The sequence below is a fragment of the Bufo bufo genome, chromosome 10, assembly GCF_905171765.1.
Source record: "Bufo bufo chromosome 10, aBufBuf1.1, whole genome shotgun sequence".
Classification (NCBI taxonomy): domain Eukaryota; kingdom Metazoa; phylum Chordata; class Amphibia; order Anura; family Bufonidae; genus Bufo; species Bufo bufo.
The window spans coordinates 19,444,634-19,716,927 of NC_053398.1; the positions used below are offsets into that span (position 1 = coordinate 19,444,634).

At 44.9% G+C, this 272,294-nt stretch overlaps 4 protein-coding genes and 1 long non-coding RNA gene across 5 annotated transcripts in view; 3 read left to right on the forward strand and 2 right to left on the reverse strand.

Annotated features, from left to right (window-relative positions):
• The first annotated feature begins 7,729 nt into the window (after positions 1-7,729).
• Positions 7,730-17,357, forward strand: LOC120979999 (embryonic protein UVS.2-like). The gene is made up of 13 exons (XM_040408864.1): positions 7,730-7,813; positions 8,675-8,726; positions 9,656-9,724; positions 10,126-10,266; positions 10,743-10,860; positions 12,355-12,530; positions 12,628-12,709; positions 13,059-13,186; positions 14,307-14,422; positions 14,691-14,916; positions 15,902-16,020; positions 16,701-16,926; positions 17,253-17,357. Exons 1-13 carry the CDS (start codon positions 7,730-7,732, stop codon positions 17,264-17,266), a joined length of 1,551 nt encoding a protein of 516 aa, XP_040264798.1. The 3' UTR covers positions 17,267-17,357.
• Positions 17,358-62,482: 45,125 nt separating this feature from the next.
• On the forward strand, positions 62,483-76,220 carry LOC120980000 (astacin-like metalloendopeptidase). Its single transcript, XM_040408865.1, has 10 exons — positions 62,483-62,615; positions 64,415-64,532; positions 66,552-66,730; positions 68,096-68,183; positions 68,779-68,906; positions 70,195-70,310; positions 72,083-72,293; positions 72,387-72,505; positions 73,116-73,338; positions 76,159-76,220. The coding sequence occupies exons 1-10, from the start codon at positions 62,486-62,488 to the stop codon at positions 76,218-76,220; spliced, it is 1,374 nt and encodes a 457-aa protein (XP_040264799.1). The 5' UTR covers positions 62,483-62,485.
• A 1,915-nt stretch (positions 76,221-78,135) lies between these two features.
• On the forward strand, positions 78,136-228,902 carry LOC120981034 (transmembrane protein 263-like). The gene is made up of 3 exons (XM_040410493.1): positions 78,136-78,261; positions 93,239-93,323; positions 228,210-228,902. Exons 1-3 carry the CDS (start codon positions 78,256-78,258, stop codon positions 228,494-228,496), a joined length of 378 nt encoding a protein of 125 aa, XP_040266427.1. The 5' UTR covers positions 78,136-78,255; the 3' UTR covers positions 228,497-228,902.
• A 3,044-nt stretch (positions 228,903-231,946) lies between these two features.
• On the reverse strand, positions 231,947-233,984 carry LOC120980774. Its single transcript, XR_005774575.1, has 2 exons — positions 233,389-233,984; positions 231,947-233,153 (listed from the first exon to the last, which is right to left on the reverse strand). It is a non-coding gene; the product is annotated as an uncharacterized LOC120980774 (long non-coding RNA).
• A 4,334-nt stretch (positions 233,985-238,318) lies between these two features.
• The window catches only part of CHST1 (carbohydrate sulfotransferase 1), a 39,227-nt gene continuing 5,251 nt past the window's right edge, over positions 238,319-272,294 (reverse strand). The window contains exons 3-4 of the mRNA XM_040409658.1: positions 249,247-249,349; positions 238,319-239,714 (exon numbers count right to left, since the gene is read on the reverse strand). Coding sequence (XP_040265592.1) covers positions 238,401-239,663 — 1,263 coding nt within the window. The 5' untranslated portion in view covers positions 239,664-239,714; positions 249,247-249,349 and the 3' untranslated portion in view covers positions 238,319-238,400. The remainder of the gene's footprint in view (positions 239,715-249,246; positions 249,350-272,294) is intronic.

Here is a 272,294-nt window from a genome sequence, read left to right on the forward strand (position 1 = left end):
TTTAACGGTGCGGAAAATCTGCACAGACTCCGAACTCTCTGCATGTTACTTGCGGAGTTGATGTGGTATTGCCCAAAATCCGCAGCATGTCAATTGTTTGCGCTTATTTTTTTTTTTTTTTTTTGTGTGGCTGTACACAAAAAAAACTAAGCGCAAACAATTGACATGCTGCGGATTTTAATTTCCGCACAGAAGAAAAAATCAAAGTGTACATGACATTTGTCTGATCTCATACACTGCATTAGGGCTCATGCACACAAACGTATTTTTTTTCCGTGTCCGTTCCGTTTTTTTTTTGTGGACCGTATGCGTAACCATTCATTTCAATGGGTCCGCAAAAAAAAAAAACTAAAGTTACTCCGTGTGCATTGCATTGCCGTATGTCCATTCCGCCAAAAAATTTAACATGTCCTATTATTGTCCGCATTACGGACATGGATAGGACTGTTCTATTAGGAGCCGGAAATTCCGTTCGGCAAAATACGGAATGCACACGGACGTCGTCCATGTATTTTGCGGATACGTTTTCTGCGGACCACAAAATGCATACGGTCCTGTGCATGAGCCCTTAGGCTCCAGATTTTTCGCACGAGATTCCACGCAGAAAAAACGGGCATAATCTGCATTGTGTGCAGGTAGCCTTAAGGGACGTTGACACAGCAGCTTTTTCAGCAGAATTTTGGTAAGTACATCCACCCCGAAATGTCACCAGAAACCCGCTGGTGGCCGTGTCCTTTCTGCACCGCATGCATCTCAACGGGAGGCAGTGCTTAGGGTTAAAGGGGTTCTCTCACTTCAGCAAATGGCATTTATCATGTAGAGAAAGCAAATACAAGGCACTTACTAATGTATTGTGATTGTCCATATTGCCTCCTTTGCTGGCTGGATTTATTTTTCCATCATATTATACCCTGCTCGTTTCCCTGGTTATGACCACCCTGTAATCCAGCAGCAGTGGCCGTGCGTGCACACTATAGAAAAAAGCACCAGCCTATGTGCCCTCCCACCGTCCTGGCCACCAGAGAGGCTGGCGCTTTTTCCTATAGTGTGCAAGTACGACCACCACTGCTGGATTACAGGGTGGTCGTAACAATGGAAACGAGCAGGGTATAAGGCGATAAGGAGGCAATATGGACAATCACTATACATTACTAAGTGTCTTGTATTACCTTTCTCTACATGATAAATGCCACTTGCCGAAGTGACACAACCCCTTTAAGCATTTTCAGTACAGCCATGGCTTTAAGATGCCGCTCTGCAATCCTAAGTACTTCCTCCCATTGAGATGTATGGGAGGCAGAAAGGACACAGCTGCTGATGGGTTTTCGCTGAAATTTCAGCATAGCTGTCCGTTCCAAAATTCTGCTGCAAAAACATCCGTGTGAACGTCCCCTTAGCAGATCTGTGTGCAGAAAATCCGCAAGAAATCGGCACAAAAAACATACGTATAATAACTATTTATTGCAGTTTTGGTGCCTTCCTTTTTCGTGTGGTTTTTATGCTATTTTTGTTATGGATTTTTGTGCCAATTTTCTGCTTATGTTAACAACCCCATTGAAGGCTATGCCCCTTAGGATACCTGCTCAGGGGCCGGGGCGAAGGCGCGCACAAATTTCAGTCCGCGTGGAAAAATTCTGAAAAGTGTGCATGAGATGTGTCTATTTGGTATCGTACTACGCTGCGGTTTATCTGCACAGAAAAACCGTGCGTAATGCGTATCGTGTGCAGGTGGCCTTTGGGTGTCTTCATCTGCAGCAGATTTTGTTGCAGTGAATGTCAGCGACTGATAATTGGTTCTATTCATCGGCATGAGACTCTCAGAGAACCAGGTGCTTCATGCCAAAAAACGCTGTCCGTTGAATAGAATCGACTTTCAATTGCGGACATTTTCTGCAACAAAATCTTCCGAGTGTGAAAGCGCCCTTAGGGTGTGCCCACACCCCACACCCCACACCCCACACCCACACGATCAGGTTTCTGCATACAGTTTGGGAAGCCAAAAGCAGAAATGAATCCAAAAAGGAGGAGACGTCGTACCTGCCCCTTATGCTTTCTCTCCTGGTTTTGGCTTCAGAAACTGATGACCATACCCTTAGGATACACAGCGGACATGGCGCTGGTAATATCGGCATGGCAGCACCCCGGGACTGGAGCCTACACTGCGGGAGGCTTGAGGTTCACCTGTATGCTGAGAAAAGCTCCCGACGTGTATGCCGAACCTATCCATAGAGCCGTATTCACCCAACCAAGGCCGAAATAGCGTCCTTTTGGTCTATGACGGTCTGAATATGTCACCACATCCTTCTCACTGTATAGAAAAGGAAAGTCAACCAAGCTCTTCTATTCAGAGTTAAGGCTCTCAGTGTAGCCAATATGTGGCGTCACTATCTATCTATCGTATCTATTATCTACTGTATCTATCTAACTATATCATATCTATCTATTATCTAGCTATCTATTATCTATCTATCTATCTATCATCTATTATCTATTCATCTATCTCATATCTATATTTCTATCTCATATCTATCTATCTATCTATCTATCTATCACAACAGGAACAATGGGCAGTTTTAAAAAGCGTTTCGATGAATTCTTAAAGTTAATGACATTAATAACATAGTACATAAGGCTGAAAAAAGACGTCTGTCCATCCAGTTCGGCCTGTTATCCTGCTATCCACTTAAGGGGAAAAAATTCCTTCCCGACTCCAATCAGGGAATCAGAATAACTCCCTGGATCAACGACCCCTCTCTAGTAGCTATAGCCTGTAATATTATTACACTCCAGAAATACATCCAGGCCTATCTTGAATTCCTTTATTGTACTCACCATCAGCACCTCCTCAGGCAGAGAGCTCCATAGTCTCACTGCTCTTACCGTAAAGAATCCTCTTCTATGTTTGTGTACAAACCTTCTTTCCTCCAGACGCAGAGGATGTCCCCTCGTCACAGTCCTGGGGATAAATAGATGATGGGAGAGATCTCTGTACTGACCCCTGATATATTTATACATAGTTATTAGATCTCCCCTCAGTCGTCTTTTTTCTAACGTGAATAACCCTAATTTTGATAATCTTTCAGGGTACTGTAGTTGCCCCATTCCAGTTATTACTTTAGTTGCCCTCTTCTGAACCCTCTCCAGCTCTGCTATGTCTGCCTTGTTCACAGGAGCCCAGAACTGTACACAGTCCTTCATGTGTGGTCTGACCAGTGATTTGTAAAGTAGTAGGACTATGTTCTTATCACGGGCATCTATGCCCCTTTTGATGCAACCTATTATCTTATTGGCCTTGGCAGCAGCTGCCTGACACTGGTTTTTGCAGCTTAGTTTGCTGTTTATTAAAATTCCTAGGTCCTTTTCCATGTCAGTGTTACCCAGTGTTTTACCATTTAGTATGTACGGGTGACTTGCATTATTCCTACCCATGTGCAGAACCTTCTCTGCCCAAGCCTCTAATCTATCCAGATCCATCTGTAGCTGTATATTGTCCTCTTCCTTGTCAATTACTTTACACAGTTTAGTGTCATCTGCAAAAATTTATATTTTACTGTGCAAGCCTTCTACAAGTTCATTAATAAATATATTGAAGAGAATAGGGCCCAATACTGACCCCTGAGGTACCCCACTAGTGACAGTGACCCAATCCTAGTGTGTACCGTTAATAACCACCCTCTGTTTTCTATCACTGATCCAGTTACCCACATACAGACATTTTCTCCCAGTCCAAGCATTCTCATTTTATATACTAACCTTTCATGCGGTACAGTGTCAAATGCTTTGGAGAAGTCCAGATATACGACATCCAATGATTCGCCGCTGTCAAGTCTAGAACTTACCTCCTCATAGAAACTGATTAAATTCGTTTGACATGACCGATCCCTCATGAAGCCATGCTGATATGGCGTTATTTGCTTATTTTCATTGAGGTACTCCAGGATAGCATCGTTTAGAAAACCTTCTACCAGTTTACCCACGACAGATGTTAAACTTACCGGCCTATAGTTTCCGGGCTCTGTTTTTGGACCCTTTTTGAATATTGGCACCGCATTTGCTATGTGCCAATCCTGTGGAACACTCCCTGTCAGTATAGAGTCCTTAAATATCAGAAATAAGGGTCTGACTGTGACATTACTTAATTCTCTTAGGATACGGGGGTGTATGCCATCTGGTCCTGGCGATTTGTCTATTTTAATCTTTTTAAGACTCCGCTGTACTTCTTCCTGGGGAAGACAGGGCACTTTTAATAGGGAATTTACGTTTACATTCTGCATTTCATCTGACAGTTTATTTTCTTCAGTGAATACAGTGGAGAAAAAAATATTTAATAGCTTTGCAACTCCCCTCTCATCACTCTGTAGAGGGCTGACACCTTCAGATTTATACTTTTTACCATTTATATAATTGAAGAACATTTTAGGGTTAGTTTTGCTCTCTTTGGCAATTAATCTCTCGGTCTCTAGTTTGGCCGCTTTTATTTGTTTTTTACATATTCTATTTTTTCCTTTTAGTTTTTCAGTGCTTCCTCGCTATCCTCCTTTTTTTAGTGATTTAAATGCTTTGTTTTGTCATTTATTGCTTTCTTTACAGTTCTATTTATCCACATTGGTTAATGGTTTCATTTCCTTCTGGGATTCGCGTCCCCACCCATCCCTTGGTTGAACTTGATGGACCTATGTCTTTTTTCAACCGTATTAACTGTGTAACTACTATGTAACTATCTATTTATCTACCTATCTCATATCTATCTATTATCTATCTATCTTTCCTTATCGTCCTACAGGCAGCACAACACAAAGGGTTAATGTCTTGCAGAAGCTAAATCATTAGTAAAGCTAAATCATTAGTAAATCAGACTAATTAACCCCCCTATAAAGGAGTGCATACCCACTAGGTAGATGTGTTTTTTTCTATATGTCTATCTAATATCTATTTATCTCATATTTATCTATCTTTCTATCCAAAATCAGGGCAGCACTGTCAGTGTAGAGATGAACGGATTGCCTGTAGTTTAGATAAGACCAAACATCTATTGCACACTAAAGGAAGAAAACCCCACAGCACATCCACATATCCATATGGGGATACTATGTAGCTGCGCTAGGACCAAGTATGTGCTCTTCACCGCGGCATCACCCTGTTCTACAGTGGTTTCCGAGCCTTGCAATCGGATATGACAAGTCCCTAGAATAATTTATCTGATTTATTGGTTTGCTGCTGGTTCACTAATGTCTCGATGTCTCTATTATATGATTATCTTTTACATTTTTTTATTTGCTGTATTTTTTTTACTTGTGGCCGTTAAATTAAATTTTTATGAAATGGAAATGGCGCAAATGTGCTACGTGTACTCACCCGTGCTGCAAGCGTCATTAATACCCACGCTGTGATCTCTATTTCCATCCCTGTACTTTTTGCCTGTTGAGCGTTTCGCTATCGGCAATCACAACTGCACAGATTATTATAATCACCGGTATAATGGACTCCATGTTCACAATGGCTGATCTATACTTTGTATCGTTATCAGATGTATGTGCACGGCCGGCAGCACTTTAACTTGGAGAATGCAATCATGTTTCTGCTACAATGTATCTTTAATCACTCTGCACAAATCATGCATCTCTTGAAGGACCAATTATGTCTGCAAATGAGGCTGTGCCTTTAAATACTCGACACTTTTATGTATTCACTTGCTTGATGATAGTCCTAGTAAGAGGACTGAAATGAGTAAAGACAATTATTAAAGGCACAGGCGTCTTACGGTTTACATTAACCCCTTTCCCCCCCAATATGTCCACCCTAGAAGTCACAGAGCACACCACTATTTTTTCCTTCTGGCCTCATACAGAAGTTCAGTACAGCCCCATAAAAGACAATAGAGGCTGTACAATGATGGTGACGTCTGTTATAACCATGTCCATGGTGTATGAGCCCTACCTAACGTGCCATAAGTAGATTTTGCATTAGACTGCACTGAGCAGTGAGGAGTGGTCCCTGCACCTGTCCTGTAATCTGCCCCCCGCCCCAGAACTAACAGGATAAGTGACGCCTTGTCCTGTCCAGCTATTCTCTATGTAATGAGCGACCTCAGGACCTGATCTGTTCCACCTGCTGTAATCCACCCTGGACTATTCTTCCAGAACACACACTTTTTTTTTATACATAAAGTCAAGTGTCCAGAAAAAAATCTATAAAAACATCAATAATGAGAAATAATCAATATCTATCTTTATTTATATAGTGGCAACATATTATCTCTATTATCTGTATGTCTGTCTGTCTACCTACCTAAGGGTCTATCTATTTATCTTTTTATATATCTATGTATCTCAGATCTGTCTATCTATCTATCTATCTATCTATCGATCTGTCTATCCATGCTTTATCGATCTATTATCTATCTAGCTAAAGTTTTATCTATTTATCTAAGTTCTTTCTATCTCATATCTATCTATCTATCTATCGATCTAGCTATCTAATAATAGAAAACAGGCAGCACTCTCAAGTAGAAATATAAAAAGTGTTTAATCACCTATGCTGGAAGCGCGACGTTTCGACTCTATACTGGAGCCTTTCTCAAGCTATCTATCTATTTGTCTATCTCAGATCTATCTATCAATCTAGCGGTTCCCTAGTGCTGCTATATTCTAACAGAAGACAGGAGCCCCTGTATAAGGCTTCATGCACACGGCCGTTGTTTTGGTCTGCATCCGAGCCGCCGTTTTTGCTGCTCGGATGCGGACCCATTCACTTCAATGAGGCCGCAAAAGATGCGGACAGCACTCCGCGTGCTGTCCGCATCCGTGGCTCCGTTCCGTGGCCCCTCAAAAAAAATAGTTTTGCGGACAAGAATAGGCATTTCTACAATGGGCCGCCTGTTCCGTTCTGCAAATTGCGGAAGGCACACGGGCGGCTTCCGGTTTGCGGACCCCAAAAAACAGAACGGTCGTGTGCATGAGGCCTAATATTGATTTATAGATCTGCATTTTCTTGGTCCGTTTTCAGTGGAAATAATGGTATATATTGTGTATGATTGATTTTGTAAGTATTTGCATTACCGCACATTTCTGTCTGCGGGTTTGGGACAAATTTTGGTGCGTGTGGTCATTTGCAGAGTTACATTTTTGCCATATTTTAATACTTAAAAAAAAAAAATTGCAAAAAGTGGCATAGGGTCAGCTTACAGGGTAAAGCACAAGACTAAACCAAAAAACCTGTATAAAATGTGACCAAATTTAACACATGGTGTGTAACCAAAACCGGAGAAAACCCCCCAAAAACCTGCTCTAATGAAAATAAAGCTGACACAGACCAGTGTGGACCTTCTATGAGGCCATAGTGTATCTCAATATGCTTCCGATTCGATACAGAGGTGCAGTAGAGATCTGTGCGACACAGATCCATGATACGACTGTGTACACGAGCCTCGCCCCAAGGGCACAATTAGCAACATTTGTGCAAAATTGCAATTTGTTCTGCCGCTGTGAACTGAATGGAGCCTGCGGTAATGGGTGCCTCACCCATCATCTCAGTGCCCTCACCCTGGGGTGATACTTCTCCTAGCCAGGGGCCATTACACTTTGTGACGTGCCATCCTCATCCTGATATCTGATTGGTCGGTCTCCACCTCGGGTTGAGAATATAAAGGTGATATTTGGCTGTGGTAGAACATAGGAAGCCAGATCCTTAGTACAGGAATATACTGAGAAGACATCAGAGTCCCTGCAGGATGGACCAGAGGAAGATCAAGAGAAGAATATCCTTCATTCTCCTGACCTCCATCATCCAGATGTGCTTTGGTGTGCCGCTACAGGTGAGGAGACTTCAGAAATGTCATGCTTTACGTAGAGAAGATGGTAGAATATTTGCTAACTTATATTCCCTGGTCTCTTATCTGTGGCTCTCCAACTGGTGTGAGACTACAACTCCCAGCATGTCCTAGCAGCCTGCAGTATAAAAGCTTGAAGGACACTGTGGTAAAGCAATGGAAGTTTTTAGCACGCTGGTTGGACTGGTGGCTTTCATGAATGTTTTTCTAGCCTAAAGGGCTTGTCCCATCTGTCCATGCACCCAGTGACAGACCTTTCCACCAGACAAACCAAGCAAATGCTCTAGGCCCCAAAAATTGAGGGTGGGTGGGGGGCCTGCTGACCAGAAGTGGTTGGCAAGCACTGACTACCGGGGTGGACATACCACCTGTGGTGCCCATGGGGATCTTTGCAAGCCATTAAGCAGTAGCAGAAATGCCCAGGCTGCACTGCTAATCTGAGAGTGGGGCTAACAGGGGCAGAGCTTAGTAGTACAACCAAGAGCCCCCAAGACATAACTTTGCTTGGGGCCCCAGAAATGTCAAAGTCACCCTGCATATACCCTATGAGACGACATACAGTATGTATGGGGGCTGTGTAATGCAACATGTGGTCGACCACTATATGGGACATGCGTGACCACCTACAGCTTCCGCCTGACAATATTGAGGTGGAGATCGGATGATCTCTGCATTTAGAAAAGGATTTGCTCAGATGGGAAACCATCCCATCATCAAGTCATGGCTCACAACTTCACTTTATGATGGGTGGGCGTCAGAGTTTTGGGACCCCCGCCAATCCTGTGAGTATCCTGTGTCCATCGGCACAATATAAAAATAATCATAACTTTGTATAACTACTTCTAATCCATTTCTGTTTGTTTGTTTCAGATAAATTTCGAAGCCATAAATAAATACGGTAGGTGCATGAATTCTGAGTGGAATTTTATTTTGTGCTAAAACCTCCTCAAATCACCCAACATTGTAATGCAGAAGGGAGGAGGGGTGTGCAGCTGCAGTTTTAGTCTGCACGCTGGGAGAGAGGAGGAGGAGCATCTATCTAGCAGATCTAACTTTGCACCAGCATCTCCAGCAAACAGAAAATGTGCATTTATGGAAATTAGGGAAAAGAAAACCCCCCATCTATGCAGGGTACACTCTAAAGGTTTGATTGTACCACATATCTATAGCAGTCTGAGGAGGGCACTTCCAGCAGCCTGCAGATTCCCTGTTCCTGTCTGTAAATGATGAGAAACGTCTTCAGTCATCCAAAAATTGTAATGCAATAAACAGAGGAGGGGTGTGGAGCTGCAGTTTCTCTCTGTGAGTGTTAGACTGCATGCTGTGAGAGAGGGAGGGGGAGCATCAATCTAGCTGAAAGTTCTGAGCACAGATGTAACCTTGCACCAGAATCTCCACCAAGCATGGAAAGACAAAATGTGCATTTACGGAAACTAACAGAAGGAAGGAACTTACCCCAAATATGCAAGGGGGAATTTATCAAAGGTTTTACACCACTATTGTGGCGTAAAAAGGTTGCGAATTATGGAGCACATCATGTTTGCGCCATAATTTGCGACTTAGAAAAGTGGTGGACCTCTTAATAAATTAGGTGCCTCTCACTCCAGCGCGTATGGGAACACCAGTCTTGATAAATCTCTCCCTCAATGTTTGACTGCTCCATATCTGATACACATCTACAAGGAGGAAATGACTCTTTAAGGTTTCTTTGCATTTGTAAATGACAGCAGTTATAATGACTCCCACTCCTATCATCTCTCTATAACAATGGATGTTGGGTATCACCTAATGGACTCAGTTTCGCTAATTCTTTTTCTCTATTAGCAGAGATTGTGAAGGAAGTTCCGAAAGTTGATCCTCCCGATGTGTTCAGTATCATATCAGCTTCCAACAAAGGTAGATGTGCAAGAGCTCAGGGGTGGGCTGAGAATTGTCTACGCCCCCGAGCAATAAGGGGGTGGGGCAGATGACCACTTTCCTGTCATGGGAAAAGTGAAGGGTGGAGGATCTCAGGGAATAAATGCCAGTGACATTGTTTTTGTAGGACAGTCCTGTAAGCAGGCCCACAAAAAGGACGGAGCCTTTAATTATTTGTGTTACAAAATTGCCATTTCTGACCATTTTGGGTGTGTCCCCTGGCTCAATAGGTGAAGCAGTATCGGAAGATCTAAGATTCAAATCATTATCTGAGCTGCATGCTATATAAAGATTTTCTGACCCATAAGATCCTCCTTATTAGCTGTGGAGAAAAAATGGCGTAAATACCCCGGTAATAACTGATATATATCTGTTTTCAGAGAGCAAAATGCCGATGCACGAAGGAGACATTGCTCTAGTTATGGGTCGCAGCGCCATAAAGTGTGATGGAGACACCTGTAGATGGACTAAGAACAACACTGGAATGGTCAATGTGCCGTACACCATCTCATCCGAATTCAGTGAGTATTACCATAGCACCCATTACCAAATACCGCTGAGTAAACCTGAAGGCTTAAAGGGGTTGTCTAGGATTAGAAAAACATGTCTGTTTTCTTCACGCCTGTCCACAGGTTGTGTTCAGTATTGCAACTCTGCCCCATTGACTTCAGTGGAGCCGAGCTGCAATACTAGAAACAATGGTGCTGTTTTTGGAAAATGTTTCTAATCACCTTTAGAGCAATCAAGTCATTTCTGTATTGGAGACCTAAAAATGTAAATGACTGCAGTAAATATTGAAACCTGTAGGTGGCGATAGAGTATATTACCACCCTTGAATAAATGAAGGAACTTTGTGTGCAGCTCATAGTCACACCATGTGGTGAAGCCTGGTATTGCATGTAGAATATTATTTTTTCAACCCTTGAATGACACATCTGGTCACAGGTGTTCACCAGTTTGGAGAAATTTTTAATGCCCCATGTCATTCTACTTTCAGGTGACGATTATGTGTCCATCATCCAGAAGGCCATGCAGGAATTTGAAACTCTCACCTGCGTACGATTCGCGAATAGGACAACAGAATCCGATTACGTGCAGATAGTAGTGCAGAGCGGGTACGTAGACCATGCTTGTGCTGTCAGACATGTGGATGTGAACATTTTTGGAGATTTGAGAGATAAAGTAGTGATCATGAGGGGGTTGTTTGGTTTAGGAAACCCAGTTTCAGATACCCCATTAGTGAATTGTGAGTTTATAGAGGGGGGGGGGGGGGGGGGGGGGGGGATTCCTCTGTTCCAGATCTTCATCTCTTGAACAGAGTGGAAAGCTATGAAGAACCTGCCTTGTCCTGGATTGCACACATATCCCATTGATATGAATGAGCTCTGTGTAATGCTTAATCTCTCCAGTGGTGGCACTGCAGGAAATTTGAACACTTACTGCCAGGTTAGTCCACAGATCATAGCTGATCGCTGAGATTGATGTCAAGAAACCCTTCTGAAAGTAGGGATTGTCCAAAGCGGAGAACCCCTTTAAGAGAGGTTTTCTAGCGTTATGATTATAAGTTTTAAAGGGGTTATGCCATGACTGATGTAAAAAATGAAAATCGGACCTCCTATAGTACATAACGGTCTCTTTCTATCAAAGCTGGAACCAGCCCTCCACCTCACATGGATCCAGAGATCTCCCCACATAATCCAGTTATGCTGATAGATTTATTTCAGGTTGGCATCTTAGCGGGGGCATGTCCTTTCTCCTGCAGCTCTCTCCTTATTACAGCTCAGTGGTGTGTCCTTTCTGCTGCAGCTCTTTCGCTGTAAGTGCCACAGCTTCTAACAGAAAATAGGGCTGGTGGCAGTTGAGAATTTAAACTGAGAGCGTGCGACCTCCTCAGGGAGGTGGACAAGAGATAAGGAAAAGAACAAACAGCAGGTGGCGCTATAGAGATACATTTTATTAACTAACTCAGTGGCTATGCTAAATTACGGGCAGTTACAAAAGTATTCAGATCCAAAAATGTAGAAAAGGGGTATTCCCATCATAGACAATTGAGGCATATCGCTAGAATATTGTCCGATAGGTGCGGATCCAGAACGGAGCGGGGAAGGTGGTCGCCGGAGGACCCCAGGTTTCCCGGGGTCCGCCCACCGCCAAGCGCTCTCCCCATACAAGTAAATGGGAGCACACCGCGCTTGCGCAGCCACCGTTCCCATTCATTTCTATGGGGCTTATGGAAATAGCTGAGCCAGTGCTCGGCTATTTTTGGCGGCCCCGTAAAAATGAATAGAGGTCACCTTTCCCCGCTCCGTTCTCGGTGTAGGTGTGGGTTCTAGAGGTGGGACCCGCACCTATCAGACAATGGGGGCATATCCTATAGCTTATTGTCTTGCTTATTTTTTAATTGGTTCTCCTGACTGTGGCTAAATAGAGAGGTGAGGGTCCCCACTTATATGACCTCCATCACCATGGAGCGCCATGACGGAGACCCATTAGCCATATTAAAGACTGAGATGTCAACTGAGTGACATTGTATTTCTTGTCGTTGGCTCGATTGTGCTCGTTCATACTTTGTGTGATATAATATAATAAAACTTGAATCTTTCTTCCAGCTGCTGGTCCTACCTCGGTAAGATAGGAGGAGGTCAGCAGTTGTCTCTGGTTCCCGAATGCATGACACATGGGTCGGTCCAGCATGAACTGAACCACGCTCTGGGATTCTACCATGAGCAGAGCAGAAGTGACCGTGACAACTATGTGACTGTCCTACTGGATAATGTCCTTCTAGGTAAGACGTGCCCAAGGCGCTGTGATGTCATCTGTTAAAATCGCATCTCATTTCTAGGTTGTGACAATTTACCGTATACGATCTTTTCCATTTTTAGGAACCGCACCAAACTTTCAGAAGTATGACTCCAATAACTTGGGACTTGAGTATGACTACTCTTCGGTGATGCACTATGGAAGGTGAGAAGATGCTAATTACAGAATGTGTATTATGGCTCTGTACAGGTTTCGGGTTGCATGGAGCCATCATAAGGCAAGCATGCGTATTGACCAGCGTACAGAGGCTTTGGACCATGTTCTCTGTTGGATACCACATTATAGGTATTATCCCATGAGAAGCGTTTATCACTTATCCACAGGGAAGGTAATACATTTATAATCACGGGGGCTTTATTGTAATTAAGGGGAAAACGTTACGTCTGCCCCCGACCTTGTCGAATAGAAATGCCACCTAATATTGCTCATAAGATAAACCGATATAACTAGGTTCAATGTAGATAATGTGTCGCATTTGTATGTATTTTTTTAGATATGCCTTCTCTAAGACAAATAATCTACCTACTATCGTACCGATACCAGACTCCTCCGTAAACATTGGGCAGAGATACGGCCTCAGTACCTTGGACATAGCAAAAATAAACAAGTTGTATCAGTGCGGTAAGAAGTTACTGAATTTTTAGAATTTATAGTTTAGAAATAGAAACAATTTACTTAAAAAGTTGGGTTGATTTGTACATACATTACATTACTTATCCTGTACTGATCCTGAGTTACATCCTGTATTATACTCCAGAGCTGCACTCACTATTCTGCTGGTGCAGTCACTGTGTACATACATTATATTACTTATCCTGTACTGATCCTGAGTTACATCCTGTATTATACTCCAAAGCTGCACTCACTATTCTGCTGGTGCAGTCACTGTGTACATACATTACTTATCCTGTACTGATCCTGAGTTACATCCTGTATTGTACTCCAGAGCTGCACTCACTATTCTGCTGGTGGAGTCACTATGTACATTACATTACTTATCCTGTACTGATCCTGAGTTCCATCCTGTATTATACTCCAGAGCTGCACTCACTATTCTGCTTGTGCAGTCACTGTGTACATACATTACATTACTTATCCTGTACTGATCCTGAGTTACATCCTGTATTATACTCCAGAGCTGCACTCACTATTCTGCTGGTGCAGTCACTGTGTACATACATTACTTATCCTGTACTGTTCCAGAGTTACATCCTGTATTATACTCCAGAGCTGCACTCACTATTCTGCTGGTGCAGTCACTGTGTACATACATTACTTATCCTGTACTGATCCTGAGTTACATCCTGTATTGTACTCCAGAGCTGCACTCACTATTCTGCATGTGGAGTCACTGTGTACATTACATTACTTATCCTGTACTGATCCTGAGTTCCATCCTGTATTATACTCCAGAGCTGCACTCACTATTCTGCTGGTGGAGTCACTGTGTACATACATTACATTACTTATCCTGTACTGATCCTGAGTTACATCCTGTATTATACTCCAGAGCTGCACTCACTATTCTGCTGGTGCAGTCACAGTGTACATACATTACTTATCCTGTACTGATCCTGAGTTACATCCTGTATTATACTCCAGAGCTGCACTCACTATTCTGCTGGTGGAGTCACAGTGTACATACATTACTTATCCTGTACTGATCCTGAGTTACATCCTGTATTAAACCCCAGAGCTGTATTCACAATTCTACAACAATACTTTTTTTTTTTTTTTTCAGGACTCTGTCGGGGACTTTTTTCTAATTCTACAGGATCAATAATTTCTTCCAACTACCCTAATAATTATCCCAAAAATACTGACTGTATGTGGCTCATTCGCATTCCATCCAATCAGGTGAGGCACATGGGTCACGATGGGTGCGGTGTGTCCTTACATAGTCTGACACTGTCCAAGCAGCGCTGCCCGAGTCAGATGTGTAGAGACACGACCGTTGGACAAGGGCTATGGTTACAGACGGTTGTCAATTTATTTAATAGTTTCTAAGTGAAATAAAAGAGAATCAGCACAACAACGAGTTCTAAGAAAATGGAGGATACAATCAGACACTGCAGCAGGAGTGATGAGGAACCTCTTAACACTAAGATGTTTCTCGTTCTTTCAGATTTTCTTGCAGTTCAGCGCTTTTGACGTTGAAGCCTCCTCAGACTGCGTCTCGGATTACTTAAGAATTTATGATGGCCCAAGTCGATCATCTCCTCTGTTATTGGACAGAAGCTGCGGAGCAGGACAGCTGCCCCCCATGATTTCAACAGGAACTACAATGCTTATTGAATTTGTCAGTGATAATATGATTGAGGCGACTGGATTCAAGGCCTCGTATAGCACCGGTAAGTGAAGAAGACACTGGCCACACCTCGAAGACTTTCATGGCCAGTTTAAGGTCTGGTAAACTGGGCAATTCTCTCCCCCAACCCCATCACCTAGCAGGTTGAGTAAAGATGGGACCTGTCCAATTTAGCATTGACCCCTTCACAGACCTAGACTTCCAAAGAATGCATCATTAAGCCCTTCACTACCCTAGATCACCCAGGATTTTCGAAAACTCCAGCCACGTGTGAAATGTAGGGCCTGCTGTAGATACAGTGTATAGGGGGTGAATTTGCTGCACAGTCTGCATGTAAGTGGATTTCATCCGTTACGTCTGGAGCCATCCTTACTAAGTCCATCAGTGGCCCCCATCACCTAGCAGGCTTAATAAAGACAGGACCTGTCCAATTAACCATTGACCCCTTCACTGACCTAGACCACCAAGGATTGCAACATTAAGCCCTTCTCTACCCTAGATCGCCTAGGATTTTGAAAACTCCATCCACATGTGAAATGTAGGGCTTGCTGCAAATTCAATGTATAAGGGGAAATCTGGGTTGAATCTACATCAAGGTCTGCATGTAAGTGCAGAATCGCTGTGGATTTCTTCCATTGCGTCTGGACCCATCATTACTATGTCAGTCACTGGCTGGTTTAAGGTCTGGCAAATTGGGCACTTCCCCCCCATCACCTAGCGGGCTCAATAAGGACAGGACCTGTCCAGTTTACCAATGACCCCTTCACAGTTCTAGACTAACAAGGAATGTAACATTAAGCCCTTTGCTATCCTAGATCACCCGGGATTTTTTAAAAACCCCATCCACAGGTTGCTGCAGATTCAATATATAGGGGTATAATCTGGGGTAAATTTGCTGCATGGTCTGCATGTAAGTGTGGAATCACCGTGGATTTTTTGCGTTGCGTCTGGACTCGTTCCTACTATGTCCATCAGTAGGTTTTCTTAGTAAAGTGACTATAAATATCTATCTATTCCTTATTTTTCAGTGACTTGTGGTGCCTTGCTTACCAACTCTTCTGGAACCATCTCTTCTCCCATGTACCCCGCTAATTACCCCCCCTCCATGGATTGTACTTGGGCCATAAATGCGCCTCCTGGGTTTGTGGTGAGTCTATGGACAAGTGACTGCACTGATAAATCTCTATTTTGCCTTCCTTTGGGCTCATGTGCATACACCCTTCATCATTGAAATTGGAAAAGCTGTGGAATTATAGAAATCACAGGATCAAACGATATGTTAATAATATGCAAATGATAAAAAGCGAAAACAAAGTCCTCAAAATTATGAGCACCAGATGCAGAAACACACGCACCTACATGTCTCTATCAACGAGGTTATTAATGGTTATCTAAGGAATGTTCTTCCACGATGAATGCACTTGAGCACGTAAATCATCAAGATCTGTTGCTCTCAGCTCCCTTTGCAATTGTCAACCAATGACGTCCCACATGTGCTTGATGGGAGGCACGAGACCACTTTCCTCATGATCTGTGGGGGGTCCACCAGTCAGACCCAACTCTTACTATTCATCCTGTGGAAAGTTGTTAACCCCTTCTAAGTATATCTGATCCTGGTAAACCTAGGTAATGACCAGTACGGCCACTATTATAGCTCCACTGTAATGGCGGTCATATTGGTCATCAATCAGCTTTTTCAAAAAGAGACACAACTAAGAAATGTACATATACAGCCTATACACTCACCTCTAGATAGTTTCATGGTTGGGTGGTGGTGGTGAATACAGACTGGAGATTCAGTGTATGGAACTGTTTTTTCTTTCGTAGGTGTCTTTAAATATAACAGACTTCAATGTGGAATTCATGTCGACCTGCGCCTTTGATTATCTCCTGGTGTTTAATGGGCCGCAAACTACCTCCCCGCTGATCGGCAGATATTGTGGCAAAGGCGTCAAAGTGCCCAGTATCAGGTCAACTGGAAATTCTCTCCTTCTCCAGTTCCACAGTGACACATCCATACAGCTTGCCGGATTCTTTTCCAAATATGCCTTTGGTAAGTTTAAGAAGAAACATGACGTGGCCTGAGATTGTCATGTGTAGAGGAGAACTGGTAGAAAATAGGGGGTTTGGAGATCGCGGTCACATCTGGGCCCTTGTATCTGATGGGGCCCAACAATCACTCTATTGGGTATATTAGGACTTTAAAAAGCACATGAAGGTCAGTTCTTTGCACTGGCTCTTTGGCACTCCCCCGAGTACCCGGCACTAACCCCGCCCAGATCTCCCTATCTGCTCCACCCCTGAGGTACATAATGCATAATATAGTACACAACTTTGGAGTCTTTACATCAGAAGTCACAGTTTTTTCTTTCGTTTCAGTGCGACAAAATTAAAATGAAGAAGATTAAATGATAAAATAAAACCAGAGTTATTTATTATTGGATCGTAATGGACAAAGGAAGAAGATGAATATAATGGGAACGCTCCTGTGGAGACCACAAGACCTCCCTTTCACCCATAGGGATATGGTACAGCAGTGTCATAATGAAGAGTCTTAGGCGGTTTACACTTTTTTTGTGTGTGTTTTGATCACATTAATGTTAAAATAAAGTTTGATCACCCCGATCATGGCGATTTTATTTTTATTTATTTTTTATTGATCTGTACGATTCTGGTGACTATGATCTCATGGCTGAGACTCAAAAAATCCAACCTGGAACCCAGTAGGAAGTGTATGTAAATGTAACCTTGTGTACAATGTATGATCTGTAATAGATTTACATGGACTGCTATGGGAGTTATGGAAACAGCAGAGCAGCGCCCACTCGTCCGTTTTCCGTAACTCTGCCTCCCCAAGCCAGAGCTTACTGTGGGTTATTTCCATCTTGGCCATGAAATGGAGGAGATGGGACAACCTCTTTAAAGGAACCGACAACCCCATATTCCTAATGTGTGCCACTCACCTGTCTGCGGTCCCACTGTGCCCGCCCTGCTGCCCCATGCCCAGCTGCTTGCAGTTCCCTCAGCACATGCTTGGAAGTGACATGGACCCCTGACCACTGCATCTGTGACCGGCCTCAAAGGTCACATCTGCTTTAGCAGCAACTATGGTGCGAATTCCTGATGCTAATGTGCCTGATGGACAGTCATATGGACTGAACCGCCTGGTCGTTTCCAAGATAAACAGCTTGTACGGCGATTGTATGTGTCCTCTTAGGCTTCAGTGCAAGGGCTATTCTATCCTAAAAATAAGTATAAAATCTGAGATAATGTATGGGTGGTAAAGCGATCACAATATTATGTGGAGAGTTGGTGGATTTGGTAGGAAACCTTGAAATTGGGCCCATTTCTTTCCCCCAAGAGTCAAAGCAACCATGGTATGTTCCTCAAAGCTGTAGCCACCATGGTACAACATGTTAAACATGTTTTCTAATAATTTTTTCTATATAACTATCTATATTTTAAAAATCCTGATATCTTGCAGTTTTTACACTTCCTGTTCTGTAGAGATCACTTCCCAGCAGTCATCTCATCATCATCATCATCACAGGATTACAGTGATAATACAGGATCCCCCATTCACAATAGGGGATTTCACAGCTCACCTCCTCCCCCTCCCTACACAATGACCTCTACAAAGGTCACAGAGCATTCCCCCAATCTACAGGCTCCTATGGTCTCTGAATACTATTAATAGCAGCACAGGCAAGAAGATCGCCCCCATAATCATGTAGAGGAAATAGAATAAAAAGATTCTCCAATTGCTAAAAATCAAATGTGTCAGTATTTGGTTTTAATTAGGTCAAGGACGGGTTCCGGCAGGTGAAGCTTGCACAATGACTCTGTGGGATCTGCCAGAGATAGCTGAGTGCTTGGGGTCCTTGGGCTTGCCAGAGGAGATGAAGCAGCAAGCTGTCCTGCTCCAAAACTCAGGAGTTACCGAAGCAGCGTAGCTTGTTCTGCTACAGTTTACATAGCCCAATAACTAGAATAGGGGTTGTGGAAACTGCGGAGCGCCAGCCTGCTTGGCGGTTTCCGCAAGTTTGGCCACCTGGGGTCACTGCTTAGTCCCATCTCTGCGTGAAAACGGCAAAATGGGACAACCCATTTAACAGATGGAACCGTCAGAGATTGCATACTCAGTGGAACCGAGCAGCCTATAACACATGGAGGCAACAGGAGATAAAGGCAAAAAATATTAAATGCAAAAAAAGAAATAAATAAATCGCCCAAATGTGCCCATAGCCTTTAAAGGTAATAAACATTTTTTATTTTTAAAAAAATATGTGTTTTTTTTATTCATTCCTTTATATCAGTAAAAAAATGTAACAATGTTTCAGGGATCATGGAGGGTGGAGGATAATATTTTTGGAATATTTTACAAACCTACTTCTACAATATACACAGGATAGTTACTATAGGACTTCAGAAACCTCATTTGGAGCAGCCACCACTAGGGGGAGCTTACCGCAGACTGTTTTATTATTGGGTTCAATGTATAAACAGTATGCTTATGAGCTCCCTCTAGTGGTGGCAGCAGGCAGACAAAATTGTACTGCATTTGGAGATCTGTGTCACGAAAGACCGGACCTCTATAAAGAGTCATTTAAAAATGAATCAGCAGAGAATGTTGGACCAAGTGGAGAAACAAAGAGGAGCATCTCATTTGCAGTGATCTTCAGGGACAACCTTTCATACAGACAGCACTAAATTGGAAAATGCGTGGGGTAGTTTTTATTAAGTCTGGTTCTCCAAACTGGACGCTGGAAATTTTCTGATTGGCTTTCCTCTCTAGTAGATGCCCATTCCCTTAACCAAGGTTTCCATCATGAGTCACCTTGTCTGTTGATCAGCCTGAAGAAGGACCGTGTCCGAAATGTTATCTTTATCTCTCTGAATTCTCTTCTATCTGGATTTTTGTGGGTCCCTTAGCAATAAGGACCTGAAACAGCTTGTAGCACCAGGTACTCAGGTGAGGGCGGCCATTGGATACCTCAATAAACCATAATCTGTGTTTGATACATTCACGATTTCTTCACCACACCACAGGGTTTTCACTGCTGTTCCTCAGTTTGATGGCACTGTAAAAGAACAGAAAATAAAGACTAGAGTTTGAAAATAATAATTGCAATCTAAGCGGGATCAGCCCTATTAAACCAGACATAGTGCCTTGTAGGGTTGATCCTGCTGATTAAACCTATACCTGTCTTGTGAAAATTGGTTACTATGTTCCTTCGAAGAAAAAAATGATTTTTATTCTATATGCCAATGAGGGCTTCTGTTTCCCGAAGGGCGTGGCCTGGAGTGGAAAGCTGAGAGGTTGAGTTGCACAAAGGGAATAGGCCCCGCCCTCAGTGCACTGAAACCCTTTTTTTTCTCATAAACCGATTTTCACAAGACTGGTATCATTTTAATCAGCAGGATTCACCCTACCAGGCAATTTCCCTAGTACAATGGAGTCGATACTGCTGATAAGGGCTCTTTAATGTTCATAGAGGGCGCCTTGGTTACATTGCAATTAAAAGTGGACCTGCACATGTTCTGCATAGACAGAGGGTAGACCTTCAAGATCATCCCCTCTGACAAGCCCAAGGAATCCAAGTTTGACACTGGAGACCAGTGATTCTATGGGTCCTCGTGCTGCTCCTTGAGACTTCGCTCAATACCTTGAGATGTGCTATTTCACCTTGTCGGGTACAACCTCGAGATGTCATAACTACCTATAACACATTATGAAGGTTTCCACACGGAATATTCTATATTTTTGGACACAGAACCACATCTGAATTCTTTGTACCAGACTCTAAAATCTGGATCTGTCAAGCAACCTTCTAAGTTCTGGAGATGTGTAGTGTACGGGAACTGTAATACCCGTCACTACCAGCGTGTCACTTGGTGTGCTGTCGTCCCTCCTTAATTATGGAGAAGTTGATATATGTCACTTTTATAAAATGTCATGTAATGTAATGTTATGTATTTCCCTGTTACTTGAAACTTGCATGTACAGGCCTGCTAGGGGTGTCATTCCAGCTTTTAGTCCTTAGAGGGAGCCCTAGTTGATATAAGGCCCAGTCAGGGAAGTGCAAGGCAGACGGAGTCTAGTGTCTGTAATCTACAGTTGGAGATTAGACAATGTCTGAGACAAGTCCAGGCCAGAAGCCTGCTGTCCAGGAGAAGATTCCCTCCTGAATTCCCATGTGCAGAAGCAGGAATATGTTAGACCAAGAGCCTGAGGAACCTTTCAGAAGCTGAGAGAGACAGAGGCAAAGATCAGGAAAGCAAGAGGTACTGAGAAAGACAGAGGAGGTACTTATGAAAGCTATAGCCAAGGATATAAAGCCAGAAATAGGTTAATGGGCCTTGGTGAAGAATTGCTATATTCCAGGATCAGACAGAATTAGAGTGCAAGCTCCTGTGCTGCAAGTCCTGTGTTCAACACTCTGTAATTACCCTGCTGTAACTGAATTGCCTGCATCGACCGAATTGCAAAATCGACTGTATGCTAAGGAACTGCATTTCCATTATTGTCTCTGCTTGGAAAAACTACTAAAGTTGGAGTTCTGTTTTAATCCTACGTTTCCTCAATTTATTCCTGCATCCGCAAACGGCGTGCCACCGTTTACTTGGCACTGGCGTCACAAACTATTTCTACCTATACCTGCCCTTGCAGAGAGTCAGCCGTACCAGGTTAGTGTATATTGCACTACTACATCCAGAAACACCTATTACACACAACTTGAGTACGCTGCACCTCTCTTTTGGCGTCACGAACAGGATACGCACGCTTTATAGTGCAAGAAGCGTGAACTTTGTGCCTTATACAGTTGCCCTGTGACCAAAGTGACAATTTTCCTGTTTATTTCAAGTGGACTTTGTGGACTGAAAATTATACCCAAAGTGTACCAAAAACTTCTAAAAAGCGCTGTGCAGTGTTGCGCTACCCAGAGGAAGAAAATCGCCGCATTGGAGTGTGGTTTTGTGGACTTTTTACAATCCTGCTTGCTGTCAGTGAATGGGCAGCGTTTCTTGCTAAAAATGGCCGCTGAGCTTGCTGAATTTACTGCTGCGTCACCTTCATCCCGAAAAGGCGGGAAAAATTGGCGCCTTTCTGAGGAAAAAGCGGGAAGAAGGTCAAGGGCAGGCGCCACGGCTTATCTGGACATTTGCATGTCTGCCAGAATGGACACCGCCTTCCATATGCTGGAGTGCCTGGGGGGCGGCCTCCCAGAGCAGTGGGAGGAGCTGGCTGCTGTAATTGACGCGACCCTATCGCTCTCCTCAGAAGGATCGAGCATGTTGGATAGTGAGCAGAGTGTTACTGCAGCGTCCGCACCTGTAAATGCAAAGATGTCTGATGTTGGTGTAGAGCCAGAGGAGGCTCCACCGGCCTACGCTCCGGGACCGGAGCAACCCGCCTGTCGCCCAAGGGAGAAAGAACCCGAGCCCTACTATGGCTCGTGGAGGGACTTTTTCGAACCATCTTTCAAATGGTCCTCCCTGATGGCGGAGATCTGAGAGGCCGCTATCAAGCGGAATACAAAGACCAAAATCGTCTATGAGGAACTAACCAAGACAATACATGAGAAGCATACGCACACCCAACCCCGCCTGGAAAGGAGAAAGGGAGTGGTGCTTTCATTTGACAAACCCCGTGGCTACGGGTTTATTCAGGACTATCTAACTGGCAGAGACCTCTATGTTAATCGAAGGTCTGTCAAAAGAGACTACCTCCCTTCGTACCAGCACAGCCTCCGCGAGGGAGAGGAAGTGGAGTACACCCCTGCCGAGAGCCTGCGAGGCCCTTATGCGACTGCTGTGACCCGTCCCAAACGAGCACCTGAGGACTGGGAGGCAGAAGAAAGAGAAGACTACTCTGGCTGCGAGCGGGAACCGGAACGCTCTCCAGAGCCGGCCCATCACGCCTTTCAGGAGCGGAGCTCCTTCATTGGGCCTAATGTCTTCTGGCAGCCAACCGTGTTGGAGAAATGGGTGAGCCCCTATCCTTCCCCCGAGCTGCCTCGTCGGGAGAAGACAATATCTGAGCTGGAACAGTTAAAAGGACTTAGTGCTACCTTTCAGAACATCCGGATGGGTCGGAGACCAGACGCATCGCCAGAACCTGCAAAGGCCGAGTCCACACCATCGGTGACTGTACCTGCGCCGGCGGCGCCAGCAGATGACAGCGACTCCGACACAGAAAGCATCGGTGAGCAGATCGTCCGGCTGGAGGAGAAGTTGCGGGAGTTGCGCAAGACATACACCGCCAGGATCCAGACACCGCCGAGGAAGGATGAGGTAAGGGTGCCTGTCACCACCCGTAGACCGCCTTCTGTTGCCACCGCTCCGTCAGTGCCCCAGACCGGACCCGCGATTGCCGTAAACTGCTGCACCCAGAGCACCGGACCGCTTGCTGCGGCGGTGCCAAGCACGTCACACCCTGCAGTGATCATGCCAGGGCCGGCACGGTCCATCAGAGGGTTCACCCCTAGGCCTATGGGGCCAATACCTATTAGGGGCCCCTTTACCCTACAGCTGCCCCCTGACACAGTTATGTGGGCACATCCTCCTGTAGAGGAATACTACAGACGATACTTGCCAGCGGAGCCAAGTGATTACAATATGTCACCGTGAATCAGCCTGCTAGGCCTTTGATTGATTTCATCAGAAGTTTGATGTTAACCCTTCCAGGACAGGAGTCCTACGTTTCCTGGTCCTTTGTTGCGGCTGCCAGTTTGTCCACGGCTCAGTGGTAGGTGTTGGCCACTGATATCACAAAGCTAACAAGGCCAAGTTTGTTTCCAGGACCTCCTGCCTGCTTTTGCTACCCCACGCCAAGTTGTGCCCGTTCCTTTGTTGCACCTTTTACCCTTAACCCCCTTTTCAGGTTGATCCGGGGTTTTACAGCACTTTTCTTGCTGTCCTTTTATTGTGCAACTCCATACTAAGGAACCGTGCCCGGAGACAGACTCAAAAGGACCTGAGCCTCTGAGATTCTTACTCTTTTAAAAGTAATGTGCCCAGAGATGGACTCCACCGCATGAGAGCCTCTGTGATTTAATAAGAAATAACCTGGGTACGGACTCATGTTTGTTATTTGAGCCTCCAAGAACTTTTATACCGTTTTCTACTGTTTTATTATGGACTTATTCATTGTCATGGACTATCCTGGTTATAATGTTACGCTGTGCCAGGTCAGCGCCCCCGTTCCATTCATTATCCTGAGAGAAGAGAACGACGCCCCTTGTCACCACACTTCATTTTTGCCACTTGGACCTGATGTAAATGTAAATGCAGATGAATTACATGTATGTATGCCTGCATGTCTCTATTTTCTGTTTCAGGTAGAGATTCCAGTTGGGCGACCCATGATGGAGTACGAGGTCGTACTCAGCTTAAAGCAGTGGGGTATGTAGTGTACGGGGACTGTAATACCCGTCACTACCAGCGTGTCACTTGGTGTGCTGTCGTCCCTCCTTAATTATGGAGAAGTTGATATATGTCAGTTTTATAAAATGTCATGTAATGTAATGCATGTATTTCCCTGTTACTTGAAACTTGCATGTACAAGCCTGCTAGGGGTGTCATTCCAGCTTTTAGTCACTAGAGGGAGCTAGGGAGCCCTAGTTGATATAAGGCCCAGTCAGAGAAGTGCAAGGCAGACGGAGTCTAGTGTCTGTAATCTACAGTTAGAGATTAGACAATGTCTGAGACAAGTCCAGGCCAGAAGCCTGCTGTCCAGGAGAAGATTCCCTCCTGAATTCCCATGTGCAGAAGCAGGAATATGTTAGACCAAGAGCCTGAGGAACCATTCAGAAGCTGAGAGAGACAGAGGCAAAGATCAGGAAAGCTTGAGGTACTCAGAAAGACAGAGGAGGTACTTATAAAAGCTATAGCCAAGGATATAAAGCCAGAAATAGGTTAATGGGCCTTGGTGAAGAAATGCTATATTCCAGGATCAGACAGAATTAGAGTGCAAGCTCCTGTGCTGCAAGTCCTGTGTTCAACACTCTGTAATTACCCTGCTGTAACTGAATTGCCTGCATCGACCGAATTGCAAAATCGACTGTATGCTGAGGAACTGCATTTCCATTATTGTCTCTGCTTGGAAAAACTACTAAAGTTGGAGTTCTGTTTTAATCCTACGTTTCCTCCATTTATTCCTGCATCCGCAAACGGCGTGCCACCGTTTACTTGGCACTGGCGTCACAAACTATTTCTACCTATACCTGCCCTTGCAGAGAGTCAGCCGTACCAGGTTAGTGTATATTGCACTACTACATCCAGAAACACCTATTACACACAACTTGAGTACGCTGCAGATGTCTACCAGGGTTTTCTTCTAGGTGGCATATAAAAACCTTTTGCACAACAAACCCCTGTACAACTGCTTTTAACATCAACTTACCGAAGGTATAATCTGCCTTGAAGCCCGGCCTGTTATTCTGCTTGTTGCTGGAGAACTGGAATAACATCATCTGTCCGGTGGATAAGAAGAAGAATGTATTCTTTTTTCCACAGTATGTGCCACGGATGGGTGCGCTTGTATCACCGCCATCTCTAATCAGCAAGTAGTCACTGGAGCACGATGGAGATGACTCAAGGTCAAGCAATGCAAAGCTCACAGACACCTGGAAGAAAATATTTTTTTTTTTCGAAATGTCCATAACATCCAAAAACAAAATAAAACATGGAATGCAGCCACAAATCCAAAGATCCGCCACCGGAGGGCAACCGGCAAGAAGGAGCGGAGGAAGAAAATAATGCTGCAAAACCATGCAGAATAAAGGCCCCCCCCCCACACACATCAGACTATGGCTAACACTCTAAAGCATGGATGTCAAACACATGGCCCTCCAGCTGTTGCAAAACTACAACTCCCAGCGTTCCCTGATAGCTGTAGTATGCCCAGGCATGATGGGAGTTGTAGTTTTGCAACAGCTGGAGGGCCACAAGTTTGACATCCCGGCTCTAAAGGGTAGGAGGAGGTCCCAACTCTTCCCGGACAACATCTGGATCGGGAGTGTGGATTTTCAACACCTGATCCTTTCTTTCTGCCTGCAGATAGGCTGCCACCAGATGTGTCTAGCAGCCCCTTTTTCCTGTTTTCCCATTGAAATTGGGAAATTGTTATACCTGGTGATATAGGGGGGAATATTGAGTTTTAGAGGATCCATAACATTACAGTATAACTGCAGAATCTTAATTTGGAGGATATAATTCTGTCTACCAGCAGCCACCACTAGGGGGAGCTTACTGCAGACTGTTTTATTATTGCGTTCAATGTATAAACAGCTTATGCGCTCCCTCTAGTGGTGGCAGCAGGCAGCCAAAATTGGACTGAATTTGGAAACCTGTGTCGCGGAAAGTCCTTAACTCCATAAAGAGACACAGACACAGCACATAATGTTGGACCTATTTTTTTTAATTTGTGACTTTTTAATAACTCCAGAATAGTAGCGTAAACATTTTAGTAAATGGTGATCAATGGTGTACTTACCTTAAATCCATTGGGGGCTATGATTATAGAGGTTTGCTTCACATTGTTGGGATAGAAGCTTGGATATTTCGGGGAAACCACAGAACCACGGTCTGAGTTGAATGTGGCTCCATATGTCACTATAAAGATAAATGAAAATATATTTAAGACATGGGTCAATCTAAGGTTCGTTTTACATGGCTCGAAGCAGGGCCGTAAGGAGATCCAATTGAGGATTTAACAGCGACACATGTATAAAGGGCCTATGTGCCGGCCAATGCAAACTGGCATGGGGCCGAACGATCATTAGTACAACCCATGAGGGCATGCTGGGAGGCCTGCTTTCTGCTAGTGGTCATACGACACTAGTGGACTCTTCGTCCATCTATATTACTAGATCTCCCTGTTCATAGCTTTAAATAAAGTATATTAAGGAAATGGCATAGATTTACTAATTTAATAGGTTACCCTTTGCTCGCTTAGTCAATCAGTCGTGAGCATGCTCAGTGAGGACGCTCACTACATGCCCAGTAGACTCAATGAGAATTATGAGCACGTACATGTTGTATATGCTATTAAACATATTGGGACTAATGCAATGGTCTCCAACTTGTGATTCCTCAATAGTTGCATAACTACTACTCCCAGCAGCCTGAGCCTATGAACAGATGGAAAACTGCAGGTTGCCAATTTATGGTCTTCTGTATAAAGTTAATGCAGACAAGCGGTATAAGGATGCTTAAAGGGGTTGTCCCCTTTTACACCCAGGCAGCCCCTCTGATATGAGCATTGGAGCATTTCATGCTCCGATGCTCTCCCTTGCCCTGCTCTTTACATTTTTTACTGCTAGGAGGAGGCTTTGGCCTAGCAGTGTTCCCGGTGATGTCACTGATGGGTGGGCTTCAGCACTGCCCTAGCTGTTTTACAGGCTAGGGCAGCGATAAAGCCCGCCCATTAGTGCCAGTGACGTCACCGTGCTCACTGCTAGGTGGAAGCCTCTGCCTAGCTTACCCATGGAGACAGGGGTGCACCTAGACTTTCTGGCTGCCTGAAGCGAAAACTGAAACGCCCCCAATGCCAATTTCTTAACCTAACCTCTTTGCCACAATGAAAGCGCTCATTGCCCATGGCCCTCCTGTTGCCCCCTCTTTCCCCTACCTGGTGCTGCCTGAGGCAATCGCCTCACCTGGCCTCATTGGTGGTGCACTCCTGCATGGAGAGCCCAGTACGTAACTGGATCTCCAGAAAAAGCCCTTGCCCTGAGCGATACAGTGCAGGGCAAAGGAGGGCATCAGAGCATGAAATGCTCATGTCAGAGGGGTTGAGTGGGGGAGGAAGCGTACATGTCCGGGTTCAGTTCTGATCCCGGACAACCCAGCAAACAATCACTTTTTTTCATTGACTTAGACTTCCTAATTTAATAAGTCAATCTGTTGTGAGCATGTTTTGTGAGGATGCCCGCTACCTCCGCAGCAGACAATATGATAATTATGAGCACCAGCATGCTGTATGTGCTACTAGACAGACTGGGACTAGTGCACTGGTCTCCAACCTGCGATTCTTCAACTGTCGCCAAACTACTACCCCAGTTGACCGAGTCTATTATGAATGCTAGGAGTGGTAGTTTTATAACAGATGGAAAGCCACAGGTTAGCAATTTATGAGCTACTGTGTACAGTCCACGCAGACAAGCGGTATCAAGGTGCTTAAAGCAAACAATCCCTTTTTTCATTTCCTGACCTATTCTGATAGTTGGACTCCGACTGACCGCAGCCAGTTTGCACCTATTTGTATAGATGAGACCCCACACGTAAATCAGTGTATCGGTACCTGAGCTATATGATGCATCGAAGCTGCTATAACAGGACGTATCAATGATATATTCCACCAGCATAAATAAGCCTCTTGAAATTAATACAGGACGGGGCTCGGCAGGGCTGATGGTTGCCAAAATTGGTCTCGTTTTGCTGACTCCATCGTACACGACGATTGTAGCACCACAGTTGCTTGACGAGGAGGTGAATGAGTTAAACTGCAGAAAAACCTGTAGGAATGAATATGCGGGTTACTGATTTACAATATGGATGCCAACAGGTACCAGATTTGCCGAAGCCTTTTTATCCTACTGTAGGTCTGGAGAGATCGAAACTTGTTACCTCTCCGCTTCATGGACTGCAGGAGAGGTGTTTGCCATGGCCTAAAGCTAGTCCTCCTTTTCCCTCCTTAGGCGCTCTGTGGACGTACACACGGTGACCGTTCCGCGCGCATTCCGCATCACGGATGCGGACCCATTCACTTCAATGGGTCCGCAAATCCGGAATGGTGCTGAACTGAAGCACGGAACGGGAACCCTACGGAGTGCTTCCGTGGGGTTTCGTCCCGTACTTCCGTTCCGCAAAAAGATAGAACATGTCCTATCTTTTTGCGGAACGGCCGGATCGTGGACCCATTCACTTTAATCCGCTGCGGCTGCTGCAAGTAGGAGTCTTGCTCTGGTTCACACCTTAAAGGCCCTGGCACCATTGGCCCCGGGAGAATTATCATCATTCACACAAGTTTTCTGGTCCACACCAGTTATGAGCTGGAGTACATTTCATCCTAGGTGCACTGACTGCTGGAGGATGCATGCGCCTCTGGTGGGCAGGGGAAGACAGAAGATGTTTATTACCGCATTTGCCTTCTCCTTTCCTTAGTGCATAGCACTCAATAAGCTCTACAATGCTTCCTCTATTGGGCCAGATGATCACGGGTCTAGCAGACCCTGATCAGCTCTGCCTTGTACAAAGCCCCCACAGGTAAAAAGTTGAAAAGTGCAAATACAAAAGAAAAACGTGTCATGACCTCTTGTGGGACATATGTGCCAAAATAAAAAAAAGGGAAGAAAATGTAATAAAATACAAATTAAATTTAAAAAAAAATAAAAAAGCCCATCCCAACCGAAACAGTCACTATTATCTCTCCGTTCATGTGAAACTATACATACAACCCACTCAAAATAGGGAACCCATTTTAACCATTTATTTTGGTGTCCGTTTGCATATTTAATTAATAAGGAGGTGTTCTTTGGAAAGAAGGACTTTCTAAAACTTTTCTCCAAATAAAAAAGAAAAATGCTAAAACACATTAAAAAGGTCCTATGTGTCATGTAACAAGTAAGAACGGCCAATACAACCTCTAAATCATGAAAAAAATTACGTGACTTACCTTGTTGGAAGGAACTTGAAGAAGCCATAGACAGTTGTCATTGACCTGAGTTGGTGATACGTTGCTGGACGAGAAGGTTCCTGAGGCTCCCAGCATCTTAGTCCTGCACAAAGCTGTCCAGAAGAAGGAACGATTAGGTTGGAGTTGACCAGAATTTTCAATAAAGGGTGAAAAGATTCAGATGAAACGCTCACTCTTATCTACAGTAATTCCTCTGGACCTTGCGGACTCAAGACCACATAACCACGGTGGCCATGCACCTTAGATAGCCATCAACCATTTCTCCAGACCACCCATGATCATGCCCACTTAGCCAAGCATGTGTGTGTTCTTAATGGGGAGCGGTGAATAGACCACTGCCAGACTCTACTGGATGTGACTTATCTCCCATGAGATTAGACTGGAGCTTGCTGAAATCCAACATGCCCAATCCTTCTTTGCCCCATCTAGGACGAAATGGGACACCCCCGTACACATAGATGGTTGGCCAGTCCCACCAAATTCCAAGGACTCGGCAGCCCTAAGGTGTATGGACATTACATACCTGCCATATCTGTTAGAGGTTTTCACACTATTCTTTATCACTAATATATGCTGCTCGTAGATTAATGGGGGTCTCACCCACCGGAAAGAATCAAGGTGCTGGTGCTGCAGTACTCGTCTAGATTAGTCCACCCCGTGGCGCCCCCAACCCAATAAAGTGCAGGAAAAAATGACTTGAATGGAATCATGTTCCTGCACAGTGAGAGGATGGGAGTGGACAGAGCGGACCCATCTTAAAAAGGTCATAAAAGGAGTTATCACACGACTGATGCGAAAAATTAAAATCAGACATCATATAGTACATGAAAGTCTCTTCATAACAAAGCTAGAACCAGCCCTGTACCTCACAGGGATGCTGTCACGGCTGAGGATGGGGGAAACCCTCAGCCGTGTGCCGAAAGGATGATGGTCGCTGCTTGATCAGGACAAACAGGATTAGGGAGCAGGTCACCTCCTACAGCGTCCCTAACCTGACCCTAACTCCTACCTGCATGGGCCGACCTTGAAGGTAGGGGGACCCATGCGCAGGAACCTCTGATCCCTACTCGCCCTCCGCCGGTCCCTAGGCTAGGAGTCAGAGTAAGACATCCTGTTCCTTCTGGATCCGGAGGAACAGGAGTCTCACTGGCCAAGCTGCAAGCAAGGGGAAACAAATGCAACCTATGGCAATGGCAGGTACTTGTCACAAACATTGCAGAGACCTACCACAGACAACAAAGCCTGGAACCCATGTGGATGTACTGCCCACAGACAGCAGGACTCAGTACACAAACACACAACACACGGGAACCCAGGACCACAGGTGCAATAAAGAAACATAAAACCAAACACATCTTCCAGACACCAAAGGACATATATTTAGCTTATGACCAGAAGGTTGGCCCCCACTGGCAGTTGGTAAGTAACCAGGAGGATGTCTACAGCCAGCATGGCTGAAACACCCTCTCTGGCTACTGCCTACAACTGAGGCTATATAGGGCCAAGAGGCCACACCCAACAATCAGACACACCCCGTGACTCACACACACTGAAAGGGAGTTAACCCTTCCAAAACCACAGAAGGGAAAACATAACTTGAAGGGGAAGTGTCCAAACAACAAACACACTGTGGCTGTTGCCGCAGGCAACGACATGGGTGGCAAGCGTGTCCTGGGAGTCAGCCCAAAGGCCGGGACACTGCCACCACATGTACATCATACCACCAAACGTTGCCACGGGCAACCACAGTGCAGGGAAAATGTCAGTGCACACCAAACATAAACAAAGTGCACACAGACATACAAAAGTGCTTACAAACGCGCACACAACTCCGAGGGAACCGCACACATAGCTGTTGTCCGCGGCAACCGCACTTGAGGCTAACAACCTTATGCCGCAAGCTGCGGTTGAAACTACAACCCAAAACCGCGGGCAACTGTATGCGGCTCCCAAGAAGTCACGGCCAAAGCCGTGGCCGTGACAGATGCAGAGATCTCCACATTCATTGCTGTAATTGCTCTGCTAGATTTTCTTCAGGGTGGCAGCTCAGGGGATGTGTCCTTTCTGCTGCAGCTCTCTCCCTTTCACAGCTCAGGGGATGTGTCCTTTCTGCTGCAGCTCTCTCCCTTTCACAGCTCAGGGGATGTGTCCTTTCTGCTGCAGCTCTCTCCCTTTCACAGCTCAGGGGATGCGTCCTTTCTACTGCAGCTCTGTCCCTATCACGGCTCAGGGGGTGTGTCTGTTCTCTCCCTATCACATGTCAGGGTGTGTGTCTGTTCTCTCCCTATCATGGCTCAGGGGGTGTGTCTGTTCTCTCCCTATCACGACTCAGGGGGTGTGTCTGTTCTCTCCCTATCACATGTCAGGGGGTGTGTCTTTTCCGCTGAAGTTCTCTCCCTATTACAGCTCAAGGGGCATGTCCTTTGTGCTGCAGTTATCTCCCTTTCACAACTCAAAGGGTGTGTCCTTTCTGCTGCAACTCTCTCCCTGCAACTGTCACAGCTTGTAAAAGAAGATCCCGCTGGTCGCAGTTGAAACATGGAACCGAGTATGTGCGACCTGCTCATTCAGCTCTATAGGAGGACATGCAGACTACTATACAGACTGAACACTAGAGGTCGCCATTATGATAAAGTCAACTGAATATTTCACAACTGGAACGTTTTTGTAACAGAAAGTAAATTACAAAAGTAACTCGTTTTTCAGGCTGAATTATATTAGAGTAACTTTCTTGGACAACCCCTTTAATGGAATTTATTATGGTCGCCACTGAATGCATCAAACATACCCTTTTTCAGGCAGTTGCCTCATTTTTGTCAGTTTGTGCCATAATGCTACCACGGGTAATGCCATGAGGCAGCGCTACTACTGTGACCTGAAGACAACCAAATGTTGCCATGTAGGCCTATCCAGTGGCACTGTACCACACACACGTCACCCACAACAGTGTAGTAATATCTTACTGCAAGCGTAAGCTCTGTTAATGGAGATGACATCCAGGCCGCTGAGTCCGTATCTCTGCCCTACGGATACTGAGGAGTCCGGTTTGGGAACAATGGACGGCATTCCACTGGTGTTACTGAAAGTCTTACTGTAAAACCAAAGTAAAATACATGAGATCATGTCCCGCGAATGTCTATTTTCACCTTTTATTTTAGTGTTTTTCAACCCGTGACTGTCCCGCTGTTGCAAAACTACAACTCCCAGCGTGCTCTGAGAGACAGACGCAGTACCGAAAGATAAAATCAAGGCCCATAAAGTGCGGCATATCAAAGTACTAAATAGACGGAATAAATGATCCATCAGCAGCAACTTGCTGATGGTTTCTATTAATAACCTTAGGCTACATTCCCTTTTTATGGCCCCCATCCGCAAAATGCAGATACTGACCATGCATACCACCCACTTTTTGTGGGCCCCATTGTCAAACTGCCTATTCTTGCCAGATAAATTTTCAAAAATAGGACATGCTCTATCATTTGCAGCATGGCCGCCTGGATGTGGACGGCACAGAAGCTGCGGGTCGCCAAAAACTTCCCTTAGGGTCCATTCACACAACGGATTCTTCCCTGTTTGAAAAAAACTGCATTTTCACGCAGCCACCACTAGGGGGAGTTTATTGCAAAAAAAGATATTATTAAAGCTTCCGTGGTAGTTGTATTTATTCCTGTTCACTGAGCTCCCCCTAGTGGTGGCTGTGGGCAGATAGCTTTGTAATAGAAGCGAAGCAGGAAATTTATCAATGTATTTTTGCCAGTTTTCTGGTGTAAATACAGTGAGAAATAAGGTGTTGAGAATGAGCGCCATATATTTTATTACAGTTTGTTTTAAATTAAAATGTCTTCCACTTGATTAAAAAAAAACATAAATTTGACAGAAATCTGGGTTGTTATGAGATATGTGTATTCCCCTGAATCAAAGGACCTTTTCTGACAAGTAGGGATTGTCCACAGCAAAGAACCCCTTTAAACCATTGTCATTGCTCACCTGCCGTAATGCATGACAGAGTTATAGTTATACGTAGTGTTTAGAAAGTCTCCTTTGTCCTTCTGGAAATCTCTTTCATTTTCTATTACAAAAGAAACAAAAAACACAAAATGAAAAAAAAAAAAGTTAAAAACATTTCTCCTTTATGTTCAATGTCTTGTTGTTACGATAGGGGGCAGTATTAAGTTATTGTTAGTAAAGATATTCCCCATGGTTTGTTACATCACCAACTTAAAGGGGTTGTCTGAGATTTTGATATTGATGGTCAATATCTGATCGGTGATGGCCTAACTCCCGGCACCCCCAACCAATCATCTGTTTGAACAGGCCGTGGAGCTCCAGTGAATGCTGTGGTCTCCTCACATCTTACCAAGCACACTGCCCTCCATTGGATAGTGGCTGTGCGTGGTATTGCAGCTCAGACCCATTCACTTGTGACATGTGACCGATGAACGTGATGTCACTGGCCTAGGAAGAGGCTGCAGCACTTACCAGAGCCTCACAGCCTCTTCAAAAATCTGATCGGCAGGGGTGTCAGGAGAAGGACCCCCACTGATCAGATATGGATGAACTTTCCTAAGCATAGGCCATCCAATATCAAAATCTTGGACGACCCCTTTAATGGGCTTGAAAAGGGTCAATGCCTTTTGAAAGACGGAAATCTGTGCACTGTGTTTTGTCACCTCTGTTGCCCTGATCTGAATAAGAACTCCAACTCCCACATTTCCCCTTATAGTTAGCGTTACATGATAAAATTATGTTTGCCTGTGGCCACCACTAGGGGGTATCCTTTCCTAGGGGGCGTAGACAGCTCCCATTGGATGCTATAATAAATGTATATGCAGTTAGCTCCCCCTAGTGGCAGCAGAATTTAAAGAGAACTTGTAAACTCTCCTGACATGTCTGTTTTACAGCAGGTAAATGTCAGAGAGATGTATTGAGAAGTGTACTCGCCAGGAGAAATGTACTGCCACATTATGTCCACGTAGTTGTCTCTGTCCTGCCTGGTGTGTTCATGGTAGAAGCTGAGCGCATGCATCACCTCGTGCTGGATCACACCATAGTTCATGCACTTCGGTGTCTGAAGGCTTAAAGTCTGTGCACCTCCGATTTTTCCAATAAAGGACCAGCAGCTACAAAACAATTTGGAACATTTGGGGTCTTTAGTAAATCTTGCTGTAGACACACAGGGAATTGCTTACAATGCTTAAAGGGGTTGTCTTAAAGCAACAACAAGGGTATATGGACGTCATAGAGGAAAGTACCCCATTCAGAACCCCCTTTATGTCTTTATCACTGTTAGTAAACTTTTTAGTCACTTAGACTGTGTTACACCTATCTTATTCCCAGACCTTTGAATTCACAGTAAAACAGATCCTGAGAATAGGCCATCACTTGTAAGGGGTTGGACAAGGGTTAGTTAATCATTGTGTCTACATAGAGTTGCAGTTGTGGGCTGCATAATTTGCCCTTGCCCTATTGTCCACAGTCGGGCATGCCACATTGCTATCATAGAACAAGCAAAAGGTTTCTTTGGAACGGTCTCCATATAACATGCATAGAAAGGACTTCCTTACTGTGTATTAGACTTACCCTTTGAGGTTATCTATACTGATGTAGTCTTTCTCTGACGTTCTTTCTATGAATAGTATGCATGTCACAGTGGAAAACTCATCCAAAGCCGATCTAATTAAATTTATGCCTGAATCATCTGGGGAGAAAAGCAGCAAATTCTACTCAACCACTGATAAGAAAAAAAGGGTACTAATGGATCTGCTGTTAAAAAGATGAAAGAGGTCACCATGTAAGTGTTCTGTTTGTTCCCCCAGTTAATTTTTTTCTTGACCTAGAGGTCATTTTGAAAAAGTGTCTTGTAAACCCCAGTGATCAGCTGTAATCTGTGAGACAACGTGTTCAATTTCCCTGCAGCGCCACCACAGGTGAAATGAAGCATTGCAGAGTTCAATTTAAATCAATAAGGGTACACTGTGCAATTCACATATATTCTAGGTTTTCCAAACTGAGAGATGCTCTTTGTGACAGTTTTCCACTATGGCTATTTAATGAGGGTTCTGAATGTGGGACAAACCTCAATTTGAGGGGTTGCCCAATAAAATAGACTAGGATAGGGGATAGGTATCTCTTCCACGGAGCTGTAGAGCACTCCCCAATCATGAGAACAGGGGCCCTGCGTCTACTCGTTTGAATGGAGCAGTGTCACACATATGGGCCACTGCATCATTCAACTCTATGGGCCTGGCATAGATAGATGAATACAAGCGCTTGCCTATTTTCAGCAGTTCCATAGAGTTGAATGGAGTGATGGACCATACATTGTCTGATTATAAGCACCATACAGTATGGTGCCCAGTAACGGTGCCAATTTTGGTCAAAAGGGAATATAAAGCTGGCTCTTTAGTGCCACCTATTGGATGGGTACCCTATAAACCAATATCTGTTCCTTTAGAGAGGTATTGGGAACTTGATTTGGGATATAAGCCAAAAACAGAGCCTTTTCCATTAGGAAAAGACACCTATCTGAGCTGTTTTGGGGGGTTTGCCCCTTGCTAGTGCAGAACAGGGCACTGGTTTTGATTTTATGTGGGTCTGGGAGTATAAAGTCTCTCTTTGTGGGGTCTTATAGGCCGGACAATGCCCCCATGTAGGTGATCTCATTAAGGAGAGCACAATAAGCCGCTGACAGGAATGTCCGGTGGAGGCTTATCTCCAAAATGGTGGAGTATATGGAATCCAACATGCTCAGTGCTAGTGTAGGACCGGGTACTGGTTTGGCTTTGATGTGGGTCTGGGGGTATAAAGTCTCTCTTTGTGGGGTCTTATAGGCTGGACAATGCCCCTCTGTATGCAATCTCATTAAGAAGAACACAATAAGCCGCTGACAAGAATGTCCGGTGGAGGCTTATCTCCAAAAAGGTTGAGTATATTGAAATCCAACATGCACGACCCTCCTTTCCCCTAACATCTTCCATCGATGGAGAATTGGAACACCCCATACACTTTAGGCCTCATGCACACGACCATATTCATTATGCAGTCCGCAAATCGCGAATCCGCAAAATACAGTGGCATCTTCACTTTAAAAAAAAAATAATTTGCAGACCAGTTGGCTTCAATGGATCCTTGGGCCGCATTATGCAGACATAGTCTATCTTTTTGCGGAACTGACATGCGGATGCTAAAAGCACACGGGTGGTCTGAGTGCTTTCCACATCCATATATCCATTCCGCTAAAAGATAGAACATGTCCCATACTTTTCCCGCGTAATGCAGACCCATCGAAGTAAATGGGTCTGCAAAAATGAGGATGCAACACGGACTGCATCCGTATTTTACGGATCTGCGATTTGCAGATAGCAAAAAGGGATACGGTCGTGTGCATGAAGCCTTAGATGGTTGGCCGGTCCCAACGTGTATATTTCTTTACAACCAATGAGCCACTAAGACAAACGTACCGTATGCAGCAGAGATGACAAAGGGCACGTTGGCTACTCCATCCACCAAGCCCCATCTGCAGGATTCACATTTCATTCCACTACGTCCACTTGGCTGAGCAATGTCACCTTGGATCAAAGGCCTGGAGACATCTAGAACAAATGAGGCGGTGTAAGACGTACCAACACATAATGGCGGTGGATGTAAGCATTCTTGTAGTGCTTCTGCGCAGAAAGACCCATAGGGCACACAACACACAAAACCACATGCAAATGCTTGGGGAACATTCTTGTGGTAGATACTTTTGGGGGCAACTTAGGGGAGGGAAGGTAAATGTTAAAGGGACCTTGTCACATTGTACATGCAGTCCTATCTGTGGGCAGCATGTTATAGAGCTGGAGAAGCTGAGCAGATTGATATATGGCTTTGTGGGAAAAGTTTCAGTGGAACTTATATTTTATTTATAAAAACTGACTCTATATATACTTAGGAGTCCAGTGGGTGGTCTTTCCGTTGATTGACCACCCACTGGACTCCTAAGCATAAAAAAAGCAGGGATTAAAATGAGTGATTGACACGTTTTACTGAATCCTTCCCCACAAAACTATATATCAATCTGCTCAGCTCCTCCTGCTCTATAACATGCTGCTGTCACGACTGTGACTGATCCAGACAGGTCTGGGAGGAGAAGGTCGCAGCGACTTGCTACTCGCGATAGCTTGTGAGTTTGCTCCGTGGTTCAGGGTATGTCATCTGGGTTTTGCCTTGTGAACCTTTTTGTCCTGACTGGGAGTTTGTAGGCATCCTTCTCAGGTGAGTCCTGTCTGCCACTCCCAGCTACTATATTAGTTTCAGTTTCACTTGCAGTCATTGCCAGATATAGTCCTTACTTCCAGTGCTACTCTGACCTTGGAAGGAGATCGTTTGACGGTATTGCTGTGGAGCTCTTGTCGGGCGTGGACTGTCGTGTTTGGGATCGCCTTCTCAGCTCGTGACTGGATAAGTCTATCTGCTGTAGATTGTTTGTTGTTGTCTTCCCCTGTTGTTCTCCTAGACGTGAGTGATGGTGACTAGCGCTCCCATCGGCCTTTCCCCAGTCCAGTGTTAGGGCGACTGAGGGTTTAGGCATCCAGCTCGCCGCACGGGTTCACACCCCGTCTAGGGTATCAGGGCAGACAGGTGCCAGCTTAGGGTGACTCAGGGGTGGCCATTCTATTTCCCATCCGTAGATAAGGGTCCCCCTTCCCCTCCGTCTGGTGCGACACGACTGCTGCTGGGATAGCGGTCGTGACAGTATATCTGGCCTTTTAAAAAAAAAAAAAAAAAAGTGACATTTCATTTTTTTTTTTTTTCTTTTTTGCTTGCTGTTTTGCTTTGTATTTTGTCTGTTCCACTATGGATCCGGTTTCGGTTTTGGCGAAACAATTACAGGGGTTATCCCTTGAAGTGGCAGGATTAAAAGCAACAGTGCTGCAGCAGCAATCTTTGGGTTCCACCGTTGCTACGGGAAACCAAGGTACTCCTGAGCCAAAAGTGGCTTTACCTGATAGGTTCTCAGGAGGGAGAGACCAATTTGTAACCTTCAGAGAAGCTTGCAAGTTGTTCTTCAGGTTACGCCCTAGATCCTCCGGCGGTGAGGAACAACGGGTGGGCATTGAAATTTCTCTCCTGCAAGGAGATCCGCAGGCTTGGGCTTTCTCCCTACCATCAGACTCTCCGGCCTTACGATCAGTGGAGGAGTTTTTTGAAGCCCTGGGTCTCGTATATGATGACCCGGACAGGGTCTCACTGGCTGAGTCTAAGCTACGTGGACTTCGGCAGGAGAACCGGTCTGCTGAACTATATTGTTCCGAATTCCGTAGGTGGGCTACTGATACGTTATGGAACGACTCGGCCCTTAGGAGTCAGTTCTGCCAGGGGTTGTCTGAAAAATTAAAAGATGCGCTGGCGATATACGAGGTCCCTGGGTCTCTTGAGGCTGCTATGTCTCTGTCCATAAGAATCGACAGACGACTCATGGAGAGACTATTAAATTTTACGGAGGCCTCTATAGGGCAGGGATCGGTCTGTTATGGTCCAGTCGAACCAATGCAAATAGGGGGCGCCACTAGACGGGTGAATCCTCCTAAATTCCGCCGTAGGTCAGAGGTTTGTTTTCGTTGTGGGGGGAGGGGTCATTTTGTAAAGGTTTGTCCCTCAGAACCCAAGAGACCACAAACAAAGGAGCCGCCGGAAAACTAGAGTCCCCAGACTGTGCGGAGGAGAACAGTCTGGGCGTATTCGTTTCCTCCATACGCATGTCTCAGTTTTTGTTGTCCGCTACCGTTGAGGCGGGCAATAAAACTGAGATCTGTTCCGTCTTTTTGGACAGTGGGGCGGGGGTCAACTTGGTGGATTCACGGTTTGCTCAGGCTCTGGGTTTTACTCCGGAACCGGTATGCAGAACTATTCCTGTTTTTGCCATCGACTCCTCCCCTCTTACTCAGAGAGAGTTAACTCAGATCATCCATAATATCCATCTGCAGGTAGGGGACCTCCATAAAGAGCATATCTCTTGTTATGTCCTGGACGGTCTTCCGGCTCCTATGGTATTGGGGCTTCCCTGGCTGGTGACTCACAATCCAGTGGTGGATTGGCAGGCCGGGGAGATTGTGGAGTGGAGTGAACGTTGTAAGGACAACTGCTTGAGTAGTAGGTGCTCTACACTCTCTGTAACATCTTTACCTGCCTTTCTGTCAGATTTTATGGATGTGTTCTCTGAGAAGGGTTGTCAGGGGTTACCACCTCATCGTCCATATGATTGCCCGATTAATCTATTACCTGGGGCAAAACTACCTAAAACCCGGTTATACAATCTTTCCGGCCCGGAGAGGAAGGCTATGAAAGATTATATTTCGGAGAGTTTGGCTAAGGGACACATCAGACCCTCTTCTTCACCTGTGGCTGCAGGGTTCTTTTTCGTTAAAAAGAAAGATGGGGGCCTACGTCCTTGCCTGGATTTCCGGGAATTAAACCGGATAACTATCCGAGATCCCTATCCTCTTCCTCTCATTCCCGACCTCTTTAATCAGGTTGCTGGTGCTAAATGGTTCTCCAAAATGGATCTCAGAGGAGCCTATAACCTGGTTCGCATCAAAGAGGGGGATGAGTGGAAGACGGCTTTTAATACTCCGGAAGGTCATTATGAAAATCTGGTCATGCCATTTGGTCTTACTAATGCGCCTGCGGTATTCCAACATTTTGTCAACGATATTTTTAGTCACCTTATCGGGAGATTTGTTGTGATATATCTTGATGACATCCTGGTCTATTCCCCAGATCTGGATACACATAAGATCCATGTGAGACAAGTGCTGCAGATATTAAGGGCAGGGCCGCTGATAGGCCAGTACAGCTGGCCCAGTTGTACCGGGCCCGGCTGGCAGGGGGGCCCGGGCTGCCGACTCCCGAGCCATTTTAATTTTTTTGCTGTCAGTGGGCTGGCTCCAGTGTGCTGCTGCTGTATCTGGCGTCGCTCACCATGTGTCTGGGAGCGCGCGCTTCTAAAGGTTAAAGGGGCGGGGACTGAGTCAGTGACGTCACGGGGGAAGCCTCTCTGGGCGGCGCTGTTCGGCTGGTGCGCTGGAGGCCGGGGAGATCCTCCTGCTGCAGTGTTGTTGTGCCGAACGAGCGCTCAGGCTGGTGCTCCGGGGGTAGCGCAAGTTGGAAACGGCAGATCAAAGGGGGTGGATCAGGCTGATGTGCTGATATCGTAGTGGCGATCTCCAGTAACAGCAGGCAGTGTGGGGGCGGCGCTCACTCACTGACGTCACACGCCTGCTCCTCCCACTAGGCGGCGCAGGCGCGTGACGTCAGTGAGTGAGCGCTGCCGCCCGCACTTGTTACTGGAGGCTGGAGGGAGGAGGGAGGAGGCAGGAGCTGAATGTAAGGTAGTATTTTAGTAAAGAGATGAGCGCTGTGCCTGTGCTAAAATTAAAGTTACTGTCTGCAGCCTGCACGGCTGCACCGATTTATTATTGTATACTACTGTGAGTGGCGGGGGGGGATCTATATGGATGACGTCATGACGGCACTGTTATAGGGAGGGCGGGGGATCCGTGGATGGCACTGTTATGGGGGGGGGGTCTGTCATGTGGATGACACTTATGGGGGGGGCTGGGGGGTCTGTGGATGACACTTATGGGGGGGATCTGTGGATGGCACCATTATGGAGGGGGATCTGTGGATGACACTGTTATGGGGGGGATCTGTGGATGACACTGTTATGGGGGGATCTGTGGATGACACTGTTATGGGGGGATCTGTGGATGACTGTTATGGGGGGGATCTGTGGATGGCACTGTTATGGAGGGTATCTGTGAATGGCACTGTTATGGAGGGGTATCTGTGGATGACACATAGCATAAGATGCTATATACGGTATGTGTCATCCACAGATCCCCCTCTATAACAGTGCCATCCACAGATCCCCCCATAACAGTGCCATCCACAGATCCCCTCCATAACAGTGCCATCCACAGATCCCCTCCATAACAGTGCCATCCACAGATCCCCTCCATAACAGTGCCATCCACAGATCCCCTCCATAACAGTGCCATCCACAGATCCCCTCCATAACAGTGCCATCCACAGATCCCCTCCATAACAGTGCCATCCACAGATCCCCTCCATAACAGTGCCATCCACAGATCCCCTCCATAACAGTGCCATCCACAGATCCCCTCCATAACAGTGCCATTCACAGATCCCCTCCATAACAGTGCCATTCACAGATCCCCTCCATAACAGCGCCATTCACAGACGACCCCCCAGCGCCATAAATATCACTTGTAGACAAATCTGCATGTTGTTTCAAGGCGGCGTCTGGGGAGGGGCCAAGGGCGGGGCCAGGGGTGTGGCTGAAGGAGGGATCAGGGGGTGGAGCTGAAGGGGGCCCCGTCATGTATGCTGTACGGGGCCCCATGATTTCTATCAGCGGCCCTGATTAAGGGCCAACAAATTGTTTGCTAAGTTAGAAAAATGTGTGTTCGCCGTAAAAGAACTGCCATTTCTGGGGTATGTGTTGTCAGATTCAGGTTTCCGCATGGATCCAGAGAAAGTCCGGGCGATTATAGACTGGGATCTGCCTGAGAACCTGAAGGCATTGCAACGCTTCCTGGGGTTTGCCAATTTTTATAGAAAGTTTATAAAGAACTATTCCTTGGTGGTCAAACCACTGACGGACATGACCCGAAAGGGATCCGATTTTTCCAAATGGTCACATGCAGCCAAAACTGCCTTTGCGTCTCTGAAGGAGAGGTTCACCTCGGCCCCTATTCTCGTACAGCCAGATGTCTCGCTTCCTTTTATTGTAGAGGTTGACGCATCAGAGGTGGGGGTGGGAGCGGTACTATCTCAGGGCCCGTCCCCTGGTGAATGGCGTCCGTGTGCTTTCTTTTCGAAGAAATTGTCTACTGCAGAAAGGAACTATGATATTGGCAACAGGGAACTTTTGGCTATTAAGTTGGCCTTTGAGGAGTGGCGTCATTTTTTGGAGGGGGCGGTTCATCCCGTCACGGTGATTACTGATCACAAAAACTTATTATATCTGGAGTCTGCTAAACGTCTTACCCCTAGACAGGCCCGGTGGTCGTTATTTTTTACTAGGTTTAATTTTGTAATAACCTATCGCCCGGGGGCAAAAAATACTAAGGCGGATGCATTGTCTCGTAGTTTTCCTGGAGGGGGTGATGTTGAGGTACCAGAGCCCATTTTGCAAAAGGGGGTGGTGGTCTCTGCATTACACTCAGGTTTGGAGGGGAGGGTGTTGGAAGCCCAGGGGGACGCCCCGGCCTCCTGCCCCTCGGGTAAACTGTTTGTGCCAGAAAATTTACGACTGGAGATACTAAAAGAACACCATAACTCCACACTGGCAGGACACCCAGGTAGTAGGGCAACCTCTGAGTTAGTGTCTCGTCGGTTCTGGTGGCCTAAATGGCGCCAGGAGGTGTTGAATTTTGTGTCTGCATGTGCTACCTGTGCTCGTTCTAAGGTAGATCATACTCGTCCGGCAGGGCGTCTTTTACCTCTGGCCATCCCCAACAGGCCTTGGACGCACCTGTCAATGGATTTCATTACGGATCTACCAGTATCAGCGGGGAAGACTGTTATTCTGGTAGTTGTTGACAGATTCAGTAAAATGGTGCACTTTATTGCTCTTGCCGCATTGCCTAATGCTAACACACTGGCTCAGGTTTTTATTGACCACATCGTGAAGCTTCACGGGGTCCCTTCCGATATTGTTTCGGATCGTGGTACCCAATTCGTTTCTAAATTTTGGAAAGCTTTTTGTTCTCGTTTAGGGGTTCATCTGTCGTTTTCTTCATCTTTCCATCCACAGTCCAACGGTCAGACTGAACGTACCAATCAAAACCTAGAGACATATTTGAGATGCTTTGTTTCCGAAAATCAGGAGGAATGGTCATCTTATTTACCGTTAGCTGAGTTCGCCATTAATAATCGTCGTCAAGAATCCACTGATAAGTCACCATTTTTTGGTGCGTATGGTTTCCATCCTCAGTTTTGTACGTTTAGTGAGGGGGGGGCCGTCTGGGATTCCCGAGGAGGAACGATTTGCGTCTTCACTTTCTTCAGTGTGGCAGAGTGTGCAAGAAAGTTTGAAGAGAATTGGTGGTAGATACAAACGTGCGGCTGATAGGAAGCGCTCTGAAGGTCCGGACCTTGGGGTGAATGACTTGGTGTGGTTGTCTACCAGAAATATCAAGTTGAAGGTTCCCTCGTGGAAATTGGGTCCGAGATTTATTGGTCCTTATAGGGTAATTAAGATCATTAACCCGGTGGCTTTTCGTCTGGAGCTACCTCAGACTCTAAGGATCCATAATGTCTTCCACAGATCTCTGCTTAAGAGATATGTAGAACCTCCTGAACCATTGCCACTACCGCCTCTACCGGTGGTTGTTGATGGCAGTCTTGAGTTTCAGGTAGAAAAGATTGTTGATTCACGATATGTTCGCCGCTCTCTTCAGTACCTGGTGCACTGGAAAGGTTATGGTTCCGAAGAGAGAATGTGGGTTCCAGCATCAGAGATAAAAGCGGACAGACTCATTCGGGCTTTTCATAGCTCCCATCCGGAGAGGCCTGGTCTTGAGGGTCCAGGGGCCCCTCGTAGAAAGGGGGGTACTGTCACGACTGTGACTGATCCAGACAGGTCTGGGAGGAGAAGGTCGCAGCGACTTGCTACTCGCGATAGCTTGTGAGTTTGCTCCGTGGTTCAGGGTATGTCATCTGGGTTTTGCCTTGTGAACCTTTTTGTCCTGACTGGGAGTTTGTAGGCATCCTTCTCAGGTGAGTCCTGTCTGCCACTCCCAGCTACTATATTAGTTTCAGTTTCACTTGCAGTCATTGCCAGATATAGTCCTTACTTCCAGTGCTACTCTGACCTTGGAAGGAGATCGATTGATGGTGTTGCTGTGGAGCTCTTGTCCGGCGTGGACTGTCGTGTTTGGGATCGCCTTCTCAGCTCGTGACTGGATAAGTCTATCTGCTGTAGATTGTTTGTTGTTGTCTTCCCCTGTTGTTCTCCTAGACGTGAGTGATGGTGACTAGCGCTCCCATCGGCCTTTCCCCAGTCCAGTGTTAGGGCGACTGAGGGTTTAGGCATCCAGCTCGCCGCACGGGTTCACACCCCGTCTAGGGTATCAGGGCAGACAGGTGCCAGCTTAGGGTGACTCAGGGGTGGCCATTCTATTTCCCATCCGTAGATAAGGGTCCCCCTTCCCCTCCGTCTGGTGCGACACGACTGCTGCTGGGATAGCGGTCGTGACAGCTGCTGGTCGGACAGACACCATGTTCAACACAACAGGTTCCTTTTAGGGAAAGCATAAAAGCCCGACCATTTTTAAACTGGATCCATTTAGAGGTGTTTAGTACTGATGCCCTATCCTAAGGATAGGTCATTAATATCAGATCGGCTGGGGTCTAGGTCCCCGGACCCCCACCGATGAAGAGGCTGCGGCAGGGTTCCTCACAGCTTACCAAGCACAGCGCCGTCCATTGGATAGTGGCTGTGCTTGGTACTGCAGCTCTGCCCAATTCCCTAGAACGGGACCGAGCTGCACCGAGGATATGGGACATGCCGCCACTGGCCAAAGAGGAGGCTGCGGCCTCTTCAAACAGCTGATCATCACTGGTCCCGGGAGTTGATCAGATACTGATGACCTATTAAACACTAGAACAACCCCTTTAAATACCCAGCAACCAAAGCTCAGTCTCCATATAAAATAAAGGCAAAATGCACAGATCTTACAAGCATTTGCAGACTGTATAATGTCAGATATGGTCTTCTGCTCCGGCTCCGCAGGTCCTGGCGGGGATAAAGAAACATTCATTAGTGGTGTCCCCTACATATCAGCATTGGCTGCAGGTTATTCCTGTCGTCTAGCAGAAAAAATACAAGACTATATCGCCATGTGTATGTACGTTTCACCATTGATCTGTGCAATTCCAGTAAACCCAGTAATGCTGGTAATTGGCGTGAAATCCTGGAATTCTAGGATGGAAAGGCTTGTGGGGCACCATTGGCTCTGGCACTCCAGCTGTTGTGAAACTACAACTCCTATCATGCTCCATTCACTTCTGTCTGAGAACAGCTGAGCAAGTGTGTATGCTGGGAGATGTGGTTTCACCACAGCTGGAGTGCCGGAGACCCCTGGCCTATTCTGGGAAAATGTGCATGAACATGGGGTGCAAGGCATGAGAGAAGAGTAGATTTTTTTTCCAGAAACAGCGCCACCTTTGTGTATGGGCTGTATCTGGTACTGCAGTTTGTCCATTTTTAAAAGGGTTCTAAACATTGATGACCTATCCTCAAATAGGTCAATAATATCATATAGGGTAGGGATTCAACCCCCCAGCACCCCCATTGATCTATTTTTGTCAGGCACTGGAAAATATAAAGCATAAGGCTCCATCCGCTGTGTAGTGGCCGCGCCAGCGAACTGCAGCTCCTCTGCCATTTACTTGAATAGGAGCTGAACTGTGCAGTATGCGGGCACGGCCACGATATAGCGGATGGAGCCTTCTGCTTCTGGCGTCCACAACTGTGTTTTTTTCCTACGTTGGCGGGTGCTGGGTGTCGGGACCCCATTGATCTGATATTGATGACCTATCTAAGGGTCAAGAAAACCCTTTAAAGGGTTTTTCCAGGATTTTAATATTGATGACCTATCCTCAGCCGGTCAGCAGTTTAAAGAGAGAGCAGTGCTAGTACGAGCGCAGCCTTCATTGTTTACCTGCTTGCCGTGGACATCGCAGCGGTGAGCGGATGTAACTACAAGAAGCTGTCCCGGTCCCTTCTATGGGACGGCTCTGTATTATACACTTGAGTAGGAACGAGCCATCCCATAGAAGTGAATGGGACGGCTTTAATTACACCTGCTCACCGCCGCGATGTCGACCGCGAGCAGGTAAGCAATGAAGTGAAGGCTGCGCTCGCATAGAGTGCGGCGTTCTCTTCAAACGTGTGGGGGTCCTCTATGGCCGCTACCATATGGGCAACACAGTGCCTCAGTGGTTAGCACTGGTGCCTTGCAGCGCTGGGGTCCATCTGCATGGAGTTTGTATGGATGCTAATGTCTGTGGAATATAGTGGCGCTATATAAGTGCATAAAATAATTAAATAAATAAGATAACGTTGTACCTACCTGACTGTGAAGCTGGACGTGAAGCCTTTAGGGGCTGGTTCTGAAAAAAAAGACGTAAATTATTTATTTGTATCGCGCCAACATATTCCGCGGCGCCGTACAGAGATTGTCATCCCTCCCTGTCCCCACCGGGGTTTACTATCTAAATTCCAAACCTACCTGTCAGTATGAAAACACAGGAAGAACATTCAACTGTAGGCCTCGTGCACACGACCGTACATGTTTTGCGGTCCACAAACTGCGGATCCCTATGTGTATGCACCATTTTTCGTGGGCTTAGTAGTAGAAATGACTAGGACATAAGACATGTTCTATAATTTGTGTGACGGATGCGGACACCACACGGATGACATCCGTGTGCTGTCTGCATTTGCGGTCCCATAGAAATGAATGGGTCCGCCTCTGAAGTCCCAAAAATACGGTTACAGAGGCTACATTCACACAACAGTGAAGAACGGCCATTTTGTTACGGCTGTCACGCGCCCGTTTTTTTTAGAACTAATTGAAGTCAATGTGGCAATTCACAGGGGGGCCAGTGAATAGTGGGCGTCCAAAATAGGACATGTCCAATGTAACACCCCAGAGTGGTGTTACCACTCCTGCACCTTGCTACTGTCTTTATTGGTCTAACCTCATGTCATCTTATGCATGTTCCAGGTCCTATACACTGTGCGTTTCTAATGTTATGTAACTGTTCATATAATGTGCCTGGTTCACCAGCAGGTGGCAGCAAACCCGGCAGAGCTGTAATTATGTAGAAAGGAGCTAACCATTCCATTCTAACCCCCCTCTGTAGGGAAGTGGGCTAGTCCTACTTCCTGCAGGAAGGGTGGGGACCAGTTCTAGTCAGTCTAGCTTACCCCCAGCTAGGGGAAGGGTGTGCAGTGGCACGTCTCTGTTGGACGTGCCCATGCCAGCCAGAGCACCTTAAGCTCTGCTGGCCATGGAGGCCGAAGATTGAAGCCTCAGGAGCCAGGAGGAAAGTTTCCTGGCATAACCTAGAGTCAGAAGAAGCTCAGTTATACAGCCAGCCTGTCAGTACAGCAGAGCCAGAGAGAAACAGATATATCAGAGTGGAGTTTGCCTTTCAGTTTTAATGCAAAAGCCTGCTGGAACCAAGACAAAGCCTGTAAACCGTTCTGGAGAACGTTTATGTGAAGTAAAGCTGCCACTGAACTTCATCTCAAGGAATGTTTTTATCCCTCAATTATTCCCCCTATTTATTGCTTTGGAGCCAAAGCCTGGGGTCCAGCGGTATCCATGTAGGACCACCGTGACACACAATAAGGCGTCCTTCACACGAACGTGTGCGCCCCGTGGCCCTGCTGCGGTCCGCAATGCACGAATACCGTCCGTGGGGCAGCGGATCGCGGACCTATTCACTTTAATGGGTCCGTGATCCGGCCGTTCCGCAAAAAGATAGGACATGTTCTATCTTTTTGCGTAACGGAAATACGGGACGAAACCCCACGGAAGGACTCCGTAGTGCTCCCTTAGGGTTCCGTTCCGTGCTTCCGTTCTGCACCATTCCACATCTCCCATTGAAGTGAATGGGTCCGCAATACGGCAACAGGAAGCACACGTTCGTGTGCAGGAGGCCTAAGAGAGATTTTAAGCCGCAACATACCACTCGGCATTTCGTAAACCTGGGACGCGACATAGAGGGCCCTAGGGGGAGGCCGCCCGTTGCACCTATTTTTGGACTTTTCGCAGCCAGATGTACCCCATGTGACAGATTTTAAAAACTATTTAGACAGGAGTGCTCCCGCCTAACGGCCATTAAGAACAAGTGCACCAAAAGCCATTTACGGTTTAAAACAAACAAAAATACTCACCTCATCCACTTGCACGTGACGACACTACCGGGGGCGGGAGGGGATATTATATATAGGGGGCAAAACGGGGCACCAATGTATATAATCAGGGGCACTAGGGGGCCATTAGTTTTAATGAGGGGGGACTTTGGGGTTGTTATTGATACTAAGGGCACTATGAGGGCCATTCGGTGTCCAGCGGGCACTGGGGGTGAAATATACAGAGGGCACTGGAGGGGTTGGGTTGAAAAAAATAGAATCTTTCCCTATAGTCTAGCAGGCAGGACTTACCTGTAATGGCACAGCATATCCTAAGGTCCATACTGACGCCAATAAAAGTAATATGGTTATGTGCTCCATTGGTGTTCCTCTGACCTGGGGTGTCCTGGTCTGCAATTGACTGTGGATACGTTTTATAGGCATCCAGAAAATGGGGATATCCAATCAGAGGGGACTAGGACTGATAATGACGCCTCTAGACAGTACAACCCTGGAGCCATTGAGGATTGGGATGGGAACAATGGTCAATGAATAACAATGAGCATCGCTTCAAGGGAGACACAAGTGATACACAATCAACACTATGACAACAAGCAGCACAATACCTCCAGAACAATAGAGAACGGGCCGATAAGATTACGCGGTTACCCAATTCTTTTCCTGAGGTCCGGATTACCTCGTTGCCAATGACTTATCTTTGAAACTCAATCGTGTTAATTGGGACTAGTGATGAGCGAAGTATTGAAAAATTCGATTTGGTGGCTTTGCTGAATTTTGCAAAAAAATTTGTTTCATGACGAATTACTTTATCACGAAGCTCATTTCTGTGCAAGTAATGGGTGCAATGACAGAACAGCATTGTACCCCGCCGATGCCGCGTTCATAGCTGACATTAACGTATTTATTTTTTTATTAATAAAATCATACTTACCTCATCCATTTGATCAAGAACAGCTGGCCGGTGCCACCTTGATTGAAGATCTAGTGTGCAATCTCGTCATACATCACCATGCATAGGATTTCGCGCAGGATCTTCAACCAAGATGGCGACGGGCGGCTCTTTGCGCTCAAACAGATGTTTTTATTTAAAAATTTTACCGCCATTCAGGGAAAATCGGTTCGTTACCACGAAGCACGAGGAAATTTGGTTCACTGAACGCTAATAGGGATCAAAGCTCTGCTGCCACTGCAAAAGGGGAAAAAATCCTCAACGTGGTGAATGTGGTGAAAAAAAAGAAACTAGAACTTCACTCATCGGGTAAAAAAAAAAGTCCCTTGTTTTGGAAACATGCCATGTTTGTGATTATTTGTCATTTTATGCCACTCTCGCTAGTGGTCGTGGTTCATTAGGTGCACGGCAGACTTTTATCCACCGAGAGTTTTTAAAAAGTCGCTAAAAAAACTAGAGGGGTGGTGTAAAAAATGAAGGAATATCGCTAGAAAAAAGTGTTATTTGTAAAGATGCACCAAACTTGTCAAACAACGTGACGTTTAAAAAATTTGGTACAATTATATCAGTGCAGGCTCTGTGAAAGCGGACAGTTGTCGGTCAACTTCTTGTTACACAAATTTTTATAATGCTAGTCAATGGCGTCACATCATCGAGATGCTACGACTGTGACACAGCAGTCGCAAAAAGTCCATCCAAGTTGTATTTTTGTGCAACTGTCTCTTTCCAGTCGCAGCATGTCGGATGTCGCAGAGCGACACCATTGACTATCATTGCAAAAATTGTTGCGTGGCTTATTGTCGCGTGACACGTTAACGTGTAGCCCTAGCCTAAGGGTACCTGCACACGGGTGGGGTTTTCCAGACAGAGTTTCTGAATGGATTTTCATGTGGATTTCTCATTGTTTCCGCACCAAATACACGCCAGAATTCGTATGTTTTATTTGAGGATTTTGTTGCGGATTTTGTTGTAGTTTTTACCTAATTTCACCCTTTGGTGTCTTCTGTATCTCTATAAGAATATGTTCCTCCACTACTGCCACGGATCCCAAGGTCACTTTTCAGGGAACAAATTTCTACATACACTATGATACAAAATGTGGGCAGGTCATGATAGAGCTCTGTTACAAGCCCTTTAAATGTTTTTATATTGTTTTCATAATCCTTTATGTTTTTGTTGGGGTTCTCCTTGTGGACAACCCCCATTTGTTAGAAAATACCCTTGAAAGTCAGATCACAAACTATTACTCTGCACATTATCTGTAATCTCTGAGGGAAGCCTGGCAATAAGTGTTCAATTTCTCTGCAGCGCCACCGCAGGGGAAATGAAGCATTACGCAGTGTCCATTCATATCAATGGATTTTCTGTGTAATGCAGGACAGTACGAGTCCTCCAGGGCAAGAGACGCTCTTTGTATCCTCTTGAGATGAAGATCTTTAACAATAGACCCTCCTCTATTAACTCTGAATTCCCTAATAGGGTGTATGAAAATGTGTTTTATAAAGTGGACCACCCATTTAAGAACAAAAAAAGATATAGAAGCTACAGGGATAACACCTCTGCATGCATTTTGAGCGTTGGCGGTAATACAGTCTAATTTCTGGCTGGATGTTTCTTGTACGGAAATATTAATAGATTTCTCTCTTAAAAGATGTGACTAGTGGGATCCAGTTACTGAGAGCTGCCATTGTGCCTCCCAATCTTATACTCTGCCTGGAGCCATACATTGTTCCTGGACCTCGAGTTGTCACCTCCACCCTGACTCTACAGGACATTGTCTGAAAACAAAGCTAATAAAACAAGAATCTCGGTGAACTGGTTATTCCCAACCATGCCATGATCCTAAAGGGTCACCATAGAAAGAGGAAAGGGTTCTCCAATTCATGCGAATGTGTTCAAACGAGTGATGCTCATCTCATCGATCCCAGTCGCTCCCAGTAGGTGTATTGCCCAGTTTTGTACCCTCAGCACTTAGAGGGCCCCCTATAGCTATAAAACCCACACACAATATTCCCCCAAGGTCAGCAAAAAATATCTACCCACCTGACTTCCCTCCACCATCTACGATGCAGGCCACAGGCCTCTTCTGGCCTGAGTTGCCAGCTTCTGGATGCAGGCGCTTGTGTTGAAGTCAACACTCAGGCTGCGTCATTGTGGTGCCTGATACCCGGCGAAGTCAGTTGCTTGGCAAACCGTCTGCGACATTGTACTAGTGAGCAGACATAGTAATTGAAATGTAACGCCATCCTGCGCCTAGGTCATGTGACTGATGTGACATAACTGGACTAGGAAGAGGCTGCACCTCATCTGCACTAGTCAGACGCCCACCAGATCCAAAGTCTTCAATATTGAACTCCCTTATTTTTTATCTAGAGCCCGCAGCCTTCCTCCATCAACAGAAAATTCATACTTACCTGCTCCCCTCTGCTCTGCTCCTCCGCTGCCTCTGCCATGTTCATTTTCCGCTCCCTGCAATGTTTATGGCTGTAGCACTGGTTCCACAACCAAATCAATGTAGCGCCTAGCTGTTAGTGCCCCTGAAATGAAGACTAGAGGGGCCCGCTACCATACATGATGCCACCCCACACCATAATTCCTGGAGTAGGACCGGTGTGACGTTCCTTTGTGAAGGCCTCTTCATGGTGTTGCCTGCGTAGTCTCCAGACCAATCTCCAGCTATTATTGCATCAGAAACAAAAGCAGGACTCATCGCTGAAGAGGATAGACCCCCATTACCGCCTCCATTGCCATCTTGCTGTCCACCATGATAGTCTTTGAGAGCGGTGGCGTGAGATCAGTGGATCACCTGTAGCTGGACATCTGGCTCGTAGCCCAATGTCATGCAGACGTCTTCTGATGGTTTGTGTAGACCTAGGCTTGGTATGTGACGTCATGTCATGCAGACATCTTCTGATGGTTTGTGTAGACCTAGGCTTGGGATGTGACGTCATGTCATGCAGACATCTTCTGATGGTTTGTGAGGACCTAGGCTTGGGATGTGACGTCATGTCATGCAGACATCTTCTGATGGTTTGTGTAGACCTAGGCTTGAGATGTGATGTCCAATTTCGCTTGCAGTATAGAATGGATCACTATGCGTCATTCTTCTAATCAGACGATCTGTCCGTGCAGAGGTTCTCTTCTCTCCACCTCTTGCTGTCATTCCAGGTCTGTCGTCGTTCTCCCAACCACCCACACGCAACGTTGAACATCACTGATATCTTGGCCTAGGTGGGTAGCGATCTGCTAGAATGATAAACCAAGCTTTATCAGTTCAAGGATTCTGTCCCTCTCAGTTTGCGACAAGTGGCCATAACTGACACGTCAACGAACAGGAGGCGTCACACAATCATCCCACAGGACTTTATCTAGTGGTTTCAGGTTTGAGGATTCATGTGGATAGAAAAAACTTTCAATCTGGATTTTACACCCCTCCCACGTGCCATAGATTGGAGCTAGGTGGTTGAAATTTGGAACATTTGCAGATCTCAGTGTCACCTGCTGCTTTCTTGATTTGCATGAACTTACGGGTTGTCCTTCATGATGTTGCAGTTTCAATGTTGAGGAGTGTATGTTTCCTAGCAGTTCCTGACTTCAATTTTAAGGTGTCCATGCACATTAGATATAAGTTGGCTAACCCAACTGTGCATGTATAATACACAGATATTGAGGACCCAACCTCAGGATAGGTCACCAATATCAGATTGGTGGGAGCTTGACACCTAGCACCACCACCAATCAGTTGTTTTGGGCAACTATACAGTGTATGTAGTGTCGAACTCCCACTGATTTGATATTAATATAGGATATCTCTAGCCCAGACAACCCCTTTAAATGGGTTTTCCAGTAATTTGTTATTGGTAGCATATCTTCAGGATAGGCCATCAATATCAGATTGGGAGGGGGGAGGGTCCAACATCCTGCACCCCTGCCATCCAGATGTTCATGAGTAGTTCTGGCACCAGAATTTCCAAGCTATGTCCATTGTGTAGTCAATGGAGCTGGTTACTACAGAGAATGACATCCAGCTCCGTCCACTACCCAGTAGACGGCGCCGTGTAGTTGCTGCGCCAGATCTACTCATGAACATGGGGGTCTGGCACCTTGTTTGCACATAAGAACACACCAGTATTTTAAGTATTGGCACATGGTAGGTGAGGGGCCTGTTACAGATTATATATTGGGGTCAAGACGCTTTGAGTTACACAATCTGTGTTTTTGATTATGGCAATGGTTGGCTGGCCCATAATACCCTAGACTACAATGGAGACCTGCCATTCCAGATTTTTTTCTCATCCCCCCTCTTGACCTCCTTTGACTGTTTTAATAGACCCAACAGGGGTCATTGGTAGGAGTCCTATTGATGGGACCAATACTTACCAGGTAGTAACTGTGCCTACTCAATGGGCCTAGAAAGTGTCAGTTATGAGCCCTGGAATTGTCTTCTGCCCCCTGAATCCTTTAAAACACTTTAGAGGGACTGTCCGCTCTGGATAACCTCTACTTGTTAGAAATATCCCTCGACAAATCTGTCAATAAGTGTTCATTTTCCCTGCAGCACCACCATAGGAGAAATGTAGTACTACACAAGCATACAGTGTCCCACTACTACGACACAGTGTCACTGCAAATGGGTTTTCTGTGCTAAAAGATCAAAAATTTAATTTATTGTATATTGATGCATTCTGTATGTAATTTTCTCTACAAGTTAATAGGCCTTAGCAACCATTTGCTAGATGGGGTTGTTTACAGTGTGGTTAGAGCACAAACATTCAGTGGATGTTTAGACATTGTAGTGTGCTGAGTCAGCAAAACACAGCCCTAAAAAAAAGATAGCCATTAAGAAAGCATAATGCCAGCCGAAGTGGAGAAAATAACATTGAAAAGCATTCCAGTGTTGAGAGGAGGTGCGAGTAGAAGGTCTGTGGTGATAAACTGCTTAAAAGAGAAGCTTATAGACTCATTGCAGAAATTGTCCATAAAGTGAAAGGCTTTTGACCCTGGACAAGCTTAAACAAGGACATGTCCACCATATGACATCCCACAGTGGAAACCTATAGTAACATTAACCAGGTGATAAAGGTGCATAACTTAGTCTGACGTTGGGGGCCACCCTATTTCTGGATACTTATGCAAAACTCAGCTAGAGAAGTGCAGTATGAGGAAAAAGAAAGATCTTGGGCTATTAACTCTTACTGCAGCCATGTAACCTGTGAGGTCTGTAGAGAACTGCCAGCTCATGCATCCTTAGAACTGTAATTAATGTACCAGAACTTTATTCTTCAGTAAAGAACCATTCTGCTGTTAACTTGGCCTCATTATTTCCTGCACCGCTACACTGTACTGCCTTCTTCAGCTGCCAAGGGGACCCTGCCTAGCACCTCACAGCAACCCTCAACACCAAAGGCACCTCAACCAACATCCGGTAGAAGAACCTCAGAACTAGGGTGCGCCCTTCCCATCACTGCACGGCCCAGTGCTGTGAACTGTGAGCACAACTACACCTATCCTCCACACTGCTCTTGCGGCTCGCTGCACCCATTCAAATCAAAGAGTTATCTGTGCAATGCAGGACCAGACAGATCCCCCAAAGCGAGAGATGTTCTTTTTAGAGTTTCCTTCTCTAGCCAAGAGATTAGGGTCTTGAATATGGAATATCTCTCTATATGGAGGGGTATCTGCTTGGTTTTTGACCGATGTTGTCTTGGTAGGACGTTGAGTGGGTGCAGTGACATGCCAAAAAACCCTGCACAGATGGAACCGTCCACAATGTTAAACACCTTAATGGTTCCTGATTTATGGCCCTGCTTCATTTCTTTTACCCTGAGGTGCAAATGTGGAATCTAATATGGCCCATGTGTAAGATGAGCCGATTCTTGTGTGTCCTCAGCAAGCTCCTCATGCCGGCTCATTGGCTGCTCTTATGTTTTGTACTGGGATTATTGTGAAACTCCCGAAATAGGTTAATGTAAAACAGATTCCAGAGGATCCGGAGAAGCTCTCTGCGGCACCAAGCTGACATGGAGGTCGGCAAATACCTCACGGTCATATCCTATCTTCTGAGAGCCGGAATGTTGTTACCCTACCAGGTGAGACATGAAGCTCCCATATCATTTTGTATCATGATTGATAGTTAGCTATGGACCCTGCCTAATGGTGGTTCAGAAATTACCCCGTGTAGAAGATTATGTGCATAGAGGTTGGAATATTTCAGGTGGGATCTGCCATTAATAATTCTGAACACAGATGTGAGAAGGGGGAGGTTTTCATTTGCATATACTCATGTCAAGGTAATTGTACTGATAAGAAGAACAGGAGCATAGCGCAGGCTGCCAGCCCCAAGGGCAGGCCAAGTATTTCATCCCCTAACCTGTGGACACACTTGCAGTACCCCAGAAAAGTTGTTTCATTATGTAATGTTATTTCATGTTTTTTTATGTCATTTATTATACCCAGTATAGCTTTGTATGGATCAGTCGGGGTTAACAATCCTGACTCTGCTGCTGTTGAAATCAAGGTGATGGATTTAGGTTCGCCCCCAGTGTAGTGTGTTAGCTATGGAAGTGAGAGAAGTTACATGTGGTCACCCCAGAGCGGTGGGCTCCAGAGAATCACTATCACTGAGAGATCCACGGTACTCCAAAGAGAGAAAGGAAGAACTAGAAGGTCCAGAATCTGCAAGGCCGAGCATTGGAGTCAGTCAGTAAGATATTTGCTGTTTAAGGCTGATAAAAAAACGTTTCTGCTGCGAGGGGGGCAATGCTAATACACCCTTTCAAACGTTGACATGGTCCGGGCCCACCGTATCTTAATCCTGTGCCCTTCTGCCTGGGAATTACAGACAAGTTTGCAAGAACATTATTGGCAGCCTTGGATTCTGCAGAGAGAGACTTAGGAAGGATAGAGGGAAGGAGTTCTGCAACCCCCAACTTTGCTTAAATCCATACATCGGAATTGGGGAAGATTTGCCCTGTGAATTGTTTGGCACTGTGCTTGAACGTATTTATCTTCTACAACTGGCCTGGACTTCAGCACCATTCGCCGGCCACAGGGCCTACATCTCCTGCCTTGCATCGGTAACAACAAGAGCACCCCAACTACCACCGGGCAGGTGATGATCACCAGGTCACCTGCCCGGTTATAGAGTTAATAAGGAGGATTATTACTGTGGGGGCCTAAATGGAATCTGTGCAGCAGGCCCGTGGGAATTTTACTAGTATTAGTAATTATCTTCCATTATGATGCCAGGGATTAGGCCAATCACTATTTAGGCCCCACTGATAATTATCATGTAAAATCCCTATGGCTGGGCACTGGAGCAGGCCCCCAACCCTACACTCATTAAAATCTCCCCTTAAAGGATTTGTGCTACGAAAAATATTCTACATTCTTCAAAACCAGTACCTGGTTCTGAACAATTTTAGCAATTTCATGTAATTGCAAAAATTGTATAACCACTGAGCTGTTCAATAATATGTTCCTTGTATAGCGCCACCTGCTGATTGTTCTTTACCTTATATTTTGTCCACCTCACTGAAGTGGTCGCACGCGCTCAGTTTAATTCTTCAACTGACACCAACCATATCTTCTGCTAGAAGCTGTGACAGTTACAGAAAAAGAGCTGCGGCACAAAGGACACACCCGCAGAGCTGCCAGCCTGAAATAAATCTAGCAGAGCAATTAGAGAAATGAATGGGGAGATCTCTGGATCCATGTGAGGTCCGGGGCTGGTTCTAGCTTTTTTTTAGAAAGAGATTGTTCTCATAGTATGTGATATCTAATTTCATTTTTTACATCAATCATGACATAACCCCTTTAATAAAAAAATATAAAACTTTCCTGCAGCCTGCAGGTAGTTGCTCTGCACTGGAGCCTTACAGGGCCTGCTTTAGGCTTTGACAGGGGCATTGCCTACAAAACCTTGGGACCTTTGTGAAGGCCTAAGCCACCCTGCACTCAGCACACAGTCTGCGACTGAGGCAATGCCATTCATGATTTACTGCACTTGCCTACAACAACTTGAATGGCATTGACTGTAACAGTGCCCAGGTGGCTGGGTACCCCCTTGCAGTTTGGCGGCCAAGGCAACTGCCCTTCCCTCACTACACCACTGATAAAGAAGACCTTTTCTTTTTCCACCATGTACTGACAGGAACAGTTACCACGAATTTTATAATCATATAATTTTTAGGTCCAATATTTTGAGATGTTTAATTTATGAAACTGTTGTTATAGGTGGTGGTTTTCCATTTTCTGCTCCAGAGCTCCAAATCCCCTGCATTGATATAGAATTAAAAGATAACATGCTTGTTACTGTCCTATTATTCTGTTCAATGTATGTCAAGATTGTTAACCCTCACGTATCCATACAAAGCTATGCAGGTGCATCACAGTACATTAGAACACTGAATAACATGCAAAAAAAAAAAAAATTGCAAGTATGCGATACTGCACCCCTCCCCCCTTCCCCCTATTGTGAGATAAGCTGTCTTCTGTATTCTTGATGCGGAGTCTCTCTGCAGCACAGGATGCATACACTGAAAGAAGCAGAACTGAGCTGGCTCCTTTCTCTTGACTTTTTGTTGCAAAAGAAGGGTTTAGGCAAATGCAAAATGCAACAATAATTAGCCTGGGAAATTAACTATCTGTAACAGTTGGTCAATTACAGTATAGTATCTGCACAATGGGTAAGTGGTATGGAAATTAAGTTAACTATACAGCGGCTTAATTACATTAAAGTCCTCTTCCTGGGGCATAGCAACAAAGCACAGGGGGCTTAGCTGCATTAAAGTCCATTCTCTGGCATAAAGTCCAAATTTGAAACAGTAGCTTTGCAGCCCAGTTATGTTACGGTTCATGACGAGATACGTTAAAGTCCATGACAGTGGGTCCCTTTCCATGAAAATTAATTTAATCACAAAAGCCCCATTTCCACTGCATCTCAGCCCTGCCACAAAATGTCCTGCTAACACCACTTCAGTGATCTTTTCATGAAGTTCAGAAGAAAGTGCTAACAAGAACAAGGCAACTCTTATCACTCAGTCATGTGAATTGAATTTCACACTTGCGTTTTGTGCGGATCTGTCATGGAGGGATCCGTTCAGATACTACAACCATCTGCATCCGTTCAGAACGTTCAGATCAGTTTGTATTATCTGTAACATAGCCAAGACGGATCCGTCTTGAACACTATTGAAAGTCAATGGGAGACGGAACCGTTTTCTATTGTGCCAGATTGTATCAGTGAAAACGGATCCGTCCCCATTGACTTACCGTACATTGTGTGCCAGGATGGATCCGTTTGGCTCAGTTTCCAAAAAGCGGAATTGGAGACGGAACTGATGCAAACTGATGCATTCTGAGCGGATCTTTTTCCATTCAGAATGCATTAGAATGCAAACTGATCCGTTTTGGACCGCTTGTTGAGAGCCCTGAACGGATCTCACAAACGGAAAGCCAAAACGCCAGTGTGAAAGTAGACTTAGAAGAGCTGACTGGTTTCTTTATAGGGAAGGAGGGTGCTTGAAATCATTGTATTCTTCTGTTAACTATCGTTATCTCCAAGGAAATGTGTACAGTCATCATTGCTTTGCATCAAAAGGGTTTCAAAGGCAAGGACTTTGCTGCTTGTAAGATTGCGCCTAAATTAACCATCAAGAAATTCAAAGATAAAGGTTTAATTGCTGTGAAAGCTTCAGGCCAAGAATGTCCAGCAAGTGCCATGGTAGTCTCCTAAAGAGGATTCAGCTATGGGATCGGGTCACCATCAGGGCAGAGTTTGCTCAAAAATGGCAGCAGGCATAAGAACATCCTACTAAAGCAACTTCTCCCAATGATCCAGGTACAACTTGGTGATGAACAATGCTTTTTTCAACATGATGGACACCAAGCCACAAAGCAAAAGTGATAACTAAGTGGCTCGGTCAATGAAACATTGACATTTTGGGTCCATGGCCAGGAAACTCCCCAGATCTCAATCCCATTGAGAACCTGTGGTGAACCCTCAAAAAGCAGATGAACAAACAAAAACACAGAAATTGTGAAAAACTCCAAGCACTGTTTAGGCAGAAATGGGTTGTCATTAGTGTTGAGCGAACTTCTGTTTTAAGTTCGGCGTCTAAAGTTCGGCTTCCGGTTAGCGGAGAATCCTGATATGGATTCCGAATTCCGTTGTGGTCCGTGGTGAATTGGGTGAAAGTTCCCTTTGTAAAAACACAAGCAAACGCTATTCTGTAATGTGCATTTTTTATTTTCCTCTTTTACAGAACGGGGTCGGAGTGGACAACCAAAATGGTAAGTCTCATATTATGCCTGCAGCTTCATGTGTGCCCAATGAGAGTCCCAGTCAGTTCCCAAATAACTGGCAAATAAAATTGCCATTCAGCACCCAAAATAATGTAAAAGATTTGTTCTGGTCATTAACCCCTGAAGCCTCAGAGCCACTTTAGTACATCACTGCAAATGGGTGATTAAAGGGGTTGTCCGAGTTATGAAAAAAATATATATAGCACAGAAAATTTGATGGGCAGCAATATAACTAAGCTAAGCAAGTTTTATGCAAAAAAAAAATATATATATATTTCCTCATTTCCCTGGTTCTTTTCTGGCCCTTTGTTTACATGCAATAAAAACAACCTCTGTCCCTCCCCCTGCACTGCTAAGGGAGTGGATACAAGAGCTGCCCTGAGTGACATGTCTGCCTGCTGGGAGACTCAGCAGCATGTTGTAAGTGTAGAACTACAAGTCCCAGCTGTATAATGACACTGCTAATACACACAGGATCTTCCCCCTACCTTCTTGTGCAATGCTTTCTCTAGTCTGTCAGCTCCTGTGCCCAGAATAGTCACTGCTGCAGATACCCAGTGTGTGCAGCTGAAGGGGTTAGGAGAGAGAGAAGACGGCAGTGAAGGGGGGCGTGGCCAGCACAGTGACGTCTCGTTTACAGGCTTGTAAACGACCTTTATCAGAGCAGGGAGAGAAGCTGACATCACAGGTCATGTGACCCTCAGTGAAATCTGAGAAACCAGCCACTGGAGATAAAGTGAGTTAATTGGAAAGCTGTTATATTTGCCCAGTTAGGAACATAGAAAGAACAAAAAAATAACTCGGATAACCCCTTTAAGACTCAGAAACGTACCATTATGCATGACTCCCAACCGTCCTGAATCCAGCGGGACAGTCCAGGATTTCGGTGGCTGTCCCGCTGTCCCGGAACGGCTGAGGTATGTCCCACTCTCAGCTGAATGTAATAGTGAAGCAGTGCGGTCACACATCCCGCTGCTGGCTGTGGAGGAGGAACGGAGAAATCACAGCCCCTACACAGCAAGCGTGATGTGTGACCGTATCCTGCTGCTGCTGAGGAGCACCGGCATCTGAGAGGGGAGCATCAGAGGAACCAGGTGAGTATTTACTGTTTGTTTCTTTATTTCCTGTGAAGGGGACACGTGGGCATAACTACTTTGAGGGGGCACATCTTAGCATATCTACTGTGAAGGGGGCACATATCTTGTCATAACTACTCTGAGGGGGCACATCTGGGCATAACTACTATAAAGGAGGGCACATCTGGGTATAACTACTATGAAGTGGGGCACATGTGGGCATAACTTCTCTGAGGGGGCACATCTCAGCATAACTACTCTGAGGTAGCATATATCTTGGCATATCTACTGTGAAGGGGCACAACATGGGCATAACTACTATGAAGGGGCCCTTATGGGCATTACTACCATGAGGGGCACAGCATGGGCATTACTACAGTGAATGGGCACATACGGGCATTACTACAGTGAAGGGGCACAGTGTGGGCATTACTATTGTGAATGGGCACATACAGGCATTACTACAGTGAAGGGGCACAGGGTGAACATTACTATGTGCTAGCACAAAGGAGGAATAATTACAATGTGGGGGCATAAAAAAAACGTTTCTCCTTTTCAAGTGAATGGGAGCTCAGCTGCAATTCGCGGACACCGCCACTACACAGTCAATGGAGGTTTCTGCTTCCAACATGTTAAGTGAATACACTTTTAGGAGTGTGACAATAAAGGCTGCAATCACTTCTGGGCCTTAGGGTCTAAGGGGGTCCAATGGCTCCACATTGGAGGGCAGTGGTATTATAACTAAAACATAATAGTTGGTAGAACTTGGTAAATCATGGCCCAGGAACTTCAAAGTCCACCTCTGACTCTGCCATGGGCCCCAATACCCAAGTGGTGAGTCCAGCCCTGTTAAAAAGTTAGAGCAAGCCTAGCATTCTGCTGACCTATCATTATGTGAGCCCCGAAGAGGTTTGTTAAGAATCACCACTAAGATCTTAATTCTCCGATCCATCATGTTTTTCTGCTCTCCAGATGGAAGTTGTCACTAACCATTGACATCACTGTTAGAGAATGTCTCCCACCCCATGCACGAAGCTGTTGTGGAGCTGGAGACTGCTGCATCCTAGGTGCGCGAAGGAACGTTATCGGAGGTCCTTCCTCCCAGCAGCGGTCAGGATTTATAACCACCACTGTTCCCAGAAACCCAGTAGTGAATTTTTTAAAAGTAAATTCTGTGTTATGTTTTTCTTGTATTTTACTCTTTAATTTCTAATTACTCTTATTTTTGCTCCTGTTGTGAATGTGATTGCTGCTGCCAAAATGTCCCCACTGAGGAACAATAAAGGGATTTTCTTCTTCTTCTGACTGTTCCACGTCTAATAACCTGCTTGGTTTGATCAGAGATACAGATTTCATGACGGATTTGTTTTTGCAGGAGCTGAGGAGATGGAAGAAGACATCTTCAGTATAATTGCCCAACAGAACAAAGGTAATAACAATAAACCAAACAGCAAAAAAGCTTTCAAAACCCACTACAAGATTAGAACTGGTATAAAACTCACAAATGGAACCTGCCTACTTCTTTGCTTGTTCTTCATAACTTGAAGCTGACTTCATCTATGATGATAGACTATCTTTACTGTACTTATAATTAGCCTTGTTTTGTAATATACAGGCACCAAGAAGATGATCCATTATGGAGACATAGCTATACGACTCAGCCGCAGTGCCCTGAGCTGCCCAGGGCAAGCCTGCTTCTGGCCAAAATCCAGCTCTGGTGTGGTCATTGTTCCCTACACATTGTCTTCTGATTACTGTAAGTCAAGATCTAATAATATTCAATGGGAAGTACATTTCTGGTGAGACTATATAGAGCTATGGAGAAGGTGGCAGCATTGCCCTTTGAATGGGGGTATGGACATATGTTGGCTTCTCTCTCCTCATGGACTCCCAGAAGAGCTGGCGAATCTTCTGCACAGCTCATGGAGAGCTGCTTTCTCCTGTTAATCAACCCTCGGTGAGCTCTAACTGTATGTGGTGCCAGGAAGATGCCTCATTAGACACATCCGCGGCGCCCATACGTGCTCTCAATGGGCGTGACACATCACGACAAGGGGCAGAACCTTTTGGGAAAGAGATTTAGCCTAAGAAAAAAAGGGCATTTCCATGTCCTGAAAAATTCAGCATCACACTTAGTAATCTCCCTCTTGCCAAATGCTAGATAGAGTTTGTTTTCTGTCTTTCCCCATCATTCTGCACTCAGTCCCCATAATGCCAATGTGAGAACAGACTGTTTCAAAATCTTTGCTAATTTATTAAAAATTAAAAACAAAAATCTCACATTGACATAAGTCTTCAGCCCCCTTTACCCGGGACTTAGTTAAAGCCCTTTTGGCAGTGATTCCAGCCTCCAGTCACACCTGGATTTGGGGATTTTCTACCATTCTTCTCTGCAGATCCTCTCAAGCTCTGTCAGGTTGGATGGGGACCGTCGGTGGACAGCCTTTTTTAGATCTCTTTAAAAAAGTTGGATTGGGTTCACATCAGGACCCCAGATGGGCCACTCAAGGACATTCACAGAGTTGTCCCTAAGTCCCTCCTGTGTTGTCTTGGCCGTGTGCTTAGGGTCACTGTCTTGTTGGAAGGTAAACCTTTGGTCCAGTCTGAGGTCTGGAGCACTTTCAATCAGGTTTTTATTAAGAATACCTTTACTTTGCTCCAATCAGCTTTCCCTCAACCCTGACCACTCTCCCTGTCCCAGCCGCTGAAAAACACCCCCACACCAGGATGCTGCCGACACCATGCTTCACTGTAGGTATGGTATTGGGCATTGATGATTAGTGCCTGGCTTCATCTAGACATGATGCTTAGAATTGAGGTGAAAAAGTTTGATATTGGTTTCATCAGGTTTCATCTGTTTCTCACAGTCTGAGAGTCCTTTAGGGGCTTTTTTGCAAATTTTCGTGTGCCTTTTACTGAAAAAAGCCCAGATTGGTGGAGGCTGCAGTGATGGTTGACCTTCCTGAAGTTCCTGCCATCTCCACACAGGATCTTTGGAGCTTAGCCAGATTGACCATTGGGTTCATGGTCACCTTTACTATTGACCTTCTCCCTCGATTACTTTTTTGATTAGTTTGGTGGGGTGGCCAGCTCTAGGAAGAGGCCTGGTTGCGCCAAACTTCTTTCATTTAAGAATGATGGAGGCCACTCATGGCTCATGGCTTGGTTTTTGCTCTGATATGTATTGTCAGCTGTGAGACCTTATATAGAAAGGGCTGTGTCTTTCCAAACCATGTCCAAAAAAAGTGCAGAAACGGCTCGAAGATGATCAAGAGAAATGAGAGGCTCCAGATCTAAATGTCAAGGGTCTGAAAACATACGTCCATGTGAAATTTTAAGTTTTTAACTTTTTACCAATTTTTCTAAAATTTCTAAAATTCTGTTTTCACTCTCATTATGAGGTATTGAGTGCCGATTGATGTGGAAAACTTGATTTTCTTTTTATTTTAGCACAAGTTGCAACATAACAAAATGAGAAAAAAGTGAAAGGGTCTGAAGACTTTCCAAATGTCCTGTAGGTAGAAAACATGTTATTTTCTATTGCCCTTCTTTCAGCCTCCGCTGACTCTGCCGTTATCCACTCAGCCATTCGGGAATATTCCTCCTTAACGTGCATTCGTTTTGTGGAAAGGAAAACAGAGACAGATTATATCCAGATACGCTCAGTGGATGGGTGAGTGTGTTATCGGTCTGCAGGACATGCTCCTCTCATCTAGGAGTCAGATATAACACAAGCATGGGCCTATACCAGGCATGCTCAACCTGCGGCCCTCCAGCTGTTGTAAAACGACAACTCCCATCATTCCCAGACAGCCAACATCTATCAGCCTACAGCAGGGCATGGTGGGAGTTGTAGTTTTACAACAGCTGGAGGGCCGCAGGTTGGGCATCCCTGGCCTATACTAATCCATATTTCCTTACATGGATAGATTTATATAACGATATGCAGCCTGTGTACAGTACATTTATATGTTTTCCTATTACATTGCTGACTATGAGAAATAACACCAATAGATTTCTAAAATGACTTCTGCTATATGATCTTTGTGCCTTTACGTATAATGGGAATATGTCCCATTCCTCTGTCTCTGTGACCCTTTTACTGTCCTCTTCCATGAGGCTGATCAGGGTTGCCAACCGTCCAGAAATTTCTGGATAGTCCATAAAAATAGGTGACTTTTTCCTGTGTCCATAAAAAAAAAAATAGATGCGTCCGTGATTTTTTTTTATTTTTTTTAGGCTGGTGGTACTAGACTTAAATTATTTTGGTGATAATTATCATCATTTTACAGCTCACAGTAAATGCTGGTAATGAGTTCTTATCTATATATTGAGCAATAGACCCGGATTACTTATAATCTCTATAATTTTTGATGGTTTTCCAATTTGTCCATAAAAAAAATGTAGGCTGACCGTGATTTTGGGATAAGTTGTCCAGAAAAAAGAAAAATTCTGGTTGGCAACCCTGAGGCTGATCCTTCCATCATTGATTCTTTTTGAAAACTCATACTTTACCTACAGGAAACAAGGTTAAGTTTTAAAATTAAGGAGTGGATGCCGGCAAGGAGCACTTATAGTAGAGCCAATGGTCACATATCCAAAGGGGCGGAAGGCATGTGGTTTCCGGATGCTTGGGGGTTATTAAAGGGCACCTGTCAGCAGTTTTGTACCTATGACACCGGCTGACCTGTTGCATGTGCACTTGGCAGCTCAAGACATCTGTGTTGGTCCCATGTTCATATGTGCCCGCATTGCTGAGAAAAACTGATGTTTTAATATATGCAAATTAGGCTCTAGGAGCAACGGGGGCGTTACCATTACACCTAGAGGCTCTGCTCTCTCTGCAACTGCTGCTCCCTCTCAGTGGCAGTGTAAATGTCAATCAAAGTGCAGAGGGCACAGCAGTTGCAGAGAGAACAGAGGCTCTAGGTGTAATGGCAACGCCCCCGTTGCTCTGAGAGGCTCATTTGCATATATTAAAACATCATGTTTCTCAGCAATGCGGGCACATATGAACATGGAACCAACACAGATGTCTTCAGCTGCCAAGTGCATATGTAACAGGTCAGCCAGTGTCATAGGTACAAAACTGCTGACAGGTGCCCTTTAAAGAAACAATGGGGTCGGAGAAAGTTAGGATATGGGTGGCAGGAATTGGAGCTGGAAATCATTGAAAAATTATTTTGGGATAATCCTATTTTTGCTTCTTTGTGGGGGTGCAGATAATAGCTCCATGCCTTCATAGGAGGACAGGTCCACAGTTATGGTTTGGGTAGCCAATGGGGTAGTTAGAAGGACAGGTTGGTACTCCAGGTGGGCCAGTTGGGTCCAAGATGAACCTGCCTGGTCTGCTTCATCATGCAGAAGGTGACAGGTATTGAAGAGCTGCGAGCAAGTGTGCCTTAGATAATGGCAATACTTTGTGATAGGTCAGGTGACTTCCAAAAATATATAGAATATTTTTTAAAAGAATAAAAATAGCTTCTACCTTATTCCACCAAATCTTGTTTGTGTTGAGTATTTTTGTGGGTCTAAGCAGGTCCTTTAAGTTTCTATATTTCCTGCTCTAGATCTCCTCCTTCTTCACCATTCTCTCCTTAGTTCTCTCTCTCTTTCTTTCCATTTCTCTTTAGATTTTTTTTCTATCTATAGATAGGCAGAAAGTCCACTGACGATACGGGTGCTCCTTCAGATGCTGGTCTTATCTGGGCAGGATTGGAGGGCCTCAGGATCTCTCTTTACTCAACCCTGGCTGTGTATCGAAGGGGATTGTTCAACATGAACTCAACCACGTCCTGGGATTTGTCCATGAGCACACGAGGAATGACCGTGACGCCTATGTGGACATAAACTGGAAATATATATCAGACGGTAAATTGGACTGCACCAGCAGAATAGTGAGTGCAGCTCTGGAGCACAATATAGGATGTAACTTAGGATCAGTACAGGATAAGTAATGTATGTACATAGTGACTCCATCAGCAGAATAGTGAGTGCAGCTCTGGAGTATAATACAGGATATAACTCAGGATCAGTACAGGATAAGTAATGTAATGTATGTACACAATGATTGCACCAACAGAATAGTGAGTGCAGCTCTGGAGTATAATACAGGAGGTAACTCAGGATCAGTACAGGATAAGTAATGTATGTACACTGTGACTCCACCAGCAGAATAGTGAGTGCAGCTCTGGAGTATAATACTGGATGTAACTCATGATCAGTACAGGATAAGTAATGTAATGTATGTACACAGGGACTGCACCAGCAGAATAGTGAGTGCAGCTCTGGAGTATAATACAGGATGTAACTCATGATCAGTACAGGATAAGTAATGTAATGTATGTACACAGTGACTCCACCAGCAGAATAGTGAGTGCAGCTCTGGAGTATAATTGTCACGACCGCTATCCCAGCAGCGGTCGTGTCGCACCAGACGGAGGGGAAGGGGGACCCTTATCTATGGATGGGAAATAGAATGGCCACCCCTGACTAACCCTCAGCTGGCACCTGTCTGCCCTGATACCCTAGACGGGGTGTGAACCCGTGCGGCGAGCAGGATACCTAAAACCCTCAGTCGCCCTAACTAGACTGGACTGAGGAAAGGCCGATGGGAGCGCTAGTCACCATCACTCACGTCTAGGAAAACAACAGGGGAAGACAGCAACAAACAATCTATGGCAGTGATAGACTTATCCAGTCACGAGCAGAGAAGGCGATCCCAAACACGACAGTCCACGCCGGACAAGAGCTCCACAGCAACACCATCAAACGATCTCCTTCAAAGGTCAGAGTAGCACTGGTAGTAAGGACTATATCTGGCAATGACTGAAAGTGAAAGTGAAACTAATATAGTAGCTGGGAGTGGCAGACAGGACTCACCTGAGGAGGATGCCTACAAACTCCCAGTCAGGACAAAAAGGTTCACAAGGCAAAACCCAGATGACATACCCTGAACCACGGAGCAAACTCACAAGCTATCGCGAGTAGCAAGTCGCTGCGACCTTCTCCTCCCAGACCTGTCTGGATCAGTCACAGTCGTGACAATAATACAGGATGTAACTCAGGATCAGTACAGGATAAGTAATGTATGTACACAGTGACTGCACCAGCAGAATAGTGAACGCAGCTCTGGAGTATAATACAGGATGTAACTCAGGATCAGTACAGGATAAGTAATGTATGTACACAGTGACTCCCCTTTTATAATTATACTTGACATCTCTACATATGCAGCCTACAAAAGTAATTTTGAGAAGTTCCAGCCAGAAACCAATAACCTGGCCTTGCCTTATGATTACATGTCCGTGATGCACTATGGAAGGTAAGTGAACTAAACATGTTTAGCTTCAAATTAAAACTGTTTGATTATATACTGTAACCTGATATACTGCTATTATATACCGAACAGATCAATAAAAATGACAAAAAAAAGAAACCTAACACCTAAAAAAGTGCTTTTTTTGCTTATGTTTTATACTTACATGAGGACAGCTCAGGGCCTTGTCAGTCCAGCTGATGTATACATATATGTACATACTGTACACTGGGTGCTGATTGACATTAGGGCGCTATATGATGCAGTTGTGCATACTGACCAATCAGATTCAAGCTGTTATTTTTCCAAGCTGTTTTGAGAAATGAAAGCTGCAATCTGATTGGTTGCTATGTGCAGTTTCTCCACATTAGGCACGATCTATCAAGCCTTTCTAATAGGAAAACAATCTTTGTTGCCCATAGCAACCAATCAGAGCTCAGCTTTCATTTTTCCAGGGCAGTTTGAGAAATGAACGCTGAGCTCTGATTGGTTGCAATGAGCTATATAGACAGTCTTACCATTAACCATTTGTTGAACAGCTGATAAGATAATTATTATAATTACAGGATAATATTCTCATACATTGCTTTCATCTGGTTAGATATGCCTTCACCAGCGTCCTCGGACAACCCACAATAGTGCCAAAGCCTGACGCCACTGTCACTATAGGGCAGAGATATGGACTGAGCAGCCTGGACCTCGTGAAGATAAATCGTTTGTATCGGTGCGGTGAGGGAATTATAATTATATCTTTTTATTACATAACAGCATAATTTAAAGAAGACCCGTCCCCTTTCCTGACATGTCTGTTTGCGTGTCCCTGCACAGTCTGACACAATCCAGTTAATGCTGCCAGTGTCAGACGGTGCAGGGGCACAGCCCCAACAGCTAACACCCATCAGGACCGTTATTGCAGACTACTAGTAATTTGTTCGTAATTTCTAGTAGGAATAATAGAGGAAAGACATAGAGTGATAATAATAGCTGCTGCAGAATTGTTATTACATGGGGAATGCAAGGAGGTACTAACAGACACGTCAGGGGAGGTGACAGGTCCTCTTTAACCCCTTCCCGACATGTTGAGTCTTTAAAGATGGCGTCCGCTCCGGAGTGGAGCCATAGCTGCCCGTTGCCTACGCGGACACCCGCGGCAAATGTCCGCAATCGGCAGCAATGCCGACCGTGAACATTTAACCCCTCAGATGCCATGGACCAGGCTAAAACCTGAAAGTGCATGCTTCCAGGTAAACGAACGCCTTCCTCCGGCGGAGATCGGGGAAGGCGTTCTTACATAGTAATGAGCCCGAACCTGTACTAGGCTTCCAGGCTCCTTATTTGTATATTACAGTTCAGGCCAGAAGGTGGCAGCGCTGAACTGTAATATAGTGATTTCTGAATAGAATTACGTAGCAAATTCCATTACTCTATGCAAATTGCAAACTGAGGATTGCAAGTTGGGGTCCAATTGGTGACCTAACAAAAAGTAAAAAAAAAAAAAGTAAAAAAAAGTTTTTAAAAATATTAAAAAAAAATATGCACATTTAAATCACCCCCCATTCCCCATTATAAATAAAAATTATTATTATATATAAATGCCACATGTGAAACCCCCCCTATAATTAAAATATAAACGTATCCCATATAGTGGCGTGATGGAAAGAAAAAAATTGCCGATTCGCAGTTTTTTCATAACTTTTCTTACAGATCGACCTAGCACTTCAGTGCTTTATACAGGCAGCCCATTGATTTTAATGGGCAACATGCAATGCTTCTTATTGCCTGAGGTGGTGCTGCAGCAAAACTTGAATACTTACTGCCAGGCATCCCCAGAGATTAGGTGTGAAGAATATGAGACTTATTACATTCTGACCGGTCTCTATCAGACTCAGTATTCCTATGACAAAAGAGAACAGTGGAGGAAGTGTTATCATAGGGAATGGCAGTAAAGTCCTTCTCATGGTGGCCTGCATTGTACTTCTGTACTTTTATTGTTTTCTTGTATTTTTTTCCATCACAGACATGTGTAGTTTTATTCTCTGTGAGCTCTCTGGCACTTTTCATTCTGGATACACGGATTCTGCGCCTCTCAATACACCGGGTTGTGTCTGGCTCATTCGTGTTCCTGCAAACAAGGTATTTTATGGACAACGTCTAATCCACCTGTAATGGTCGCCATACCCATTGGAGTATTGTGGGCTGAACCTGTCGTTTTCGGCAGGACAAGCCAACAATCTAATGTGTATGGGGATCTCCTGACTCAACATCTGATTATTTTGTTCTTCTGGGAGATAAGCTGCCACCAGCGGTGTTGGACTGGCAATAGACCCTAAGATTACCAGCGGTCTGATGCCCGGGTGGCTGCCTAAGCCCTTCTGCTGAACCGGGGTATATAAAGAACTGATGCTCCCAGAAAAGGGAGGTACCTTTGTATCAGGTCGGTCCCGAATTCAACTGCTTTGCTGTCTTCAGAAGTTGTCATGGCAGTCTGGGCTGAATAGAGAAGATGAGGAATGATAATTTCTACATCAGAGGAGACGTCACTGGATGTAGAGATTTATTCTCCTGTATGGTGCTGGCTACCACAGATGGGCAGCTTCCAGGCAGTATGTTGTGCTGCATTATGGTATTTCGTTCTGTTGGGGCGATATTTTGTGCAGCACTATGATATTGCTGGACCCCCCCCCCACAACATGCAGCTACTTTAACTTTTTTTCCAAAGCCACTTTAAAGGGGTGGCATTTATCATGTAGATAAAGTTAATTTAAGACACTTACTAATGTATTGTGATTGTCCAGGTTGCTTCCTTTGCTGGCTAAACTCATTTTTCCATCACATATACACTGCTCGTTTCCATGGTTACGACCACCCTGTAATCTGTCAGCGGTGGCCGTGCTTGCACACTATAGGAAAGAGCGCTAACCTATGAGCGCTCCCATGGTCCCGGCCACCAGAGTGGCTGAGACTTTTTTCTATAGTGTACAAGCACGACCACTACTGATGGATTGCAGGGTGGTCGTAACCGTGGAAACGAGCAGTGTATAATGTGATGGAAAAATGAGTCTAGCCAGCAAAGGAAGCAACATGGACAATCACAATACATTAGTAAGTGTCTTAAATTAACTTTATCTACATGATAAATGCCATTTGCTGAAGTGACACAACCCCTTTAAGTTCCCAGTCTGCCCCTGGCCACCGGAGGTGTCTGGCAGAGGCTTCCTCCTCACTCCCCCTTTGACAACACATGGAAAATCGGGAAAGATAGCTGTTGGCCAAAGGAATGTTCAGTCGGCAGCCATTGATGGTGTATGGACTTCTTTAGGTTCCGATAAATGGAGCTGTGGTTATTATAGGTCCAGACCATGTGAGCATACCCTAAAATATGACCAGCCTAAGTATGTATAGGCCTTGCATATATGCTATATGACAGGACACCAATGGAAACATGGGATTAGTCCTTCTGAGATATCTATAGTCAATATCTAATCATTGAACCATAAAACTATTGGTATAAAATGATGATATTAAAAAGGTTTTGTGGGAGGAAAATATTGATGACCTATCCTCAGGATCGGTGGGAGTCCGACACCGGGCACCTCCTATTTGAAGAGGCTGAGCTTACCAAGTACAGCGCCGCTCATTGTATAGTGGCGGTGCTTGGCATTGCAGTCCAGACACATTCATTTGAATAGAACTGGGCTGCGCCTAGCATATGGGACCAATTACTGTGATGTCACTGGAAGAGGCTGCGGCGCTCACTGGAGCTGATCCAGCTGATCGTCAGATGTGTCAGGAATTGGGCACCCACCGATAATATCCTGAGGATAGATCATCAGTATTAAATTCCCAGAAAATCCCTTTAAATTCTGGTAGATTTGATCAAATGTGTTTTCCTTCCATGTTTTTAGGTCATTTTGCAGTTCCATATCTTCAGTACATCTCCAGCCTGCTCCACTGACTACATGATCATTTACGATGGAGCCAGCAAGTCCTCTAGGGTGCTTCTAAATACAACATGTAGGACGGCGGAGCCTCCACCAGTGGTGTCCACTGGAAGCCTGATGTTAGTGGAATTTTGGAGCAACCAGAAGACAAGTTTCTCAGCCTCATACCACACAGGTAGAAGATATAGCATGCTATGGACGCCAGTCTTATTGGAGGTCTTCATTTTTCTATGTGTGGTCTCTTAAGTCATTATATTTCTCTTTCAAGTGTCTTGTGGTGGGACATTCACAGCTGTAAATGGGACAGTGACATCGCCAGGATTTCCCACCAAGTATTTTCCGTCTACGGACTGTAAATGGTCCATTGTGGCTCCTCTTGGGTGTAAGGTGAGCATGAAAGGGGCTGCAGTACACACCTTCAGGTCTTCTGTAAAAATAGGGGGCTACTGCATGGAAACAATCCAAGTGCACTGGGTGACAACGGCAGCGCATCATAGCCTTGTGTATCCTCCAGATTATCTCTATATGATGTAAGGCTATTGCTAACCAATCATCTCTGCCCCTGTCCTCAGGGGCTGGAGTTTCCTCTCTGCATGTGACGTGCTGGCTGCGGCCACAGCACAGTCTCCAGCCTCTCCTGTGCCTTTTCTTGTTGATCTGTATTTCTTCAATATCTTGATGACAGTTTTGAATGATCTTCAGTACTATAGCTTCTGATAGATGTGATCTGGCCAGACCTCCCTCCCAGTGTGGTGCCCAGGCATCATGGCACATGGTTACCATAGTTGCTGCCAATCATGATTTCTGCCACGAAGATGGTGGACAAAAGCTGGATTATTCCTTTCTCGAAAGCAAGTTACAGCTGGCTAGGGGCAATTAGGGGTGATTTCATATGTCTGCTGGAGTTGCCCTTAAATTTTGAAGGTTTGTCTATTATGTCATGACCATATAGTCTTTATTGAATTGACGTGTTTGGACTCTATATCACCCCCTATAGGTGCAGCTCATCTTTACCTCTTTTACCCTGGAGCTTTCCCGTAACTGTATCTATGATTACCTCTCCATTCTGCATGGTTCTTCAGATGACTCCTCAATTTTAGCAAAGTTTTGTGGATCCAAGAAGATGGAGACACTGGTATCTGCAGGGAACTGGGTGCTGCTAGAGTTTCACACGGATAAATCAGTGCAAAGTACTGGGTTCCAAGTCAAGTACACTTGGGGTAAGTCTGAGCCAAACCGAAGGGCCAAGAATATGGGGCCACAATTGGCTTCTGCGAATGATTACACAGGATGCACTCTACAGTATATACAGTATATAGGCCTCATGCACATGACCTTATGTATTTTATGGTCTTCAAATTGCGGATCTGCAAAAAATATGAATGCCGTCCCTGCTGTATCCGCAATTTTTGCGGACCCTTTGACTTCAGTGGGTCGGTGGTCTGCATTTTTCAGCCAAGTATAGGACATGCTCTATCTTTTTGCGGAATGGACATACAGATGTGGAGAGCATGCGGATCATCCGCAAAATGTGGACCATGGAACCATTGAAGTCAATAGGTCTCCAAAAAAATGCAGATGGCACACGGGCTGCTTCCTTATCTTGTGGAGCTAGTACAGATTGCTGGAAGGTGAGGAAGGGATGCCCGCTAATAAGTTACATTACACTGCCATTCCTCTATTATTCCTGCTAAACATTTATGTCTGTTTTAGGCTACTTTCACATCTGCGTTCGGTGCGGATCCGTCTGGTATCTGCACAGACGGATCCACACCGATAATGCAAACACTTGTATCCTTTCAGAACGGATCCGTTTGCATTATTCTTTTTAAAAAAAGGCCAAGTCAAAACAGATCCGTCCTGACTTGCATTGAAAGTCAATAGGGGACGGATCCGCTTTCAATTGCACCATATTGTGTCAGTGAAAAACGGATCAGTCCCCATTGACTTACATTGTAAGTATAGACGGATCCGTTAGGCTCCGCATTGTCAGGCAGACACAAACCGCTGCAAGCAGAGTTTTGGTGTCTGCCTCCAGAGCGGAATGAAGGCGGAACGGAGCCAAACTGATGCATTCTGAGCGGATCCTTATCCATTCAGAATGCATTGGGGCTGAACTGATCCGTTTTGGGCCGCTTGTGAGGGAACAGATCTCACAAGCGGACCCAGAAACGCCAGTGGGAAAGTCGCCTAAATAACTACTTGCAGTTCTGGAAGAAGTCATGAATGAATTGCCACCAGTTTGCAATGCAGGTTCAGATGGGTGTTACCAGTTTGGGGGGGGGGGGGCTGTTCCTGCACAGTCTGAAACTGACAGCACTCATTGGATAGTGCCAGGCAATACAAGGACACACCCCAAACTGGTAACACCCGTCTAGAACTTTATTGCAAACTACTAGCAATCAATTTGTAACTTTTGGTAGGAATAATAGAGGAGTCGTAAGCATAGATGCTCCAAAATAGTTTTTTCATGGGGAATGCAAGTAACTAGTAACTAAAACAGAGATGTCCGTGGAGGTGACAGGTCCTCTTTAATTTATCCTTTATGTTCCCAGTGGTCTGTCCCTCGCTGATCGGATGTTAAGACCGAACATTAGCTAAAAATAATCGTGGCATAAAATCTATATTTTATTCACATTCTGAGAAGGCAAATTTGGTTATTCATTAGTCATTGCAGACTGCTAGCAATTCAGTCATAACTTCTAGCAGGAATAATACAGGAAACGCACAAGACGGAATCATAAGAATGCAGTAGATGCTTCAGAATTGTTGTTTTAAGGGGGATGCAATTCTTTTCTTAAACCAGACATGTCAGGAGAGATGATGGGTCTGCATTAAGGTGGTCGTGACTTTGCAATCCCAGTTTATCGTGTGATCTTGCTGCAAATCACTGTGTTGCCAAAGTCAGCGTAGAGCAGAGACGTTCAAGGGGGTTACTTTTTGTATCAATTTTTCACAGTTTTCAATATCTCTTCTTGCTGTCAGTCAATAGGAACCTTCATTACTTTATAACTGTACAACGTTTCTGTACAAAACGTATGCTTTTTTGGAACTGGAATCCCCCTTTAAGGTTGCCGTTATATATTATCAAGTTAAAGAAATGATGGCAGATACTGATGTAAACACAGAATGATCAGCTCTTCCAGTGCAGTGATTTGTTCTTTCTAGTGGTCTGAGCCAAGAGAGCAGTCCTGATCCCGCTGGATTTTCGTGTTTGGAGGCTGGAAGAGAACAGATCAAGTCACCGTATATGAAATAAAATTACTATTATGATTTCCCAGTGGTGCTGACTGTTTCCTCTTACTTGTGGCATCCTTCCCTGGTAATAATATAATATAATATATAAAATGTATGTTTTCAGGGTGAATCCTTAATGTGCAATTATAATGGCAAAAAAGTGCTTTCCCACTGGTAGCCCCAGCGTTTTCAGAACTGGAGAGCCTGATCCCTGCTTCTGGAGAAGTGGCCATAATACTGACCCCCGTCACTGGTTGTCGCAATCAGGACTGTCCACTTAGATTCCACGGCACTGCCCCAGTGATTACATGCGGCTGACACTTCCAAACACAGCGGTCGCTACAAGGCTCCATTCACACGTCCGTGGTGTGTTGCGGACCCGCAAATTGCGGATCCGCAACACACCCGCCAGGCACCCCTATAGAAATGCCTATACTTGTCCGCAAGCTGCGGACAAGAATAGGACATGTTTCTTCTTTTGCGGAGCTGCGGACCTGAAGATCGGGGCCGCGATCCGCAAATGCGGTTGCGGACAGCACACTGTGTGCTGTCCGCATCCATTCCGTCCCCATAGAAAATGAATGGGTCCGCACCCGTTCCGCAAAATTGCAGAGCGAATACGGACCCATTTGCGGACGTGTGAATGGAGCCTAATAGGGGACATAACCTGTGTCGCCATGATTCTCTGTGCAGCCCCTATCACGGGGAAGGGGGGGGGGCTAAATAATAAGGCCCCTCAATTGCTTTTTTTAATGGTAAGTAGTCACTAAGCATTAAAAGCTTCTACCGTTTTGTGTATACAGTTCCCATGCATATCAATGTTTCTTCATCGCTTCAGACTACCCTGCGTAGTCCGGCTTTATAATGTGGCTACAGCCAATCGTAATAATGGTGATAATGCTGTAGGACATGACCGTACGCACATGTATTATGAACTTTAGGCTAAATGCACACGATCAAGATTGCGTGCGGATTTTCTGATCGGATTTGCGTGCGCATCGTAGGTCATGTACATTATATTCTATGAGACTTTGAAATTCTTATGCACACAATGCAGATTTTTTCCCCGCATGAATTATGGTGCGGATTTTTTTAATCTGCAGCATGTCAATTTATTTTATTTTTCCTGCCCAGATTTTCTCCATGCACTTCAATGCCCTAAATCCGCATGAAAATCCACACCAATTGATGCAGATTGACCGAACAGATTTCCCTGCGAACACCTGCATATTTCAGTGCGGATTGCCAATGACGACGTAGCCATGAATGCCTGCGTCCTGATGCAGGAGTTCGCGACCATGCCATCGCCCTTCCCGTGCCCAAGTGCAGGGTGCAGGAGGTCGTGGTGATGTCATTGCGACCGCCTGCATAGTTCTACTTCTTCCTAGGCCTCAGGCCTAGCAGTCTGAGGCCTATGAGGCAGAACAGTGGGGACAGGAACCATAGGCAGCTGTGCCCCCGCCGTAAACGGCCTCCTCCCTCAGAGGCAGGAAGACCTCTGCCCGAGCCAAGGCCTCATCTCGCCTCATGGCGGAAGCGGGCCTGTTTATGTGCACAGAGGCCAAATGCGCGTGTTACTGGGGGAGTCGGGGCAGACCGCTGTGGGTTAGACCCTCGTCCAACCAGAAGCCAGCATGTGAAATGTTCGGGACCAGCAGACCAGCCAGCCAGGACCTTAGAGGAACATATCCTTGAAGTATCCCACTAATGTCTACATTTCTCGTGCATGACAAGGACCCTTTTTAAATGCCTGTAGTAGTGTAGATCTTTACACCATTGTTTATGGTACTTCCATATATCATGGAAGTCCATGTGGTGACATAGGCAAACATACTTTGGCATAAATTAACATATTTTAGAGGACAACATCATGTATCCCAACTTTAAAGGGGCTTTCCAAGACTTACATATCGATGACCTGTCCTTAGGATATAGGCCACGAATATCTGATTGGTGGCGGTCTTCTGAGAGCCACGGCCCACCAAGCACAGCGCGGTACATTGCCTAGTTTGGCTGTGTTTGGTATTGCAGCTGAGCCCCATTCACTTCTATGGAGCTGAGGAAGACGCTGCGGCGCTTGCAAGGGTGCCTTGGCCCCTTCCGACAGCTGGACCCCCACCAATCAGATATTCATAAAGGAGCTTTTCATCTTTGGGGATCGTGGAGCCCCCCAACATTACCGGACGTGCAGAGGGAAGCATACTCACCTGCTCCCCACTGCTGGGTTCCATCTCCTTTGGTCTCTGGTCTCCGCGTGTCGACATCATTGCCGTAGGTCACTGGCCGCAGTTGTGATATGTCCCCTCCATGTGTCACGTGACCCAGTGACATGACGCCCCAGCAATCTCCCACTAATATATTACACCTTGGTCATACCTGTTATCGGGCAAGGCATAGGTAGAATAAAGTTATTGTGGACAGGAATAACCCTACTTGCTGATGGTTTCCAAGTAACAAGCTGCAAAATAAAACAGACTTAAAACATATTTCAGAAAGATGCTGATGTCACATATGAATGGAGGTAAGATTGACATTCACTTTGTATTCCTTGGGGTCTCAATAGCTGAGTTGTGGTATTTACACGTATGCACAGCAGTTAGATGATAGAACTGAGTCATGTCCATTGAAGGTGGCTTTATATAGAGAAATACATAGGAGATAAGCGGAGTCTATCCTTCAGCGCTGTCCTTGGTGCTGGAGAGGCTCTGCTGCCACACACAACATGGCCGCCTCCAGTCCCTACTCCTGGCTTTGCAGGCCCTGCGTGACGTCACTTCCGCCCTCCACTCAGGCTGTGTTTACATGCTTTAGCGAGCTGCAGATGAGCGCCCCCAACGACAGGAGGGGACCCCGAGACATCACAGCCGCAGGACAAGACCCAGAGAGCCCAGACTGCTGCCATGAAGGTGAGCCTGCAGGACTCCAGGGGGGGGGGGGCTGCGTGGGAGTCCCACAGATCTCATCATGTCTGACTTTAGATACAGCTCCCCTATTACAGTCTATGGTATGGACAAGAGCAGTGTTCCCCAATGTATAGCCCACCAGCTGTATTTAAAAAAAAATATGCAACCCCTATCATGCCCCAACAGCTGCAGTATGCCAGTGCATGCTGGGAGTTGTAGTCTTGCAACAAGTTGAGGAACGCTGCATTAAAGTGTAGTCCTCACCTGTTATGGTCACATCACAAAAAGAATCTTGTTAATAGGAACTTTCCCAGTATGGCGCTGTACTTATTATATGTTGTCAGATGCGTCCTCTCTCACAGGGATCAGCAACCTCCAGCACTCCGACTGTTCAGAAACTACAACTCCCAGAATGCTTCATACACATAGAATGCTTCATGCTCAACCTGCGGCCCTCCAGCTGTTGTAAAACTACAACTCCCACCATGCCCTGCCGAAGGCTGATAGCTGTAGGCTGTTCAGGCATGCTGGGAGTTGTAGTTTTGCAACAGCTGGAGGGCCGCAGGTTGAGCATGCCTGATTCATAGAAGAACAGACGAGCATGTTTGCATTCTGGGAGTTGTAGTTTCCATGCAGCTGGAGTGCCGAAGGTTGCTGGTCCTTGCTCTATCATCTGTATGATATGTGTTCATTGCCTCTATTTTTTTTTTTGCTGTTTCAACTTATATTTTTTAGCATGTCAAAATATGTTGATGTGTGGAAACCATCAACAAGTAGGCTGCTGCTGCTGGTATGTGATAGTGGTATTAAAGTGGTTGTTCTAATGGGGCCACCCTTATCAATATGACCTACTAGGTCAGGGATCAGCAACCTTCAGCTGCTCTGAAACTACAACTCCCAGCATGCAAACACGCTCAGCTGTTCTACTTACTCCCACAGAAGTGAATGAAGCATTCTGGGAGTTGTAGTTTCTGAACAGCCGCCGGTGCTGCTGATCTCTGTACTAGGTCATGTCAGTGTCACGGGGGAGGGGGCTTCTTGCTTTAGGACAGTGATGGATAACCTCCGGCACTCCAGCTGTGGTGAAATTACAACAGCCAGGCAAGTGCGCATATTGGGAGTTGTAGTTTTACCGCAGCCGGAGTGCCGGAGGTGTAGCCATCGCAGCAGAAAGAAGGGTCAGTTGTGATCTACAGACAGACACAATTTTGACCACAAATAACAGGAAATACAATAAAGTGAAGTTCTTGTTTTCAGACAAAAGTCTCACGGTAAAAATACATTTTCTTCTAAATAAAAAAAAATGTCTATAATAATGTCATAAAAGCAAAAACAATTCTTTGAGATGAAGCAACATAAATAGAGTTAAGTGCTCCTCATTACTGATGTTTTAGCTACAAAGTGTCAGGGCCGGGTACATAAAACAAACGCGAAGAATGAAGACGGTAGGACGTATGAGCCATCGGGGTCCGGCTGCGCAGCGATCTTGGTAACGCAACAGTTGTCCTGCCCAAGGATCGCAGTGCAAGTCACACATGTGCCGCAACTGCGACCAAAAGAAAATCCAGCGCTGCTGTTTTTTTATGTGATTCTGGGTTCACGATTGCATCAACCGTGCAATTTGTGCTGTGACCCCCATTGATTTCTATGCTAGCACCGCTGCACTGCACCCTGGGGGGGGGGGGGGGGGGGGGGGGGGCAGCTGTCGTGCTACCAAGATCTCTATGTAGCCGAACCAATATAAAAAGGAGGAGATAAATGCAGTTTTGCAAACAATGTAATTGATAATTAAAGAGGACCCGTCCCCTCTCCTGACAGGCCTGTTTTAATAGCTTCATGCATTCCCCATGTAATAATAATTCTGGAGCCTCTAGTCTTATGTCTGTATGTTGTGCCGTTCCTCTATTATTTCTACTAGCAGTCTGCAGTAAGGGTACAAAGAGGAGGTAACAAGTTGGGGGTGTGTACCTGCCCAGTCTGAAAATGGCAGCACTGATTGGATACAGCGAGTCTGTGAAGGTACACCCCCCCAACTGGTTACACCCCTCTGTACCCTTACTGCAGACTGCTGGCAATTCATTCATAACTTCTAGCAGGAATAATAATGGAATGGCACAACATACAGACATAAGTATAGATGATCCAGAATTGTTATTACATGGGGAATGCATGAAGCTATTAAACCAGGCATGTCAGGAGAGCGGACAGGTCCTCTTTATTAAATACAAGAAATGTTTGAATTTTATTTTTATTATTTGTATAAAGTAACAATGTATCAAAAAAAAGCAAAACGCCTCTGGGAACAGAAACAGATTGGCCCAGATTCACTAATGTGTCTGCACCAAAAATCTGTCTAAAAAGTGGTGCATCCAGGGTTTCTACACTTTTTTTTTCCGACATGGAAAGGGGTGAAGTTTCACATGAAACGGCGGGGGCCTTAGATACGCTTCAGAATTGTGCCGCAATTCTGGCCTAAAACTCTGTCTAAAAGCAAGCCAACCAATAGTTGGTATAGAGTCGGAGAAAAGTGTCGGCCATGCGCCAAATTTAACATCCGGCTTCAGCCCCTGTGATAAATCTGGTGCAGGTCTAGACAGCCGGTCTAAGCTTACGCCATCTAGAGGATTAGTAAATGTGCGCCATTGTCAGAGATTCATTTCTAGACTTCCATTTAACCCATAGGGTGCTAAGGTATTTAGCTTGAAAATCCAGAACATCTCACATTTCTGTCATCTATTGTGAACATTCGGAGATGTCTGTTTGATAGGCGTCATATAAAAAAAAATACAGAAAACTTCCAGTTATGGGCCATTTCCGTCTGTCTCCACACACTATGCTTGGAATTCCCGTTAGTTACATTTGATGTCTGCTTGGCCGCTCTAGCTGATTGTATACCCATGTTCACTTTATTTTTTATGACATGTGCTGCTGAATTCAAGATAGCTTTTGCTATCCACCTTCTTAGAAAATGTCTTTTGTGACAATACCCGGACCAGATATTCAATCTTATTGCTAGACTGTGTGCCTGTAAATACATGAAGCCAATCGTTCTTAGGTTGTGTCCTTCATTGCTTCTTCGATAATACCATTCCAAATAAAATTCAAATTGTCACTCAATGGTAGAAAATGTAACAGAAAGTTCTTTGAAGAGACACGCATACAGACATGTAAATCTTGGGGCGAACCACGTGCCCATGGCGGTGCCTCGAGTCTGCCTGTAGACCCTCAAATGAGAACTTGTGTGAGAGTATAAAATATATATTATGGAGGGTAAAGTCCTACCGGGCTGTGGGCACAAAGGGATTCCTATCAAGAAAATGTGCCACGCAAGTAATACATTTTTCATGAGGTATGTTAGAGTATAAACCAGTTATGTCTAGGGTGAACCACAGACAAGTGGCTTTCCATAATGAATCATAAAGGATAGACGGCAAGGAGGCTGAGTCCCTGGGAAAGTATTTTAAACCTTATATGTGTTTCCGGAGGAAAAGGTATATACAATGAGACAGATTACAAGTAAGAGAAGAAATTCCAGAAAAAATAGAGGTCGTGAGACTTGTGAGCCTTTGGTATGTAGCAGAAAGATGCAAGTACCAGATTTTTTGCTGATGATGTTCTGGGTTTCTGCTTGTTTTACAAAAATTGTCAAGATCCTCCATATATACAACAGTGGGGTCAAAGATTATCTGCGCTACATATAATAAGGTCCTAGGACCTAGTTTTAAGGTTGGCCAAGGCAATTTTCATGGACTCCCTGATTGATTGTTCTAAATTCACAGGACACCAGCGAGAAGTTTCTATGGAACTTCCACCATGATGTTTGGAGTAAAAAGAGGACAGGGGTTTCAGGCCTGTTTGTATGGCTGAGGGTGAGAGACTGGAAGTGTGAGCTGGTTGGGCAGCAGGAGTGATAGTAATACCCATCATTGTCCTATCCCCAAGGTGAAATGGCATTTGGGTGTAAGTTAGTTGAGCCATGGAGGGATGTTCAGTTAGTGTGTACAGTTGTGGCCAAAAGTTTTGAGAATGACACAAATATTAGTTTTCACAAAGTTTGCTGCTAAACTGCTTTTAGATCTTTGTTTCAGTTGTTTCTGTGATGTAGTGAAATATAATTACATGCACTTCATACGTTTCAAAGGCTTTTATCGACAATTACATGACATTTATGCAAAGAGTCAGTATTTGCAGTGTTGGCCCTTCTTTTTCAGGACCTCTGCAATGCGACTGGGCATGCTCTCAATCAACTTCTGGGCCAATTCCTGACTGATAGCAACCCATTCTTTCATAATCACTTCTTGGAGTTTGTCAGAATTAGTGGGTTTTTGTTTGTCCACCCGCCTCTTGAGGATTGACCACAAGTTCTCAATGGGATTAAGATCTGGGGAGTTTCCAGGCCATGGACCCAAAATGTCAACGTTTTGTTCCCCGAGCCACTTAGTTATCACTTTTGCCTTATGGCACGGTGTTCCATCGTGCTGGAAAATGCATTGTTCTTCACCAAACTGTTGTTGGATTGTTGGAAGAAGTTGCTGTTGGAGGGTGTTTTGGTGCCATTCTTTATTCATGGCTGTGTTTTTGGGCAAAATTGTGAGTGAGCCCACTCCCTTGGATGAGAAGCAACCCCACACATGAATGGTCTCAGGATGCTTTACTGTTGGCATGACACAGGACTGATGGTAGCCGCTCACCTTTTCTTCTCCGGACAAGCCTTTTTCCAGATGCCCCAAACAATCGGAAAGAGGCTTCATCGGAGAATATGACTTTGCCCCAGTCCTCAGCAGTCCATTCACCAAACTTTCTGCAGAAGATCAATCTGTCCCTGATGTTTTTTTTTGGAGAGAAGTGGCTTCTTTGCTGGTGTAATGACCGGCGTCACACACAGGGAGGAAAAAGGGAAAGCCCTGCCCAAGGGAGAGGGAAAGGTGGTGACCCCTAACTCACCTTGCGGCTGGCACCTGACTGCCCTGACGTCCCTAGATGGGTTCCTCACCCGTGCGGCGATCACGTGCCTAAACCCTGGCTTTCCCTAAAATGAGCCCTAGATAGTGAACGGGCCGGTGGGATCGCTAGTCCGCACCACTGTCACTAAGAGGGAAACACCAGGGAGAGGACAGACAAACACATACACCCAGGTGGGCGACCACAGCAGACCACAAAGGTCCAACAGGGATCCGGAGGGTAGCATTCTGGACCAACTACCAGAGAACGCAGCAACACAGCTCCAGAGGGTCAGAATAGATGTCCAGGCAGGAAGCTCTATATCTGGCAACCAGAGAAGTGTGAGAGGGGAATATAAGGAGGTTTGGGAGTGCTGGACAAGGAACAGCTGAGGAGAAGGAGCTACGGATCCCTGAGTGAGCCAAAAGGGTTTGCTAAGCAAACCCAGAAAGCTACCATAAGGAAAACAGCCCTATCTTACATAGAGCGCGCAGCCAACCGCTGTGACTTCCTGACCCCGGGTATAACGGAGTCAGGCGTGGTTCTTGACACCCTCGTGACAGCTGGCCTTCTTGACACCAGGCCATCTTCCAAAAGTCTTCTCCTCACTGTGCGTGCAGATGCGCTCACACCTGCCTGCTGCCATTCCTGAGCAAGCTCTGCACTGGTGGCACTCCAATCCCGCAGCTGAATCCTCTTTAGGAGACGATCCTGGCGCTTGCTGGACTTTCTTGGACGCCCTGAAGCCTTCTTAACAAGAATTGAACCTTTTTCCTTGAAGTTCTTGATGATCCTATAAATTGTTGATTGAGGTGCAATCTTAGTAGCCACAATATCCTTGCCTGTGAAGCCATTTTTATGCAACGCAATGATGGCTGCACGCGTTTCTTTGCAGGTCACCATGGTTAACAATGGAAGAACAATGATTTCAAGCATCACCCTCCTTTTAACAGGTCAAGTCTGCCATTTTAACCCAATCAGCCTGACATAATGATCTCCAGCCTTGTGCTCGTCAACATTCTCACCTGAGTTAAGGAGACGGATACTGAAATGATCTCAGCATGTCCTTTAATGACAGCAATGAAATGCAGTGGAAAGGTTTTTTTGGGATTGTTAATTTTCATGGCAAAGAAGGACTATGCAATTCATCTGATCACTCTTCATAACATTCTGGAGTATATGCAAATTGCTATTATAAAAACTTAAGCAGCAACTTTTCTCATTTCCAATATTTATGTAATTCTCAAAACTTTTGGCCACGACTGTATGTAAAGAGATTGATCATTTTTATACATTTATCTCGTTTTGGACTCGGTATCTCTTCATTTTAAATCCTACGGGTTAAATGAAGGTCTTGAAATGAACCCCTGACTATGTTTCTGTTCTAGGAAGTTTTGTGCTATGCTTTCTTTTTGATACATTGTTACTTTATACAAATAATATCCACTCAGACATATTTTATTTATTTATTATCAATTACATTGTTTCCAAAACTGTATTTACCTCCTTATTTTTGTAATGGCTCTTATGTCCTGCAGTCTTCATTCTTCGCATACGCGTTAGGCTACTTTCACACTAGCGTTTTTTTCTGGATCCGGCAGGGTTCAGCAAAAACACTTCAATTAGGCCTCATGCACACGACAGTTGTTTTTCCTCGGCCTCCGTTCCGTTTTTTTTGCGAATAGGATGGGGACCCATTCATTTCAATGGGTCAGCAAAAAAATGCTGATAGTTCATCCGTTTGTGTTCCTCGTCCGTTGTCCGTGTTTCCCTTCAGCAAAATAAATAGTGCATGTCCTACTTTTTTCACATTTGCGGACAAGGATAGGCATTGATTACAAGGGATCTGTGAAAAAAAAACGGATCCTCCAAAAAAAACGGACGCCGGATCAGTTTTTTGGGGCGGACGCACAATTTGCGAATGCAAAAAACAACTGTCGTGTGCATGAGGCTTTACTGATAATAAAACCATCTGCATCCGTTATGAACGGATCCGGTTGTATTATCTTTAACATAGCCAGGACGGATCCGTCATGAACACCATTGAAAGTCAATGGAGGACGTATCCGTTTTCTATTGTGTCCGATTGTGTCAGAGAAAACGGATCTGTCCTCATTGACTTGCATTGTGGGTTATGCCGGATCCGTCTTGCTCCGCATTCCATGACGGAAAGAAAACCGCAGCATGCTGAGGTTTGCTCTCCGGTATGAGAACGCGACCAAACAGAAAGGAATGCATTTTGGAGCACTCTGTTCAGTTACGTTTTGACTCCATTGACAATGAATCGGGACAAAACGGAAGCGTTTTTTTCGGTATTTAGATCCGTCAATAGAAACGCTAGTGTGAAAGTAGCCTTAGCAGTATCAGGCACTGACACTATGTAGCTATGAATGAATCGCTCTGGTGCTGATTATTGTAACCCCCGCCTTAGGAGCATTTACCTCTTTACATAACGCCAGGACTAATATCTGATGTAGCTTCTTCCCTTTTTTTACGTACCTACCAAAATCATTTTATTATATATATTTTTAAGAAAATATACACTGCTCAAAAAAATAAAGGGAACACTTAACCACTTACCGTCACGCTAACGCCGAAAGGCGTCATTTCTGCGGCGCTCCCAGGTCACACTAACGCCAATAGGCGTCATCTCGCGTGAGCCGGGATTTCCTGTGAACGCGCGCACACAGGCGCGCGCGCTCACAGGAACGGAAGGTAAGAGAGTTGATCTCCAGCCTGCCAGCGGCGATCGTTCGCTGGCAGGCTGGAGATGTGTTTTTTTTAACCCCTAACAGGTATATTAGACGCTGTTTTGATAACAGCGTCTAATATACCTGCTACCTGGTCCTCTGGTGGTCCCCTTTGTTTGGATCGACCACCAGAGGACACAGGTAGCTCAGTAAAGTAGCACCAAGCACCACTACACTACACTACACCCCCCCCCCGTCACTTATTAACCCCTTATTAGCCCCTGATCACCCCATATAGACTCCCTGATCACCCCCCTGTCATTGATTACCCCCCTGTCATTGATCAACCCCCTGTAAAGCTCCATTCAGACGTCCGCATGATTTTTACGGATCCACTGATAGATGGATCCGATCCGCAAAACGCATCCGGACGTCTGAATGAAGCCTTACAGGGGCGTGATCAATGACTGTGGTGATCACCCCATATAGACTCCCTGATCACCCCCCTGTCATTGATTACACCCCTGTCATTGATTACCCCCCTGTAAAGCTCCATTCAGACGTCCGCATGATTTTTACGGATGCACTGATAGATGGATCCGATCCGCAAAACGCATCCGGACGTCTGAATGAAGCCTTACAGGGGCATGATCAATGACTGTGGTGATCACCCCATATAGACTCCCTGATCACCCCCCTGTAAAGCTCCATTCAGATGTCCGCATGATTTTTACGGATGCACTGATAGATGGATCCGATCCGCAAAACGCATCCGGACGTCTGAATGAAGCCTTACAGGGGCATGATCAATGACTGTGGTGATCACCCCATATAGACTCCCTGATCACCCCCTTGTCATTGATTACCCCCCTGTAAAGCTCCATTCAGATGTCCGCATGATTTTTACGGATGCACTGATAGATGGATCGGATCCGCAAAACGCATCTGGACGTCTGAATGAAGCCTTACAGGGGCATGATCAATGACTGTGGTGATCACCCCCCTGTCATTGATTACCCCCCTGTAAAGCTCCATTCAGATGTCCGCATGATTTTTACGGATGCACTGATAGATGGATCGGATCCGCAAAACGCATCCGGACGTCTGAATGAAGCCTTACAGGGGCGTGATCAATGACTGTGGTGATCACCCCATATAGACTCCCTGATCACCCCCCTGTCATTGATTACCCCCCTGTCATTGATTACCCCCCTGTAAAGCTCCATTCAGACGTCCGCATGATTTTTACGGATCCACTGATAGATGGATCGGATCCGCAAAACGCATCCGGACGTCTGAATGAAGCCTTACAGGCGCGTGATCAATGACTGTGGTGATCACCCCATATAGACTCCCTGATCACCCCCCTGTCATTGATTACCCCCCTGTAAAGCTCCATTCAGACGTCCGCATGATTTTTACGGATCCGCTGATAGATGGATCGGATCCGCAAAACGCATCCGGACGTCTGAATGAAGCCTTACAGGGGCATGATCAATGACTGTGGTGATCACCCCATATAGACTCCCTGATCACCCCCCTGTCATTGATTACCCCCCTGTAAAGCTCCATTCAGATGTCCGCATGATTTTTACGGATGCACTGATAGATGGATCGGATCCGCAAAACGCATCCGGACGTCTGAATGAAGCCTTACAGGGGCGTGATCAATGACTGTGGTGATCACCCCATATAGACTCCCTGATCACCCCCCTGTCATTGATTACCCCCCTGTCATTGATTACCCCCCTGTAAAGCTCCATTCAGACGTCCGCATGATTTTTACGGATCCACTGATAGATGGATCGGATCCGCAAAACGCATACGGACGTCTGAATGAAGCCTTACAGGGGCGTGATCAATGACTGTGGTGATCACCCCATATAGACTCCCTGATCACCCCCCTGTCATTGATCACCCCCCCTGTCATTGATCACCCCCCTGTCATTGATCACCCCCCTGTCATTGATCACCCCTCTGTAAGGCTCCATTCAGACATTTTTTTGGCCCAAGTTAGCGGAATTATTTTTTTTTTTTTCTTACAAAGTCTCATATTCCACTAACTTGTGTCAAAAAATAAAATCTCACATGAACTCACCACACCCCTCACGGAAACCAAATGCGTAAAATTTTTTAGACATTTATATTCCAGACTTCTTCTCACGCTTTAGGGCCCCTAGAATGCCAGGGCAGTATAAATACCCCACATGTGACCCCATTTCGGAAAGAAGACACCCCCAGGTATTCCGTGAGGGGCATATTGAGTCCATGAAAGATTGAAATTTTTGTCCCAAGTTAGCGGAACGGGAGACTTTGTGAGAAAAAAATTAAAAATATCAATTTCCGCTAACTTGTGCCAAAAAAATTTTTTTTCTATGAACTCGCCATGCCCCTCATTGAATACCTTGGGGTGTCTTCTTTCCAAAATGGGGTCACATGTGGGGTATTTATACTGCCCTGGCATTCTAGGGGCCCCAAAGTGTGAGAAGAAGTCTGGTATCCAAATGTCTAAAAATGCCCTCCTAAAAGGAATTTGGGCACCTTTGCGCATCTAGGCTGCAAAAAAGTGTCACACATCTGGTATCGCCGTACTCAGGAGAAGTTGGGGAATGTGTTTTGGGGTGTCATTTTACATATACCCATGCTGGGTGAGAGAAATATCTTGGTCAAATGCCAACTTTGTATAAAAAAATGGGAAAAGTTGTCTTTTGCCAAGATATTTCTCTCACCCAGCATGGGTATATGTAAAATGACACCCCAAAACACATTCCCCAACTTCTCCTGAATACGGCGATACCACATGTGTGACACTTTTTTGCAGCCTAGGTGGGCAAAGGGGCCCACATTCCAAAGAGCACCTTTAGGATTTCACAGATCATTTACCTACTTACCACACATTAGGGCCCCTGGAAAATGCCAGGGCAGTATAACTACCCAACAAGTGACCCCATTTTGGAAAGAAGACACCCCAAGGTATTCCGTGAGGGGCATGGCGAGTTCCTAGAATTTTTTATTTTTTGTCACAAGTTAGTGGAAAATGCTGCTTTTTTTTTTTTTTTTTTTTTTCATACCAAATCTCATATTCCACTAACTTGTGACAAAAAATAAAAACTTCCATGAACTCACTATGCCCATCAGCGAATACCTTGGGGTCTCTTCTTTCCAAAATGGGGTCACTTGTGGGGTAGTTATACTGCCCTGGCATTCTAGGGGCCCAAATGTGTGGTAAGGAGTTTGAAATCAAATTCTGTAAAAAATGACCTGTGAAATCCGAAAGGTGCTCTTTGGAATATGGGCCCCTTTGCCCACCTAGGCTGCAAAAACGTGTCACACATCTGGTATCCCCGTACTCAGGAGAAGGTGGGGAATGTGTTTTGGGGTGTCATTTTACATATACCCATGCTGGGTGAGAGAAATATCTTGGCAAAAGACAACTTTTCCCATTTTTTTATACAAAGTTGGCATTTGACCAAGATATTTATCTCACCCAGCATGGGTATATGTAAAAAGACACCCCAAAACACATTCCCCAACTTCTCCTGAATACGGAGATACCAGATGTGTGACACGTTTTTGCAGCCTAGGTGGGCAAAGGGGCCCATATTCCAAAGAGCACCTTTCGGATTTCACTGGTCATTTTTTGCAGAATTTGATTTCAAATTCCTTACCACACATTCGGGCCCCTAGAATGCCAGGGCAGTATAACTACCCCACAAGTGACCCCATTTTGGAAAGAAGAGACCCCAAGGTATTCGCTGATGGGCATAGTGAGTTCATGGAAGTTTTTATTTTTTGTCACAAGTTAGTGGAATATGAGACTTTGTATGAAAAAAAAAAAAAAAAAAAAAAATCATCATTTTCCACTAACTTGTGACAAAAAATAAAAAATTCTAGGAACTTGCCATGCCCCTCACGGAATACCTTGGGGTGTCTTCTTTCCAAAATGGGGTCACTTGTGGGGTAGTTATACTGCCCTGGCATTCTAGGGGCCCGAATGTGTGGTAAGGAGTTTGAAATCAAATTCTGTAAAAAATGACCTGTGAAATCCGAAAGGTGCTCTTTCGAATATGGGCCCCTTTGCCCACCTAGGCTGCAAAAAAGTGTCACACATCTGGTATTGCCGTACTCAGGAGAAGGTGGGGAATGTGTTTTGGGGTGTCATTTTACATATACCCATGCTGGGTGAGAGAAATATCTTGGCAAAAGACAACTTTTCCCATTTTTTTATACAAAGTTGGCATTTGACCAAGATATTTATCTCACCCAGCATGGGTATATGTAAAAAGACACCCCAAAACACATTCCCCAACTTCTCCTGAATACAGAGATACCAGATGTGTGACACGTTTTTGCAGCCTAGGTGGGCAAAGGGGCCCATATTCCAAAGAGCACCTTTCGGATTTCACTGGTCATTTTTTGCAGAATTTGATTTCAAATTCCTTACCACACATTCGGGCCCCTAGAATGCCAGGGCAGTATAACTACCCCACAAGTGACCCCATTTTGGAAAGAAGAGACCCCAAGGTATTCGCTGATGGGCATAGTGAGTTCATGGAAGTTTTTATTTTTTGTCACAAGTTAGTGGAATATGAGACTTTGTATGAAAAAAAAAAAAAAAAAAAAAAAATCATCATTTTCCACTAACTTGTGACAAAAAATAAAAAGTTCTATGAACTCACTATGCCCATCAGCGAATACCTTAGGGTGTGTACTTTCCGAAATGGGGTCATTTGTGGGGTGTTTGTACTGTCTGGCCATTGTAGAACCTCAGGAAACGTGACAGGTGCTCAGAAAGTCAGAGCTGCTTCAAAAAGCGGAAATTCACATTTTTGTACCATAGTTTGTAAACGCTATAACTTTTACCCAAACCATTTTTTTTTTACCCAAACATTTTTTTTTTATCAAAGACATGTAGAACTATAAATTTAGAGCAAAATTTCTATATGGATCTCGTTTTTTTTGCAAAATTTTACAACTGAAAGTGAAAAATGTCATTTTTTTTGCAAAAAAAATCGTTAAATTTCGATTAATAACAAAAAAAGTAAAAATGTCAGCAGCAATGAAATACCACCAAATGAAAGCTCTATTAGTGAGAAGAAAAGGAGGTAAAATTCATTTGGGTGGTAAGTTGCATGACCGAGCAATAAACGGTGAAAGTAGTGTAGTGCCGATTTGTAAAAAAGGGCCTGGTCTTTAGGGGGGTATAAACCTGTGGTCCTTAAGTGGTTAAACAACACAATGTAACTCCAAGTCAATCACACTTCTGTGAAATCAAACTGTCCACTTAGGAAGCGATACTGAGTGACAATCAATTTCACATGCTGTTGTGCAAATGGGATAGACAACAGGTGGAAATTATAGGCAATTAGCAAGACACCCCCAATAAAGGAGTGGTTCTGCAGGTGGTGACCACAGACCACTTGTCAGTTCCTATGCTTCCTGGCTGATGTTTTGGTCACTTTTGAATGCTGGCGGTGCTTTCACTCTAGTGGTAGCATGAGACGACGTCTACAACCGACACAAGTGGCTCAGGTAGTGCAGCTTATCCAGGATGGCACATCAATGCGAGCTGTGGCAAGAAGGTTTGCTGTGTCTGTCAGCGTAGTGTCCAGAGCATGGAGGCGCTACCAGGAGACAGGACAGTACATCAGGAGACGTGGAGGAGGCTGTAGGAGGGCAACAACCCAGCAGCAGGACCGCTACCTCCGCCTTTGTGCAAGGAGGAACAGGAGGAGCACTGCCAGAGCCCTGCAAAATGACCTCCAGCAGGCCACAAATGTGCATGTGTCTGCTCAAACGGTCAGAAACAGACTCCATGAGGGTGATATGAGGGCCCGACGTCCACAGGTGGGGGTTGTGCTTACAGCCCAACACCGTGCAGGACGTTTGGCATTTGCCAGAGAACACCAAGATAGGCAAATTCGCCACTGGCGCCCTGTGCTCTTCACAGATGCAAGCAGGTTCACACTGAGCACGTGTGACAGACGTGACAAAGTCTGGAGACGCCGTGGAGAACATTCTGCTGCCTGCAACATCCTCCAGCATGACCGGTTTGGCATTGGGTCAGTAATGGTGTGGGGTGGCATTTCTTTGGAGGGCCACACAGCCCTCCATGTGCTCGCCAGAGGTAGCCTGACTGCCATTAGGTACCGAGATGAGATCCTCAGACCCCTTGTGAGACCATATGCTGGTGCGGTTGGCCCTGGGTTCCTCCTAATGCAAGACAATGCTAGACCTCATGTGGCTGGAGTGTGTCAGCAGTTCCTGCAAGACGAAGGCATTGATGCTATGGACTGGCCCGCCCGTTCCCCAGACCTGAATCCAATTGAGCACATCTGGGACATCATGTCTCGCTCTATCCACCAACGTCACGTTGCACCACAGACTGTCCAGGAGTTGGCAGATGCTTTAGTCCAGGTCTGGGAGGAGATCCCTCAGGAGACCGTCCGCCACCTCATCAGGAGCATGCACAGGCGTTGTAGGGAGGTCATACAGGCACGTGGAGGCCACACACACTACTGAGCCTCATTTTGACTTGTTTTAAGGACATTACATCAAAGTTGGATCAGCCTGTAGTGTGTTTTTCCACTTTAATTTTGAGTGTGACTCCAAATCCAGACCTTCATGGGTTAAAAAATTTGATTTCCATTTTTTTATTTTTGTGTGATTTTGTTGTCAGCACATTCAACTATGTAAAGAACAAAGTATTTCAGAAGAATATTTAATTAATTCAGATCTAGGATGTGTTATTTTTGTGTTCCCTTTATTTTTTTGAGCAGTGTATATACGCATGAGACTTTTTTCCGAACACAAGAATTTAACTTCACCCCAGTTTATTTAATTTCCTGATAATGATAGTGATTTTTCTGTACATGTGGCACTTTTTACAATAGCGTCTGTAGATCACATTGACCCCCCTCTTTGCACTGACCCACTATCACGAAGCAGGTTCTCGCATCGATCTATCAATCCCCGGATCGGAAGGTTCTGGTCCATGTTTGCTCGTTGCCTAGCAACCTATGGTCTTGTGATTGAGCTGAATCAGGAGATTGGGACTCACCAATGTATCATGGGTGCACGCTATCATTTACTGTAACCTAGCAACAGCTTAAAGAAGTTTCCTATGTTTTTTTTTCTGGGGAATAAAAAACAAAAAAAAACAATTATGGCCAACCCCTTAAAGTCCCGTCTGTCGCTGAGCTGCATTACCATATGTTGCATTGAGAACTTGGACTACTACTGCCTATAAGTTATAAACATTTCAGTAATCACATCTTCGAAAGGATAGAAATAACATTGTTCCAAAATATTAATTCTTAGTAATTTGCTTTTTTTTTTTTTTCTTCTAGGGATCAACTACTGAAATGCTGGAGGATGAGACGGCAGTGACAGATGAAGAAGAGATTCCGGCTCCTGCGCCAGAGGAGCCTTCAGGTAAGATGCAGAACAATGCAGGCCCTGTTATTATATGTGACTGCTGGAGAGCCCTGGAGTTGTGGGGTGGGCTGGAGCATTGGTCCTGTCCAGAGATGCTGAGGGACACTTTCCAGTGCGCCATGTCCAGTTTTCTTCTAATTTGCCCCTCAGCCAACAGCGCCTGAAAGGAAGCTCGCACTCACCGCTCCTCGGCGCTTCTTTCCAGTTCACTGGCTCTCTTCACTGGACTTGCAGTCCTGTCTTTCAACATCCGCACTGGTGCTGCTGCAGCCAGGGATTGGCTTCAGCAGCGACATGTCTATGTCCCCAAGCGGCTCATCACGTCTGGGTCACATGCTGCTCAGTAACACACCACCACTCAGGCCAGTCATTGGATGCAGTGGCAAAGTTGACAGACAGAGACCAGCAGTCCAGAGCCGGAAGTGTGCGGCGGGGAGTAGGCGAATATGAATTTCCCCACAAGTACTGCTGACTGGGGGGGGGGACAATATAAAAAAATTGTCTGGAAAACCCCTATGGATGATAAATGTCCCACTATTGTGTGTTCCAATGCATGTGACACAAATGTAGCAAATAATATCAAACAAGAATCTGATAATGATTTGTCTCCTTGGCAACAGACTACAAGCAATCCCTTTGTAGTCTGACACAGCAGTCCTAATTCTTACCTTCTGTTCACATACTTCTTGCCAATGCACTTTTGGCGGGATAACAAGAAGTAGGTGACAGGTGGGTGGGAATATGACTACGGGATCAGACTACGCAAATCATTTGTAGTGTGTTACCATGGAGACACATAGGGCGTGCCTGGGAGTTGTATACACAGAATAATAGGAGGTTTTTAATTAAAAAAAAAAAAATTTATGCATTGGAGCGTGATAAAGTTGGATTTCGTTTTTAAGCTGTCCTGTTCGCTGGTTGGGTTTGGGGTTCATTATGACTGAAAAAGAGATTTTTAGGGGAAATTCACATCACACTGACTTGCCATAAAATGGCATAAATGGGGATCCATGAGCTCAGACTTTACCTCAAAATGTAAATTTGGGGGGCATTTAGCCTGAAAGATTTCCATGAAATGAGTTCAGTTTCTGAGTATTGTTGCCCCTGATTTGATGTCACAAAGTGGAACAGGTGCTTCAAATGTATTCACACCAGACAGCTGGCATACACACACTGATAAACCTCCAGATTCCCATCTGTTACAGAGCTGGCTGCCCGCAGTCACCACTAGGGGGAGCTCAGTGCATAGGAATGTATACAGTTACTGTAATCATCTGTTTGCACTGAAAATTGCATAAAATGCAATGTTTTTACATTTGGAAGAGAAAGAAGGCAGCATTCAGTACGGGGCCCCTCTGAGCCCCAAAGCAGTTACGTGGTCTGCCTCCATTGAACGTACGTCACTGACCCAGATTAGAAAGACATGGCTGCTCCCTTCTAAAAACAGCACCACACCTATCCACAGGTTGTGCATGGTACTGCAGCTCAGCTGTATTTGAAGTATATGGGGCTAAACTGCAATACCAAATAGAACCTGTGGACTATTTGGTATTGCTGTTTGTAAAAGAACGCAGCAACGTTTTTGTAATCCTTTTAATATATAGAATTTGCATATTATTAGAATGTAATTTTCTCCATTAACGGCACTTTCCTAGTATGATTTTGAAGCATTTTCCATAATGCTACGCAGCAAGGATTACTAATTATTTCTGTTTTTTTTAAAAAAAAAAACACAAATCCTGCTTAAAATTCTAAGAGAATTCCTCCTGTTAAGCTTATAAAGTAAACTTCTTTAGATTCAGATGTAGCAGAGCTGGATTTAACTCTGAGCTACCATAGCACAGAAGGTTTACTTCCTCACGTATCAGTCAGCAAGATGTGCCTACGCCAAATAACACACCCAGCACTGCTTCATCTGTACAGAAGGAATGGTTGCATGTACATCTGCTGACCAGCAGAGGGCAGCAAGATCCCAGGTACCAGTGGAAATGTCATTATGTCTGCTTCATGCCCAAGTGCGGGGCGATAAAATTCTGGATCAAACTGCAAAAAAGTGATTTGCTGGGCTCTAGACAGACTAACACATCACACTAAGGCCTAGTTGTGGTGACGCACCCCAAAAGCAGCTAATTTAAATGGGCCAAATTATACATTTTTAATGCTTTATAGTCCTTGGAATTGCACAGTGCTGCGGATCTGTTCGTGTGCGGCACAGTGCGAGGTTTCCTGCACAGCAAGATGATCTGTGCCCATGAATATAGCAGAATAACATATATAAATGCATATAAATCAGCAATCATAAACTTGTGGCCCTCCAGCTGTTGCAAAACTACAACTTCTATCATGCTCAGACACCCTGCAGCTATCATGCTGGGAGTTGTAGTTTTGCAACAGCTGGAGGGCCATGAGTTTGACATCCCTGATATATATATATATATATACTGTATATATAGTGACCTGTCGAGACATGGACTCCACGTAGACCTCTGAAGGTCTCTTACAATAGCAGTAGATCCTTTCAGTCCTGGGGGTTGCTCAGCGCGACCTACGTGGATCTGGCTTGTTTTTCCAGCTCATCCCACAGATGGCGATTGGATTGAGATTTTGGGAATCTGGAGGCCAAGTCATCACCTTGATCTCTTTGTCATGTTCCTCAAACCATTTCTGATCAGTTTTGGTAGTGTGCTGAAATAGACCGCTGCATTGGGCAACGCGGAGGTTAATCACGTACATAATAACACACAATTGTCAAAAATAACACTTTATAAAGGCCAAATAATAATACCGCTACACCAGGACCCAGTCACTAATAATCCCATTTAGGCCTCCACTCAGTGACTTACAGGTGATGTCTCCTCTGGCTGGAGTCGTTCTCCTTCCTTTTTCTCAGTCACAGATCACCATGATGTCTCCTGACCTCAACTTCTTTCTGCATAGTTGAACACAATTATTTAGTATTAATGCCTCCCTTTATGCCCCTACTTAGCAATCATCCCTGATTAGGCCCCAGTAGATATAATGACCACCCCAGTAGTGCCCTTTGTACATATAACGCCCCCTGGTAGTGCCCTCTTTACATTTAATGCCCCCCCCCAGTAGTGGCCTTTTCACATATAATGCCCCCCCCCCCAGTACTTACCTCTTTGCATATAATGCCCCATGCCCCCCCCCCCCCGGTTTGGCCTTTTTACATATAATGCCCCCCCAGGTGCGGCCTCTTTACATATAATGCCCCCCCCCCCAGTAGTGGGATTTTCACATATAATGCCCCCCCTAGGTGTGGCCTTTTCACATATAATGCCCCCCCCCCCCAGTATTTACTTCTTTACATATAATGCCCCATGCCCCCCCCCCCCCCCCCGGGTTTGGCCTTTTTACATATAATGCCCCCCCAGGTGCGGCCTCTTTACATATAATGCCCCCCCCCAGTAGTGGCCTTTTCACATATAATGCCCCCCCCCCGTAGTGGCCTTTTTACATATAATGCCCCCCAGGTGCGGCCTCTTTACATATAATGCCCCCCCAGTAGTGGCCTCTTTACATATAATGCCCCCCCCCCAGTAGTGGCCTTTTCACATATAATGCGCCCCCAGGAGTGGTCTTTTCACATATAATGCCCCCCCCCAGTAGTGGCCTTTTTACATATAATGCCCCCCCAGGTGCGGCCTCTTTACATATAATGCCCCCCCCCCAGTAGTGGTCTTTTTACGTATTGCCCTCCACTAGTGCCTCTTTAGATATAGTGCCCCCAGTAGTGTCCATAAATGTAATAAAAAGTAAAAAAATAAATAAATAAAAAGAACAAAATACTCCCCTCGCTCTGCCCCCGTCATTCTTCCTCTCTGCTGCTACTTCCTCCCCGCCTACCCGCATTACGGCGCAGGCGCTCTGCTCCGGGTCTCTGGCAGCGTGATGATGTTGTCACGCCACCTGCAACTCTGCGCAGGAGGTCACGATGATGTCATCATGACTTCCTTCACGTTAGCACTGCCTCATAGGCCTCAGGCCTAGTGGCCTTCAGCCTATGAGGCTAAACAGCTGGGCACAGGAACCAATAGTTCCCGTCTCCACCACTCAACAGTACCAGTACCACCAGATGGTCTACGGCCCGGTACTAGTCCATGGCCCGGTGGTTGGGAACTACTGCCGTAAACTGCAGAGGCAGGTCTGCCGCCACCTGAGGTGAGAGGCTCATCTTGCCTCCTGGCAGATGCGGCCCTGTCTCTGTATCCTGGCACCTTTCTATCATGGCCGGCAGGTATTGTTTTTCGGCCGTTTGTAGCACAGTAGCTCTTGTGTGTGATCGGAGCAGCCGGCCGGCCTCCTCTCCCCACACACATCAGCGAGCCTTGGGCGCCCATCATCTATATTATTAGGCTCCCATCCAGCGGTTGTATGTAATGACCGTAGAAGCGTTTTGCGAGCTGTGTTCAGTCCGATGACTGCGGGGCTGAATGTTACAAGGAATGATGAATGGTAAATTACAGTGCGTTTAGTGACCGCTTTATGAAAGTAGGAAATTGTCCTTTTCTCTTTTATGGTGGTTGTCATGAGGGTTTTTTTTTTTTTTTTTATGTGTAATAGGCTCAGCACATACTGTCACACTGAGACTCGGCAGAATGGATGCAAATTGTGTAAAATTAATGGCGCCGTTTTATGTTAGAATAACCAAATTTGGCTCTTCAGGTGGGGAATAAAATATCACTTTTATGCCACAATTATTTTTAGAGAGGCAGTGACCAGAATGAGAGTCTCAGCTATAAGCCTAATAGGGTTGGATCCACAGAATAGGGGATAAGCATCTGATCGGCGGGGGTCCGACCGCTGGGAACATAAAGGGGTTTTCCCATGAAAAATATTGTACATTTTTCAAACCAGCAACCAGATCTGAATACTTTTATAATTGCATGTAATTAAACTTTTAGCATTGCCGCTGAGCCATTCAATAAAATCTATCTGTATAGCGCCACCTGCTGTTTGCTCTTTTTCTAATTTCTCTGTCCAGCTCACTGAGACGGAAGCACGTGCTCAATTTTCCATTTTTTACCATTTATCGTGAGATGACTCCTTTAAAGAGGAGCCGTCACCTCTCCTGGAATGTCTGTTTTAGTAACTACTTGCATTCTCTGTGATATAACAATTCTGGAGCATCTATGCTTATGACTCTCTGCCATTCCTCTATTATTCCTACTGTTCCTAAGTTATGAATGAATTACAAACAGTTTACAATAAAGATTCATATGGGCGTTAGTACCGGTTGGTGGACACTGTCCAATCAGTGTCAGCCTTTGCAGGGACACCCCCCTCCCAACTGGCAACACCCATCTGAACCTTCATTAAAAACTGCTGCCAATTCATTCATGACTTCTAACAGGAATAATAGAGGAACGGCACAGCATAGTGTCATAAGAGTAGATGCTCCTGAATTGTTATTACAATGGGAATGCAAGTAGTTAGTAAAACAGACATGTCGTGGTTGTGACGTTTCATCCATAGTGCCGCAAGGTCTGGGGCAGCATTTGACCAACTTGGCGGCATAACCTGATGTCTCTGTGGATACATTGCGACTTTTCAGTAAATTGCAACATGTATTTATTAGAATTTTCTGCTTTTTTACCTTATTTGCCTTGTTTTCCTCGGTGGATCCAGGGCATTGATCCGCACCGGACACATGGGTGCCGATACTGTGGCTCCAGCTCATCGTTGAGCGTTTTTTGCGTTCATATCCGTCATGGTGGCGCTAAGGGTTAATGGACTGGTATATAAACTGTGGCATGGAGAACAGTGTTGGGTGAAGTTATCAAAAATTTGCTTTGTGACGAATTTACTTCGTCATGAAGCGCGTTTCTTTGTATGTAGCAGGCACAATGACTGGGAACGGCGATCGCGCCGCTCCCCGCCCGTCATTGAACCCCTCAGATGCCGCATTCATCACTGATCGCATGCATCTGAGCTTAAGATTGAGGCCTTTCAGGGGTTAATCCGGTAAAAAACAAAACAAAAAAAAACTTACCTTATCCATTTGATCGCGTAGAGGCCGCCTTGGCCATCTTGATTGAAGACACCACGCAAACAAAATCTCGCCAGCGTCATACGTCACCGTGCGTGAGATTTCACGCAGTATCTTCAATCAAGATGGATGAGGTGAGTATGGTTTATTTTCCCGCCATTTCAGGAAAATTTATTCTTGACCACAAAGCGCGAGGAAGTTCGGCTTTGCGTCAAATCGAATTGTTCCCGAAATTCGGATTGAAGTCGATTCGCTCAACACTAATGGAGAACTTGCCGTAGGCACGGAAATCCTCATGTTCTGCATTCCCTTCCAATATAACATCTGGTGCCTATATTTAAATACGACGCGGTCCAAACCGCAGCCATGGAGCTGTGCCTGATCGTCCAGATCTCCGGACTATATGGAAGTTTACCCCGAATATATATCAGATAGGTGTCGCCTCGCATGCCTGGCGTTTTTCTACGCTCGTGGTATCACGGCTGCTCCGTGCCGCTAAGGTTTCTGCTGCTGGTCTCAGATACCGGTCAACATCCAGAGTCCTTAAAACAAGCCTTGTTCTGTCTTCCTGGAGAGGCCACAGCGGAGCCTGAGACGGACGCGCACGGGGAGAGACACATAAAGGAAACGGCTGGAGGCTGTGAATGGGGAGCAATCCGATCCAGTCCGACCTCCGCCGGATTCTTCCTCTACAAAGTTCATTACCAGGACCAAAAGTGCATTCGACAAGCTAATATGTAGGATTTTACTGCCATGCAACCCCTCCATTCAGTAACCGGATCTACAGAGGGGCTATCCTCTATCATCCCTGGGTTACCCCGTTACCTTACTGTCTTGTAATGGTCAGGTTACATTTCTGACTTCATTGTTATGTCACGGCTATGGCTGTCCTCATGGCAATGTGATTTCAATTCCAGGCAGCGCAGAGTGTTTTAGAGACAAGTATGCTGATATTGAGTGGCCAATATAATTCCGAGAAGGGGGCTGGTTAAAAATCAGCGAGATAATTTGTTGGTCATCAATACCATGGACCCCGGCCGATTGGATCTTAAACGATATCAAAATCCTGGACAACCCCTTTAAAACCTGGATATCAAAACCCTGGACAACCCCTTTAAAGGGGTTGTCTCACCATGGACAATCGCTTTGATATGCCCCCATTGTCTTATAGGTGCGGGTCCCACCGCTGGGACCCGCACCTATATCGAGAACGGAGCCCCCTCCATTTATTTTCTATGGGTCCGACGGAAATAGCCGAGCGCTGGCTCGGCTATTTCAGTCGGCCCCATAGAAATGAATGGGAGCGGGGGCATCGCATGCACGGTATGCTCCCTTTCACTTCTATGGGGAGCCGGCTTGGTGGTGGCCAGACTGGCATCCTCCAGCCACCACCTTGCGGGGCTCCGTTCTCGATATAGGGACCCGCACCTATAAGACAATGGGGGGCATATCCTAGCGATATGCCCCCATTGTCCATGGTGAGACAACCCCTTTAAGGTGTAGTCCCATCATGGGAAATGACAAATCACTTAGGCTACTTTCACATATGCGTTTTCTTGCTGTCCGGTTTTGAGATCTGCCAAGGGATCTCAAAACCACAGCAAAACGCATCCGTTTGAATAATACAACCGGCTGCATCCGTTCAGAACGGATCCGGTTGTATTATATCAAAAATGAACATGCTGGATACGGCGCCCATTGACTTACATGGTTTTTGATGCCAGTTCAGTTTGCCATGCCGCACACAAAAACGCTGCTTGCAGCGGTTTTTGTGTCTGGTATGGGAACGCAACAAACTGTAATGTCATGCATTCTGGTGCACTCGTTTCCGGTTTGTTCAGTTTTGTCCTCCTTGACAATGAACAGGGACAAAACTGTGCCGGATCTCAAAACCGGAAAGGAAAACGCAGATGTGAAAGTAGCCTAAGAAATCACTTTCTGATTGTTGAGGGTGGAAAGGGGCTTTCCAATTAAAAACATTTACCACCTTTACCCACCCCCTTTAATGTAGTTATCTAACATTATATCACACCTCACAGCGTAGCCAACCTGCGGTGGTGATTATACTTACCTGGTCCCCACCGCTGGGATCAGTCTTTGTCGCTTCTTGGCCGCTCTTCTTCTCTCTGGTGCACTGATATCAACAACCTGTTCACATGGGGAAGTGGGGGCACGTGACCGCTACAGCCAATTACTAGGCGCAGCATCGTGACAAATGGTCCCGTGACGCACGGGGTGCAGGTCACTGCTGTGGCCAGCGATTGGCGGCAACGGTCACGTGCACCCCTGTCAACAGGATGTTGATGTCCGCACACAAGGAAGACGAAGAGCCAGCCTGGGAGCAGTAGAAACCGAGCCCAGCAGCAGGGACCAAGTAGGTATGATCACCACCTCGGGTCGGCCACTCTGTGAAGACTGATATAATGTCGGATAATGCCTGTGTATGTATATCAGCTTCTAAGTAGGTTAGAAGATTGAGGAGAAGTTGAAGTAGACAGAGGAGTCTTTATCTACCATTACTTCTGTTGTTGCAGTAGAGTTTGCTGACGTCTTTTCCCATCTTCATTTTTGATGCTAGACATTCTTCCACTAATCCTCAAACTACTCAGGTCCCAAGGAGTTCTAGCCGGAGATTAGAGACTATTGAACCAATGTCCGGACGTACAACCTGTCTGTTCTCAATCCTTAACCAGCAACTTCTCGGCATCTGCTTACTACGGATTCTGTCTCCTGTCCTCCGGGACTCACTATGAATAACTTGCTTTCAAAATTAAAAAGCAATTAGAGAATGAAAATCCACCAATAAAGAAAAATTTCAATAACATATCAGCTCCCGAGACAAAGTACATACCCAGGAGATCACAGTTTCTAAGTAACAAAAGAGGAAAATATATAGATTTATTTTCATAGTTTTTTTTCGTTGCGATGCTTATGAAGGTATTATCTGTATCGGTAAATATTCATTAAAGTCTGCTGTGGATTGTTGTGAGTTTAGATTTCTTGTGTGGAGATACTCGGTGGATTTAGAGTCCGTTCTGCACAATCAACACCCCTCTAACCAGGGAAGGAGACAGGCAATTGCTTTGATGCCTAGTGGGTTAAAATGGCCCACTAGAGTATGCTAGATAAATGAAGGTCTTGAGTCACGTCTTGTTCCTCCATGACCTCAATACCAAAGTAGTGAGTTCAAACCTCTCCTTGGTGGGGTCAACTCCTGTGTGGTGTGACCATTTTTACAGGTGCCATGACTATCCAACCATAATATAGTTTGTAGCAACACTAGGAGATGTCGCGCTCATCCACAGGAAGCCAGGAGCCCGGACCTCGCCCTGAACCTTAGGCGCACAACGGATCCCAATAAAAAGAAAGACGGTCCAGCTTCACTGAAAAATACTTGAGGCTTTATTTGATCCCGTGCAGATAAAAACCAACATACAGCAATGCAGAAAATCGACCGGTTTCGGATCACTATAGATGTGCTCCTGGACCCAGGGAAGATCTTGGTTTAAGATGGTCATTATACCTGTAGGCCAGTCTTAAGGTCCTCAAGTATCTCCCTGACCTCCCCTTGAACATCCACACTTGACTTGGCCTAATTATTTATTAGGGTAGAGGGAGACGAGCTGCATCCAGACACCTTTTTCATTGGCTATCTCCTAGCAGCAGGACATTTTTGAGATCTAATATATCTGGTCTTCATTTTCTCCGATCTCTTCCATTAGGGGACAATCGCAATACTTTGTATGTACGTTAGATTTTCATCTGATCCAGTTAACATCTATGGGATTTGTCCACGTTAATCTAATGTGTATGGACAGATTTAGATATTACATGGTGGCGCATCAAGGTCCAATGTATCCCTCATATCTTGCGCCTTCCAGTTTCCAGATTTCGCTAGTTGCTCTGACCAAAGTCACCTTCATATAATGCGATCTCAAATCTCACGATCACGTGAGATTTTTTTATTAACTTTTTTATAAACGAGTTCCTAGATTCTTAGGTTCATAGATGTAGGTTGGGCCATCAGAACGGTCAGACTGGCCTAACAGAGTACCAAAGAATTCTCTGGTGAACCCAGGCTTTGATAACATAATGGGCCCCAAAGATCCAAGAGGGAAAAAAAATAATTGTAGCTGCCTTTGAAGCCAGTCATTTGCCATTAGTCATTTGCCTATTAAACTTTATTCATGGAATAGGGGTTGGGTCTCGAGAGTAATTTCCTCTCCTAGCCATCAGAATCCCAAGGAACCCCAGTCTAACTTCTACCACAACTGATTGCTATAATGGATCACCAGCTCTGCCCTTTCCAAAAGCCCACAATTTGTAGACGGAGGCAGAATAACGGTGGGGTGTCTCTTAGATGGTGCTTTGGAGGCACCATCTTATTACAGAGCCCCTTTGATGCTGAAAACATCAACACTTTGTACATAAATCCATCTTTGGTCTGCAGTGAACGGCGCATGCTATCTCATCAAGCAGCAACTACAGATCTCAACAAGAAAGCTGATGTTCCTTCTCGAAAGCTAATTACGGAGACGTGTTTACATGGGTGGCATTCCCCTTTAATGTAACACAGACGCTTCTTTATGCCTGGTGGAATTTCACCTATGAGGCCGTCCTAATAATCTTCTTAGAACAGGAGGGATACATGATACAAAGTTTCAAGGAGAAAGAAGATTTTTTCTTTTTCTAACAAAGCGAGGATCAAAACAAAGGCGATGTTTGTCCGGACCTTTCATTTCTATATTTTTTTTCTTTTTGCTGTAAAGAGATATCAGCGTCGACTTTACAAAGGGAAAAAAAAAATCCACATTAAAAGTAATCATAGTTATTGCTTTGATGCATAGACTGCTGATTCCTACCGCGTAAAAACTAGGACGAAATGTACTTAAGGCAACTTTCTCCACAAGCGGCAACTTCCTGCGAGAAACGAAATGCGGTGTACAGATGGAGCAGCGTTGGCGGCAGGTCGGGATTATCACAGACTAAACCCAGATCTGCATGACGGAGAATGGATCCACAATGCTTGTGGGATGGGAGGAGCTATGCAAATTGTGGATGTTTAGAAATGTGGTTGGGGTGGGGCTTAGATTAGCAGATTGGTATATAAGCAGGGATGCTCAACCTGCGGCCCTCCAGCTGTTGCAAAAACGACGCCTCCCAGCATGCCCTAATAGCTGTAAGCTGTACAGGTCTGCAGGCAGTTGTAGTTTTGCAACAGCTGTAGGGCCGCGGGTTGGGCATCCTTAGTATATAGTATAAATCCAGGAGGCTGGATGCTGCGCCTACCTGTGCGGTGGAGATCTACCCTTCTGTCCCTCACTTGGGTTCTCTATAAAACCACTTTAGTCATGCAGACACATGTCAGCCGGCCATAAGCTGAGCACCTCTGATTATTTTAACCCACTCCTTTGTTCCCGTTCATAAAAGGGTTAACCATTTGTGAGTTTGGATTGACATGCGCTATTTTTTTCCTTATTGATCGCTGCCTTCCCTGTATCTATTGTTTTGCCGCCAACCCTGACCTTGAATAGGAAGGATTGACCACGTTTTGGAATATCATCTTCAGTTATTGCTATTGGAGTCTGCTCTTTGGACGACACCCAGGGATCCTTTACACAAAGTTAATACCCCCATGAGGGGGGGCCTAAAAATGTTACAATCCCATAGACTAAACACTTGGTTTGGCACTAAGCCTATTGGATCTGAGGTCCTGTCCTTGGGTTGTTCTATTACAACAGCTTCTCCCCTATTGACAGGATAGACAATAGGTGTCTGATCGCTGCCGGAGCACCTACCTGTCACGGGTGAAGTTGCAGATAGCTGGAACTTATAAATAAACGACTGACTGGCTTGATCCCAAACTAAGGAGCTTATAGGTGAGCCCTATAAAACCCTAAGAGCTCTCCCTGACTGCTATGCACATACAAGGGTCTCGATGGTAGACTATTGCATGCACACGTACCTAAGCCTGTGTGACACCTGAAAACCCTATAATAGTGAGGGGACACGACCACCGGCTCCCTGCACTTAATACGGACGGAGTCAGGGTCACCTAGAATCAAGCCAGCAAGGAAACACAATAAAGTAAAAGACTTATCTGAGCAAACAGCATCAGCCTCCAGCAGTGAACACTTCATCCAGGAAGTAGTATAAACCGCAAAGTGAGGCAGTATGGGAGGGAATATAAAGGAAGACGATTAGTCTAAATAAGTGACACCTGGCAGAAGGAAAGGAGATGACAAAGTGAAACCAAAACAAAGAACATTATACAAGAGGTAGAGAAGAACGTCTGCCAGACCTTCTCACAGAACTGGCGGTGACACTACCAAACATGAGGGCAGAGGCCGGTGAGGGCGTGCTGCTGCTCCGTGCAACAATATGGGGCTGCCGGACATAGCCGAGCGCTTGTACTGTGCTATCTCTGGCTGCCCATAGAGTTAAATGGAGCGAAGGACACACAAGTGTGTCTGCTGCTTTATTCAGACAAAACATGGTCCGCCGATCTCATGATTGGAAGGGGTCCCAGCAGTCAGACCCTTGCAGATCAGGCATTTATTCCTTATCATGCGGATAGTTCTTGTAATGGTACAACCCCTTTCAAAGAGTTTTCAGAGATTTTTATACTAACGACCTATTCTCGGGAGAGGTCATCAGTATCTGATCGTGGGGGTCTGACCCCCAGGACTTCCGCCAATCACCTTTTTGAGAAGACATCGGTGCTCGCAGTAGCGCCACAGCTTTCTCTAAGCTCATCAAGAAGAGCACTGTCCATTGTATAGCAGCTTGGCTTGGTATTGCTCTCATTCTTATTCACTTCTATGCGGCTGTCACGGCTGTATGTGAGCAACAAGAGCAAACACAGTTAATAGAGCTACTGACCGGACCCAAACTAGGGAGGATAAAGGGTGACCCCTGCCAGACCCTCAAAGCTCTCCCTATGCTGCTAAAGCACATGCCCGGATCCAAATGGTGGAACGGGGCATGCCCACGTACCTAAGACTGATGACCACTGTAACCCCTACAATAGTGGAAGGGGCACGGCCACCGGTGCCCTGCTCAGTATATGGAGAGAACCGTGGCCGCCTCAGATCCAGTCAGAAAATAAACAGGTACACAACAATGTCTGCACACTTAGCTGAAGGGGCTGCAGCCGCAGAGATGACGGATCCAAAGACAGCTGGCAATATCCGGAGTGCTTGCTGCAGCAGAACACAGGTCCAGTGAAATGAAAGCTAACAAGTGAAGATACTCAAGCAAGAGCTACAACTCAAATGAGAACTATAATCCACAGCCTAGAAAGGAGGAGGGGTGATTTAAAGGCAGGGAAATCAAACGCAGGAGGAACAGCTGGGAGGACTCCTCCAAGCTCTAGTAGTGACATCATCACAGGGGTGGAGAAACAGAGCTGTGAGAACGTCTCAAAACTCTGGTAGTGACAGCGGCTGAGCTTCTCCTAGGCCACGTGACCGATGAACGTGTCATCACTGGCCTAGGGAAAGCAGCGAGAAGGCCACGGTGCTCACAGGAGCGCTGCTGCCTTCTCAAACAGCTGATCAGTAGGGGTCCCGAGTGTCAAATACCCACCGATCAGATATTGATGACCTATCAAAAGGATTAACATCTCGGAGAACCCCTTTAATTATTGTAGAGGAAATTACTCCAATGGATACTTTACCGATGTCATCTAGCTCAGTAAAATGTATAACATACATAAGGAGCAGAATACAAATAACTAAATCAACCTGTCACGGCTCGGAGGTAGTTTGCCGTAACACTTTCGCCACGCATGCTGGTTGCCAGTGGCAACGTGTTGTTTGTTTAGCATGCGTGTGCACTTCCCCTTTAAGGCTTTCTTCCTTCCCTTTCTGCTATGCATGGGGTTAAGAGGTGTGTAAGGTGGAGCTGGGTGTGGCCTCATGGCTCTTATGTTCTGGAGTTGTGAGCCTGAGGTCAGATTGTCTTCAGTGTCTTGAGGAGCTGGTGCTATTCCATCTGCCCAGTCCTTGAGGGCCACCTTATGGGACATCAATGTCACCTGATGTCACCCCTTTGTGTCTTTTGCTGTTACCCTACCTCACTTGTTGTATGTTTGGTGTGGGTTTATGTTTGGTGTTTGTTGTTATGTCTGGTTTGGTGTTTCATGTCTGGCCTGTTTGGTGTTTCAGGTCATCATGGATGCCAGACATATCCTTTGTATGTCCTTACCTCCGGAAAGGGGTCCCTGGAGTACCCCGTAGGGGGAACTACTAGATCATCGGCCTGGTGCCGCCATGGTTCATGCCTCATGGTGATCCAGGTTGTTTTTACTGGATTCTGTGTTTGGTGTTTGTGCTGGGTCCAGCCTGGTGCGTGTGTTTGGGCCTATGCGCATTTCCAGGATCCAGTGGTAGTGGCGTGGACGGCTCGAGTTCCTGTTGCAGCTGTGTCAGGTAAGTGTCCATGTTGGTCCTGTTGGCAGTGGTGTTTTCTGTCTTTGGACACTTACCTGTTGTGTCGTCCACTGCTGGCTGCTTTCTTCCTCTTTGTTGGAAGGCCTTTTGTCTCCACCTTCTGACGCAATATTCCAGGGACCGTTAGGGTCAGTAGGGCCCAGGTTCGAGAGTATGAGCCGCCCTCGATGGTAGGGGGGCTCATACAGTCAGGAGGTCAGGGATAGGATTTAGGGATACTTAGTTGGTTACCAGCTCCCTTTTTCCTGTTTCCAGGCCTAGCTGCTACCCAATAATCCCCACATTGTACGGTGGTGGGTTTCCCCCACTCCCCACCGTGACACAACCTCTCTGATGACATTGAGCCAGCAATAAATGCTGGGAGATTTCAGCTCTGCAGCCTCCAGAGCTGTGGATGTGGCTCCAGACTGTACTACAGCCTGTAACTCAGGTTCAGCACAAAATAAGCAATGGCATGTATTAACAAATTTACTTTTATGTAGATTCATATATCGTACTGAAATGATGTTTGAAGGTGGACATTTGGGTTTGCGAATTTTTCCACACTTTTGAAGTTTGACGTTGCACCGCCTTTTCGCACATTCCTCCCATTCCACCATTAAAAGGCCCATTGATTGGTCAAGCAACATATCATTTTTTTAAGGTGGCAAAGGGTATAAAGGTCCACAGACACCTCTGGTAGCTTCCAGCTTGGTGGAAGCAATGCTATCAGATGGGTTGAAATTCAGCTTGCCAATTTCTAGTTTGCCTTGATAGAAGATGTCAACAGTTGTGCCATAAAAGTTATTGTTGAACTCTTACTGACAGCTTGAAGGGTTCTCCAGTTTCATAAAGGAATCGTTTTATATGCCCATAGTACCCCAAACACTGCATATTTTTGCCCCATATACTTGTTTTTCATGTCAGCCCTTTCCTTCCCCTGTTCTCTGCACCACTACATCCTGGAAGGATGTTTACATTCAGAACTTCCTGTTTTCATCAGCTACCTTTTTTTCTAACAAATCCCAGCATGCTTTTCTCTGTAATGTTTCACAGGGCTTGCTCTGCCTAGCTAACATGTAGAGGGTAGGTGCAGGGGATCTCACTATATCAGAGGGAACAGTGTAGCATTACAGAGCAAAACATGCTGAGATTGGTTAGAAAACAGGAAACTGATGGAAACAGGAAGTTCTACATATAAACATCCTGCCAGAATGCAGTGATGCCGAGAATAAGTGTAAGAAGGTGCTGACATGAAAAACAGGTATATGGGGCAAAAATATGCAGCTGGAATACTCTGGGCATATAAAAAAATGTCTCTATGAAACTGGACAACTTGTCCAGTGAAGTATTGCTAAAGCGATGAGCAGCAATATCTGACAAGTAGAAGGGAGAAAATATGTCCACCCAATTTAAGATCTTCTGAGCTGGCTTGTGATCTACTTGCTATGATAATCCACAGGGTCAAACAGTTTGTTGTGTTTTGATTTACTTAAAGTGTATGAAATTTTTGCGGCGTTGGCAAATTGATTCACCCATCGACCTACTTGGGCTGGCAAATCGGCTAGATCGATCTATTGTCTCTGCTGCCCTCGGACCTGTCTGAAAGTCGTATGCCAAACACAGAAATATCCAAATGTGCTGTAGCTAAAAAAGGAAGAGCAAGTGAATGAATCGCTCCCTTTAGCACCCGAAGCACTTACAATCAGACACCCTTAAGAGACTGAATTGATTAAGTGCAGAAGCAAGGCACAGCTTGGAAATTAGGCCAGTGTGTTTAGGATTCGTCACCCGTTTGTCAACCTCTGTTTGTTCACGGCCCTGCCATCACTTTCCCTGCATCCTGCTTGCTTTGTCATGTAACATTGCACTAGGGAATTGTGAATGAATGCAGCAAGTCTTGTCTAGAAGAGAAAAAAAGTTGGACGTCTTGACACTCCAGGCACTTGCGGAGTGAGCATCACATTCTTCTATCTCTTTTTTGTTTGTTATCTTATTTCACAACATTTTGCTCCTCTCTTGTCTTGCACTCCCAGAGGGTCATGTATTTGTTTTGTGCTTATATAGCCCAGAAAGTAAATGTAGGCAGCAGCATTTATGGTAGGTGAGGAGCAGACGAGAAATTGGCAAAGCAAGAGAAGAGTCTTCGCAGTGGCCGGTATTGATAAATGAAGGAAGTTGTATTGTTTTGCCGGCGTCTTAGGGTGGGAGAATTGTGGTAGAGATCAAGGTCAAGATCTTCTGATGTCATGAAGAAGGCAGAGTAGAGGAGCACCATGGTAACCAAGTTTTGGAGGGGCTTTGTTTGTCTTCAAGCTCAGCATGATGGAGCAACATCCAAGAATACAACATTGTCAAAAAACAGCTGGTGTTAAAGGCAAAGCAGAAGCAACAATTCAGTCAACTGAAGTGGTATTAATCCTTAAAGGGAACCTCTTGTTAGGTTCATGCTGCCCAAAACACAGGCAGAGTAAAATTCTAACATGGTCCTTCATGATAGGCATCTATATTTCTAAAACAAAGCTGGGAATGGGGGAGATCACAAAGGAATCCTAGAAAACTTCTAAGCAACTAAAGTTCCTCTCTCCTGTTAGCTAACGTTAATGGTCCATGAGTCCACTATCAGGAGGACACTGAACAACAATGGTGTGCATGGCAGGATTGCAAAGAGAAAGCTGCTGCTCTCCAAAAAGAACATTGCTGCCCGTCTTCAGTTTGCTAAAGATCACTTGGACAAGCCAGAAGGCTTTTGGAACAATGTATTGTGGACAGATGAGGCCAAAATAGAAGTTTTTGGTTTAAATGAAAAGCATTATGTTTGGAGAAAGGAAAACACTGCATTTCAGAATAAAAACCTTATCCCATCTGTCAAATACAGTGGTGGTAGTATCATGGTATGGGCCTGCTTTGCTGCCTGTGGACCAGGATGGACCAGTAATGTCTGTATTATGCCAGCAAACTTTAAGGGTACAACCACACGGTCAGGTTTCTGTATGCAATTTTGGAAGCCAAATTCAAAAAAGAGGAGGTCGTGTGTTCTTCATACTTTCTCTCTTTTTTATGATCCACTCCTGATTTTGGCTTCCAAAACTGCATGCAGAAACCAGACCGTGTCGGCCGTACCCTAAAGGAAAATGTCAGGACATCTGTACATGAGCTGAATCTCAAGAGAAGATGGGTCAAGCATAGAGACAACAACCCTAAGCACACAAGTCATTCTACCAAAGGATGGTTAAAAAGCACTAAAGCTAAAGTTTTGAAATGGCCAAGTCAAAGTCCTGACCTTAATCCAGTAGAAATGTTGTGGAAGGACCTGGAGTGAGCAGTTCTTGGGAGGAAACCACCAACATAACAGAGTTGAAGCTGTTTTATCAGGAGGAATGAGGTAAAATTCCTCCAAGCCGATGTGCAGGACTAATCAACAATTACCGGAAATGTTTAGCTGCAGTTATTGATGCACACGGAGGTCACACCAGATACTGAAAGCAAGGGGTCACATACTTTTTTGACTCACTGACATGTGATATTGGATCATTTATTTGATTTGGTTATCTTTATCTACTTTTAGGACTTGTGTGAAAACCTGATGCTGTATTAGGTCAAATTTATGCAGAAATATAGAAGATTCTGAAGGGTTCATAAACTTTCAAGCAGCTCGGTTTATCCATAATGTCCATGCATTTATTCCCCAGCTCTCTGCCCGATGCTAACGTTTTTCTTTTTGTACTTCACGTCACATGACCATGATGGCCAATCAATGCATACCCGCCGTGACGGTGACACTTTATTTCGGCTCAATTAAGCCCCGTCTTTGTAAGTTGGAGAGCCCTTTAATGTTTGCTCTGTGTTGTAAAGCTGGGAAACATATTCCCTTGGTTTTACTTTAACATCAAGTAGTCAAAAAAAAAAAAAAAACGCTTATTTTGCCGAACTCTGTCAGCTGGGGAAATTAGGAGTTTATCAAGAATAAGGGAAACTTTAAAATCTCCCAACCTTCAGTAAATAGTCCCCTGTGTGTTAGCGTGTGCATTAAGACAGGAATATCATACAGAATGGCAAGCACAATTGGCTGGAGCAGTACATTCCTGCTCCATTAGTCAAGATGTGACTGGTTTATCTTATTACCTCCTGACAACCTAGAACAAAAAAATGCATCAAGCAAATAATCACTGTAGTTTTCTACCATTTGTATCTTGCCACAAATACTTTATATTCCTCATGTGCTGAAAATATATTGTGTATGATATTCTTCAGACCTATCGCCCTGCATTATTATATCGTACTCAGCTTTATAGTCCATGAGTTCTACACTGTATGTTCTGAAGAGCAGTACTCGTTCCCAGTGGGGTTCATAATTCAAGGGTTTGCCTACTTTTGGAATCCAAAAGTGAAGCAACTGTTCGAATGGTCTTGGTTAAACATTCAGATCCATGTGTCTCCATGGTAACAGACTACAGTCATAACTCATGTAGTCTGATCCACAACTCAATCTTCCTCCATCTGCCACCTAGCAAGATATCTAAAAATGTATGTATAATGGAAGTATAATTTTGAGTATGACTGCAGAATCAGACTACAGAATGTTTGTTTGTAGTCTGTTTCCATGGAAACACATGGAGTCACGGACAGTTTTTCTTTTACACCGTTTCATAAATGCCCCCTGAATTGTGTTTTAATTCGTCACCATTTTTAATACTTCTTGATGTCTGATGGAGCATAAATTTGTTCAGGATCCCCATCTTTGAATCAGAGGAGGTCCCGCCAAGAAAAGTGGTCTCTCAATCCGGAAAACCCAGCATTTCCACGTTTTACATGGTCGGCCATTGCTTTTCTCTGGAGCAGTAGACACTGAACAGCTGATCATCTCAGCAATGATCTTTGTCGTTGTCTTCATCAGATGACTCATTCAAAGGAACACAAAAGGCAAAACTTACGCCATGTGTCATGCAAGGTATATGTTTTAAGGAGGGCGGAGCATGGCGCAGGGATGCTGTTTTTGGTGTTCCTCGAATCCCTGTGTTATGCTCTGCCCCTCAGTCCCTGTACTAGGCCACATGTTTGGCCAAAACATTTCTTACCTAAGTAGGATAATCACAGTATTGTTTTGAAGGTAGTACCTCCTTTAACCTGCAAATTTGTGAACCCGTTGGTCACCATGGATGGGTGGGCTTTTAGCCGCAATGGAGTCGCTACACAGGAACCCAGCCAAAACCACTGAGAGGGAAGCAAATAACACTGATTGTGGGATACAATAGGCACCAAGGGAACAGTCAGTTCTTGAGATTGATGTGTTGGAAGCAGGAAGGATAGGCAAGCATAAGGATCCGCGTGATTTTAGCAAAGTTTAAACCATGATGGTTGGAGTATCTCAAAAATGGCAGGTCTTGTGGGGTGTGACTGGTGACAAAGTCATGGGCACTCAAGGCTCGTTGATGTGTGGGTAGAGAAGGGTAGTCTGTCTGACCCAGTCCTACAGAAGAGCCAAAAAAGTCACTGCAGGTGTTGTGACATACAGGATATTGCAGCTTGCTATATCTGAGGTCCAAGTGCACATTCTGACCCTACTCCTAAAAGTGACAATGGACACTGGATCTTCAGAACTAGACCACGGAGCAATGGAAGAAGTTGGCCTGGTCTAATGAATTATGGTTTCTTTTCCATCCGATGGACGACCGGGTGCATGTATATCACTAACCTGAGGAAGAGATGGGACCAGGCTGCAGTATAGGAGAAAGACAGAGGCAGTGTGATGGTCTGGGCAATGTTCTACTAGGAAACCTTGGGTCGGTGCTGCCCCATGTGAATATGACACGTACTACCTACCTATATATCGTTTAGTCAAATACTCCCTGCATGAAAGCGATTCCCCTTCATGGCAGTGGACTTTTTCAGCACGATAAACAACCACACTGCAAATATGACTTTGATGGAAATGACAAGAGTTCTAGGTGTTGACTTGGCCTCCTAATTTCCCAGATCTCAATCCAATCAATCATCCTTTGGATGTGCTGGAAAGACCAACCTGATCCATGGAGGTCGACGCTCACAACTTATGGGACTTGAAGTATCTGATGCAAAGGTTTCGGTGCCAGATACCTGGGGACAACTTCAGAGGTTTTTTGGAGTCCATGACTTGACATGTTAGAGCTGTTTTGGCTGAACAGTGAGGACCTACATATTATTAGGGTGGTGGTTTTAGTGTCATGAATACAGATGACAAAAGGTTGACCAATGAAACCTGTTTGCGTTGCGAATGAATGAGCCTACATGGCATGGATCTCCTCTCCAGCTGTCATGATGGTTATTTTTCCATACATTGACTGGAATAACTTACACAAAGATATAATTTAAACTCCTGCTCAGCTATATCCAGGAATATCCAAAAGTGTCTGCTTCTTCGTACACAGCCTGGTAGATAAGCAGTGAATGTGAATTCTTTACACAGTAAGAAAGGAGAAAGCAATCTAGATTTCACAGCAGAGCCGAGAGAGTGCTTCTAGCTGTGCCAGCTTCAGTCCTTGTCTCTACCTGTAGAACCCCCCAGTCGAGCTTTATATTCTCATCACGCCAGCATTTCACCCCCACCCCCTTCTCAATTCTCTCTGCCAGTGAGGCCAGCTTGCGAATTGACTCATCAAACTGCTGTTTTTACTGTTGCAGACGGGAAAGTGAGGCTTCTGCCTCGGACAGTTCCCCAGCAGGGAGCTGCTCTTTGGCCGCCTTCCCTGCTCAGTATGCTCTCCCCATGCTAACCACATACTCTGTGGAGTTACAGATCTGTCAGTATAGGTGCAGCTAGAATACCAGTCCATGATAGCGAAGTGTTCTCTGGTGTTCAACAGCATTTTCCGCAAAAACAAAGGGAGAAAATTACCAGTCAAGAAGTTGTGCCTCCATGATTTTAGGTAGAGTCTAAACCTTGGTACCACCATTATATGTGTTGGCAGGGCCAGATTAGAGGGGGGTCGTCCACTACCAATGTGGTCATAAAAGGTCTTCACCACCTGCCCTTATTGCCCATTCTGATTGTTATATGGAAAAACGGATTGGGAGGAACAGTCCAGCTGATGCATGGATATTGGGTACCCCTGACTTCCAGGTTTGGCGTTTACCAGGCGCGTGTTCATCACCCACCTCTTGGAAAATGAAGGTTTCCATGATGGTTGTCCTAACCAACCAGCAAGAAGCAGCTAGGGCGAACTTCTATAGACTTTAAAGAACATATTTCAACAGAATCAACTTGTTTAATCAGCCATACTGCCTGGTAGGGTCGATCCTGCTGATTACAATGGTACCTGTCTTGTAAAAATCGGTTGCAGCATTCCTAAGAAAAAAAACACTTTTATTCTTTATAAAGATGAGGCCTTTGGCGCACTGAGGGGCAGGGCCTAGTCCCTCAACGCACTAATTTGCATAAAGAATAAAGTCTATATTTCTCTGGAATGCCACAACTGATTTTCACAAGAGAGGTATCATTGTAATCAGCAGGATCGACCCTACCAGGCAGTATTGACCTTTGACTCCTTTCCTGACTATGTTCCTGTCTCGTCTTCTGTTGTATTGCATTCTGATTGATGTCCTGGTGATGACCCTCGGCTCCGTTCCTGACTACGTTTCTGTCTCTTTTTCCTCTGTATTACATTCTGATTGATCTCCTCGTTATGAGCCTCCACTACTTTCCTGATTATGTACCTGTCTCGTCTTTTGTTCTATTGCATTCTGATTGATCTCCTGGTGATGACCCTCGTCTCCATTCCTGACTACATTTCTGTCTATTTTTCCTCTGTATTGCATTCTGATTGATCTCCTGGTGATGACCCTCGGCTCTGGTCCTGTCTACGTTTATGTCTCTTTTTCCTCTGTATTGCATTCTGATTGATCAAATGGTGATGACCCTCGGCTCTGTTCCTGACTACAATTCTGTCTCTTTTTCCTCTGTATTACATTCTGATTAATCTCCTGGTATGACCCTTAACTCCTTTCCTGATTATGTTCCTGTCTCGTCTTCTGTTCTATTGCATTCTGATTGATCTCATGGTGATGACCCTCGGCTCTGTTCCTGACTACTTTTCTGTCTCTTTTTCCTCTGTGTTGCATTTTGATTGATTTTCTGGTGATGACCCCGGCACTGTTCCTGACTACGTTCCTGTCTCTTCTTCGGCTATATTACTTTCTGATTGATTCCCTGGTGATGACCCTCAGCTCTGTTCCTGACTATGTTTCTGTCTCTTTTTCTTCTCTGTTGCACTCTGATTTCCTGATGATGACCCTCGACTCTGTTCCTGACTTCATTCCTGTCTCTTCTTCTGCTCTTTTGCATTGTGGTTGATCTCCTGGTGATGATCCTTGGCTCTTTTCCTGACCATGGTACTTTTCCATGAGCTCTGCCACCACCAATCGGTGGCTTCTTTGAGGGCCACAATCAGGAAATTCTCCTGTGGCAAGGTTCACGTCTCCTTACAAAGCTTATTGGTGAAGACCAAGGGATTCCTAGACCCTACATTCCTCAATCTAGTAAGTGACATATGGATTATGGTTTAGAGAATCATTCCAGTACGTGACCTGTTCCTGCTGTTGTACTGCTGTATCATAGGTCGCTCACAGGAGAGTGTTTGGACTGCTACAGTGTTGGACTGTTGGATGACAGATAAAAACTGACCTAAAGAGACTTGTTTCCATAAAAGGCGCCACTGTTGTCCAATGGCTGTGTCTTATATTTCAGCTGGGTCCATTCAAGTGGACTTGGTAGCTCCCCTGACATCTGTTTTACAATATATTTGCGTCCACCATAAAATAATAAGTTCAAGCACTTTTCTATGGAACTGTATTGTGGATCCCTCTGTTATTCCTCATGCAAATGTAGCGTTTGTGTCTTTATCAGTTGGGCGCGTCCCTATACTCTGACATTGCCCTAATCAGTGCTGACGGTGTAGGCATGCATTCTGTTGATAAGGGCAAAAGTAAATTAAAATGTATAATACATTTCCAAAAGGAATAACGGAGGAGGAATGTCACAAGTACACTCTGTAAGAAAAGATGCCCCAGCATATTATTTCATGAAAAATAAAAATTTTAACTAAAACAGGAGAACTGACAGATGCTTTATATATGTATAGGGCTGAGCTGCAATACCAGACACAGTCTGAGGCCATCGGTGGCGCTGTTTGCGGGAAGAAAAATGCAGATACTTTTTCCTAAACTGATGCAGAGCGTTAGTAAGATGAGTATTGTTTTTTGCATGGACCTGGGGAAGGGGGAGCTTTTCACTTTCTCCAAGTACTTTCTCAAGTCCCACATTCTGTCAGTTTTGGACACAATCCCATAATTTACTAAACCTCTTGAATTTCTCCTCATCTAATTCATGTGCTTATTACCGGGCGACAGTAAGAGGACATTGGAGCTGTCTTTAATTCAAGTGTTTTCATTTCATACTTTTAGTCTTGTTTTTTTTTTTTAACAATTTTATGTTCATTACGTATGACTAATACACTTTTCCTGCTCCTCATTGGATTTAAAAAGCGCCTAGGAGCAGGATCCACCCTATGTAACCAAGCATACTGCCTGTTAGGGATGATCATGCTGATTAAAATAATACCTGTCTTGTAAAAATCGGTTGCGACGTTCCTGAGAAAAAAAAGACTTGATTCTTTATGCAAATGAGCTTCAGTGCACCACGTGTCAAGGCCCCACCCCTCAGTGCACTGGAACCCTCATTTGCATAACAAAGTAAAGCCATGGCGGGCATGTAGACGGCGCATCACACTTTCGGTCCAGTGGAACCAAAACTAGAAGTGAAGGGAGTTCAGCACTGGACCCAGTAACAGGAGAGACTTTTTTTTTTTTACTTTTGTTAACCATGTCAACTGGGGTTTCTTGTCTCAGAGAACCCCTTTAAGGCCAGTTTCTGATGAGCATATTCACAGCGGAAAACACGCTCCATGTGGGAGCGTGATTTCCTGTACCGAACTCTGCTCCTATGACAGGACCACCTCATGGCATACAACTTCCATTGTACTGACATAATACGGTCAGTACAATTCATTACAGCCAATGTCGGGCAGGGACACACAGCATTATAAATCATTGTAATGCCGTGAGTTCACAGGAGCAGAGTTCAGTATGGGAAATCACGCTCCCACAGTAAACACATTCATTTGAAATTGACTTAAATTCTATGTACACCTTTGGAGGCAATTTTTGTTTCTGAATGCATTTTACTTATTTTTGGCTAAAAATCTTATTTTCAATTGGCCTTTATTAAAAATATTGAGCCGTTCTGTCACAGAGGGTTAACTGTTTTTCTAGCTGTGTGACTGGTACTTTCACTATCACTTTGTGCTGGTCATCTAATAAACCTTATCTCTAAACTACTAAGAGGTCATTAGCACTGATTTAATCCACATTCTTATCAATAAGATAAGAACTGAACTATAATTAGTGTTTATAAGATCAGAGAGCAGAGATAAGGAGCCGTCAGCTCCCTAACTGATGGAAAAGAGAGAAAATTCAGATCCTGCTAGTAGAGCATCTCACCTCTGTACAGAGAAAAGGGCTCCATATTTTTAATAAAGACCAATTGAAAAAAAAAATATTCTCTCAAAATGAGTGCAATTCAATAATAATAATAAAAAAAAAATTGCCCCCAAAGGTATACATAGCCTTTAAGGGATTCCTATATTGTCTGTTGTTAGGGTATCTGTCATAGGTTAAAAAAATAAAAGATCATAGGTAAAACGCATTTAAACCCTAGTCGTTATGATTATTATTATGATTATTAATATTATTATTATTTTCCCCTTTATATTAAAGAGGTTGTCCCACGAAAAATATTCTACATTTTTCAAACCAGAACCTGGATCTGAATACTTTTGTAATTGCATGTAATTAAAAATGTAGTATAACCACTGAACTATTCAATAAAATGTATCTGTATAGCGCCACCTGCTGATTGTTTTTTTCCTTATTTCTCCATCCACCTCACTGAGATGGTCGCACACGCTCAGTTTAAATCTTCAACTGTGACCAGCCATATCTTCTGTTAGAAGCTGGGGCAGTTACAGAGAGAGAGAGCTGCAGCAGAAAGGACATGCCCACTAAGCTGTGATTGGGAGATAGTTGCAGCTAAAAGGACATACCCCCTGGGAAAGGACACATCCTCTGAGTTACAGCAGAAAGGACACATTCCCTAAGCTGTGATAGAGAGTTGCAGATGAAAGGACACACCCCCTGAGAAAAAACATGCCCACTGAGCTTTGATATGGAGAGAACTGAAGCACAATGCACACTCACCCTAAAGTAATATACCGTAATATATATATATTTTTATATATAAAAAAATCCTTTGGGTCCATAAGGATAACATTTTCTGGCTTCTTAAGGGGTTAATGCACCAAGCGTAATCTCATTTTTGGGAATTGAAGCGCTATCCTCACTTGGTGTATGTGCTGCACAGTTAATTTACAAGACATATCACATCTGAGTGTCTTGAGCAGCGGCCGAGGAGTCTCGTTAGTGGATTGACAGAAGGATGTCTAATTGGTGCGATCTCACGTATTTGGCCAGAAAACAACATTCTGCAAATAATTCAGTATTCTAATTGGTTTCCCTAAAGAAATGTAATTGTGCTAATGGCAGAGGCTTGCCTGGTCTCATTTCTCTAGAAATTAATTACGGGCTGTATTTCTCAGGGACAAGCGAGCGGCGGCGTGTCGGGGGCCTTCCCTTTTAACCCGGTGATTGGTGACCTTTGCTACTCAATTTCTTTATCAGTCGATAACGAGCCTCCGCATACAGATGAAGGTGTCAGCTGCTCACCCGTGATTTAAGGTCCCTTTGCATGGGACGTTCCTTCCCGACAATCTGCTGTTCCCTAGTGGAGGAGACCGGTGCATTTACACACAGCGGTCTCCACCATAGTATGGGGAGCAGCGATCGCTATGCAATCGCTCTTCCCCATAACGTCTCGTTTTTTCCCCGGCACAAACGATCCAATTATCTGATGAACGAGCTTCTCGCTCTTTTATCGGGTAATCGGCAGTACATTTACACTGCCAGATCATCGCCAACAAGCGTTCCTGTGAACGATGATCTATGCAATCTATTGTCAGGATAGGCCATCAATATTAGATCAGCTGGAGTTTGACTCCGGGAACCCCGACTGTTTGGGCGTACTATAGTTCCGGAAGTACACAGCTCCATCCATTGTGTAGTGGACGGAGCTCATTACCGTTGACGTGAATGGGAGCAGCACTGCAGTAACCAGCTCCGACCACTACACAATGGATGGATCTGTGGAGTTCCGGAGCTACTCCTTAACAGCTAATCGGACCTTTGCTGATCTAATATTGATGGCCTGTCCCAGGGATACACCATCAGTATCACAATACTGGAAAACCAATTTTAAAGGCTATGTACACCTTAAAGGGCAATTTTTTTATGATTGCATTTACTCATTTTGGGCTAAAAATCATTTTTTCAATCGGTCTTTAATAGGTTAGTTTCACACTTGCACTAGGGATCCGGCAGGCTGTTCCGGCAGGGAACAGCTTGCCGGATCTATCTGCTTTCCGGCATTGCCGGAAGCTTGAACATCTTTGTCAGGTCCCATTAACTATAATGGGGACAGCGGAGATCCGGCTGCAACCTGGCAAATATGACGAGAATCATCCAGAAGAAAACCGCTGTGTTTAAGAGGTCAGAGATCAATAGTAAGCAGCCGTCAGCACAGCCTGCTCCTAGAGAATCTCAAGGCTGTACAGAGAAAGGGGCTCAAATACATTTTTTTATAAAGTGCAATTAAAAAAATGATTTTTAGCTCCAAATGAGTAATAATACAAAAAAAAAATTCCCCCAAAGGTGTACATAGCCTTTAAGGATGTGATGAATTTTTGTCTTAATGAGGATTTTCACTAACAACACTTATTTTCTATCCACAGATAGCAGGTAAGTGTTAATCACTGGGGAATCCAACCGCTAGGAACCCCAGCTATCACGAGAACAGATGTCCCGGTGTCGCCCTTTCAGAATTGAGGGGTGGTGCATATGCCTGACCACTGCTCCATTCCCTTCCATAAAACATAAGGAGATACCTCCGAGCTTTGACAAAACAGCAGTTTCTTTTGTCTTTTCATTGTCGCACCCTGAAAGCCATAACTTTTTTTATTTTTCAGTCGTTGTAGCTGTTTTTCTAGCTCTTTTACAGGGGTCATATGTATTTTTCAATGCCACCATTTTTAGGTGCAACTAACCTACTGACTACATTTTATATACTCTTTATGGGGAGATGAAATAAAAATACACACATGTTGTTTTTGTTTTTTATGTTTAATGCTTTTACACCATAAAAATACTTTCTTAAAAAATCATGTTTTTTCGTCGCCATATTCTAAGCATCATCTTTCTTTATTTGTCAGTTAACAAAGTTGTGTGAGGACTTAATTTTTGTGGGATGAGCTCTGCTTTTTTAGTGGTGCTATTAAGGGGTGCATATAACTTTTTGATTACTTTTTCCCCCAAATTTTTTTTTGGGGGGGAATGATAAATAATGTGTTAGTTTTATAGAATGCCTACTTATGGATTCAGTGACCAATTATGTATATGTTTATTTATTTCTTTATTTTCATGAACCATGTTCAATAGGGAGGACAGTTTTGTGTTTTTTAAGTTTTTCAATATTTTTGAACTTTTTTTTATTTTTTACTTTTTATGTATTTCCTATAGGAACTAATATCTAATACTTGAGCTCCTGAGCTGCCGCTATCACCGTGCTGTACAGTATAGTGGTGAGCAGAAACTGACGGCTCACTGTGCCGTACATGTATGGTGCACAACAGTTAGTTTTGGTCTCCATGATCACTGCGATAGTGTGTGACTCTGGACGGTAGACCACCGCGGACCTTAGATAATCAGTCAATTCTGCCAAAATTAGCAGCGGGTTCAGGTGACCTACATCCAATGTGTTGGGCCAGCGTTACGCCATCGATACATATTTGAGTACAGGCAAATGACGCTTCTTACTGTCGGCTTCACCGGTGTCATCGGTGTACTCATAGATACAGTATCTACTTCATGACTACATCCTCACTAATTGTGTAATATTACTCATACAGAAAAGGGTACAATCTGGAACTATGAAGGAGGATGGGATGAAGTATCCCAGACTACTCTGATTTCCGCACCTTCCACGCAGACCTGACGCATTTCTCTGAATGTCTATGACATTTTTCCCTTGCAGAAAACATTCTTATCTGCTTCACAAAACGACTCCTACACAGAAATGAGCAAGACTTCCTTATGACGCATCTCAAAGTAAAAAACAAGCCTTATGTAGGGAACAATTGTGCTGCACAATTAATTTCCAACCAATTTGCCTTGTCGTTGTCTTGTGTCAAGTGCGTTGCTTTAGTTATTCCTTCCCTGGTGGCTTAGAAAACCATTCTTGATTGGTGAAATATTACTCTGGTCATTCGTCCGGAAGTCCTCTGACTTCTCCATAATTATGCACAGTTGGATTGTCCAAGAGAGCGTGTCTATGTCAATTGGGAGGTAAGTCATTGCCAGACTCCAGCTTGTCTCCAAAAATGTCTGGCATGTTGAAATCCAATACACCCAATCCTTATTTCTCTGGATGCTGGTGCCAGGTTGCCTCCATACCCATTAGACTGTTGGATGTGTATGACCAGCTTATGGCCAGTTAGATTTCTTGGCTGAATCTTTGGGTCATTCTAGTTCCATGAAGTCCTTCTGCCTAGTTGGATGGATTATGTCTTCATAAATGGACCAATAGACCCCCAGCCATATACCAATTATTTATCTGTGTGTTCATTATCAATGCATTTTAGGACACATACTGTAGTTGCTGGATGTTCCTACAGTCATCATATCATACACTCATTATGGTAGAAGGATCCCAACAACAATAGGTTGAATGCAAGTTGTTAAAGGGTTTTCCCATCTCAGCCTTGACAATAAATGAGATCAATCCATGTTCTCAGGTTTGCTCTCATGAGGTTCCTCTCTTCTTTTGGCTCCTCCACATTCCTTGTATGCAGCTGAGTTGTGCGTGGAACGTCACTCTAGCCATACCCATTGCATGTACAGTATGTCAGCTAAACCTGACAATTTCAGCAGAATCGATCAACCATCTGATGTATATAGGGACCTCGCAACTCTCCCCTGGGGGAAAGAAGCATTGGGTAGTTGGTTGTTGGATCTCAACATGCCCAATACTTGGGTTCTTGGTGGAGGGGGAATAAGTCTTCCACCAAACATGTTTGTCTATGTCCCATCTTCCATTGACAAAAAAAGCACTGAAAATAATGCACTAACACAATAGATGCTAACATTATATATGGACTAAACCCTCACTCTGATATGATAAAATCTGTGACTCTCAGCTTGATCAAAACACATCTGTGCCCACCTACCCATCCTCCATTGACAACTTATACGTGCTCAGGGATTGGGAGCCATCCTATACACTTGTATGGAGCAGCTGAGAGGAGGTTGGGCAGGGGGCTACTGTGCATGCTCCCAACCATGCTCTATGTGGCAAGCGTGCAAACATGGCCACCCTGGTCGTCATGACCATAGCCAATGGAGGCTGAATAAGTTTTGTGTAATGTGAATGGGCACTTATAGATTCATTGCACAGAGAGCTTTATTGCTGCTTTTATTTTTTCCTTTCTGATAGATGACTGGATAGCTAATAGATATGAGATAGATAGATATGAGAAAGAAAGCAAGAAAGAACGAAAGAGAGAAGATGGATGGATAGATATGAGATAGATAGACAGATATATATATATATATATATATATATATAGATACATATGAGATAGATATAAGAAAGAAAGAAAAAGAAAGAAAGAGAGAAGATGGATAGATAGATATGAGATAGAAAGAAAGAAATTAGATAGATAGATAATATATACAGTTGCAAGAAAAAGTATGTGAACCCTTTGGAATGATATGGATTTCTGCACAAATTGGTCATAAAATGTGATCTGATCTTCATCTAAGTCACAACAATAGACAATCACAGTCTGCTTAAACTAATAACACACAAAGAATTAAATGTTACCATGTTTTTATTGAACACACCATGTAAACATTCACAGTGCAGGTGGAAAAAGTATGTGAACCCTTGGATTTAATAACTGGTTGAACCTCCTTTGGCAGCAATAACTTCAACCAAACCAAACGTTTCCTGTAGTTGCAGATCAGACGTGCACAATGGTTAGGAGTAATTCTTGACCATTCCTCTTTACAGGACTGTTTCAGTTCAGCAATATTCTTGGGATGTCTGGTGTGAATCACTTTCTTGAGGTCATGCCACAGCATCTCAATCGGGTTGAGGTCAGGACTCTGACTGGGCCACTCCAGAAGGCGTATTTTCTTCTGTTTTAAGCCCTTCTGTTGTTGATTTACTTCTATGCTTTGGGTCGTTGTCCTGTTGCAACATCCATCTTCTGTTGAGCTTCAGCTGGTGGACAGATGGCCATAAGTTCTCATGCAAAATGCCTTGATAAACTTGAGAATTAATTTTTCCTTCCGACAGATGATAGCAATCCGTCCAGGCCCTGACGCAGCAAAGCAGCCCCAAACCATGATGCCCCCACCACCATACTTCACAGTTCGGATAAGGTTTTGATGTTGGTGTGCTGTGCCTCTTTTTCTCCACACATAGTGTTGTGTGTTTCTTCTAAACAACTCAATTTTGGTTTCATCTGTCCACAGAATATTTTGCCAGTACTGCTGTGGAACATCCAGGTGCTCTTGTGCAAACTGTAAACGTGCAGCAATGTTTTTTTTTGGACAGCAGTGGCTTCCTCTGTGGTATCCTCCCATGAAATCCATTCTTGTTTAGTGTTTTACGTATCGTAGATTCGCTAACAGGGATGTTAGCATATGCCAAAGACTTTTGTAAGTCTTTAGCTGACACTCTAGGATTCTTCTTGACCTCATTGAGCAGTCTGCACTGTGCTCTTGCAGTCATCTTTACACTAGTGCTGAACTTTCTCCATTTATAGACAATTTGTCTTACCGTGGACTGATGAACAGCAAGGCTTTTGGATATACTTTTATAACCCTTTCCAGCTTTTTGCAAGTCCACAATTCTTAATCGTAGGTCTTCTGAGAGCTCTTTTGTGCGAGGCATCATTCACATCAGGCAATGCTTCTTGTGAAAAACAAACCCAGAACTGGTGTATGTTTTTTATAGGGCAGGGCAGCTGTAACCAACACCTCCAATCTCATCTCATTGATTGGACTCCAGTTGGCTGACACCTCACTCCAATTAGCTCTTGCAGATGTCATTAGTCTAGGGGTTCACATACTTTTTTCACCTGCACTGTAAATGTTTACATGGTGTGTTCAATAAAAACATGGTAACATTTAATTCTTTGTGTGTTATTAGTTTAAGCAGACTGTGATTGTCTATTGTGACTTAGATGAAGATCAGATCACATTTTATGACCAATTTGTGCAGAAATCCATATCATTCCAAAGGGTTCACATACTTTTTCTTGCAACTGTATAAGAGAGATAGAACCAATAGATCAAATACTTCAGCTAAGAGTGAAGTTATATTATTGGATCTTATATTATTATGAGTGGACCAGATTCATTGGACACATTGGTAGAAGGTGACCATAACAAGAAGAATGCATAGAAGAAACCATTGAAAAACATAAGAGCCTAAACAGAAGAATAGCCATTCTGGAGAAATGCTCTTTTTATAATGGTCTTCGTGGTACACCGTGTTCCGATGAAGACTTTGTGCCTTGTAATATTCTAATGTGTCTGTGGTTTTCTTAAGCTAATAAATAAAATATAAAAAAAAGAGACTGCCATAAGGACCACTTGTTCCTAAGAAATTCTACGAGCTCCATTAATCACCGTCATGTTCTAAGTAACCGCTCATTCAGTTTGTTTTGTTCTTTCTCTTTTTGCACATTTTATGGTGTGTTTTTTTTTTTCTATTAATTTTTCCTCATCAGCCGCTTTGCCGGTGTATTGTTATGTGTTTGCTTTGTTGGATGAACGATATAAAACCTGATGAATGGCCAATATTTCCTCATTGCCTTCTACATCAGACTCTAAACAATTTTTAATGGTCTTGTTCAACCAATAAAATATAGCTTGATTCAGACGTGGTCGAAGCAACATAGGAGAATTATTTCTGCTTTAAAAGGACTTTTCTGTGGTCCAGATTGCCTTAGCCAGAGGTCTTGGTACCCTTTAGCCCAGCTCACCCTAACCTTATTGCATATCCTCAGCAAAAAATTTGGGTGAAGACTGAAAATTTGTGTTTTACCTTCTAGCCCCGTCAGGCAGGCCACATACACAGTCGAGTCCCATTATTATGACCAGCAGCTAATATCCAGAGCAACCGCCGTGTGCCGCATGGACAGCAGCTAGACGGGTTGGGAGTGACTCAATAAGGTTCTGGTAGGTTATCACAGGTATCTGGAGCCATGATGACTGCAGTGTGTCCTACAGCTGCTGTAGGGGACATGGGAGAAGACCCATCGAGGGAACACAACGATCGAGGTGGTCCCACAGATGCTCTGTTGGGTTCAAGTCTTAGGAATTAGGGTGCCAGGGTAGTACTTGGAAGTCTTGGTCATGCTTTTCAAACCAATGTCGGACATTTCTAGACGTGAGACTTGTCTCATTGTCTTGCTTGAAGATCCCATCCACCCCTGGACAGACAATCATCATGTATGGGTGTACGTGATCTGCAAGAATGGATTCATACCCAGATTGGTTAAGAGTGCCTTCCACATGGATCAGTGGCCCAGAGAATGCCACAAAAACCTTCCTTAGACCATAACACTGCCACCACCGGCTTGTGTTCTTCCAGCAATGGTTGCAAGGTGTTTGTTCTCTGATGTTTCTCGGCTGACACACCAATGTCCATCCGTTCCATGAAGCATAAAACGTGAAGGAAGTCCTTTGCCAATCAAAGGAGAAGGCAATCCTTTGCCAATCAGCGGAAGTGCAATTCCGATACAGCCACGAAAGTTGAAGCCTTTTCTGCCGATGCAACTTTGTTAGCAGAGGTGCAGTGACCGTCCGTCTGCTTCGGAGCCCCAAACCTAGTATCTGCCATCTTCAGTAGGATTGGTGGACTGTGTTTTGAGATGCCTGGAGATGGCTTATTCCTTTCTTCCCATGGGAAGACAAGCATGTAGGCCCTGTAATGCCATGCTCATGCAGTTCAGTATCAGGGCATGCGCACTACTCCCAGTGTTCCTGGCCTTGCTTCATAGAAGACTACTGCGCATGTGCTCTTATGGAAATGAACGTCGCAGGTGTCGGACTACAGGGCCAGGTGAGAGGACTGGCCATCTCAATTAAGTGAATAAGACACATTTTTTGGAAAGAGATCAGAGGAGCTAAGGTGCACTCAGTGGCTAGGACACCCCTCGGATACGTACCACTATAGAGTGGTACGTATCTAGCAGGTCCATAGCCGCTGCTCCAGCTCTCCCATCCAGTCTCTGTTTATCCAACTGTAGTGGTGACGTCATGTCGACAACCCGTGACAGCTGCAGCCAATCACTGGCTTCATCAGTGCACCATGGAAGCCAGTGATTGGCTGCAGTGGTCACGTGTTGAAGATGTGACGTCACTGCTGCAGTTTGATGAGCAGAGTCTGGTCAGGAGAACTGTCACTGCAAGGTAAGTACCGCTCAATTCTTTATTTCAGGCTAATCCCAAGCATTGCTAAAACTGGACAACCCCTTTAAGCCCTAGTTTACATAATGTTTACAAGCAATGATTTCTGAAAAATGGCGCAACGGATGGCGGGAAACAAATGTATGATTTTAGTCAGCAGGGTCAGCCCTGCCAGGTATATAGCCAACTTTAATAGGGTTGATCCCGCTGATAGATATTGACGTTCACACAATGTATCATCTTTGCATTTCGTGTTCCTTTAAGGGATCGGGCATCCTGGGCTGCTGCATCCTCCATTTGTAAAGCCCTCAGCAGAGGCCGTGGCCGGGCCTATAGGGCAGCGCTGGAACCCGGCCAATAAGTTCTTGACAATTACTCTAATTATCGCACAGCTCGTCCTGCCTGTGTTCACCGGCTCTTATAATTAATGGTTCTCCGCTGCGCAGTGGTTCTCAGCTCGCTGCATTTCCTGGGCTCCCGATCATTTTAGAAATGTCATGCTTGTTTTCCGGCAGCTAGAAGCCGCCACTTGCTGAAAAACATTGACATTTACCAAGTTCATTCACCCGACACTGTAACCTGTGATGAATAAACTAGATATTATGATAAATGAGGCCGCAGAGCGCTCCCAAAAGATAAGGCTCGTCTTTGGCTGGCTCGGGACGCTTGCATGGATTCTGACAGATCCGGTTGGCTGATGGAGATCATGGACTCTGATGCACTTTCCTATCGGTATCGTAGGAGGATCTTGTGCCTTGTCCTGTATCGGGGGAAGATATCCTGGTGCTACTTTCACATTTGCGTTTCTGCTTTGTCCCCATTTATTGTCAATGGGGACAAAACTGAACGGAATGGAATGGAGTATTCCGTTCCGTTCAGGCCACGTTCACACTTCAGTTACTTGTTTCCATCAGTTATTGTGAGCCAAAACCAGTTGCTGGTCAGAACCACAGAACGGGTGCAGAACTTTCCATTATACCAGATCTCTTTGTGGGCTCAAAATAAGGGCTGATTCAGACGGCCATAGTGTTTTGCGGTCCGCAAAACACAGATACCGGCCATGTGTGTTCCGCATTTTGCGTACTGCAAATCTTCGGCGCTAAGAAAGAAATGCCTATTCTTGGACAGTACAATGAAGGTGTTTCAATAGCGCTCTTCCCTTATTTCACCTGACGTGGCTGCGGTATCGCAGTGGAAACGCACGTAACTACTGTGCAGAACAATACACTTAAAGTTCATTTCAAGGATACCACGCACGTGCATCTCGTGTGGTCTTCTCTATTATAAAGGTACCCGCAGTACGGTAATATACTGATCTATTTACCTTGCGGCCGAAGTCCTTCTCTGTCCGGGCGTATCTCTTCCTACCAATGGTTCAGATCTCACACTTTCGCGGACCAGGTATTTCGAGTTGGCAGCTCCCGCCCCGGCCGGTGGCTTGGTGCTGTGCGAAAAAGGAGTTCAGCGGCTTGCGCTCACGCGGAGCAGCCAGTGACGTCACCTCTGCGACTATGGAGAGTTGCAGGTGCCAAAATTCCTCCGACGCGTTTCGGACAGATCGCTGTCCTTCCTGCCAACTCAAAATACCTGATCCTCAAAAGTGTGAGATCTGAACCATTGGTATGAAGAGATGCACCCGGACAGAGAAAGACTTCAGCCGCAAGGTAAATAGAAATCAGTATATTACTGCGGGTACCTTTATAATAGAGAAGACCACACTAATTGCACGGCAGATAAGTGCACGGTATCCTTGAAATTAACTTTAAATAGCAGACAAGAATAGGACATGTTCTAATTTTTTGCAGGGCCGCGGAACGGAACTACGGTGTGCTGTCTGTATCTTTTGCGGCCCCATTGAAATGAATGAGCCCCAACTGATGGAAATAACTGAAGTGTGAACTCGGCCTCATTTCTGATCTACACATTAAAGAACTTACCTGTAGATGTACGTTGTGGGGGCATCTGGACATTGGAGCCTGAAGGGGGTCCCATATCAGGTTGGGGGGTGCAGTGACATACTGTCGCATAGATGTCAGCAACCTCCGACACTCCAAATGTTGTGAAACTACAACCCCCAGCATGCACACTTGCTCAGCTGTTCTCAAACCTCCCGCAGAAGTGAATGGAGCAGATTTTGTGCCGGAGGTTGCTGACCCCTGCTCTAGCAGCACGAGCATCCTCTGACCAGCCCTGGGATGCAGAGCGGCGCATGTACGGAATCAGACTGTTTGCACCCTCCATCCAAACTTTATTTGTATCACTGACTTCGGTTTTTGGATACCGTGCACCTCTGTTCTGCAGTGGCTAGTATTGACTATGTTTGTGCTGTGATCTTCAGTTTAAGGCAGGCATCCTCAAACTGCGGCCCTCCAGCTGTTGCAAAACTACAACTCCCAGCATGCCCGAACAGCCTACAGGTATCAGCCTACATCAGGGCATTCTGGGAGTTGTAGTTTTACAGAAGCTGGAGGGCCGCAGTTTGAAGATGTGCTGGTTTAAGGCCTCATGCACATGACCGTGGGGCTGCAAACCGCAGATCCGCAAAACCCAGGCACTGGCCGCGCGCACTCCACATCGTGATGCGAACCCATTGACTTCAATCTGCAAGATGCAGGGAAAGATAAGACATGTTCTATCTTTTGCAGCGTGGAGACCTGGACCTGGAATCCCACAGAAACACGGGGTAGCCCTCCCATCTGCCTCCTCACCGCAAAGACAGAACATGTCCTATCTTTCTCTGCATCTTCCATCTTGAAGTCAGTGGGTCCGCACAACCTGCAATTCGTGGTCCACAATACGGACGCGGCGGCCCCCACGGTCGTGTGCATGAGGATCCACAAAATATAGATGCCGTCTATATTTTTTGGAGACCCTTTGACTTCAATGGATTCGTGATAGGACATGTTCTATCTTGTTGCGTTATTGACATACGGATGCAGAACGCGCACGGATTATCCTTGTGCTTTCTGCGTCCGTAGGAAAGATAGAATTTGTCTGCAAAATGCGGACCGCAGACCCACTGAAGTCAATGGGTCCAAAAATAAAATGCGGACGACAAACTGTATCTATTTTTTGCGGATCCTGCAGTTTGCAGGCCTAATCCTAAGCTAGATGAATACCAGACCTCCATGTCCCGTGCCCAGCCGAGTACCAGGACTCCAATCAGCGTATAATTAGTGGGAGTCCGACCCCGGGGCCAGCAGGACAAGTGACCTTGCTGACGCCCTGTGTGGCCCCTTCTCTCGTTAGTGCTTTTTGATGTGTCTTGCAACTAATGATCCCTCGCACGGGAAGAAGGAACAAGCTACGGTATATTATAGCCTAAAATGGGTTAAAAAATTGGCTACGTGAATGCAAGAGAAATCACGGAGCTAGAGGACGAGCCCCATGCTGCAGCAGAGGCATCTCTCCGGTGGGTGTGATGTAGGGGTCACAGCGCTGGCACTGGTCGCATTGGAGTTGAGCCGAACTTGTTAAATCAGCTGATGTTATCTCCGGGATGGATTCAGTCATATCATTTTGCAGCAGAGAGGTGACTCCCCCCGCAGTGCTTAGGTGACTGCTGCCGCGGGAGTGAAAATAGCATGGAGACTGCCAAGTTTACCTCGTCATTCCGATGAAAGAATGCAACCGCGGCTAGATTTCTGAGGAGTCCGTACAGTCTCTACGTGCCTCAGATTTAAAGGGGGTCGTCCCATGAAGACCACCACTGTCCATATGGCCTGTTAGGCGATAGGGGCTTCATAAAGGGGCCCCTGCCACGTTGGCTCCCCTCTCTGGCAGACTTGAACTGTCCATCATGCTAGTTTTGATAAATCTCCCCCTTATCAAGGATTTCTATGTAGCAGTTTTCCTTTTTTTATGTTTCGTCCCCAGCATTAGTTATACAGGCATTTTTTTCTTAAGGTTTTTTTTGTTTTTTTCGTGACGGGGAAAGAAGCATCATTATCTACAGGGCAAAACAGCAAGTTGCCGTCCTTCTTTGTTCTTTTCCTCCAGTCGATCCTTTGGAGAATACACTTTCTTCCTCGGAGCTTTAAGTGGTCGTATATAAATACTGTATACAGATTCCTGAGGATAATGGGAGTCGCTTTCTGGCTTCCGTTTTTTTCAGGAGAAGGAAATGTAATCACAGCTAGAAAGAAATCTGAAGCCTCTTGGGTTTCAGACGCTGAACGTTATGTCTGTGTTTTACTGAATGGGAAGTTATCCTGCGCAGCTCGGGCCTGCCGCGTGGCAGAAACTGAAGTCCATAATGTGTGACTTTTTTATGGCATAATAGTGGTGTAAGCAGTTTCATAAATGTCCCCAATGTCTTGTAGTTCTACCTCAGCAGAATGTAAGGATACCTTTCACTTAGTGATCCGTTGCATCGTTCTGGAGAAAAAGTACTTTTAATCCATATGCAAATGAGAAGTCAAGTGCACTCAGGGCGGACCTGTGCACCCTGCTCTCTCTGCCAGTCCCTCCCTCTCCTTCTTCATTTTAATCCTTGGGCATATTGTAGCTAGAAGAAGCAGACAAAGAAAGAGCGCAACATAGGGTAGTATGTTCTGGGTAATAAACCAGTTGATAGAACAATAGATTGGAGGTTCACCTTTAGTGGTTGTTGTGCTAGAGATAGGCTCAGCACTATTGTAGGTATGTAGAGAATCTGTGTCACGTCGCCAGGTGTGCAGCCGCGGTGTCCTCAGTCTTCAGGAGAGGGTGCCCACTCTCTCCAAAGCAAAATAGTAGAGTTGTAGCAGGATCACTCAAAACGACAACGCGTTTCGGGGAAACAAGGTCCCCTTCATCAGGACCAGCCTGTTAACCTGATGAAGGGGACCTTGTTTCCCCGAAACGCTCTGTTGCTGTTTTACCCAACGTGCACTACTGAAATAAAGGAAAATGTTCATCTAAATCTAAAGTGTCTGGACCAGTGTCATTTTGCGCCCTTGAGTGATCCTGCTACAACTCTCCTTCTTGGCTGACAGGGCCAGGTTCCTGCCTAGTCCTCTCATCTGAATATCCATCTATCTGTATCCATCTGATATCTATCTATCATCTATCTCATATTATCTATCTTATATCTATCTCATATCTATCTCATATCTATCTATCATCTATCTCATATCTATCTATCATCTATCTATCATCTATCTCATATCTATCTATCTATCTCATATCTATCTATCATCTATGTATCTCATATTATCTATCTATCTATCTATCTATCTATCTATCTATCTATCTCATATTATCTATCTATCTATCTATCTATCTATCTATCTATCTATCAAATCAAACCAAATAAGCTTTATTGGCAGGACTAAATACATTTTAGCATTGCCAAAGCAAGTGGGAAATAATTGGGTAGGGTTGGGGTATGGGGACATAGACAGGGTGGGGGTATAGGAGTCCATGGTATATCAGGCTTCTCTCAGTCTATGGCAGGCAGTAATATATTGTGCTGCTGCGGCCGCTGTGTTCTCCTCTTCCCCCAGCAGTATGAAGAGTCTCTCTTCCTCCTCCATGGAGATTAAGTCTGGGCAGAGATCAGACAGTCTCCTGAAGTGAGTCTCCCTCACTGCTGAGTATTTGGGGCACCGCAGCAGGAAATGAGCCTCATCCTCCACGGCCTCCTGGTCGCACTGCTGGCACAGTCTGCTCTCCCTGGGCACGTACCTCTGTCGGTGACACCCGGATTCTATCTCTGTCTAATTATCTATCTATTTATTGTGGAAATCAGCAGCATAAGTCACTTGCAGGTTATTTTCTGCATGGAGTTTGCACAGATTTTTTTTATGCAGCAAGTGGATGATATTTTGTAAACCTTATGCTCTTGTCTGCCATTATAAAACGCTGCAGATTGTCCGTCGATAATTCCGCCATAGAAAATCTGCAACTCATATGTACGAACCCTTAGAATATTTATTACAGATATAATAGAGAAAAGGTAAAATTTAATTATTAGATACCCCTCCTCCCAAGTAAAAGCAAGCACCGTTCTCTGCGACTATATCTTAAATAAACCCCAAAAGAACAGAATAGAATTGAAAGCGATTAAAGTCATATTTTTACAGCGCAGTTCCCAGCTGTGCGCGCGCTGTGTGATGCTTTCTGGTTCACCGACACAGTCTGAATAACGGCTTTCAGGAAGCTTGAAAGGGGTGGGGGGTCGGGGGGATGAATCCATACAGGATATAGAAAATGTAAAAAGATTCTGGCACACTCAAAAGTTTTGTTTTTACTTTCCATATTTTCATTGTCAGAAAAATAAAATCAGAAAACATATATTTATCCGGAAATTAGTCAAATTGCTGTAGTTCAGCAAATGGAAAGCACAGAACATAGAAAATTACAGAAACTGGGGTCACTGGCTAAAAAATGAGCTCATCCAAGAATATGTATAATAAAATACCACCATACGATGCTCTATACTTCTATACAGTGGCAACATAATACTGCTCAATTAATATTGCCATATATTATTTTACTGATACCATGTAAGGCCTCCATAATAGTCATATATAATTTATACCATCATATAATGCCCATATAGTACCAAAAATACTGTTATACAGTGCCAAAATAATACTGCCATACAGTGGCAACATAATACTGCTCAATTAATATTGCCATATAGTGTTTTACTGATACTACCATGTAAGGCCTCTATAATAATAATAATATATACTTTATACCATCATATAATGGCCATATACTGTAATACCACAAAATACTGTTATAATGTGCCAAAATAATACTGCCCAATTAATATCTCCATACAGTATTCCACAGATACTACCATATAAGGCCTCCATAATAGTGATATACACATTATACCATCTTATAATGCCTGTATAGTACAAAAAAAACTACTATATGTTCAAACATAATGCCACCCAAATAATATTAATTAGATAAATATTGGAAATTGGAAAAGTTGCTGCTTAAGTTTTTATAATAGCAATTTGCATATACTCCAGAATGTTATGAAGAGTGATCAGATGAATTGCATAGTCCTTCTTTGCCATGAAAATTAACTTAATCCCAAAAAAACCTTTCCACTGCATTTTATTGCTGTCATTAAAGGACCTGCTGAGATCATTTCAGTAATCGTCTTGTTAACTCAGGTGAGAATGTTGACGAGCACAAGGCTGGAGATCATTATGTCAGGCTGATTGGGTTAAAATGGCAGACTTGACATGTTAAAAGGAGGGTGATGCTTGAAATCATTGTTCTTCCATTGTTAACCATGGTGACCTGCAAAGAAACGCGTGCAGCCATCATTGCGTTGCATAAAAATGGCTTCACAGGCAAGGATATTGTGGCTACTAAGATTGCACCTCAATCAACAATTTATAGGATCATCAAGAACTTCAAGGAAAGAGGTTCAATTCTTTTTAAGAAGCCTTCAGGGCGTCCAAGATGGCCTGGTATCAAGAAGGTCAGCAAAGAAGCCACTTCTCTCCAAAAAAAACATCAGGGACAGATTGATCTTCTGCAGAAAGTTTGGTGAATGGACTGCTGAGGACTGGGGCAAAGTCATATTCTCCGATGAAGCCTCTTTCCGATTGTTTGGGGCATCTGGAAAAAGGCTTGTCCGGAGAAGAAAAGGTGAGCGCTACCATCAGTCCTGTGTCATGCCAACAGTAAAGCATCCTGAGACCATTCATGTGTGGGGTTGCTTCTCATCCAAGGGAGTGGGCTCACTCACAATTTTTCCCCAAAACACAGCCATGAATAAAGAATGGCACCAAAACACCCTCCAACAGCAACTTCTTCCAACAATCCAACCACAGTTTGGTGAAGAACAATGCATTTTCCAGCACGATGGAGCACCGTGCCATAAGGCAAAAGTGATAACTAAGTGGCTCGGGGACCAAAAAACGTTGACATTTTGGGTCCATGGCCTGGAAACTCCCCAGATCTTAATCCCATTGAGAACTTGGACAACGTGGACAAACAAAAACCCACTAATTCTGACAAACTCCAAGAAGTGATTGTGAAAGAATGGGTTGCTATCAGTCAGGAATTGGCCCAGAAGTTGATTGAGAGCATGCCCAGTCGGATTGCAGAGGTCCTGAAAAAGAAGGGCCAACACTGCAAATACTGACTCTTTGCATAAATGTCATGTAATTGTCGATAAAAGCCTTTGAAACGTATGAAGTGCCTGTAATTATATTTCACTACATCACAGAAACAACTGAAACAAAGATCTAAAAGCAGTTTAGCAGCAAACTTTGTGAAAACTAATATTTGTGTCATTCTCAAAACTTTTGGCCACGACTGTAGTATTTCACTGATACTGCCATCAAAAGCCTCCATAATAGAAATATACACTTTATACCATCCTATAATGCCCATATAGTACAAAAAAATACTACTATACAGTGGCAACATAATACTACCCAATTAATATCGCCATACAGTATTCCACTGAACTACCATCTAAAGCCTCTATAATACGAACCTACACTTTATGCCATCATATAATGCCCATACAGTACCACCATTAATAATATTGCCATGCAGTACCAATATAATACCTCCATATATTGCCAAAATAATACAGCAGAAAAAAGCTCCTTCAGATGCGACACAGAACTGTGCAGAATTTATTAAAAGAAAAGACCTTCACTTCTTCTAAAAATGACTTTGTACCAAACTCCGTAACTTTCCGAGCTCTTCCAAGCGTCCGCGGGTCCTGCTCTTTGTAATCTGAGGTGCACACTGAGAAAATGAGGGATAGTTACTGGCTATGACTGACCGGCAGCGCCGGCTCTCGAAATGGAAACTGCCATTTAACGAAAACGATGACTTCACGCGCCCCTTTGTGGAATGAAAAGAACAGTCTGAGAGTATAAGAGCCCCGTGTTACTGGTGGGGGAGTGTATCCTGATGTTTGGGGGGGGGGGGGGGGTCCTAGAAGTGTTTCTACAAATCTCTGCACATTCAGCTTCTTTCGTTGACTTCTGGTTTCTGTTTTCTGTCATGTCGGCTGCTGCTGTGCGTACCTGTAATGTCACACAATCCAGGCGGCTTCTGTCGGTCATAATTTCCATTTTTATTGTAAACAAACTCTCATTGGTGTCGGTTATACACTAGTTGTCAGTGGTATGTTTAGGGTTTTACAGGGCTGGCCAAGGAGACCGGGTACAGGGTGCATCCGAAAAGTGACCACAGTGTATACTCCATAGGGGTGGTAGCCACAGAGCCCCCATCATACTGTTACCACAGCTCCCCATCATTAGTGATAGCTACAGCATCCACATAATATTGCCAGCCATAGTGCCCCATCACAGCGCCAGCCACAGGGCCCCCGTTGTAGTTATAATTACAGAATCCAAATCATAGTGCCCCATCACAGCACTAGCCCCATAGTAGTGATAGATACAGGATCCAAATCATAGTGCCAGCCATGGTGCCCCATCATAGCGCCAGCCACAGTGCCCCCATTGTAGTGATAGTTACAGGATCCAAATCATAGTGCCAGCCATGGTCTCTCATCATAGCGCCAGCCACAGTGCCCCCATAGTAGTGATAGTTACAGGATCCAAATCATAGTGCCAGCCATGGTGCCCCATCATAGCGCCAGCCACAGTGCCCCCATTGTAGTGATAGTTACAGGATCCAAATCATAGTGCCAGCCATGGTGCCCCATCATAGCGCCAGCCACAGTGCCCCCATTGTAGTGATAGTTACAGGATCCAAATCATAGTGCCAGCCATGGTCTCTCATCATAGCGCCAGCCACAGTGCCCTCATTGTAGTGATAGTTACAGGATCCAAATCATAGTGCCAGCCATGGTGCTCCATCATAGCGCCAGCCACAGTGCCCCCATATTAGTGATAGTTACAGGATCCAAATCATAGTGCCAGCCATGGTGCTCCATCATAGCGCCAGCCACAGTGCCCTCATAGTAGTTATAGTTACAGGATCCAAATCATAGTGCCAGCCATGGTGCCCCATCATAGCACCATCCACAGTGCCCCCATATTAGTGATAGTTACAGGATCCAAATCATAGTGCCAGCCATGGTGCCCCATCATAGCGCCCGCCACAGTGCCCTCATAGTAGTTATAGTTACAGGATCCAAATCATAGTGCCAGCCATGGTGCCCCATCATAGCGCCAGCCACAGTGCCCTCATAGTAGTTATAGTTACAGGATCCAAATCATAGTGCCAGCCATGGTGCCCCATCATAGCACCATCCACAGTGCCCCCATGTTAGTGATAGTTACAGGATCCAAATCATAGTGCCAGCCATGGTGCCCCATCATAGCGCCAGCCACAGTGCCCCCATAGTAGTGATAGTTACAGGATCCAAATCATAGTGCCAGCCATGGTGCCCCATCATAGCGCCAGCCACAGTGCCCCCATAGTAATGATAGTTACAGGATCCAAATCATAGTGCCAGCCATGGTGCCCCATCATAGCGCCAGCCACAGTGCCCCCATTGTAGTTATAGTTACAGAATCCACCTCCTAGTGCTAGTCATTGTGCCCCATCATAATGATAAATCATCCACATAACAGTGCCTTAATGCCCCATCATAGCACCATCCACAGTGTCATTTAAATTAGCTTCAGGAAATGTTATAAAATTAAAAAAATAAAAATAAAAACGTATATGCTAAATCCCCCGCCGTTCCAGCATGTTCTGGTGGTCCATGCCAGTCATTTTTTGACGCGTTGGCACATGACCACTAAGTGATTGAACGCAGAGTTGATGTGCTGTTATGGCACGGCATCACTGCAGGAAAAGACCACCGGAGGATCAACACTGGACCATGTTCCCTGTGGGCAAATTAGCTAATTAATTTCTTAAACTCTTGGACAACCCCTTTGATACATTATCATTACAGATCCAACCATAGTGGCCAATGCTTCATAAAAAGTGACCACCTCTGTACCTCCATAACAGTGCCGAACACAGAGCCGCATCCTAGTGCTAGCCGCATTGCTCCATCATAGTGCCAGGCAAAGTGCCCCTCTCATAGTGCCAAATTTCTTAGGAAGAAGACATCGGGTTGGCAGAAACAATATGTGATCCATGCCGGGGGCACATACAGTGTCTTCAGCAGTACTGGACAGAGGAAAAGTGTTCCCCTATTTGATATACAATCCAGAATCTAACATATTAGGGGTTTGAATATTGGGGGAGCAAAGGTTAATTAGCTGGATTATTCTGAGCTGTGTCTTCTGTAAGGATATTAAAATTTAATTTTAGTAATTTGATTGTAGTAAGCGAAAGATTTAAAACTTTAGTCCTAGAGCTGGTCACCGAAGGAGCTGAAATCTCTGTAAATCCTCACCGGATCACCAGGGTTAATAAGGGCTGTGAAGGGAAGATATGAAGAAAACATCCTCAAGCCAAGAGCATTAACGGTCTGTATCGTCACCTTAGAACCCTTAGATAATGGGTTGGACCTGATTAAAGCTGAGGAGATCCTCCTGGTAGAAGAAGAGGCGAAGAACCAAACATTAGTTCCTCATATTTACAGATGAGATTAGTGACTGTATGGCCCTTAATTACTGGAAAGACCATGAGATTACCATAAAATGCCTCCATAGATCACCCTCCTCAAATTTAGGCACCTTCATTAGAGCTACCAGCTCAAAGAAGTTTATAGGTGCCAATGACAACTCTTCGACAGTTCTTCTCCATTAGTTATAGCCAAGATAGGTCTTTGAAAGCTCGGAGGAGATTAACGAGATTTATTGTAAAGGGTTACCTGGATGATGACTCTGAACCTGGACTATGGCATGTACATTTGGGTGTGATTATCCCGCTCCACCTCATGCAATATACACAGGACCAAGCAGGTGAAATATAAGGTGTCTCTGATACGTTGCCTGGACTTTCGGCGCTGAAGGTCCCAAAAGTGACGTGGGTCAATTCACACTATAGTTCAATGCGTTAATATGTAGGACCGCGCTGCAGAGTATCTCGGAATCCTTTCTTCCACCCAAGGCTCTCCTCAATCCATCCGGACGTGGAATACACACCAATTTCCTCAGGTAACCTCCCCTCTTCCAACAAGACCTGCAGGATATCAAGGGGTCTCGCTGATAGTGAAGCACTATTTTCTCTGTTTTAAATAAAAGGATTTATTCTACTCACAAACAATGACTTGTAAAAGACATATCATAAACAAGAATCTTTCCGTTGCCCGACCCGGGTTTCGCTCTCGCGCTTCGTCAGGGGCATCTGCGAGGCTGCCTTTAGTCCACCAATCAATCACACCCTCCCCAAATCCCTCCAATACATTGACATAACCTCTAAAAAACAACAATAAAATGACATAAAATAACATAAAATACTCTAAAATCAATAGATAGCACAGGATCCATACCATCCAAATTCAGTAAAACTGTTTTAATACTAATATCCCCCCTACAATTCCACAGAGGTATTCGCCATTCACCTTCATAAATGCTTTAACCTACGTTATTGGTCAGGTGATTTTCTACGCCACAGAGTTTTGCTACCAATCACTAACCTAATTCCATCTCCTCCAGGTCCTAACACCGCCAGTCACTTACGTCCGCGGCTCACCGTTCTTATATACATCGCAAGTTCATTTCAAACAATACACTCCTTAATATCGCACTCTATATTTAGACCCTGGGGTTGAAGGGTCCCTAGCTTGAACCTCCATTCCACCTCTCGCTTGTTGAGGTCACCACCTCGTGCATGAGCCTTCACTAGTTCAACCCCCATAAACCACAACCCACTCAGGTTTTTCGGATGCACATGTTTGAAGTGCAAGGACGCACTATGCGTCTCCAAACTCTTTTTTTATGTTGCGTATATGCTCCTGTGTCCTGATTTTTAAACTACGGGTCGTCCTGCCTACATACTGCAACCCACATGGGCATTCTAAATCTCTATCCCTCTTTACAGTGGTGGTCCCCCCCCCCTCCACTTCCTTCCTATGTTTCTCTAATTCTACCTCACCATAGCCTTTTTCCAAAAACCTCTCTTTAATTACCTGACTTTGTTCCTTGTAGTACCACAGGATTCTGTACAATTCCGCTGTATCCTTTTAAATTGTCCCTTAGGGATATTATTTAGCCACGGTCCATAGTGGCAGCTAGCAGTACTAATATAAGCATTCACATCAGTAGTCTTGAAAAAGGTTTTAGTTTTAAAACAATCATTCTCTATAAAAAAATCCACTGACATATTACTGATGGTGCTGGTGAACCTAAGGTCCCAGTGGTTATTATTCAGATCTCCAAAAAATTTCTCCAAACCCTCCCTACCTCCCGCCATATTAACAGGCAGTCATCAATGAATTGCCGCCAGGTAATAAATTCTCCATATTCCATCTTTTTTACTCAGGACTGGGTCAATATTCTCCCCCTCCCACAAAGCCATAAATAAGTTGGCGAAGCTGGGGGCGAAATTGGTGTGTATTCCACGTCCGGATGGATTGAGGAGAGCCTTGGGTGGAGGAAAGGATTCCGAGATACTCTGCGGCGCGGTCCTACAAATTAATGCATTGAAATATAAGGTGTTGTTTGATGTGGTCCTTACCTCGGAAAGCTCTTTTAGCTGCCCCTGAGCATTCTGAATGAACAGGGTGGTCACCAGTGAAGTTTGTTTGCACTGCAAATACATTTTGACTCCTTATTGTTTCCTTAGATGAAACAGTTCATCAGCTGTCCAGTACAGTGTGAACGCAGACGAGCACCCCATGTCTCCTACTTGGACACCTATAAATATGCATGGGTGGATGGAAAATGGGATGTTGGTGTGGATGGTAATTAACCTCAAGATATGGGATAAATGACTGATAGATGGGGGTTTTATCTCTGGGCCCCTCACTCTTGGGAGAAGAGGAATTCTCTGACTTACATTCTTCAAGTCACCTCAATGGAGAGGCCACCTCAACTTGCAGAATGGTTCCTTGTTTTTACAAAAGGTGGTCCCAGAGGGGCAACACCCATCTATTAAATATTTATGACATATCCTAGTTGGAAAACCCACTGTATTGCAGTCACACCCAAATTTTAAGTGTTTGAGTGGAGTTAAGGAACCCACCTTCAGTAGCTGCCGACCAAATGCTCTTTTGGCCAACAGCCATCTCTCACAACTCCCCCATATAAATATATATACACACAAACACACTCGGTTTGGCTGTGTTTTCAAAGAGGAGAGAGGAGAAAGCCACGGCAGTAACCTTTGGCGGTGGCTTATCTCCCAGAAGAATAAAAGGATTAGGCAAAAAAAATTCTATTTGTCCGATCCTTCTTCAGAGTTCCCCATAAACATTAGCTTGTTGATGGGTCTCAGCAAAACTACAAATTGCCAATCCCACCAAAAATGGGGATACAGGAGAAAGCTCCTGCTAGCGGAACAAAAGTATTGGGCCAAAAAAAAAAACTCAGTTTCTCCAATCCTTCTTGGGATCTCCCCATACATATCAAATTGTTGGTGGGTCCCACCAAAAATAGGAAAGATTATAAAACCTCTGCCAGACATCTCCGGAAGCTTATCTCCTGGAAGAACAAAAGGATTGGGAGAAAAAAAAAAAACTATTTTCCCAATCCTTTTCGAGAGCTGCCCATACACATTAGATTATTGGCAAAATCGTCTGATCTCACCGAAAATGTGGGCTTAAATCTTCAAAACCATTGAATCCTAAGGAACACAGAATGTGAATAGTGCAGTTTAAGACTCTAAACATGGACCCCCTATGAGCCATCAGGGGTCATTTATAAAAACAAAAAAGTGAAGATTTACAGGAAGTTGTGAGACCTTGGTTTAATATGATAATTAGAAGCAGTGCTCATGTACACCCGCTAAGTGCTAAAGCAATAATTAAAAGCAAATATCTCCATGCGTACCATCATGGAAACCTCCCGCCGCGCCAAGGTGTCTCTATATTAGATTGGTGCCCTACTATAAATAGAAATGACCATTATGGGATAACTAACAGTAAATGAGTGCAGCATGGAGTATACAATACGTACATGTTTTACAGGGAAGAGCAGAATTCACCAGGGGCCACACGCTTTTCCTGAACGGAGCACCTAAGATATTTCTGAGGGTCCATAATAGGTATGCTGACCTGCAGATATGTTGATGACCATCTGTGAGATAGTTGTCCATTTATGGCTGCCCCCAAAGAGATTTGGTAACTGTAAAACATACAGTCTCATAGATACAACCCCTTAAACAGAAGCCGATCCAAAAATTCTCCTGATCTCCACAAGTCCAGCTTCTCTAACCCCCATAATCACTGTGAGAATGCTTGTTGCTTGGAGGTGCCAGGTCCGCCATAGTGTGCGCAGTTCTTACAGGGCAGCTCTTTATTCTGGGGGTCCTTAGTGGGAAACCCCGTCTAAGAATTTCATATGCTGTAATGGGGCAAATGGACAGGAGTTGTCCTGATAAGATGACCGTCTTAAAGGTCTTGTCGAGCCACTGAAAAAAGTGTCTCCAATTGGCATAAAACAATAAAATAATCTATACTTATCATTCCCACACCATTCCAATTCCAGTGCTTACTGGGTCCCCATTGGTCTCCTCTTCCTGGTTCCATTTCGACGCACTGGAAATGCCTGCTGAGCCAGTCACTGGCTGAGGTGGGTCACTCTTGTGGTCAGTGATTGAGTGGATATTTCCTGAGGTTCGAGATGGAACAGGAAGAAGACACCACTGGAGGTAAGCATAGGAACAAGAGCATTGGGGGAATGGCAAGAGGAGTTTCTATAATTGTATTCTTTTACATTGACCTCTGCTGTTTTTTGCTGTTGACGTATCCTGTATTTTTCATCAGGAACTATTCAAGTATTTATCAGGTTTAGAAAACCACTTATCTAATACGCTGTCAGTTGAGGGCTTTACCCCATTCCAGACCATCATCTGTAACCCAGAATGGAGATGACTACAAAGACCATCTCTGGAGGACCTGGCATGTCCATGCATTATTTGGACAGCTTATTGGTTTCAGTGGGAGTTGTAATACTTACGTTACCCTTGTAGTGGCACTGCAGGGACAGTGAACACTTTCCGTTTGGTTACCGCAAATATTACCGCCGATTGCTGGTGGTTATACCCACAGGACAACCCAGGAAGTGCCTAAAGTTGACCAGCTGGTTAGCTCAAGCGCCATTGGGTGAATCTTATTGGTCTGTTCAATTTTACCAAGTCATCATCTTGTCTTGGCACCAGAGCTGTTGTGTTTATCAGCCTCCATAGACATTAACATGGACTTGGGCATCCCGGTGGTTCATATCCAAGCGACAGAAATGTTTGGCCCTTGAGTGAACGTTGGAACCAGTCTTCTATAATTGGACAAATTTGTGTTCTATGGCCCTCGCCGGCACATAAACAGTTAATCAGAAGACATTGGAAAGCCGTATAGATGATAACTTCATTTCTTCACTTTCGCAGCGTTGACCTGATAGATGAAAGACACATTTAGTCTTCCCCAGCGATCTAACAAGCTGTGCAGCGTTGCAGATTGTACAAGCCTGGGTACTGTGTAGCATACAGATTTGCATAAGGATAGGTTATTTTTACACCTTGGTAATTTAAATATTTATTACTCCATCTGTAGCCAAACAATCGGTTGTCATCTCCCAAATCTAAAGACAACTTCTCGGGGACAGAAAGGAGATGTTTTGTAGAGTCAGAACAACCAGGCAAGAAGAGGAACCAGGATGGTGGAAAATGACTAAACTCGCTATAGAGTTGTGGTTTGTTTTACTAAGGGGGAGTTCACATCACCATTTTTTTTACCTTCTTCTGATCCGTCAGAAAAACTGAAAAATAAGTTATGCACATTTGGCATCTGTTTGAGCCATTTCTGCCAGAGATTCATTTATTTAGATGCGAAAAAAAAAGTTCTGCATGCAGGACCTTTTTCCAGCTGAAATAACGGATCTCTGTGCATAACTGATTAACACGATCCGTTTTTTTACAGGATCCTTTTTTTTCTGTTCTTTTGACGGATCAGAAGAACGGAAAAATAACGGTAATGTCAACTCTCCCTTACTTGTAGGTCACTATTAGATGTCTACCTGAATGGGGCATGTCCTTCACAGGTCTACGTATCACCGGTCCTACTCAAACAGCTTCAATCCAATGCATCCCTCTAGGCTAGTAATGCCCAATCATTGTACAATAGGGGACAAAGCACCCCTTCTGGAGAACTACCTTATCGACACTGTAAGAAGGAGCAGGTCTTGTTGAGGTCTTCTCGAAATGCCCAACTAAGTTCTCAGAATTTTGCACCTTTTAGATGCTGGTTATCTCTGCTCTGAAGAGATGTAATGAGTGACCTTGGAATCTTGAGCCAAATCTGAAGGTGGAGGCATCTGTCCAGCATGCAGTTCTATAACTGTCTTGACTACGTTTACTATGGTACCTGCAACAAATATTTTAACTGCAGATGTAAAGGACACTTCTGATATATACTGTTTGTCCATTTTGCCCTGTCACTATTGCTGCAGGCTCCTTTGTGGAATACAATAGGCCCTCTTGTTATCTGTTGCATTTTTCCCTCTTTAAGACATTATATTACGCTCTAATCTCTTCATTTCAGAGCTCTGTGCACATGCCGTCCTTAGGGACCTCGGCGGAGGATGAGGTTTCACGAACACCTGTCTGGACTCACAGTTTAACTCTATCACAGCCTTGCTTGTTTTAACGCGATGTGCTGGTTTTGGGACGCTTTAGGTAACTTGTTAGGACATTGCATAAGTAGTAATTCCTCGGAAAGACTCCTATAGTGGGGTTACTGCTGCAAAAATAACCTTCAGGCTGTGGGCATTTAGATTGTCTAATAATGCAGCATGCATTTCAGTAGGACTCAGATGTAGTGGTACATTACCATATGGGCAGTTTGGGGGTGGCAGCAGTCTTCCAGAAGGCCCTTAACCACCCAAGGTGCCCATGAGTTACCACTGTGCCTCCCTTTTTATTGAATTGGCATTATGTATGTGCTATTTGCTGTCCTTGCTCCCGGGTTCCTCTTCAAATCCGGGTGCCACCTTACTTGGTCATGATGTAGTGTGCTGCAGCACGTAAAGTGTTCTATCGCTGCCACCCTTAGGACCCTGTGTGTGGCACTGTCCAGAGCTGAAGGAGTGCCTGGAAGCAAAGGAGTCAATATATGCCTTGTCTGGGGTTTAAAACCCTTTTAGAGATTGAATTTAGGGGTCTGGTCTAGGGTCTGTATTAAGGGTCTGGGACCTGTATACATTCAGGGGTCTAAATTTATTTAGTGGTCTGGACTATAATCTGAATTTATTTAGGGATCTACATTAATTAGGGGGCAAGTGTCTGAATTTTTTTATGGTCTGGCCTGGAGTCTGTATTAATTTAGGGGTCCTGTCTGAGGTTGTAATAATCTAGAGAGATGGGCCCTGCATTCAGGTAAGGTTCTGGTCTTGGATCTGGATTAATGTAGAGGTCTGTTCTTGGGTCTAGATGAATGTAGGAGTCTGGTGTTGTGTCTGGATTAATGTAGAAGTGTAATCTCGGGTCTGGATGAATATAGGGGTCTGCTCTTGAATCTGGATCAATATAGGGTCTGCTCTTAGGTCTGGTCTTGGATCTGGATTAATGTAGGGGTATGGATTAATGTAGAGGTATGGTCTTGTGTCTGTATTAATTTAGAGGTCTGGTTTTGGATCTGGGTGAATGTAGAGTTCTGGTCTTGGGTCTGGATGAATGTAGGAGCTGGTGTTGTGTCTGGATTAATGTAGAAGTGTAATCTCAGGTCTGGATGAATTTAGGGGTCTGCTCTTGAATCTGGATCAATATAGGGTCTGCTCTTAGGTCTGGTCTTGGATCTGGATTCATGTAGGGGTATGGTCTTGGATCTGGATTAATGTAGGGGTCTGGATTAATGTAAAGGTATAGTCTTGTGTCTGTATTAATTTAGAGGTCTGGTTTTGGATCTGGGTGAATGTAGAGTTCTGGGCTTGGGTCTGGATGAATGTAGGGGTCTGGTCTGGAATCTCTATTATTGTAGGGGTCTGGTCTTGGATCTGGATTCATGTAGGGGTCTGGTTGAATGTAGGAGTCTGGTGTTGTATCTGGATTAATGTAGAAGTGTAATCTCAGGTCTGGATGAATGTAGGGGGTCTGCTCTTAAATCTGGATCAATATAGGGTCTGGATTAATGTAAAGGTATGGTCTTGTGTCTGTATTAATTTAGAGGTCTGTTTTTGGATCTGGGTGAATGTAGAGTTCTGGTCTTGGGTTTGGATGAATGTAGGGGTCTGGTTTTGGATCTGTATTATTGTAGGAGTCCAGTCTTGGATCTGGATTAATGTAGGGGTCTGGTCTTGGATCTGGATTAATGTAGGGGTCTGGTCTTGGGTCTGGAATAATGTAGGGGTCTGGTCTTGGGTCTGGATTAATTTAGACATCTGGTTTAAGGTCAGAATTATGTTGCTATTGAAGTTCGAGATGAGCTGTAAAAGTGAGGGACCAAAGATGTCTTCTCAGCAAACTCTGAAGTTATCAGAAGAAATCATCAGGTCGGTCTTGCACAGATGGAGAAGAAAAACATCTAAAATCAGAGAAGATGTCATCTGTAAATCATTGGATAGAGGAGCTATCACCTTTCCTGACATACTTGTTCTAGGAAACACTTACGTTTCTCAGGAGATAACAATTCTAGTATATCTTTCTTTCAATGCTGTTGTGCTATTCCTCTGTTATTCCACCAGGATATTTATGAATAAACCCTGGCCCACATGGAGCCTTTTTATGCAAATTACTGATGGAGTCTTATTTGCAGTGCACAGAACTACATTGAGTTGCATGCAATCTTGTAGACTGGAGCTGTCACTCGAACAAGTAGCGCTACAAGAGGTCTCCGTGTAGCCCAGGTCTGATTAATACCTACACAGTCAGTTACTGTTCGTGATTAGACTAGCACAGAAAGAGCGTGTTTATAGACATTGTGTGCCGAGGTGACAGTGGGGAAGAGGCCAAGTTCAGTATACATCCCCTGGACGATGGTCTATGTAATCCACCAGTGTTAGAGAACCCTGCTATAGAGAGTGAGGGCCCACATCTTGCATGACTTCAGGTGAATGACAATGTGTCTTGTCATCTGTAACGTACGTTACCAGGGTGTATCTGTATAGGTTGGTACAGACATGTTGTCCCAAAAACTTCCGATGGGTATTGGAAACAGGAAATATAATGGGAGCTTTTTCGGGAATGCCGACTGAGATACCCGCTGAGTTGAAATTGACAAAATCACAATGGGCAGGATGGTCTGCTTTTAAACTCTTTGATGAGTCTTTCTATGATGAATTATACATTCCGTTTTCTAAATAGATAGTTTTAAAAAATAAATAAAATCAAACTGCATTTTGTTTTTTCGGCTTCTGCAATAATAAGTTATGTATGCTTCATCTGCAACACAAGTACGCTACATATCACTATATGGTAAGAGATAATGTATGTTCCATGTAATGCTTATAATCCATAATTAAGGAGGTGGCCTTATTAAGAGCTGGGGACCTGATCTAGAGTAGACGGACACAAAGTGAGAGTGGCCATATGGCATTTGGTAGTAGGTAGTTCATATTTTTATTTAAATGGAGTTGCAATGGTAATTATAAAATTCTGTCTTCCTGCAGCCACCATTAGGGGGAGCACTGAAGCTTTCTGCATACAGGCTTATCATCGAGTTTAAAGGGGTATTCCCAACTACACATTTATGGCCGATTGATAGGATATGCCATGAATGTCCGGTGGGTGTGGGGCCCACCTCTGGGACCCTCTCCTATCTCAGGAATGGGGCCCCAAAGTGAATGGAGGTGTAGGATGTACATACATGGCCATCCTTCAATTCACCCATAGCAGTGAAAGGAGGGATGGCTGTGCATGCAAACATTGTACTGTTTTCACTGCTATGGGGCGAGTGTTCCTGGCTATTTTCAGAATTCCCATGGCATTGAATAGAGAGGACGCCACGTGGTGTGCTCTCTGTTCGTGCTAGGTCCCCATTTTTTAAATAGGAGTGGTTCTCAAAGGTGGGACCAGCGCATATTGGAAATTCATGGCGTGTCTTCTCAATATGCCATGACTGTTAAGCTAGAAATGCCCCTCTAATGTATAACAGTATACAGTAAGCTCCTAAGCTCCCCCTAGTGGTGACCATAAGCAACCAGAATTGTATCATTACCTATATAGGTATATACACAGTATATACTGGATATTTGGAGCTCTGTTTCAGAAAAATGAAGCTCCAAACAATATAAAAAACATTAAGAAATAAATTGGCACAGAATTCGGACCCTTTAGGGATCTGTAGGTCATTTTTCTCATAGATCGATGTTGCAGATACCTAGCAGCAAATAGCAGCGTCTTTACACAGGTGGGATATTTTTGTAGCATTTCCGCCATAGACACATGTACTTGGTTTTCATGGTCCTCATAGTCTTCTTAATCAGATTGTAGAAGAGCAAGGCTGATAGTGGGTTAAGCAGCAATGTGAATAATCCAAACACAAATCGGGCTGGTGGGCATTCAAACATAAATAGCTGCCGGTGTCCCTCCAGCACACGACGTTGGCAGCCTGGCTGTAGGATTAGCATGAAACACAACCGCGCTGCACAAACGCTAATAATCCTGATTTATGTTTTCATTTTAACAGACCCTGAGCATAGTTACACAGGGAAAATTGCACGTTGGCACTGCAGGGACCCTCCGGTTATTAAAGCCATAAATCGCTTTAAGACAGAGCTCTGCTGGAGCAGCTGAAGACATATTTGAGGGGTTTGGTTCAAGTACCCTAATAATGATACGCTGCCAAAAATATCCACCAGTTTCCAGTGTAGCTCTAGAGCTGCCCACACTGGAAGGCTGCTCGGTGGCTGCATAGGCACGGCGGGGAGGCTCCTTTCTTTTGGCTCAGATCACATCTCTTTTATATTAACAAATATTTTTGTGTTACTCATTCGACATTTCATTTTAATGCATTTTAGAATTTTTACGCCGCCTCTCGTTTGATTTATATTTCATTTTTTCTTTCCTTTCCTCCACTGATGAAGGAGGATGGTGATGGACACCAAAGGTGACCACCAACGGGCATCTCACACGCATTGTGCGGTGCATAGTAAAGTTTGTGCACCCCCACTGGCATAAAGCTGACCCCCTACAACTGTACAGGCTGGCATGACCGGAAACTACATTCTATATGGATAGTTGGGCTGAAATCCGTTTAGTATAGAAGTATAGAAGTGGTGTACAAAATAGTAGAAATAGTATATCAATCTAGCACATATAGTCCTTTCATTGAGAAAAGTGATATAATCTCGATTGACATGAAATTTTTCTAGCAAATTTTCGGGTTGTAGCTGCTCCGATTTTATAGTTCCAATCACAAACACTAGTAGATACTAGTATAAAGGTTAAAATGTTCGATAAAAATACAGAGAACCCTCCTGTAGATAAATACCGTGTCAGAGGGAGTCTGTCAGAGAACTTACGTGCAGGGTGAAAGTTTTCGGGTAGCTTGTGCCTTACCGCGGCGTCCCGCGACTTCTTCGGCACCTAAAGATCGCTTACCTCTTTTTTGTTCTCCCCTACGTAGCTCTTTCGATTGTAGATCGATTATAGCCTTACCCGGACTAGGCCTCGGCGTCCCACGTGCGATCCCACGCGATCCAATCACTGATTATATGAACTTTCGTTCTTCCTTTAATTCTTCCTTTCTATTTGAGATTGTTTATATTCATTTTACCTATTGTTTTTATATTGTTGTACTAATTAATTGCATATTTTTATATTCCGTGATTTTATTAATGATATATCCAATACATTGATTATCCTTCATTATCTGTTTCCATTATTATAAGTACTATATGACTCCAAATCAAAGAGTGCCTGCTATTATATTTTTCAAGACTTCTTATTATTGACTGGGTGAGTCATAGCAGCTGCACCTCAAACCACTGTGATACCTGGTGGAGCCGTCCAATAACTAATTTTACAAACAATATTTAAATAGTTGCTACTCTTTCAACCTGCATTAATCAATATTATGAAATATAAGAAACTTTGTAATATATGTTATCACAATACCTCTTTCTCCCTCTAGCAGCTCACTCCTCACCTCTCCATAGACTTCTGTGAGCAGCATGTGTACTGTATGTGTCTCTCGTTGCAGCTCCAGTCCCACTGATCTCTTTCTCTTGCTAACCTCCTGACAGTAGAAGAGTTGCATAACTAAAGGGGAGGCACATGGTTGATATGAACCCATTACACATTTGCCATTGTGGCTCAGTAGCTTCAAACTACCGCATAACAAACAGTAGAAAAGGGATCAGCTGGAACAGAGTAAGGGCTCATGCACATGACCGCGCCATCTTTTGTGGTCCGCAAATTGCAGATCTGCAAAACACAGATGCTGCCCGTGTGCGGAACGGAATGGGCCGCCCATTATAGAAATGCCTATTCTTATTCTCCAAATGGACAAGAATAGGACATGTTCTATATATATTTTTTTTTTTTACGGGGCCACGGAACGGAGCAACAGATGCGGGCAGCACACGAAGTGCTGTCCACAACTTTTGCGGCCCCATTGAAGTGAATGGTATCCGCATCCGAGCCGATCTTCTAACCTCTGTCACAGAAGGTACCGTGACACCTGTACTGTATTGTGCGTTTGCTGTCGGAATATATAAAATTTTGTTAATTGGGCATACATAAAGTAAAAAAATCTGACCCTCCTCTCAAATCTAGACAGATCTTTTCATGTACAGAAAACAAGTGTCACAAATGAATTTTGCAGCTACCCGCTCAGTGGTGTCCGCCTGTAGCACACTGTGCCAGTTTCATACTTCCTCACCTCTGTATGTGTCTGGATGTTTAAATCGAGTTTATGTCGTATTGGCTTCTTTCCAAGGATTTTACGGCTTTAGTATGACCTAGTCTCAGGATGCTTTGATTGCTGGCAGGGCATGTGTGCAGGGAGAAGCCACCAGCGGCCATTGCTATACCGCTGTGCACTTGGCATAAGTCATAGTATAAAAGTAACAGTTGACCAGAACCTCTAGCATTAGTCCAGTTTTTTTAATTATAACTATTATTATTGGCACCATTTAGGTCATTTGGGGGGAGAACACTCTTCTTACAGAGATGTACCATTAATTTAAAGGAAAGTTTCCAGTGGGGAGGAAAGGAAAAAGCTGCTGCGAGGAGACATGCTGCCGCCAGAGGCTCCCAGGAGAACAAAAGGATTGGGTGCTGAAATTCAACTCGCCCGGTTCTTTTCTCTTCCGAATTCATCTGTCAGGGTACAGGAGCTCTCCTTATAAATTGCTGGCCAGTATGGAACAGCAACAGTCTAATGTGTATGGGGACTCTTAACGGACCCTTCATTCTTCACTTTTGCCCGCCTAACAGGGCTTTCGATGTTCATGGTCAGATCCCCAGGTCACATTTCCTAAGTCGTTACCAGTTGACATACATTGTCCTGCTGAAGACATTAGGCAAAAAATGGGAGTGATATAGATGAGCGGGTTAGGAAAACCAAGGGTCAATACCAGTAAGTTTTGAGGAAAATGACGCCAACACCAAAACCTCATCCCAACTGTAAACCATGGTGGTTGGGGTTATCATAGTTTGGGATTGGTGGAAGGATGTATCATGGTTTGAGGCTGGTGGGGGAAGCATCATGGTGTGGGGCTGCTTTGCTGCCTAAGGACTTGGACATTTAGCGATTATTGAGGGAACAGTGAATCCTAAGGTGTATGAAAACATTTTACAGGAGAAAGCAAGGGCTACGTCAGATGCTGGGTGATGCCACAGGGCAGTAGGCCAAAGCACACAATTAAGTCAACTAAAGGATGGTTGAAAAATAATATTTGTGTTTTGAAATGGCCAAGTCAGGGTCCTGTCCATGAACCCTATGGAGATGTTGTGACAGGACCTGAAGAGGGCTCTCCATGCAAGGCATCCCATAAATATTGATGAACTAAAACACATTTGTGAGGAGGAATGGTCCAAAATTCTTCCTCAACATTGTGCAACAACAGGAGATGTTTGGTGGAGGTAATTGCTGCTAAATATACATCGTAAGGTTATTAAATTCAAGGGTTTGCCTACTTTTTATCCCTGCACTGTGGATGTTTATTCAATGAGCCTAAGAAAAGACGTTTTTGTGTCTTTTTAGTTTAGTTAGATTGCGTTTCTGTAAAATTGCGACCTAGATATTATTTAGACCACTTTGTGGTGGGAAAGGACCTGCTCCTGTAGGAGGTCATTGTCTTCTCCCCACTTTATATTCTCCATCGCTTCTAGCAAACCTTCCAATTTCTCTTCTGCCTTCAAACTTCTTTCCTTCCCTTAAACTCCGTTCTTCAGAGGAGAAACACTATTAACCTTCTGTAGATGTTCTGACATGATCATAAGCTAGCAAAGGTGAAAAATCACAGCCGTGTCTTCCCCCCCATCAAACCAGTTCTCTTATAATTGTCTCCTGAAAACAATAAGAGGAGTCTCATACCTTCCATGAACCACCCCCATCCCCATCACTACTACCACCACCCGTCTCTGGATGACAAGACATGTCTTTCATATAATTCACTCCTTCTAAGATGAGAATAAAATTGCCACTCTGGTACACGTCTGACAAATCCCTGACTCTTGTCTGTCTTTCTAATTGCAAGGTGTCACCCAGTCGGCACCGGGGAGATTTCTACCCCCTTGACACTCAGTGAAGGCACATGCAAGGTTTCTGCTGGCACTGATTGAGATCGCAGACTTAATTAAATTTTTTCGAATGCTGAGCAGCGACAAGGGCTGCGGCAGGGTAAAAGGAAAGATGGGGGAGGGGAGGAGATGGGTGACAGCTGAGTCTGCTTGCACTAGGCAGTGTAGATTTCAGGTGTCTTGACAGTTAGGTGGGTGCTGCTCTCCACGTGACATCTGTGTGGGTGCTTAAGACAATGTACACCGCTCATCGTCAGCAGATGAAATATTATTAATGTGATATCTCAATGTGTCATGCCTCCAACAAGCCTAAAAAAAATGGTCCATTATCCAGGGTGGGTGAGGACACAATGGCTGGCGCTGCTTCTGTAATTATCCGATTCCTATAATAATCAGCAGGTCTGCACAGTTCACATAGAGGACCCTCCTTAGGGTTGGACCAAGCCTCTTATTTGGCCCCTGGACATCTTGTAATCATAGTCAGACAAGCCTTAGGTCATATAGTGGAAGCTTAAAACCATCCCACGTGTGCCACCTGTCATCTCTACTGACCCACAAGACTTGTTGCTTCAGAATTGATCATAGAGGCAGACCATGCCACTGCTATGGGGCATGTAGGGAGGGAGGAACCTGGCCCTGAAATTGTTCTCCTGCTGCCCTAAACAGATTCACGTCATTTTCCTTCAGCCACCACTAGGGAGAGCTCAATGTAAAAAGAGATATTTTTTTTAAAGCTTCCGTTGAGTTCAGTGGTTAACTGTATACGTTCTTATGCATTGAGCTCCCCCTTGTGGTGACTACAGGCAGCCAGTTTTGCTGTGTGAAGGGAAGCAGGAGATTTGGAGCTATATAGAAGAGATTTATCAAAGTATTTCAACCAGTTATCAGAACGAGCAATGTATTTGCAAAGCATAGAAATCGGGTAAAGTGGGCAAGGTGGGGGCCATGAAGGGTAGTAGTAGTAGCGACAGGGGAGAGAAAGATAGTGGAACGGAGCTCTGATCACCTGATTTGCTTAAAAATAAAAGTAAGAATTATGCTGCAGTGTTGCAGCCGTTTGCAGCCGTAGTGGGCTCATTTTACTCACCATGATCAACCCTAAGAGGCAGTTTACCCAATTTAATAGGGTTGATCATGTTGATGTTCTCCAGGCGTAGCTGTAAGGGGTACAGGAGTAGTAGCCGTGGAGTCCGATGAAGTCCAGAAGACACCAGTATTATAAATGGCACATGGTGGTGGTGGTGGGGGCTCTGTTACAGATTTTGCATTGTGGCCCAGGATCTTCAGGTAACGCCTCTACCCTAGGACACCATCTTGTGATCTTTATTGAACGCTGGAAATGATTGGGATCTCAAACATCGGAGGTGTAACCTGAAGCTCCTGGTCCTCATGGCCAGGCCTGTAACAGGGCCCTCACCTCCTTAATTCAATTTATTATCAATATATTGGTTGGATTTAGGGAAAATAATAGGAGGCGTTAGACATGAAAGGTGTGAGAAGACAGATATATGAAGTCCATTATGTGCCTAGTGACTGCGCGGTAATAATCGCGCCCTAATGGCTGCTCGTTGTGACAGGAGACCTTCTCCAGCGCAGCTTAGAACAATTTGCATCTCCATTAATTGAATTACTAATGTAATTAACGTAGGTGAACCACTTTAATTAGAAATAAGACAGGGAGAGTGACATGCTGATATAAAGCATCTGGAGTTAGACTAATCTTTAATTTTAATTTAAGAAGCAGAATGATTTCGGTACAATTAGTACTAGTCCCGGGGGACGCGTCTAATATCTTCTTGACTTGCATTGCTGCTGTGTTATAGTACTGAGCGGCTCCAGTGACTTCCCAGTACTGACATAGAACGGAGTGATGTAATAGCCTGTGAGTGATGTCATACGTCATGCGGGTTGGTGACTGTAGACTACTTACATTTAAAGGGGTTGTCCGACTGCTGTTTTTGGTCCCATAGGGTTTGAAGTGATGCTATTCCATATCTACTCATGTAACTGCTGCCAGCCAGTTAGTGGCCTCGGCCTTGGACAGTTAGTGACATCATCACTTCTGGTCTGGCGGTGACGAGATCGGCGAGAAGGACTATCAAAGAGACTTTTTTTATTTATTTTTTAAACACTTTCCATCCGTCCACTTATTTTCATCGCTCTTAAACAACCCCTTTAAGGCTGTGCTAATCATTCCCATTATTCTGCCATGTTATAGAAGCATAAGAGCAAAAATGGTGGCAGTGCCAGTTCCATCACATGATGAACTCCAATGGCGCCCATCGAGGTTCATCAGGTTTCCTTACGGAACTTTCAATGCAGATGTGACCCTAAGGGCCCAAAGGAAAAATTACCGCTTCCAGCATTCCTGGACTGCTATGGCCTGTTGGGAGTTGTAGTGTTTCCAGCAGCTGGAGAGCCACAGGTCACACTATTTTTATAGGATAGTTCTTCGATGGAAAGGGAGCTGCAGTAAGACAGAACGACCATCTACCTCCGCCCATCGGAAAAAGTTGATCGGTGGGGATGCCGGGTGTTGGACGCCCACCAATCTGATATTGAAGACCTATCTGGTGGATATCTAAAAGCTGAAATAACCTTTTAAATGATAAAGTGTCTAGCCACAGCCTCCAGCAGGGGGAGCTCACGGCATACTGCTTTATTATTAAGTTGCTGTGAGCTCTTGAGCTCCACCTAGTGGTGGCTGCAGGGGGAGTTTTATCATTTTTAGGGCTGTTCTTGGTAATAACAAGTTATTCTCTATCCACTACATATGGAATATCCAACCACTGAGGTCCCACTTATCATGAGGATGGGGGTCCTAAGTCCAGTAGAGTGATGGTTGAGCATGCGCACCACCGCTCCATTTACTGTCAATGGGATCTATGGAGATGGAGCATGTGCACTACTGTCCGTAAGACGCATGATGACGGCCAAGTACATCTCCTTCAGTCCCATAGACTGTGGATGGAGCAGTAGAGCACATGCCTGACCACCGTTCCATTTAAATGGGGGTCTTAGGACTTCTGTTGTCCTGATCAGGAGGGGACTCTGACCATTCTGGCCCTGGAATTATAGCTTCCTTGGTCATAACGGTTATTCTGTTAAACACAGATCCCTATACACTAGTGCTGCCACAAACTATACTCCATCTGTAGACCGGCATTGTGTCTGGGCATAGCCGCCCCGGCGCCATCATTCTCAGCCATGTTCTGCTTGCTTGATTTTTAATCTACAGGCTCATAATTTGGAAGCTTTTGTGCCGTTTTCCTCTAATGATATCAGTGCAGGAGATGCGTGCCAACATTACCCAAATGCTCAACCGCTCATGTATGTCAGTACGTACATTTCCAGGAGATGACTCCATAAATCTAAGATCACAAACCCTACAAGCTTGCGAGTAAACTAAACATCTCATAGACAGTATAAAATATAATGTATTCTCCACTCTCCAATCTTCCTGTAGTGCAGCGATCTCCAACCTGTGGCACTCCAACTCCCATCATCCTGTGGCTACATTGTGTTTTTATTTTTATATATGGTTCTATTATGTATACTGTACTTATTGCTACTTACGCTGCAGTTACGCTAAGTGCTGGGGGCCTCATCTGTTCCTATGGGCCCCTATCAATTATAGTTACACCCCTGCCCTATTCTGTGGATAGCAGGTAAGTTGTTTTAATGGGACTAACCCCTTTAGATCAAATATTTTCAGCGTTCAGCACCATGGACAGAGCTATGTACACTGCATTTAGGGGGGTCATTATATATACCCATATTAGGCGTATTTCTGGCGCAGATTATGGTGCAAAGGTTATTTGCCCCACAATCTGTGACTTTTCCCGCTCACGCCAGGTCTAAAAAAGTGGGGGGCCGGGCCGGCAGACTCGTCTTATTCATCATTTTCTATGCCTGTTTTAGGCATCGAAAATGGTCTAAATGTAAGACATGTAGATTGGCGCTGGATACTCTGAGGCCGGCATCTGTACATAACTTCCTCGGATCCACCGCCAGCGTAGGGGCTTATTAAGAAACAGCGTTTTAAATGGCCCCCTTAAATGTATATAGCGGTCAGAGCACGCACATACATTGTTCCATACGTAGACACCTATTAACTGGGAAAATAGTAATTTCCAGTTGTCCATTTAGGCTCCTTTCACACTAGCGTTAAAGTTTTCCAGTGTTGAGTTCCGTCCTAGGGGCTCAATACCAGAAAAAAATTCATCAATTTTGTCCTAATGCATTCTGAATGGAGAGCAATCTGTTCAGTATGCATCAGGGTGTCTTCCGTTCCGTCCATTTAACGGTATTTGGCAGGAGAAAATACTGCAGCATGCTGCCAAAATTCCGGAACACTTGCCGGATTTCTCGAAATGGATTGAAATGTATTAATGCCGGATCCGGTACCAAGTGTTCAGGAAATTGCCGCATTGACGGAACCGGTTTTCCTGTCTGTGCATACGCACAGCTTTTTAAAATGTGAAAAAAATAATACCGGATCCGTTTTTCTGGATGACACCGGAGAGACAGATCCAGTATTTCAATACATTTGTATTCGCATCCGGATCCGGAAACAAATGATATCCGTTTGCATACGGATTTTGGGATCTGGCAGGCAGTTCCGGATTCTTCTAACTGTAGTGTCAAAGTTCCCTTAGTCATACATTTCCAGGAGGAACAACAGAGGAATGATACAATACCAAGCTCTTAGAAAAGATGCTTCACAGTTGTCATTCCATAAAAAATGCAAGTATTTACTAAAACGGACATGTCAGGAGAGCCGATGGGTCCTATTTTAGGCACATCCATTCAGCAAGACTGTAGATCCCCTCAGTACTCTGAACTCTATTGACCCTCTTAGGGCCAGATTGACTCTCCATCCTGAAATGAATTAGAGGATATTTGATTCAGAGCGGCTAGCATACTGTACATTCTAACTATAGAACCGGTGGCGTCTTTCCTCAGACGATCCATTTAAACCAGTCCGCCTGCAGCTATTAGCACGACTGAAGGGAATACGAGTAAAGTGGATTTAGAGCTTTTAAAGGGGTATTCCCATGTCAGAAAATGGGGGCATATTTCTAGGACATGCCCCCATTGTCTGATAGGTGCGGGTCCCAGCCAGCGCTCGGCTATTTTCGGCGGCCCCATAGAAATGAATGGAGGGCGGCTGCGCATGCGCAGTGCGCCCTCTGTTCATTTCCCTGCTCCGTTCTCATTGCATCAGAGCATCCTAGCCATATGCCCCTATTGTCTGAGATGGCAAAAACCCTTTAAATCCTGCACTGGATAAATATGATGCAGCCATATACATGAGTGTAGTTGTATAATGCACCAATGTAGCAGAGCTGAGATTGTAAATGGTCATCTTAAGTAAAATTAAGTTGCCCTAAGATTCAGGCTACAATCTCGATTCCTTAATTTGTTTTCAGACCCCTTTTTTCAGTTCGCAACCTGTTCCTAGTTTCAGACTCTTCTCCACAACACATGCTGGATTTGTGTGTCCAGGATGCTGCTGTCTTCTCCCTGCAAAGTGCCCAGTCTACAGACTGTGTGAGTTGTCCTCCTTGAATGCTTCCCACCCTCCTCCACATGTATGTCCTGTACCACCTCCTTCCCTTCTCTGACGCTGTCTCTAACACTGGGAGAAGAGAGGAGGAGAGCAGAGAGAGCTGCCAGAAATAAGCAGTTATCAGACGGATTTATGTCATGTCAGCTGCTGCAGAACCTCATAACACACACCTCAGATGCTGCAGAACATCATAACACGCACCTCAGCTGCTGGAGAACATCGTAGTAGGCACCTCAGCTGCTGAAGAATGTCATAATACACACCTCATCTGCTGCAGAGCATCATAATACACACCTCAGCTGCTGGAGAACATCGTAGTAGACACCTCAGCTGCTGTAGAGCATCATAATACACACCTCAGCTGCTGTAGAGCATCATAATACACACCTCAGCTGCTGGAGAACATCATAATACACTCCACAGCTGCTGTAGAGCATCATAATACACACCTCAGCTGCTGGAGAACATCATAATACACACCTCAGCTGCTGGAGAACATCATAATACACACCTCAGCTGCTGCAGAGCATCATAATACACACCTCAGCTGCTGGAGAACATCGTAGTAGACACATCAGCTGCTGCAGAGCATCATAATACAAACCTCAGCTGCTGCAAAACATCATAATACACACCTCAGCTGCTGCAGAGCATCATAATACACACCTCAGCTGCTGGAGAACATTGTAGTAGACACCTCAGCTGCTGCAGAACATCATAATACAAACCTCAGCTGCTGCAGAGCATCATAATACACACCTCAGCTGCTGCAGAGCATCATAATACAAACCTCAGCTGCTGCAGAGCATCATAATGCACACCTTTTCTGTTACAGATCTTTTTATGAAATGGATGTTGCTGCTTCATACCAAGCAATTAATTATGGATAGAATTTCCTCCAAAAAGAGGTTCTGTGGCAGCTGAGGAGTGTTTTATAGTTATATGTTGTTTGTACAGGGTGCTAACTGTATCCTTCTTCTCTCTCTCAGATATCATGTCTTGTGCATCTCCTCTTCTCTTTCCAGCACAGATCACTTTCCTTCCCCCAAACCTCCAGTGCATTTTGTCTGCAGCTGCACAGAGAATGCAGAGACACTGCGGGCCCAGGGGTCCCCTCTGCCCCTCAAAGTCCCTCTCTCCTGAATATAACTCCTATTGCGCACCATCATCACCAGCGCTTCCTCCCTCCTCCGATCCTCAGTCCTCTGAAGATAAGCCACGGGATGCCTCCAGGGCGGGGGGCCCAGCTTGTAGGAGTGGGGCTACGGATGTGCTTGCATTGCAGTTGTTGTATTCGGAATAATTAGCCTCCGGCACAGAATGCGTGGCTGTCACAAAAAAAACAACCAAGCAAGGATGTGACCAAGGGAGAAGGGGGATGGGGACGACTCAAAATGACGGCCCTGTGCATTAATGCAGACAAACAGAGAGTCAGAGGTCTGCGGATGACAGGACGGGGGGGGGGGGGGGCAGCCCCTGACGTGTTTATGAAGGGCTTTTATATGGCTGGACTCCCACAGAGCTAATACAGTAGATAGCGAATGTGCTAGTAGTAATGATTGCCTGAGGGGGCGTTTCAGACTGCTGTTATAGGGGGCGCTCCAGACTGCACATCCAGACTGCTGTTATAGGGGATGCTCCAGACTACACATCCAGACTGCTGTTATAGGGGGCGCTCCAGAATACACTTCCAGACTGCTGTCATAGGGGGCGCTCCAGAATACACTTCCAGACTGCTGTTATAGGGGGCGCTCCAGACTACCCATCCAGACTGCTGTTATAGGGGGTGCTCCAGACCACACATCCAGACTGCTGTTATAGGGGGCGCTCCAGACTATACATCCAGACTGCTGTTATAGGGGGTGCTCCAGACTGCTGTTATAGGGGGCTCTCCTTACTACACATCCAGACTGTTGTTATAGGGGGCGCTCCAGACTACACATCCAGACTGCTGTTATAGTGGGTGCTCCACACTACACATCCAGACTGCTGTTATAGGCGGCGCTCCAGACTACACATCCAGACAGCTGTTATAGGGGGCGCTCCAGACTATACATCCAGACTGCTGTTATAGGGGGCGCTCCAGACTATACATACAAACTGCTGTTATAGGGGGCGCTCCAGACTACACATCCAGACTGCTGTTAGAGGAGGCCCTCCAGACCGCTCATCCAGACTGCTGTTATAGGGGGCGCTCCAGACTACACATCCAGACTGCTGTTATAGGGGGCGCTCATGACTACACATCCGGACTGTTGTTATAGGGGGCGCTCGAGACTACACATCCAGACTGCTGTTGTAGGGGGAGCTCCAGACTACACATCCAGACTGCCATCCAGACTGCTCCAGACTACACATTCAGACTACTGTTATAGGGGGCGCTCCAGACTACACATCCAGACTGCTGTTATAGGGGGCGCTCCAGACCGCACATCCAGACTGCTGTTATAGGGGGAGCTTCAGACTACACATCCAGACAGCTGTTATAGGGGGCGCTCCAGATTACACATCCAGACTGTTGTTATAGTGGGTGCTCCACACTACACATCCAGACTGCTGTTATAGGCAGCGCTCCAGACTACACATCCAGACAGCTGTTATAGGGGGTGCTCCAGACTATACATCCAAATTACTGTTATAAAGAGCGCTCCAGACTACACATCCAGACTGCTGTTATAGGGGGCGCTCCAGACTATACATCCAGACTGCTGTTATAGTGGGCTCTCCAGACTACACATCCAGACTGCTGTTATAGGAGGCCCTCCAGACTACACATCCAGACTGCTGTTATAGGGGGCGCTCCAGACTACACATCCAGACTGCTGTTATAGGGGGTGCTCCAGACTACACATCCAGACTGCTGTTATAGGGGGCGCTCCAGGCTACACATCCAAACTGCTGTTATAGGAGGCCCTCCAGACTACACATCCAGACTGCTGTTATAGGGGGCGCTCATGACTACACATCCGGACTGTTGTTATAGGGGGCGCTCGAGACTACACATCCAGACTGCTGTTGTAGGGGGAGCTCCAGACTACCCATCCAGACTGCTGTTATAGGGGGTGCTCCAGACTACACATTCAGACTACTGTTATAGGGGGCGCTCCAGACTACACATCCAGACTGTTGTTGTAGGGGGCGCTCCTTACTACTCATCCAGACTGTTGTTGTAGGGGGCGTTCCAGACCACACATCCAGACTGCTGTTATAGGGGGTGCTCGAGACTACACATCCAGGCTGCCGTTATAGGGGGCGCTCCAGACTACTGTTATAGGGTGCGCTCCAGACTACACATCCAGACTGCTGTTATAGGGGGCGCTCCAGACTACACATCCAGATTACTGTTATAAGGAGCGCTCCAGACTACACATCCAGACTGCTGTTATAGTGGGTGCTCCACACTACACATCCAGACTGCTGTTATAGGCGGCGCTCCAGACTACACATCCAGACTGCTGTTATAGGGGGTGCTCCAGACTACACATCCAGACTGCTGTTATAGGGGGCGCTCCAGACTACACATCCAGACTGCTGTTATAGGGGGTGCTCGAGACTACACATCCAGGCTGCCGTTATAGGGGGCGCTCCAGACTACTGTTATAGGGTGCGCTCCAGACTACACATCCAGACTGCTGTTATAGGGGGCGCTCCAGACTACACATCCAGATTACTGTTATAAGGAGCGCTCCAGACTACACATCCAGACTGCTGTTATAGTGGGTGCTCCACACTACACATCCAGACTGTTGTTGTAGGGGGCGTTCCAGACCACACATCCAGACTGCTGTTATAGGGGGTGCTCGAGACTACACATCCAGGCTGCCGTTATAGGGGGCGCTCCAGACTACTGTTATAGGGTGCGCTCCAGACTACACATCCAGACTGCTGTTATAGGGGGCGCTCCAGACTACACATCCAGATTACTGTTATAAGGAGCGCTCCAGACTACACATCCAGACTGCTGTTATAGTGGGTGCTCCACACTACACATCCAGACTGCTGTTATAGGCGGCGCTCCAGACTACACATCCAGACTGCTGTTATAGGGGGTGCTCCAGACTACACATCCAGACTGCTGTTATAGGGGGCGCTCCAGACTACACATCCAGATTACTGTTATAAGGAGCGCTCCAGACTATACAACCAGACTGATGTTATAGGGGGTGCTCCAGACTACACATCCAGACTATTATAGGGGGCGCTTGAGACTACACATCCAGACTACTGTTATAGGGGGTGCTCCAGACTACACATCCAGACTGCTGTTATAGGGGGTGCTCCAGACTACACATCCAGATTACTGTTATAGGGGGCGCTCCAGACTATACATCCAGGCTGCTGTTATAGGGGGTGCTCCAGACTACAGATCCAGACTGCTGTTATAGGGGGTGCTCCAGACTATACATCCAGGCTGCTGATATAGGGGGCGCTCTAGACTACTCATCCAGATTACTGTTATAGGGGGTGCTCTAGACTACTCATCCAGATTACTGTTATAGGGGGTGCTCCAGACTATACATCCAGATTACTGTTATAGGGGGTGCTCCAGACTATACATCCATGCTGCTGTTATAGGGGGTGCTCCAGACTACAGATCCAAACTGCTGTTATAGGGCGAGGTTCAGACTCCACTACTCTAACAAAATAGTTGTACAGAATGTTTAAAGGAATACTCCGCAAAGTTAATGCTTTGTTCAATGCAGAGCCTGAGTAGGTGGAGCATGACACAGAGATTCACTGGTCACCGTGCAGAGAATATGTCAGGCACTGCTCCCTCAAGCCTTGATCTTGACATAAAATGTGGAATATTCCTTTAAGAGGTAGAACAGAATGAGTCATGTTTACTGCTGCTTTTGAGGGGGAGATGTTCCGTACTAACATGACGTGTTTTAACCAGAGCCCCGCTATTCTGGCTGTAGATCCAGTAAGTAATGGAAGAGAGATGTGAAATCTGGGCTTTGGGTAATTGTAGTGAACAGGGTCACTGCAGTAGGATAAAGGTCCCTGTGGCTTTCTCACATCCTCTATTACGTGGAAATTGCTATGGGATTTAATAACATGATTTCTCACCGCATCCCCTGCCGCAAATTGCTTTATATTCCGTGAAAACATGTAGCATCCGAGGATTCGGGGGCACGCTCCTAACCCTGGCAGCAGAGCCTTGGGGATTGCAAATTAGTAGTGGAAATCACAATCACACATATTAACAGGTGCACATACTGTACATCGCTTTCAATATGGAGACCTTAACCCACGGATATCTCCCCTTTTTTATGGGTAGGCAGCTGAGTTGTGTGTATAATAAGGCATATTATACCCTTGCTATAAATTATAAGCCTATAGTGAGTCACCTTGGAGTTGCTTTTCTATGATCTCGGAACTCCTCATTCACTTTATATTATCCCATATTACATTAGTTAGCCTACTGTATTTCTATATGCCATCGCTGGCATACAGGCTGCCGTAAACAGCAGTATAAAGGTACATGCATATATGATCCAAGATGAAATAATGTAACTTGAAGGGGTTGTCCCACCATAAGACCCTATTATCTATCTGCAAGTTTCTGATTGGTGGGGTGGGACCGCAACCGATCACGAGATCAGGGTCCAGGAGTCCTCAGGGTGAACGTGAGCTTGCATTCCATTCGACTCTGCCGTACAGCACTCTGGCAGGAACATAGAGATGAATGGAGCTCCAGAAGCAGGGTTCAAGTACCCTGTTCTTACGATCAGTGGGGGTCCGGCCGCTGGGGCCTGTTGATAATAAGATCCTATGGTGGGACATCTCTTTAATGCATTAAACACATACCGTAGATTTATTATGTATTTTTATTTATTTTATGCATTTATAGAGCGCTACTATATTCCACAGCGCTTTACAGACATTAGCATCCAACTGTCCCCAATGGGGCTCACAATCTAAGTTCCCTATCAGTATGTCTAACCGGAGCACCCGGAGGAAACCCAGGCAAACACGGGGAGAACAAACAAACTCCATGCAGATGTTGTCCTTGGTCGTACATTCAATGTTAGTGGATATCGCTGGGCAAAAAAAAATTGTAGTGCAAATTTGCAAAAGGATATATAAATGAGGGGTCAGCTGTTAGGGGAAGCAAGAATCAGGCATATCGTATTTTAAAGGGAACCTGCCTTCTCTCCTGACTTGTCTGCCTTAGAAACTACTTGCTTTCCCCATGTAATATCACATTTTCATATACCGTATTTTTTTGCTCCAAAAGTGCGGTAAAAATGGCGGTACATCTTCCATTATAGAAGTGGTCATTAGCATGCAGGAGGCGCGTGGAGTGGTGAGTATATCGCTGGTTGTGCTCACCTCTCTCTGGTCTTCTTCCGGACGCCGTGCTGCTCGTGTCCTCACTGCGTACAGCGCTAGAATGTAATGCACATAGGCACACTACATTACCTGACACAATGCGATGTGTGCAGGTCACAGTGGAGCAGGGGCCGGAAGAAGTCCACGGAGCGGTGGGTAAAGAAGAGACCGCCGGATGTGCTTGAGCATCATCACCGTTCGAAGCAGGAGAGACAACCTAATTAATTGTTTTAGGCCTGGTCTGAGGTCTGATGAAACTTTGAGGGTATGATCTGAGGTCTGAAGGATCTTGGGGCTCTGATCTGAGGTTTGAAGGATCTTGGGGGTTTGATGAGGGTCTGATGGATCTTGGGGGTCTCTCTGAGGTCTGATGAGAATTGGGGGTTTGATTTACTGGTCTGATGAAGACTGTAGGTCTGACGAAAAAATATATTTTTTTCTTATTTTCCTCTATATCCTAGGTGTGTCTTATGGAGCGAAAAGTACTAGAACTGTATATTGTGCATTTCCTCTATTGTTCCTGTTAGACATTATGAATGAATTGCTAGAAATTTGCAATGAAGGTCCTGATGGGTGTCACCAATTGTCCCTGCCCAGTCCGACACTGGCAGCACCAATTGGATAGTGTCAGACTGTACAGGGACATACTGCCAACTGGTAACACACATCTGGACCTTTATTGCAGAATGCTAGCAGTTAATTAATTCATGACTTTTAGCAGGAATAATTAAGGAATGGCACAACATAGAGTCATAAGAATGGATGCTCCAGAATTGTTATTACATGGAGACTGCAAGTAGGTACTGAAACAGACATGTCAGACTAGAAGACAGGTCCTCTTTAACATACCTGATCCAGTGATAGCCCAGAGATAGGACTCCCTCCTTGGAGCTCCTTGGTAGCCTTTGAAGGAACCTGAGGGAGAGGCCCCTAGGAAGTGCAGGTCTTTGGGCAGATGCCTCTTTTTTCCTCTCCCTTTGATCAGCTTGTGGCATCTCCCACTCTCGTGTCCTCTCCAGTGCAGCACATATAGGGGGAGATTTCTTAAAACTGGTACTGAGGAAAACTGGTTTAGTTGCCCATAACAACCAATCAGATTCCACCTTTCAATTTTTAGAGCTCCTTTGGAAGAGGAAAGGATTGATTTAGTTTTCCTTAGCACCAGTTTTGAGAAAACTCCCCCATAGAGCCCCATTCCCTGCGGTTTACTGACGTTTATAATGAGGCATATTACCGAGGTTTAATGGAGCAGATTTATCACTGTCTAAATTAGCATCAGCACTTGATAGATTAGCTTAAAAAAAGCGAATCCTCACCACGTAGCATCATCTCCGGTATGATCACTGCCGCTGCGTAAATTTAAATGCCCTTTAGCGAAACTCTTCCTTGCCACCGGTGTAACGAGCAGTGGCGCTCATTATGAAGGCGTGAATATAAAATTCTCCGCCGGCGCTTCACTCCTCCATCTGTATGCATTAGCACAATTCGTACAAGACCTGGATTTTCCAGGCTGGATATTTGGCTGATAGAGATAGCACTCTTAAAGGGGTTGCCCAAGAAAACATGGCTGCTGTCTTCCAAAAATAGAGCCACAACTTTCGATGGGTTGCGTCTGGTATTGCAGCTCGGCTCCATGGAGTTGAATAGGAGCGAGCTGCAGTACCGCACACCACCTGTAGGCAGGGGTGGCGCTGTTTTTTGGGGGGCGAATAAAGGAGCCATGTTTTTCTAATCTAAGAGCCATAAGGTCTTCTTGATTTAGGATTATAGGACTTCAGATCCCACATTAAAAATCTGTTATAACAATGGATGCCATTGATTTCAGTTGGTACCTGGTAATTGTACACCTTCAGAGGCAATTTTTTTATGATTGCATTTTACTTATTTTGCACAAAAAATCATTCTTTCAGTCGGTCTTTAATAAAACAAAATATTCAGCCGTTCTGTCACAAAGGTTTAACTGTTTTTCTAGCTGTGTATATCCTACTTTCACTTTGTGCCCTCATCTAATAAACCCTATCTTTTTATTAAGATAGAGGTCATAAACACTTATTTTAGCCACATTCTTATCAGTAAGATGAGAATTGAGCTATAACGAGTGTTTATAATGTCAGAGGTGTCAGCTGAACTGCCTGACTGGAAACAGTAAAAATACAGAGCCTGCTACTAGAGAATCTCAAGGCTGTGCAGAGAAAGGGGCTAAAAAATTTTAATAAAAAACTATTGAAAAAAAGATTTTTAGGTCAAAATGAGTACAATGCAATCATAAAAAAAAAAATTGTCTCCAATGGTGTGCATAGCCTTTAAAGGGGATTTCCCAGGAACATTTGTCCCATATGCACCAGATAGGGGATAAGTATCTGATTGGTGGGGAAGTTGACTGCTGGGACCCCCACTGATTACAATAACAGAGGTCAGTCTTGTGTTTCCCCGTTGTAATAGAGTGGTGGTCATGCATTTCCCCTGCTGCTCCATTCCACTCTTGGGAACTGCCCAAAATAGCTTAACTATCTCCAACAGTCCCATACAGTTGAATGGAGAGGCAATGGATACCACCAATCCATTAAAACGCGGAACATAGGACCCACGTTCTTGTGATCATTTGGGGTTCCTGGTGTTTGTTTTATTCTCCGATACATGACCCTTGAGCCATCTGACCCTCTTAAAGTGACATGCTCTCCCTGCCCTCGGTTGGACCAATGCCTAAGTCATTGGGGCTAGCCCAGCTAAGTCTCAGACCTTCTCTGCACACTGTGAATAGCATGATTGCTCTAGCGTGTTGAGTAAATTCGAGGAACTCAGTGGAGGAATGGAGGCAGGATGGATCTTGAGGAGGACATCAGGCATGATCACTGTACATTAACAATATTTCGTGAATTTTCAGTTTGGACCAGGGGAACGATTCAACAAAGCTCATAGAAGAGGACAGTCATATACAAGTTCTTACCTCCTGGTAGCAAAAAGAAATGGGACCCACCTTGGCTGTGTTCTGGAAAGTCAAGAAACCCTGACAACCCACCTGACATCCTGCCTACGGGTTCAAAACCTATGGCCATGATAGTGTATTTCAATTACGTACCATGATGTAATGCAACTTGGCGAAATACATCAAGCATACAAGTCTATAAAAACAAACTTCCGCCAATTTTTTTTAATTCTTTCTAGTCGTAGGCACACACACATTTCTTGTAGGATTTCTTATGGACTGGTTCTAGTGAGTGACTAATGACTATTAATTGGAAAGGCTAGGTACTAGTGGTCCCACTTGTTAGTCACTTCAACCCAGCTAATAAGAAACAAGAGGATGATCTGAACTTGATAAAAATGTTAAGAACATTTAAAAGAAACCCTTAAAGGGAACCTGTCACCAGTTTTATGGTGTCCTAACTAAGGGCAACTTAAATAAGTGACTGATTCTCTTAGCAAAATGCTGGGTCACTTTCTTTAATTGACCCAGTCAATCTGCCAACATCTTGTATTGAAAAGCTCCAGCTCATAATGATGAGTCCTGAATATTCATGAGCTCCTGACTCTCCCTGCCCACCTGCTGCTGAATGACAGTTTTTTTCCATATGAATCAGCAGCAAGTGGGCAGGGGAGTGGCTATAGCTCTGAATTTTATATATACGCCGGACTCAATGACATCACGCTGGACTCAAATCAGCTCATTAGCATGCTGCATCTTTGTGTGTATATTATGAGGTAACCATCTGCCACACCAGTAAGTGAATACATCTAAGGCACTTTTTAGTAGTTAATGATTGTATATAATTAGTTAGATTATAATCAAATATCCACATGACAGGTTCCCTTTAAACACTCGAGAAATTCTAATGTAAGCAAATTGTATGAAAAACACTTATGACACCGCTCGTTAGAGCCTGCTTTGAGCCCTGACAATCTTGTTGACACGTCTATATGGGGCTTGTTAACATCAGCAGTTATTGCTTGAAGCTTTAGGTGCCTTCATGACTGATAATGTGGGCCTCGGGGCATCCAAGCACAGCTCACATCCGGAGCCCTCGGGAATTGGCAAATGGTAGTTTATAAGTGGTTATATTACTCGGATGTCAATAAATGTTTTTCTGATCTGCCACGAAATGTTTGTCTTCTTCCATTAATTATTTATGATTGTGCGGATGAGATCCAAGATCAATCTGTGAGGAGCAGTTAAATTTTTAATTATTCTTGGCTTGGTCCACTCCAGTAGAAGCCAAGGTTGGAGGTCTTGCCTTCTCAGCTACCACCAGCCAACCCTGGGCATAGTCGTTGAAGCCTCTCCGAGTCCAGCCTTTCTTTGTTATCTGGATCTTCGGCTTGCCTGTTCATGCATTGTTATTCTTATTCTTGAGCTCTGTCCAAATGTTGTCACAGCCCCTGCCTCCTCCACCACGGCGCACTCCCTGCGGGACCAAAGCTGTGGAGATGAAAGGCATCACAGCAGATTCTTCGTGTCTCTAATAAGGCTTCTGTCTCAGCCTGACATGTCGGTAGATACGAGAGAACCGTCAGACAGCTGAGTGAGGAAAAGGAGGAGATGTATTGATCACAAACTGTCTCATCGAACACCTTCTCTTGGAGGGGGAGGTTGGAGGCTGTGGCGTTTGAAGTCGGAGACTAATGGCATGGAGTTCTTCGGGTGGTGTACTTTTGTCACGTAAAGAAAATATCCCACTTGCTGACAATCCATCGGACAGCTCAGTGCATCATTTACTCTATTTGACGCCATAGGTACTGGCGGGTGGAATCATTAAGATATGTATATACTGCCGGTTATCGGTGTAAAGGTGAAGGCTTTCATCAGCCAACTATAGTGTGTTCGCAATCATTCCTCTTGGTCTCATTCGTTTTCTTGCTATGTCTTCCAGCTTTCTCGTTCTTTTCATGAATTGTTCTGTTTTTACAGAACAGACTGGGAATAGGAAGATGGATTCTGACTGCTCTGGTTTAGCTGGTGCTAATGTAACCTATAATAATATTTCTAACTCCAGTTTTAACCTATAGGATTAGGGGGGAAAATGTCCAAAGGTTCCACATTCCAACTGACCACCCTTGGAAGACCAATTGAAAGGCGCAGTGACTTTGGATAAGGAGGACCTTCAAGTCCCAGATTTATTGTTACCTTGGTAAGAGTATGGGTCTAAGCAGGGGTGGTTCCCTTTTGGAGGTGGGATCTTGTACTCTAAGCAGGGGTGTGGTTTTATTCCTAAAGACAGCACTACTTAACACAACTCCAGAAGAATGAGATGGAAAATTCACCCTGGTAATATTTCCCTTCCTATATAATATAGCCCTCTTTTTCCAAAGGCAGTAATGTTGTTGGAGTTTTGACTTTCTGTGATACTAATTTCTACTGATGCTGCCGGAAAGGAACCTTGCATATCCTTCTTTAGGTGCAGAGGGGTAGCCATGATTCAGTGTGTAGTTGATTAAGAAGATATCTAAGAAAAGGTGTTTGTCAATGATCTCATTGGATAACGCTATAATCAGCCCTTCAACCGGCCTAAGATGTCTGCTAACAAGGAACCATGTCCGTTCACAATTGTAATAGGTTAGATTTTAGGTTTAGTGTCCCTTTGAAACAGGTTGATATAAAAGGGGTCGTCAAAGACTACAAAAATGTGTCTTTTTTCTTTATTGAAACAGCGCCCCTCTTGTCCATAGGCTGTTATGGGTATTACAGGTCACCTCTGTTCCACTCAATAGGGCTATGCTGCAATAACAGACACAGCCTATGGACATGACACTGTTGCTCTCCTCTCCTGTCCTGCCGGCGCCCTGGGATGATATGGCGGCAGACAGGCACGCCGTGTCCTGTTGTAGCGCCGAGCCGCTCTGCGTCTTGGTTGCCGGGGTAACGGGGGGCGGAGCGCGCCCGGCCGCACGCTTCCTCTCTGTGCGGCCGGCGTCCCCCATTCCCATAGTTACGCTCAAGGGGCTAAGCGCCGAGCTGGCCACTCGGCCCTCGGCTACATACAAGGGTGGGAAGTCATGTGAGACCGGCCACGTCAGATGACCTCTGCTCTTCAGTATATAAACAGGCAACCTGCTAGCCACAGGTTTCCTGTGATAAATTGTCCAAGGCTATTTGTTACTGAGTTCCCTGGATTTGACCCGTGCCTGTTTTTGACCCGCTACTGCTTGCTCCTAAGTTCCTGACGTGACCTCTTGGCTTGACCTTCGGCTTGTGACCTGACCTGTTCTTGTTCATTCCTGTGGCACTCTCCTGGTATTTGACCTCGGCTTCTCCTGACTATTCTCTGCTTTCTCCATTTGTACTTCATTGCTGTCTTGGTATTGACTCGGTCTGTTCACTATCCGTTGTTTGTCTTGTATGTCCTCCCAGCACGTATTCTAAGCTAGGGATTGCCGTCCAGTTCTCCCCTGTCATCAGAACCTGCGAGGCAAGTCGGCAGGGCCAGGGGTGAGGGTGGAGCGCAGTGGTCCCTATCTTTCCCCCTGTGTGTGCGTGTACGTGACCGTGACACAGACCCTTCCAGTGTGCCTCAACTTCCTTTAAAATAATCATTCATGAAGGTCGCTGTAGTTTTGTACTGTATTTCTTTTTCCTTTTTGGCTCCTATCCTCCTTTCTATGCTGTGGTCACATGACCATGTCCATGCAGCTAGTTCCTATTTCCTGTGATGTCATGTCCATGGGCGGGGCAGTGATAGGGGAGCGTCTATGTGACTAGCTGGGTGGGAGGAGCTATAAACTAGCTGGGCGTGGTTAGGGGCGTTGCTGGAGCAGAGAAAGGAGAGATGCATCATGGGTTTGGTTGGCTACAGCAACAGGAAGTGCTGCATAGAGGATGGAAACAAACCAGAGAGACTGGTATACATGGCAAAAACAGGTGAAAAGTGTTTGAATTGGGGTGGTGGGGGGGAAGCACGGAGAAGAGGTACATGAGGTAAATGGCTACATAAGCAGATCTGTTAAACACCATCGCAATCCTGGAAAACCCCTTTAAGGTGAATTCAACTTTAACAGAAACACTTGACGGGATGACGGTTGAAACAAAGAATGAAGTGAATGAGGTAGGCGGAGAAAATCTTCAATTTCATGAATCAAGAAGAAATATCATGACAGCCAAGACAGAATTGATATGAATGAGACCAGAACTTATAAGCTATGGGACTGGATCGAGCCACAGGTTCTCTTACCCAAAAAGTTTTTCGGTGCCTCACACTAGCCGACACCCACCTTTAGGCTTCTAAGCCATCACTCATCATACCTAGAGGAAGCCCTAAATTAGGATCTTAAGGGAAGCAAAGAACTAGTGGGAGCGTTGATGCGACTGTTGTCTGCACTTCAGTCTCGGCAAATAAAAGAAGCCAGTCTAGTACCAGGTACTTCTCGGCAGGCATGAATATAAAAAGCACTCAATGCCCTATACTGTATATTCAAGCCGTAGTCTTCCAGCATGCCTAAGCTTTATGTACTATGATTACCTTGCCATCTTTTGCATTCTCTAATGGTATCTGAAGTGTATTCCATGTTTCTGAAGAGTCATCTAATATCTGTTCTGCTTTGTCTCTTACCTCCGTCTCCGATGTACTCCATTGCCTGCTTGTCCCCACTGGTCGCGGGTCATTAATGAGTCAAAGAGCAAGTCTGACTAATAGGATTTCTCCTGTTGTATTTCATTGACCGTTTTTCTTTATTTATCCCGGTTTGTATTCCGGTGGAAGGCAGAGCAAATAAAGGCATCACGTAAAGGTAAAGACTCGTCAACATCAAGAACTTTTTGAAGGGGCATTAAAATCTGAAGTATAATTAAGGCCACATGCACGCGTCCGTTCTGTGCCTTGGGGACTGCAATTGCGGCCCCTATTGCACGGGCAACATCCGTGCAGCTGGCCGGACCCATTCATCTTGAATGGGTCCGTGGTCTGTCCGCACCGCAAAAAAATATATGTCATATTTATTTGCGGTGCGGAACAATGGAAAGAAACACTGCGGTGTTCCGTTCCGTGACTCCGTTCCGCATCTCCGGAATTGCGGACCCATTCAAGCGAATGGGTCTGCATGAGTGGTGCACACGGCCGGCGGCCGTGGATTGCCGACCCGCCGTGTGCATGAGGCCTTAAATCACAATTAAAATTTACTTTAGGCCTCATGCAGACGGCTGTTGCCCGGTTGTGGCCGTATTGTGGCCCGCAAACAGCGGGTCCGCAATATGCGGGCACCGGCCATGTGCTCCCACTTGAATGGGTCCGCAATCCAGAGCTGCGGTGCGGAACGGAGGCATGGAACCCCACGGAAGCACTACAGAGTGGTCCGTGGTGTTTCTGTCCATGCCTCCGCACTGCAAAAAAATAGAACATGTTCTATTTTTTTTGCGGTGCGGATGGATCACGGTCCCATTCAAGTTGAATGGATCTCGATCCGTCCCGGCCACTGCACGGAACGGCCGCTCAACGGCCATGTGCATGAGGCCTGATACTGCGTGAACGTTTCTTTTTATGTGGTCATCTTGTCAAGGCAAACCCTTTTCATATACCCCATTTGGTTATTCAGATTTTATAGCGGAGACTAACCAACTTCGACCCCATCCTATGAATGAGAAAGCAGTGCTCCTGGCCTGTACATGTGATACTACATTTGCTTTGCAGGGAATATGTATAGCCAGCCAAGGCTTCTCCCAGGGATAACTGCAGGGGATCTTCTAGGGATTACTGTACAGGATATTTATGGCCAGCCAAGATTTCTTCTAGAGATATCTGCAGGGGATCTCCTAGGGATTACTGTAGGGCATATGTATGGCTAGCCAAGGCTTCTCCCAGGGATAACTGCAGGGGATCTCCTAGGGATTACTGTACAGGATATTTATGGCCAGCCAAGATGTCTTCTAGAGATATCTGCAGGGGATCTCCTAGGGATTACTGTAGGGCATATGTATGGCTAGCCAAGACTTCTAGAGATATCTGCAGGGGAGATATGTATGGCCAGCTACGACTTCTCCCAGGGATAATTGCAGGGCATATTTATGGCTAGCCAAGGCATCTCCTCGAGGTAACTGGGGGGATATGTATGGCCAGCTACAACTTCTCCAGGGATAACTGCAGGGAATATGTATAGCCAGCCAAGGCTTCTCCTAGAGGTAGGTGCAGGGGATATATATGGCCAGCCACTACTCCCAGGGATATCTGCAGGGGAAATGTATGGCCAGCCACTATTTCTCACAGGAATAGCTACAGGGCATATGTATGGCCAGCCAAAGCTACTCCTAGGGGTAGGTGCAGGGGATATGTAAGGCCAGCCACCCAGTGATATCTGCAGAGGAAATGTATTTCCAGCCACTACTTCTACCAGGGATATCTGCAGGGAAAATGTATGTCCAGCCATTACTTCTCCCAGGAATAGCTTCAGGGCATATGTATGGCCAGCCAAGGCTTTTTCCGGGGATAACTGCAGGGTGCTTCCTGCCGGTACCTGCCTGGCCCTGAAATCTTGAGTGTTCAGCTTACCAGTCCAGCTTTGCTGCTGCTCTGGTTCCAGATGGTCACCATTTACTTCTGGACAACTGATCACATAGTGCCTAAGCAAATGATCACCAATTGAGGGGCGACTCTGGACAGTCGGTGATTTAAACTGGTAATTATTGGTTATTTTATTAGTTTAAAGTTAAATTTATATGCTGTATATCCTGGTCATCCCCATTAGCACTTATGCATAGAGCCTTGAGCATGGAGCATGTGTGACAGACAGTACAGCCCAGTTGAATCGGGCAGCGGCTCTTCCACTCTGGCTGCATGGTGGTGATTTAAACAAGAGGTCATTTTCTGACCACGTGTTCCCTTTAGATAAGATTCGGAGCGAAGTGTTTTTAATAAGAACTGAATGTGAAAACAACGTCGGGGGGGGTGGGGGGGCACAATCTGAAATTAGCTTTGATCAAAATCAGAAGCAATTTTGGAAAATATTCTGCGGCATCAGGTTTGGTTGGGAAATCTACAGTATGTTAATTTACACCTGTCTGAGATACACATATAATATTAGGGCGGACTAGATGGACCATGTGGCCTTCTTCAGCCGTCACTCTTCTGTGTTTCTATGTAAATGGTCGAGCATGCCCCCTGCCACTCCATTCATCTCTAGGGGACTGCCGGAGATAGCCGAGCGCTCTATCTTTGTTAGTCTATGAAATGGGGGGCTTAGAACCTTAGGGATCCCAGTAGACAGCCTCCACCAATCATACCTACCCTTTGGATGGGCGATAAGTTGTCATTTTGGGAATATTCCCTTAAGTATTTAAAATTTTGGAGTAAGACGTAGGCAAGTTCGAAAAGTGATGGCGGGAGATGCAGCTGAGAGAGAGAGCGTGGGGCGGACCCATCTCCTAGGCAACCATATGACACCAGGAACCGTTGGTGGCGGACAGTTGCCCAGGAGAGACTCCGGGCGTCATGGGGTTGCCTAGGCAACTACTCCTCCCGCTCTCTTGGTTGCATCTCCCGCCATCAGTTGTAGACTTCTACCGTCGCTCTCATAACTCTGGTGACCACTGAAGAAAACGTGGCCATTCTTCCATTTTTTTGGACTCTTAGACTCTTGTTTATATTCGTTTTTGGCCTTAGCCCACAGCACTACTATCTGTATCTCCTGCCTTCCCCTCGCATCTCTTGATTGCTTTCTGTTTTCTCCATAGTTCTCTCTCAGTAGTTCTCCTTCTCCATCTTCTCATTAGTTTTCGGATCACCCCCTCCTCCTCCTCCTCGTTGCTCTCTTTTCTCTTGCCTGTCTCCTAGGACCAGCTTTCTTCCTGCTAGGCAGATGAATTGCTGCTCAGATATCAAGTCCTCTCTAGCCCTCGCATTTCCACTGTATATATAAGTAGAGCCGCAAAACCCACCGGTCCATTTGCTCACGATAAGTACAAAATTGGAAGTGACTTGAAGAATTTGAAGGCTGTGGGTGCATCAGAAATGTCCATTACTTTGCTGTTGGGTATTATGGAAGCATGGCTGTGATTGACGTCTTGGACTTTCAAGAGTTTCTGGATGATCTGGATGCTGCAAACTCCAGCTTTGGTGAAGTTTTTTCCCCTGCCCACATTTCTTGCATAATATCTGTAGGGATAAACCTATATATACTGCATCCGAGAGAGTGTGCAACATTTATAGAGTTAACCAACTGATCTGGAGTAGTGACATCACTGTGCTCAGTGACATCACAAGTGCATCTAAACTTTAAAAAAAAAAGGCGGTGGATTTTTCTTAAAAGAGGTACTGTACTCTTAACTAGTATTTTGGGTCTCTTACCCTCCCGTTCCCTTTAAAAATGTATTTGTTCTTGCTTTGTGTCTGCTGTGCGGGCAAGCTCAACGATAAGCTGATCAGATGTTTCCGAACTTCTGCTCCCCGATGACCGTGTGCAGTGTGACAACTTTTTTACTTCTCCCTTCTCACAGCATTTAGTCCCATAGGCACAGAGGAAAACTGCAGCTGCATCCCCCTCTCTCTTTTACTTCTCCTTCCCATCCCCTCTCACAGCATGCAGTCTCACAGACACATATAAAAACTGCAGCTGCATCCCCCTCATCCCATGTATTCCCCTTTTACAACATGTAGTCTCACTGACACAGGATAAACAGCTGCACCCCGGCTCTTACACTTCTTCCCCTCTCATAGCATGCAGAGAAAAACTGCACTCCCTTCTTTCCACTTCTCCTCCCCCGCCCTTTCACAGCATGCAGGTTCACAGACACAGAGGGAAAACTGCAGATGCACCCTCCTCTCCCCATTTTTCCTCTCCCCTCTCATACCATGCAGTCTAAAAGACACAGAGAGAAAAAGCTGTTGCATCCCGCTCACTCCACATATTCTCTTCTTATAGCATGTAGTCTAAAGGACACAGACAAAAACTGCAGCTGCATCCCTCTCTCTGATCTTCTTCCCCTCACCTCTCACAGCATGCAGTCACACAGACACAAGGTAAAAACTGCAGCTGCACCCTCTCCTCACTTATTTTCACTCTCCCCTTTCACAGCATGCAGTCTCACAGACACAGAGGAAAAACTGCAGTTGCATCCCCCTCTCCCAACTTATGCCCCTCTTATAGCAGGCAGTCTAAAAGACACAGACAAAAACTGCACCTGCACCCCTTCTCCCCCTTATCTCTCACAATGTGCAGTCTCACATACAGAGGATAAAAACTGCAGCTGCATCCCCCTCTCCCCACTACTTCCCCTTGCCTCTCACAGCTTACAGTCTCACATACACAGGGTAAAAATTGCAGCTGCATCCCCCTCTCCCCACTACTTCCCCTTGCCTCTCACAGCTTACAGTCTCACATACACAGGGTAAAAACTGCAGCTGCATCCCCCTCTCCCCACTACTCCCCCTTGCCTCTCACAGCTTACAGTCTCACATACACTGGGTAAAAACTGCAGCTGCATCCCCCTCTCCCCACTACTTCCCCTTGCCTCTCACAGCTTACAGTCTCACATACACTGGGTAAAAACTGCAGCTGCATCCCCCTCTCCCCACTACTTACCCTTGCCTCTCACAGCTTACAGTCTCACATACACAGGGTAAAAACTGCAGCTGCATCCCCCTCTCCCCACTATTTCCCTTGCCTCTCACAGCTTACAGTCTGACATACACTGGGTAAAAACTGCAGCTGCATCCCCCTCTCCCCACTACTTCCCCTTGCCTCTCACAGCTTACAGTCTCGCATACACAGGGTAAAAACTGCAGCTGCATCCCCCTCTCCCCACTACTTCCCCTTGCCTCTCACAGCTTACAGTCTCACATACACTGGGTAAAAACTGCAGCTGCATCCCCCTCTCCCCACTACTTCCCCTTGCCTCTCACAGCTTACAGTCTCACATACACTGGGTAAAAACTGCAGCTGCATCCCCCTCTCCCCACTACTTCCCCTTGCCTCTCACAGCTTACAGTCTCACATACACAGGGTAAAAACTGCAGCTGCATCCCCCTCTCCCCACTACTTGCCCTTGCCTCTCACAGCTTACAGTCTCACATACACTGGGTAAAAACTGCAGCTGCATCCCCCTCTCCCCACTACTTGCCCTTGCCTCTCACAGCTTACAGTCTCACATACACTGGGTAAAAACTGCAGCTGCATCCCCCTCTCCCCACTACTTGCCCTTGCCTCTCACAGCTTACAGTCTCACATACACTGGGTAAAAACTGCAGCTGCATCCCCCTCTCCCCACTTATTTTCCTCTCCCCTTTCACAGTATACAGTCTCATGGACACAGAGAATTCCCCACCCGCTTGTCACCCATGCACTGTACTGCTCTAGATTTTATGGGCTCTGAGGCTTTTTTCTAAGCATTTACAGGTGAACTCTGCTGGAAGAACATTACCCAATAAAAGCCAGAATCCATTTTTTATACAGTGGATTTCATACACAATCCTCATACTAGACTGATCAATGCTAAAATCAGGTTTGTTACCATGGTGTGCGGCGCTTTTCTGTGATTTTCCTCTACAGTTAAGCTTTCTCCTCTGGTTAAAGTCAATAAGATTGACCATAGAGCCGGGCTCGGGGAAGCCCAGGGCTACTGCGATCAGTGACGGATTGTGATCATAGCTCTTCCCTATAGGGACCATTCATATTTCCATTTCTTTCACCTTCCTGTTTGTTCCTCCTTCTTTCGCCTTCTATTAAATGACGCCAAGCAAATTTATATTTGTGCAATGATCAGGAAAAAAGATGAAAATAATTCGGACAAAAAAGGAATTTTTTTTATTACATCCCGTTCTCAGCCCGGTGTTCCCAACTTCGTCTCGGCACCTGTCTGTTTCATCCACTTTACTCCCTCGACTTCTTTACATATTCTTTTTCTTCCTGCGTCTAGCCCACTTTTTCTGTTTTGTTCCCCCGGCTGTCCCCAACTCCCTTTGCTGCTTCTCTCCCTCCGCAGCTCTACGTCTGGCATACAGATGGAGGAAGCCATTCGCTGCTTCTTGCTCCGTGCCTGCCTCAGCCCGAGGCCCGGAGCCCATGATCCCCCTGCGCTGACTTCAGAGGTGCCGGCTGAGGCTGCTAATCCTCGTCTGATCCGCACCCTGCGGCTGCTCACTCTCGTCAGGAGAGGATATGAAAGAAACACATTCTGAATAAGTAACTCTGCTCCTCCTGACTGCTCTGGGACTTTGCAAGCTCCTTTTCCTATTACAGTCCTGCTCTGACCCCGATCCGTTGGTGTCCCATTATTAAAAGACGGAAACCACCACCACCCCCCCCCCCAAACCCCCATCGAATACTAATCTGCAGAAGTGGCAAACTCAGTCGGCGCATTAACCCCTTTTACAAGACTCCAGCAGCGCTGGGTTTATTTAACACATCATCGGTTGTCCATTAGCCCGCTTACATCTAATGTGAAATAGACACGGTGTGTGTCGGGGGTCCGGGGTGCGCTCTGTATGAACGGTTAGGGATTATGACGTGGGAGTAACATCCTCGACAATTTTTTGCAGAGATTGATTAGCCTTATTTAGTATATCTGCCCCTCCATTGCACTTTTTACAGTTGCCATGGACACAATGAATTTGCAAAACAGTTCTTTACAATGTAACACTTTGTAGCAGGTTTCTAAAGTTAACCCTTTATCCCTGTCTTCTGGGTCTTTAGATGTAGAAGCTTTCTTGATGAAAGGTTTGTTTTTTCCCTTTAATTATCTTTTGACACGTCTGAACAACCATTTGTTGTGACCCCCCCCAACCCGTAGAAGAGAAGGGACCCCATAGCAGAGATCAAAATGGGCCTCCATTATAGTGCCGAGTATTGCCACCTGGAACAGATGGGCCTCCTCCTCCCAATTCTCTACCTCCTTCTTTGCTAACAATCCTGTTCCTCGGGGGAGGAGTCTTGCAGAGGTTCTCACCACCCTATACCAAAGTGGATGGGACCGACTGTCTCCACAGGCGCTCAGTAGCAGCTGTATGGTTTGCCTCAATCTTATGAACCCATTTGCCCCAACCAGTGCTTAAAAAAGCTCCACCAAACCCAACCTGGTCAGAGCAAACTTTAAAAGGGTTTTCCATTACATAGGTATTGATGGCCTGTCATCAGGATATTCCGATATTGATGACCTCCATAATATGGTGCTGAACGCGGCAATTTTTTTTTGCCGGATTTCATGTGAAATTGATGGCACCCATAGACCCTACAGACTGCTATGGGTGTTGTATTAGGAGGGCAGGCAAATAGGGCTGCAGGGGCAGATTGGCCATAGACCTTACAGGGAAATCTCCCGGTGGGCCAATGCCCAGGGGGCTGCAGGAGTCCTCTTCACGGCCGGCCAGTGGAAGTTTTTGGGGATGTATTTTGTGCTACTGGCAGTATTTTATGATGGACTGTGGTATTTGGCTCTGGGGTGGTATGATGTGCCTGTCACGAGGGTGTCGAGGACCACGCCTGACTCCGTTATACCCGGGGTCAGGAAGTCGCAGCGGTTGGCTGCACGCTCTATTTAAGATAGGGCTGTTTTCCTTATGGTAGCTTTCTGGGTTTGCTTAGCAAACCCTTTTGGCTCACTCAGGGATCCGTAGCTCCTTCTCCTCAGCTGTTCCTTGTCCAGCACTCCCAGACCTCCTTATATTTCTCTCTCACACTTCTCTGGTTGCCAGAGATAGAGCTTCCTGCCTGGACATCTATTCTGACCTTCTGGAGCTGTGTTGCTGCGTTCGCTGGTAGTTGGTCCAGAACGCTACCCTCCAGATCCCTGTTGGACCTTTTTGGTTTATTGTGGTCGCCCACCTGGGTGTATGTGTTTGTATGTTTTGTCTGTCCTCTCCCTGGTGTTTCCCTCTTAGTGATAGTGGTGTGGACTAGCGATCCCACCGGCCTGTTCACTATCCAGGGCTCATATTAGGGAAAGCCAGGGTTTAGGCACGCGATCGCCGCACGGGTGAGGAACCCGTCTAGGGACGTCAGGGCAGTCAGGTGCCAGCCGCAAGGTGAGTTAGGGGTCACCACCTTTCCCTCTCCCTTGGGCAGGGCTTTCCCTGTTTTCCTCCCTGTGCGTGTCGTCGGTCATTACATTATCTCTGGCCCTTATTTTGTGTAGGTAAAAAAAAAATAAAAAATTTTTTTTACCTACTTAGAATCCAGTATGGATCAAATTGCTGCTCTGTCCAAACAATTTCATGGCCTGTCTTTGGAGGTGGTAGGATTGAAGGCGTCGGTCCTCCAGTAACAGCAGCAATTACAACTGACTGCAAGCCCAGCGGTTGCTACTGGTAACCAGGTTGTTGCGGAACCCAAGGTCCCTCTCCCTGACAGATTTTCTGGGGGAAGGGACAAGTTTTTGACATTCCGTGAGGCCTGTAAGTTATATTTTAAACTGCGCCCTTACTCCTCTGGTAACGAAGATCAGCGGGTGGGGGTTGTTATTTCCCTGCTGCAGGGGGATCCGCAGTCCTGGGCGTTCTCTTTACCTACTGATTCCCAGGCTCTTCGGTCAGTGGATGAGTTTTTTGGGGCCTTGGGTCTCATATATGATGACCCTGACCGAGTCGCCCTGGCTGAATCAATGTTACGGAGACTCTTACAAGGAGAGCGGCCGGTAGAGGAGTATTGCTCTGAATTCCGTAGGTGGGCTACGGATACCCAATGGAACGACCCGGCTCTCAGGAGTCAGTTCTGCTCTGGGTTATCCGAAAGGGTTAAGGATGCGCTTGCATTATATGAGACCCCCTTTTCCCTTGATGCGGTTATGTCCCTTTCTATCCGAATAGATAGACGCCTTAGGGTCAGGTTGAAAAAACCGGAGCAATTGGTAACCCCTCCCAAGCAGCAGTTAGTCTGTACGGACTTAGACGAGCCTATGCAGCTAGGAGGAACTACTCGTCAGGTCCGTCCTCCTGAGGCTCGCCGTAGGCGTGGGGTTTGTTTTTTTTGTGGGGAGAGGGGTCATTTCATTAATGTCTGTCCTTCTTTCCTCAGAAACAAAAGACCGTCGGAAAAACTACTAACCCCAGGCTGTGTGGAGGATGTCAGCCGGGGGGTATACGTTTCCTCCATACGTACATCGCAATTTGTGTTGCCAGCGGTTATTATTTTTGGTGATAAGACGGAGACTATTTCTTTCTTTCTAGACAGTGGAGCAGGGGTAAATTTGATAGATGCCCATTTTGCCCGCACTTTGGGTTTGTCTCTCTGTACTTTACAGAGACCCATTCCCATATTCGCTATTGATTCTGCTCCCCTGTCTCAGAGAAACCTCACGCACATGGTTCATAATTTACACCTTCGGGTAGGGGACCACCATAACGAGATGCTTTCAGGTTATGTTCTGGAGGGGCTTCCCACTCCGGTAGTGCTGGGTCTTCCCTGGTTGGTAGCGCACAATCCAGTGGTGGATTGGCAGGCCAGGGAGATATTGGAGTGGAGTGAGCAGTGCAGAGAAAATTGCTTAAATAGCAATTGCTTAGTCGCCTCCATAACTACCCTACCTACATTTATTTCGGACTTTGAGGATGTTTTTTCTGAAAAGGGTTGTCAGAAGTTACCACCTCATCGTCCTTATGATTGCCCGGTTAACCTTATTCCCGGCGCAAAATTACCCAAGACCAGGTTATATAATCTTTCGGGTCCAGAGAGACAAGCCATGAAAGATTATATCTCCGAGAGCTTGGCTAAGGGACACATCAGACCCTCTTCTTCACCCGTGGCTGCAGGGTTTTTCTTCGTTAAAAAGAAAGATGGGGGCCTGCGTCCTTGCTTAGATTTTCGCGAATTAAATCAGATAACCATCCGAGACCCATACCCTCTTCCTCTCATTCCTGACCTGTTTAATCAGATTGCGGGTGCTAGGTGGTTCTCCAAACTTGATCTTAGGGGGGCCTACAATCTGATTCGTATTAAGGAGGGGGATGAGTGGAAGACAGCGTTTAACACCCCTGAGGGGCATTATGAAAATCTAGTTATGCCTTTCGGTCTGACCAATGCTCCTGCCGTCTTTCAACATTTCGTTAATGACATTTTTAGTCATCTAATCGGCAGGTTTGTGGTAATATACCTAGATGATATTTTAATTTATTCGTCCGATCTGAAAACACATGAGGTGCATGTCAGACAAGTACTGCAGGTCCTACGGACGAATGAATTATATGCTAAAATTGAAAAATGTGTCTTCGCCGTTCAGGAGATACAATTCCTGGGTTATTTTTTATCTGCGTCAGGTTTCCGTATGGATCCTAGGAAGGTCCAGGCAATTTTAGATTGGGATCTTCCTGAGAACCTCAAAGCACTACAACGGTTCTTGGGCTTCGCGAATTTCTATAGGAAATTCATTAAAAATTATTCACTTATTGTAAAACCGCTTACTGACATGACTAGGAAGGGGACTGATTTTTCTAAATGGTCTGACGCCGCTAAAGTTGCTTTTTCCTCTCTAAAAGAGAGGCTTACCTCAGCACCTGTACTAGTCCAACCTGATGTCTCTCAGCCTTTTATTGTTGAAGTCGATGCGTCAGAGGTGGGAGTGGGGGCGGTGCTGTCTCAGGGTCCGTCTCCTGGCAAATGGCGTCCTTGTGCTTTCTTCTCTAAAAAACTATCTGCAGCAGAAAAGAACTACGATATTGGCAATAGGGAACTATTAGCTATTAAACTTGCGTTTGAGGAGTGGCGTCATTTCTTAGAGGGGGCAGTCCACCCCGTCACTGTAATTACGGACCACAAAAATCTTCTGTACCTCGAATCAGCTAAGCGTCTCACCCCTAGACAGGCTAGGTGGTCGCTATTTTTTACCAGGTTTAACTTTGTGATTACCTATCGTCCTGGGGCAAAGAACACCAAGGCTGATGCACCATCTTGTTGTTTCCCTGGAGGGGGTAATGTGAGTGATCCGGTGCCCATTCTTCAAAGAGGAGTGGTTGTTTCTGCGGTACACTCTGTTTTGGAGGGGAAGGTGTTAGAGGCCCAGGGGGACGCCCCGGTCTCTTGCCCCTCAGAGAAATTGTTTGTACCGTTGAACTTATGTTTTGAATTATTAAAGGAACATCATAATTCGGCACTTGCTGGGCACCCGGGTAGTAAAGCAACCTTGGAACTATTGTCTCGTCGTTTTTGGTGGCCAAGGTTGCGTCAGGATGTATTGGATTTTGTGTCTTCTTGTTCTACCTGTGCGCACGCAAAAGTTTCACATACACGTCCTGCAGGGTCTCTATTACCACTCGTCATTCCCAATAGACCGTGGACACAGCTGTCAATGGATTTTATCACTGACTTACCTTTGTCTGTGGGTAAAACAGTTATTTTGGTAGTAGTGGACAGGTTTAGCAAAATGGTACACTTCATTGCGTTACCCGCACTACCTAATGCTAAGACTCTTGCTCAGGTATTCGTCAGTGAAATCGTGAAGCTTCACGGGGTCCCCTCCGATGTTGTTTCGGATCGGGGTACCCAGTTTATCTCTAAATTTTGGAAAGCTTTTTGTTCTCGTTTGGGGGTACACTTGTCCTTTTCCTCTGCTTTCCATCCTCAGTCGAATGGACAGACTGAGCGTACCAACCAAAACCTTGAGACATATCTAAGATGTTTTGTGTCTGAAAACCAAGAGTTGTGGTCATCATATTTACCGTTAGCTGAGTTTGCCATAAATAATCGTCGTCAGGAATCCACTGGCAAGTCACCATTTCTTGGTGCATATGGTTTTCATCCCCAATTCTGTACTTTCAAAGAGGGGGGGTCTTCTGGGGTTCCCAAAGAGGAACGGTTTTCGTCATCTCTTTCATCGGTATGGCAGAAGGTGCAAGCTAACTTGAAAAATATGGGAGGTAAATACAAATGCATGGCTGATAAGAGACGGTCGCCAGGTCCGGACCTAGGAGTGAATGACTATGTGTGGTTGTCTACTAGGAATATTAAATTGAAGGTTCCCTCTTGGAAACTGGGTCCTAGGTTTATTGGCCCTTACAAAATTGTAGCCATCATCAACCCCGTGGCTTTTCGCCTGGAGTTACCTCAGACTTTTAAAATTCATAATGTTTTTCATAAGTCGTTACTCAAAAAATATGTTCCACCTCTAGAACCATCACCGCTGCCACCCCCTCCTGTTGTCGTGGATGGTAACCTAGAATTTCAGATATCCAAAATTGTGAATTCTCGTCGGGTCCGCCGCTCTCTTCAATATCTGGTGCATTGGAGAGGTTACGGCCCCGAGGAAAGAATGTGGGTTCCTGCGTCTGAGGTAAACGCCGACAGGTTAGTTCGGGTTTTTCATGCCTCTCATCCTGAGAGACCTGGTCCTGAGTGTCCGGAGGCCCCTCGTAGAGAGGGGGGTACTGTCACGAGGGTATCGAGAACCACACCTGACTCCGTTATACCCGGGGTCAGGAAGTCGCAGCGGTTGGCTGCACGCTCTATTTAAGATAGGGCTGTTTTCCTTATGGTAGCTTTCTGGGTTTGCTTAGCAAACCCTTTTGGCTCACTCAGGGATCCGTAGCTCCTTCTCCTCAGCTGTTCCTTGTCCAGCACTCCCAGACCTCCTTATATTTCTCTCTCACACTTCTCTGGTTGCCAGAGATAGAGCTTCCTGCCTGGACATCTATTCTGACCTTCTGGAGCTGTGTTGCTGCGTTCGCTGGTAGTTGGTCCAGAACGCTACCCTCCAGATCCCTGTTGGACCTTTTTGGTTTATTGTGGTCGCCCACCTGGGTGTATGTGTTTGTATGTTTTGTCTGTCCTCTCCCTGGTGTTTCCCTCTTAGTGATAGTGGTGTGGACTAGCGATCCCACCGGCCTGTTCACTATCCAGGGCTCATATTAGGGAAAGCCAGGGTTTAGGCACGCGATCGCCGCACGGGTGAGGAACCCGTCTAGGGACGTCAGGGCAGTCAGGTGCCAGCCGCAAGGTGAGTTAGGGGTCACCACCTTTCCCTCTCCCTTGGGCAGGGCTTTCCCTGTTTTCCTCCCTGTGCGTGTCGTCGGTAATTACAGTGCCACAATATAGTGTTGCTGACCCTGCCTACTTGTGTTGGCCATGCCTTCCATAAATTTAGACCCGACTATAAAACGGGGACACTTGTAGTATTTTTTCCAGGGCCACTTTAAGTTCCCAGTCCACCCCCTGTAGGGATGAATAGTTTCTGATTGGTGGGGGTGTCAGGAGTCAGACCTCCACCGATCTGATATTAATTACCTATCCTGACGAATATTGCTTAGTTTCAGAAAGGCTTTTAAATGACATCTATATTGTATAATTTCCCCGTCTGTACTGCGCTGGGAGGTCCCTAGAGAAGAAGCCGAATAAGGCAAGTGCTGCTTCTGCTGAGCCTGCCCAATGCTAATGCATTCACAGTGGTGGAGTACGTTGCATATTTGTTTCCAATGTATAAGGCATATCCTCTCATATCATTTCTCATCACTAAGGGGTCCGTCAGCTGGGACCACCACTGCACCGTTACGCTTACCATTAAAATCTCCACCTTTCTATGTTGCAGCAGCCATGATAGAATTTCTGTGGGACTGTAATGTGAATGTTTGGTCTGCAGGGCATCACATTTTGCTGCAGCCGCCAGCAGGGTCATTGTCCGTGCTTTGCTGTGGTGCAGCTTTGGATGTGTGTTGTGTATAGAAGATGATCCAAATGTATCAGTGAAAGCAAAGTGTTTTCTGTCATATTTACTAAATATAAAGGTTTTCAGAATAGATCCGTCTCCGTTATAGAATTTCAGGGCAGTTCTGCATTACAACATTATTCTCATTATCTTAAGGCACAGCCCGTCACTCCTGGGGCTGCCTGTGGTGTTGCTGCAAGTCTATTTCACATGTCTATAATTCTTCAATAGATTCCTGCAAACTATCAATGTATGGATTAGGTTTTCTGTACCTTAGAGGCTTTACACTGAAGAGGAATTATCCAAAGTGGAGAGCCCCTTTAAATTTATTGATGCTTATTATTAGAGTTGTTGCCAGTGGTCCCCACTCTGTGGCTGCCCAGCCGTTTTAACACTACATCTCCCAGCACAGGCAATCAGGACATGCTGGGAGTTGTAGTTTTGCAGCAGTTGGAGACCTCGCCTAAGGCTTCATGCACACCATGCATGAGGATGGCACACCATGTTCTGTCCTCATCCATATATCTGTTCCGCTGCCCTGCAAAAAAGATAGAACATGTCCTATTCTTGTCCGTTTTTCAGACAAGAATAGGACATTACTACAGGAAATAAAAAAATTGCCGGGATTCGTGTTTTGCAGATCTGTGATTCGCGGACAGCAAAACATACTGTATGTTCCTGTGCAGGAACCCTTAGAGCGAGCATCCATTCAATCCATTAACATCCCTGCCGATCAGACACATTTCTTATTTCCCTCCATCTGTTGCTGCGTTTAAGGGTACTTTCACACTAGCGTTGTTCGGATCCGGCAGACAGTTACGGCAACGGAACTGCCTGCCGGATCCGACAAACTGTGTGCAAACGGAAATATATTTTTGCCGGATCCGTCTCATCCGGTATCATCTGGAATAATGGATCCGGTATTTCATTTCTTTTCAAAGATCCAAAGCAAAAATAGCTCCTCCTATGTCCCGGAGCATGAGCAGACCGGAAAAACCGGATCCGGCAATGCATCAATTTCCAGAACACTTGGTACAGGATCTGGCATTAATACATCTCTATGGAAATTAATGCTGGATCCGGCAAGTGCGGTAGTGTTCCAGGTATTTTGTCTGGTCACATACCGTACAAGGGACGGAACTGAAGACATCCTGATGCATCCTGAACGGATTGCTTTCCATTCAGAATGCATTGGGACAAAACTGATGCGTTTTTTTCTGGTATTGAGACCCTTTACCGGATTTAAATACCGGAAAAGAATAACGCTAGTGTGAAAGGGAACCTGTCATCGGGATTTTGTGTATAGAGCTGAGGACATGGGTTGCTAGATGGCCGCTAGCACATCCGCAATATCCAGTCCCCATAGCTCTGTGTGCTTTTATTGTGTAAAAAAAAAAGATTTGATACATATGCAAATTAACCTGAGATGAGTCCTGTAGGTGAGATGAGTCAGGGACAGGACTCATCTCAGGTTAATTTGCATATGTATCAAATCGGTTTTTTTTACACAATAAAAGCACACAGAGCTATGGGGACTGGGTATTGCGGATGTGCTAGCGGCCATCTAGCAACCAACGTCCTCAGCTCTATACACAAAATCCCGGTGACAGGTTCCCTTTAAAGTACCCTTAGAGAAATAAATTTAATAAACATGCAAATTGCAACTTAAGCGCTCCTTCACTTTGCTCCCCTGGGCACTCCGCCCTCTACTTAAAGGCTATGTACACCTTCGGAGGCAATTTTTGCTTATGATTGCATTTTACTCTTTTTTGGCTAAAAATAGTTTTTTTTTCAATTGATCTTTATCAAAAATATTGATCCGTTCTGTCAAAAAGGGTTAACTGATTTTCTAGCTGTGTGACCTGTACTTTCACTTTGTGATCATCTAATAAGTCTTATCTCTAAACTACTGAGAGGTCATGAACACTTATTGAAGCCACATTCTTATTAGTAAGATAAGAGCTGAGCTATAATGAGTGTTTGTAATGTCAGAGAGCAGAGATAAGGAGCCGTCAGCTCCCCAACTGATGGAAAAGAGAGAAAATTCAGATCCTACTAGTAGAGCATCTCAGCTCTGTACAGAGAAAAGGGCTCCATATTTTTTAACTAAGACCAATTTAAAAAAATTATTTTTAGCTCAAAATGAGGACAATACCATCATAAAAAAGTATACATAGCCTTTAATTGACTGGAACAGGCATCCAGGTGTACAGGCAAGCAGAGCAGAGGAGCACTTAAAGGGAATCTGTCATATTGAACATGGTGTCTCAGCTGAAAGCAGCATGATGTGCTTAGCAGACTGCTATGTAGTTTTGTGGGAAAAGATTCAATATAACTTGTAATGTATTCATTTATATCCATGCTTATTCTGGGCTTTGAAGTCCAGGAGGCGGTCCTATCAGTGATTGACAGCCTTCTCCCTCTATGACTGTATATACAAAGGTAGCTGTCAATCACTGATAGGACCGCCTCCTGGACTTCAAAGCCCAAAATGAGCAGGAATTTATATGTATGAATTACAGTTTATATTGAATCTTTTCCAATAAAACTTTATATCAATCTGCTCCGCTCCTCCTGCTCTATATCATGCTGCCTGCAGATTACTTTGCCGTTTTTTGGTGACAGGCTCCTTTAAAGTTTTAATTTGCATATTTTTTAAACACATATGGGGAAATTCATCATCTCCCTGCGCCACTTTTGTGGCATACAAAAGTCGCACACACAGTGTTTTCAGCTTTCAAATTTTCTCACAAGTGGCCTTTCTGCACCTCCCCCGCCTTTTTCCGTAAAAGGGGGCACGGTGAGAGCGTTGAGTGGGCGGGGCTAGCGGGGGCTGCCATATTTATCTTCATTTTTGCCTATTTTAAGATGCAAACGAAGACGAATCTACAGCAACACGTAGATTTCATTCTGGCCCATGGCCTGCTGCACAATGCGTTTAATTTATGACTAGGCCTGCACCTCCCCCTAAATTAAGTGCATTGTCCGGCAGCGCAGGAGATTTAAAAGACCAGCGTAAAACGCCAGACTATAATCCCCCTCTTATTTCCTGCAAGGCGTATTTTAGATGATGAGGGTCAGCCCTGGCAGGCATCATGGCTGGTTTGATAGGGTTGATCCTGCTGACAGATGTCCTTTATGCCATTTTCTGCCTAAATGGACCACAGAATCAAGTCCTCTACACCAATTCGACATCCTGTACCTACCACCTTTCCTCTTGGTGCAATTTTAGTTTTAGATGAACTTCCCCTTTAAATATAAATGTATATAGAAACAAGTGTAGCAATAATAAAGACTGCGCCGGGATACATTGTAGACAAAAAATAAATAAAAAAAAAACACAAAGAGAGAGGAATTGGCAGAAGAAGCCAGAGAGAAACTCTACATACAATATACTAGTCACCTCTTTACTCTTCTAAAAAAAATTGAATAAAACATGAGTTCTCCATTTTTGCTGAGCGGCTCGGGAGAATTATCACTTATTTATTTGTGTTAGATTTATCAAGCAGCATGAAGGTTAAAATAAAATATACAAATCCAGAGCGCGTTCCTTGAAGGCAACGTATGCACGGTGCATAATGGATGTTCTATTTTAGAGACTTAGATAAACTTCACATAACAGCGCCACTTTAAATAAAGTATGAGTTGTAGTCGTGTGCCCCGCGCTGGGCGTACAGCCGTAGAGCGCTGCATTCTGGTACGGGATATGATATAAATGTCTATAGGCGTAATCTCCACCTATCAACCCTTAAAGGGGTCGTCTCACTTCAGCAAATGGCATTTATCATGTAGAGCACGTTAATACAAGGCACTTACTAATGTACTGTGATTGTCTCTATTGCTTCCTTTGCTGGCTGGATTCATTTTTCCATCACATTATACACTGCTCGTTTCCATGGTTATGACCACCCTGCAATCCAACAGTGGTGGTCGTGCTTGCACACTATAGGAAAAAGCGCCGGCCTATTTGGTGCTTTTTCCGGACAATCACAATACATTAGTAAGTGCCTTGTATTCACTTTCTCTACATGATAAATGCCATTTGCTGAAGTGACACAACCCCTTTCATCTACCAAAAATATGGACATCCAGTGGCTACCACAGATTACCCCAATTCCCCCAGTTTTCTATATCATACAATAGTCCAGGAAGCTGAGATGCAGGGTGTTGTATGGCACAGTCATCATGCTGAAGAAATGGTGGTCAATGGTGATTTTCATCTCTTTAGCAAAATAACTACTCCGTAAAGTGAACCATAATACCCCGTCGACTTCTGAACCCTGCAGGGAAAGGAAATCTGACTGATAGATCTCCGACGTGTAGACCCACCATTTTTTTTACTGATCGGTGGGGGTCCGACACCCGTGAGCACCGCGACCTTCTCTCTGCTTTTCCTAGGCCGAATGATGACACGTTCTTCGATCACGTGGCCCAGGAGCAGCTCAGCCACTTTGAAGTGAATGGGGCTGAGCTGCGATACCCAGCACAGCCACTATAGAATGCACAGCGCTGTGCTTGGCGAGCTGTGAGAAGGTCACAGGGAAGGGTGTCGGACCCCACCGATCAGATGCTGATGACTTATCCTGAGAGCTTCAATGTCTCTGTCAGTATACTGTTTATTTGACTAAGGCCTCATGCACACACGACCGTTGTTCTGGTCCGCATCCGAGCCGCAATTTTTTGCGGCTCGGGTGCGGACCCATTCACTTCAATGGGGTCGCAAAAGATGCGGACAGCACTCCGTGTGCTGTCCGCATCCGTTGCTCCGTTCCATAGCCCCACAAAAAAAATATATAACATGTCCTATTCTTGTCCGTTTTGCGGACAAGAATACGCATTTCTACAATGGGCCGCCTGTTCCGTTCCACAAATTGCGGAAGGCACACGGACGGCTTGCGTGTTTTCTGTATCTGCAATTTGCGGACCGCAAAAAAAAAAACGGAACGGTCGTGTGCACGAGGCCTAAAAAACACGCGACTTTTGGAGGAAATGCTGGAGATAGGTCTTTTTTTCTGGACTTCTATTTTGCAATCTCTCCACCTTCTGGTTTAAATTCCGTACGGGTGTGGGCGACCAGATCCAGCTGGCATGCCTCCTGTCCCACGTCCACGGGTGTAGTATGTCACTATTCACAACATCAGTAGGGGAGCAGTTTTTCACTGTATTCCAATTGTGTGTCTCTGGTGCATCACCCGATCTGTGCGCTTTGCTTTTTCCAGTCTCATCGACAACCCCTTTAAGGAAGAGACCCCTGTTTTATTTTTGTATTTTTTTTTTTACTGATTGGTGTGTGCCCCAGAGTGGTGATGTCTACCTCTCAACCATTTATATCCTTAAAGGGATCTGATCGGCGGTGGTCCCACACCCCTGCTGATCAACTGTTCTGCAGTAGCTCCAACTACACAGGTCCATCCACTATTGAAGTGGGAGCGATGCTACACAATGGACGGAGCTGTGCAGTTCCTCCTGCGCTACTCCTGAACGGCAGTAGTGCGGGGTTTTGGATCTCCGCTAATCAGACATTGATGGCCCATCCTGAGGATAGTCCACAGCTAGAAAAATCTTGGAAAACCACTAAAAAGTCTAAAGTGGGAATACCCCTTTCAGAGCAATTCCACCCGCATGCAGCTTTTATACATGTATTTACACCAAAGTCTTCAGAGGGTGCAGCTTGCCCGAGGTTGTGCAGGGTGAATTTCAGGTTTTTAGTCTCTTCAATCACGTGGAAAAAAAAATATAGGAAAAGCACAGATACAGCATTCTACTTTCATGTTTTTGCCTTCTTTTCTAAGACCCCTCCAGGATAATTCTCCCTCCTCCTGCCCGGTGCCCGCTGAGCGCTAACCGTGAGAGGCCTGGAAAGAATCAATTTCCAGTGTATACACGTGCATTTCGCTACGACTGCGGCTTGGCAGGTATTTCCCAGTATCTTCGTCCTATTGTGAATTGGAACAGACGGTCCTCCGAATAATCCCGAACAGCTGCGGGTTTGCCGTCTTCTCCGGTATATTTTATTTGTTTTTGTTTTTTTTATGGCCGACGTATCGAGAACTTCTGCATCCCCCAACAGCCTGCCGGAGAGATAACGAAATGTCAGCAGAATTCAATAAAAGCTGGAAATTATCAGGGGCACTTACCATAAACCCCGGAAGCTGCCGAGAACAATACTTGTAATACTGAGTGGGGATTTACGATAGGGCTGAGCGCGGTGCCATGTAAGTGCGCCAATCTGCCTACTCCTTGCAGGAATTAGCCTTATTTATGAGTGTTCCCTCTAAGCCTTGGCAGCTGCTGAGCGGGGTCAGCTTAGAGATGGGCAATGCTTAGTCAAAGGTGGGCGATAGGACAATCAAACAAGAGATAATCGTCGTATATAATTATATATGTACAACTTTTATAAGTTATACATCTTCCTGTATATAGTGATATGGAGCATGCTGGTATAACCTGGGCATTTCCTGTATATAATGATATATGTACAGCTGGTATAAGTTATACATCTTCCTGTATATAGTGATATGGAGCATGCTGGTATAACCTGGGCATTTCCTGTATATAATTATATATGTACAGCTGGTATCAGTTATACATCTTCTTGTATATAGTGATATGGAGCATGCTGGTATAACCTGGGCATCTCCTGTATATAATGATATATGTACAGCTGGTATAAGTTATACATCTTCCTGTATATAGTGATATGGAGCATGCTGGTATAACCTGGGCATCTCCTGTATATAATGATATATGTACAGCTGGTATAAGTTATACATCTTCCTGTATATAGTGATATGGAGCATGCTGGTATAACCTGGGCATTTCCTGTATATAATTATATATGTACAGCTGGTATCAGTTATACATCTTCTTGTATATAGTGATATGGAGCATGCTGGTATAACCTGGGCATCTCCTGTATATAATGATATATGTACAGCTGGTATAAGTTCTACATCTTCTTGTATATAGTGGTATGGACCATGCTGGTATAACCTGGGCATCTCCTGTATATAATGATATATGTACAGCTGGTATAAGTTCTACATCTTCTTGTATATAGTGGTATGGACCATGCTGGTATAACCTGGGCATCTCCTGTATATAATGATATATGTACAGCTGGTATAAGTTATACATCTTCTTGTATATGGTGATATGGAGCATGCTGGTATAACCTGGGCATCTCCTGTATATAATTATATATGTACAGCTGGTATAAGTTATACATCTTCTTGTATATAGTGATATGGACCATGCTGGTATAACCTGGGTATCTCCTGTATATAATTATATATGTACAGCTGGTATAAGTTATACATCTTCTTGTATATAGTGATATGGACCATGCTGGTATAACCTGGGTATCTCCTGTATATAATTATATATGTACAGCTGGTATCAGTTATACATCTTCTTGTATATAGTGATATGGAGCATGCTGGTATAACCTGGGCATCTCCTGTATATAATTATATATGTACAGCTGGTATAAGTTATACATCTTCTTGTATATAGTGATATGGAGCATGCTGGTATAACCTGGGCATCTCCTGTATATAATGATATATGTACAGCTGGTATAAGTTATACATCTTCTTGTATATGGTGATATGGAGCATGCTGGTATAACCTGGGCATCTCCTGTATATAATTATATATGTACAGCTGGTATAAGTTCTACATCTTCTTGTATATAGTGGTATGGACCATGCTGGTATAACCTGGGCATCTCCTGTATATAATGATATATGTACAGCTGGTATAAGTTATACATCTTCTTGTATATGGTGATATGGAGCATGCTGGTATAACCTGGGCATCTCCTGTATATAATTATATATGTACAGCTGGTATAAGTTATACATCTTCTTGTATATAGTGATATGGACCATGCTGGTATAACCTGGGTATCTCCTGTATATAATTATATATGTACAGCTGGTATCAGTTATACATCTTCTTGTATATAGTGATATGGAGCATGCTGGTATAACCTGGGCATCTCCTGTATATAATTATATATGTACAGCTGGTATAAGTTATACATCTTCTTGTATATAGTGATATGGAGCATGCTGGTATAACCTGGGCATCTCCTGTATATAATGATATATGTACAGCTGGTATAAGTTATACATCTTCTTGTATATGGTGATATGGAGCATGCTGGTATAACCTGGGCATCTCCTGTATATAATTATATATGTACAGCTGGTATAAGTTATACATCTTCTTGTATATAGTGATATGGACCATGCTGGTATAACCTGGGCATCTCCTGTATATAATTATATATGTACAGCTGGTATAAGTTATACATCTTCTTGTATATAGTGATATGGAGCATGCTGGTATAACCTGGGCATCTCCTGTATATAATGATATATGTACAGCTGGTATAAGTTATACATCTTCTTGTATATGGTGATATGGAGCATGCTGGTATAACCTGGGCATCTCCTGTATATAATTATATATGTACAGCTGGTATAAGTTATACATCTTCCTGTATATAGTGATATGGAGCATGCTGGTATAACCTGGGCATCTCCTGTATATAATTATATATGTACAGCTGGTATAAGTTATACATCTTCCTGTATATAGTGATATGGAGCATGCTGGTATAACCTGGGCATCTCCTGTATATAATGATATATGTACAGCTGGTATAAGTTATACATCTTGTATACAGTGATATGGTGCATGCTGGTATAATCTCGGTATCTCCTATATACAAATATATATGTACAGCCGGTATCAGTTATACATCTTAATGTACAGTATATAGGGATATGGACCATTCTGGTATAACCTGGGCAAGTCGGCGTCTCCTGTATAATACAGGCGAATACCTAGGTTATACCAGCATCATGGTCCATATAACTACAAGATTAATAACTTATACCAGCTATACATATATAATTTTGTACAGGAGAGGAGATGCCCAGGTTATACCATCATAGCCCATATCACTATATACAATGAGGGGGCCATCATTCTAGTGCTAGCAGGCAGACACAATGCGGCCGGTGTAGTGCTGCTGACTGCATTCTAGCTCTTATTGCTGATGCTATTACAGCCTGACACTTCCTCTCCTCATACATTTACCCTGAGCTGAAGGGAGAAGAAAACCACCACATTACAGTCATTAGAGACTCACTCATGTTAATCCCGAGTGTGGCTCGGGGTTACCGCTGCCTGCAGTGCAATGCCACCCCGAGCCACACTCGGGATTACCGCTAAGAAGGTTAACTGGGTTACAGTATCATTTCTGGTTGTGTGTAGGTGCAAATGTTTGTATTAATGCTGTCAAATCAGACAACCAATTTACATCTATGGCCGGCTTAAAGGGGTTGTCCAACATTAGACAAACATGGCTGCTTTCTGCCATCAAATTTTGAATGGAGTGGCAGGGATCAGGTAAGTATCGTTCTGCTCTCTTCAAAGGTTCCACTGAAGGAGGAAGACATAAGACATTTAAAAAATCCTGGACAATCCTTTCGAGGCTGATGCTTTTTCCCTAGTCGATTAAAAGAGAAAGTGGGGAGTTATTTGTGGCAATTTTTTTTTACAAAAGTGCACATCTTTAAAAAAAAAAAAAAATTGGTCTAAGAGTCAGAAAATCAACCCTAGATCTAAAATTTGTGCCATTATTGGCACAATTTTCTGACTTTCCCGCTTATAAATTGTCTAAAACTTGGAGGCCACTTCATGAAAACCATGCTCAATTTTCTCAGCAATTTTGAAAATTGGCTAGTGCTAGAAAAGTTGTCATTTTTAATGTAAAATTTTTGCAAATCGTGATTTGCTTGGGTACGGTTTGCATGAGCTGCCTAGTAAATGCGGGCTCATGTTCCTGTGCACTGAGGTTTCCAGACAAGGGTGAAATTATCTGGAGCTAAATATTCAACGTTGGCAGAAAATCATCTTCCTTGCTGGAAAAGCCCAGTGGGGACAACCATGACTGAAAGTGCTTCTCTGTAAACAGCATTAACCCAAGGACAGCTCTGCAGGCTTGGCTGGCATGATATGTATACTGCCCCACGGGAGACAAGCCACGCTACGCTTCTTATTGTTCTAACGAGGTTTTCTAATGCCTTTTGGCAATGCGTAGAGAACCTTCTTAGAACCTTCTGTTATTATTTATTGAACATTTTTGTCCGGTTGTAGATAATGACGTTCCCCCCCCCCCCATGGTTTTCACATTTTAGAGCACTGTAATCGCTTATTTATCCACTGGTAGTATCTGACGGGGGGAACATTGTCCTAAAATGTCCTAATTGAAGAAGTTTTATCCTGGAACGCTTGGAACTAGAGTTGAACGAACCTGCCAGAAGGTTCGGGGTTTAAGTGAATTACGTAATGGATTCCATTCTCACGGAATCCATAACGTAATTCAATGCCGGCATGCCAAACGGAATGTCTTTAGAGACATTTTTGTTTTGCATGCCGTCATAATACAAGTGTATGGCCAGCAGAACGAAACCCTCGGGGCTGGCCATACACTTGTATTATGCGGCATTACGCGATGGATTCCGAACCCGAACTCGAACCTGCCAAAAGGCAGGTTTGCTCAGCTGTACTTGGAACCATTATGGCTGGACATGCTGGTGTTGCAGGGGTGGACTTTACCACCATCCAAACCAAGAAAATGCCTGGGATCAGGGGGCTCCTTGGTAGACACGAGTGGTTGGTTGAAGAAAAATGGCTAAAGGGCCAGTGCAGCTGTACAGGGGCCCAATGAGGAAGGCTGGTCTTTCATAGCTGTAGAGCAGTGGCAAAGTGCCCTAGGTGCAGCACTAAACTAAAAGTCAGGCTTAGTGGGCCATCATGGGTGGAGCTTAACTGTAAAATAAAGCGGAGCTTATCAGTACAATAGGGGACCAACGGACACAACTGTGCTTGGCGCCCCAGGAAGGCAAAATCCTCATGTTGGTCTCTACAACAGTGTGGAGATTCTTCATGGTCAAGCCTGCTACTCACCAAACTCATTCAGACCCCTATGAGCTTACAATCTAAAGGTAGAGAATTCTTGACGCATACCTCCAATGGATGCTACTGTGTAGCCTTACAATGGCATCCGTCCCCCAGGTGGACTGGTTGCGATATACACTGGTTGACACCAGCCTAAATAATAATTGTCACAATAGGTCAGTTGGTAAATAGAACTGGACCACTGTACATACAGGGGGGAATTTATCTTTAGGAGAATATTTTGCTTCAGTCTGTGTTGGATAAATTGTGCCACATTTATCAAATGTTGCGTGTTTCATAAATTTGGCTTGTCCTTAAACCTAACACTTCTGTCTAGAGAAGCTACTCCAATTTTCCTACTCCACCCTGCTCCTGGAGTGAGATTGCGACTTATTTGCAACTTTTTGAAAAAGTATCAATGATAAATCTGGAGTGAAACTCATTAACATAGCTCACCACGCCCACTTTTCCACCCATATTACAAAACGCAAGTGAGTGTAAAAAGTTGCAAATTATGCGCAAGCGAGTGCAAAAAAAGTTGCAAAAGCCCTATTTTGCAACCTTTTGATGCCAGAATTCTGGAGTGAAGGTATGATAAATCAGGGCCACAGACTCCATCGATGTGCCCAGTGCTGCACACAACACCATATAATAGCGGTCACACCCTCCATTGCCCTAAATTTTCAAGAGGTCATTGGCCCCTCTGGGTTTCTAGTGCAAGTCATTGGTATTCATTTTCTCACGACCTCCCAATTCCCTCATTTATAAACCCTGTAAAATGAATGTCACATGCTAATCTCACTAAGACATGCACGACCCTTTATCCAAATATGAGGCTTCATTCTGGGTATTTTTGATTCTATGCCGCCATCTGTCTCCGCAGCATCACATGAAATTTCAGGATCGTCCAGGCAAGGATTCTCCATTGCCCGTAAATCCACGCTTGCACATTTCCCTCCCCCCCCCCCCAACATCAATCATCGGTGCCCATCTCTGCATGCTTGGCAGAGTTTGCTTTGGGCACTACTGGAGGGAAGTGCTAGGCTCAGCATCATTAACCCCTCGCTGCCAGTGGGACCCGCCGAGCCGCAGTATTGACGGAATCTAGAAAGCGAAATCTGTGGTCAGCAAGAACCATCTGTGCGAGAGCTGTGTTCATTATAGTAAGATTAATGGGAGTCTGTGATCCTGCAAATAGAGTATTAAAGCTAATGGAAAGTGACATGTAAGACCCCCCCCTTTGGAAATGTGACCTCTTGTTGTGTGCCGGGGTCTGTAGTATTTATTATTAGACATGGGTAATCTCACACCTATTAAATCAGTCCATTTAACGACACTCGGATGGCAGATAGATATACGCCTTTTCTCCTGGTTAAAGGGGTTGCCCCACCTAGGACATTTATGACGCATTGATAAGAAGTGCCTGAGGGGTCTAGTTCCCACCCATGGTGCCCTGTCATGAATGGAAAGCAAGCCATGCATGTGCGGCTTACTCTGTTCACTGCTGTGGAATTTTCAAAAATAACGAAGCACATTCACGGTGGGGTCCCGTTCTTCAGATGAAAATGGGTCCCCGAGGTGGGACCCACACCTTTTGGATATTTATGGCATATCCTGTTGATATGTCATAAATGTCCAGATGGGAATACCCCTTTAACCCTACCCAGAGAAGTGAAAAGTCCCTGAGTGTTGGGAGAAGTTCTTGCTTTTTTTGAAACAACCAATTTTCTAATTAGCCTTAAAGGGGTTGTATCATGTAGAAAGTCTCTGTCCATATGCCCTGTTAGTTCATGTGGACGTCATAGAAGGAGTTATCCCAGCTCATCCCTGTATTAGATGGTCATCCTGTTATTGCTATGATGTGACATGGCCGGATCTCTTTATAGTCAATAGGGATCCCGTAATGGTCTGTTGAATCCGGCAATGCCAGATCCGGTCAACCACAACAAGCTGTTCTCTGCCGGAACAGCCTTCCGGAAACTTTTACCGGACATGTGAACGCAGCCTAACAAGGCATAGTTCCTAAGCATATGCAAACCTTTTCCAATAGCAGCGTATGGACAGCAAAGTCTCTCGGCAGAACCACAGCCATGCAGTGAAGTTCTGGTTAAATGCTTCTGCAATTTCCGGACTGAAGAGTGCAGAACTCAGAAAATGTGTGGGTGGCCAATCCATCTCAAAGTACGGGGGACGCTTTAGCAATATTCCCTTCAACATCAGTAAAGTCTCTCTGCCATAAATGTGCACAATACCTTGCTGTCTGACTGAGATGCATGGCCTTGTAGGTTCTAGACCTTCTGGTCTTCTCCTCTGAGTACTGTGGTAGCAAAGTTGATTCCTTGACTGTTGAAGTCTCAGAGACGGAAATTTTCTGAACTTGGTTGTAGCGTTGACGAGCTTGTACATGTAGGTCTTTACTGTTCCTCAGCCACAACTAGACTACTTTAATAAAGGGCGAACCCAGATCAGTCACCCCGGAAACCTGGCATAGTGAGCCAAGGTATTAGCCCTTAGTTGTCCATATAGTGCTGTTAAGTACACAAGCATAGAAAACCACAACATGTAACTCAATAAAATTACATTACAGCAATTAACCTTTTTGAGTAGTCCCTCTGGGGACGGCACCTACAATAATGATAGACCACTGCAGTTAGTCGAGACGAGACCCTCGCCTTTCTGCAGTGATTTTGTGGTTATACCGTACATGCTGCTGGTTTGAGTGCTGATGTCTGTTACTATTAGTTTCTGCCTGAGATTACATGGCCATGAATGTAACCTAATGAGACAAGAAAACGGGAGTTAGGGTGCAGTACTCTGGCACGGCCACTGCACAGTGGACAGAGCCTACTGCTTCTGTCTCCATCAACTGTTATGTTTCCAGTGCCAAAAACAGGTGATCAGTGAGGTTGTTGGACTCACCAGCAAACTAATATAGATGACCTCTTCGGAGGATAGGTCATCAATATCTAAAAGCTGGACAACCCCTTTTAATGGGCCCCTTTGTTCTCTGGATCCTTTGGACTCCCAGTAGTCGGTTAACCTTATGACATATCTAACTCAAAATTTTTGGATACTCAGATCATGACTGTTGGATTCTATTGGAGATAGCTTAATCCAATCCATACATCTCAGAAGAAAACATCATGGTTGTCTAGTCTCTTCCTATCCTACTCTGTAGAGCACCCAGACCCTGTAAACACTGCTCAAAAAATATCCAACACAGCACGTAGGTTTGAAAGTCCATCAATGGTTTTCTTCTCACATTGTGATATCATATCGGAAGACGACTTTAGGTACTATTAGCCTTTAACTTGAACCTGATGTCTACAACAAGGGTTGGTAGCCATACTAGTAGCTAAAGCAATACTGTATATTTGTCCAGACACAGTAGCTCTATAAGAACATAACTTCCAAGGTTATCAGTGTGTTCCTTCATTTCTTGAGGTGCTCGTTCTTTCTCCATGGAGCTGTGATACATTTTCATGAGTGTCATGAATGATTCAGCTTAAAATTTTTAATATTACCGATTCCATTATCCCCAATGACATTTGCATAGAAGTTCTGATATATTGAATGTTGAGTTTTTAGTGAGATTGTAGCCTTGGATTCCCTGGGAATATGAAGATTATGCAAACTGTGTTTTAGATGACCTCTTGGAATTGGGCAGAGTGGATTTGCTTACCTTTAACTGTTCCAGCTTCCTCACCTCCCCAGTTGACAGACATTTCAGCCTTTGGATGCGCTACAGGAATATTTTAACCTTTTCGTCCATCTCTAAAATGTCATTTTTCTACTGGCTGCTCGGGCCAAGCAATGACCTTTACAAGTCGAGGGACAGGGTTGGCCTTTTGTGTGGAGTCTTACAGATAATGTGGACAATAGAGCTACCTATACAACATGTCTATCTCCTGTCCTTCGAGCAGAGTAATGGATATATGCTACTATTTCCGAGTGTTTGTATGGCTTGGCATCATGAATGACAGTTTCACGAGATTACCTTTTTGTGTCCGGGGCTGTCTACAAAAGATATGTCAGATTGGAGACATAGCTGTCTGGCTTGTCTATCTGCTTTAGATTCATAGGTTGATTGCCACTGCTTATGTGGGTTGGGTCGTAAATGACTATAAGAACTAGAAACCTAACATTTGTAGTTAGCATTTTCTAAAATTTTAAACACAATGTCCCTGAGTGGTTTTATGGAGTAAAATCTTATGAACAGGTCCTTCCAACTGGACAACACCCATCATAAGGACAACACAGAGTGGTCCTCCCCTCTATGGATTCCCCATCATTGGCAAGAGAGGAGAGAGGCTACAAAGAGCTCACGAATGACCTCCCCAAGCGACTCACTGGTCCTTGAGTACAATGGCCAATGATTGGACATTCATGCTATACGCTATGAAGATCACCTAGACGGGCTAACCATGCCCACTTACTTTTCAAATCTAGAGTGGTGTAAAAATGTTTATGCAAATAAGCTCAAAAAGTTGCAAAACCCTATTTTGCTACTTTTTTAAGGAGAAGTCTGGAGTGCAGGATGTTAAATTCCTCTGTATCTTTTTATTTTCCACATAGATGCATGTCAAAATGAAGCTTTAGCTTTAGCTCTTGGACGCTGGAGACCTCTTTTGTTGCTTCCGCCATATGTATGAAGCATCTGCCCAGAGTTTGGCTGCCACATGTACATTTAAAAAAAAATAATACATACAGCGCAGACCAACATTCTTAGTTCCTGTGTTTGCATTACTTTTTAGCTCATTGTCTTTATTATTTCTCATACCAGGCAGAATCGTTATTGTCCCAACATCTTGTAGTCCAAGTTTCTCCTTGTATACGAGAGCTCTTCAGGGCTTCCAGTCAGCAGAGTACCTCCTGATCTGTGGGCATCTGTCAGTGTCTCTGAAGTGCCTGTATCTGGTGGCAGACTACTAGTCATATTTCCTGCATGATTACTGTAGTGCCATTTACCATCAGAGTGCATGACACATCATACACCACGCAGCGGCAAAGCTTCCTACAAACTTCACGCCAGAATGTATATGCTTGATTTTTTTCAAGCATCCTCCGATTCTCACTAGTTCCTCCATTAATCCACCGCTGCCTGCGGGCGAGATAAATTGTATCCTCACTGCAATGACAGGTCCTGCGTCCTGATGGCAGAAACATATGTAGATTCAGTTTCTGTTCTACTCAGTGTAGAAATGTTCACCTAAAGAAGATTTCCACCTTAAAATACCTGGAAATACCTGGGGTCTGGGCCCTCACCGTACAATTACAAATGCAGTTTGAGAATAAATGCAAGGATCAAAATGGTAACATCTACAATATGGTGCTCAGTTGGGCCTGGAGTTTGTTTCTCCCTCCTTTCCATGACCTTTGGGACAATTCCCGAAGCCCATGTTTGGCAACCATGCAGTTCTTCTAGGGAAGGAAGTCCTGCACAGGTTCTTGCCACCAGTAGCAAAGGGGATGGAACCTGGCCGCCTCTCTCGAAAGATCCCATAGCAGCCTCATGGTCTGCCTCTATGGTAAGTACAACCTTCTAATGATCATCTAAAGTTGGGGTTCCTGTAGAGAATGCTATACAGATGTTATATGTGCTTAGCTTTGAAAGGTCCCTCCCCCTAGGAACCAAGATAGAAAGGAAGGAACCTTGGGGGGGGGGTCACAGAGCCATGCTTGGGAGGTAGAGATTATAGCAGGATACATTTTGCCATCTAGAATTGCTCATAAAGTGAGGTTCTGTAAAAGCATTCTGTAGACTACACGTATGTGAATCACACAGTTAAGATTAGGGAATTAATATTTTCCGCAGTTGCGTCAACGGTTAAATTAAACAAGGCGTCTGATTATGTAGAAGTGTACTGTGTACTTTATCTCTGATGAAGGTTTGTGCCAGACTTTATCTCTGCAGGATCCATCTTGGCTCCTCTTGTTCGTTAAACTTCCCCTCATTCTGCTTTAGCCCTTAGCGAGTGAGTTTGTGTAACAGGCATCCATCACGGCGTATGTCAAGTCACAGCTCAAGGGAACCGGCATTCATCAGTCATCCTGACAAGACAGGTACCCACTGCAGGCTCACTTAATGAGGCTACTGTCGGCTGCCCTGCCACCCTTGCCAGCTCCCCCCAGGCGTGAAGCAAGAGTTACCAATCTCAGAACTGCCAACCCAAACAAAGCTACGTTGAGCGTCCTCCCCCATGTACGTACAAAGTGCAAGCTTCTGCTGGACACAGCGGCTGTTCTGTCACTCACGTTCAGCCTAATTGCAGAAGTTTCAATCTAATACAAGAGGAATGCTCAGATCGGAACAGTTGATGGCCATATACTGTATATATAGGCTGCTGCATGTGGCTCTATATGGAAGTGTGTATATGCATATAGGGCAGCAGATACTGCATAGGTATCCAAATCTGACCACATACATGGAATTTGTGGGGTTCCTGGACAAGAGGCACAACTTGCGTCCTTGCTCACTGGGGGTTCCACTAGAAATAGGGTCCCAAGACCTTTGTTCCTTCTCAATCAGGGGCGGATTGGCCATAGACCCTACAGGAAAATTTCCTGGTGGGCCGATGCCCAGGAGGCAATTCAAGCCCTTTTAATGGTTGCAGGCCAGATACATAATGATCTGATGCTCAACGGCCACAGGTGTCCTCCTTAACTGAACTGTATTACTGTCCTCATGATGGTGACACCGTTGAGGGCGGCTATATTTTCTGCTGTCCTGTGGTATTTGGTTCTGCTGGGGCGGTATTCTATGCTGCACTACAGTATTGCGGGTCCCTCCTACTTCGGTTGTCCCCCTACTTGTTTTGGCCTGTCTTCTGTCAGTTTGAACCCACCTACAACACGGGGCCACTTTAAGTTTTTTTTCCAGGGCCACTTTAACTTCCCAATCCGCCCCTGTTCTCAATAATAGTCGAGCATGAGTGCTGGTGATTCATACTAATTCTGTTGCACTTAGGAGTGCATGGGTAATAAATGTGTGTTAAATACTGTATAGGCCCTGTAATGTTGTCCAGACATGGGACCATCACCATGCTGCTATGTTCTGCCTATAGTCAGCGCTCCTAAAAGTATTCAGTACCCAGACCAGACCCCTAAATTAATTCAGATCCCAAACCAGACACCTAAGTTAAAGAGGTATTCGTATCTATTGCTAGAATATGCCCCAGATGTCTGATACGTTCAGGTCCCACACCTATACTTAGAACTTTAGCCTGCAAAGTCCCGGCGGGTGCACCGTACATGCGCGGCCTTCCTCCATTCATTTCTATGGGAGTGCCAAAAATAGCCGACCGCTGACTCGACTATTTCTGTCAGCCCCATTGAAGTGAATGGAGTGGTGGCCGCATTTTCACGGTGCGATTCCCATTCATTTCAGTGGGACTGATAACGCCGCTGGTCTATTTTCGGCAGTCATATGGAAATGAATGGAGGGCGTCTGCGCATACATGGTGCGGACTCCTTTCTAAGTATAGGTGCCGGTTCCACCTCCTAGCGATATGCTCCCAATGGCCAAGATGTGCCAACCACTTTAATGCAATCCCAGGCCATAAAAAATAATTCAGTCCCCAGACGAATCCCATAAATTAATTCAGACCCCAGACCAGACACCTACGTTAATACAGATGCCAGACGAGAAAAAAATATTCAGTCCCCAGAGCAGATTCACATACTTAACCTCATCACTCCTGGGCATCATGCTAAATAAGTGCATTTCTTGTAAATTCTTTTATTTTGAAAAGTTTTAAGATTACAAACATGAGAGTAACGTCACTCTCAGTAAACATAAAAACGCATATATATATAAATAATGCAATAAATAAGTGCATTTCTAATTCTCCTCCCGCTGCCACATTGGACAGCAAATAGGTAAGTAGGCTGGGGGGGCTTAGCACACGTTTTGCCCAGGAACCTTTAGGCTCCATTCACACGTCCGCAACGTGTTTTGCGGATCCACGGAGCCGCGGATCCGCAAAACACGAAAAGCGGCAATGTGCGTTCCGCATTTTGCGGACCGCACATTGCCGGCACTAATAGAATATGCCTGTTCTTGTCCGCAATTGCAGACAAGAATAGGACATGTTCTATTTTTTTGCGGAACGGAAGTGCGGACCCGCAATTCTGTGTCTGGGCAGTACATCGTGCTGCCCCATAGGAATGAATGGGTCCGCAATTCCGTTCCGCAAAATGCGGAACGAAATTGCGGACGTGTGAATGGAGCCTTATAGACCTTAGTCAGTCTTGCCAACACATTGCTGAATTTCTAACTACTGAATTCCCGTTGTCGGGGCATGTGCCTAGGGAACCAGAAAGTTGGGGGGATGGCACTCTACGTGCATCCACAAGTTCCCCCTCCTGAATATCACCGTCCTCAGTGGCACAATATACTGTCCCTCTGTGGTATTGCTGGCCCCACCACCCCATTAGCCCCACCTATTTAAGTTGACCCCTCCTACTCATGTCGTCCCCATCTTCTGTGGTCCTGATAGGGAGTATTAAGACTTGGTGCCTTGTCACTTTCACATTCTGTCCTAATAAAAAAGGATCCTAAAGTTTACAATGCCAAGCATGTACATTGCACTCGGTATACTGCACATATATGGGTAATGGAAATGCTACTTTTGTTAGGTACCTTGTAACCTAATGGCTTTTTGGAAAATGCAAAGCCAAGAGGACACATTTTTACCAGCATTTTTGTTGGCAAATTTTGGAAATATAAGCCACGCCCCCCAGGGCACACCCCATACCTGCCCAGCAACGCCCACTTCTAAGTGGTTTTGTCTTAAGCCCCTCCTATTTGGGGCACAGGAGAAGCTGAATTTGCTGGGATTGCCTCTGAAAAAATGGGAATGATGGTAACTATGGAACACGTGGGCTAGGAAATTTTTTATTTTTTTTAATTAATCTTTATTATCAAATATTGATAAATTTCCATCATAATTATCAAAATTATTTTATTATGATGATTTTTATTTTTATTTTTCACTTGCAAACCCATTTAATGTCTTCCAAATTACCAAACTAGTGGAACTGCTCAGTATGTGTAGAAATGTTCCCTATTTGGCTACATGCACACGACCATATGTGTTTTGCGGATTCGCAAAAAAAAGGATGACATCTGTATGCCATTCGTTGTTTTTTTTTGCGGATCCATTGTAACAATGCCTAAAACAGACAAGAATAGGACATGTTCTGTATTTTTTTTGCGGGGCTGCGGAACAGACATACTGATGCGGACAGCACACGGTGCGGACCCATTTTTGCGGACCCATTGAAATGAATAGATCCGCATCCTATCCGCAAAGAAAACGGAATGAACATGGAAACAAAATACGTTCGTGTGCATGTAGCCTTTCTCAGCAGATTTTTACAACCATGTGTAATGACCGCCAAGTAGATGTAGCAGAGCTGATCTTGTTGTGATGCTCTTTGGGACTGCGTTGTTGGAGCATGGTAGCTCTTTGAGGCCTATGTAAAGCTAAATATGCCATACATGCAAAGGCAGCTCTGCTGCATCAGTATGTGTTCAGTAATATGGAGACGTAGTGAAAGTCTGCTTAGGCCTGAGCCTGGTAAGGTGAAGTTTCCTTGTGTCCTCCTCTAAGTAAAGATCTTTCTTAACCCTTCACCGCAGCCTTGTCTTGTCTGTCGCACAGACATGGCTTCCTCATCCGACCCCCTCAGACCCTGTTGTATTTTTCAGAGCCCCGGAGGCCTGACAGAAATCCTTAGGGAGCCACTGCCAGGGACAGAGTGGGGGGGATACCACAGGAAAATAGCTGTTTCCATGGCAACTGTTGGCGCAGGATAAGCTAAAGGGAAGCAGCCGCCGTACAGAGGAACAGGCCTGGAATATAAACGTCTGTTTAACCGCTTCATTGCTGTGGAGTGGATCTCGTCTATGAACAGTATTTTATTAAAAAGTAAATGGGGTCATTTATCCAACTGGTGTAAAGTAGAACTGGCTGAGTTGCCCATAGCAACCAATCAGATTCCACCTTTCATTTTTGACAGCTCCTTTGGAAAATGAAAGGAGGAATCTAATTGGTTGCTATGGGCAACTAGGCCAGTTCAACTTTACACCAGTTTGATAAATGACCCCAAAAGTTTTTCTTGATTTGAAAGGTCCTCCGAAGCGATATACATATATATTGTGACACAGTGAGAGGTTTGGTCTGGGAAAACAGGTATTTTTCTCCCAGCATGTGCTGCTGGGCTGATTTACAGCCAGGTGAGGTCAAATACCGGACCGGATTTTAAATACCGGTCCGGGTTTGGCAGCACCTGGCTGTCCTTAAATAGGCAGCTGGGCTCAGAAGCCAGGTCTCTGTGTTAGGACCTGGGAGCCTTGTGTCTGGATGAAGGCTTGCTACCTGTGTGGCGTGAAAACAGGTTGGTGCTGCTATCAGCAAGGACTCTTTAAGGCAGAATTGCCGCATGGTGTTAATTACCCACCAACACCGCAAGGTGACCTTTTAGTTTGATTATGACTGTTTGTTTTGTCACTTCCCTAAAGTGCTAATAAAACACTGAACTGTTTCATCCAAAGAACTTGTTGTTGCCTTTATACTGCGTCCGCTAATCCTGTCTACCAGAGCGAGTCCCCACAATAAATATATATATATATATATATATATATATATATATATATATATACTTAGTCAAATGATCAGCGAGGCTACTTAAAGGGATTGGCTCGTCTCATACATTGATAGCATATCGCTAGGATATGCAATCCATGTCAGATAGGACCCTCTCCTATCTCCAGAATGGGGCCCACAAAGTAAAGGAGAACGTACAGCACATGCGCAACATGCTCTCCATTCATTGCAATGGAAGTTGCAAAAATAGCCAAACAAGCGCGCTTGGATATTTTTGAAAGTCCCATAGCGGTGATTGGAGAGAGCACCACGCAGGCACAGCGGCCACTCCATTCACCGCTATGGGACTGCCGGAAATAGCTGAGCCAGCGCTTGGCTAGTTTCCTAACTATAGCGGTGATGGGAGGATGAACAGAGGGTCCCATGCACAACTGTCCTCTGTTCACTTCAGGGACCTGGTTCTGGAGATAGGAGTGTGACCCAGAGTAGGGACCCGCACCTATGATATGGATGACATATCCTAGAGATATGCCAGCAATGTCTGAGATGAGACAACTCCTTTAAGTTACTTTGAGAACAGTGGCAGACAATAGATTTTGTGTTGATTACACTGACTGAAGCATGAGTCACCAGTATTTAATGCCAGAGATATAAGCCAGTCAAAAGCCAGTCGAATGACTAGCAAAACATCTTCAAGAGAAAATACAATAAGTCCAGTTCCTCTGCTTTATTACTACTGATATACCATGACCTCAATGAATGAGAACATTCATAGATAAGATAAGGGACCTGTGAGCGATGTAACGGGCACTTCACGTTCTGCCTTAAAGGGGTATTCCAGTTACATTGTTATCCCCTATCCACAGGATAGGGGATAACTATTAGATCAGTGGTGGTCCTACTACTGGGAACCCCACCGATCACAAGAATGGGAGCCCCATACCCCATGCACCCCCTGAAATGAACAGAGTGGCCGGTCGGGCATGCGCGTGGCCATTCCATTAATTTCTATGGGAGTTCTGGGGATAGTCGAGTATAGTACACAAGGGGAAGAGCAGGACCAGAAACAAGAGCTATGTGAAAAAATGTGGACCACGTGGATCTCAGTAGGAGAGCATTACTGGCAACGACGAATATGGTGCAACTGACGGGTATAATGAGAGGAGGTCAGTCAGGTCCTGTAAGCACTGATTTAACTAAATATGCTCCACAGCAGTTTTCATATACAAAACTCATGTTCTAACAGACTTTTCAAGGAGACATCCACCACCAGGTGTTCTCCTAGTGATGACTTAGAAACTAGGCAGTCCTCAATAAAACAAAAAAATATATAGATAAGTCCTTTTCAGATTGAAGCTTGCTTGGTATTCAGATGATTGTTGAGGGCCTGGCTTCCTAAACCCTAGGTATTCAGGTAGAGCAGGAGAAGATGAGGTCAGGTATACCTACAGGGCCGCTATAGGGAAATGTAATATTTTATGACAGTCATTTGAATGGAGGACCATGTAATAAAATGAATAGCATTGGTCCTAGTGAGGGCTTTAGACACTAGGCAGTCCTTCATAAAACAAGACTCTGCAAAAAGATTGTCTCATCAAGATAAGTCCTTTGCACATTGAAGCTTGCCTGGTGTTAAGATGATTGTTGGGGTCTGGCTTCCCAAACCCCAGATCATCAGCTGGAGCAGGAGAAGATGAGGCCAGGTATGCATACAGGGCAGCTACAGGGAATATGTAATACCATATTTGTTGGACTATAAGACGCACTTTTTTCCCTAAAAAAAATGGGGGGAAACTTGCAGTTCGTCTTATATTCTGAATGCGGTCATTAGCATGCGGGACACACGGGGAGGTGAGGACAGCGCTGCACTAGCTGTACTCACCTCCCCTGGTCTTCTTCCGACTCCAGCTGTGGTGTCTTGACCGCGCACATTGGCAGGACGTAGTGCACGTAGGCATGCAATTTGACCTGACGCTGTGCACCATCAGGTCACAGTACACAGCAGGACCATGAAGAAGCAATGGATAGGGTCTGATTGGGGTTTGATCTGAGTCTGATGGGGGCTGGGGCGTCCGATCTAAGGCTGAGTGGGGCTGGGGGGTGTAATATAAGGCTGGTAGGGTCTGATCTGAGTCTGATGGGGGCTGGGGGTCTGATCGGGGAAAATCTGAGACTGATGGTCCGATCTGAGGCTGATTGGGGGTCTTATCTGCAGCTGATAGAGGCTGGTGGGGGTTCTGATGGGAGGCTGATCTGCGGTTAATGGAGGCTGGGGGGTCTGATTAGAGGCTGATGGAGGCTGGGGGGGTCTGATCTGAGGTTGATGGAGGTTAAGAGGTCTGACTGAGGCCAATGGAGCTTGGTGGTCTGATTTTGGGGTCTGATCTGAGATATGATGAAGAATGGCGGTCTGTTTTGGGGGTCTAATGAGGATTTGGGTTCTGATGAGGGTCTGATGAAGAATGGGGGTCTTCTCTGAGGTTTGATGGAAATATTTTTTTTTCTTATTTTCTTCCTCCAAATCCTAGGTGCGTCTTATAGTCCAAAATACGGTATTTGAATGGAGGACCATGTAATAAATGAATGCCATTGGTCCTAGTGAGGACTTTCGAGACTAGGTAGTCCTTTATTTAAAAAAAAAAAAAACTCTACAAAGAGATAAATCCTTTTCAGCTGATTGCCAGACTTCTTGCTTCCACAATCCCAGATTATCAGCTACAGCAGGAGGAGATCAGACATACCTACAAGGCCGCTACAGGAAAAATTGGGGAAATCCATTTAAATGAATGAGGGACCATGTAATAAATGCAACAAAAAACGTTAGATAGGGGCTGTATCGGTCACCACCCGTGTATGATGTCCATATGTCCTTTATTTTGTCTTCACGAGAGAACTCCTTTAAAAAGTTTCAACAATGGCTCGGAAACTCTGCTGTGGTTTGAGTCTGGACCAAAGAGAAATAGATAAAGGAGAGAGTCATTTGGTGGAAGACTGAGCTGACAAATGGAATAATTGCTTTGGGAAGAGGCAGATGAGGTTGAAAAACAGGAAGGAAAAAAAAAGGTATTTTAGCAGCAAAAAAAAATCCACAACTGCACAATGTTCAGCTGCTGTGACTCACCCAACACTTATATAAAAGATGCTACAGTACATTTCAATGGGATACATTTTAAAAACCTATTATTTTAGATTATTAGTTGAGCGTGGATTTTTTTTTGCTTCTGCACAAATCTTCATCATTCTCCATTCTTCTTTTTCTTCAAATTTATTTTTTTTTATCACAAATTGCTCTTCTGCGCCATTGCTGAGGTTATTATACATGTAAGAATGAAGCTCTGCCTTGGCCCCAGCATGCCTGTAAATGGTGACAGATTGTGTCCCTCACTAGTTCTGACAATGTCTGCTCCGCGCCGGTAGTGGGACGTCTGGTTCTGGAGTGACAGAGGAGGCTGTCGACTGCCCTGCATGATTCTTTCGGAACATACATCATTCTGTCACATTATGCAGAACCCACAATACCAGCCATTTGTTGTTATCTAATTGGTAGTGTTGAGGCGACTCCAGTGGGTAAGAAACTGAATTTTGCAGTCGATTTGTTGAATTCAACCAAAAAGACTCTAACCAGCGTATTCTCAAACAACGTTTTTTAAAGGATTTGTTTTGTTCAGGATATCCATCATTTTTTTACATTAAAGTCACTATTCTCCATGCCTAGAAGAGTAACTATGGGGGGGTGTAGACGTAAGAGTCATATATGCGGGCTCTGGTGCCTGAGGGGATGGCGGATGAAAGACACTGGTATTAATGGTCTGTGGAGCTTCTGTCCATAACGATGATATGTGCAGTGGTCCCACTACATACTACAACCCGGTTCACAAAAATACTGCATTGTACTGGCTTAAAGGGGTATTTCCATTTGGGACATTGATGACATATCCTATGTCAGGTAGGTGCGGGTCCCACATCTGGGATCCACTCCTGTCTCCAGAACTGGAGCCTCAAATGTGAACAAAGAGCAGCCGCGCACATACTGCCACCCTCTGTTCACCCCTATGGGAGTTCCAAAAAATAGCTGAGAGTTGGCTCAGCTATTTCCGTCAGTCCCATAGTGGGGAATGGAGAGGTGGCTGTGCCAGCACAGTGTGACAACCTCTTCTTCAATTTGGGGCCCCCATTCTCTAGATAGGAGTGGGTCCCATACCTATGTACATTGATGGCATATCCTAGCAACATGCCATCAATGTTTCAAACGGGTTTACCCTTTTAACAAGACCATAGTGGATATGTCAAGGCAATTTGGGGTGGGAGGGAGCTACAGGGGCAACATCATTGACTGCTGTAACAGCAGTATTTTAGTTAAGAAGTTGTGCCCTAGTCTTACTAACAAGTCACTATATATTGTAACATGGTTTCTGGAAAAGTATTGGAAGAGGTGTATGTCTTACCCGGAATGCTTAGATGGATGAGATAAAAAGAATTCAGAAATCTGGGTTGTTTCAGCAAATATAGTTTGCTGAGACACTTTTTAAAATTGTTTATGGGGCTGGATTTTTTATGGAATGGCAGGTAGGTTTGGTAATGGTACTTGCCATTCCCTCCCCTCTCCAGTAGACCGCATTCCCCTAGCCCTGTGATGGTTAACCTCCGGCACTCAAGCTGTGGTAAAACTACAACTCCCAAGATGCACACTTGCTTGGCTGTTCTAAGAACTCCTGAGAAATGAATGGAGCATGCTGGGAGTCGTAGTTTCACCGCGGCTGGAGTGCCAGAGGTCAGCCATCACTGCCCTAGCCCAAGGTAATCCAGCTGCTGGCCTTATTACTGGGGGGAAAGCTCATTCAGTGTTAGAGCTTGAAAGTTGCATGTCCTGCTGGCTGTGTAAACCCTAATTTCCCATGTTTTGCCCAGTACATAGGAGAGGAAAACCGCTGTTTAGTTAGCGCCCAGATGGGCAGATGCTTTATTTTGTTTCTGTTTATTTCATGTGGATTGGCCAAAGTGAATGTTGAACTTTGATGGCACTATGTCATTTCTTTAAGACAGTAAACCTTGTTTTGGACTTTTACACTGTTGATGCCTGCAAAAAGTCAGCAATTGCCAACCCCAGCCATACATACAGATCTCAACAATATATATATATGGCCCTAGTGGCAGAGCTGCAAAAGTGATATTGGTGTCTACCAGTGTTTCTTTTGGGTTGCCCAAGCCACTAGAATGAAGTATTCTACATCCCCATTTGTGCAGGTCAAACTTTGTTATCCACCTGATGGGCTAATATAGGAGGCAATAGCACACCAATGCCCATGCTCCCCTAGACATCAGGATAAGAGCGTGTTGCCCTGAGTTCTTCTGTTGTGATTGCTGTCAGATGTTCACCTTCCTTCACACAGATGAGAAGTCAGTGTTTGGTAAAAATAACATTTTAGTTGGTGTTACATTAGCTTTCATCTTCCTGATGTCTGCTGACTAGATGACAACCTCCTCTAGGCTTGGAATTGACTTTAAATTTTTATCTATCCCGCATAAACACGTTGCTGTATTTCATATCCCCATAATTTCCAACATGGCCTACTTCAACGGATAATGAATAAGTAGAAAATGCATCAAATGGCACGTGCAAGAGATGTTGCAACACTTGATCAGGTAGGGGGGGGGGGCAGAATTAATAAGAGTAATGTACATGAGGGTTCTCTTGGAATTTTATATTGATGGCCTATCCTTAGGGTAGGTCAACAATATCAGATCGGTGGGGATCAACTGTTTTGCCGCAGTTCTGGCTCCCCCCAGCACCTATGAATGGAAGCAACGGTGCAGAAACCAGCTCCATATACGACTCCACAATGGAAGGAGCTGTGTCGTTTTGAAGCTACTGCAGAAGAGCTGATTGGTAGGGGTGCTGGGAGTTGACCTGTCCTGACGATAGATCATCTATAAAGATCTCGGAGAACCCTTTTAATGGTTTGTAACACTTTTTTTGCACCTCGAAGGTGGGACTGTTGTGGATTATTTTTAAAGATTTCCAAAACTGAAATAATATATGTTTAGGCATGCTATAGGTCAGCCCCCTCCTCTTCTTCTTGATTGAGGAGCCAGGCGACATGACTATGCAAGAACCTGGCCTTGTCAATCATGAAGAAGAGGGAGGGGCTGGCAGAGGAAGCAGGAGGAGCAAAGGAACACAGATTGACTTGGGCCCACTTTTGGTGCACTTACTGTAACTGCTTATTATCATGTAGATTAAAAGTACTTTTTCTTTTTATGCCAAAGTAGATCAGATTTACAGACTTGAGGAAATTTCCCTTTGGGAATTGAGAGTAATCCACAAATTTTATGTCATATTGCTCGCCTGGAAGAACCAACCAGTAATCTTTCAGAAACTGTACTTGACACAGATTATCTTGTGACCTACCTATTGTTCATACTTATTGTTCATAAATTATTGTTATTCTGTCATACTATTGGAGGTATGTTTGACCCCTCCATTATTGTACAATTGCTTAAATGTAATAAAGCCTTTGAATCCCCAAAAAAACACACACAAAAAACACCCATTTTGGTCAAAATACTAAATTTGCGGCCTTTGCTGCATCTGTCAGTGTGAAATACAAGCTTGAAATACTGCAATAATATTCTGGGTTTAAAAAACACCCATTTTTGGCAATACCCTACATCTGGGGCCTTTGCTGCATTTTTCAGTGTGAAATACAAGCTTGAAATACTGCAATAATATTCTGTTATTAAAAAACACCCATTTTGGGCAATACCCTACATCTAAGGCCTTTGCTGCATTTTTCAGTGTGAAATACAAGCTTGAAATACTGCAATAATATTCTGTTATTAAAAAAACACCCATTTTGGGCAAAAAAAAAAGTACTTTTTCTCCAGAAGGAAACAATGGATCGCTAAGTGAAAGGTATGGTTGCATTCAGCTGAGGTAGCTCCACAAGGCATGGTGCCTGGCTTATCAGTGATAGACTCCCTTTGAGACCCTGGCCGTCACCCGCGCACAGTCTGCAGCATACTGATTCATTAGCCTCAGTATTTGCTGTCCTTTACCCACTAATCCCAGATGTTTGGCAGCGCAGTGGCTTTGTACCACAGCTCCGACATGAACGCAGCAGAAACAGAAGGGCATCAGCTGTGAAATGATCCTTTGTAAGTCGCGGCAGCGCTGAGATTGCAGGGTCAAGCCGCGTGTACAAGAGGTGGCACCTGCCTGAGCACTCAGGTTCTTCTTCTGCTGCCGGCCACCTGGACGAGGCAGCTTTTACTGACACACATCCCTCCCACGGTCAAGCCTGTGATCCTCCAGCGGGCAGCGGCAAAGATATTTCAGACTTAATTGCCTTAAGGGCAGCATCTTCAGAAAAACACAGGCTCGCCTTCCAATGCAAAACTGAGGAACAAAGGAACTTTTCTTAGAAATTGCCAAAAGCGATGTGACACTGGTGAGGCTTATTCATTGAGGACTGGGGTCATAAAGAAGTCTGGGTTAAAGGGATTGTGTAACAATCCTACAGGCTCACCTGAGTCAGAGGACCGCTGGCTGGAGGTAGGAGTGGAGCCCAGTGGCAAGGACCGCAGGCAGGTAGTAGGTAGGGACAAGCAGAAGAGTAGTCGGTAGGCAGGCGGTGGGTCAGGGCAGGCGGCAGTAAGCGTGGTCAAACAATCTGGATGGCAACGGTGGTAGCAGTTCAGTAGGTAGGGACAAGCAGAAGAGTAGTCGGTAGGCAGTTCCTGGTCAGCAGTGGACTTTCAGTAGTAGCAGGAGCAGCAGATGAGGAGAAGCTTGATCAAGGCTCAGGAGCTCAATAATCAGCAAGCTAGAGTGCAAGGGGCTGGACTTATATAGGGAAGTACCAGGTGTGGGGAATCAAGGGTGATGAGCAAGGCTTGGCAAGACTGAGGTTACATAATAGGTTTCAGGGAGTAATGTCCAGAGAGGACGGTAGCCTAGTAAGCAGGGCTACCGCCTGGGATGTGGCTGGTCACGGGTTCGAATCCCGACAGTACTCCCCCCCTTCCAAGGTGACCTCCGGGCACCGCAGGGGCAGGCTTACCGGGGTGCCGTTGGTGGAACTCTTTTACCAGTCTGGGGGCGTGGACATTTTCTTCTGGCTCCCAGGAGTTATCCTCGGGAGGGTAACCCTCCCACCCAATTAGGTATTGTAGTCTTCCCCGGTAGATCCTGGAGTCGAGGATCTTTGCGACAACGTATTCTTCTTCACCCTGTACCCTCACGGGTGGTGGAGGGGGCGAGTGGCGGCCTGTGAAGGTGTTCTCCACGTATGGCTTGAGGAGTGAGCAATGGAAGACAGGGTGCACCCTAATGGAGTCCAGAAGGTCGAGCCGGAACGTGACGTCGTTGATTTGTGCGTTGATAGGCGTTCGGCCACTGCTGGGAGGGTGGAGGCGACGGGCAGGTGGCGAATGAACACCGGGTGCGAGCCTGTGTTAGCAAAGAAGGGGCTGTGCTTGGTTGAGCTATGCTCAGCATTGTTGTAGGCGAACTCGGCCGTGGGGAGATGGTCAAGCCAGTCATCCTGCAGGTGGGAGCTGAAACAGCGTAGGTACTGCTCTAGGGTCTGATTAGTTCTCTCAGTCTGCCCGTTTGACTGAGGGTGGAAAGCGGAGGATAGGTTCACTTTAACCCCGAGCGCCAGGCAGAAGTTCTTCCAGAACTTTGAGGCAAATTGTACGCCTCGGTCGGAGACCACGTCGTCCGGATCCCATGCAGCCTGAAGACCTCTCTGAGAATTAGATCGGCCGTCTGTTTGGCGGTGGGTATGCCTTTGTAGGGGATGAAATGGGCCATCTTGGTGAGACGGTCAACCACGACCAGGATAGTGTTCATCCCTTTTGAAGGAGGAAGGTCTACCACAAAGTCCATGGAGATCGAGCCCCAGGGGCGGGAGGGAATAGGGAGGGGTTGTAACAGACCCACGGGGGAGGAACGAGGAGTCTTATTGCGGGCACAGACCGCGCACGAGGAGATGTACCTCTTGATGTCCTCCTTGTATGTTGGCCACCAGAAGGAGCGGGAGAGAAGCTCCTGGGTCTTTCTTGTGCCAAAATGGCTGGCCAGCTTGGAGTCATGGTTGAGTTTGAGCACTTCGAGCCGTGCAATTTCTGGTACATATAGTTGTAGGTCCTGATGAAACCAATGACCGTTCTTAAACGTAAGGCTGACATTCCCTGTGGGGTGGGCGAGGAAGGGGTCATTTTCGTATCCTTCTTTGATTGTGCGCAGGAGTTCCTTAGAGTAGGTGGCCCCTACGACCCTTCTCTCGGGTAAGATGTTATTCTGGCCCTTGTTACTCTGTGAGGGCTCGGAAAACATTCTGGAGAGGGCGTCAGCCTTGCCGTTTTTTGATCCAGGGCGATAGGTGATGAGATAGTTGAAGCGGGAAAAGAATAGGCTCCATCTGGCCTGTCTGGCTGAGAGTCTCTTAGCGCTGCGGATGAACTCGAGGTTCTTGTGGTCAGTTAGTACGATTATGGGGTTGGTGGCTCCCTCCAGCAGGTGTCTCCACTCGGCGAAGGCATCCTTGATCGCCAGTAGTTCTTTGTTCCCGATGTCATAGTTCTTCTCGGAGGGGGACATCTGGCGGGAGAAATATGCGCACGGGTGTAATAGCATCCTCTCCTCTGTCCGTTGTGACAAAACTGCCCCCACCGCAGAGTCTGATGCATCCACTTCGACTGTAAATGGGAGCTCGGGGTTCGGGTGGATTAGGATTGGGGCAGAAGTGAAAAGGAGTTTCAACTTGGTGAAGGCCTCCTGGGCCTCGGGTGTCCAGGAGAAGGGGACTGCATTCTTGGTGAGTTGGGTGATTGGTGCTATGACCTTGGAGAAGTTCCGGATAAACTTCCGATAGAAGTTGGCGAAGCCAATGAATCTTTGTATCTCCTTCTCGTTTTTCGGAACGGGCCAGTTCATCACAGCTTGGACCTTCCCCGGGTCCATACTTAGGCCCTCTGGGGAGATGATGTATCCGAGGAACTGAGTGGTGGTTCGCTCAAACTCGCATTTCTCTAGCTTGATATAGACAGAGTTCTGTCTGAGTCTCTGCAGTACCCTGCGGACGTGTTCGCGGTGCTGCTCGAGGTCTTCAGAGAAGATCAAGATGTCGTCCAGGTAAACGACTACAAACAGATCCAGCATGTCCCTGAGGACGTCGTTAATGAAGTGCTGGAAGGTGGCGGGAGCATTGCAGAGTCCGAAAGGCATGACCAGGTACTCGAAATGACCATAACGTGTCCGGAAGGCGGTCTTCCATTCGTCCCCAGGGCGGATTCGGACGAGGTTGTAGGCCCCTCGAAGGTCGAGTTTGGTGAAGATCTTCGCTTCCCGGAGTCTCTCAAGGAGTTCGGAAATCAGTGGGAGCGGGTACCGGTTTTTTACGGTTATGTCATTAAGCTTTCTGCAGTCTATGCAGGGACGCAAGGAGGAGTCATTTTTCTCTACGAAGAAAAAGGGGGCTCCCGCGGGGGAGGTGGAGGGCCGGATGAACCCCTTCCTCAGGTCCTCGTCCAGGTACTCTTTCAGAGCCTTGAGTTCAGGCTCTGAGAGGGAGTAGATACTGCCAAAGGGTATTTCGGCCCCGGGCAACAGTTCTATAGGGCAGTCGTAGGGTCGGTGTGGTGGCAGCTTGTCTGCGTTTTTCTTGTCGCAGACATCCTGGAACTTGCGGTATTGAGGGGTAGCAGATCCTTGACGGATAGTTTTGAGATGGTGGTGTCTTCGGGTGGAAGGACGGGTTTGTGGGAGCAATTTAGCGTGCAGAACTCGGATGGGAATCGTATGCAGTGGGTTTCCCAGTCCACCGAGGGGTTGTGGGTGGCCAAGATCACTGGGAACTTCGGGGAGGCGATCAGAGAGAAGTGGATCTTTTCACGGTGATCTGGTTCTATGAGGAGTTGTAGTTCGGTGGTCTCGTGAGTGGCCGGCCCCGAGGAGAGTGGGGATCCGTCGACGGTTTCCAGGTCAACGGGGGCTGCCTTGATGGTCAGTGGAATGTTCTTTTCGCGGGCGAAGGTTAGGTCCATGAAGTTGCCTCCCGCCCCGGAGTCTAACATCGCTGAACAGGGGAGTTGTCGCCCCTCAATGTCGATGAGGATGGGGACGATGAAGTGGGATCCATGAGCCGCCGTGTTGTTATTTTCAGGGGCTGCTGGCGGGGTTGGAGTCTGTGGTTGCTCCTTTAGCTCCGTGATGGCAAAAGTCTTTCGGATCTTATAAGGACATTTGATGGCAAAATGACCCGGCTCCCCACAGTAGAGGCAGAGGTTTTCGGCCAGCCTTCTCTCCTTCTCAGCTGTGGATAGAGACCTACGTAGAGCGTCGACCTGCATAGGTTCAGTTACTGACTGGGGGTCGCGCTGGGCGGTGGAAGAGAAGGAGTAAGTGGGTCTGTGGTCCGAGGACCAGAGTCTTTCTTTCTTCCTCTCGGAGAGTCTTTGATCTATCCGGATGCATAACTGAATGAAGTCATTCAGATTGTCCGGGGCCTCAACTCTGGCGAGTTCATCCTTTATTAATTCTGACAGGCCTCGCCGGAATTGGCTTCTCTGTGCCGCTGGGTTCCAGGTGGTGTCCGTGACCCAACGGCGAAACTCGGCGGTGTATTCGGCGACGGAGCGTCTCCCTTGCCGCAGACCATGTAGTCGCGCCTCGGCTGTCACACAGCGGTTGGGGTCATCGAAGACTTGGCTCATGGCGGTGATGAAGTTGTTTAGGTTGTCCAGGAGCTGACTGTTAGTCTCCACGTATGGTGATGCCCATGCTAATGCTTCATCCGTCAGGAGATTGACCACGAATAGCACCTTCTTTTTCTCGGTGGTAAAGGGGGCCGGGTACATCTGAAAATAGATGCGGCATTGGTTTAGAAACCCCCGATACTGGCGTCTGTCGCCGCTGAATCTTGATAGGAGTGGCATGCGGGTGTCTGCGGGTGCGCCGCGGACGTCCAGGAGTTGCCTCTGTAGTTCAATAATCTCCCTCTGTTGGCTTTGGACTACGCCTTGGAGCTGGGCAAATTTCTCCTGATATGTAGTACCAAATTCTTGAAGTTCGGAGACCTGCTTACGCAGAGTGGCCATTGCGGACTCCATAGTGGGGCTGATTATTCTGTAACAATCCTACAGGCTCACCTGAGTCAGAGGACCGCTGGCTGGAGGTAGGAGTGGAGCCCAGTGGCAAGGACCACAGGCAGGTAGTAGGTAGGGACAAGCAGAAGAGTAGTCGGTAGGCAGGCGGTGGGTCAGGGCAGGCGGCAGTAAGCGTGGTCAAACAATCTGGATGGCAACGGTGGTAGCAGTTCAGTAGGTAGGGACAAGCAGAAGAGTAGTCGGTAGGCAATTCCTGGTCAGCAGTGGACTTTCAGTAGTAGCAGGAGCAGCAGATGAGGAGAAGCTTGATCAAGGCTCAGGAGCTCAATAATCAGCAAGCTAGAGTGCAAGGGGCTGGACTTATATAGGGAAGTACCAGGTGTGGGGAATCAAGGGTGATGAGCAAGGCTTGGCAAGACTGAGGTTACATAATAGGTTTCAGGGAGTAATGTCCAGAGAGGACGGCAGCCTAGTAAGCAGGGCTACTGCCTGGGATGTGGCTGGTCACGGGTTCGAATCCCGACAGATTGATCCATTGCTCCATCTAATGTGTATGGACCTCCCAAGCCAGATGTCAGGGGAGATAAGGATTGGGCTGTTGGATTTCAACATGCTTGATCCTTTTGTTCTCGATCAAAGGTTTTTTGGCTGTAGCTTACTCCGCTCTCCCCCTCCAGGACACATGCATGCTCCGCCAAGCTTGCTTGTTTATAGAGAGGTCGGGAGAGATAGCTGTCAGCCACTTGGCCGTCAGTCATCTAATGTGTAAGGCTGACCTTACTTCCCAAATACAGACATTTGCAGCAACCCAGAGGGAAGTGCAGAGAGGAGGATGGGAGTGGTAATGGTGTTGGTTGTAGCAATTGTCCGTCAATTCCAGGGCTAGCACAGTGACAAGGGGGCAGCAGAATTTCTGAAGTAGTAGTAGTTGTTCCACATCCTGGTTGGAGTCTCCTGGCTGGTGGAAGGTGGGGTGTCGTTGATGTAGTGAAGGACTGGAGACCAGAGCGAGCTCAGTGCGGTTGAACAAGGTAGCAGAGAGTCTTTACTGGGGCACACAGCTGCAAACTGGAGGCACAAGTCTTAGTACAACTGTTCCAACAAGTTCTGCTTGAACCATGAGTTACCTCCAAAGTTCCTTTTAGATGCAAATCCTTACAAAGCAATTCATTATGTACAATGCCAACTAAAATACATTCAATTTTTAAAATTCCTAACATCGAGGTGCAGACTTCAAAAGTAGCAATGCAAGCTTCCAACTTGTGGGAAAGGGCGGTCGGAAACCAGAAACCATGAACAGAGTTATGAGGTCTATTAGCCATAGACATGCATTACCCTCACAGATGAAAACATTGCACTGGCAATCTCAGGGGCTGACCAGAGTCCTTAGGGCATTAAACCGCCTGGTACTGTCTGACAGGACTGGAAGCAGCTCCTTCTGCAGCCTCAAATAAGGGCTTCCTTCTAGAGAGCACCTCAGGGGCTGGAGTAACCCATGGTTAGATTACATCCTATATTTGAAGTCATAGCAGAGTGTTTTTTTAGGCTAATGGCATAAACCAGTGCAAAACATTATATCTCACGCCAACTAGGCTGTATAGAATGGGCAGAGCACCATCTACGGCCTGTCCTAGGTGCGGGGAAATGGAGGTAGATTTCTGGCACATGATTTGGAGGTGCAGCCCGATTTGCTGCATTCTGGGTGGAGGTGACATCTTTTTTTATCAAGCTCATCTCTCCCGACCTCTCTATAAACGAGCACGCTTGGCGGAGCATGCATGTGTCCTGGAGTTGGATGGAAATATTGAAGGAGGATACGTGGGATCACTATATGACAACTTTCTTAAAGGGATCTTTATTCATGGCACGTAAATTCATTGCTCTAAAATGGTACAACCCCATTACACCAAACCTGACCATGTGGAAACAACAAATAAATCAAATCCTACCATACATAGTGCTGGTATTTAAGCACCGTAACAAACCACAAAAATTGGAGAGAGTCTGGTGTTTGTGGTGTGACTCCTCCTCGAGACTGCGACAAGCATTATCTTCAGCTCGAGGCTTCATGGCTCAATCAGTATAATGGGAACATGAGAACGATACAGACATAGTATGGCCATATACAGGTGCAAGGAGCCGACGACGGTGCAGTGGGAAATTGCATATTGTAAAAGTAAAGGTTTACGGTTAGATTGGAGTTATCAGACATTTATAAGAACATTGTAAAGATTGGTACTTTGACGTGTATCAAGACCTTATATATCAATTTACTGTTTCTTCGGTAATAAAAAAATAAATAAATACAGAACAGGAATATATCACATCAAATAAATTCCTATAGAATATCCTTGCTTTAAAGGGCCAGGCATAAGGACGTTTTCAGTGCCTAGCCTTGTCAATCAAAGTGCAGAGGGCGTGGCAATTGCAGAGAGAGCAAAGCCTCTAGGTGTAACTGCAACACCCCCGTTGCTCCTAGAGGCTCCTTTGCATACATTAAAGAGGTCCTTTCACATGTTTTTTTTTATTCTAGATAAATACCTTTACTTGCGAGTTCTCCGCTGTGATTGGATCGCGGCACGGCCAGGGAGAAGGAGACGCCCATTAAGAAACCCTGGCGTCTCCTCCACCCTGTACCGATGCTCAGTATTAACATACTGAGCGGGAAAACTACAGGGGGCACAGGAGCGATATTAAAAAAAAACATTCAGGGTGGCAGCACCAGCGGGGGGGGGGGCGACCTTGCAAGTAAAGGTATTTATCTAGAATAAAAAGGTCCTCTTTAAAACACCATGTTTCTCAGCAATGCGGGCACATATGAACATGGGACCAACACAGATGCCTTCAGCTCCGGCACATGTAACAGGTCAGCCAGTGTCATAGGTACAAAACTGCTGACAGATGCCCTTTAACCACTAGCAATTGTCTAGTGGGATACTGCACATTTGACAGAATAAGAGTACAGACCGGGTGGCACTTCTGAAAATGTTGTATTTCCCTGTAATTATTTCCATTTTCTTTTTTTTAATCCCCCTTTGAAATGCACCCCGTGCCCCCGCAGAGTTTATCAGTTTCATTATCGGAGTATTCTCCTTCTGCCGGTATTACATAACACTTTGCCACCAACATCATCTTTGTAGTTGCAGTCGGCAGAGTCCTTTGAAGTTCTGTGGATTTGTATAAAATATCCATTTGTATAAAGGCGCATTCCTGACATGAAACTTTAAAATGTCTGTTTTCATCTTTGCGTCTTATTTCCAGAATATATATATTCTCTGCAGATTGTCCACATGAATCATTCGCTGCAGCCTCAAGAAACATGCAAAAATAGTGATCGGTGGATGGATGAAGGTCCAGCTGCTGAAATCTCCCCAACGATTAGTTATTTTTCCTGGGTAATAGGGCAGGATAATCTAGGCAGGATTTTGTCCAACTCCTGATGGGTCCATACAAGTTGGTCTGACCTGTGTGTTCTATCTGGAGTGGGACATGTTATCAGCTCCCCCCTTGGTGTAGTAGGTGATGCCGGACTTGTAAACTGTGGTAATCACCCTTCCTCCTTTTTTTTGATAGCCCCTGGTCCCCTGATGAGTCTGGGGTAATATCTTTAAGACGAAATGTGTCGGGACAACATCTTTTTTGGATATTAACCTAACTTTTTGGGACTGTGGGCATATCTTGGTTCCCCCCTTTTTTTCTCCCACAAAATAGGGATTGACAGGGCTTGTATAATAGGTTATTCCCCCCTGAAGAAGCGTGAGAGCGAAACCCGGGTCGGGCAGGAGTATGAACGTTGTCCTACCTTTTTGATAAGCTTTTAACAATAACTTGTTTGTGAGTATAATAAAATACTTTTATCTGACCGGTGAAATCAGTGCTTCACTATTGTTGCGGCCTCTCGATATCCAACAGAAGAGAGGGGTATACACGTGGTGATCGGTGTTCTGTCCTATGTCCAGAGATGTGGACGGCCGTGTCTTAGAAGGAAGGATTCCTGAAAGGTCTTTACATAAACCCTATTCATTTTCAGCCCACGACAATCCAAATTTGCCCAGGTTGTCTTTGAAAACTAAGGATAATCGTGGCAAATTCAGGACTGTTGACAGCTATGGGTTTCCTTCCTACCCTTCACCCTCACCCCTCATTGTCCATACATCAAACCTTGAATTACCCTTTAGGCCTCCTAGACCATTTTATATGTAATTCCGATTATTGTTGTATTAGATGATTCCAATATTGTTTACTGTTTTTGTATCTAACATGGTCCTGGACCATAGAGATTTTTTTGAACCTTTTGTTAAGAAGACACATTTCTTACTTGATCTGACAGATGCTGGATTTCCGATATCAGCTAATGGCTGTCATTCTATTAAACTGACCCCTAGGAGTTGTCAGCTATGTGAAGGTTATTCACCAGTAGAATATCGCTGTACCATATCCTTCACTAACACCTGATTGATCTACTGAAGGTTAGACGTCCGGGAAGAAATGTGTTTTTGCCATTGATCAATGCCGTGGAAGGAACCATTAGCCCGTGACGCCCGGCTGTCTCATTCATCCGGTTCACACTAGCCAGATGACAGGGATTTTATATTGTTATTCCTCTTCTGTGATTCACTTACCATTTGTAATAATTGCATCCCTGCTGAGATCCCTAGTGAAAAATCAGGATGTGTGCTAAATCTAACCGAATCATCATAATTGTTGGACACTTGGAGGTGATTCTAGGAGTCATTTGCCAGTTATTGTGGTAGAGTTTAGTCCTTGGTTTGGTGACATCACTGCATTAATTTAGTAGTTCTCATGGACTTAGAACTGTGAGTTCAACCACCAGTAGGTTGATCATAGAAAGTCCAGCTGCTGGGACCTCCGACAATCAAGTGTAGAGCACCTACTAGCAAGTGCCACCGCAGGAGTAATTAGGTATTACACAGTTCTCATTGAAGCCAGTGGGATGTCCATGTAATGTATAGATGTCCTCAGTCCTCCAGAACAAGAGATGCTTTCCATAGCTGCTCTCTTCTCTGGATAATAGATGTTACCCAGCTTTATTACTTCTATGGTATTCATGAATCTGGTTTCTAAACCTTACAACCTAGTAAGATGCCTTCGAAATCCAGTGACTGCAGTAAGCTTTGAGATCCAGTGACTACACATGTTCCGTCATTCGAATGAGCAGAGAGATGTGTAGACTTTTGTGTTCCTAAAGAAGGATCAGGCTGTTAGATTTCAACCTGTCCAGTCGTTTTGTTCTCATGGAGATAAGCACGTCTGGCAGTGGCTTTCTTCCCCTCTAAGGACACATGCACACTATGCCGAACCTGCATGGAGGCTCGGGACCAATGGCTTTTGGCCAAACGAGTGTTCAGCTGACAGCTATCTATTGTGTATGGCCAACTTTAGCCAGAACTACTAAAGAACAATGTATCTGCCAGGGAGTACTGAATGGGTAGTGTAGCCTTGCATAGCTTTTTCAACCATGACAGCTTTGCACTGGGGGTTTAAGCAGCTTTTAAGGGGTTTTCCATGAGTACAAAATTGTACTCTTCAAATAGCTAATCGGCGGGGGTGCCAGGAGTCAGGTCTCCACCAATCAAATATTGATGACCTACCTTGAGGATAGGTCATCAATATTTTAGTCTCAGAAAACCACTTTAATTTCAGGAGAGGTTCTCTGGGTGGGACAATCCCCACAGTAGTCATTGGCTGTCCTATACTTGCACTAGGGACCACACAAAGTATCACCTTTTCCAGAGTAGGCCAAGATAACGCGTCCATTATACAGGGTGGGCCATTTATATGGATACACCTTAATAAAATGGGAATGGTTGGTGATATTAACTTCCTGTTTGTGGCACATTAGTATATGTGAGGGGGGAAACTTTTCAAGATGGGTGGTGACCATGGCGGCCATTTTGAAGTCGGCCATTTTGAATCCAACTTTTGTTTTTTCAATAGTAAGAGGGTCATTTGACACATCAAACTTATTGGGAATTTCACAAGAAAAACAATGGTGTGCTTGGTTTTAACGTAACTTTATTCTTTCATGAGTTATTTACAAGTTTCTGACCACTTATAAAATGTGTTCAATGTGCTGCCCATTGTGTTGGATTGTCAATGCAACCCTCTTCTCCCACTCTTCACACACTGATAGCAACACCGCAGGAGAAATGCTAGCACAGGCTTCCAGTATCCGTAGTTTCAGGTGCTGCACATCTCGTATCTTCACAGCATAGACGATTGCCTTCAGATGATACGAGATGTGCAGCACCTGAAACTACGGATACTGGAAGCCTGTGCTAGCATTTCTTCTGCGGTGTTGCTATCAGTGTGTGAAGAGTGGGAGAAAAGGGTTGCATTGACAATCCAACACAATGGGCAGCACATTGAACACATTTTGTACGTGGTCATAAACTTGTAAATAACTCATGAAAGAATAAAGTTACCTTAAAACCAAGCACACCATTGTTTTTCTTGTAAAATTCCCAATAAGTTTGATGTGTCAAATGACCCTCTTCCTATTGAAAAAACAAAAGTTGGATTCAAAATGGCCGACTTCAAAATGGCCGCCATGGTCACCACCCCTCTTGAAAAGTTTCCCCCCTCACATATACTAATGTGCCCCAAACAGGAAGTTAATATCACCAACCATTCCCATTTTATTAAGGTGTATCCATATAAATGGCCCACCCTGTAGTACTCACAGGGTTAGCGATAAATGCCTGATAGGTGCACATCTGATCTTTAAGACCCACATTTCACCTCTACTGCAGTCGTCATCCAGTTCAATGAAGAGATGGTGGGCTCGGCTCTTCCTATAGCTTCTGTAGACTTCAATGGGAAAAGACACATTCATCCACGTTCACCTTTGGTGAATACAGCAGATGGGTATTGGTAAATGGAGGTTTCTGGATTTCTATTCTCCTAAAAGATGAGGTTCTTGGGTATTTAAGGCATATCCTATGAGCATGGGTTACCAATAAAAACTTCAGAACATGACAACCAATTAAAGAAGCCTAGCCTAACTAAACTCAACAGCCTACCAAACATGCCAGTAACCCCATAGAACGAGAACTACAAAAAAATATAAATGTTAAAAATATAAATGTTTATCGATAAATAAATACAAATAACATACTAGTAAGACTACTGACGCAGTATCCTTTGAGCATGCCATAAATACTTAAAGCCTATAGACATCTTCGAGGCAATTTTTTTCTGATTGCATTTTACTAATTTTGAACTAATTTTTTTAAATTGGTCTTTATTAAAAATGTTCAGCCATTTTGGAGAGATAGGGGTTAAAATATCAGTCTGTTTGCAGAGTACCACTTCTCACTCCTGTCACCTGATGGCTCATGTGAAGCCTTCTCTTTGATCTCCTGACCTCATAAACACTTCATTTAAGCTATATTCTTGCCAGCTTGATAGAAGTTTAGCTATAATGAGTGTTTATGAAGTTCGGAGATAAGGCTTCACATGAGCCATCAGCTGATGGGACTAAGAAGTGGTACTCTGTAAACAGACTGATTCTTAACCCCTGTACCTCCAAAATGGTAGAACATTTTTAATAAAGACAAATTTAAACAAATGTAGCCCAAAATTTGTAAATGCCATAAATATTTGCTCCTAAGGTGTCCATAGCCTTTAAAATGAGAATACCCCTTTACATTCCAAGGATCTACTGATCTGTCGGTACAGCTAGGCATCATCAGCATCCGTCAGAAGAAGAAGTCTTAACATCTGGTAGCAGCATTAGGCACCTATAGTGGGTCAACCTATGACTATAGCAGAATGAACTAACTCATCAGTTTCCTCAGAGACGAGACGAAAACCAGTGATCAACCAGATTCTGGAATTTGCCCCCGCATTCTGATAATTATGAATAACATGCTTATTTGTTGTTTTTTTTTATTCCTGCCCAGATTCTCTGAAGGACCACCCGGACCCACCAGCAGGTGTCATCTGGAGAGTGACAGGAGGACTATACAGCATGACAAGAGGAGCTGTCGGAGCCACCCTCGGAGGTGTCGCTTGGGTGGGAAGTAGAAGCTTGGAGCTGACAAAGACGGCGGTTACCAGCGTGCCAGCTGCCGGTGTGGGACTGGTTAAAGGAGGAGTTTCTATGGTGACTGGTGGAGTTGGAGCTGTTGGCTCTGCTGTCGCCAACAAAGTGTACTTTGTCCACAAGAAAAAGGACAAGTTTGATTAACCACGTTACTTATTTATCATGGTCTGATGACATGCGTCATATCAGGAAGAGCGTCCATGTCCACATTTTTCAGATTCCAGTGATCAGCCCTTGTAGTATGTCCTGACCTGGTAAAGAACTGGTTCTGACAACTCCCACTGAGATCAAACTAAACTAGATGCACCTTGAGAACCAAGTCAATGGTGGACATTCTAGGTTACAATTTGCTAAAGTGAAGCATTATGTAATATTTATTTACAACCTATTATTTACCGTACATAGCGCAGAAATAGTCTGCAGTGTTGTAGAGGAAATGTACTTGCATCAGTTCCCGCCAATCACCTATTTCATACATGAATATTGAGAGTTGTATGGTGCTCTTTGGAAGGGAAGGGGAGCTGCTTGCAGACACATACATGAGCTCTCTGATCTGGCTAAAAAAAGGAGTTCCTGAGCAAGAAAATGCCCATCTACGACCATATGCCCTGATGTGGAGTAATGAATTGCCCATGTCTACCCATAAACATGCATGCTCGGATCAGTAAGGCCAGCATGCTTAATTTAATAAAATCTACTTGGAAGGTACCACTGGCGCTACTCAGGCCTAAAATCCAAGGTTAATTAGCAGGTTGGCACCATGAGTAAAAATTGTTAGGCTCACTAACATGCAATGCATTCAGAAAGTCTTCAGACCCTTTCAATTTTTTTCACATTTTATTATGTTTTGGCCTTATGCTAAAGTTTTTCCCCATCATTCTGCACTCAGTCCCCCATAATGAGAAAATGAAACAGAATGTGAGAAATCTTTGCTAATTTATTAAAAATGAAAAACTAAAATCTCGCGCTGACATAAGTCTTCAGACCCTTTACCCAAGACTTAGTTGAAGCCCCTTTGGCAGTGATTCCAGCCTCCAGTCTTCTTGGGGATAATACCACAAGGTTTACACACCTGGATTTGGGGATTTTCTGCCATTCTTCTCTGTAGATCCTCTCAAGCTCTGTCAGGTTGGATGGGGACGTTGGTGGTCAGCCATTTTCAGGTCTCTCCAGAGATTTTTGATTGGGTTCAAGTCATGGCTCAGGCTGGGCCACTCAAGGACATTCACAGAGTTGTCCCTGAGCCGCTCCTGTTTTGTCTTGGCCGTGTGCTTAGGGTCATTGTCTTGTTGGAGGGTGAACCTTCAGCCCAGTCTGAGGTGCAGAGCACTATGGATCAGGTGTTCATGAAGAACATCTCTGTGCTTTGTTCCATTCAGCTTTCACTTAACTCTGACCAGTCCTCCCGTCCCCCCAGTATTATGCTGCCGCCACCATGCTTCACTGTATGGATGGTATTGGGCAGGTGATGAGTGGAGCCTGTTTTCTCCCAGACATGATGCTTAGAATGGAGGCCAAAAAGTTCAATCTTGGTTTCATCAGACCAGAGAATCTTGTTTCTCACAGTCTGAGAGACCTTAAGGGGCTTTTTTTTTGTAAACTCCTGTCAGCATTCATGTGTTTTTTACTGAGCAGAGGCTTCTTTCTGGCCACTCTGCCATAAAACCCAGATTGGTGGAGGCTGCAGTGATGGTTGACCTTCTGAAAGTTTCTCCCATCTGCACACAGGATCTTTGGAGCTCAGCCAGAGTGACCATTGGGTTTTTGATAACCTCTCTTACCAAGACCCTTCTCCCTCGATTACGGTACTTAGTTTGGTGAGGCAGCAGCTCTTGGAAGAGTCTTTGTGTTCCAAACTTCTTCCATGTAAGAATTATGGAGGCCACTGTGTTCTTGGGGACTTTTAGTTTTTGCCCCCTTCTCCAGATCTGTGCCTCCACACAATCCTGTCTCTCAGCTCTACAGGCAGTTATTTTCTGCTTGTGGCTTGGTTGTTGCTCTGATCTGCATCTTTAGCTGTGAGATATTATCTAGACAGGGTTATGTCTTTCCAAATCATGTCCAATCAACTAAGAAACATCTCAGAGATGATCCAGAGAAATGTGAGGCCTCAGATCAAAATGTCAAGTGTCACAGCAAAGGGTCTGAATACTTATGTCCATGTGAAAGTTTAGTTTTTCCTTTTTTACAAATTTGCACAAATTCCTAAAATTCGGTTTTCACTTTTTCATCATGGAGTATCAAGTGCAAAATGATAGGGGGAAAACTAGATTTTTTATTTTATTTTAGCACAAGGCCAGAACATTACAAAATGTGTAAAAGGGCCTGAAGACTTTCCAAATTCATTGTGTCAATGGTCAGCTTACCAGATCAGCAGCATAGTGTATATTCGTGACATATACTGCATAAAAGTTAGGCCTTAGAATAGGTCATCAATATATAATCGGTGGGGGTCTGACCCCCTGCACACCTGCCGATCAGCTGCATTAGCTCCTACGCTACATACGTCCGTCTACTGGTGTAGTGGACGGAGTTGGTTACTGCAGCGTTGCTTCCATTCACTTCAATGACAGAAGAACTGCAGTTACCATCTCTGTCCACCATGTGTCAGTGGAGCTGCAGGGTGCGGGACCCCCGCCGATCAGATATGGATGACCTATTCTGACGATAGGATATCAATAGCAAAATCCTGGAATACCCCTTTAAATGGAGTCTTTCTTTTAGTACCAGGCCAATTTTAGGTCCTTAGGTTCCTTAAATTGATCTCCAATGCTCCTGCCCAGATGGTTAAATAATACAGTTCCGACAGCCACCACTGGAGGGAGTTTACTGCAAACTCTGCTATCATTGAGTTCAGTGTAACGTCTGAGCTCCCCCTAGTGGTGGCAGTCAGCAGGACTGCAGCACATAACTCTATGCAGGGGATTTGGAGCTCTGCATCAGGAAAACGGAGCGTGGATCGCGAGAAAGTTATACTAAGAAATTAATCAGCACAGAATTTTGGATCTCAAAGCAGAGCATTATGGGAGCCAAAGAGCCTTCTGGCTGGGATTCTTAGATGAGTTTGACAATGCAATAATGGAGGCGATATCACGTGCTATCACCCAGTACTTTATCTCAGCTCCTATCAGCCCGGACTTTACATGCTCTGATCTTAATAAATTACATGAAATATAAAATAGTTGCCGCTCCCAGCAGCTGACAATGGGAATAATAACAGCGCTGATATCTTTATATCTTAATCAGCAGTGACATCTACTTTTCCGCAATGAGTATCTGGAATCGGTTTAATTTATTTCATCCCATTGTCGTCTTTATTAAATTGTCATCTTCTGTTAATATTGCGGCTAGATCACCAAGATAGTGTCTAACAGAAGCTGCGGTCGTTGCCTATTCTATCCCAGTACCAGGTACCAGAGTTAGAAAAACATGGCTGCTTTCTTCCAGGAACAACGCCGTCTCTGTCCGTGGGCTGTGTGTGTGGAATTGCAGCTCATCTCCATTGAAATGTATGCAGCTAAGCTGCAGTACCACACACAGCCTGTGGACAGGTGTGGCGCTGTTTTGGGAAGAAAGCGGACATGTTTTTTCTAATTTTGTACAACCTGTATGGGATAAATAAAATAAAAAAAACATGGTTGGCGTCTTCCTAAAAAAGCGCCATACCTGTGTGTGGTATTGCAGCTCAGAGAGGTAAGACATTATTTTTTTTTGGAAAGGGGGGGGGGAGGGGGGTTCTAATGGACCCTGAGTTACCAGAATAAAACCCGTATTTCAGGTTGGTTTTGCAGGGTGCAGTACCTCCTCTGGACACTTATCCTATGGTGTCCACTAGAGATGAGCGAATTTCCACTTATGAAATTCGTTCACACTTCATTTGTTGGTAAAAGGTGAATTGCGTTATGGATTCCGCTACGACGGACCATAACGCAATTCTATAACGGAATGCCTTTTGAGTTGTACTGCTCATGTACCAGTTAGAGAGCCAGTACTGGTCAGGTGAGATGACTGTGTAGGAACTCGGCCCTGTCAATCAAGTAGAGGGAGGGGCCGGCAGAGAAAGCAGGAAGAGCAAGGGTGCACAGAGTGGCTTGGGGCCCGCCCTCGGTGCACTTAACTGATCATTTGCATATGGATTAAATGTAGTTTTTCATCAGAACGAAGCAACGGATCGCGGAGTGAGAGGTATCATTACGTTCCGCTGAGCTAGTCCTACAAGGCATTGTGCCTGGTTTATCAGTGAATTTCCTGGGGACAAATTAGCCTTTAGGCCTCACACAACCGTATGTATTTTTCGGTCTGCGAGCAAAATACGGACATTATCCGTGTTGCATCCACATTTTTTGCGGTCCTATTGACTTCAGTGGTCCTGTGGTCCTCATTTTGTGGCCATGTATAGGAGTTCTTATATCTTTTGGCAGAATGGACATCCGGATGCGGAAAGCACATGGATCATCTGTATGCTTTCAGCATCCGTATGTCCGTTCCACAAATACATAATAAATAGAATAAGTCCACAATGCAGAGCAGACCTCAGACCCCATTGAAGTCAATAGGTCCGGGGGAAAAATGCAGACGCAAAACGGGCAGGAGACCTTGACGTGTTAAGTGTCAGGTTAACATTTGCTACATCTGTGGGGAAATTGTACCTGGTATCTGTATATTACGTGTAGGTCTAGGCCAAGTTCATATGTATCTTAGGTTAGCCTGACAAGTTTTCTAGTGAATATCCTTCCCTTGACTTAGGTCAGGCTGTAGGGTAAAATCTTGGTTGAAGGTCATTCAATAGAGAAGTAAAGACCTTGAGATGATCTAAAACGGGCAGGAGACCTTGACGTGTTAAGTGTCAGGTTAACATTTGCTACATCTGTGGGGAAATTGTACCTGGTATCTGTATATTACGTGTAGGTCTAGGCCAAGTTCATATGTATCTTAGGTTAGCCTGACAAGTTTTCTAGTGAATATCCTTCCCTTGACTTAGGTCAGGCTGTAGGGTAAAATCTTGGTTGAAGGTCATTCAATAGAGAAGTAAAGACCTTGAGATGATCTAATGGTGTCTGGCCTTCGGTTGGGCTGTCTCTTCCAAGTAGGATTCTTCTAGGTCAGTGATGGCCAGCTGTGGTGAAACTACGACTCCCAGCATGCTCTACTCATTTCTATGGAGTTCTGAGAACAGCCAAGCAAGCGTGCATCTTGGGAGTCGTAGTTTTACCACAGCTGGAGTGCTGGAGGTGTTAGGCATCACTGTTCTTGGTCAAGATGACCTTCAGATCACCACGTTCTTGAGGCTGTTCCTGACAAGTTGACCATGTTCTCTACAAGAAGTCATTGTGCCCTTCTTGGAAGTCCAAGCAGAGAGGTTTTTGTCAGAGATAATATACGTCGAGATGAGTAAGGCGTAAAGAACACCGAATGTAACACATGGAAAGCTTCCATTTATCCCTCGCTCTCACACAAGGTAACCAAGTCTTACTATACATAGTTGTCTATTATTGCAGGAGATGTGAATTCCACGATGCTTGAGAAGAAATGAAAAGTCGCTCATTATTCACCGTTAAGTGAACCTTTTCATGCACTAATAGGAAATATTCTGTTACTTTCATGCAAATAAAGAAGCAAATAACTTGTCTGCGTTCAGTGTTCCTGCCGAAGCGTCTTATTTTCTGGGCAAGGACTCCATTGTTAAGGGAGCGGCTTTGTTGGATGATGGATTTGTCTGTCTCAGATTTTAATTTATAGGTGATCTAAAAGCAAAGAATGCCACTGCTTTGGATTTCAACTTTTTAGTGTTTTTTTTTTTTTCACATAATTTTTTTCCAGTTTGTTTTATTTCGACCTTAATGCACACGGTCGTTGCCTGGCCGTACCCTTATTGCGACCAGCAAACAGCGGGTCCGCAATATAAAGGCACTGGCCGTGTGCTCCCCGCATCACGGCTGTGGACCCATTCAATGGGTCCGCAGTTCGGGAGATAGGGTGCGGCGCACAATAGAGGCACGGATCGGAAGCCCATGCAAGCAATACAGAGTGCTTCCATGGGTTTCCCGTCCGTGCCTCCGCAATGTGCCCGAGAAAAATGATGTTTTAATATATGCAAATGAGACACTAGGAGCAACTGGAGCAGATATGAATATATGCAAATTAGCCTCTAGGAGCAATGGGGGCATTTCCGTTACACCTAGAGGCTCAGCTCTCTCTGCAACTGCCGTGTCCTCTGCACTTTGATTGACAGGACCATGCAGTGAAAACGTCATCACACCTGGCCCTGTGAAAGTGCAGAGGGTGCGGGAGGCAGTTGTAAAGAGAGCAGAGCCTCTAGGTGTAATGGCAACGCCCCCATTGCTCCTAGAGGCTCATTTGCATATAATAAAACATCATTTTTCTCAGCAATGCGGGCACATATGAACATGGGACCAACACAGATGCCTTCAGCTGCCAAGTGCACATGTAACAGGTCAGCCAGTGTCATAGGGACAAATCTGACTCCTTTGGTCTGGCCTGTCTGGCCCATAGCTGCCTTGTATCACAGAATACATTTTGATGCTTCTTTTTGCTAAATATTAGAACAGATCCAATTCGATTATGGCCACATTGTTCTGCAATCTGTGACATTTGTATTTTCTTCTGCACAGAGTGATGTCACAGTACAGGGATAACGTACACAATGATGTCACAGAGGTAATAAACACAGTGATTTCACGGTACAGATATAAGGCAGTGATATCACAGTACAAGGATAATGCACACAGTGATGTCACTATTCAGGAATAATGTATCCTGATGTAATAGTACAAGGACATTATGCACAATGATGTCACAGTACTGATATAATGTATACAGTGATGTCACTGTTCAGGAATAATACACACCGATGTAATAGTACAAGGACAATACGCAAAATTATGTCATAATGCACACAGTGATATCAAATAGATTATAGACTCGCCTGCATGCTCAACTTGCGGCCCTCCAGCTGTTGCAAAACTACAACTCCCATCATTCCCTGACAGCCTACAGCTATCATCCTACAGAAGGGCATTGTGGGAGTTGTAGTTTTACAACAGCTGGAGGGCCGCATGTTGAGCATGCCTGTTATAGAGTAATGCACATAGTCATGTCACAGTGCAGGGCCTAGTAAAATTCTACCCGTTCCTTATTGTGGCATCGTGTATACTTACCTTAGCTGAGACTAGAATCGCCTGTAGTTTCCTCGGATGTTATGGTACTTCTCCAGTGAGATATGGCTTGGAATATTTATTTCGAGATGACCAATCCTCAAAAAATTCACCACTCTACTTAGCCTTCTCAGTTTTTGGTTGGTTGGAGTCCCAGAACCTTACGGTCCTTTTACACAGAGAATTGGGACATTTATTGAAGACAAACCTTCTTACAAACTCTCATTCCAGATAACAGGGCCGTGTAGGTGCCACCAATCGCCCAACAATCATGCAAACCCTCAGGTAATCACATCATTAATGTGGCATCCAAAAATCCTCGTTTGTAGACAGCATCTCGCCCTATGTAAACAGACGAAGTGCTACCAACAAACACTGGAACCGTATGGGGGACGAACAATCCTAGTAACGATCATTCATCCCTATACAGCAGTGATCACTGCTTCATGTAAATGCAGCAGGTAATGATCAAGAGAAAACTTTTCCATTCCCAATCCGTGCCTGCTCTGATGACCAACTGAAAAAGGGCCTTTAGGAATTAAAGGGATATTCCCATTTTGGACATTAGGGACATATCGCTAGGATATGCCCCCAATGACTGATAGGTAAGGGTCCACCTCTGGGACCTGGATCTATACTTAGGATGGATCCCGCAAAGTGCCGGAGGCTATTTTCAGAACGCCCATAGGAATGAATGGGAAGCACACAGCGCAAGCGCAGCCACCACTACATTCACTTCTATGGGGTTTATGGAAATAGCCGAGCCAGCACCCGGCTATTTTCACCAGTCCTATAGAAATGAATGGAGGACAACCACGCATGTTGGCTCCTTTCTAAGGATAGCCTAGTGATATGCCCCCAATGTCCAAGATGGGAATACCCTTTTAAGATTTAGGATTTTTAATTTACCCATGTTGATCAGATCTTGATTCATGTAAAAAAATAAAGTTCTATTGGTCTAGGTATCTTTTCCTTACATAAGGAATAAAAAAAAACAAAAAAAAACAATGTGTTTTGTAAAACTAGCAGAATTTATTAAGGTTGGCGGAGGCCCATCTTTGGGATCCAGATTCAACTTACCTGCTATATTAGCCAGGTAGCCATGCATATCCTTGGCCCTCTACTCTAAAGTATATAGAAGTTATGAAGACAGCCAAGGCCAGCAACTCTCATAGAATTCAAAAGAGATGGCTACATCCATGCATGGCCACCTCTCCACCTTTTATTGGTTTCAGCTGGATAAGATGGTGGATCCCAAGGTAGTGGAGGGTGTACATGCCTCATATACTCTCCATAAAACCTAGCCCTGGGTGAGTATAACAATGATGTCCATGGGTCCCACCATTGTGACCATTGCAAGAATGAGGAGTGCAAGGAAAGCCCAATGTCACTTGCCTATATGGCCATGGAAACCTTGTGGAGCCACCAAGGGGTACATCGCATTCCACTTGTACCTCACTTCAACGATCTGCAGAGGTCACAGCCCTCACTGTTCCGGCATCGAAGGCACAACCTAATGCTAACACTTTTAACGCATCATATGAAATAAAGAAAAAAAACTACAAAAATGTAAACGTTTCTGACAAACCAGATTTAGTTATTTTTTCCCATGATTACCATTTCTGAGGCATATATTTATTGCTGACTTCCTCTTTATTTTTGAAATGTCACATATATAAATTCAAGACAATTTTTTAAATATTTTTCTACTGATCCCGGGCATAAAAGACACAATAATCATCTTCAACGCATCTTTATAAACATTTATAAATAATACAACATGATCAAAAAAATTTGTGCAAATTCCTTCAGCCGGAGTCCTGTACAGTATAGACCAGACAGTCAGAGCAATCGTACACTTCAGAGCAATATACCTTGTGATTTGGTTTATGTAAACATTGTAACACCCTCTGCAGCCGTACAAGAAATAAGAAACTATGGGGACACGGGGGCGAGGAACCCTCTTAAAGAGGACCTTTCACCGATCCTGACATTGTGAACTAAGTATCATGACATATACAGCGGCGCCCAGGGATCTCACTGCACTTACTATTATCCCTGGGTGCCGCTCCGTTCTCCCGTTAGGTCCTCCGGTATGTTCGGGGACTTGGTTTTAGTAGGAGGAGACTTAGGGGACTTGGTTATAGTAGGCGGGTTCTGCTGGGCGTCTCCTTCTCCTAGGGGCTGTAGCGCTGGCCAATCACAGCGCAGAGCTCACAGCCTGGGAGTTTTTTTTCTCCCAGGCTGTGAGCTCTGCGATGCGATTGGCCAGCGCTACAGCCTAGGAGAAGGAGACGCCCAGCAGAACAAGGGCAGACTCCGCCTACTATAACCAAGTCCCCGAACATACCGGAGGACATAACGGGAGAACGGAGCGGCGCCCAGGGATAATAGTAAGTGCAGTGAGATCCCTGGGCGCCGCTGTATATGTCAAGATACTTAATTCACAATGTCAGGATCGGTGAAAGGTCCTCTTTAATATCCTTATTCTATGGAAGTTAGCCTGATAGGGTTATAGCACCTGCTGTTCAGCCAATGGCTTTCCATAAAATGTCTCATGGTTGACGTCCCGTGAAGACTTTTTTCACTGATACTGCATTGCTTTGTGTATGGACCTTTTAATGGTACTTTTTACATTAAACTGAACTACTAGAACATTTTCAAGTTTTGCAGAGGTATAACACTCCCCACCCCCCATTTTGTTTCATGTGCTTTATTACCCCTCCCTCGGTAGTGCAACTTTTTGTCCCCCACCCACCCCAGAGCCAGAAACGAGATGAAGAAGGGAAGTCTCTTATAAAAATATACTTTCCAACATTATTCTCTCAGTTGTTGGTAATGTCTTCAGTCTTTAGTTACCCTTAAACTAACCATCACAAAAAAGGGGCAAAGGATCTGTCCTCAATGAGGCTGTAGGAAAGGTTTCTCAAGTCCTGGGAAGAACTCACAGTTTTGTAACCCAGTTGGACCAGTACTTGTCGACAGGCGTTCTGGGTGAATTCTACAATGTCGTAGGATAATGTTAGTCTCCAGCTTTCGGCTGTGGCGGCAGAGTTTCTTACCGTGCCATATTTGTGTCTGGCAGAGGATTGGTCTCCTCGGGTGTTATTCAGGATCCATCTTTCGACATTGGCATCCAATGGAATACCCACAAAGTCATAGATCTCCTCCATCTTTTTCATGGGGTTTCGGGCCAGATCTTCATATCTCAAGAGCATGTATCGCCCCTTTAACCAGAGTGGCCGGCTTAACCCTGTAGACACAGAATTTAAGAAGTCCTCACAGACCGTTGTCAGCTGGGTTGAGTCTAAATTGTACGGTCTACGACCAGTGGCCCTCCAGATCCTCCACAACCTATAGGTGTCCCTGAATGTCTCACTACGAGAAGCTAATATACCTCTTGGGTCTCTTACCAACTGGATCACCTTTAAGTTCAGCCTGGGATCTTCCACCAGTGCTCGTAAGTCATTAACCTCTGGAACACGCACTGTTTTGATGGCCACATGTCCATGCTCTTTACAAGATTCCATTGCCAGAGTCAGGTTTAGGCTTCCACATTTCTTAACACAGTCTCCCTCTTCTAGGTAAATATCGGTGGGTCCCAGTGCATCACAGACTGGGGGAGAGCACAGAGCTTTGCTGGCCCCTCTTCTGAATAACCTGTCTGTGGTATGGTTGATTGGTTGTGGCTTTATGTAGTTCTCCATAAAATACAAGTCACAGTCATAAAGACTTCTTAAAAGGTCTCTACTTGCGCCCAACATCACTCGCCGATCGGTGGCGCTCTTGCTAGGAGTCATTTTGGGTATCAGGGTATACTGAACATGGTAAAGTGGCTCGAACAAATAGAAAACATCTGTGTGTTGATTAAAGAGCTGTCCTACAAAGGAAGATCCACTGCGAGTAGTAGCCAAGATTAGGATATGAGTTTTTCTCGAAACATTAGAGGTTATCAACTGACCATCTTCACAGAGGCGATCAGGAGATTCGGTTGGGTCTTGTCCAGGGCTACAATTATTTGGATTGGGGATTGGGCACATGTGAAAGGATTTGGTGGTAAAGGTCCGGATGGCTGTGTACTGAATGGCAATGGAGGCTAGCGCTAGTAAGAGGACAGCCTTCCAAGAACATTGCATGGCTGGAAACCGTCATTGAGCCTCTTTACGGTATTCTGATGTTTACTGTACCTATTGGATGGGGATACAATAAAATATTTCATTATATAAAGGGAATACAACAATTACATTCAATACATATTTCAGGCACATCAGTAGACTAGTCAGGAGTCTCCACAGGAGTATGGATATCCACAGGGGTGCACCACCAATGAGGCCAGGTGAGGCAAGCACCAGGTAGGGGCAAGAGGGGGGCAGCGGAAGGGCCATGGGAAATGAGCGCTTTCATTGTGGCAAAAGGGTTAGGTTAAGAAATTGGTATTGGGGGGGCACCATTTCAGTTTTCGCCTCAGGCAGCAGAAAGGCTAGGTGCACCCCTGGATATCCAGGGTAGTCACCTGCTGGCTGCAGTGTCTGTGGCTAGGCAACACAGCTAACTTTATCCAGAGGCTCTCTAGCAAATATAGCCATAACAGTCATTTATCATAGTCCATAGAAATCCCTAACATACAAAAAACTCACTGTATGATGATGAAGTAAAGATATTGAATGTGAAAACTATAGGTTTATGGAATTATCATCCATGTTTGAAGTTTTTCTTTTCCTGTGTCGAACAACCTCCTTCCGTATTTCCTATCCAAGGGCATATGGGGCCCAAGAGCAAAACTTGGAATGGGACCTCACTCCACTGTGCCAACCTTCTGCGGTTCCAAATATGAAAAGTTAATGATTTTGGTTTCAATATTGCAAAGAGAAAATGCACACAGTAATATACAGGTCAGGTGTAAAGCACACAGTGATGTCACAGCACAGGCATAATGCACACAGCGATGTCAAAGTACAGGAACTTCACCGGGCATACTCTTTTGTAGGGCTAGCTCAGCTGAATGTAATGATCCATTGCTTCATCTGGAGAAAAAGTGATTTTAATACATATGAAAATGAGCAGTTGAGTGCACCGAGGGCGGGCCTGAGCCACTTGGTGCACTTTTGCTCCTCCTGCTTCCTCTGCCAGCCCCTCCCTCTGCCAGGTTCCTGCATAGTCATTTCACCTAGTCAAGGAGTAGAGAGAATTGCTGGCAAAGGAAGCTGGAGGAGCATTGGTGCACAGAGTGGCTTGGGCCTGCCCTTTGGTGCACTTAACTGCTCATTTGCATATGGAACAAAAGTACTTTTTCTCAAGAATGAAGCAACGGATCAATCATCCCCTGTGGTCAGTTGGCAGCTACAGACATTGTCCAAGCTAGACAACCACTTTAACCATTTCACTGATATATGTTCAGTGGACAGGAATATGTATAGTAGACGTGGGCATCCACCATCCCTGCCCATCACGAGTCTGCCTATCATACTAACAAATTAAAGTTGCCTCATTTACTGCGGTGGAGACCTCGCTGGCAGGACCTTTACCAAAGGGGGTGCAGAGGTTGCAGTTAAACATGGCCCTGGTAAGTGAGGTGCCCAGCTGCCCTTTATGCCACGTGCATCCCGTTGTCTTTCACTTCTAATTGCCCACAGCGTTCCCTCTACCACGTAACCAGATATTTTGTGACTTTTTGACAACATTTGTTCTTATTGATAACTTTTTACTTTAGTCTTGAACTCAGCGGAAAGGAACAAAAGGCACCTTGTGCAGGGGCTGCCCATTCCGGAGCCTTGTTAAATTCCTCTATAAGGATGGTACATAAAAAGATTTCAGTTTTATGGATTACGAGACGCCAAGAAGGCTCAGTTAATGGGTAGCAGAAAAAAAAGATCTTTTCCTTTCTGCAAAGGAATGAAATTTTCCACCGCCTCCAAGGTAATGAGATGCTCTTCTCACTTCTTACTTGCACTTTCGTGTGAAGGAATATTTCAAGGTGCAATATCCTGGCATCATCAAAGGCATCAAGGTGTCACATTATATCGATACCTTCACTACGGACTATGCAGTTTTGGGGGAATCGCTATGGTTTTGCAGTATTATATTTTTTTTTCTATTCTGTAATTCAAATCTCAGGAGGATTTGTTTTTCTGGAATTGAAAATGCATGTTATTTTTTGATCCATTTTTTACTTGAGGCATGAGGATAGAGGGGGAATGTGCAGGGCCGCACAATCAAAAATATTAGGACAGGGCCAACCTGAATTGACCCTGCACCTAAGGGCTCTTTTACATGGGCCTATGATCGGCCAAATGAGCATTCATAAGAGGGGGCATTCCCAATTACTGCTCAGTGTAAAACAGGGCGATCATCAGCTGACAAACGAAAAAAAATGCTTGCTGGTCGACAATATGCAGACTCAATAGGGACAAACGATCACACATACGATCATTCATCTCCCTTTCACTTTACATTAGACCATATAAAGGTCCTTTAAATTGGCTTATGTTGTTGATCGGACTGAAATCGGCTGGTATAAAAGGACCTTAAGTCAAAGGCCCCAGAGCAACTCCGTGGTTTGCTTACACCTTAAGCACATTATCAAAGTTATTCAAAGGGGTTATCCGACCACTAAAAATGCCCCCTCCATATGCCCAGGCCCCTCACACACAATGTACTTATCCCACCGCTGCATCTCCCTGTCACGCTGATGAAAACATCTGGCATCGGGGGGTGGCAGCCAATGGCAGGCGGTGACAGGAACAAGCCTCGCTAGGGTCACCCACAATACTAGGGAGGCTCGTTCCCGTCACCGCCTGTCATTGGCTGATGCCCATTCCCACCAGATGCCGGGTGCTTTCCTCGGCACGACCGGGAGATGCAGCAGGGGCAGAAGCGATGCATATGTCGGGGAGCGAGGTAAGTACATTGTGTGTGAGGGGCCCGGGCATATAGAGAAGCATTTCAGGGGTCGGATAACCCCTGTAACATCACGTAAAGAGGTTGTCTCACTTCAGCAACATTAGAAAAAGTTAATACAAGACACTTACTAATGTACTGTGATTCTCCATATTGCCTCCTTCTCTGGCTGGATTGATTTTTCCATCACATTGTACACTGTGTGTTTCCATGGTTACGACCACCCTGTAATTCAGCAGCGGTGGTCGTGATTGCACACTAAAGGAAAAAGTATTCCCCGATGTTACCACACTTCGGTGCAAAGATGAAGCCTTCTGCATAGCCTCATTCAATAACTCCATTGGGTACCCTTTAGCTAAGAATCGTTTCTTCAGATCTAAGGATTGTTTCCTGAAACTCTCCTCCGTCCCGTTAATCCTTCTTAATCTGATAAACTGTCCATATGGGACTGCTCTCTTCACACAATCCGAGTGGTAACTGGAGAAATGTAGACGTGAATTGGTTGCCGTTGGCTTGCGATAGCCCTCGGTGACCAATTCACTATCTTTTACCGACACCAATACATTCAAAAATTCTAATTTAGAGCCTCCAAAATTAATGGTGAACTTCATATTCATTTTATTCCCTGTATTAAAATACTCCACAAACTCCCTGAACAGAAGCTCCGTGCCCGACCAAACAATAAATACATCATCTGTGAATCTTAAATAGAGCTGTATGTAGGACACAGAGGGGTTCTCCACCGAATACACATATTTATCTTGGAACCTTGCAAGATAAATATTTCCAAACATACTGGTGTGCCCATGGCTGTTCCAAATTTCTATTTGTACCACTTATCCCCAAACCTGAAGGCATTGTTCTTCAAAATCAAGCTTAAAGCTTCTCTTATAAAATCTACAAAAAAATCTCACTTTTGTCAGTGCCACGCAATACTTCAGTCACTGCTTCAATGCCTTCATCTTGTGGGATTATGGGTATACAAACTTTCTACATCTAAAGAGACCAGTTGGAACCCCCCCTGCCACTGAAAAGACTTCAGTGCCAGTAACAGGTCCCCTGTGTCTCTAAGATAAGAGGAAACCTGCCGAAGCCGAGGTCTGAGCAGCCAGTCCACGTATTTAGACAGAGGTTCAGTCACTGATCCAAACCCCGAGACTATAGGTCTCCCAGGGCGGTGGGTCAGTGACTTGTGTATCTTCGGTAAGAAGAACCAAGATGGTTTAGACGGAGATGTTTTTCTGATTTTCTTTTGGACAATACATTACGTTCCACATATTTATGTAAAAGACCCCTCAATTGGTTCTGTATCCTCACAGTGGGATCTACCTTCAATGTCTCATCAACATTACTGTCCCCTAATTGCCTCCCTGCCTCTGCCACGTAATATGCTCTTGTCATCAGCACCACGTTCACCCCCTTGTCCGCCGGTTTTATGACTATATCACTTTGTGATTGTAACTATTTGAGTGCTTTTTCTTCCCCTATATATATCGATATTCCTATGTACCCTGGGGTAAATCAATGCTTATATAGAATATATACAATACTATTCTGGGCGGGCGGAGGGGCAAAACGTAGAGCTGACTCCCCCCACAAAATCCTTTGTAGGAGGGTCTTTCGATGACTCATTCAGATTTAGACCTGTCATCCATTCTAAACATAATACCTCTGGTTTGGTTAAAATTTGCCACCGTACTGAAACCCAAGGGTCCTATACTCGCTGGTACTTCTCCTTCTCTTGTTTCAGGCACATTCTAGAACAATCTTTTCAAATTGAGTTTCCTCACAGCCTTAAATAGGTCTCTCTCAAAAGTAACAGGATCCAACTGTTCCACCAGACTGTAGTTCAGACCCCGATTGAGGACTTTTACACAGTCCGGTGACAGTTCGTATTCAGTCACTATATTCTGTTCTACATCACTCTCATCTTCTTCTACCATCGTTTCCAGGAAACCTGTTTTCTCTTGTAACCCTGCTTTGTGTTTATTTTGCCTTTTTCCTCGGCCCCTCCTAACGCTCGGCTTTTTCATTCCCTATTCCAGGGGCATCCGTAGGGCGATAAGTGGAGGAGTCATCTGATATGCTGGAGTCAGAGTCGGTACTCCAGTAGTCACTCTTTGTGCACCGTGGATGGCGTCTAAACCTCTGTTTCCTACTGTCCCAATCAAATATTCTACCCAAATCATAGTCCTGCTCATCTCTTAAAAAATTATCTCTTTTCCTCCCTTTTATTTCTGCTTGAATCACTGTTAACTTCTTATCCATTCTTTTATTAAAAATTTGCAATTGGTTTTCCGTAAGTCGTGTTTGTAACTTCGTTCTCGCTTTCAATAATTCCTCTTTTATTTCCCCATTCTCCTTTTCTTTCCTCTTTAATACTAATTCCAGGATTCGGGTCGAGAACTCCGAGTGCAAATGTTGCCACTTGGCTACAAACTCGGCGTCCTCCTGGTATTGTAGTATATCCTTGTAAATCCGTAGTCCTCTAGGGACCCTATTACTATCCTTATAGGATCTCAGGGAGCTCACTGTCCAAAACAGACGGACCTCTTTCTCCGCCAGCTGTAATACCCTCATGCCTCATTTCCAGGGCTTTCAAACTCAAAGTCTGTAATATATCTTTCTGATTGCACTGTGTAAAGTATGCGTCCGCCCCTTCTGTGCCCTCTATCAGACCCGGTCTGGTCTCTTCTGATGCCATATCCATATTTGAATCAATTTCGGGATCATTTACAGCATGCTCTACCCCAATATCCAAGACATTAGAATAGTCCACCAAATCATAAAAATGTTCCAGAACACAGAAGGAGTGGCACTGCTTCCTTTCTTCAAAAAAACTGGATCTCCGAGACTGGGTCCTCTCTACCACTCGTGGCGGTGCTTCTGCCTTTATGGGCTCTTTCACACGAGCGGATGCCGTGCGTGGAAACCGCTGCGTGAAAGAGTGCCAAGCCCCGCTCCGGACAGCAGAGACACGGAGCATTAACATGATTGATAATGCTCCGTGCCTCTCTGTGACCTTTTTTGACAACTTTATCTCATTGTGATTTTGTAGTAAAAAGATCACAGAGAGGCACGGAGCATCATCAATCATGTTAATGCTCTGTGTCTCTGCTGTCCGGAGCGGGGTTTGGCATTCTTTCATGCAGCGGATTCCACGCACGGCATCCGCTCGTGTAAAAGAGCCCTAAGGCCCCTTTCACACGGGCGAGTATTCCGCGCGGATGCGATGCGTGAGTTGAACGCATTGCACCCGCACTGAATCCTGACCCATTCATTTCTATGGGGCTGTGCACACGAGTGGTGAGTTTCACGCATCACTTGTGCATTGCATGAAAATAGCAGCATGCTCCTTTTTGTGCGTTTTTCACGTAACGCAGGCCCCATAGAAATGAATAAGGGTTGCGTGAAAATCGCAAGCATCCGCAAGCAAGTGCGGATGCGGTGCGATTTTCACGCACAGTTGCTAGGAGACGATCGGGATGGGGACCCGATCATTATTATTTTCCCTTATAACATGGTTATAAGGGAAAATAATAGCATTCTGAATACAGAATGCATAGTACAATAGGGCTGGAGGGGTTAAAAGAATAATAATAAATAAATAAATAATTAAACTCACCTTAATCCACTTGCTCGCGCAGCCGGCTTCTCTTCTGTCTTCTTTTTTGCTGTGTGCAGGAAAAGGACCTGTGGTAACGTCACTCCGGTCATCACATGGTCCGTCACATGATCTTTTACCATGGTGATGGATCATGTGACGGACCATGTGATGACCGGAGTGACGTGACCACAGGTCCTTTTCCTGCACACAGCAAAAAAGAAGCCAGAAGAGATGCCGGCTGCGCAAGCAAGTGGATTAAGGTGAGTTAAATTATTTATTTTAACCCCTCCAGCCCTATTTTACTATAACCATGTTATAAGGGAAAATAATACAATCTACAGAACACCGATCCAAAGCCCGAACTTCTGTGAAGAATTTCGGGTTTGGGTACCAAACATGCGCGATTTTTCTCACGCGAGTGCAAAACGCATTACAATGTTTTGCACTCGCGCGGAAAAATCGTGCATGTTCCCGCAACGCACCCGCACCTTTTCCCGCAACGCCCGTGTGAAAGAGGCCTAAGTCTTTTAAATGTGCAACAAAGAAGAAACAACTAGGCGGGACTCACCAAAAAGTGGATGTTCTTTATTCTAGATGCCATAAACATTCACCGATACAGGCACGGGGCGGACAAACAAACAGTGCAGGAAAGTAGCTCGTAGCGACAGCGGTTTAGGGCCTTAGCGCTTCCTCAGGCAACTAACGTTCTGACGTGATTACGTCACCTTTATGCGCCGCTTCATCTGTGCAGAGCACATTGATTCCGTCACAGAGGAACCGGACAAATACATATAGATATAAACACCAAAAATGTGCAAATAAAACAAACAATAAAGATACATTTATTTTTACAGAAATACTCCAAGATCGTTTCCATCATTCAGTCCCAGAGGGCCCATCGCTCCGCAGCGTATGATCCATCTTGCTTCCTTCCTTAGGAGGGTACCTTGTGGCAGACCACACACTATCTCAATCCCTTACTATTACCATCATGATCAGATTTCACATGTTCTGTTAATCGTGGACAACCTTTCACTGTAACAATTGAATTAACATGTTCCCTAAATCTCTTACCAAGGCTCCTAATGGATTTTCCTATGTAAAACCTACCACATACACATAATATGAGGTACAGTCACATGTAGGTTTGCAAATATTTATCTTGCAAGGTTCCAAGATAAATATGTGTATTCGGTGGAGAACCCCTCTGTGTCCTACATACAGCTCTATTTAAGATTCATAGACGATGTATTTATTGTTTGGTCCGGCACGGAGCTTCTGTTCAGGGAGTTTGTGGAGTATCTCAATACAGGGAATAAAATGAATATTAATTTTGGAGGCTCTAAATTAGAATTTTTGAATGTATTGGTGTCGGTAAAAGATGGTGAATTGGTCACCGAGGGCTATCGCAAGCCAACGGCAACCAATTCACGTCTACATTTCTCCAGTTACCACCCGTATAGTGTGAAGTCCCATATGGACGGTTTATCAGATTAAGAAAGAATTAACGGGACGGAGGAGAGTTTCAGGATGCAATCCTTAGATCTGAAGAAACGATTGTTAGCTAGAGGATACCCCGATGGAGTTATTGAATGAGGCTATGCAGAAGGCTTCATCTTTGCACTTAAGTGTGGTAACATCGGGGAAGGCAAATGTTACGAAGAGAAAGGACAATCAGAAACGTTTCGTTTTCTCCTTAAAATATAGTCCAATGGTGGATCGGATGAGGAAAGGGATAAGAGAAAATTGGGACATAGTGGAATGGGACAATAGTTTAAAAGAGATCAGAGGGTCTAAACCATTAGTAGCCTTTAGGAGGAGCCGTACTCTGAAAGACAGGCTGGTTAGGAGTCGTTTCGTGGAACCAAAATCTGATATATGGCTGAAAGATATCGGGAATTCGGCAGGTGCGGTAATTGTTCCTACTGTAAATACAATCCCCAATGGGATTTACTGTTTTTTGGTGGATTACACCGTGACGTGAAAACGGTACCTTGATAACTTGCAAAAGTAAATACGTAGTGTACCTCATATCATGTGTATGTGGTCGGTTTTACATAGGAAAATCCATTAGGAGCCTTGGTGAGAGATTTAGGGAACATGTTAATTCAATTGTTACTACAGGGAAAGGTTGTCCACGATTAACAGAACATGTGAAATCTCAGCATGATGGTAATAGTAAGGGATTGAGATAGTGTGTGGTCTGCCACAAGGTACCCTCCTAAGGAAGGAAGCAAGATGGATCATACGCTGCGGAGCGATGGGCCCTCTGGGACTGAATGATGAAAACGATCTTGGAGTATTTCTGTAAAAATAAATGTATCTTTATTGTTTGTTTTATTTGCACATTTTTGGTGTTTATATGTATTTGGCCAGTTCCTCTGTGACGGATCAATGTGCTCCGCAGAGATGAAGCGGCGCATAGAGGTGACGTAGTGGCCTGAGGAAGCGCTAAGGCACGAAACCGCCGTCGCCACGAGTTACTTCCCTGCACTGTTAGTTTGTCCGCCCCGTGCCTGTATCGGTGAATGTTTATGGCATCTGGAATAAAGAACATCCACTTTTTGGTGAGTGCCGCCTAGTTGTTTCTTCTTTATTGCACTAAAGGAAAAAGCGCCAGCCTCTTTGGTAGCTGAAGCCGCAGGAGCTGACATAGGCTAGTGCCATTTCCAATAGTGTGCAAACACGGCCACCGCTGCTGGATTGCAGGGAGGTCATAACCCCTGGAAACAAGCCGTGTATAATGTGATGGAAAAAGGAATGAAGCCAGTGAAGGAGGCAATATGTACAATCACAATACATTAGTGACTGTCTTGTATTAACTTTCTCTAAGTAAAAAAATGCTATTTGCTGAAGTGACACAACCCCTTTAAAGGCGCGGTTTGCATTTTACAATCCTTTTAGGTTAGACGTTTTCCCAAAAATAAGTGGCTCAAGGGTGTCCTAATGCTGAGATCACCAATGATCTGCTGCAATCTGTATTTCAGTGCCCCTGCAGCGCCACCACAGGAGAAATGAAACATTACATGTTTTTAATTGAAATAAATTGGCTGTTTGATTACTGCATGGAGATGCTGGTTCCTCCAGAGAGAGAGAGACTTTCTTTGTGGTTGCTTTCTGCTGGAGGCCCTAAACTATTCACTTTAAATGCAACAATGGGATATTTGACAGTGAAGTTTCTAAACCAGACAGGTTTTTTTTTTTAAGGAGCTTACCATAAAAACGGCAAATCTGTCTGCCTTGGTAATGTCAAGTGGAGAGTTGGAATCCGTTTTGGTCCAACCCTTTACAGGGAGTCTCTCTTCTGATAGGTGACTCCTAGAAGAAAAAAGCAAGCCAAGGTCATTTATTCCAACAAGACCAATGTTTCATGGTGACAGCAAAGTGACCAGAAAGTGGCCCAACATATACAGTAAGTGCATTCTGTATGTACTCATCTGGCTGTCCATGGTGAGTATATTTCACTTGCAATTGGAGAAACATCGGTCCTTCTGCTTATAATTTATTGTAGCAGTCTGGTCCAGCAGTCAGCTATTATCACTACGGGATGATGCACCTGGTCTTACATTTAACCCTGCAGGAGAAACAGTAGTATTACATGCAAGCCATTTAAAGGCATGTCTTGCAACCATTGAATCTATCATAAGAAAGAAGAAACTTTGAAAGTAGCCTTTTTTTCTTTAAGATTTCTGCTATTTTGCCTACAGCTGCTATGCACACATATGCATCTCCATAGTAACAGACTACAAACAAACCTTGTGTAGTCACCAGTCACACTCCATTCCAGTTGTCCACTACTTCTTTGTAATAGATTTGGTCTGCTAGGAGAAATTAGGGGAAACATACACTTTCATATATCCTCGCTCTCGTCATGTGACAACCCTTTTAAGGTGTTAAAGGGGTTACTCCACAGAATAGGTGATAAATACTGGATGACTAGGAACAGAATGGTGGTAACCCCAGAGATCCTGAGAACAAGGGTTCCCTAAGTCACTTTTCAGGATGGAGTGGTAATGTCCATGATGGTCTAACCAGCCCCATAGAAGTCAGTGGACAGTAGAAAGAGAAATGTATACATCTGGATGCTATGGATAAACTGACAACAGTAACGGCCTTATATCTGGGGTTGTCAAGCAACGTGTCAATAGCAAACGCTCTGTCTAAGATAATGTAAGATTAAAGGGGTTGTCTCACTTCAGCAAATGGCATTTATTATGTAGAGAAAGTTAATACAAGGCACTTACTAATGTATTGTGATTGTCCATATTGCCTCCTTTGCTGGCTGGATTCATATTTCCATCACATTATACAGAGCTCGTTTCCATGGTTACAGACCACCCTGCAATCTATCATTGGTGGTTGTGCTTGCACACTATAGGAAAAAACACCAGCCTGTGTGAGCTCCCGCGTTCTCGGCTGGCACTTTTTCCTACAGTGTGCAAGCATGGCCACCACTGCTGGATTGCAGGGTGGTCGTAACCATGGAAATGAGCAGTGTTTAATGTGACGGAAAAATGAATCAAGCCAACAATATGGATACTCACAATACATTAGTAAGTGTCTTGTATTAACTTTCTCTACATAATAAATGCCATTTGCTAAAGTGAGAGAACCCCTTTAAGTCAAAATGCCACTGAACTACAGGAGTAAAGAGGCTTACCAGTACGCAAATAATGTCTGCATCTTAGCACATCTACTAGATTAATCATTTGATCAAAATGTTTATTAGACTTTTATTAAAAAAGGAGGAACACTTCTTTAAAGGGCACCTGTCAGCAGAATAACCCCTATTAAACCTGGCATAACTGCCTAGTAGTGTTGATCCTGCTGATTAAAACGATACCTGTCTTGTGAAAATCGGTTGTGGCGTTCCTGAGAAAAAATCATTTTAATTCTTTGTTTGAATGAGGGCTTCACTGCTTTGAGGGGCGTGTCCTAAGACTAGAAGGCTGAGGGGCTAGACCCCGCCCTCGTTGCACTGAAGTCCTTATATAAAGAATGAAAAAAATAAAATATCTTGGGAATGCAGCAGATTTTTACAAGACACATATCATTTTAATCAGCAGTATCAACCCTGTATGGGGGTATAGCTGGTTTAATAGGATTGATCCTGTGGACAAGTCTCTTTAAAGAAATCTTAATGACTCATATAGTGTCTGCGATTTACAAATTGGGAGAGAATGTCTAAGCTAAAGGGACCAGAATTCTGGTTTAATTTGGTACCAGATTTATTAAGATGCACCAAAATTTTGGCACAAAGTAAGCCAGACAATAGGGGGCATAAAGTTAAATAAGTGTTTAAAAATGCACCAAATTTATCACATGACGTGAGGTATTTTGATGACTAGGACAAGATTCCTCGAGGAAGAGTCTGGCGAAGGTCTCTGCACTGTGAAGACTTGCACTTGGATGCTGTTGCCATCTTTTTATAGATCAGATCTCTCATGGCTGTTGTTTGTCATAGTTGTGACTCATGACCATTAAGAAAAGAGAAGAGAAAAGAATTGCAAGTTCCTCGCTCTCCTTTCTAGACTTCTTCGATAATATAAAGCAAAAAGAATTTACTATCCAAGATTGAGAAGATCGAGTCTAGCTGATTCTCCTGATCCATTAGCTGATTCTCCTGATCCATTAATAAGAGAACATCTAAAGACTAATTAATTTATGAGAAAGTGAAACCAGAATTTTAGAAATTTTTGCAAATTTATTAAAAGAGGAAAAACAAAAATTTCTCTTGGACATAAGTATTAAGCCCCTTTGCTGTGACATTTGACATTTAGCTTTTGGGGCCTCACATTTCCCTCCCTTATCTTTGAGATGTTCCTACACCTTGATTGAAGTCACCTGTGGTAAATTCAGCGGATTGGACATGATCTGGAAGGACACAGCCCTGTCTATATAAGGTCTAACAGCAGACGATGCATATCAGAGCAAAAACCAAGCCATGGTGAGGAAAGAACTGCCTGTAGAGCTCAGAGACAGGATTGTGTGGAGGCACAGAACTGGAGAAGGGTATAAAAAAATGTTCTGCTGCACTGAAGGTTCCCCAAAGTACATTGGTCTACAAAATTCTTACATGGAAGAAGTTGGGAACAACCAGGACTCTTACTAGAACTGGCCGCCCCACCAAATTAAGTAATCGGGGGAGAAGGGCTTTGGTAAGAGAGGTGACCAAGAACCCAATGGTCACTGAGGCTGAGCTCCAAAGTTCCTGTGTGTAGATGGGAGAAACTTCCAGGAGATCAACTATCATTGCAGCCTCCACTAATTTGAGCTTTATGGCAGAGTGGCCAGAAAGAAGCCTCTCCTTAGTAAAAAGAACAAAACAAAAAAACACATAAAAGCGGCCAGGAGGTCTCTCATACTGTGAGAAAAAAGATTCTCTGTTCTGATGGAACCAATACTGAACTTTTTGGCCTTCGTTCTTATATCATATCTGGAGGAAACCAGGCACTGTTTATCACCTGCCCAATACCATCCCTAATGTAAAACATGGTGGTGGCAGCATCATGCTGGGGGGGACAGTGAGACTGGTCAGGGTGGAGGGAAACCTGAATTGAGGAAAGTACAGATATGTTCTTATCGAAAACTTGATCCAGAGGGCTCGGGAACTCATACTGGGCTGAAGATTTACCTTCCAACAAGACAATGACCCTAAGCACACAGCCAAGACAACACAGGAGGGACTTAGGCACAACTCAGTGAATGTCCTTGAGTGGCCGAGTCAGAGCCTTGACCTGAAACCAATTGAACATCTCTGGAAAGACCTGAAAATGGCTGACCACCAAAGTCCCCATCCAACCTGACAGAGCTTGAGAGGATCTACAGAGAAGAATGGCAGAAAATCCCTAAATCCAGATGTGCAAACCTTGTGGAATCATCCCCAAGAAGACTGGATGCTAGAATCACTGCCAAAGGGGCTTCAACTAAGTCCTGGGTGAAGGGGCTGAAGAATTTTCAATAAATTACCAAAGATTTTGAACACTCCGTTCTAACTTTCTCAATATGGGGTACTGCATAAAAGTTTTTATTTTATTTTAGCACAAGGCCACAACATAACAAAATGTGAAATAAAGTGAAAGGGTCTGGAGACTTTCTGAATGGTTTCTGTAAGGTTGACCATACCCTAGAGGCTGCCCTTGCAGCTGCAAATGGGCCCCCTGGAAAGAGGGGTCCAATAAAGATCCTTCACTGGGGCAAAATTCAGTTTGCTGCCATAAAACCCTGTATCTAAATGCCTCTGCTAGGACATAATGCATAGTTGGCAGTCACTGCCACTCAGCACCCTGGTAGCTCCACTTTAGCCATGTCCCTGCAGGGGCCTTACAATAATAGCAAACAAGTATAGAGAAATAATTCCATCATCATGGCAAGATGGAGGGGGGGGGGGGGAATCAGGTTCTCCTATCCCAGGTGGTTAGGGGAAAGGTGGCATTCAGAAGCATACCCCCCCTCCCCCCGATGCTTGTACATATATGCCTAATCTCGCCCAGTCATCTTTTGTGCCCCATAAACAGTAACGATAAGCTGCATCACAGTAATGATGTCACCTTGGTGCCTCACTACACAGTATGATGCCCCGACCATTTTAATCTCCACACAGCATGATGCCCATTAAGTGCTTACACACAATTTTGATGCTTCTTTTAGTGCCCAACATACAATATTATGCACCATTAAGTGCCGCCTACACAGTCTGATACCTTAAAAGCCCCCCAACCACATAGTGTGAGGCCTCTTAATCTCCTCCTAGTATGATACCCTTTAAGGTGCCCATATACAACGTGAAGCCTCCTTAAGTGTTCCCCACACAGTATATCTATTAATTGTATCCATATACTATGATACCCTCTTAAGTGCTCCCCACAGTACAATGGGTCTAAATGCCCCACACACACACAGCACGATGCCCCTTTAATTGCCTCACACACAGAATGATACCTCCTAAGTGCCTACACCCAGTATGATGCCCCCTTAGGTGCACAACAGACAGTATGATGCCCCCTAAGTACCCAACACACAATATGATGCCCCTTTAGGGGCCCAACACACAGTATGATACCCCTAAGTGGCCCCCAAACAGTATGATGCCCCCAAATACTCCCACCACACAGTATAAGGCCCTTTAATCTCTCCATAGTATGATGCCCCCAGACTGGGGTAGACCTGCACTGAGTAGATCAGCTGGATTCATCAGGGAAATGTGGGCTAGAGGAGTACTCATTACGGAGGCACTAAGGGGGCATCATGCCGTGTGAGCGGCAATAAAAGGGGCATAATACTGTGTGTGGGGGCATTTATAGTGGCATCTGGTTGTGTGGGGGCACCTAAAGGGACATTATAGTATGCAGAGATTAAGGGACCTTATGTTATGCGGTGGGGGACAACACAACTGAATCCACATACAATGATATCCCCTTAAGTGCCCCCCATAGTACGATAGCTCCTAAATGCCCCCACACAGTATGATGCCCCTTTAATTGCCCCACACGCAGTGTGATGCCCTCCACTGCATAAAATGAAGCCCCTTAATCTCCACATAGTATAATTCCCCTTGAGGTGACCCCGCGATGCCCCTATTATGCTCCTTTTATTGCCTTAGTGCCTCCGTAACAAATACTCCCCTACCCACGTTCCCCCGATGAATGGAGCCGATCTCTCAGTGCAGGTTTACTCCAGTCTGTGCCGTTTGTGGCTCGGAGCAGCAGGCACAATAACATCGCGGCATTACGCATTCCTACGCCAAACCACTAACGGCAGGGGTTACAGAGCGAATGGCGGCACAAGGAACTGACGGCTCCCTGATTCACCACTGTGTCTGCAAACTGAGGGGAGGCATGTTCAACCAGCACCAAAGCAGAGCCCACTGTCTTCTATGTATGTCCCAGACCTACGTAGTCCCTTCCACCGCCATCATCTGTACGGTGTGAGATCACTCTACACGCTTCCCTCCTGTGTGATTGTTTGTTCTAGGTGAGTCACTCTTCTATATCTGGGACTTGGCACCTACACCCAGGTGACTGTAGTCCTGAATACTGTTCCCTTTGGAAACCTCCCTCCAACAGCGGGGTCTGTGTTCGGGCTGCTTGCCCCCGTGTGTCTTTCCGAGGTTTGCTTCACAATGCAGACTTTGTAAGCTGTAACACGCTGCGTATTCACCCCTGCGTCTCCTCGAATATCAGCCCCCCTGACATCAATAGCAAACCAGATCTAAACTTTTCCCTAAAAAGGTGAACGTTACTGTGCGCGCATCTACGACAGCTGCCATCGGGGGAGGGAAGCCCGGGGACCCCTATAACTATTAGGCGCTGGTTTGGGCAAAATGTACTTAATGTGCTTGGGTACCTTATGTCAAAGCTACAGTATGCAACCACAGATACAGTGGCGTAGCTAGAAATGACTGGGCCCCACAGCAAATTTTTGAATGGGGCCCCCCTCCCCCAGTAATTTTTTTGCAACCCCTTCCTTTCATGCCGCCCCCATTACTGTGTCTAGTAGAGATCGCTCTCTCAGACCAGGCCCGGCAGCTGCTCCATCCGTTTCCTACACTGTCTATACTGTCACTGTATATCATTTCATTGTGTGATACTGTTGAGGGGGCCCTGACCAAATCCTTTAGTCCTCCTCCTCCTGGATGGGCCCCTTCTGGGTCAGGGCCCCAAAGCAGCCGCTTCCCCTGCTTCCCCTATAGCTATGCCCCTGCACAGAAATATACAAGATCATATACTCCGGCATGCACACCGACACATACAGGGCACCAGTGGTGTATCTAGAAATGACCGTGCCCCACCACTAATTTTTGATTGCCCCCCCATCCCAGCAACTTCTTTGCAACCCCCAACTCACATTCGACCCCCACTCCTATGGCTAGTCAAGATCGCGCTCTCAGACGAGACCCAGCAGTTGCTCCGTTTCCTACAGAGTCACTGTATAATACTGTTGAGGGGGCCCTGACAATAAAATCTTTTAGTCCTCCTCCTGAGGGGCCCCTTGTGAGTTCAGGCCCCAAAACAACCGCTTCCCCTATAGCTACACCCCTGCAGGGCACTATGTACCTATAGGCACAGTAGGCAGGTGCCTATAGGCAGTCCTGGATGAGGAAACATATACATATGGATACATTGTATATATTTATATGTAAATGATGTATGACCAGTTAGGGAAGAAGGTGCTAGACTTAAGGAACATGACAATGGGTCTAGGTATAGGTGTGCAGTACTGGATTTACACCTCTAGAACCTATAGGTAAATGGGGGGTCATTTACTAACGGAAACTCGCTATTTTTGGTGCAAATTGTGGCACAAAGGTTATTTGCCCCGCAATCTGCGACTTTTCCCCCGCTCACGCCAGGTCTAAAAAAGCGGGCGTTGGATGGGCAGGGAAGGGGACGGACAGGCAGGCCCATATTATTTATCATTTTCTATGCCTGTTTTAGGCGTAGAAAATGGTCTAAATTTAAGCCAGCAAGGAAGCGGTTTTACATTTACAATGGCGGAGTGTAAAACGCGGGTCTTAATAAATGACCCCATAATGTCTGGGGCCACGGTGGAGCCTAAGGCACAGTACCAGACAGCATGTGCTATGGGGGGGAAGGGGGGCGCTTGCAGGCCGTTGCAGAATATTGACCGCCCTATCTTTTAGTAAGTGTTCTTCCTCCTGTATTTGACAGAACAGTCTATATAAACAGCACCGCGCTGCGCAAACAGGGAAATGCTCTGCAGCTCCGACAGGAGAGAGTGGGAAATTTCCACATCTTATTAGCAGACTGAATGTATAAGTAACAGATGTTTCACAGCCAAAGAGCGCTGTGTACAATATGCCCATACTGCCGCAATATGCTCTGTACTCATGTGACTACAGCATCATAACACTTCCATATAGTCACACAGTATACTACAGCAATGTCATACAGTCACAAAGTATACTACATCATCATAACACTGTCATACAGTCACACATCATGTACTACAAAACTGTCATACAGTCACACATAGTATATTATAGCACTGCCATACAGTCATAGAGTATACTACATCACAACACCGTCATACAGTCACACATAGTATAACACTGCCATACAGTCAAAGAGTATATTACATCACAACACCGTCATACAGTCAAAATAGTATAGCACTGCCATACAGTCATAGAGTATACTACATCACAACACCGTCATACAGTCACACATAGTATAACACTGCCATACAGTCATAGAGTATACTACATCACAACACCGTCATACAGTCACAATAGTATAACAGTGCCATACAGTCATAGAGTATACTACATCACAACACCGTCATACAGTCACAATAGTATAGCACTGCCATACAGTCATAGAGTATACTACATCACAACACCGTCATACAGTCACAATAGTATAGCACTGCCATACAGTCATAGAGTATACTACATCACAACACCGTCATACAGTCACAATAGTATAGCACTGCCATACAGTCATAGAGTATACTACATCACAACACCGTCATACAGTCACACATAGTATAACACTGCCATACAGTCATAGAGTATACTACATCACAACACCGTCATACAGTCACAATAGTATAACACTGCCATACAGTCATAGAGTATACTACATCACAACACCGTCATACAGTCACAATAGTATAGCACTGCCATACAGTCATAGAGTATACTACATCACAACACCGTCATACAGTCACAATAGTATAGCACTGCCATACAGTCATAGAGTATACTACATCACAACACCGTCATACAGTCACAATAGTATAGCACTGCCATACAGTCAAAGAGTATATTACATCACAACACCGTCATACAGTCACACATAGTATAACACTGCCATACAGTCAAAGAGTATACTACAACATCATAACACTGTAATACAGTCACATAGTATACTACAACATACTGTCACACATACGCCCCCCCCCCCGTCCATCCCCTAACCCGCCGCCGCCCCCCCCACCCAACATGCCTCCACTTCCCCCCCCACTGCCTCCCCTACCTTTTACCCAACATGCCTCCCAACAGTACCGCTTTGTGCGGGACAGGCCGACTTTGGATGGCAATCCTGCTAAAATTTCCAATAGGTGGTTCCGCAAAAACGGAACGGAAACGGAAGACATACGTAGTGCATTCCGTACGTGTTCCGTTTTTTTTGCGGACCCATTGACTTGAATGGAGCCATGGAACGTGATTTGCGGGCAATAATAGGACATGTTCTATCTTTGAACGGAACGGAAAAACGGAAATACGGAAACGGAATGCACACAGAGACACACCAGTTTTTTTTGCTGACCCATTGAAATAAGTGGTTCAGTTATAAATAACGCATCCTGAACTCAAAAAATGGCCAAAAAAACGTTCGTGTGCATGAGCCCTTACATATAGTCACAAGAGGATGACACATTTTTCTTCCATCTCCTTTTTTTAAACAAATTGAGGAAAGTGTCACTAAATGATTCACATTTGGCAAATTTTATCCATCAGTCACTTCCTGGAATCTGTCTCTACATTTATAACTTCTACTGAATCATTTCATGGTAATTATGTGGCGTAATTACATCATCATTGTAATCATTCTAACTGAATAAAAGGCTCCTGGAGCAAATATTTTACGAGAAATCTTTCTAACTTTTCATGTGGCATTAATGAAGAGCCGTCGCCTCCCCTGACATGTCCGTTTTAGTAACTACTTACATTCCCCATGTAATAACAATTCTGGAGCATCTATTACCTGTCGTCGTGCCGCCCCTCTATTATTCCTACTAGTCTATGAATTGCTTACCAGCAGTCTGGAATTAAAGTCCATTCAGTGCTGTACCAGGGACAGCTGGTAGTGCCAAGATGGACTTTTATTGAAGACTGGTGGCAACTCATTCATAAATTTCTAGTAAGAGGAATGACGTAACATAGAGTCCTGTGAAAAGATGCTACAGAATTGTTATTACATGGGGAAGGCAAGTAGTTACTAAAACTGTGTAGTCACTAAAACTCTCTATATCTATGACAGGTCCTATGCTGATTTATTTCATAATATATACCCAAGGTAAATTATACTATTCTGGCTTCCTGCAGCCAACACTAGGGGGAGCCTTCTGTATGCTCTTATAATAAACTCAGTAAGCTCAGAAGCTCCCCCTAGTGGCAACTTCAGGCAGCCAGAAATGTGTCTTTTCAAGGGCTTTCCCATAGCATATGCCGCCTTGGGGGCTGTTTCTGTAACTCCTATAGACTTTGGTGAAAAGATACACAATGGTCAGCCCTTCGTTCATTCACTGTCTGGAAACAGCCCCCCCCCTTATGGAACAGGGGCCATTGTGGCCTCCCGACTTGTCAGACATTTACGGAAAATAGAGTAGCTTGATTTTTCCTTTAAAAATGCGACTAGTCTATTTCTGTGAGGAAAGCGCTTTAAGATCTCAGCATAAGGAAAATAGGAAAAGCTAAGTGCAGAGATGAATGAGAGAGAATTATGGATGCCTCCGACATTTACAATGAACTACTTTACGTTTATTTGCATAAATTGTTCCCTTATTATACGTTTGTAGCAACAATCAGTCACATTGTAATTAGGCAATAGTCGTTTAAAGCCAGTGACTCAGAACTTGCTGTATGCAGCCATAGTGGCGTATCTGCCATAGAGGAACATCACAGCACCGCTATGGGGCCCCTGGGAGAAGGGGGGCTGAGGTTCACTTGGCCCCCCCATCAGTAAAGGGACTACGGATTGTACCTGCACGTCTGTGGGGCCATACTGTACCACCATATGCCTCTGAACACCACTGGATACTATAGTGTGCCCCGTTACAGTACAGCACTGAGGCACCATATGGCGGGACCCTGAGCTCCTATGGCAATATGGTAGGAAACGGCAGAGACTCTGTATTTCTGCACAGGCTGCATACACAGGGCTCTACTATGTGCATGAGGCCTAGGAATGAGACTCAAGCTGACACTGTTTATGTGGGCACTCTGCTGGAGCTGTTAAAGGGGTATTCCTGTCTTGCTAGGATATGACATCACTTTATAATCATGGGGGTCCGGACTCTGACAATGAGTGGAGTAGATCTTGGAACCCCATGATCATAAAGTGATGGCAAAACGTCGCGATTTATGTTCACCTCATAAGATGGGGTCACTGTTAAAAGGGTTTTCTGAAATGTTAATACTGATGACCTATCCTTAGTATAGGACCATGAGGGTCCGACCGACACCCGTGGCCTTCTCTCAGCTCACCAAGCACAGCGCCATCCATTGTATAGCGGCTGTGCTTGGTATTGCGCTCAGCCACATTCACTTGCATGGCGCTGGGCTGCGCCTAGGTCACATGACAGATTAACGTGTCGTCACATGGCCTAGGGAAAGCAGAGAGGAGGCGGCAGTGCCTTCTCAAACAGCTGATTGGCGGGGGTCCCAAGTCTCATACCCCCACCGATTCAGATACTGAAGACCTATGCAGAGGATAGTGTAAGTATAAAACTGTAGCCTGCTCTCCCTGCATTCATTGGAGCCGTCTGGCACCAAGAGAGGTATAGAGTGGGCTCCAGCATGCAATTTTATGGTGGCCAGTATGGCACTATAACAGGTAGCATTTAGTGTTAGGTTTTCCATCTTATAGAGATCGCCTTGATGCCAGCGGACGGGCACAAATAATTTTGTACAAAATGTATTTGCCAAGAATATCAAATTTACAAAACAAGCGTAGCATTAGCGCCGGAATATTTTTTTATAACTATGACATTATTGTACTTTATTTGTGTTAGTTGTTTTTTTCTATCCAGAGGATAGGTGATCGGTATTTAAATCTCAGAAAACGCCTTTAATGGTGATTTTTAATGGACACATAGGGCCACCCTACTAATGTACCCAAAGGTCAAAAGGCAAGGATGCCCACACCAAATAACCCGTCTCCTTTAAAATCTATCCCCTTGAAATGTCTACTGATCAGTCTTTTACGTCCCGGCTTTTAGAGTTTATTTATCAAAGTCATTTCTGGCAAATGTGCTAATTTTCTGTTTTGCGATTCATTAGGTCCATAAAATGTGCACAGGCTCAATTAGATCTACATCTGCACAGGAGAACGCTTCACCTGCATCCTCAGCGCTGACTGTTGCTCCAGGAATATTTACATAATTGCTCATGTAGCCAAACAACCATTGTTTAGAAATTAGATACAAAGTAGCAACAAGTAAACAGCAAAATAACAAAGAAAAGGCTAAACAACTAGACAGATATAGGAAGCGTATCACATCAGTGCCAGTGCTCGGTTGTTTCCCATACAGCGGTATGGATTACCACTCTGAGCAAGCGCAGTCCTGCTGGAGAGGAGGAGACTCTGCACCCCTGCATTAGTGACCGGTTGCTACAGGTGTATCTTCATCCCTGGGCCTCAAGGCAAAATCTGTAACTCAGGATCAGTACAGGATAAATAATGTATGTACACAGTGACTCCACAAGCAGAATAGTGAGTGCAGCTCTGGAGTATAATCCAGGATGTAACTCAGGATCAGTACAGGAGAAGTAATGTATGTACACAGTGACTGCACCAGCAGAATAGTAAGTGCAGCTCTGGAGTATAATACAGGATGTAACTCAGGATCAGTACAGGATAAGTAATGTAATGTATGTACACAGTGACTGCACCAGCAGAATAGTGAGTGCAGCTCTGGAGTATAATACAAGATGTAACTCAGGATCAGTACAGGATAAGTAATGTAATGTATGTACACAGTGACTGCACCAGCAGAATAGTGAGTGCAGCTCTGGAGTATAATACAGGATGTAACTGAGGATCAGTACAGGATAAGTAATGTAATGTATGTACACAGTGACTGCACCAGCAGAATAGTGAGTGCAGCTCTGGAGTATAATACAGGATGTAACTCAGGATCAGTACAGGATAAGTAATGTAATGTATGTACACAGTGACTCCACCAGCATAATAGTGAGTGCAGCTCTGGAGTATAATACAGGATGTAACTCAGGATCAGTACAGGATAAGTAATGTAATGTATGTACACAGTGACTGCACCAGCAGAATAGTGAGTGCAGCTCTGGAGTATAATATAGGATGTAACTCAGGATCTGTACAGGATAAGTAATGTAATGTATGTACACAGTGACTGCACCAGCAGAATAGTGAGTGCAGCTCTGGAGTATAATATAGGATGTAACTCAGGATCTGTACAGGATAAGTAATGTAATGTATGTACACAGTGACTGCACCAGCAGAATAGTGAGTGCAGCTCTGGAGTATAATACAGGATGTAACTCAGGATTAGTACAGGAGAAGTAATGTAATGTATGTACACAGTGACTGCACCAGCAGAATAGTGAGTGCAGCTCTGGAGTATAATACAGGATGTAACTCAGGATCAGTACAGGAAAAGTAATGTAATGTATGTACACAGTGACTGCACCAGCAGAATAGTGAGTGCAGCTCTGGAGTATAATACAGGATGTAACTCAGGATCAGTACAGGAGAAGTACTGTAATGTATGTACACAGTGACTCCACCATAATATATATTACAACATGTTGACTATAGGAGACCTCTGTGAAGTCCTTGTGGATCTATAAAAAGACTCCCCTATGTGCTCTCCCCGCAGATATTATCAAACTACTAAATCTACAATAATCATCTGTAATCCTCTGTAATCTGCGTCTCTCCTGTAAGCTGTCACGTACCAATTCTCTACACTTTCATTGTGCGATTAAAGACAAAAGCCCCATGGATGGGGGAGGACACAGGGAGTATCAGCTGTTCCCATGCAGTCATGCAGCATGCTCACCCGCCCTGCTTCTCACAGCGATAGTAAAACCCATTTAACGCTTCATTCAAGTAAATCTAGTGGAAATATTGATGTTTGGTCTTTGTTTCCAACGTTTCAGATAAATCCATTGACAGCAGCCATGTATGTCATTAGCTTTACAACAAGATGATCTGTGTGCCGGACCAAGCCTTCCCCAGCTCATCTATCCTGGACCACCAAATATCTCCCATACACTTCTCCAGTATGGGTGTAAAATATGCCAACAGTAAGCTGGCCGCACACATTAGATCAATGAACCCGACAATTTCGGCAGGATCGGCTGTCCATCTAATGTATATCGTGAACCGCCGACTCCCCCTTGACTGCAGATCTCGGAGGAAAAAGGGCTCGGACTCTTGCGTTTCAATCTACCTGCCGGAAGTGTCTGCATGGCAACAGCTTACTCCCTTCTCTCCGTTGAAAACATATGCATGCTCGGCTGAGCCAAGTATGCATGTGTATAAATGTGTGAGCAGAAACCTGCCCGTACGGTACAGGCATTATTACGACCTCTGCATTCAGGTGCTCCCAAACGGATCAAATTATGGGTGGAATTTTTGAAGCCCTGAATGCAAATTTTGGTGCACGCTATTTCGTTCAAAAATCTTTTTGTTTTTGACACTTTTTAAAAGTGGGTGGAAAAGTGGACACGGTGAGGTAGAGTAATTGTATGCCAGATTTATCAAATGCGATAAAATAAAATAAAAATCACAAAAGAAGAAGCAGTCTGGCTCGAGTGGAAGGGGTAAAAACTGAAATAATATCTCTAGACAAAAGCGTGTAACGTTTGATAAGTTTGGCGCAAATTACAAAAAAAAAATTATGATAAATTTCCTCCTATGTGTTTTTAATATCTATGCTTTCTGTCAGTGACTAGAAAACTTAGCAACGTTCTGCACAAGCAACTGTTCTGATCCATTATAACAAGCCATGTGCCCGTGTAAGGCTACTTTCACACTGGCGTTTTGGCTTTCCGTTTGTGAGATCCGTTCAGGGCGCGGTCCAAAACGGATCAGTTTTGCTCTAATGCATTCTGAATGGAAAAGGATCCGCTCAGAATGCCTCAGTTTGCCTCCGTTCCGTCTCCATTCCACTTTGGAGGCTGCTTGCAGCGTTTTGGTGTCCGTCTGACGAAACTGAGCCAAACGTTTTCTATTACACAATCTGGCACAATAGAAAACGGATCCGTCCTCCATTGACTTTCAATGGTGTTCAAGACGGATCCGTCTTGGCTATGTTAAAGATAATACAAACTGATCCGTTCTGAACGGATCCAAACGCGAGTGTGAAAGTAGCTGCACATCATCAAAACAGGACTTTGGCTGCTGTCTTTAAAGGGGTTGTCCAAGATTTTGATACTGATGGCCTCTCCTCAGGATAGGTCATCGATATCTGATTGGTGGTGGTCTGACTCTTGGCATCCTCGAGAGACCGGAGCGCAGCGGCCAGTGATGCCACGCCCACGGTCATGTGGCCTAGGCGCAGCTCAGTCCCATTCAAGTGAACGGGGCTGAGCTGCAATACCGAGCACGGCCACTGCCGGATGTACGTTGTTGTGCTTGGTAAGTGGATCGGTGAGGGCGCCGGGAGTTAGACCTCCTGAGGATAGGTCATCCATATTAAACACCCAGACAACCCCTTTCAATATGAATATTTCTATTCACTGCTGGCAAGCAGTGATTCTGAAAACCAAACCACAAAGTTCCATAATCGAAAGTTGTTTTTTTCCCGTGGGAACATTGTTTTCAAACATTATGAAACATTGTTGCATAAAGTTCAGATACCAGAACATTGTATCATTGCGTCTATGGATACTTTTAGGGCACGTCAAACGTAATTTTCTGCAGCGATATCGCTTGCGGAAAATCTTCAGCAGATAATAAAATCTTATCCCCACGCTGCAGAGAATGTCTGCGACGAGATCCGCTCATCGGACGTGCGGTGAAGATTTTACATGAGCTGCAAGTCAGTTTCTGCTGCGGATTTCCCCTTTGCAATTCATTTCAATGGTTCAGCAAAAAAAACGGAAGTATTTCCGTACCGTGAAAAGATAGAACATGCCCTATTCTTGTCCGCAAATCACGGTGCTTGGCTTCATTCAAGTCAATGGGTCCGCAAAAAAAAAACTTAACAAATACAGAAATGCATCCATATGTCTTCCGTATCTGTTCCATTTTTGCGAAACCTTCTATTGAAAAAGTTATACCCAGACAAATTTTTTCTATGTAATTACTGTATAATGTATATGGTATACGGAAAAACGGAACAGAAACGAAAACACAACGGAAACAAAAAAACGGAACAACGGATCCGTAAAAAACGGACCGCAAAACACTGAAAAAGCCATACGGTCGTGTGCATGAGCCCTAATAGTGTGGGAAAGAGATGCGCCTGCAGCGGATCTTGGTTTTGGCGTACACTGCACTACACTGGCGTACACAAGCTGGTTTTCTGTTCCCAGGTCTGGAGCTGTGTAGGCAGTTGTCAGAGTCCATGACAACAGCGCTGCCCATTCCTTCATTAGTTCGCCGTTGTCGGGGTAACTCTTTTGCTCCGCTAACAATGCGATACGAAAAAAATGGCCCCCGTCCTTATGCCATTTACTAATTGTCATAGGGTTTGCAGCGGTTACATCACCCCAGGCAAGCGAAAAACCAGCTGCCAACCATTAGATCATCAGATGCTAATTACAATCCAGGAGTTACTTTATCCCGTAGCAAAAATTACATCTTCAAAAAGTACAATACAACACTACTTTACTCATTACTCCTCATTAATAATGCACGATTAGGAGCAAGAATGAACTCAAAGATACAATTATTTCTAACAAAATCCTTCCAAGATGTTTATTATAATTGGAACTGAGCCGTAAAGAGAAAGGAGAAGACGTGTGGGAGAAAAGCAAGGACCAGCGGATGCCAAGTGGAGGTGACTACTATCTTCCATCCTGGAGACACACGTCAGATAAATGTTGGCCAAAGCTCCTGATTTTGGTAGGACCAGCACACCATCTAATGTATATAAGGGCTCCCGACTCTTCCACAACATCTGGCTGCTGGAATTCAACATGCTCAATTGTTATATTCTCGGCGAGGTCTACGGTGTCTGACTCCAATCTCTCAATTGAGAACAAATGGAGATTCGGCCGAGCATGCATGTGTATAGGGGGATTGTTGACCAAAAACGCTCCAGGTTCTGTCCAGATCAACTATAGACACCACTGTGGGGTACCACACATCTCCTACATAGGTCACATCCCCATAAAGGACTAATATGTTGGAACTTATGGCCGTGTTGTGGCTGGGCTTCATTATTATATCAGAACCTGAACCCACCAGAGGATCCTCCTGCCCGTCCATGGGCCAGTCCACAAATGTCTCTCCATGTGCTTCACACTATGCAAAATAATTACCATGTTTTTGGAAAAAGGATTGACAGTTGGGTATGACATTATGGCCTTCAACATCTTGGTGTGGATCTAAGAAGACAAGCCAGATGATCTTAAAGATGCCAACATACTGCACATCATTCTTCCTGCCTGGATCTGACATTGGATCATCATCCAATTTCACCATATGCAAGAACTAGCCATTTATCATTGGTCTCCCAAATGGCCAGATCCCTTCTAGAGACTTTGAGCTAGATGTTTGGTGATACCAGTCATGTGTCTACATTAAGGCTACTTTCACACTAGCGTTAATATTTTCCGGTCATAGGGGCTCAATACCGGAAAAAAACACTTCCGTTTTGTCTCCATTCACTGTCAATGGGGGCAAAACGTAACTGAACAGAACGGAATGCTCCAAAATGCATTCCGTTCCGTTTGGTTGCGTTCCCAGACCGGAGAGCAAACCGCAGCAAGCTGTGGTTTTCTTTCCGTCATGGGATGCAGAGCAAAACGGATCCGTCATGACCCACAATGCAAGTCAATGGGGACGGTTTAACTCTGACACAATAGAAAACGGATCCGTTCCCCATTGACTTTCAATGAAGTTCATGACAGATCCGTTCATAACGGATGCAGACGGTTGTATTATCAGTAACGGAAGCGTTTTTGCTGAGCCCTGCCGGATCCAGCAAAAACGCTGGTGTGAAAGTAGCCTCACAACATACCCAGAAGTCCTCCGAATATTGTAGTTTAGATTATTATCCTGTTTTGGGGCTGAACAAACAACTGTTACTGAGCAGACAGAGTAGAGAAAGAAAGAAATGAGACAGATGTTACATAAAAAGATACATATGAAAAAGAAAGAAGATAAATATATATGAAAAGAAATAAAGAAAGAGAGAGAAGATAGATATAAGATAGATAAAAATGAGAGAGAAAGAAAGAAAGAACATGGTAAATATATACAAGATGAAAGAAAGATATGAAATAGATAGATATGCGAGAGAAAGAATAATATATGAGAGAAGAAAGAAAGAAAAAAAGAAAGAGAGAGAGAGAGAAGATAGATATAAGATAGATAGATAGATAGATAGATAGATAGATAAAAATGAGAAAGAAAGAATAATATATGAGAGAAGAAAGAAAGAGAAATGAGACAGATATTAAATAAAATGATACATATGAAAAAGAAAGATGGTAGAGAAATATATGAGATAGAAAAAAATGAAAGAAAAAAAGAAAGAAGATATGATACAGATATTAGATAGATACACAGACAGATCAATAGATAATAACTAGATAGATATGAAATAATACGGTCGCATCCTCTAGTGAAGATCACAGTAATAGACTACGTGGTCCTTCCATACTAATGTGACTTCTCTGTTTTCCCGTAGATCCAGATGAAGCCAACACTTCAGGAGCGGCGGCGGCTCAGCCTCCACCGAGATATAAACCCCGGCTAGGATGAAATATTGATTTCACACTCGGGTACAGACAGAGCGCAGTGTGAGGCTCTTATCAAGCTCTAGTGCATTATTCTGGACCGGGATGAAGTGCGGCTTCCAGATGCTTTGGCCACTGGTGATACATATAATATTATACCCAGGACCGCTATATACTGCGGATATCAGACATACCAGTGGGGGAAATAATTATTTGACCCCTCGCTGATTTTGTAAGTTTGTCCAATGACAAAGAAATGAAAAGTCTCAGAACGGTATCATTTCAATGGTAGGTTTATTGTAACAGTGGCAGATAGCACATCAAAAGAAAAATCGAAAAAATAACTTTAAATAAAAGATAGCAACTGATTTGCATTCCATTGAGTGAAATAAGTATTTGAACCCTCTAACAAAAAAAGACTTAATACTTGGTGGAAAAACCCTTGTTTGCAAGCACAGAGGTCTAACGTTTCTTGTAATTGATGACCAAGTTTGCGCACATTTTAGGAGGAATGTTGGTCCACTCCTCTTTGCAGATCATCTCTAAATCCCTAAGGTTTCGAGGCTGTCTCTGTGCAACTCTGAGCTTGAGCTCCCTCCATAGGTTTTCGATTGGATTAAGGTCCGGAGACTGACTAGGCCACTCCATGACCTTAATGTGCTTCTTCTTGAGCCACTCCTTTGTTGCCTTTGCTGTATGTTTTGGGTCATTGTCGTGCTGGAACACCCATCCACGACCCATTTTCAGTTTCCTGGCAGAGGGAAGGAGGTTGTCGCTCAGGATTTCACGATACATGGCTCCGTCCATTTTCCCGTTTATGCGAATAAGTTGTCCTGTGCCCTTAGCAGAAAAACACCCCAAAGCAAAATGTTTCCACCCCCATGCTTGACGGTGGGGACGGTGTTTTGGGGGTCATAGGCAGCATTTTTCTTCCTCCAAACACAGCGAGTTGAGTTAATGCCAAAGAGCTCTATTTTGGTCTCATCAGACCACAGCACCTTCTCCCAGTCACTCTCTGAATCATTCAGGTGTTCATTGGCAAACTTCAGACGGGCCTGCACATGTGCCTTCCTGAGCAGGGGGACCTTGCGAGCCCTGCAGGATTTTAATCCATTGCGGTGTAATGTGTTTCCAATGGTTTTCTTGGTGACTGTGGTCCCTGCTAATTTGAGGTCATTAACTAACTCCTCCCGTGTAGTTCTAGGATGCTTTTTCACCTTTCTCAGAACCATTGACACCCCACGAGGTGAGATCTTGCGTGGAGCCCCAGAGCGAGGTCGATTGATGGTCATTTTGTGCTCCTTCCATTTTCGAACAATCGCACCAACAGTTGTCACCTTCTCTCCCAGCTTCTTGCTAATGGTTTTGTAGCCCATTCCAGCCTTGTGCAGGTCTACAATTTTGTCTCTGACATCCTTGGACAGCTCTTTGGTCTTTCCCATGTTGGAGAGTTTGGAGTCTGCTTGATTGATTGATTCTGTGGACAGGTGTCTTTTATACAGGTGACTAGTTAAGACAGGTGTCCTTAATGAGGGTGACTAATTGAGTAGAAGTGTCTAACCACTCTGTGGGAGCCAGAACTCTTAATGGTTGGTAGGGGTTCAAATACTTATTTCACTCAATGAAATGCAAATCAGTTGCTATCTTTTATTTAAAGTTATTTTTTCGATTTTCCTTTTGATGTGCTATCTGCCACTGTTACAATAAACCTACCATTGAAATGATACTGTTCTGAGACTTTTCATTTCTTTGTCATTGGACAAACTTACAAAATCAGCGAGGGGTCAAATAATTATTTCCCCCACTGTATATCGTCACACAGGGCTGGCTGTGGCTCCACTGTCACAGGTGGAGTAAATCAAGAAGATAAGAACTTGTGTATAAGGCCTCATGCACACGACAGTATTTTGCTTCCGTGTCCGATCCGTTCTTTTTGCGGATACGCAATTTGCGGACCGCAAAACACATACGGTCGTGTGCATGTAGCCTAATAATGTATATGTGAGAAACACCTGAAATCTTGGCTTGGTGCATCTTTCCATAGGCATTTACCAACAGGTCTATGGCGGCGTTTAGACTATTACCACCGCTCTCCAGAAGCTGGGAATACACATTTGATAAATGGCTGCCCAACTCACCCATTTCAGCAGGATCGGCTGACCAACTTAATGTGTATAGCGTCTTCCCGACTCTGCTCCAATGGCAGATGACGGGGGAAAGATGTTGGATTTGAACATGCCCAATCTTTTTTGTTCTCAGGAAGATACGCAGTCATCAGAGGTGTCTGGCACCAACGTATCCCTCTCTTCATATGGAGAAGACATGCATGCTCGGCCGAGCCTAGCGAGTATGTGTATAGTGGGATCAGGAGGAATAGCCAGCTTAAAGGGGTATTCCAGTTGTTTCAAGTTATCCCCTATCCACAGGATAGGGAATAACTATTAGATTGGTGGGGTCCTACCACTTGGACCTCCTCCGACTACGAGAATGGGCAGCTCCCCTGAAATGAACAGAGCAGCTGGTCGCACATGCGCGTGACTGCTTTGTTCATTTCTATGGGAGCTCCGGCGATAGATAAGTACAGCACTCCCCTATATCCGGAATTCCCATACAGATGAATGGAGTGGCTGCACGCATGCCCGAGCAGCCACTGTCTTCCTTTCAGGGGGGCTGCAGGAGGTACGGGGCCCAGTTCTCGTGATCGGTGGGGTTCCCACCGATCTCATAGTTATCTCCTATCCTGTGGATAGGGGATAATTTTAGACAACTGGAATACCCCTTTAACTTCGCCATGTAGTCACAATAGCACCTAATGCCCATATACATGCCATACAGAACCATAAGCACTCCATGTACCGCCATATGGTGCTCCATATTACAGAAGTATTCTCTCTAATATAGCTTCTGATGGTGTTAGTCATACAGAATTTAAGTATGGCTCATGCACTTCTATAGACCTTATATTACAGTATCTGAAGAGTATGGTGCCTACACCTCCGTAGATGCCACATTACAGTATCTGGTGGTATAGTATGGTGCCTACAGCTCCGTAGATGCCACATTACAGTATCTGAAGAGTATGGTGCCTACAGCTCCGTAGATGCCACATTACAGTATCTGGTGGTATAGTATGGTGCCTACAGCTCCGTAGATGCCACATTACAGTATCTGAAGAGTATGGTGCCTACAGCTCCGTAGATGCCACATTACAGTATCTGATGGTATAGTATGGTGCCTACACCTCCGTAGATGCCACTTTACAGTATCTGATGGTATAGTATGGAGCCTACACCTCCGTAGATGCCACCTTACAGTATCTGATGGTATAGTATGGTGCCTACAACTCCGTAGGTGCCACATTACAGTATCTGATGGTATAGTATGGTGCCTACACCTCCATAGATGCCACATTACAGTATCTGAAGATTATGGTGCCTACAGCTCCGTAGATGCCACATTACAGTATCTGATGGTATAGTATGGTGCCTACACCTCCGTAGATGCCACATTACAGTATCTGAAGAGTATGGTGCCTACAGCTCCGTAGATGCCACATTACAGTATCTGATGGTATAGTATGGAGCCTACACCTCCGTAGATGCCACATTACAGTATCTGATGGTATAGTATGGTGCCTACACCTCCATAGATGCCACATTACAGTATCTGATGGTATAGTATGGTGCCTACACCTCTGTAGATGCCACATTATAGTATCTGATGGTATAGTATGGTGCCTACAACTCCGTAGGTGCCACATTACAGTATCTGATGGTATAGTATGGTGCCTACACCTCCGTAGATGCCACATTACAGTATCTGATGGTATAGTATGGTTCCAACACATCCATAGAGGCCACATTATAGTATCTGATGGTATAGTATGGTGCCTACAGCTCCGTAGATGCCACATTATAGTATCTGATGGTATAGTATGGTGCCTACACCTCTGTAGATGCCACATTATAGTATCTGATGGTATAGTATGGTGCCTACACCTCCGTAGATGCCACATTACAGTATCTGATGGTATAGTATGGTTCCTACACCTCCGTAGATGCCACATTACAGTATCTGATGGTACAGTATGGTGCCTACACCTCCGTAGATGCCACATTATAGTATCTGATGGTACAGTATGGTGCCTACACCTCCGTAGATGCCACATTACAGTATCTGATGGTATAGTATGGTGCCTACAGCTCTGTAGATGCCACATTATAGTATCTGATGGTATAGTATGGTGCCTACAGCTCTGTAGATGCCACATTATAGTATCTGATGGTATAGTATGGTGCCTACACCTCCGTAGGTGCCACATTACAGTATCTGATGGTATAGTATGGTGCCTACACCTCCGTAGATGCCACATTATAGTATCTGATGGTATAGTATGGTGCCTACACCTCTGTAGATGCCACATTATAGTATCTGATGGTATAGTATGGTTCCTACACCTCCATAGATGCCTCCTTACAGTATCTGATGGTATAGTATGGTGCCTACACCTCCATAGATGCCACATTACAGCATCTGATGGTATAGTATGGTGCCTACACCTCCGTAGATGCCACATTACAGTATCTGGTGGTATAGTATGGTTCCTACACCTCCGTAGAT

Coding starts and splice junctions, on each gene's coding strand:
- LOC120979999 (XM_040408864.1), top strand. CDS start 7,730: ATGGACCAGAGGAAGATCAAGAGAAGAATATCCTTCATTCTCCTGACC. Junction 12,531..12,627: donor ACTGGATAATGTCCTTCTAG/GTAAGACGTGCC, acceptor TTCCATTTTTAG/GAACCGCACCAAACTTTCAG. Junction 13,187..14,306: donor AAACAAGTTGTATCAGTGCG/GTAAGAAGTTAC, acceptor TTTTTTTTTCAG/GACTCTGTCGGGGACTTTTT.
- LOC120980000 (XM_040408865.1), top strand. CDS start 62,486: ATGATCCATTATGGAGACATAGCTATACGACTCAGCCGCAGTGCCCTG. Junction 62,616..64,414: donor CACATTGTCTTCTGATTACT/GTAAGTCAAGAT, acceptor CCCTTCTTTCAG/CCTCCGCTGACTCTGCCGTT. Junction 73,339..76,158: donor CCAAGTCAAGTACACTTGGG/GTAAGTCTGAGC, acceptor TTGTGTATACAG/TTCCCATGCATATCAATGTT.
- LOC120981034 (XM_040410493.1), top strand. Junction 93,324..228,209: donor TGCGCCAGAGGAGCCTTCAG/GTAAGATGCAGA, acceptor ATTCCTGCCCAG/ATTCTCTGAAGGACCACCCG.